Below are 288,358 nucleotides of genomic sequence, written 5' to 3'. Positions count from 1 at the left end.
AAAGGAACTGAATAGTCAGAATGACACATATATACATGGAAATCCAAAGCAAATATTGGCACTATGCTGGCACTATATTATTTTGCATAATAATGATAAGACAAATTAATTAAAAATGACCAATATTAGTTTAGATTATTAGGCATGTGTTTTTTATTATCATAATACTCAAAAATATCATCAATGATTAACAGTAGAAACAATAAACATAATAACAGTTGATATTAACAGAATATGTACCATGTACCAGTCCAACTAAATTAAATTTTGAAAGAGGACACAGAATTTTAAAAATGAAAATAGCTTATAATTTAATTCCTCATAATTTAATTCTCCTGAATACACAATTTAAGAGGAGAGTAAATGAGTATTTTTTATACCCAACACTAAAATATAGCTTTAAGTGAAACTTCATATTTCAATATTCTATGCTTGCTCAACCCATATCCTCCATAACTTTTCCATGTTTTGTTTCTAAGGACAAAACTAAGAACATATTAACACAAATAGTACTTACAATACCGTTCTTGTCTTCTTTCTTATTACTCTGAATTGAAGGATTGCATCATTTACAAATTCAACATCATAGTTGGATTCAACAGGCATATTTGAGGAGGACTGAACATTGAGTGGAATGTCAAATCATTTATTATTGGGATCATAAATCTTAAACGGGTTAGATAGAATGCAATATATTGATTTTTTAAATAATCTAATTGCAATATTACCAATAAGTGAAATGGCAAATTGTAGTTACCCCCAAATCAGGATATTATGTAAGGTACTTAATCAAATAATGTTATGACATTTGAAACTTTCCATTAATAAGCTCTGTATTAATGAAAAATGCAGACCATCAGTTATACTTACCTTAAATCGGAGCCAATCCTTAGTATGAAATTCTACATCCATTACAATTGGGGAAATATCATTCCCAAACAGGGGTATATCATCACTTTTTTAAATGTTAGTCTAGAAGATAAACCAATTTTATTTACCCAAGTAAAGCATATTTATTTGTACAATGAGTGGAATTCCTCAGGTAAAAAGAATGTTAACAGAGATAAACAACTTTACATTCAAGGAAAAGAAAATTCATATAAGAACTTTTTTTCTAAGAGCAGAAACACTGAGGTATAGATGTGAAACACTGGAATGATAATAAGGAAAATCAACTAATTTTATTCCTAATACATCTCTAAGAATAGGAAAAACTGCAGCAACAAAACATGAAACACGGCCACCTGACTTCGTTGATATTCACATACTCTGCCTTGCAGTAGAACGAAATCTCTTGTCATGTTCAATCAGGATGGCTATCAATGATCTCTAAAAACCAAGCTTAGAAGTGGTCATTAGGCAATCATGTACCTACAACCCTGGGCACAGCCTCTCTCTTCTCCCAGTTCCGCCCTCCCTCCTCACCCTACACAAATGTGTGTGAAACTACTACACACATCCAGTTACTGGAATCTCCAGTTCAACACCAACACCACTGTCACCCACTCCCACCAAGCCTTCCAAGGTAAGACTCAAAGAGAGAGGTCCATTTCCTTGGTGATATTCTGGATTAGGTCCATTCTTTTGGGTCTAGCATGGAAAGGCACCACCACATACTGACATTGTTTTGCTGTGGAACCTTCTTTCCTAATTTACAAATAACCCATTAACATTTGAGGCATTGTATAAGGGCAGCAAGCAAAATGATCTGATGGTCAAACTGAGACATGGTGAGGTCTCCCGGGCCCAGACGAGAGTGCAAGGCTAAGTGAACATCACGACGAAGCCAAAGACTGCCCGGATGGCAAAGACACTGTGTTTGGAGTCCCCCCAGATTGCTCAGACTGTTTTTGCTCCTCCTGCAATTCCCCTTTCTGCATGAACTTTGTCCCCAGTCAGAATGTGATACAGTTATAATTTAATTTATTGGGTACTTACTTGTTTTATTTCATGGTTCACTGCTCTTATTCATCCTGAGCTCTTTTTATTTTAATTTCAGATTTTAATCTGTTTTCAAAACATTTCCCCTGATGGTCTCTGCTAAAATCTGTAAAAACTCAAGTAAGAGAAAATAGCATATAACGTACGTTAGTTAGTTCAATCAAGTTCTATTTTTCAGCCCATAAAATAGGCTGGTGCCTTCCATGCAGAGCATTTGCAAGGTCTAGAAGCAATGAAAACAAAATGTAATGATATTTGTTTCTGTTTTTCAATCTGGAATGCGTTATATTTCTGATACCACCCTGGCCCACCCTGACATAAATCAGCTCCTCGCCGCACGGGCCTCACCTGTCTGCTGCTGGCCAGGGTCGTAACAGGCAGTTCTCATCTTTGTCTTTAAAGAGAATGGGCCTTCAAACCCCTACCCCTCACCACCCCCATTACAATTTATATCACTTCCTGGTAAAAAATGTACATGGAAAACACACTTTGACATAGTTTTCAAGCACTGCGCTTACAATGTAAAACAGAAATAGCTCATAAATTCCATATAGAAATTGAAGTAAAGTCAACTTTCATAACACTCTGCTGAGCTCCCACTAAGTAAACACCATAATTGTATACATTCTATACATTGCCCCAAAACATATCTTCAAAATCAAGATCTGGTCTCTAAAAACCAGTACCGAAATATATTTTTAAAGTGACACTTAACCTATTAAGTGTAGCTTTTTTCCCCCTTAAGAACCTTGATGGAGGAAAAATGGCAATTCATGCTGTTCTTATAAAAGTTAGGCCTATCATTGTGATGCAGTTATTTTGTATGTATTAAACAGAGGAAGTCCATCTGATGATGTTCAAATATAATTTCTGCACTTCCAAAGTAGTTGCAGTTTGGGGGCAACTTTTCATTCTAACTTCCTATATCACTTCGCTGAGAATTAGGTGCTCCAGGACGCTTCACAAAAGATATGCAACAAAAAGAAGAAAAGGCTTCTTTCTAAAAGATTGTCACGGTATCATAAAAGACAAGTTTCACCCTAGCTCAACTTCTGTGCAGTGAATCATCCCAGCACACAAAATACAAACACCGAGTGTTTCCAGCTACCTGGCTGGGCCCACACGACTGACTGACAAACTAGAAAGAGGTATAACCTACTCTTCACCAGGGGAGTCTTGACAATGACTTAGAAGTCAAAATGATTAGGAAGCAAAAAACCATGTATTTTAGGCTTTTGGATACACCATGAAGGCTCAGAGTTCTCAGGACACAGCCAATAAAAATAGCATAAAATCTCTGAATTGATATGTGGACCACACAAACTGGTGTGGCTAATACATTTTAGATGATAGAAGTTATCAAAAGCTCTAGAAAATATATGCCTCCATCTCTGGACTATTAACAAATGCTCTAGAAAATATATACCTCCATCCCTGGGCTGTTTTTTGAGGAACATCTTTCATACTGTAGCCCTGTGGACCATCTGCCGGGGAAAAGAACCAGGGAACGTTGGCAATGGTTATAGAACTCCAGACACAGCCTCTAGCTTTGCAGACTTCTTGAGAAGCTCCTGGTTGAGGATGGCAATCGATGTGTTTCTGAATGGGAACTATCGCTGAGCAAGTAGCTTCTCCGTTGGAGTTACAGAAACAAAACAGAGCAGTGCTGTTCTCAGAAGCACACCAGTGGCATCCCCACTTGACACAGGCCGCTTCGCTGGCCCCTGCCTCTGGATGACAGTCAACTCATTGGGAGTCAGGCACTATAGAACACAAGTCAACCTTCTCAAAACACCAACGATGCCCCAGGTTTTCACGGAGACCAGCAGCAACCCCTGGCCAGACAACTGGCTTCAGAAGCTCCAGGTTCAGGGCCTTTACAGAGTTGCAGGGATAGAGATGCCGAGCACGAACTTGAACAAGCAGGCTGGACCAGAACTGAACCGAGAAGGAAAACGCAGCAAAGTAAATACAAAAATATCTAGACAACATAATTATCACTAGGATATTTTGGTAGAACTATAAAAAAAGAGTCTCTAAAAATTCTAAGATTATGAGTGAAATAGTTAGTAGATATTAAACAGCACTATAAATTTGTCAGCCTCGGTAAAAGAAAACAAAGCAAAAAAACCCTTATTCTTTAAAAATGCAGCACTAACATTTTCCTTCATCATTCCTAATATTCTCAGCCTGTACATTCTTTTTTTAAAAGATTTTATTTATTTATCTTTAGAGGGGAAGGGAAGGAGAGAGGGAGAGAAATATCAATGTATGGTTGCCTCTCATGCGTCCCCTGCTGGGAACTGGCCTGCAACCCAGGCATGTGTCCTGACTGGGAATTGAACCACGATCCTTTAGTTCACAGGCCCACACTCAATCCACTGAGCTACACCAGCCAGGGCTCAGCCTATACATTCTTTACCATCTCCAAAATCCTAGCAAATAGACTTCAGAAAAGTCAATAAAATTGCCTTTCCTGTTTGCTATGTTTTCCTTTATTTATAGCTGGATAGTAGTTGTCAGTCCTCTAATTAAATAATAGTGCAAAAGTATTTTTACGTGTTTCCTTGAAAGTAACTAGGTATCCTGTTTGTTATGTGCTGTTGCGTCACCTGCAATTCCCTGGAGACGCTATGACACAGTGATGTTCACCGCGTCCTGTCCACCATAACCCCACTCAGCTCCTATAGCCTCATCATACCTCTGGCTTCTTTTATGAAGTCAATCCATCTCATATTTGGTCTTCCTCTATTCTTCCTGCCCTCTCTTTTTCCAGCACTGCTGCCTTTTCTAAGAAACCCTGCCTTTAAATGATGTGCCTGAAATAAGACAGCTTTGGTTTTGTCATTTTTACCTCTAATGGTATTTCAGGCTTAATTTGCTCTAGGACCCACCTGTTCATCTTTCTTGTGATTCAGGTGCTAGGTAGCAGCTAGGAGTGAGCAGCCAAAGGGGAAATAAAGGCGGGGCCCTCGCCATTACATTCTAACAAAGAACTTACTACAGGAAGGTAGAAGCAAAAGAGAGACATGTCTCACCAACTAACTCAGCAGTCCTGAGCTCAGCTTGATAAGATTGCCGAGTGTCCCCAGCACTATGAGCAAAACGGCCCAGGAGGAGGGGTGAGTTGTTGTGACTGTGCTGAGAAAAGGAGCTTCTGTAACAATCTTACTAAGATTGCCAGCTGTCCTGAATGCCACAAGCAGGAATCGTACAGGAAAGAGGGGAGGGGGTAGTCCTTGAGATTCTGTGCTGGGAAAGGGAGCCACTGTAACAATATCACTAAGCCAAAGAGCCTTTACTAACTGAAAAAGAAAGCCTTTTTAGCTGACATTATTCCCAAGGGGGACAGACGGGGAACCTAAAAGGCAGCTGAGGTATATAACCCCCAAACCTCAGTAGTCAGTATACTTATATTAGCTAAGGACCTGCTTGTAGCCTCGGCTTAAGTGTGTAAAACAAACTCACTAACTTACTAACAACTTTATTTCCTCTATACATGGGGCATTTAGACCAGCTGGGCGCCTGCTTGCAGCTTTGTGCTCATGCGTGTTTCATAAATAAACTTGCTATTTCCTTTCCATTAATACGTGTTTTTGCTCAACTGAATTATTCTTTTGTGAGTGAGACAAGGACTGAGGTAGAGGAGGGGTCCTCTTGACTCAGGTCTCTCTCTCCCCCAACCCATGAGAGAGGGTATGCACAGAGATCTCCTCCAACGCTGTATTTCAAATGGGTCCATTTTTTCCTATCAGATGTTAGACCCTCAAAAATGCCACAATACTGGTATATTTTTCATCCTCTTTCTTTTGTGGCTTGCTATTTATAAAAGTTCTAGGTCTGTGTTGCAGATGGTGCTGCTTTAGTGACTTTCAGTATTTGTGAGAGTTTTGTTGCACTAATGAATATCATGGATTATTCATCTTTTTCTCCATAAGTTAGATGAAATATCTGAACACAGATACAATTTACCTCTTCATTCTGATCTCTTTTATTTTATCATAGATGACATCTAAACTATATTTTTGCAAGTGAATTCCACGGAACACTTGCCACAGACTTGCCTATCAAATTGGTAAGTCTGTTGTTTTGGGAACGGAGCACCCTTGTCAGGACAGGGCTGGTGGGGATACAGAATTGCACAATCACTATTGAAAAGAATTCCACAATATCTAACGAATTACATGTGCTTTAACTTTTCAACTAGAAATACTATTTTTTTGGAATTTATTCCAAAGATATTTAGTAAAATATCATGTATAATGGCAAATAATACACAAAATGTCCTTCAATAAAGGACCAGTTAAATAAGTTATGGGCAGAGAAGTTATAAAAAATAAGTAAGGAAACTGCTATATATTATAGAGTGAAATCTCCAGATTGTATAAAGTAGGAAAAGAATAAGGTTCAGGACAGTGTTTCTGAATGATTATAGTTTCTGTAAAAATGAGGTAGGAGATATCAATATATACTTGTATCTCTTTATAATTTCAAATAGAAACGATGGAAGGATAAAAGCTAACAAAAATAGTTACATATTTGGGAAAAGAAGGAACACAGTGAAGAAGACAAGGATCACTCTTTAGCTATATCTTGTTATATAGTTTTTGTTTGAAGACCTGTCAATGTTTTAATCGAATTTTCAAAAAAACAAAACTAATTTTTAAAGAAATGTTTTTTAAAAAATGCTATAAATTTAACACATACTGAAACAGATGTACCTGCTTATTTTATTATGTTAGTATCATGTCCACACACACAAAAAGCAAATATTTTTATATCTTTAATGCTATATATATGTTTATTTATTTAAAGGGCAAATCACAAAGAAATCTTAACGTGAATCCAGGGGTCATATTGTTATTATAAATACTGATATTTTTTTTGAAACTATTATAAATGCATTATAGTCTAAAGCAAATAAGTAATTATGTTACTGTTTCTAAGAAACAATATTTTAGCATAAGAAAAATATAACTATACAATTTTTAATTTAAAATCTTAATCAGAATTTTATTTGAAATTAGCGTGAAATAATGACTACTCATACTCTTTTATAAACATTCACATTTCCTAGTTCTGTTCACTGGGAAAACTGGAAGTAATGACAATCCATTAATGAGAAGCTCTCCTACCATCAACATTGTGTCTTCTAGCTGCTGCCCCTCATTAAAAGGAAAGGACTCAGTGGTTGGGGAAAATGACTCATTCTCATGCAGGGGTGTCCAACTCACTGCCTAACAGCAGTGACCTAGGATGGCTATGTATACAGCCCAACGCAAAATCATAAATTTACTTAAAGCCTTTTTTTTTTGGCTCATCAGTTTTCATCAGTGTTTGTGTATTTAATGTGTGGCCCAAGACAACTCTTCTTCTTCCAGTGTGTCCCAGAGTCACGAAAAGGTTGGACACCCCTGATAGAGTAAGGAATGTATAAGAGGAGCCTAAGACATCTTTATATTCAAGAAGTAAAGAATCACACTTTACCGGCACCAATTTGAAGTGATTCTCCATGGCATTAGATGGAATAAACCAACAGGTAAAGGACACTTCAATGGACTGCATTTGTGTGTGGTTGCCCAGACAAAAGGTGAATATTGATTACACTGAAAAGTGATAAGAGAAAGAATCATACGTTATCCAGTGTTCCTTATATAAACCTTAGTACAAGATTACCAAGTAGTTTATGGTGAAAATCATTTTTGAAAAATTGAATCCCAGATAGTAAATGTCTTACCAGTTATAGAATTAGACCTTATTTTGAAACTTCTCATGAAATAATCTATATAGATAATGATCATCAATGGGCAGTAAAACCATAAAACAGGAGCTGATGGAGACTTTCCAGGGAAGGATCAGGTGCCGCCACATTATACACTGGTAAGTCTTAGCGTCACTGAAAATGGGAAGACAAGAGACGTCATGTGCCTCCTCATGTGATGCAATAGGAATTTTACAGGATGACTTGCGAAGTATTCCAGAAAAAATTATTAAACATGAACTCATTCAAGTCTCTAGAAATAATGTCCAGTAATAGGAAGTAAATGAAATAGAATACTAGGGATAGAAGAACTTTAACAGGTACAACCACTATGGAAAACATTATGGAATTTTCTAAGAAAACTAAAAATGAATATGCCTTTGACCCAGCAATTCCACTGTTAGGAGTATATCCTAAGAACCCTGAAACACCAATCCAAAAGAACCCATGCACCTATGTCCATAGCAGCACAATTTACAATAGCCAAGAGTTGGAAGCAACCTAGGTGCCCATCAGTAAATAAACAGATCCAAAAGCTATGGTACATTTACACAGTGGAATTCTATGCAGCAGAAAGAAGGAGCTCCTACCCTTTGCAACAGCAGATGGAACTGGAGAGCATTATGCTGAGTGAAATAAGCCAGGTGGTGAAAGACAAACACCATATGATCTCACCTTTAACAGGAACCTAAACAACAAAACAAGCAAGCAAGCAAAATATAACCAAAGACACTGAAATACAGAACAGACTGACAGGCACCAGAAGGGAGAGGGGAGAAAATTTCAGGGGAAAAGGGAAAGGATTCACAGGAACAAGTATAAAAGACACATGGACAAAAACTAGGGGGGTGGAAATGGGAGGGAGGTGGGGAGCACTAGGGGGGTGGGCTGGGATGGGAGTAAAAGACAGAAAACTGTACTTGAACAATAATTAAATAAAAAATGCTTTAAAATAAATTTTAAAAAAAGAAACGAACTTTAACTGACACTACCAGGGAGAAGTAATCAGCCAAATCATGAATGTGGGACTTTACTCAAAATAAATAATAACTTGATTTCCCCAACAAACCAATGGCATGAAAGGAAGGAGGTGGTAGAAGAGACTGCTGTAGAAAAAGAGACTTAAGATTCCAAATAACCAAATGTAATGAAAGTTATGAACTTGAATGGAAAAGAAAATTATATCTACTTCCACTAATTTGAACTAAAATGTAGCTTTCCTTTACTTATGAAACAGGCAACAAACCATAGCAACATTCAAAATACACATCACTTTATCACAAATAAGTATCTGACATTTCAGATATTTTTGTATCATATTATAATCATGTATATATCTGATGATATTATTTAAATTTATTATAACTTTGAAATTATGGTAGTTTTGATGTTGGTCCTTGTCATTTAATGCTTTAATAGAGAAGCACATTTTTTGGTGTATGACATTTAAAAAAATATTTTAGAAGAGTTTTTTAATATAATTAGTTTTACCTGTAATCTTATGTACTTTATTTTATCCTATGTATTTTTAAAATGTTTCTAATGAAGGATTGTTACATTTCACCAGGCTGCCCACAGGCACACAAACATTTGCACACATGCACATGTGTACTCATACACAAATGTTCAGAACCCTTCCAAAACTATGGGTACCTGCCTACCTCCAGGAATTGCATATGCCCAAGAGTATGTAAACTAAAATGAGATGACTACTTACTGTTCTATATCACATAATTCAATTGGTCCTTACAATTTTCCACAAAACTAAATGCCAATTCCAACAAATAGAAAACTCATTATTTCACTTTTCTTTTTCAAAATTCAACCAAGCAAATAACATCATGAAATAAATGACTTCACACATAGATATCTAAGCATTATCCTAGCTTATTCTCAAAGTGTACCAGATTACTCTGTACACAAGTTACTATTTTATCTATTCTCTGTCCATCTGAGCTCCCCATTCAATTTCTCCTGCTAGTCACTGAAGGACTCGCGATTGTGTCACTGTCCTTTCCAAGTTCTCTTATCTTATTCTGAGTCAACTTAGGGATTTACTGAAAGGGCCAAACATGACTCTGATACCTTAGGAGCTCTATAACTTTAGATAAGCCACATACTTAAAATAGCAATGACAAAGGTTTCATTCCATCATCCTTAAAACAGCAATGATAAAGCTCAGTTCGTAAGTTCTTAGCTAACTGCTATTTCTTAGATCACTAAGTTAATGCAGAATATAGAGTAATATGTATGTAGAATAAGGACTTGGACCAACCCTGGAGCTACAGGATCCTTGCTCAAATCTCTGTTCTAACATTTACTAGGTATACCCTGGGACAAAGTACTTTACTTTGCTCTGCAGAACACGAATAAAACTGGCACCTGCTTCATGGAATTTTGAGAAATTATATCAGTTAATACATGTAAAAAATTTTTAGTCAGCAGCTGGCATATCTCCTTTGGTATGTTAGTTGTTGTTTTACATGTATAGTGCTTAGCACATGGCATACGTTAAAATACTTAATTATTATTAATAAATAGAAAACCTTTAAATTCCTTTTGGAACTCCATCAAGGACAAGAGATGTTAAATATAAAAAATTAGATAGGTTGATTTACCATGTTTTTTGTATATGTTTTTATTTAAAATTTGTTAAAAGAAAAATTACCAAACGGTAACTTCCTTACCAGCCAGAATCATGGAACAAAAACGGAGAAGTCCTTTGGCCTCCATGTTTCCAGAAAGTGATGCTTGTTCATGGCTTGTATTTATATGGGACAATCTGAATAAACTGTTTGGCCTTGACTTTTTTCTGTAGAGCAGTAGGCCAAGAATAACTCCTTGAAAGTCGTCACACGAGATTACCGGAGGCTGGCACTCCATGTACTGGAAAGACATGAGATTAGCATGCAGGTGGCCTGGAGTTTTATCCAGCTCTCTGTTGGCTGTGGAAACAGACCTCTATGAGTCAAGTTTTGCTCATCCAGAAAATGCATATAACACCTGCCCTGCCTGTTTCATGGGGTTGAAATGAAGAGCGTAGTAAGAACATTAGTATAAAAAGGCAAACTTCAGTGAAAAGTCAGCTTCTCATCTGACATCACTTAGGACCCTTGACCTACTGAAGGAATTAAGAACTAGTGAGGAGAAGTTGCAAATGAATTATAATTTTTCTTTCTAAACTTTCAAATTCCCAGTTCTGTGGGTATTCTAGCCATTTGTAGTTGAGCAAAAATCTCAATCACTGTACATTGAGGGCAATTGATAAAAGTGTTGGGGGAGAAAAAGTTTAGGGAGAAGACAACTCAGGTTAACCAAAGTCACAAGATTTTATAATCCATCAACATTCAACAATATCTAGTCATCCTACACATAAGTAAATGGGCAAGTCCATGTGCAGTGAAACTTAGGAAGGTACCTTCTAGTGTTCTTTCCCCTCACTATCAAACCACAGCATGAGGCATTTTCTCCCAACCAGAAAGTCTCATCTTCAGAATTATCAAGGCTAAGAGTTGCATTTCTACTTGAAGTAATTTTAACCTAGTAAAGTGGAAAGAAACAGTTTAACTTTTCATCTAACTGGAAAGAAAGGATCCTGGGAGAAGAAAGCAAAGGACATTCTACCAGTCCAATGGTAATTATTGACTGAATTAATTAATTATGAGAAGGAGAAGCTTGGGATCTAGAAATGAGGGCAGGGAAAGGTGGGCAGTTGACATCAAACGGTGGAAAGCAAGAGGAGAAAGGCAAAGACAAACTTGTGTCTCACATTTTTACAGAAGAATCCCTTAGCCACCTTAATCTGTTGGCAAATATTGTGATACTTCCATTGGTAGCCGTCCAAGAACTCAGTTCCTTGTAAGAAATTCTGCCTGGACACAACATTATTCTGAATGCAGTAGAGGAGTTCAGAATCCCAGCATCCAACAGCAGGGCCCAGCCCTGCCTGGTGTGGCTCAATTGGTTGGGCATTGTTCTGCAAATCGAAGGTCTGTTGGTTCGATTCCCAGTCAGGGCACAAGCCTGGGCTGCAAGTTTGGTCCCCAGTTGGGGTGTGTATGATAGACAACCAATCGATGTTTCTCTCCCTCTCTTTCTCTCTCCCTTCTCCCCACTCTAAAAATAAACAAATATATGTATGTGTGTATATATATAAACAAACAGCAGAGACCAGATCCAGATCTGAACCAAAGCCCAACAATACCTCCCTGGTTTAAACAAGGCTGCTAAAGTGTACATAAAAGAAATCTGTGCTGCATCATTGTACTGTTTTTCTTTTCCTTTTTATAATATATTTTATTGATTATGCCATTATAGTTGTTTCATTTCCTCCCTTCATTCCCCTCCACCCTGCACAGCCCCTCCCACCCACATTCCCCCCTTTAGTTCACGTTTATGTGTCATAAGTTCTTTAGCTTCTACATATCCCATACTACTCTTGCCCTCTTCCTGTCTAGTTTCTCTCCACTGTCTGTGCTACTTATTTTCTGCATCTTCTATCCCCTTCTCCTCCTCCCACTCCCCTGTTGCTAACCCTCCATGTGATCTTCATTTCTGTGGCTCTGTTCCTGTTCTAGTTGTTTGCTTGGTTTGCTTTTGTTTTAGGTGTGGTTGTTAATAACTGCGAGTTTGCTGTCCTTTCACTGTTCATCTTTTTTATCTTCTTTTCCTTAGATAAGTCCCTTTAACATTTCATATAATAAGAGCTGGGTGATGATGAACTCCTTGAACTTGATCTTATGTGAGAAGCACTTTATCTACCCTTCCATTCTAAATGAAAGTTTTGCTGTATAGAGCAATTGTGGATGTAGGTCCTTGCCTTTCATGACTTGAAATACTTCTTTCCAGCTCCTTCATGCCTCTAAAATCTCTTGAGAAATCAGCTGACAGTCTGATGGGCACTCCTTTGTAGGTGACTGTCCCCTTATCTCTTGCTACTTCTAGAATTCTCTCCTTCATTTTAATCTTGGCTGTTGTAATTATGATGTGCCTTGGTGTGTTCCTCCTTGGGTCCACCATCTTTGCAACTCTCTAAGCTACCTGGACTTCTTGGAAGTCTATTTCCTTTGCCAGATTGGGGAAGTTCTCCTTTATTATTTGTTCAAATAAGTTTTCCACTTGTTGCTCTTCCTCTTCCCCTTCTGGTACCCCTATAATTCGGATGTTGAAATATTTAAAGATGTCCTGGAGGTTCGTAAGCCCCTCCTCATTTTTTCAAATTCTTGTTTCTTCATTGTTTTCTGTTTGGTTGTTTCTTTCTTCCTTCTGGTCCACTCCCTTGATTTGAGTCCCAGTTTTCTTTCCACCTCTATTGGATCCCTGTGCATTTTGCTTCATTTCACTTAGTGTAGCTTTCATTTTTTTAATCTAATTTGGCACCAAAATCAACCAGTTCTGTAAGCACCCTGATCACCAGTATTTTGAACTGTTCCTCTGATAGGTTGGCTATCTCTTGGTCACTTAAAAGTATTGGCTCTGAGGCTTTGATTTGTTCTTCTGTTTGAGCCATAATTTTTTTGGTCAGGATGCGCCTATTATGTGTGAGGGGCTGAGCCTTAGGTGTTCACCAGGGCAGGGTAACCCAGTCTCTGGGTTGTAACACTGTATATGGGGCAGGGTCAGAGAGGGAACAATGGTGCTTTCTCTGCTCTCTCTCAGGTTTCGGTCCCTTCCGCCACTTCCCACAAGCAAATTGGGTCCTTCTGGTGCTAATTTCCGGGTGGGTGGGCTTGTGTATGTTCTAGGACCTGTGGGTCTCCCCAACAAGCTCTCCTGTGAGACTGGGAGTCTCTCCTGGCCCCTCAACCCCCACAAGTGTTTTCAATCAGTGCTTTTAGGCTTTATTTGCCACCACTGAGGCCCCTGGGTTGCCCGGTCTGTCTTGCTGCCCGTTTTTGCCTAGTTTATCTGCACACAATATGTGACCTCAGTCAGCTTGCTGCCTTGCATGCCTCACTGGGTCTACTCGTTTCCTCTCTGCGCCCAAGTCTGCAAACAACCACCTTTTCCTACCACAACCCCTCTCAGCTAGCCAGCGACTCTGCCCTTCTTATCGGTCTGGGTGAATGGTTGTCGGACTTCCTTACAGTTCAATTTTCTGTCTGTTCTGGTCGTGTTTTTCTTTCTAAATCTTTGTTGTCCTTCATTTCAGTTGTGCGAGGAGGCACAATGTCTCTACCTATGCCTCCATGTGGCCGGAAGTCCTGTCCCATCTTTTCTAAGTCCAGCTAGCAAGGAAAAGCCTTAGAACGCTGAATCCTCAGCTACAAGGATAGGCGTGTATGGCCTATGTCCTTCTGCATCACTAGAACAAACAAGAGAAGTTCTCTAGAGGAATTATGAGCCTCATAGGGTACAGACATTTAAAAGTTCAGTAAGTATAGCATTCACATTTATCATCCCATTGATGATTTTTATTGGCAAACTAATTGTATTTCTTTTTTCATCTGAGATAGAACCAACCAGGGCCCTTGAGAACAGTGGCCCACATCTTTGTCATGAGCTCTCAACTTGGAGGCAGGAAATGGTCAGTGCCATTTACTACACATATATTCACAGCACATAGTTTACTAAAATTTTACATCTGTTCATGGGTCAAGTTCAGTATGTTTTCAAAAGGAATTTTTGAAATGTGGATTATTGGCTGAAATTCAGATATATGCCTAGAAATACTATCTGTATATATGGTATTACATATGTATAAATTTTAACTTTTTAAAACAAAATGAAATAATAGGTGACTTGTAATGACATTTATTCCAATTTTCTGTCATAAACTTAAAATTCCCATAACTATTTAGCTTGTATGGTATTTTCTATTAGATAGCAAAATTGTATGTACACATACATTAATTTATCTTTACCCTATAGTTATACTTAAAAATTTCAACTGCATTTACATATTTTAATAATTATTTTCATTTGCTTAATATGTCAATAGGAAAAAACAAATGTGTGAAAATAAATCTATGTATGATTATATTTAATTAATTGCAGTAATCTCCCAGTTCCTTAGGATAAAGAATTGCATGATTTTGCAAGGTTTGTATATTGTTTTAATCACTGTTTATAATATGAAAGCCTAAGGACAAATCAGATCCTTCCTCAAAAGTTTATTAAAATAATTTATCTTAGAATTCCAATTAAATTAAAAATGTAATATCTTAAATATTTGCTATGGTACATATTTATTCACTTGAATTTAATCACCTCATTCTGACAATCTCATCAACAGATTATACTGATTATATAAAGCACTGTATTTTTTATACAAGCTAACAGTGAATTACTATTTTAAGCATATGTAACCAGAAATCCCAATATGCAGCATCTCTCATTTTTCACATTGACATATAGATCAAAAACATTTATCAACTTCTAGGGTTCAGCATATTTAAGTAGGAAAAACTGCTTGTGAGAGCATTTTGGGTATTAAATCTAAATAAGAAAGCTATTGAAGTGAAATATTAAGGAGATAGTCTAATAAGGAAAATACCTGGATCTCATAATGCAACAGAGATGGGGAAAGAGGGTCAGGGCTAAATCAGTAACTGCTTCAGACTGTTCCCTTAATATACCAGTGATTTGGTGATGGAAGAATGAGAAAGCAGACAGGTGACAGCATTTTATTTATCATGTTCATGTAGATAATATAATCAATCTGGGACAACATGCACACGCATACACATTTATCTTTTCCAGTCCCTTACACAACTCAAAGATCCTCTTCATAACATTTGTATACAGCTTTCATTATGATGTTCCCTAAGGGTGTGGTTTCTGCTCAGAAAACAAATTTCCGAAATGTACATTTATTCACTGGGTATTTACTAAGCACCTACTACGGGCCAAATTCTGCCTAGATACTGGAGACACAACACAGATCCCGCTCTTACAAAGCAAGCAGGGTGAGAAGTGCCATGAATGGGGACTTCCCAGGAGGAGTGGATGTCCCATCCACAAGGGACACCTCTGTCCAGTAACATTCAGGGGGGTTAATTCGGGTGTAGTGACAAGACATCAATGTATTTCTAAACAGACTCAACTTTCACTTGGTACTTCCTCTTTCCTTAGTCAAATCATTCACATAACTCATTTCAGATCATTCTTTTTTTTAAAAAAAACTGTATGTATAACAGGAGTCATGCTTTTTCGATTCAAGATATATTTCGTATATCTGAATACACCCAGAACAAGCAGCTAGGAGAAAAGAATATCTTTTTGGGCAATACTTCTCCCACCAAAGGCACCTTGTGGTTTACCCATCTTATCATCTAAATGTTTACAAACTGATTGAGTGTATTTATTTTTATTCATTTGAGTAGGAAGGTAACACCTGATGAACCAAACAAATATTTACTTTAACCTGCAGGATAAGTAATCCTAAAAATCAATGAGGGCCATGAATACTGACAACTTACCATATCGAGAGGTAATAACGTTCAAGTGAAAAGTCAACTTGACTTTCCAATCACTCACATCTCAGTTGTTATAGTTTATCATTAAAGATTTAACATTTTTGGTAGTGTCCCTCAAACCCCATTTCAGTCACTATTCCTCCTGTGTCTACACAAACCCCAGCTTGGGGACTTGATTGCTTCATCTTCCTTGGGTCAACTGATATTTCAGAATTTTCCTCCAACTGCAATGACCAGTTCCATGTCCTGCTGCCTCATTTCTGGTAATAGTGAGAGACATAGTAAGTGAATTCTGCCAAAGTATGTGAGTCTGAATGAGCATGCATGCTATGCCTCTGAGCCATGTTTCACCTTAAAGTAAAAAAGTGCTAATTCCAAAGTGTAACTACAATGATAGCCCAAGGCATCTCCTCTCATTTTTACCACCACTGTACATTGCAAGTAGCTCATTTGTCCACCTCACTAAAGAGATGGTTTAATTTTTTACTACAAAATTATGATAGCAAAAATTGAAAGGATCAAATATCCAGCAGCAGGAAAATAGCTAGATTATGGTACTTTAAAAAAGCACCATTTATGAAAAAACATTTCACTGTTAATATCCTATCTGTAAACACTTTTAAATAACATGGGAAATATTTATAATACATCTTTAACAAAAAAAAGAGGGTGTGAAATATATTACAACATCCCAAATTTATAAATCTATGTGTGACTTTCCCTGTACATTTTAAAAAATGTTTTGTTTATATTTTATTTCAGAAAGAGGGAAATGGAGAGAGGAAAGGAAGGGAGATGGAGAGGGAGGGAAACATTGAGTGAGAGAGAAACATCAATCAGCACGCCTTTTGCAAGCGCCCCAACCACAGACAGAGCACACAGCCCGCAAACCAGGCATGTGCCCTGGCTGGAAATCGAACTGGAGACAGACCGGTTTGCAGGAGGGTGCCGACCCAACTGAGCCATGCCAGCCAGGGCACTCAGCACATTCTTCAAAAACGTGGGTGTATTGGGTTGGTCAATAGTTTCGTCTAGTTTTTCTGTAAGATGGCTCTAGTAGTGCTTAGTTGTCTTTAACTCCATTTGAAACAATTTTGTTAGATTGTATTACGACAGCTGTCATATCAGTGTGCCTTTAAAAAAACGTATCAACATCGGTGAATTTTTGTGTAGCCTTTTTAATATTGAAGATGGAAGAAAATAAGCAACATTTTCAGCATACTATGCTTTATTATTTCAAGAAAGGTAAAAAAACACACACACACAAAAAGCTTTGTGTAGTGTATGGAGAAGGTGCTGTGACTGAACAAATGTGTCAAAAGTGGTTTGCAGCTCTGGCCGGTGTGGCTCAGTGGATTGAGAGTGGGTCTGTGAACCAGGGGTGGGGGCAGGGGTTGCTGGTTTGGTTTGCAGTCAGGGCATGTGCCTGGGTTATGGGCCACATCCCCAGTTAGGGGTGTGCAAGGGGCAACTGATCTATGTATCTCTCACACATCAATGTTTCTCTTGCTCTCTTTCCCCTTCCCTTCCCTGTTCTCTAAAAATGAATAAATAAAATATTTTTTAAAATACCTAAAAAGTGGTTTGCAAAGTTTTATGCCGGAGATGTCTTGCTAGACAATGCTCCGTGGTCAGGTAGACCAGCTGAAGGTGAAACTAATCAAAATGAGACATCAGTTGAGGACAATCAATGTTATACCACGTGGGAGAGAGCTGACATTCTCAAAATATCCACATCAATAATAAAAGTTATTAGTGAAAATGAAAAAGGTGCTTTTTATTTTACAGAAAACACCATATGGACTTTTTGGCCAACCCAATATTTCTGATTTCTAACCACAGAAATAAAAAAGAAGTCTTTTTTTTTAAACAAAGTTACTTGTTCTAGTATTTCTTTCACATTCTTTACTTAGAAACCCTAGAACAGTGTAACTGTCAGTACTTGTGAAGTATCCTTGTGATAAATAAAAAATAAATCCTTAAAAAAGGAGGACCCAACAAAGGCTTTTATGTCCATGGCCTTTGGTCAGAAACTATGAAGGCAAGGGCTTTTAATTAGGTGAGAAGAAGGAGTTTGCAACGGAAAAAAAGTAAGGTTATTTTCTAGTCTGGTGAAAGGTCTAACCGTACTCAGTGTTTCACAGAACGAAATTGCCATTGGCAGCTTCATTAATTAAGCACTTTATTAGTTGAAGTGAGAACCTGATACTTCCAGGTACATCGCTCAGTGAAATTTCACACTAGGGCAGGCAGCCCTTGTTAGCAAACCAAAGTTGTGGCAGTTCGCACCTATGTGTGAAAATCGAGCTTGTCACTGTTTAACGAGGTGAAAGTAGAACTACAATAAACTGAGGAGACCTCGATTCAAACAAAGGGTGCTAGTTTAGACACTGCACAAGCTGACTCTAGGCCCAAATAATATCTGCCTCACGTGGAAAGCTGAAATATCTTCATAATGCATACGATTGACTGTAGGTTATGGCTCATGTGGACATATCTATTTTCCACAATGTTTAATATAGCATATTTTCTAGTAAACTGGTTTTCTTAAAATACTCTTAAAATTTTTTCAAACCAAAGTGTATTATTATATTTTATTACTTATACATGTATGTGGATACACGTATACACATTGCCAAAAAAATCATTAAAAAAAGAGGGCCATTTCGGAAGGCAACTTCCTAGTCTTTGCAAAGGTTGATTAAGTTATTCACAGGTCTTTTTACTTTCAATTAAACTTTGCAATGTGTTTACCAAATTCTTTAAAAATTTCCAACTGATATTTTTTTAGGAATTGCCTTAATTTGCAGATTCATGCCAGGAGACACTTCTAAAATACTAATTTGTCCCATTCAAGTGCACAGAATGTCAGATACTTATTCAGATCATCTTTTATTCCTTCATTAGAGTTCCAGATTTTTCTTCCTAAAGGATTCGGGTGATTTTAGTTAAGTTGTGTCAGTATATAGAATATCTTATTGCTATCATACTTAAAAATTATATTTTATGAATTGCTTTTTAAAATATTTTAAAAGGGAAGATTATAGGCTTTTAAAAAATAACATTTATCTTCAAATAATGCATCACTGTTACAAAAATATTTATTTTAAAATAACAAAAAAAACAAATTATCTATAAACACTATACATTTGCCATCTAACACTGGTTTTTGAAGTGCAAGAGTATTTCTAAAGTTTGAATAAGAATATTTGTAAAATTGGAATAAAATTTGATGGACACAAGGCACAGATTTGGCAAATATCTTTAGGTAAATTTGAAGGATTTTCACTCTTCATCTTATATTTTTAATCATATTAACATCTGCACATCTTTTTTTCCCAAAGAGTTAATAATCATTTCTGGGTATAAATAGAACAATATATGAGGTCTATCTGGAAAAAGTCCAGATACAGATAAAGTACAGATACTGATCTTGTTACATCATTGTTAATGTAACAAGAACAGTTTGCACAACATCGACGTAACCTGGCAGCCAAGGAGAGCGGGCTGGAATTCACATGTGTGAACAATCACAACTTCACCGTCCTAGTCAGTGGGGCCAATATACACTGTTGGGTGAGCACACATCCTGCATGGCTGTCATGTTCAAAATGACTGAGCAAGTAGAGCAACGAATCTGCATCAAATTTTGCATTAAGCTTGAACATTCCTCCATGGAAACTGTTATGATGTAGAAGGCTGCAGCTATGGGCAACTGGTGATTGGCAGCTTCATCACCAAAATGTGCCCACTTATGTGAAAAAACATGCAGAGTTTTTTTGGTGAAACATCAAATCATTCAGGTGACTCAGCCCCGCTACAGCCCAGCTTTGGTGCCTTGTGACTTCTGGCTTTTCCCAAAACTAAAATTACCTTTGAAAGGGAAGAAATTGCACACCATCAATGAGATTCAAGAAAACATGATCGGTCAGCTGATGATGTTCATGAGAGCTGTGTGAGGTCCCAAGGTGCCTACTTTGAAGGGGACTAAGGCATCATTGTCCTATACACGATGTTTCTTGTATCTTGTATCTTCTTCAACAAATGTCTCTGTCTTTCATATCACATGGCTGGATACCTTCTGGACAGACCTAGTGTGAGAATAAAAATAATTAAAAACCTTGTAATACTTAAAACCACTGTTTAGCTGAGTGCTAACTTAATGGTGCATTGAAGCCTGAGCATGTTCCTCTCATCTCCTCTGAGACAGACTTGCACCTCACCATGATGCGCACCCAAAACGGAGACTTTCACACTGTTCCAACTTAAAAATACAAAATGATCAGTAACTTCATTGGCTAGCTTTTATTAGTGGAAATTAAAAAGCTACTATAGACACCTTTAATTCATGACCCATGGAAACTCCTTTTTACACACCTGTGGGTTGAAAAATCACCAAGTGAAAACTCCAGGCTTCCTGAAGCTCAGAAAACACCACTGGCCTCTAAGGCCCAGGAGTCTGCCAAGGGCAGTGCCTTGGTCAGGGCCCCAGGGCAGGAATAAGTATCTCGACTACTTGAGTTTTCCAAACTCAGTACTTTCAATTTGATTCCCAAAGTTCCCTAGTAAGTACAATTTAGAGTTTGAGTCTATAAAAAAATATGCATTCACATTAAAAGGAGGTGGCAAAATGAAAGATTTATATTATTTGGTTTGTGGGATTGTGAATTTTATGATTATTAATTATTTTAACAACAGTAACTTTTCAAATAGTTAAGGATATAATATAATTAATTTAATCATGTACTATAATATTTAATAAATCTTGAATGTTGGTGTGAGGTATGGTGACAAGTTCTTAGTTGCTTTGAATGCTATTAAAATAGAAAGAAAAATTAGTGAGTAGAAGAACATGCAGCACGTTTATAGTTCTGATCCTACATTACAAAGTAAATACTTAAAAATGTTTCCAATATAGAAGTAAAAATGTAGTCATTTTTACTTGTCCATCCTCTTCAAAGTTATTTCTTCACAGTTATTAATTTTGTGAGTATGTTTTCTCTCCTGGAATGGTCTACAAGTTTCCAGGGAAACCTCACAAATAAGAAATACTACAAAAGGAAAGAAAAGAACTCTTTCTCTTTCTCTGTCTCTCTCCCCCTACCCCATAAAAAAAAGAAAAAAGTACTCATTGAACCCTGGCCTTTGATTCCTGACTCTTTTCTGGAAATCCTAACATGAAATTAGAGAATGCTTTTTAAATAACAGGCTCTGACAACACCCAACACCTGTGAGGATGTGAATGAAACAAACTCTTTCATTGCTGGTTATAATGAATGCAAATTGTACAGCCAATCTGGAAAACAGTTTGGCAGTTTCTTGCAAAACTAATCATACTCTTACCATACAATCCAGCAATTATGCTCATGGTATTTACCCAAAGAAGCTGACATTTTATGTTCACATGAATGCTTATAGCAGTTTTATTCATAATTGACCAAACTTGGAAACAACCAAGATGCCCTTCAAGTAATAAATGGATAAATAAACTGTGGTTTATTTATTCCATCCAGACAATGGAATGTCAGTCAGTGCTAGGAAAGAAAGAGAGAGAGAGAGAGAGAGGGAGAGGGGGGGAGAGAGAGAGAGAAAGAGAAAGAGAAAGAGAAGGAAGGAAGGAAGGGAGGGAGGAAAACTACCCACAAAAAGATGGAGAAACCTTAAATACAGATTACTAAGAGAAAGAAGCCAAGCTAGCATGGCTACATGCTGTGTCATTCCAACTATGCAGCATTCTGGGGAAGTCAAAACTGTGGGGATAGTAAAAGGATTGGTGGTTGCCACTGGTTTTGGTAGGAGAGAGGGATGAATAAGCAGGACACAAAATGTTTAGGGCAGTAAAACTAATCTGCATAGTACTATAACAGCAGATACATGTCATTAGACATTTAGCCAAACCCATACAACGTTCAACACAAAGCGTGAACCTAATGAGAACTATGGACTTTCACTGGTCATAATGTGTGAAGGAAGGTTTCATGGATCTAAACAAAGGCACCACCCTGGTGGGGATGTGGATGGGAGGGAAGGCTGTGTGTGTGTGTGTGTGTGTGTGTGTGTGTGTGTGTTTGTAGAAAGAAAGGGAGTGTGTGGAAACTTTCTCTACTTTCTGCTAATTTTGTTGTGAATCTAAAATGTGTCTAAAAAATAATTAAAAGACAAAGAGCAATGGGCTGACCTACAAACCTCCAAAGGACATTTGGACATGCTGTGCACAAACACACTAGCTAATGCACCTACTGACTAAGGGCCTGACAGCAACGTGAGATGTGCAAGTCAGTCCACAGTACACTGTACCAGGTGTTTCATTTTTAACGTAATTCAATTATTATGTATGCACAAAACCTAAAGCAATGTAAGTATTCAATGTGTTAACAAACTACAAATAAAAACTGGAAACAAACAGAGGAAGTGAAAGAGTGAACTCTTGAAAGAGTTCACTCTTTAATTTCAAGATTAAATTCAATTCCTAAAAGCAATATCAATCTTAGATAAAAGGTTAAAGCACTTTTGCATTTTAATGATCATTTCCGTTCGGGTATCCTGCTGATTTCTATTGATTATAGGAAATATCAGACAGAAATAGAAAATTCTATGGCCAAAAACTAGACCCTGTTTACCTCACTTGAAGATATTTTCGAAAGAAGGTGAGGAGGCTTTTTCTTGAAAGAGCAACATTCGTTTTCCCTGGAAGAACACTGACAGCCTTTGTTTTCCACCTGATTCAACCACACCAAACAGTGCTTCTGAGCTCAACGTCTCCAACTTCACTAAAGAAAAGCGCATGCTGAGCCTTAGTCACACCTTTGAATTCATGCTTGTATTCCTCCTGCACAGCCCTGGGAGTACAGAGGAAAGTTTCCTATTTCTCTGGAGAAAAAACATATTTGTTTTCTATTTTTGAAGCCAGTTTCATCAAAGAGACCCACGATGCCGCAAGCTGTATTAAAAGAATACGGGAACAAAAAAAGAGATAAACAAAAAAGATAAAATCAATTAAAGAACTTCTAAATAAAAATGTGGGCCATAAAAGCAGTCAGTGTAATTTCAACAAACATTTCATTCAAGGCCTGAAAAAAGGGGGAAAAAGGAAAAAGCTTTGCCTGGCGAATCGAGACAGAAAAATGTGCTCTGGCACGAAAGGTAAAAGGAGCAGTTGTTGCTTTGGGAATTTACGGAACCTGTAAGGTTTTTGAACCAATACTACTCAGTTCTTTGAACATAACTGAAATTTGAGGCCACAGCTGAGACTTACTGCATTGAAGAAGCTACATAAAGAGCAAATTTGTTCATTTAGTAAGTGACTTTTTGAGCATCTTTCACATATACGGACTTTAGGATTCATTAGTACACAGAACTGACCTCCACCCCCCCAAAAAAGAAAGATAGAGGTTCTATTCGGAGGAAGGCAGAAAATGAACACTAGACATTAATAACTATGTGTTAGAAGCTGAAAATTCTACAGGAAAAAATGAAGCAGAGTAAGGGTGATTGAGATTCAGGTATTAGGATGAGGGAAGGAAAGGTTGCAATTTGCAGAGGTGCATACAGGACAGGCCTCCTTACAAAGGGGACAGGCGAGTACAGTCTGACACAGGGGGGAAGGGTGTCCTCGGACACAGCCCTTTCTGCTAATTTTGTTGTGAACCTAAAACGTGTCTAAAAAATAATTAAAAGACAAAGAGCAATGGGCTGACCTACAAACCTCCAAAGGACATTTGGACATGCTGTGCACAAACACACTAGCTAATGCACCTACTGACTAAGGGCCTGACAGCAACGTGAGATGTGCTGAAGCAAGTCAGTCCACAGTACACTGTACCAGGTGTTTCGCTTTTAACATAATTCCATTATTATATATACACAAAACCTAAAGCAATGTAAGTATTCAATGTGTTAACAAACTACAAATAAAAACTGGAAATAAACAGAGGACATGAAAGAGTGAACAGCTTAAATTCAATTCCTAAAAGTAATGTCAATCTTAGATAAAAGGTTAAAGCCCTTGTGCATTTTAATGATCATTTCTGTTGGGGACTCCTTACAAAGGAGTGCAGGTGAGAGTCTGCTGGTGTGTGCTGGGAGGGTCCCAGCTCAGAAAGCGGACAGTTACCAGCAAGGCCAGACACGCATCCTGAAAACAAGCGCTCAACCAAGGACACAATACAACAAAAACAATCAAGGTTTTAAAAAGAATGAAACAGAGTAAATCTCAAAGGATTCCTGAAAGCAGCAAGAAAGAGATGAGAATTTAAATGGTCCTTGAAATGTTTCTGAGTATTTTCTTCCCACAGAAATAGCACTTATAAAAGTCACAAAGCAGCTACGAAGATGAGAGATCACATCCCACCAAATGTTTAAAAACAAAAATGTTAGGTGACTCCCAAGACCCTTTCATTCTAAAATAATTCAGCCCCACCTTGTCACTGGCCTACCCATCTCTTCTAGGAAGTGGAATCTATTCTGCTCTTCTTTTTTGCTCTTCCACTGAAGGTTGGCTTGACTCCCATAGTTCCTCAAAAACCCTTTTTGTCTTGCTCGCATATCCAATGGATACATTTCAGCTATTTATCTTGCTTACTTTTTGCATTTTATGTGGTTAAACATGACCACACTGCAATTTTCATCTCCTTCGCTTGGTCTCTTCCATCTCTCCTCCCTCCATTTTTGGTTCTTTCTTCCTCCCTCAGCTCCATAAGTACTATGCTGTGTTCTTGGTTGCCAGTTTTCTGCAGTACTCACGGTCTTCGATGTCTTCTCCTGTCCTTTCTTTCTTAAAAAATTAAACATACTAGAGTGACATTGGTTAATAGGATCGTACAGGTTTCAAGTGTACATTTCTACGGCACAAGATCTATATGTTGCACTGTGTCCCATGCTTTCTTAAAGCCACTCAATCCAGAGTTTTGCTCCACTATTCCACCTGATTTGCTAGGAAGCTAATAGATTCCAGTTTCCCCAAACAACCTGGGTCGGCTCCAGTGCTCACAGCTTAATAATGAGACTGCCCCTTTTCATTCTCACCTGTTCCCTCCCTGTCTGGATAATAAAAAACACAGCCTCCCTCTCTGACTCCCACTGAAGACTACTACCATGGCCGTTTCTCAGTACTGCAGTCCTCACCCTGTGTTCCTGGGCCTCCTAAAGCAACACAGCAAACCCACTGGGCCCAAAGGGGGTATTTTAAAATTTTGAGGGAGTACATCCATCAACCACAGTACCAAGCACTAGCTCAAGTTCTTTCACGGTGTCAATGTTAGATAGCACTGCTTTCCTTTTGATGATGGCACGTTTTTGCAAATCTGGGTTTTGGGTGTTGGTTGTGATAAAAAGCAAGGGCTGTGCAGAAATCAGTGTGGAACAGGACATGAGTGTGGGGGTGTCCGAAGACATGCCAAGGTTAGAAGTTGTGCAGTGCCCAAACAGATACACACATTCCATTAAAAAATAACTGCAGTTATTCAAGAATGAAATTAAATGTTAGGTGTTTTCCCCCTTTTAATTTGTGTGCGTTAAGTTTTCAGCTCTCCTAAGTCAATAGGATTCAAATATTTATTAAGTTGTTTGGGCAAGACCACTTAAACATAATAAGCAAAACGCTTAGGCATTCCTTTCAGTCAAGGGCGGCCATAAGAGCGTACTGAGGCTCTAACAGTGACATGAGCCAAGGAGGTTTGGGAGCCTCTGCTTCAGGTCGTATCCTAACTGACCCATCAGTGGCATCTGAAACAGTTGCTCACTCTCTCCTCCTTTTTATGCTTCCTTCACTCCGCTTCCAGGCCCCACACTTTCTTCTGGTTTTTCTTCTAGCTCACTGGTCACAGCCTTTCAATCTCCCTTGAGGTTTTCCCCTTCCTCTCCTCAAAATCTTACTGTTTGAGTACCCTATGACTCACACTGGCATTCTTCTTTTATCAGTCCATCATCCCTCTTTTGGGGACCCATTCTGTCTCAGGGCTATAAAGACCATGCGCTTATTGACACCTTCCAAGTTTATAACTCCAGAACGCAACAATCTTCACCACGTTTGCTACTGGGTGTGGACTAGACACTTCAAATTTATCAAGTCCAAAAACAATTTTATCTTTTCTTCTCATTCCCTGCCCCATAAAAACAAACAAAAACCTACTTCATTTCAGTACATGGAACATTCTTCTTGACTCTAAGGGTATAAAACTGGGGTCATCCTTGATACCCCTCCTTTCTCTTAAATGCTACCAATCCAGCAACAAATCCCATTAGCTCTACTTTCAAAATATATCCAGAATTCAGCTACTTGGAACTCTGAAATAGCCTCCTAAGAGTTTAACACTTGCTCTTCTATAGCATATGTTCTCAACAAAGCAGCTGAGTCATCCTTTTAAAATATGTGTCAGATAATATCACCATTCTCTATTACAAATTCTCAATGACATTACATTTGACTTAAAGTTAGGGTCCTTGGCCTACATGGGGCTTTGATCTGAACACCCAACCCAGCCCAAGTTGTCTGAGTTTATCTACCATCATTCTTCTTTCTCACTCCATTCAAGCCACAGTGGCCTATCTGATGGCCCTTGAATAGAATTCTGCCACGAACTCTTGCACCACCTGTTCCCTCCACTTGGAATGCTCTTCACCCACATACATACTTGCTGGCGCCCTTCCTCCTTCAAATCACTTTTACTAGAACCATCTCTTAAAACACTGCAACCTCTCCCTTACCACAACACACATTCCTAATTCCTCTTATCCAGGACTACTTTACCTTATTCCATATCACTTATTATATTCTGACATCCTATATAATTTATTTTCATAACACTGTTATTACATAGTGTCTTTCTTCAGTCTATAGAAGCTCAGGGATCGCTGCTTTGTCCACTCTGTGTCCTGTTAGTCCTCCCACTTTCCTCCCATTTTCTATGAAGAATCTCTCTTTTTTTTTAAGATTTTATTTATTTATCTTTAGAGGGGAAGGGGAGAGCGAGAGAAATATCAATTTATGGTTGCCTCTCATGCACCCTCTGCCAGGAACTGCATCCCCTGCTGGGAACTGGCCTGCAAGCCAGGCATGTGTCCTGACTGGAAATGGAACCACAGTCCTCTGGTTCGTGGGCCGGCGCTCAATCCAGTGAGCTACACCAGCCAGGGCTATGAGGAATCTCTTTTTTCCCCAAGAAGGAATCTCTTTTTTCCCCCAAGAAGGGTCAAGTATTTGTTCTTTGTAAAAGGCAGCTTGTACTTGCTTTGTTAGAGACATGAACTATTGGGCTGTGATTGTCTTTTTGTATATCTACCTCCCATTGACTCCATCCATGAATGCCTTGAGGCCTGGACTTATGTCTTACTGATCTCTGTATTGGCCATTCCTAGCATAGATCTGCAGGTCTCAGTTTGAGTTTATTCAATGAACGAACGAATTAATTAAGTCAGGAGACTTTGTCCTCTGACAATTATTTTGCCAGCAAATCGATGTCTTTTATTCTCCTGCTTTAAGAATAGAAAGTAACATTCAATATAGTCTTTTTGTTTTTCACTTCTTCTGCATATTATAACTTCATAGGGTTGTTGACAAAACACCTAAAAAATCAAACCTTCTATTTTCCTAAGATTCAGCTCAGTGAGTTTGCAAATGATCCCATCTATCAATGAAAAGACAAGTAACTAGTGAAAATATGAAAGACAGTCTGGAAAAATTATAAATGTCAACACTTGGGTTTTAAAAAATTGAATGCATTTCTGAACATGCATTGACTTACTATTTTTAAATTGATTTGGCAAGGTCCTGAGCATAAACACGCACCAGTGATTTTGAACCTAATACACTACATTGAAGCTTATTAAAAATGTGAGTTTCAGACTGTTTATGTGTTCAATCAAAAATTGTGTGTATCACTGAGCATTTACTTAATTAGATTTTTAAAGTTGTAAGAAGGAAAAGTGACTAAACCATAAGTAAGAACTCTAAAATATCATAAAGATTCAATAATCATCTTAAGATAGATCAAATATACTACCCAACTAAAAGAAATACTAAAACAGCCCTGGCTGGTATGGCTCAGTGGATTGAGCATTGTCCTATGAAACAAAGGGTCACTGGTTCAATCCCCCATCAGGGCACATGCCTGAGTTGTGGGCCAGCTCCCTAGTAGGGGGCACATGAGAGGCAACCATGCATTGATGTTTCTCTCACTTTCTCCCTCCCTTCCCCTCTCTCTAAACATAAATAAATAAAATATTTTTAAAAAACAAATAGTAAAACAAGAGAGAGTATAAAGAGATAGAAAGAGAAAAATGATAACAAATGAGAACAAAAGAACATTGTATGTAACAAATAGAATAAAAGTATCAGATTAAAAAATAAATAAATAAATTTCATAATATATGTCAACACATCACACAGGAAATGTGTTGGAGCTACAGTTCAATGTGCAATGAACTGTCACACATTCCCATCACCATAATCGGACCATTTTAAATGTGTATTTCCTATTAGAAGAAAACCAGTTCTTATACATTAATTTTTTAATGTACTAAGTCCCAAAGACAGACTTTGACTAATACTTTTGTACTAGTCAGAATGGACTTATATAAACAAAGCAAAATAGACAACCACCCCCAAATCTCTGTTAAGAAATAAAAGTTTATTTCCTTTTCACACATCACAGTCCAATGTAGGTCACACACACATCCCAATGTTTGACACATAATAGGCAATGAATGAGTGTTAAAAGACTGAATGAATGAATAGAAGGAAAGGAGAAGAAAGAAAGGATTGATTTTGCTCAAACTATTTAACCCATCCCAGCCTAAGTTTTCCCACCTGTGAGATAGGACGATAGTGCCCAAGTTCACCAGTGGCTACAATATTAAAATTTAATAATATAGGCACTGTGTATAACATAACAGCCTATTGCTGTATGTGAGGATCAATTTATGCTGTCAGGACAGGCTTGAGGCACAACTCAAATTTTCCTTAGCTATTCAACTTCTTACCTTCTCTCTCCTATTTTTCTCTCATTTGCCTCCCACACCAGTGGCTCTCTTGCAGAGTTCCATTAAACCTACTCTGAGTGCGCTACCATTCAGGAAGAAACTTGCATCACCTGATACTGCCTTCCTCCAGGTGAAGGGAAACTCAACCAAACAGAATGGAGACAGCATTTCACTTGGCCATGAAAGAAAGTTATCAACGGCAAGAAAATGGGGGCAGGATGGATTTCCACATGTCCTCAATGTACTGACATTGCTGATTATAGGAAATTCCTGGCAATAATCTATGGCCATATTGGCACATTTTGGCAAATTAAAATGAGTACTGGATTAAGTACTGGAATGAGATCCAAATCCCAGCTCTCCTACTAACCGTTCTGTGTCATTTTCAGTGACTTACTTAATTCACCTAGTCTTCACTTTCTGCATATGTAGAAGGAGTAGGTTCATCTGAGTAAACCTTTGCTATTCTTTCAGCTCTATAATTTTATGAAAGAGGAAAGCATCATCATCATAGGGCAGAACTACTCCTTAGGAAATGTGCTTTGAACAAGGTCTTTTGGAATGACATGGAGGAAGCCCCTTAGCAACTTAATCTGACATCCCCAAACTAAATTTATCTGTCATAGTAGGAAAAGGTCTGTCTGCATCTGTTTGGGCAAATCTGCTTGGGCTGCTATAATACATTGCCACCGATTGGGTGGCTTGGACAATAAACGTTTATTCTTCACAGTTCTGGAGGCTGGGACACCCACAGTTAAGGTCCGATAGATCCTGTATCTGGTAAGAGCCATTTGCAGATGGCCGCCTTCTTGTATCCTCACATGGCTGAGACAGAGGTGCAGAGGGTGAAGCTCTGGTACCTTTCTCTCTTAGAAGGACACTAATCCCATCCAGGGATCCCCATACTCATGACACAATCTAAACCTCATTATTTCCCAAAGGCCCCACCTCCAAATACCATCCCTTTCAGGGACTGAGGTTTCCACGTGTGGATTTGGGGAGTGAAGGATACGAAGAGTCAGTGTATAGCAAGGTACCTTCGAGGTACTTACCACCAGCTCTGCCTCACAGCTCCTTCGGGGTCTTCCTGAGCCCTTTCCATGGTGCTCACATCTATGACTGAGTCGGAAGAAGGGCATAAAGCTGTTCAGGTCAGTCCGACACAGGACACTAATGGGAAAATCTTGGCCAAAAGGCTTTGCTCAGCCTGCTTCACAATTACACCTTATGCTCTGCCCAGTTGTGCTTTCTCCCTCTACCTTTCACAAGTGTTCTCCCTAATAAACATTTAGCACTACTGAATTCATTTTAGTGGCTGATTCCACCAAGCCACTCTGCAATAGTTGAGTGAGAAACCAGTGCAGTTAGAAACAAGACCTCCCCTTGCACAAGGCAAAGTGATTTAGACATTGAGTTCCTTGGAAGGAATGCCATATCTCTATTTCTCTTTCCAATTCTTATGTTTTCACGGGGCATCGGAGATTATGCCCATTCACAAGTCTCTCTGAAGGCATTTGATGGCATCTTCCAGGGTTAACCATCTCATTTCAACAAACAGTAGCAATTTATTGTGTTTGTAAGTTTGATTTAAAAATCTGTCGTAGCTGTACCATCACTACTCTAATATTGCTGCTCTGTCTTTTATTGGGTTTTGGTATCAAACCCACCTGCAATCCAATCTTAACTGGAGTTATCCCTCTCACTGTTTTGTCCGACTAAACGTTTACCACCACCCAAGATATAAGTAGAGGATATCACTGCCCTCTAGTGGAGATACTGAAGACTATTCTAAGACTATCTCCCAAAGTGGAATTTTCACAAGTGGCCTCACAATGCACCCTGAGACGTAAAACAAAATGAATCTGCAAAACTATTCTCATCTCTGGGTCTTGACATTCAGCTGGTTATATTTGCCTCATTTCCATTTCATCCCCTGCTTTCTCATCTGTAGTGCACACTGAGCCATCCTCATCACCCAATGTGTTTAACAACAAAGCTGCTTTTTTTTTCCAATAGGAAAAAAAGAAAGAAAGAAAGAAAAAACCCTAGAAACAGCAAAGCATTAAAATAAGAAGTTGTATAGAGAACTATTTCTACTTTAGTTCTTCTGATTAATTCTGTTTTCTGGGGTATGCCAATAAAGAGATATTTGAATTGCTGTTGCTTTTTCTCCTCTCTACTGGATAATTCCATTAAAACAGGGAATAAGAATAAACCATTTATGTACTTTGTGTAAATGTCTGAGTGCATATATTTTCTCCATTTGTGGGTGAAACAGTATAAAAGGCCATGCTAATGATTCAGTTTTAAAGAACTTTTGTTGATTTCTTCTGTCTACTCTGCCTTCTTAATGTGAAGAGAAGAATATCAAGCCATTGTTCCTTCAATTAAAGAGAAACAGTATAAAAAATGGCCAAATCAGACTATAGACTAAGGAGGCAGACAAACTTGAGTTTCAACCTTGACTCTGGTTCTTTAACTTCTCTGAGACTCAATTTCCTCATTTGCAAACTGGGAACAATTATACTTTAAGGAGCTATGATGAGGATTAAATGAGAGTATATACGTAGAGTTTAAACCTGCTACATATTAATTGCTGAGACATTTGTTATTATTCTAGTCAACTACCCAAAGCATTTATTTTGAACGTCAAAAAGCTCTAACTCTGTGGGGGTCTAGGCAAAATTCACTGTAGTTTGTTTCCTGTGAAGATCTCCAAAATAGGTAATTTTCTAAGGAAATCCCTCAACCAGTTATGGATCTTTTTCTTTTGAAACAAGTTGTTGTCAAGTCCTTGGAGCACACGCCTGTTTACGCTTCCAACCCGTGCACCTCAAACTTGGCATCTCAGATTCCCCCGACCATTGCTCTGATCTTCCTCTTCTGCACATGCCCTTATTTCTAAGCAACCTTACGCACTGGCGGTCCATCTCCCTTTAAGTGTAAATTATTTAAGAGTCAATATCATGTCCCTCTAGTCATGAATGAATGAATGAAGTTTCCTATTAAGTGACATTTTTCTAGACCTCTCCCTTGTTAATTAGGTGGCAAATATTCCCAAAGGATTCACATACAGAACTGAAGAGAACTTGACTTCTGAATCACAGAACTTCCTCATCCCACAAAGGATGAATAAAGCAATGCCATCTAAAATAATCAGTAATGGGCCCTGACTGGTGTAGCTCAGTGGATTGAGCACAGGCCTGTGGACCACACGATCTCGGTTCGATTCTCAGTCAGGGCACATGCCTGGATTGCAGGCCAGTTCCCAGTGGGGGACACATGAGAGGCAACCACACATTGATACTTCTCTCCCTCTCTCCTTCCCTTCCCCTCTCTCTGAAAATAAATAAATAAAATATTTAAAAATAAAATAAAATAATCAGTAATGGTTTGGTCAACTTGACCAGGTTCAACCCAATCAGACCCCAGCATGCTAAAGCTCTTGGGAAAGGCAATTCCGTCACTTGAGACTCTGAGCCTTTCACTCACTAGGTTATTATAGCTTGTTTTAACTCAAGGAAAAAATATCCTACCAGTTTTATCACACATTTATGTATCTCATGCCTATCTGTAATCAACCTATCATATTTCTACAATATTATCAGTTTTAAAGTAATAGTCTTTAAATAGTTACTAGAAATCAATTGAAAATAACTAAATATTTAAAGTAACCTATCACAATAATAGTAAAAAGCCTCAGAGTTTACCAAATACTTGGGAATGAAATTTTTCTGCATTGAAACACCACAGACCTTTACATTATCATTATTTCCAATGACAGCAATTCAGCTTTTTACTCAAATAAACAATGGATATTTGTGCATGACAGATACTAAATTATTAAAAGGGGAGTTGGGTGATTCCTAGAGCTCTGGCAATAAAAGAAAGTAGAAAATTTTTAAAGGAAAAAAAATAACAGGGAAAATTGTTATTTTAAACAAATGATTTTATTCATGCCTATTCCTTAATGTAAATTATACAGCAAATAAATTGTTTTTTCCTGAAATGACCTTAATAAACCTAAAGATTTTTCTTGATTATTTGTTTTTAAGGAAAAAAATATCCAATCTTGTGCAAAACACACTTGATTTTGAAAAGCCTTAAGAGAATAAAGCTACCATTTCTTGTGTATTTTGTATGTCAAGTACATTAAGAATTTTACAAGTATTTGCTTTGATCCCCAAAATAGGATTAAATCAAATAATATTGTGATACGATTTCTATATTAATTTCACTATCTTATTAACACCAAAAAACCTCAAAAGTTTTGTAGCTGGACTCAAGTGTATCTGATTTTAAACACTAATGAAGAGCTTGCCCAAATTCAAGGTGTACGCCAGTCTACAAACTCTGCCAACTCCCCACCACCCAGCACTGACCTCCATCTCACTTCCTTCTTTTCCTGGCCCCAAGTTTCTCATTTCCAAACAACAAAGAGTGCATTTCTCATTACCTTTTAAAAACAGATTTTATGTATTTGCTTTTAGAGAAAGGGGGAGGGAGGGAGAAAGAGAGAGAGAGAGAGAAACGAATCGATGTGTGAGAGATAAATCGACCTGTTGTCTCTCACACCCCGCCAACTGGAGACCTGGCCGGCAGCCCAGGCATGTGCCCTGACTGGGAATCGAACCAGCAACCTTTTGGTTTGCAGGCTGGCACTTAGTCCACTGAGCCACTTGATTTACAGGTTTCAGAAAGAAACATTCACAGCTTTGGGTAGACATAAAAGCAGCTTTCTAAATCTCAGTTAAAAATGATTTCCTGAAGGAGCTTCCTTTAAAGATCACCATTAACAAATTTACAATATGCAGATAAAGATAGAAATTGACCAAAAGACTTCCCATCTCTCCTACCTCCTACATGTTGTCAAATTTCACAAATGAGAGTACAGAAGACTTTAAATTTTAGGTAAATAAGGAATAATATTTTAGTGTGAGTATGTCTATCACATATTTATACAAATACATACTTATACTAAAAAATCATTAATTTATCTGAAACTTAAATTTAACTGGGAACCCTGTATTTAATTGGGCATCCTATTTCTACTCTGCCCCCAGCTCCATGTCAAATTCTCAGCAGAGCTCTCCACACATCATTAGGGTCTCATTTGACGATGTGTCTCACCTAATGACTCTTTCCTTTTCCCATCAGTGATAAATGGGATGTTCTGAGGAATATTTACAAATTCAATCACAGTCTATCAGTTCACTCACACAGTAGAACTAATGAACATAGAGGGCTGGGAATCCCTGTACTTCATTGGTAAACTTTGGTAAGGAGAACACTATTTTTTAACATATTTTTTTAAATATTTTATTTATTTATCGTTAGAGGGGAAGGGAAGGAGAGAGGAAGAGAAACATCAATGTATGGCTGCTTCTCTTGCCTCCCCTGCTGGGAACTTGGCCCTGCTGGGAACTGGCCTGCAACCCAGGCATGTGCCCTGACTGGGAATCGAACCGCGATCGTCTGGTTCACAGGCCCATACTCAATCCACTGAGCTACACCAGCCAGGGCTTAAAATATTTTTTATTTATTTTTAGAGAAAGGGGAAAGGAGGGAGAAAGAGGGAGAGAAACATCAATGTGTGGTTGCCTCTAGGGTGCCCCCTACTGAGGAACTGGCATGTGCCCTGACTGGGAATCAAACCCACTACCCTTTCATTCACAGGCCGGTGCTCAATCCACTGAGCCTTTCCTTCCAGGGGAAAACTATTTTTTATAATATTCAAGTTGAATCTATGTGTGCTACTATCACATTTCACTAAAAGGTAGTAAAATAAAGCCAATGTTGGTCTAATCAGAAATTTTTTTTAAAAAGGCATGGTAAGTTGTGTAAGGTACTCATGTTTTTAAAAACCAGTCTTTTAAACAAAGATCTCAATAGAAGTTTCAAAAAATGTACCTGCAATGTTGCCCAACATTGAAAGATATTCTTTTATCTTACAGTATTGAAATGTTCTTTCTGTATTTATCTGGCTTCATTGAGTAACAACAAACAAATACTCATCAAATCCCAATTTTTTAAAATTAACTAAAATTGACATGATTTGTTTACTGAAGGAAAGGTAGTTTTGGTTTTAGAAGATAACATCAATATAAATTTAGATTACTCTCTTAGTGATGATTCCCAGAGGAATCAAATTTCCTAAGTAAATGTCAAGTGTATTCTCTAAAGCACTATTAATCAAATTATGTAATTACATATTGCTGTACTTTGACATATTAGATTTTGGATCATTTTACAAACCAAAGCTTTTCTCCTGAAGAATATGAATGAGTTCATCACTGTAAGTGAAAAGTAACAAGACCATTTTAATGTGCCTTAATGGAAGTGTTCTCGTTGTTTTACAACGGCACCAGTGAAATATCATGTTAATGCTTACATAAGGGTCTGTGCTGCTCAGCTGACCGGGAATAGTGGGTGACTTCAGTGAGGCTTCCATCAGCTGGTAGGCTAGGAGGTTAACCATGGTAGGTGACCTAGTCAGGTTGGGTTGCTCTAACTAAAAATACCATAGGCTGGGTGGTTTAAACAACAAACATTTATTTCTCACAGTTCTGGAGGCTAGAGTCTGTGATGAGGGTTCAGAATAGTCAAGTTCTTGGTGAAGTCCTTCTTCCTGGTTTACAGATTGTCATCTTCTTGCTGTGTTCTCATAGTGCAGAGAGAGAGCTAGCTGGCTCTCTGGACTCTTCTTATAAGAGATCTAATCTGCTCATGGGGTCTCTACCCTCATGATCTAAATACACCCCAAAGGTCCCATGTCCAAATTGAGGATTACAATTTCACCATATGAATTTGTGGGGGATGGGCTGGAGGAGAAGGAAATGCACAAGCAGGCAGTTCATAATAGCAGGTGTTATGAGGTCTATAATTTAAAATCATTCAGCACAGGCAATGTGATATTTTTTACACATTAGTTTAAGTGATAGTCTAGGAGTAGTTTATTGCCCTAATGAGAAAGGCACACTCCAGGCCCGATTAGCTAGCATTTAGTCAGAAATACCTACACTCCAGAGATTGCTACTCCAAGCCTTTCTGATATTATTATCTCTAACCAATACCAAAGACTTGGTAAATCAACACAACGAATGCTCAGAAAAAGTTTGGTGGAAATTTGTTGCCTTTTAATCATATAACAGATGTTCAAACTAGAGTTCTCAGTAATGAAATCAAAATACATAAATTGGCAAAAATAATTTATGTCTACTTGAACACTCAAATAAATGTGAAAATCTAGTGAATCTTTCACTTTTTAGAAAGGCTTCCAAAAGTTAATTCTGTAAAAGAACTGGTCTAGTCACTTTATTAAAAGAGGCTTATTCCTTGCTGCTGCTCATAAATCTGACTTCTGCCTTTAATACATTGTCACATCTACCTTGAGTAAATATTTCATGCTAAGTCTCCTCAGAACACACAAAAGAACAGAGAGCTAGAAATTCAGTAAGCCTACAGAGTGGATTGTATGAACTGTTTCATGTCTGCTTGTTAATAAATGTTTGCTTAGTGAGCATGACAGCATTTGGTCTGAGATTTGCTGCCCTTATAGCTGGATAGGGAAGTTGGAGTGGAAAGGGGTAGTTAACCCTGACGACCTCTAAATGTTGTTAAGTGCCAGTGTTTACCAAAGATCTCATAGTTGTGCTTGCCCAGATCACTTAGGTAGAGTCATAGCAACGGACACCTACAGGGATAAGACCTGTGGACCAAAAGTCCTGGGAGGCAAAGAGATTCTAATCCAAACCACCAGCTTCCTTCTTTTCCAAGAAGGTCTGATTATCTGCCCTTGGACTTGGACCATAATATCCCCAACTGCTGCTGGACTTTCCCACTAGCTTCAAAAATAAAAATGGAGAAAAAGCCCCATGAAGATTTAAACTCAGTGTGGACTCAACTCGCCCTGAGTGAGTACATCCGTAGTGAGACAACGCAGTGAGGGAAGGTGAAAAGCTGGCGTGAAAAGAACCAATACTTGTTCTGTCTACAGTCTTTGTTTGATGTTCTATCAGGTTGCGTCTTCTGCTTTCCTGTTTAGTTAGAGTGTGTAACCTCTTTCCGTTAACATTCTTCCATACCTCATATTTCTTTATTTTAAAAAAGGAAAAGAGAATGGAGAAAAAAATGAATGTTCTCAGTTTTCCAACATGAGCAAATAAGCCTTACTTAGAGATAAAAATCAAGGAGACGACAGGAAAATGCTGCATTTCCCAGTATTCATCCCCAAGACCCCATTTCACCTTTAGAGCCCACCCCTTCCTGCCCCCTTTAGACAGGTTAGAGAAAGAGGTGAATTAGATGGCTGTCTGCTCCCTTCAGCTCTGTTCTTAAATGAATGAAATTTGGTAAAACAAAAAAAAAATTTTAAAAAATCAAAGCAGTTTTGGAAAGGAATGGTTTCCCCAGCTCATCGGAGTCCTGCCCAGGGACAAAGGAAGGAAGGAGTGCCTTTGTCTCACTAAGGAGGGACAGAAAGCAGTGCTGAACCCATCCAGTTCCATCCTGCTCTCTGTCTTCCTCTGGGGGAGCCGGGGGGTGGTGAAGAGAAGAAGCATCCTAGCCCAGTCATTTTATTGACTCCTGTTACCCTCTTCCCGGCCCAGAGATACCACTTACCTACTGAAAACTGCTACATTTCATCCTCCTGCTCCATACCCAGTTAACCCCTGGACAGGTCATTTGTAACTTTCCATAATTTCTCAAGGATCTACATAGACTTAAGAATAAAAATGTAACTCCTTAATTCAGCTTTCAAGGCCTTTGACAGCCTGGGCTCTACCTACCACTCTAGACCTGGCCTTCACTCCGTCTTGCCTCTTCCCTCAGCATAATGTGGCTGAACCAGAGTGGAGGTTCAACTGCCTGTCGCCACCAGTAGGCAAATTCCAGAGGCAGAGGTTGGTGAAAAAGGAAAGAGGTCTTTATTCAAATGCTGCACAATCTGGGAGAATGGCAGACTCTTGTCCCCAAAAGGCCATCACCTCCAGAAACCCAGAGGAAAGCTCGGCCACCCTCAGCCAGACCAAAACCAAAGGCAGTGTCCAGAGTTCTTTCTCCCATTCCATGTACTGAAAACCAGGCAGCCACTGAGGGGTTGTCCATGCAGGCCTCAGCCCCTCTCCTTGGAATCTATGTGTGGGGCCAGCACTACCATTGGCCATGTGGCTTCCAGGGCCAGAAGGTCCCGCAAATGCAACAGCTGTACAGTCACGAGGTGAGCAAGCACTAGCGTCCCTTCCTTCCCTGGGTATATATTAATTTTCTGTGTGGAACTAATATAAACGAATTCATTAGTCTCCAGTTGCTTTTGTTAGCCCAAACTTCCCCACACTCCAGGAGGGTCTGGCCCCCAGGCAGTCCCTTCTTTCTCCAGGCTAGACTAACAGGTGTCTTTGATACGGCACCTCCCCAGGGTGCCATCTTGACCTCTATGGTGCATATACCTGATTTTCCCTGACCCCACCCCCAGCCAGGTACCAGAAGCAGAAGGAGGACTTCCCCCACATTCTATTATCTCACTAGCCTTGTGTGTGCTCAGTATAATGCTTCTTACTGTTGCCATCTTGCCTTTGGTTCAGTCATGTAGAACAACTACAGAAACCTAAAAATCACACTGATAGGCACTTCTTTGCCTTCATGCATGGGTTTGTCTCCTCTGCTTGGAATGCCTTCTTTTTTTTTTTTCATAGCCTGTATTCTATATTTATAATACCCAAGTGACCCCAAATAATGGAATTTGGATTCTCAGGCCTTGGACATTTGAACTGCCCATGAGTCCCTTTCTGTGGATCAGCTGTAACCACTATGGAAGGCCTCACAACTCCTAGACCGTTGCTAAGCTCTCCCAACTATTCCAGGTTATCTGATATTCTTTCTGTTCCAGCACCAGGAACACACTTCCAGGCCACGTTGTGGCTCTGGCAGGTTTGCCTGTCAGGTCCAAGCAGCCGTTTATTTCCAAATTGCTGTATGAGGACAGGTTGATGGAGGAGGAAGGGAGAGAAATAAAGAAAAGTAATCAGCCCAAGCACTCAGACAAGGAACACATTTACCTTGAGGCTTTTCAGGTTACGGTCGAAGTGGTTGAAAATTACCTCAAACTTTCTTAGCCATGTTTTATTTCTCCCTTTTTGAAATGAAGTTTCTACATTTTTTATTTTGAATTATGCAGTGTGTTTGGAAAATACTTTTCATGGAAGGTATAATAAAGTAGTTCAGGGTGTGTGTGTGTGTGTGTGTGTGTGTGTGTCCACACACATTTATGGGCCAGCATATACATACGCCACTGCTCCTGAGTGCAAGTTACGAACTGTCATGCATTCAGAGATTTCCAGACCTGGGTCTCTGAGAAAAGAGTCGGGGTCTACACAAAACCCTTCCAGTGGCTGGCCTCATGAGCCTTACCTAGCAGAGTATTATAGAAGGGGCCTATTCACAGATGTCACAGGGAACAGTGTATGCTCTGAGGAATGCGCTTCCTTAGGGTTCTGCTTGCTTCTACGTCCCCACTCACACTCAACACTTGGAGGTACACAATCACATCCATGGCATACAAATGCATGTTCATACGTATTGGATTCCTTCAGGACTCTGAAGTTCGTTCTCAAAAGCATCTTACACATTACCATTACAGTGTCTACTTTGTTCACCGTTTTACCCCAGGAACCTCCCACAATACCCATTATCCAATGAGGGTTTACTGAATAAGTGAATGAATAAGGGAATACATTGGTTGCCATATTAGAAATTCTAATATTTTGTATTTTATTTGTCTTTTTTTATGCTATGATATCTATGAAGGACTTATTGGTTTGGGGCGGTGATTGGTATTTTTGAAGCTACATTATTTTTATAAAAGCAATACACATGGGTTAAAAAACTTCAAACAGGCTCTGTCTGGTGTGGCTCAATGGGTTGGAGCCTTATCCCATAGACTGAAAGTTCGCAGGTTCCATTCCTGGTCAAGACACATTACCAGGTTGTGGGTTCAGTCCTCTGCGGCTACATACAAGGAGGCTATCGTATCTCTCACATCTACGTTTCTGTTTCTCCCTCCCTCTCTCTGCCTCTTTTCCTCTCTCTCAAAAAGCAATGAAAAAATGTCCTCAAGTGAGGATCACAAAAATATTTAAACAGAACACAAAGCACAGAGAAGAGTTTAAAATAACTTGAAATCTATCCAACCAGGTCTATTGGTGAGCGTTTTTTCAGATATTGCCTTGTGGAAATACATAAATATGACATATTTTACATGCATGTTACAGTCTTATCTGTACATATACATAAAATATAATGTGTTAGTGAACACTCACCAGCATATTTTTATAGAAAATATGTATATATAAAACATGAATTATATAAATGCACATAATTCTAGAAATCTCTTTCTAGAAAATATATCAATATATAAATATAAATTGTATAGATGTGTATAATGTCTAGAAATCCCTTTATAGAAATGTATAAGTATGTAAGTATAAAAATGCTACTTTATATCAATAGGATTCTTTTATTTGATATATTTGCTATGTGTTTATTGAACAACACTATGTACTGGGTATATTCCATGTCAATGACCAGGACTTCTGCAGCACCCCCTTTAGGACACTTCTCTGCGGGTCTCGGTCTGCACAACTGCTACAACAAAGCACCCTATGGTGACTTATCAACAACGGACATTTATTTCTCACGGTTCTGGAAGCTAGAGATCTGAATCAGGGTCCCAGCAGGGTCCAGGTCTGGTGACAACCCTTTCTTCTAACACCAACTTCTCATTGTGTCCTCACATGGTGGAAGAAGCAAGAGAGCTCTCTGAAGTGCCTTTGATAAAGACATTGGTCCCATTTATGAGGATTCTACCCTAATGAATTTACCACCTCTCAGGGCCCAACCTCCTAATACCATCGCATTGGGGGTTCAGGTTTCCACATACGAATTTGGGGGGGGCACACACAAATATTCAGTCCACAACACAGCCCCTGACAGACTTATCTGCAAAGAGTTGAGGGACCGGGGGTTGTTTCCAATCCTTCTGAGATGAAGTGTTCACACTATGAAACCAAGCAGTAGTATAATAGAATCTGCCTTAGGATTTTTGTGAAAAGTCAAATAAGCCGATTCATAAAGTTTCTAACATGATGCCTCACAGAGTTTTCACTAAAAAATTGTTGGTTGGCATATTTTAAAGGACTTAATGGCATCACAATAAACTTTCAGGTTGGTTCTCATGTTGCATTTTAACTTTTACAGATTTGAACTCCACTATCAGCACACAGAACTTTAAGTCTCATGTCTAATATTACAGCTACAAAATATAAAGTTTTTACAAAGGCTTATATTCACAATTATAATATTAATTATTAATAATTAATGTTTCACATTAATGTTTCAAATGACATATGAAATATGACAAGATTCTGAAATTAAGCTTTTTCAGTTGAAGATAAGAGATACCCATTTAAAAATAGAAGACAGGAAGATGAGAAAACTTCTGCTTGTGTGACTGGTAAGTTCTCCATTTTCTGTCTTGTTTTCCTCTTTGCTGTCTTCATTCTCAAAAAAAAAAAAAAAAAGAGCCAGCCCTGGATGATGGCTACCGACATTCTAGGTAGCGTATCCTCACAGCTAACCAGTACAGTAGGAAGAGGATTCAGTGTAATGCAGGCTCCAGGACTACTCACAAAGAGGCATCTAGCCAGCTGAATTCAGTTCATGGGTCCATCCCATGAGAGGGAGTATACGGATACTTGCTGGGCAAAGGGACAACCTAACCTAAGCCCCATGAGTAGCCTAAGAATTGAGAAGAGGTGGTTTCCCAAGACTTGGCGGACAGACAGAAACCTACCCACTTCATAGGGTCTACCCAAGGGTAATATACTTTAAGACACAGAAAAATGACTGAGGCATTATGAGACAACTTCATATATGTGTTTATTATTTTGAATAAAAGAAAAATGCAAGACACCCACTAAAATAGGTAAAAGCTACATGGCACTTGTCATGTGCCAGACACTGCTCTAAGACTCTACTCATCGTAACTCATTTAAGCCTTCCAAGAAGAGGTAAATTCCATGTTGCCGATGGGAAAATTAAGGCACAAAAGGATTAAGTGGCCAAGCAAGGATATGAGTCTAGAGAGGCTGGTTCCAGATGCACGCCCTTAACTGTGGTGCTATGTATTACTCCTTTTCTGCAGTTGATAGGAAATTCTTAGATGAAATTTAATTATATCTGAATTAATAGGTGTGCTGGTATCTTCCATTTGCCATTCCAGGTAGAGGTCTCCATAGACTAGCCTTCCCTGTGTTCTTCCCATTGATCCCGCCTTTCGCTCCTTCAGGCCTAGAAGTAACAACTTCTTCCTGGCACTGGCCTCAAGGTGTTTCCCTATGCCAGCTGATGTCCCTAATTCTGCCTCACAACTTTGTAGAAGAGTCCCTTTATTGAACCCCTCAATACCGAGCTTGGTGGTGCCACATTTTCCTTCTAGCTCCTGGCTGAAAAAACAGAAAAAAAATTCTTCTTATCGCAAGAATAATGATCATGTAATCAGTTACTACTTGTTTGAATTTGAAAGAAGATAAATGACAGAGCTCAAACCTAACATTTATTTTTGAGTCAGAAAAGGAGTCATTTTTGATATAAAATAGGATAAATAGAAAATAACAGCAGTAGCCCGAGAACAAACTACTGCTCTACAACCTCACCACCAGGCTCTAAGAGAAGCAAGTCTCAGGCCAAACCCTCATTTATTAAACCAACATTCCTCAGCGAGCAGAAACAAAAACAATTAATGTATCTGTTTTGCAAGCTTAAGAAAGTCCCAGATCTTTGTCCCTTTACATATTCCAACCCCCACTTTTCATGAAAGTGTCACTGGAGGCGGTCCCAACAACGTTCCAGAGGCGGATTCCTTTCCCCTAAGGGCAGCCTCAGAGAACCAGAGGTCTCCCACGGCAGTGGCTGGACACAGCGCCACGCAGAGCTCCTGCCTCCTGAAGGTCTGGGTTGGCAGGTTTGCTGGACTCCGAGCCTCCGTTTATGCATAAGTAATCAAAAATATTTTAGCCAGTCCTCACTGGCTTCACCAATTAGAGCCCATTGTAAAATTTACCTTTCTAATGATCAAGTTATCCATTTCACCAATTAAAAACTCATTTCTGATGTGGTGTGCCAATTAGCAGAGCTTCAAATGTCAATCAACGGGCTCGAGCAGCCACCTCCAAAGTGTGAGTGTTCTGATGTTATTTTAGCTGATTAACCTTGAACTGAATTCTCATATTTTGAATGAGTTGTAGTTTAGCCTAAGCATTCCACATGTGATAGCCATTGCATAAATTATAGAATTTCTAAGTAAACTTCAGTTATCCTGACAGCACCATAACCAAGCCTGAAGACGGAATGTAAGTCTGAATGCAGTGTCTGCCACAGGTCCTTCTCTGGCGCACTGCACTTAGCCTAAAATGCTTGCAAGGCTATACAATTGTGAGATTGCTACTTCTAACTAGACTGGAAGGAAAGCAAACACTGTGTGTAATGATTTTTTTCCCCCAGGACCTAACATTATAACTGGCACCTAGGAGTCAATAAATATTGGCAGAATTTTTGAACAAAATTTCTGTGTACTGAAATAATATATAAATGTCCTCCTAAGAAAAAATTAGGAGAGTATACACATATTTTCCCTAAAATACATTTTCCTTGTAGTCTTTTTTCTTAAATGGGGATGCAATACAAACGATACCAGTCTGTGGTCTGTAACCATGGTAAGTGTTCACTAAATATTTAATGGAAGAATAAAAATGCACCTGCCTCTATAGTCTGCCTCTTTTTTTCTATTCTTTAACCTTCCCTGAAATAAAGCTGCAAAATTGACTCACAGCACACTGAAGTATACAAAAATACGGTGTGGTGTGGCAATGGCCTTTCTCCGTAAAGTTCTCACTTCCTGTGGTCTCCACAGCTCCCCTCATCCTCCCAGCACTCCTGCACGCTTTCCACTCCAACAACAGTTTTCTTCCTTTTCTTTTTCACCCTCATGCTTATTCCTTCTCTTTTTCACCCTCAGGAACATGCTCATTGATTTTAGGGATAGGGGAAGGGAGGGAGAGAAAGAAGAAGAGAAACATAAACAGTTGCCTTTCTTACCTGTCATGACCGAGGACCAAACCTGCAACCTAGGCATGTGCCCCAACAGGGAATCGAACCTGCAACCCTTCAGCCTATGGGATGACATTCCAACCAACTGAGCCACAATGGCCATGGCTAGAGCAGTGATTTTTCAACCAATGTGTCACAAGAATTTTTAAAACATACAATACCTGACTATTTTAGTCAGGGGCACCAACCTCTTTTCCCTTAGATTGTCAATTTTTTTTTAAAATAACAAGAGCTAATACAATAGCTGTTCAGTGTGAATGAATAAAAAGTATACCTATTTTTTTGTGAGATAGGCAAAAAAATATAGTTTTTGGTGGGCCACAGAATTTTAGTAGCTAGCTTATGTGTGCCATGAGATGATGACAAAGGTTGAAAATCGATGCACGAGAGTAAAAGGCACATCTCAATCCCTGGCAGGCCCTTGGCAGGCCTTGGGGAGCGGGAGGAGAGCCTCAGGGAATGCAGCCTTCCTCTCTCCTCTGCACATCTGTATTCTCCTTCCAGGTTGGACCGAGTGCTGAGCCCGGGAAAACCTGCCATCATCTCCAGCCTTCCTGACTTCCCGGCACCAGCAGACTCATTCAGAGTTGGACCCATAAGAGGGACAGACGCTGACATGGGATTTGCCCTCTCATCCCCTCAGGCCGCTCCTGGCAAAAGGAAGCTTCTCTCTCACAATGACAGGCTGAGTTTTGTCTGCCCTGTGCTCCTTTCTGAACTCACTTTTTGCCTGGATTCATTTTTGGCGAAAACCATTGTCTGGGAAAGTTTTGAAAAACTGGAGTGAGCAAAAGATTATTGGATGTCCTCTCAATGGAATGCTGAGACTGGACGTTTGCATGTACCCTTGTCTTTGGTTATTTTGCAACTTTAAAATATGAAGAAAACTGAGATTAAATATTCTTGTTCATAGAGTTAAAAATTAATTTTGACCAGTTTGATTTCCAGCCCAATTATGCCAAATATTATATTTTATTGTCCTGAAGGTTATTGTACATTTTGAATCTCTTAGCAAATTCACTTCAGCATTTTGATTATCTATGTCTTCAGTTTATCCTTTGAACCAATAACACCTTACTGTCCCTCTAAAAAGTTAGTAAATGAAATGAGCCAGTAAGTGGAATAAAGTCTTTGACATATGCATATTTCATATCTGTATGAGAGTTATTTTACCTATTAAAATTATTCTTTGCATTATCTCTTACCTTTTGTCACATAATCTAGCATCTCAGGGTCAGCTTCTCTTCTCTCCAATTTCCCAAATGCAGTGAGTCACCACAGCCAAAGAGATCCGTATTCATGATACTTTCAGACATGTTTGTGGCCTCTGCTCCCCCTTACCTATTTTTACTGCCATATTGTTAATTCTAACCCTCAACTTCTCGATTTAATTGTGCTCTTATCCCTAAGTCCAATCTTTCTGTTAAATATCTAAATTTCTCCAAAAAAAGATCTAAATTGCTCATAGCCACTGGAGTGATCAATTTAATGTGCAAATTAGATTCTACTACTCCCACATTTCAAACACGTCTTTGTTTCTTTTTTTGCTCCAACCTAAGGAAGGCTCCTGAGCAAGGAAGGGTCACAAAGCTTCCTCTGATCTGATCTTCCACCTCCCCCACCCTTCTGCTGGGCCCCAAAAGCTTTTTCTCTCTGGATATCAGCAATAATGAATTACGTTTATTTTCTCCGCGAACAAACTTCTACACTTTCACCAGTATGACTTTTCCCATACTTTATGTCAGGTACTGGCTTATTCGTCTAGGTCACCCATGAGAATATAAACTTCGGAAATCAGTAATTGGGTATATATTTCTATTGGTTCTCTGTTGTTGTGTAACAAAGTATAACCAACCTAACAACTTAAAAATCACATTTTTCAATCTCACAGTTTCTGTAATCCGTCAGGAATCCAAGCGTGACTCAACTAGATCCTCCTGCTGAGTGACTCACAAGACTGTAATCCAGATTTGAGATGCTCTGGCTGGGAAAGGGCCTGCCCCTAAGCTCCCTGGGTTGTTGACAAAATTCTTCCTCCCCGAGGTAGGATTCATGGCAGCTTGCTTTTTCAAAGCCGGCAACAGAGAAAGAGCCTCCAGATGGATCTGCTAACACGAGTGAGCATCATGTAACTAAGTAACATAAACACTACATTATATTGGTTTGAAGCAAGTCTTCTAATGCAGACTGATATTTTCTAGCTTTTGGTTGAAGGCTGTTTAAGGGAAAGGTGATGGGAAGAGACGGGTCAGAGGGACTTGGGTTTTTGTTTGTTTCCAGACATTTCCTTGAATACCTGTCCCAAGGCTATGACTCGGCACATAACAGGACGCCTCCCTGCTCCCTGACTCTAAGTGAAGCCCTCTTTTCAGGAGGCACCCATGCGTCTGTATGTGCGCATGTGTGTTATTGTTCAGCAGCGGGTCAGCATGTCTAGCTGCACCACTCACCTGTTTGTACTTTAATCTGTTGAACAAGTAGTTAAATTGGGCGGGGGAGGATAAAAAGGTCGAGCTACACACTTCCTCATTGATCTGCCTTGTCAGCTATGGGAGTGTCGATGGAGTTCCAAGATATTCTCCTAGCCCTCCCACATTCTAGGACTTGGCATTTCAAAGCAAGTATTGTTGATAGATCCCCTGAGGTTATGCAAACTACTTTTGGACATCTGCCAAAGTATGACTTCCCCTCTCTGCTACCTGTCTCCATGGAGCTGTGTTGGGAAGCCCTTCTTCACAGGTTATAATTGAGTTCAATCGCTACAGAAGCATAAAGATGACTTTACTCTTTTGTTTTGAACTGGAAGTGATCCCATGGATTTCTTGAACCTGTGTGGCTACCCCAGTTAACATACAGCGAACTTCCCCTTGCTCTCATACAGCTATGTCAGGACCTGATCAAGACCCTTCCATCCCATCTTCCTTTATGCCTCCAAACAGACTCTTGCTCCAAAACATGCAGATTTTAACTCATATTCTACTTCTAATTTAATGTTCAGGTCTACGTGACGATGCCTGAATGTGTGATGCTATCCCCACTTCACTGCCTATGTAATGATCTGCTTAGCCTGTCTTCCTCCTGCCCTTCTGAAATGACCACTTCCAGACCACTCATGGGTCACCATCTCTGAGAATTTCTTTATTGCATCCCCCCAACTTAGGCTGTCATCTTAAAAACAATATTTTAAGGTAGTCATTAGTTTAAGTGCCTGTCTTCCCTGACAGTGAGCTCCTGGAGGGAGAGAATTCGTGTGCCCTGTCGTATCAGCAGAGTCTGGAACAGCGCCCGGCCACAACATGCTCTTAGTAAAAGTATGTTTGCGGTCTTCATTCAAAGCACTTTAGAATGCAAACTTTCACCGTGCAAAGACTAGCTTTTAGAAAATACCACCAAAGACCTTACTCCAGACTGACATCAGATTATTCAAATTAATAATTCATCAAAAATTTGTGTCATTAATTCTGTAATACACGTTTATTGACAATAAAATCTTTGTGGATCTTTGTCAAGTAATTGGATGGAATGCAGATTTATCTGAGCCACTCCCTACTGTGTTACCTGGTGAACCCTATCAGTAAGGAAATTAACTTAACTTGGAATTATTTTCCACATTGCACCCTTGTTGACTCCACGCAAAATTTGCCAGGTGATGGCTTTCTCTGTCTAAAAACGACTTTCTGCCCACTTCTGGTAATAGCTACTCTTTTCTTTGGTAATCACTTCTCTTCCCTGTCCCAAGCATATTGTTCTTGTGGAGACAGCCCACCTGCCCACTCCCACCGCCTCGTCACACGGTTACTCTGTGTCACTGCACAGAGCCATGCTTAGACCCACTCATATGACTCAACTGGATCCACCACCAGCCTTTCCCAGGAACTGGGATGGGCCTGTCCCTCTGGGTCCTGGGCCTGGTCGTGCAGAGAAGTCCACAGACGGAAAAAAATAAGAACAATAATGAAAGCCACATTCCAGTTCTCACTTCACGTTGCTGAGATGGAGGTTCCTGCAAGGCTTCCTTCCTTTCTCTGAGCCACCTGTTGTGCTGTATAAATTTTTTTCCCATTTTTTCCTTAGGCTCATACGTGGTGGATTCCTGTCACTGACAATTAAATATTTCCCCGAAGGGCCTTCCTACAGAGGCAGCAGTGGAATCATTTTCTCAGATTTCTCTTCTTCAGTATGCCAACGTAGTGCTCCTCTCCATTTTAGCTCTATGGAAATAGTCTCTAACATACATAACTCCTTCCCTGAGGCACATTTAAAAAATATTTTATTTATTTATTTTTAGAGAGAGGGGACGGGAAGGAGAAAGAGGGAGAGAGAAACATCAATGTGTGGTTGCCTCTTGCATGTGTCCCCTACTGGGGACCTGGCCTGCAACTCCAGCATTATGCCCTGACTGGGAACCGAACCAGCAACGCTTTGCTTCACAGGCCCGTGCTCAATCCACTGAGCTACACCAGCCAGGTTGAGTCACATTTTATAGTTTGAGAAATATAGGCCAAGTTCAAAATAGGTACAGTGACTTCAAAAGTAACTATTTACACTCCCATTGAATGAAAGCTCTTCATACATTAGCAAGAAATGTGGGAATGAAGATTTAAATTACAAACGGTATCTTAATCTTAAAAATTGTTATTATTAATTACAATTAATTCCTTTTAATAGTAGTTTCTATTCAAATATTTAAAATATTTGGCTAATTTAAACTTCAGAAATATTTGAATATATTAAATAATCAAGGAAGGACATCCATGAATTGTTAGACAAAAACAAGATAGTAACCTTTGTCTTCCCTTGTATTATTCATAGCTAAAACAGTGTCTCACAGACTCTAAACTCTCTGGCGATGGTCATATAACCAGAAGTAAAGTAAAAGCAGGGCTATTGACATATTTCTTTAAGCTATAAAACAATTCAAGGGAAAACTATTTCAGACAAAAAATCACAATATTTCCAAATGTTTAATAAAATGTAATCTTGAAGAATTATTTAAAAATGTCTAAATAAGTGAGAAATTTTAGTATCCTATTTAAAAATGTACTCTCATTTATAATCTATTTATTATATAGTTTTTCCAATATTAGTGACAAAATTCAACCAAGATTTACAAATATATTGCTGTGAAACTATGTCAGCAGCATATAGGTTAGCAGCATATACTAAGTTAAATAGAAAGAAAAGTACATCTTTCCTTTAACTAAAATTAAAATTTAAAAATTAAACAGAAATAACTCCTTTGGAAAAAAAGATTAAACGTACTTCTGTGAGAATATTGAAAATATTTCTTAACACAAAGGCATGCATGGCACTAACAATTAATTACATAGTTAATTACTAAAATTTTAGCACAGAATATGGGCAGCTGCAGAAGTTCAAAAATACAAGTTAAAAGGTAACATTGACATAAATTGTTGTCTTTGTTAGCAGTTTAAAGTCAAATTCATCATAAGAATATTGCCCCCTGAAAACTGTTTTATTTTATTATTTCCATTATAGTATGCAAAGGAAATTACTGAATTAGGAACCTATTTAAGGTTGATTTAAAGGCCAGACAAGTGGGTACAATAGTCTCAAACTATTACAATAAGAAAATCATCTGAACAAAGTTTCTGAAAACTACCAATGTTTTGTATTATACTCCATTTGTCTTTTTTCACACAAAATAGACATTGAGTCATTCAAAAATTTTAAGATGCTTTTGATAGGCAGAGACATAATGTAAAAAGGAAAAAAAGAGAAGCAAGTAGTATACAAAGAATTAAATGTAGATTTAAAACCACGCATTCAAATTAAGATTCGTGTTTATCCAAGTATACTAGATTGTAATTTATATTTAGGTACATTTTTGTTTATTCATTCATGACACCCTAATAAGTAGAACAAAGTGCAAATAGTCTTTACATCATTTGTGGTTACATATGAAAGGATTCTCAAGACTCCTGAAGGGCTTTGGAACAGGCTTCTCCAACATACGCCACTCAGGCATATTAATTATTTTGAGCTGAAGGCAAGCCAGAGTCTGAAATCTCATGAGAAACTTTCACATCTCCCTTAATGAATTTAAATTAGGGAGGCTTGCCTCAAATAAGAGTTCTCCTCAGAAATAAGTTTTATGACCTACCTACAATGCAGAGCATGCTTCTAACTAATGAACATTTGCTCTTCCTATTGGCCTGCCCATGACCTTCCTCCTGTCTGAAGCCCAGGGCACCTTCATCTTTAGCTCAGAATGCCATAAATACCTAAATTTCTGTGTCCCAGTCTCTCATGTCAGGTCTCTGACTCTCTTGTGCAAATAGGATTCCCATACACACGAATGTAATTACATTTGGTTATTGTCTCTTGAGAAGCTGTCTCAGGTCTATTTGATTATCAGACTGATTGAAAGAACAGTGAAGGGAAGATGCAAGTTTCTTCCTCCCCTTCACTGCATAGACTGTAGTCATGTGAGGCTTCAATGAAAGTAAAAGACATGGTACAGCAGGGGACACAGCGCCCAAGCAGTCACTGAGGGTTCAGAGACCTACAGGCACAGCCCTCCGGGAGAGCTTATACATTAACACAAGATACGACTTGATTTCAGGGGAGCTCTGGCAAAAGTTTACAATGGGATCTTGTATAGCCTGCTGGTCACATAGCTAAGCCACACTGTGCAAAGATCACACCAGGTATAAACCATCAGTTCATACATCGTCAATGGAGTAGATAAGCCAGCCCCCATGCCCCCAGAGTTTTATTTTTAACATTACACATCACATTATAAGTCTCTAACTAGAATAGATTATTCTTATCTTGCCTTATTGGTACCAGACTTCTAGACATTCCCGGAGATAAGCATAAAGCTGTCTCAGTCATGCTGTACACTCAGCCAGTTCTACGCACACACATAGGTTATTGTCCCAGTGGTCAAGGGTACTTTCCTTTGACTTTAACTGATACTGGTATCTTCAGGTGTACCTCTGATGAGAGAAACTTGAACCTCTCACAAATGGAGAGCTTTCCACATTTTTACACTTGGTCCTCTACAAAACAAGACACTTAAGGATCTAATATTTGAAAATGGTGATTGCATCTGCCAGATTTCTCTCCATTTTTAAATAATGTTTCCATACATTTTTAAAAAAAATTCAGTGTAAGCCAAGTAAAGCCAAAGGCAGCACCAATCAACGTGAACAAATCCTATTTTAGAAAAATCCAAATCTCAGCAACTGGAACATTTTCCAGAAAGTTCAAGAGTTACACAGGCCCTGGCTGGTGTAGCTCAGTGGAATGAGTGCGGGCCTGTGAAGCAGAGGGTCGCTGGTTCGATTCCCAGTCAGGGCACATGCCTGGGTTGCAGGCCAGGTTCCCAGTGGGGGACCCATGAGAGGCAACCACACATTGATGTTTCTCTCCCACTCTTTCTCCTTCCTGTCCCCTCTCTCTAAAAATAAATAAAAAAAATATTTTAAAAATTTTCAAAAAAAAAAAAGAGTTACACAAACATCCCAATCCATAAGAAGAAATATTTGTAACTTAAAAGTAAAAGTGTGGCTTTTGGAATAAGCTGACATGACCAAGTCGTGACTTGGAATAATAATTATAATAATAATAATAATTTATTCCTAGACTGAGAATTTATTCCAATGTTTTCACCTCTTTTAATCATTTATTTCTGATAAATTATACAGAAGACATACTTCAAATGATAAATTGGAAAATAATCCCATAATGACTTTTTAACATTTTTGGTTATGTAAAACCTGAGTTTTTTCATGCTTTATTTCTCTTCTAAGTTAATGTACATGTACTAGTCTAAATACCCTCCCCCCAACCAAGAAAGAAAAGAAAGTAAATCAAAAGATAATTTGGTCATAAGCATTGTTCTATACCAGCTATTTTCAATCGTTTTCATCTTATGACACACATAAACTAAATACTAAAATTCTGCAGCACACCAAAAATTTACGTTTTGTTGACTTGACAAAAAAAGGGGTATAATTTTGATTCATTCACACTGAGTGGCTCTTGTTGTGTTGGCCGTTGTCATTTTTTTATTTGACAATCTAGGGGAAAAGAGGTCAGTGCCCCTGACTAAATAGTCAGGTATTTCATATTTTAAATATCTTGTGGTGCACCAGTTGAAAATTGCTGTTCTAGACACATGGAGATTAACTGCGTACTAATAACTTCTACTAAATACTATTACTACAGATAAGTCAAAGTTAGTCATTTACCATTCAGAGATTTGCACAGTTCACCATTACCAGGCATGCCCTACAAATAGACCTTCCTACACTTTCCCTGTAACCAGATGCAGTGCTGTAAGCCATCTTGAGTTTCAACCTGAAGCAAATAATTCCATGTGCTCAGTACCCCCAGTTCCAGCCATCAAATTGTAGACAGGTGAGATCACACTTAACACAAAGAGAACCTTAGACAGGTGACCACAGAAAGGCACCGTAATGCTGGGTATATGGGAAAGAGACAAGGGACTACCCGACCCAGGTTGCAAGTCTGGCTAAGCATTTAAAACACACACGTACACACACACACACAGCCCTAGAGAGCTTTTGAAAAATGCCGTTGGTCCAGCCACTGCTTCTCGCTGCACAGATTGCACTGCATGGCTCCGAGGGGCGGCGTGAATGGTTTTGATGTGAATACAGTCCCGTGGCGCCGTGCATCATAGCGGTCCTGCGGGGCCCCACAAGCAAATGTCTGGAAATGGTGATGGAGCTTTAGTGCTTTTAAAAAGATGATTCTAACACAGCCAGAGCTGAAAGCTACTGGTCAAAATCACTTTTCCTCACAAACTAATTATATGCCTTTGAGACTCATGTTGAGATCGCTATTATTTTCAATACACGTGTGCTGAGCAGCTTCTTTCTTCCCTATTAATAACCTGAGGACTTTTTAAAATACATCTGACAATCATGGTTCCCCTGTAATTCAAGAACATTTGCTTTTGTTTCTATTTTCACTTACCTTATTCCATCATCCCTTAAGATTAAAGGAGCAAGTCAAACCACACATTCCTTTATGTAATTATATAAATTTAATTAACAACAATAAAAGTTACAACTGTTTTGTAATTTTTACATAATCATGGGTGCTATTTTTCTAGCTGTTCTGCCCATTTTAGAAAATAAACACAGCGGATAACAAGAAAATTATCTTCTAAAACCGTGGTAGCCTGTTTCGAAGAAGAAAGAGGAGGAGAGTGACAGGAGTGACCAAATCATTTATTTGTGAATGGGTGATCCGGATGGTTCATTTGGTCTGCCTCGAAGCCCTTATTTGGAGACACACCCTGTCCCTACACCGAGTGTAGCTGAGGGGCCCCTCACCCCAGGACCCTTCTCCTCTCACTCCGCCCCCACCATCACAAGGTGAGGGTGTGACTGGTTAAGGCCGATCTGAACCCTGAACAAAGGTTCATTAGGACCGAGAGCAGCTGGAGTCAAAGGAGCTCAAGGAAATGCTCTAGGCATAGTTTCAAAATCTCTGCCATTTGATCCCTTGGCCTGCCCTGTGGCTCAGATTTCCTTCTTATTCTGTGAATTAAAAAGTATGCTTTGAATACACTACTTTTTGCCTAAGTTAGCCAGAATTGATCTCTATTCTTGACAAGTAAAGGAAACCAGAGTCCAGAGAAATTGGTGCCAGTGTTCAATTCAGGCGAAAGAACCTTGGGGATGAATGTACGACTTGAATTGACTCACTGGGCTGAGGTGGATGGAAGTAAATACGGGCTTTGCATTCCATGAAGAAGAACTAGTAGCCAGTGTTACAAACTGGCAAAACAACTAAACAAGGTATCAGGTTATACTCATCTCAATGAACTCACTGAGTGTGAAGCTGTAGCAAACCAGCTGCTACCATTAACCAAAATAAAGTGCACCAGGAGATTTTACGCTGCTGGGGTAAATGGTGGCTCCGAACAACTTAAAGGAACTTCAAGAAAAGACAGTGAAAAGTTCTCATCTTAAAACCCTCCCCTCAAGACAGAGTAGAATTCGGAGCAAGTCTCCTGCTAGCTGAGAGTCTGAGGTTATAGAAAACCAAACACAAAAGCCAGTGCTGTAGGTCCCCAAATTGTTCCCAGGCAAACTAACACAATCTTTCATGTAAACATTTGAGTACTAATCAGGAGAAGAAAGATAGTAATAATTTTAACACTATATCTAAAGAGAATTAGAAGAAATGGAGAACTTTAAAAACAAAAATTTCTCAGAAACACTACAGCGCTCTCTTTGCCTGAAGCTATCTTGACACTCTTTCAAAAAAAAAAACACATATATAAATTCCATTCACGTCCCTCCTTTCACTATGTGTCAGTACACAGCGCAATCTCTCAACCTAGTGCGGTGACAGACACCCTGACAGAGAAAGGAAGGGAAGCCTCATGCCTCAGAAGAACTGAACGACTCCACTGACTGATAGTTTTGATTTTGTTTTTATTTTTAATCTAGAGCATATTTGTGATAATGTTTTTAAACAACCTTGACTGTTTTAGATTGATTTTGATACAAGTACACTTTTGAGTAGGTGAAGCTGAATTTGTTAATATTGATATAAGCACTCAACACTATAATCAATGTGCCACTAAGACATTGAGTCTGATTCTTTCACCTTGCCTGGTACTGGGTCATGCAAGGTGACAGACCAGAAATTTTCCTGTTGCAATGTAGAAGGTATTCAATTATTTCAAAGACTGAAATGCTAGATTTATTGGGCGTTTCACACATTTGCCCTTTATTCCTGGCCCATTAGAACCCAAATCAATCTCCATTCATTTTTGTTGTAGAAAGACACTGGGGAGAAAACACCAGTCTTTTAAATGTTAATTATCAGCTGTGATATTTAGACCAGTTATCTATTCAGGAAGTGCAGAATGAAACGGATTTTCTTATATTAGTTGCACACACCAGTTGCACACACCCCCAAAATGATTAAAACCCTGTGGCTTCATCAACTTAATGGGAAGTGGGACAGGTACAGTAACAGACCACAGCAAACATTTAGACACTAGATCTCTGACTCTGTCTAAAGTGGGAAGCTCAAGGAATGAAATCAATAAACAATCACCAAGGTCACATTTAATGTGTTTGTTTTTTTTTTAAAGCAGACCTAGTGAACAGCTGTAGGATCAAGTTACCCTGCTGATGTCATTGCCTCTCCAATCATTCTAAGCCCCGAGGCAACTCACAGTCACAGAGGCCCTTCAATAAAGGGCAGCTGGGCGCCAGGGGAACCAGCGCTGTTTTGTACATTGGAATCTTCCTCCTAGCCTTCTCCAAAGGAATGTGTGGCCATTTTATCCATGTCTTTATAACCGTGTCTTAGAACAGTTGAACTCTTTAAGGATTATTGAATATACGCTCTGAAGTAACACTAATGTTTGGGAATCTGCAACACCACTGGTATGCCACACATCAGAATGGAGACCTGTGCAGTCCAGATGGCAGCAGGGGTGCCCGACCTTTCGCCATCTCTGCTCCACACTGGAATAAGAAGAGTTGTCATGGGCCATACACTACATACATTGCAATGTATAATCACAAAAAAATTCATAATGTTTTAAGTAAATTTACAATTTTCTGTTGGGCTGCATTCATAGCCATCCTGGGCTGCAGTGGCCCATGGGCCGTAGGTTGGACACCCCTGGCTGAGTCTGCCTCAAGGTAGACCCCGCGATGCTCAAACAGGATTCACTAATTGTGAAGTTTGAATGGCAGTCTCAGCAATCAATGGTACTTCAACGTTGGCTCCCTGCCCTGTAGTAAAACCTATTTTGAAAGGAAGAGCCACATAGAAGCCACTGGCAATTCTTTCCTACTGTAAGAGTGAACAGAAACCTATAGCGACATTAGAGAACTTTGTTAAGACTTTTTATCACAAAGCTACATCTTATAGTCAGCCATGTTGCACATGTTACTCTCACAAATTTATGTTGTTTATAAGCCACCCAGTGTATGGTATTTGTGTTATAACAGCCGGAATAGAGTAAGACACTGCCCCATTTTAATACATCGCCTAGCAATTGATATGTAATTACAAACACATGTAATGCATATTTCCCCTTTTGAATAAACATTTTGAATAAAGGGTACCTTGTACTTGTCAGAGACAGTAGTATACTTATGTACACACCCGTACACAATGTAACTCAGTGTGTAACTTATTTGTTACTAGGCAGTAACTCATTCTCACAGCCACTGCGGGTCAGAAGAGGTCTGACAAGGCTTTGAAGCATGTCTTTCTCAGATAATATTCTGTACTCAATCTACTTTGCTTATGTTATTTTCTCCATGGACTGATTGGATTGTGACCCCTGATACGTACATAGCAGAGCTAGGTACTGTATAGGTGAAAGCCAAAGGCTCTTCTTACACTACTTTGTCTGATGACAAAGACTAACTGGAAACTATAGCTACTGTATACCAGATCATTGCAAGCAAGTAACCCTGACCAACTGACCTTGTAGCTAACGTCAAGGGGAACGCTAGAAGGAGTAATAGAGTAAGAGAGATGTTAATCCCAGCCAGCACCTCACAACCAGTTCAGGAAGCAAAATCTATACCCTGTCCTTCCAGAGTTACCTGCTTCTCAGCACATATTCTCATATGGTTTGGTTTTATCACAAGACATCTTTATTACACTGATTCTGACTGAACAACATTTTCTTTCTCACAGATAATTTTAAATTGCCTCTCTCAATTTTAAAAGTCACTTAAATTTTAATTCTATTTTCCAAGGCATTTAACAACCTTGTGTAAAATCCCATAATAGCCTCCAGACAAATGAGCTTGTAAACACCTAGAAGCATCTTCAATCTATCTTACTTTAACATAAAATATGGGTGATGAATGCAATGAGATGTTCACAAATAACAAATAACTAGGCAATTTTAAAATGTAACAGTAGATCCTTAGCTAGATAAGACACTTGAAAATACATCTGTCTGGCATGTTTCCATTGAGTAATACAGAAAAACTTTTTTTACCTAGGAATAATGCTCTAAAAATGACTCGAAACACCTGCCCTTCAAAATTCAGATTGACCTTCCTGGAGCACTCATGGAAAGTTAGTGAATAAAACAATTTTAAAAAAGAGTAGAAAACGTACTTTTTCCTCTCACTAGCAGATGAAGTTGAAAGGGAATGACATAGTGTCGTGTAGGTTATGTTAAGGAGTTGCAATTACAGCTACTGATGGTGTGGAGCCACAGAATGTAGCATGAATTATCGCGATCAGAGCTTTGGTTTAGCAGGATCCCTCCACCAAAGCATTAAAAACAGCTTGACCAAGGAAAGCCAGAGGTAGGGAGAACAACTAGGAAGCTATCGAATTAGTTTAGCAGGAAGATTTGGGGCCTAAATCATAGTGAAAGAGGAAGGGAGGCAGAAAGGGCCCTAATTCCACTTGCTAAATGAAGTGACTACTGTGAGTTGTCTTATTATCATAAATGTATTACTCTTACATGTCAAGATGTCCTTCTTTAAATTTCAGAAAATAGTGAACAAACTCTATCTGATTTATCAAACTATAAATGCTATAGTTTCAAAGGTACCAGTCAAAACCCTCCACTGGCACATCGCTTTTAAAGGACTCAGCTATCTGGAAATCTCATCGATCTGAAACTAGTTTGCAATAAGAAAAGGTTGTAAGTAATTTTTTTAAGGCCTTTGAGTGGCCAAATGAAATGACACACAGTCCATTTAGTAAAATGTATATACTCAAAGGAAAAGTTTTCAGGTCTTACTTAGTTAGAACTTATTAACTCTTTCTGTAGCTTTTAAAGAACTATAACTGTCCGGATTCCACATTCAGTTGCAATAGGATGTCATAATCCAAAAACTGATACTTACAGAAAAGGGTAAGCAAGGTGGGTAAATGAGTGAAGGAAACCTGTATTCATCTGTGAGGAGTGAAGACTGTGAGGACTGAAGACTGAGAGAACATGCGTCCCCTCTAACAGCAACAGCCACCGCTCGGATCAGCCAGTTGTAGTCACATGGAAGTTAAAGCCTAGTACGATCCAGATCTTCTGAGTTTTAAAAAAGAAGTTAATTTAGATTTTACATAAATCCCCCCAATTTTAATACACACAACATGTTCAAATTGTTTAAGCCTTTCATCAGCCCAACAGATGTCCCTGTGACATATTCGAAGGCTGTATGTGTGGGGCCACAAAGCACCACACTGCCAAGAGTTATCTCATAGAAGGACAGAGATGCCTCCTCCCTTCCAGAAGAATATCCATGTGTCACAACATTCCACAACACTTTTTATTAAAAAATGATAACCTTTAAACCTAAAGTAGATCAAGTTTAGTATGATCCATTTCATAAAACTTGGAATCATATAATACACTTGAGAAAATTTCACATGCACAATGATTAAAGTTTTTAAATGGTAGTGATTTGAGCTATTTGAAAATCTTGGCTATCTAGAATGACATATTGCTTGAAGACTTAATCAGCAGAGTCATCCTATATAGTTTATGTCATTAGTTGATGTACAGCTTTTCATAGCTCTTTATATATGGCTTATCAGTTGGATGGTTAGTAGGATTAAAATATAAAACCGTGCAGAAAGTGTATCTGAAGATACAACATCTAAAAAATTTCCCCAAAGACATTGAAACATTAATTCACACATCCATGAAGTTCAATAAATAAGTTGAATTAAATAGGATAAATACAAAGAGACCCATGATCAGATATCATAACAACAATGACAAGCACTAAAAACAAAGAGATAATCATGAAAGCAGGAGAACAAGACGGCTTGTCACACATCATACAAGGATGCTGTTAAGATTAATAACTGGCTTTTCACCATAAACAAGAGAGGCTAGAAAGCTATGAAATGACATATTCAAAGTGTTGAAATTAAAAACCAAACTCTTCACCAAGAATCTATATCCAGCAAACTTTTTCCAAAATAATGACAAAATAAAGACACTCAGATAAGTCAAAACTGAGTGAATTAGTTGCTAACAGACCTATCTTAGTAGAAATACTGAAGGAAGTTTTTAAGACTGAAAGCAAATAACTTTGGGCAGGGATTTGAATCCATACTGGAAAACAAAGAGAGCTAGTTAATATAACTGTAATTATAAAAATAATCTGAATGTTTCTTCTTAACTGATTTAAAAGCAATTATAGCTACTACACATGTATTAGAATAGAAAAAGATCCAAAACACTGACAACACCAAACACGAGTGAGAATGTAGAGGAACAAGAACTCTCATTCATTGCTAATGAGAGTGAAAAATGGTAGAGCCACTTTGGAAGACACGCCAGCAGTCTCCTGTGAAACTAAACCTATTCTCCCCATAAAATCTCTCAGTGGTGTTCCTTGATGTTTACCCAAAGAGTTGAGAACTTATAATCACCCAAAGACCTGCATGTAGATATTTATAGAAGTTGCATACAAATGTTTATAGCAGCTTTATTCACAGTTTCCAAAACTTGGGTACAACAAGGTATCCTTCAGTAGATGAATGGATAAGCTGTGGTATATCCAGACAATGGAAAATTATTTTTATTCAATAAAAAATGAGCTGTCAAGCCGTGAAAAGACATGGAAGAAATTTAAATTCTTGTCACTAAGTGTAAGAAGCCAGTCTGAAGACTCTGGCTGCCGTATGGTTCCAATTGCATGACATTCTGGAAAAATCAAACTACGGAAACAGTGGTTGTCAGGGTTTAGGAGAGAAAAGACACGAATGGGTGGAGCACAGGATTACTGGACTGTAGGGCTGGGTATGTGTCAAACACATTTGTGAAAAGTCATAGAATGCACAACACTAGAAAGAACTAAGACGCAGTACAGACTTTGATTGATAAGGATGTGTCTACGTAGGTCTCACTGATTATAACAAGTGTCCCGCTCTGGTGTGAGATGCTGGTGCAGGAGAGGCAGTGCGTGTCAGGAGGCATCTAGGAATCTCCGCACTTTCTAGTCAGTATTGCTGCGAACCTAAAACTGCTCTAAAAATAGTCTATTTTTTAAGAAAGCAATTGCATAAATAAATGAGTATATAATTGTATTGTCGCACCTATAACACATAGGAATGCAATGTATTTCACAATAATAGCACCGGGGGTGGGTGGGAGCAAAGCTGTAGTGGCCTAAGGAAGTGACTCTAGATCTTAACCTGAATCTATGGAAACACAGGAAAAGAACAAAAAATGGAATTTAAGGTTAATACAGCAAACTCTATAAATATACACTAGTTATCTTTTCTTCTCTCAGTTCCTTTAAAAGACATAAAATTATATAAAGCATTATATTTTTTGACTTGTAACATAAGAGGTCTGTTCAGAATGTATCCAGCCATAAACTATGAAAAATGGACATTTATTAAATAAGATACAAGATACAAGAAACATTGTACATAGGATGATGTTACCTCACTCTCCTTTAAGGTAGGCACCTTGGGACCTCACACAGTTCTTCCAATCACCCTCAGCTGCCCTGTCATATTTTCTTAAATCTCTTCAACGGTCTAAAATCTCTTCCCTTTCAAAGGTGATATTAGTTTTGGGGAAAGCCAGAAGCCACAGGGCACCAAATCTGGGCTGTAGGGGGCTGAGTCACCTGATTGATTTGATGTTTCACCAAAAAACTCTGCATGACATGTGATGCATGAGTGGACACATTGTCCTGATGAAGCTGCCAATCACCAGTTACCCATAGCTGTGGCCTTCTGAATCATCTGAATAGTTTCCACAGAATAACATTCAAGTTCAATGCAAAATTTGATGCAGATTCATTGTTTTAGTCATACATAAATGTTGTTATGGGTTGATTTGTATCTCCCCCAAAATATATCTTGAAGTCCTCACTCCCAGCACCTCAGAATGTGACTTTACTTGGAAATAGTGCCTTTGCAATGTAGTCAAATTAAGATAAACCCTGCAATCCAATTAAAGTGGGACCTAATCCAATATAATTGTGTCCTTATATAAAGGGTAAGTTTGAATAGAGACACAGATATGCACGGAAGGGAGACCAGAAGAAGAGACGCAGGGAGAATGCCACCTGAATGTGGAGGTTGAAGTGATTCATGCACGACTGCCCCCAAGCTACCAGAAGCTGGGAATGACACAGAACACACTGCCTTCACAACTCTCAGAAGGAAGCACCTGGATTCCAGACTTCTTGCCTCCAGAACTGTGAGACAATAAGTATTTTAAGCCACACAGTTTGTGGTATTTTGTTACATCAGCACTAGGTAACCAATATAGATTTTTAGCATGAGGAAGTGGCATGTTCCAGTGACAAATGCCTAAAAATGTGGAAGTGACTTTGGGACTGGGCAATGAATAGAGGCTGAAAGAGTTTTTGAGGTACATTAGAGGGAAAGCCTATGTGGCCTTGAAGAGATTATTGGTAGAAACACAGGCATTTAAGGAGATTATAATGAGAGCCCAGAAAGAGCAGTGCAGAGCTGTAGAGAAAGCTTCTCTCATATAGGAGAACATACATATTGACATGAACGGGACGGGACTAGAAATAAGCATGTTAGAGATTCTTCCACTGACATTTCTGAAGGAAAAGAGAAATGTGCTACTGGGAACTAGAGGAAAAACAATTCTTGTTACAAAGTGGTAGAGGACTTGATCGAAATGTGTTCTGCTGAATGAAAAACAGAATTTGTAAGAGACAACCGCGAACATCATCTCTAACAGAGAAGGTGCAGCTCATTCAGAAACCACACTTTGAGATCCACTAATCCATTCAACAGAAAAGTTTCTCAAACAGTGATGGGACTAGCACATTACTTTTAGTATTCCTTATACTCCCCTCAAAAAAATCCTTGCCGCAAATAAAGAATAAAATGGACAACATCTTATCATCGCCAATATAAAAGTATGGCCAACATTACAGCCAGTGGACTCGCTGACCTTGGTTGGCTGGGCGGAACTGGAGACAGGTGTCCACGGGGGCAGTTGAGTGTGTAGCAGGCAGCGCTGGTTGCTGGGATGGCACACCTGTTAGCCACACTATTGATTGGTATCCTGGAAACCCTGCTTCAGCTGGTTTGTTTTCTGCCTCTAGAGCTGTGAAACAAAACAAAACAGCTGAACTCTGAGTCAGGCCATTGATTTTACTGCTCTGAGGCAGGGCAGAAACTCCATTCTAAAAACTTTGTGGACACCTCTGATCTGCTAAATTGTCAGACCCCATTCGGATGGTACAGAAAAGAAAGTCATAGTTTAGGCATCCAGAAATCCATTTCTCTCTCTTCACCCATTTATTTCACTTTCCCTTGCCATTAATCCATTTCAATCTATACTGTGTACTATGTGTGTGTGTGTACACGTACACATATACGTACACATATATGTTGCTTTACAATTTATCTCTTATTTGTGTATATATTTCCACAAATGGATCAAAGGCTATTCCAAAGCAGTAACCTACTCTATCTTTGTCTCTTTGCAGCTTTAGCATAAGGAATATGGAGGAGAAATATTGAGGAGGAAATACAGCCAAGTTCCTAGGGAAATAATGAAAGATGCTTCTGCTTAGCTTGAACAACTAGTTACATTTATTTTTTTAATCAAGAATTAATGCAGAGTATAAAGATAAGCCACTTGACCTTTTAAAATCTATAAAGTACAGGTAATTATTATTTTATGTAAAGCTACTATTGATTGTGGGCAGAGATTACAGCTATTAAGAGAAATGAACACAGCAAAAATGTTTACCCCAAAAAAGGGCTGTTAAGATATGGAAGCAACCCAATGCCCACCAATAAATGAATGGATAAAAAAGCTGTGGTACATATACATGATGCACATAAAAAAAAAAGAATGAAATATTATGGTTTCCAACAGCATAGATGGACCTAGAGGGAATTACGCTAAGTGAAAGAGAAAAGACAAAGAAAGACAAATGCCATATGATTTCACTTATATGTGGAATCTAAAGATCAAAATAAATGAACCCACAAAATAGAAACAGGCTCATAGATACAGAGATCAGAATAATAGCTGCCAGAGGGGAGGGGGTTGGGTGGGCTGGGTAAAATGGTGAAGGGATTAAGAAGTGCAAATTGGTAGTCACATAATAGTCATGGGGAGGTAAAGCACAGCATAGAGAACACAGTCGATAATATTGTAATAACTATGTAGGGGTCCAGGTGGGCACTTGAAATATGGGGAAGGACCACTTTGTAAAGCACATGAGTGTCTAACCACTATGCTGCACACCTGGAACTAATACAAAATAATATTGAATATAAATGCAATAGAAAAAAAGGCTGTGGTGGAGCAGGAAGAATGAGTAGGAACCTGGGTCCACCCTACAGCTCCAAAAACCACACTGACCAAACTCCTCCTTACGGTCACCCAAGTACATGATGCTCAAGGTCACCCCTCCATGCAGGTCATCCTCCCAGGGCTTGCTCCCCAATGCTGGGATCAATTTCTGCACACATCCTCCCCATCCTGCCCCCCTACACACACCATGTTCAAGTCTCTGTCTTCTTTGGCACATTCCCAGAAGCCGTCATCCATCCTTATCTCTTTCTTCTCCCCAGTCATTCCAACTTGTCTTTTTGTAATTACACACTAGCGTGTACCATGCATTGATTTCCAGGGTACCTCTCAGCCAGAGTCAATTGGGTGCAAAGGAATCTTCAATTGTGTCTTTCACATGTGGAACATAGGAACGTCATCATAGTGCTCCAGGAGTATGTACATACATTCAACTGCCCACCAGGAACAGTGTTTCAGTTGGAAGATTCCAAGTATACAAGAACCATGACATTGGAGATGAGGAAGTCAAGTAACTCTTTAAAAATTTATCATTGCATTGTGATAAGTACATTTAACATTGGGATGTTTCCTCTTAACCAATGGTTTAAGTGTGCAATACAGTATTAAGCATTGGATGTGCAATAGTTAAAAGATCTACAGAACATGAGAGGGAGGTTAAGCAGTGGGTTCCAGGGACTGTGTGAGGCTTCTGGGAAATTTGGCAGGTTCCAGAGACTGACCACCTACTTGAGATCATCCTGGCCTTTGTCTCGGGGTAGCTGAAGACCAGCAGCTGCAGGGTCCTCACTCACCATAGAGCTATCGAGGTAGGGGCAGCCCTCCCTCCACTGGCCCCTCTGTGGGAAGGCCCGAGATAGGAAAAAGGTGGCATCTTGCAGGCAGGATTGCTGTACCTCCACGCTTGTTCTGGCTGTGAGATGCCACCACATGTGCCACCAGAGGGCCCAGGCCACAGGTACTTAGGAAACTCCTGGGCCTGGACAACCAAACCAGTTCCCTAACCCTGGGGAACACTGTGTGAAACTGTTCCCAAGTGAGTTTCAAGGCCCCCATTACCAAGATCCTTGGGGAGGGATCCCTGCTTTGTTGCTTGTTTTCCCTCCCTGCTCCCACCTTCAGGCCCAGGCCCAGAATCTATTCAAACTGGAGTGGAAGGGAAAGGCACCAGCCAACTTGATATTCTCCCACTAAGGGGCTTCAATGAAGGGCATTAGTACTCACTTACTTCCACCCCCCAGAAGCTTAAACTCCAGAGCTTGCTTGAGTCAGATACCCTTTGATGACCTGGCAGCTGGCAACTGGGAGACTGGGGACCAGGGTGCCTGCCTGTTCAGGGTGAGCGCACATCCATACTTGTCCAAGCACCAGACACAGACACGGAATGCCGCAACTTTGTCCCGCTTGTCCTGCAGCCACGCTCCTGGTGCACTCCCCATTAAAGTCTCACAGCTGTGATTTCCAGGTCTCAGGGTTGCAAGCATGGACTGGTGCCAGGGAGGTGAGACAAAACACAGCACACAGTGGGAGGTTGTATCTTGGCCTGCAGCAGATGCACACTGGGACCAGGCAGGGAGGACACGTGTTCAGAGCAGCCCCCAGACCATGAGTGCTGTATCCTTATGGTTGCCTCTAGCGCCTGTGCTTTAACACCAGGGGACGATAGGGGGTAGGCGTCTCCGAGGTTGTCTATTGTGTATTGAAACACCTTGATCCAATGCCCTCAAACTCGAGCTGGAAATGCACTGTCAAAATTTGAAGGCTAGAGTTTTAAACGGGCACATTCTACGGTCATATTTTTAAACCACTCAGAGACACTCGCTTATATCCCACTTGCTCTGTAAGACCCCCTTCTCCTTCCATTTTCCCCAATTTAGGTTTCTTTTTCAATTTTTTTTGGTTTTGTTTCTGTATGCAATAGCTCTGATGCCTAAGGCATAAGATTGGTTACAAGGGACCTGAATATTTCTTTCTAGTCTCTGTGCCTCATTTTTCTCATCTCTGCAACATGGAGAATAGTAGCACCTACCTCAGAAGCACGTAATGAAGATTTAGTGGTAGAGCACGGACAAACTGCCTGGCACATAGCAGGCGTTCAGCGTTCACCTCCTCCCACAACTATAATGGATCCCAAGGGAAAGAGCTTCAAGAACACGATTCTCTGCCTCACTGCCGAATCGTCCACTAGAGATGGGTGGGAAGCCAATGTCAGTGCATAGTCTTTGACCCCGGGCAATCTGGTTTGTGACTGTGCCTACATCTTTTTGGGGACACGTGACCTAAACAAGTCACTTCACCTTCTTCTATACCTCGATTATTTATTCTGTAAAATGAGACAGTAACCATGGTTAATGAGGACTAAATGAGGTCATATTTTCAATTAATTTATAATAGTCACTATTTAATGTGTAAGCACTTACAAAATGTAGAAATTTTCTTTTTAACCAGGTAACTTTTAGAACTCAAATTCTATGTAAATGTATCAGAAACAGCCTTCCTAGACACACACCCAGCTGCCTTCACATTTTACTGTATATGTTTTTGTGTTATTTTCTTTCACAAAGCAGTTTCAAAGACTTAAGCATGATGGTTACTGATGTTTTTCAATAACTGGAATGAACACATTTGGGGGAAAATACCGAATTATACTAGTTGAATTCTAAGATATTATTAACAATGTCAATTATTTTTTTCATATATTACTTACAAAATTTACACTTTATGTCTTTGGGGAACTATGCAATATACAATGTCTGCCTCCCTGAGCCTCATAGTCACTTTCTTTAGGAAAGAATATCTTTTTGTTGTTGTTCAATTTTATTACAGTCCACTGGAGTTCTGTGTGTATTATGAAACATTTCAGGCGTATAAAGGAAAGTGGAAAATAAAACAAACACCATGTGTAGCCAACACCCAGTGTAAGGACTAATGTGTGGCCACGAAGCCCCTGTGAGGTTCCCCCTGCAGGCGACTCCTACTGCTCACGCCCATCAGCAGCAGGAAAACATTACCCTGACTTTCTCGTTTACTATAATCAAGAATTTGTTTATACTTTTGCATATGTATGTCTCCCAAAGTGCATATTTTATAACTTTGGCATATTTTTAATCTTCACATAATGGAATAATTCCTTGTTACTCTTTTCTTAGTTTTCTTACCTCACAATTATATTTCTGAGGCTGATCCAGGTTGACTGTGTCACTAGTTCATCTGCTTTGACTACTGTGAATAAGATTCTATCCAATGAGTATATAAGACACATCCATTCTCCTGTTAGCAGATGCTCCCACAGTATTTTGCTTTTCAAGACAAAGGCTGTGGACATCTTTGTGCTTGTTTCCTTGGGCCAAAAGTTTCTCAAAGAATTTCTGTTTGCATTTTTTGAATTTGAATATTATGTTTCCCAAATGAAGATTTTCACTTATTCTTTCAAAAACATTTGATGAGTACCCACTATGTGCCAGGCATCATCATGCCGGCATGCGGGGGACAGAGCAGCCAGTGTAATGGGCAGGATGCTGTCCTCATGGTGCCCATAGCAATGTGGGGTACCAGAGAGATGCACATGATGGGTAAAGTTTTATGGTAGGTCGTATCCCAGGCCTTATTTAATTCTAAGCTGTATGATTTGGAAATCGGACATGATTGTATTAACCAAAATGGTCTTATAGCCAGAGCATGTTTTCCCTTCCTTTAGGAGCACTTAATCATTTTAAATGGAACCAGAAAATGAGTCAATGAGTCAGAACTTAATGAAACAAAGCAACATGGGATATTAAGGTCTTGCTCTCCATTAAGAAGAGCATGCACAGTTCAGACAGAAAAAATATTCAATAGGGAGTAACCAAATAATTGGTCCAAAAATAATGTCTATTGAAAGATAAGTAATAATAATTTGAACAGAAGGAAACAATGTGGGTTGCATCAAAACTATTGCAAGAAAAAAAATGGAAAAACAAGCTTGAATTTTTAAAAGGGAGAATGGGCAGCTAAAAAATAAACATCTGAAAATTGTCGTGAATCAGGTGACATTACAAGCAGTGACTCTTCATAAATCAAAGATAACATTGAAAAATAGAGCTTCTGTGAAATGGTAACTGAGAGAAATGCTTCAGGAGCTCAAAGGAGAATGTAGGACACTCTTAGGTCTGGAACCATTTCTACTCATTCTACTTACAGCCCAGGAGAGGGAAAGCGGAGGTGCATGTCTTTGTGAGGCTGCAAAACCTCCACTGGGAAGGAAATGTGTAAGGACCGAATTTTTTCTCCCATCCCTCTTTGCTCCTCACCATTTTTTTCTTCCTGGTACGTAACAACCTTTCACTTATTAAACACACATTTATTAACCCTCTCCTCTGTGCCAAGCAGTGTGCTACGAATACAGAAATGAATGAAATTGAAAATATGCCTGCCCCATAAGCTTACATTGCAGTGAAGTAAACAAACCAAGAAGTAAGTAAGTGCATTCATTAGTCAATTTTAGAATTTGAGAAGAATTATAAGGAGAACAAGCCATGTGGTGGGATAGTGAGTAAGTGAAGGAGGCAGACATTGGAGAGAGGGTGATCAGAGAAAGACTCTGGTTAGCTTGAACTGAGACTTTAGCTACAATAATAGGCCAACCAGAAAAAGAATACAGAAAAATATCCCATGCTAAAGTAGGTGAATAGAAAATTCTTGGAGGGTATAAGGAGCTTGACAAGTCTGAGGAACAGAAAAGACATCCTTATAGGAATCAAAGGAGATCTTTGTTTTTTAAGGTGGGTGCAATGCAGGATGTTGGTGTCCTGATGGGAATTAATCACCATAGAGGTGGTGTGTGGACCACTGGAGATCACAGAGGGAAGCCCCTGCGAGGGAAAGAGATGACAGAATCCAAAGCACAAGTAGAGGACTTTGATTTTAGTAGAATTGGGGGTCCTCATTTCAATCTAGCAAGAAGAAGAGCTCAGAAGATTTGTAAAACTGCATGTAACTTTATGGGTTTCGTGTTGGAGATATAAGGGAAGTGCCCCCTGATGATGAAGGCAAAACCAAGGCAGATCCCATGCTTTTGATGCTGCTTCTGTCTCTTTTGGCCGGCAGGTCATACAGACAAACGTTTGCAGAGGTCCCAGTGTCCAATCACTAGCTTTGTGATGTCCAGAGGCAGAGAGCGAGGTACCTATGTTGCTGGTAAAAACCACAGCTGTTAAATTACAGGGATCTCCTTAGAGTAGCAGCTTTTAAAAATCATGGTAGCGATGGTGTGGTTCAGGAACTTGTGCTTTCCACATCAGAGAAAGGCAACAGATTCTTTGCATCCACCCCAGCTTTGGTAGTCAGTATTGAAGGTGTAATAAATTGTTTATTTTTCAGACCTCCCAATGATTCTTCAAATTATTTGTTACCCTGGAATAAATTTTTCCTACTTAAATTATCTATAGGAGATTCTTTTCCCTGGCCAATGTATTCAGGGTCCAAGATCAGTCATTCATAAGATAATAAAGTCACTCAGAATATTATTGGTGTGGGGTGGAGAGGAAGACAAATTTCAGTAGAGAAATACAAAGGATGTGGTAGGGTTCAAGGGCAACAACAAGGAATGCTTACAGCTGGTCCCATGGCATGACATGAATTTCAAAATTGTTAGCTTGTTTAGGGAAGAATTAGGAGGGACAATGGCAAACAAGTGGAACATTTATCCTGCCGCCTGGCCTTGAGTTATGAGTTTCTGAAAGAGAAAACTTTCTTCATTTGAAATATATCAGAGAAAGCTCTCAAGAAAAGGGGCCAAAGGGGTTTCAGAAAAGGACAAATGCAGTAGCCTGTAGTTCGCAAACCCTACAGTTTGAGAGGTGACAGAGAAAGTGCTTTTAGAGGGAAGAGGAGGGATTGGGGATTTGGTTAGAATAGGGGATACACAAACATTTATGGAAATGAGAGTCATGAGGAGAGTGGATGGTCTGGGAGCCATGGGCTTCTGTAGACGATCAAGGCAGATCAAAGGTAGGCATGAGGGGTTTGGTCTTGATTCGTCTTTTCAATTAAGATGGGAAATCAATTCAAGCTCTTGGTCCTGTGGTCCGTGTTGCTGTGTAAGTGGAAAATGTAGGCAGTCATTCTTGGTCTGTCATTTGAAATCTCCTAAATTAATAAACATATTTTCACTGAAACTCCTTTCCTAATCACTAAAGGAAGACTAGACTTTCTTTAATCCTTTTTACAAGGATAGCACAAGTAAACAATGAGCAGAAGACTTCTTTTGGGTCAGAAAGGCCTTCACACACTAAGGGGCTCTATGTGAACTCCCACTGGTCTATGAGCTTCTAGAGACCATGGACCTTGTTCTGTTCATCTGTGTGCTCCTTTCCCATCCTTAGCATCTACTGCCACACCTGGCATAGAATAATTGTCCACTAGCTCTTGGTTGAATGAATGAGTGAATGAATGAATGAACATATTAGCAAAAACCCCTGTCTTAGAAAAAATAAGGTTGATTAGGATTAAGCAAATCTATATTTTCAAATAGACTCTTCCCCCATTCCCAAATCACCATCTTCTCAAAAGTTAGAGAATTAGACAAATATATGCCAACAGACAACTGGAAAATAGGAAGAAAGAGAGCTAGTACCAGGATCCTAAAACAGTGCTCTATACTGTGAAAGTCTAAATACCTGTTTACTGAGTTTTAAATTCCAGGTATAGGTAGAACTTACACAAATGATTTGTTTTATAATAAATGATCCCATCTCTTTTAAGCTTCCTTAACTTGTGCAGGAACATTGTACTGAGACTGTTATTAGTTGTAAAAAAAAAAAAACAAAAACCAAAAAACAACCTGATTTGTTCCAAAACTTCTCTTTAGTACAAAATGGTGACAGAAGATGTCATTATTCATTGTGCCTTACTTAATTGATGTCAGGTAATGATGAAAAATTGTTTTGAATAAAAGTGCTTCTATTTTGAAGAGCATGCACATTTGGCCAGGAAAGACTTCTACAGGGAATGGAAACGGGAACATAGCATCTTACACAGGCAACTCCATGACATGCTACAGAGCCTCTGGGGACCTCGCACTCTTGACTCAGTGAGATTTCAGGAAGACAGGCATATTCAACTAGGCTGGATGTTGACATTTTTCAAATTTTATTTTCCCTACAGGAAGATGTGCTTCCATGGTAACAGTCGGGAGTTCATAAAATACTCTTCTAAGCAGCTACAAATTAAAAGATGGCATCCCATCCTCGTTAGTGTAAGAGAGTGACTTGGGAGGTCCTGCTTAGGAGATCGCTGTCAGCAGAGCCGAAATGCTCAGTCTCTGTCTTGAAAGTAAGATGGTTGTCATCTTTTGTTATACTCACAACTTATCACATTTAAGAATATGAGGAGGTGATCTTAAAAGAATTGCATTGTTAAAGATTTCATTAATATAGTGAAATCTAAAGGTGTAATTTACCATGGGATATAGAGGTCGTAATCATATTTTCCTATTTTCTCCATTTAAAATTAGAACCTTTTGGAGAATTTCAACTTAAAAGTTCAAGGGACATGTCATTTTGTAGAAGGACTAGGGAAACTCAACAGTGGAAATGACAGAATTTGTGATCGGTTTCATCATGGAAGAGTTGTCAACAACAAAATTACATTCTCACCATTAAAGAAATATGTACAATTTACCATAAACAAAGATCACCGTATAATTTTGATGAAGTAGTATTTACTTGCTAGAGTTTGAAATGTCAATGATAAAATCAAAATGCCAATTTTACCTAAGACAGGAAATACTGGGTCCCCACCTAAGTGTGCAGTATTTCCTTTACCATCCGTGCGGACCTTCCCCACTCCATGACAGGGGAAAGTCCAGCCCTCCCAGGCTTGCCAGGAGCATTGTGAGTTGTTAAGAAAAATAATCCAAAACCTGTAAGACAAAGAGGTGACTCTACTGCCTTCAGTCTTAATATAAGGGTTTCCTAATAAGCCTAAATGCCACCTTACTATAAAGAAATAAAACTGTGTTTTACTTACGCTGATTAGGACCCAGACCTTATAATTCTGTAATGTCAGATGTCAGTTTGCAGAAAACAGGTGAGATAAAAATGAACTTTATTGGATAGAAATACAAATTATTTTGTCTGATAGGATAATCCCTAAGTTTATACTTGTGATGCCTGCAGATTTTTAACCAATTCTGTGTTATTCTCTCTCCCTCTCCCTTCCCCACCTCCCACCCCTCTCTTTCTCTTCTCTTTTAATGACCACACACACAGGTTTTGTCTTCTACTCTCTTGAACTGGCTGGTCCCTTCGTTATGAGTTAAAGGAAACTTTGACATATTCCCATTATGTGTGAGAATTGAGTTTATAACATTCTGAAAATTGTCCCATGGCAGTCCGGGCAAGTCCACTGAAATCCAGATCAGTGAAGGTCCTGATACCCCTGCTGTGAGAACGGCCTGTGAGTCCGCCTGCCTTTCCGGGTTCCTAAGCTGCTCTGACTCACCGGTGGGGTTCGGAGCTTTCCGTTGGTGTGTGTCTGTCTGTTTGCAACATGGCAGACTGGACTTATTTTTAGACTCTCATGTAGCCATTTACCTAAGATGTCTTTGCTTTTAAAATTTTTCAAAAATGACCAGTATAATTCTGTAAGTCATATTAGAATAGTATTTAGAACCTTAAGTTAAAGCGTGGTTATTCAGGTCATTATCCTCCACAGTGAGAGACTGAGGCTCCATCTGGGTGGTTGCTAGAAGTCGCGATGCTTTTCCTGTATCCAGACAAGAGCCTTGTAGATTTAGCCAAACATCTATCAACAGTATAGAGACTGGAAATTTTTGCACAATCGCTTGGCTGTGGTACTGGTACCTCTGAGCAAGACTCGAAGGTCTGCAGAAATCTGAAAAGGTGAAGTAATGCAAAGCAAAGCAGATGTCTGCATTTCTTGAAGTCAGAGAATTCCATTGGTTTAAGGTGTTGAAGTCTGAGTAGATAGGGGAGGCTAGCTGCAACTGCCTGTCTGTCTGAAGGATGGGAAATGCCTCTATTAAACGATAATGACAGTAATCATCCATTTTTAGGGGTCTGTCTACTCGCAGGGATTCATTTGGTTGTTCACGATTATTTGCATGAGCTATATGCTAAAGTGTCCTGCATCTTATCAGAAAATTTACTGGGAAAGCTTTCCGGGCTTTTGTTAATTCTGTCACAAGAACCTTGATTAGGTTCTTCTTTTTCTTTTTGAAAAGAAAGGAAGGGAAGGGATGGGGGGAGGGGAGGGGAGAGGATATTCACATTACTGTTATAATTATTTTAAATCACTGATTTGATTAATAGGTACTTTGATTAATAGGTAGCCAAGTTACAGTCATTTGTTGTTCTTAGGTGCCTAGGTTCCAGATGTAATCTAATGGCAATCTGCTCTCATAATAATGTTGACTTCCTGAGGTCAGATACTAAATTCAGAGAAAACGCAATTGTTGAGGCATTCTGTATTCCAGAAATGTGGGCCAGTTTTGTGGCTGAACCTGATATGCCTACCTAGGGAAAATTTGAATTGAAAAAAGCAATAAATAGAATGAAGGCAAACAATGGCCCAGACAGAAGAAACTGAGAAAAGGATAGCTAAAAATGGAAAATCAAGCATCATTTCGGTACTTCTTTTTAAAGCGAAAGAACTTCCTCTCGTAGCATTCCCCATAAATGTGAATCACTTTGTCTGCCAAAGCCTCTGCTATTCCTAATACAAGAAACCGTGACCAGAAGCAGCAGGCCTGAGAACCATAGTTACAGCGGCGACCATGGCTCACGCTTCAGTGAAACGGTGGAAGCCCTTGGGGTGGTCAGGGTGCAACCGCACGACCACAGCTCTGTTGGCCCTCATGTTGCAGGTTACCTATTGGGGACCTATTCTGGGGAGTTACCCACAGAAACTTCTTTCTCCAGATCACTCTTAAGTATTCTGCTCTGGAATGGAGTTAAACATTGGGGTGTAACTATGTGTTTCATATACCAAATTATAAAGGTAAAAAATCACCCATACTTGTCCAACATGTCACAGTGACAGTTTCTTGCCCTGTTTTTGCAGATGGTAGGCAAAAAAAAGAGAGAGAGAGAGATTATGTGAGTTATTGAGAGCAATTGAATCAATCCATGTGGAATCACATGGTGGGCTCATTTACTGGCCTCCAAAACCTCTGAAATCTGGCCCTGGCTGGTGTAGCTCAGTGGATTGAGCACAGGCCTGCGAACCAGAGGATTGTGGTTTGATTCCCAGTCAGGGCACATGCCTGGGTTGCAGGTCAGTTCCCTGCAGGCCAACTCCCAGCAGGGATGCATGAAAGGCAACCATACATTGATGTTTCTCTTCCTCTCTCCTTCCCCTCTAAAGATAAAGAAATAAATAAAATCTTAAAAAATAAAAACCCCAAAACCTCTGAAATCTAAAGAAGCCGCCCATGGAAGAGCCTCTGACATACACACACAACTACATTTAGGAGTAACTGCTACCTATGTGGCCTTTTCCTCAAGAACACACATTTTTGAGTACAAAATACGTTTTCCATATGCATCAAGGCAATTAGCACACAGTGGCAACAGCATAAAAAGTTTTGGAAGAAATAGGATCAGGCCTAGGAGTATTAGAGCAAATATAACTTGTCATTTAATGAATAGAGACACTCAGAGGGAAAAGATCTCCATGCAAGGATGGAATGCCTTGAGGAAATACTATTCCAGGAACCCGGTGAAGGGTAGTGAGCTCCCTGGTCTGATAATGGAGTTATCTGCCAAAAATCAGCTTTAAGACAGCGTGTTGAAACGCAGTGGTGGGAAGGAACTTGCGCTGGAGCTAAAGCTGGGCTGTTAGATATATTCTTTCAAGTGGAAACCAGAGTAGCCCAGACCCATACTGGCTGCCAAGTCACAGGGAGTCTATTTCTGGAAAAAATTTAGGCCTTCTAATCTGTGGGAGTTTCTAAGTGGAGACTGTAATTTATACCGATGCCCATTTAACTGCTTTACTACGACAAATAGAACCAAATAAGACACAGTCAATTTTACAATTTGTAGGGATGGGAAATATATTCAAATTTTATGTGTGTACCCCTAACAGAAAGTTGATGCGCCATCTTAAAAGACCACATCCCATTGGAAACTCATTTCCATTCAGTCCTGTGAGTTGGAAGGTATCTGGTTATGTTCACAGAACACTTAGAATCCCAAACTCAGCCAGACATTGGCTTCGGTTGATACCTCAGCACAGAATAACATTTTGTATGGGAAAGGGTCATAACTGCAGTGACCCTTTGTCACTACAGTCTAATGTATGAATTATTTTATGATGATATCTCATATCTGTAATCACACAAATTGTTAGTTAGGTTAATTTGATAGTCGTCAATTAGACCTACAATAATACAGATACTGATGGTCAAATATACTTGGAAATTGAGTTGAAACCTCTTCAGTACTTAATCCCAGTGGAAAATAATTATCATGAAAAGGAGTTAGTTTAATTAGTAATCAGTTAATTATGATGTTAAATCTACCTGTTCAAAATTCTCAGAGTCCAAATCACAGAAAGTAAAAAAAAAAAGTTAACTGATGCAAAAACATGAGGAAACATGAAGGAATTATAAGGTGGTTTAAATGTTTTTTTTGAATACATATCCACACCCAAGTTATTAAAAAATAGGAACTCACTTGTATATTACTGATTTTGCAATTTATCAGATTATGATTTGTCTTTGGTTTTGTTGAGGCCCAGAGGTCTTCACAGAAACAACTGATCATATAAGCAGAAATGTGCCTATGTAGCCAACTCACTATGAAAGACCCACAATGTAAGCAGGCTTCGGGTCTCCTGGTTTTCAAAGTTTCATAAACATGCTAGTAATAGTTGGAGAACTGGAGATAAAGAACATCCTGTGTGACCCAGCAGTGTGAGAACAAAAAGCCCGAGAGTGCTTCAGAACCCTTTCAAGGCATATTCTCTCCTGCTCTTGAGGTGTTGTACCCTTAGCCAGCAGCAAGTGTTGTGTGAGCACAAACTGTCTATGTTCTGTTCACAGTCAAACACTAGAGGTAACTAGTACCTAATGACTGTGGCATATAAACAGGCCATGATATTTTAACAATTGAAGTAGAAGCTGTAACTGTCAAATTTTTATTACATTTTTATTTAAACTCAGTAACTGAACTACAACATTTATCAGACAACGTTAATGCTGAATACCCGAAACACCTCAGTAGAGCAATGCTTGCTTTGTCTTTGTTACCAGCCATCAATCAGATATTTAAGGTTTTGGAAAAGTCCAATGTAACTGTCCTATTATGGTAAACCTCTATATTTTGGTGGCATTTTCAATCAGTTGTAAATGTTGAATGAAATTAGTCATTGAACAGAGCACCAAAAACTTTTATCTTCTGAAGTTTTGTTAGATTTCCAGTTCTTAGAATCAAAACTTGAAATATGATAGAGTTAATTGTATTCCTTAAAAAAGAAGAAGAACTAAGCAAATTATGTAATAATAGCTTGAATAGTATGAAGATTTGATTTGGAATTCTATAATTATTTATTGGAATATTCTACCTATGTGGAAACTCCTGGATAGAGTTCACTTTTTATTGTATAAGTTTATATTCTACACAGAACAGGAAAAAAAGACTCATGAACAAAATATTATATGGTAGTGTTCTAACTCAGAAAAATATTTGATTAATCAAGAGTCACCCTTTCACTCTGGCTGGTGTAGCTCAGTGGATTAAGCGTGGGCCTGCAAGTCAAAGGATCGTGGTTCGATTCCCAGTCAGGGCACATGCCTGGGTTGCAGGCCAGTTCGCAGCAGGGGACTCACGAGAGGCAGCCATACATTGATATTTCTCTCCTTCTCTCCTTCCCTTCCCCTCTAAAGATAAATAAATAAAATCTTTTAAAAAAATAAAAAGATTCACCCTTTTGAGTGAAAAGGGGCCCAATTCCTTATGAAGTACATGGCGGCCTGACACCTGAAAAAAACAGGGTTCCATTGAGAAGGACGATGGTCGAGCGCAAAGCTGGTAGCTACCCAGGAAATCAGCAGTGCCTGATTTCCTGCAGTGCCTGCTGCTTTTTTAACTCCAACAGAGACCCTCGTGTAAGCGGTCTTTATTACTGGTTTATTCCAATAAGTTTTGTCAGGTGCCCGCATTAATTATATTTTTACCTCCAAATGATTAAGGTTTTCATCTTTTTCAATTGCCTCACTATCTTCAGTATCATTTGTTATGCTTCATTTCTTCACATAAATTTATGTCAATATTTTCACAAATTATAAAAAGGTTTTTAGGTAACAAAAGCATACGTGACTCCAAACAACTTGTCTCCAAACAGAAGCTAAAGGTATTTTCAAAGAATTAAAATTAAATAAATTCTGATAATAATTATAACTCACTCATATCATTTACTATATGCTTTGCATTATTTGAAGTTTTTACATATATCACTTTGTTTAATATTCCCCCCAAGCTAGGAAGGTAAATAGTTTTACTATTCTCATCTTACAAGTAAAAGAAACTAAGAAACAGGTTAAGATACTTGTCCAATGTCAAAAAGTGGATAAGGGTTAGAACTAGGATTTCAATTCAGGTAGTTTGTTTCCAGAGCCCTCTACTTAACCAGCACAATTGATTAAAAAAAAAAAAGACTTCTTAACATATAGTGAGGGCTTATATGAACATTAAAAACTTTTTTCCACCTGAAAAGCTTTATTTAAATGTTTTAAATAGTCTGTTAAAAATATTTTAAAAGTGATTTGTCAGTATCTAATAGTAACTTAATGACCATATGAAGTAAATCCCCATTTAACACATTATCTTAGAATCCCTTTAATAAATAGTTTTGTGATTAAGTTGGTGAAATTCTATTGGACATAAGGAAATTGCTTTTTTTTTTATCTCTTGTAATAAACATTCCCAGGTAATTTAAACATGAAAAACAGACAGCAGCGAGGTGGCAGAATGGGAAGTGGCAGCCTGTGTTCCCCTACAGAGACAATGACTTCACGAACACATAGCAGCCAAAACACCTTTATGAGACTTCTAGAATTCAATTAAGAAGTTGCAGTGCTCCACACTGGCACAGGGCCAAAATTTCCACATAGAAATGGGTAAGAACAGCAATTTCAGCCTCTTCCCAACCCAGCACGGCTCACAGCTCAGCAGCAGGAAAGAACGCCCCCCTCCCATAAATTTGAGGGGAGCACAGAGAGAGAATGCCCCTACTTACACCTTCTCTGGGTCAGAAGTATAAAGAGTGAAGCCTACATCCAACATGCTGGCTTTTCAAAGGGCTGCCCAAGGGACTGATTTCTGACTTGGCTCATTGAAACCACTGGTGAAACCAGCATAGTTTGGCTACTCAGGGCCTCTGAAAACACGTGAGTGGAGCATAGATTGCTTACAGCCAGATCAGCCACACCGTGGGGAAAACATAGTCTCTCCAATAAACAGTGTAGGAAAAACGGAATGTCCACAGGCTGAGGAATGTATTTTGACCCTTATCTTACACTGTACACAAAAGTATACCCAGAATTAACTAGAAGCTTAAACATAAGACCTGATACTATACGAGTCCTAGAAGAAAATATAAAGAAACAGCTGTATATTATTGGTCTTGGCAACTATTTCTCAGATCTGACAAAAAGCACAGATAAGAAGAGCAAAATTAGACAAGTGGGACTATACCAAACTAAAACCTTTTTCTCAGTAAATGATCAAAAGAGTGAGAAAAACAATCTATAGAATGGAGAAAACAATTGCAAACCATCTACCTAATAAGGGGTTAATATCAAAAATAGATAAGGAACCCATACAACTCAACAGCAAATCATCACCACCATCATCTGAATAAAAACAGGCACAGGATTTGAGAAGACAGCTCCCCAAAGGAGACATACAAATGGACAACTGATCTATGCAAAAATGCTCAAGATCACTAATCATCATGGAAAGGCAAATTAAAACCACAGTAGCATATCACCTCAAACCTGTTAAGATGATCAGGAAAGAAAGAAAGGAAGAAAAAAGAAAAAAAAAGAAAGAAAATGAAGGCAGGAAATAACAAGCTTTGGCAAGGATGTGAAGAAATTGGGACTTGTGTTCAATATTGGTGAGAATGTAAAATAGCAGAGCTGCATGGAAAACAGTATTTTCTATTTAAAATAGAAACTACCATATGATCTCGCTGCTGGGTACTTATTAAAAAATTAGGATCTCAGACAGAAATTTGCCACTCCAACCCCTGATGTTCATTGCAGCAGTATTCACAATAGCCGAGAGCTGGAAACCAAGTAAACCTCTGTAAACGGATAAGTAGATTTTAAAAATGTGGTATATATATATATAACAGAATATTTTTTCAGCCATAAAAGAAATAAACTGTTTCATAAGCTACAACATAGATGAACTTTGAGGACATGGTGCTCAGTGTAGTAAGCCAGTCACAGAAGGACAAATACTCCATGATTCAATGTATGTGACCTATTGGAAGGAGTAGAACTTAGAAAAGCAGAAAATAGAATGTTCGCCAGGGCTGGGGGAGGGGAGGAAAGTTGCTGTTCAGCGGCTACAGAGCCCCCTCTTGGCAGTCACCCAAAGGAATGGAGAGATCAGTAATAATCATAGCTGGTGTAATATTGCAGTGTTTCAAAACTAACTCATAATCATTGCCAAGAGAAAGCACTGTACACCCATTAAAATATGACATTATTGAATACATGAAGTACAATTGGAACATTAAAATACATAAAATGCAGTGGTTTATCAGAAACAAAACACTGAACTTTGAATCAAAAGCTGGGTTTTTGCAAATAATTCTTGTCAGGTAATTTAATCTCTCTAAATCTAGTTCCTTAAATCTGTCTTGTGCCCCAGCCTCAGTGTTCAGAGTCTCTGGCTCTGCTCAGCTGACTCTGCTCCGTGGGATGCCCTTAAACCCACTCCAGGCTTCTCCTGCCTAAGCAATATGTAGGCATTAGGTCTGGTAACTTCCCTCCTACCCCAGGCACTCAGCAGTCTCGGATTCCATCCACATCCATAATTCCTTCAGAAGTTTTGGGTCACATCTGCATGATTTCATTAAACTTGAGAGAAAAAAATAAACTAGAATGAAAAGGGCCTCTTCTCACAGTTTGCCTTAGGAAAGGTCACCTCTTCTAAAAAAAACAGCCTAAGTGCCTGTTAGGGTTAGCCCATGGAATCAAAGAGGAATTCTGTATTCGAGTCACAGATAAAATCAGGATCACAGACTTGACCATACTGAAATTGTAAACACACACAAAAAAAACAGAATCAAGAAACAGACATTAAGCAGAAACCTAATTTAGGTTGACCAAATAGGTAGCTGATGGTTTTCACTCTCCTTCCTTATTGGGGTTCAGGGCAGAGATGACATCAGATGCCAAAGTGAAAGAAAGAGCTCCAGTACCCAGTGATGCAGGACAAGATGTGGCCTAGGCTCTCCTGGTTTGGACCAGTTCCGTGGAAGTCAAGGAGCTGATCTGATGGAGGGCCAGACAGACTGGCTGATGTGTGTCCACACTCAACAAACATCACAACTTGGGCCCCTTCCTGTCATTCTCATTTAACCTCCATATGGGAAGGGTTCCAGTCATTTGTTGTTTCTCCTATTACATTCCTAGCTCTTTGGAATTCCTAACACTACCTGGCCCCTTATTGACACTCAATAAACATTGGTTCAATAAATGTATAGATAACTTGCAAATGAGGTTTGAATTGACTCTTAATAGCTGTGTTCCTTAGATTAATTCTTTTTTTATTTTTTTAAAATATTTTATTTCTTTATTTTTATTATTATTTTTATAATACATTTTATTGATTATGCCATTAGAGTTGTCCCATTTCCCCCCTTCATTCCCCTCCACCCTGCACACCCCCTCCCACCCACATTCCCCCCTTTAGTTCATGTCCATGTGTCATAAGTTCTTTAGCTTCTACATTTCCCACACTACTCTTGCCTTCCTCCTGTCTACTTTCTCCCCACCATTTATGCTATTTATTCTCTGAACCTTCTCCCTTCACTCCTCCTCCCACTCCCCTGTTGCTAACCTTCCATGTGATCTCCATTTCTGTGGCTCCACTCCTGTTTTAGCTCTCTCTCTTAGTTTGCTTTTGTTTTAGGTGTGGTTGTTAATAACTGTGAGTTTGCTGTCCTTTCACTGTTCCTATCTTCATGTTCATATTTTTTATCTTCTTTTTCTTAGATAAGTCCCTTTAACATTTCATATAATAAGGGCTTGGTGATGACGAACTCCTTAAACTTGACCTTATCTGACAAGCACTTTATCTGTCTTTCCATTCTAAATGAAAGCTTTGCTGGGTAGAGTAATCTTGGGTGTAGGTCCTTGCTTTTCTTGACTTCAAATACTCTTTCCAGCCCATTCTTGGCTCTCTGAAGGCTTCATTCCCCTTTGCCTTGAAAGGGGAATTATAATAAACCTCTCAGATACTTGTGAGGTTGAGATAAGGAACAGAAGTACCTAGCAGACTGCATAGCATGTAGGAGTTGCTAAGTAAAATTGATTCATTCACATTTTCCTCTTAATTCACTGTTATAATTATCATGATGAGTAAAGCAATATTATAATTTTTTGATAATATAAATATCATCCTTTTTGTTGATAATTTGCTTAGAGCAGGGACAAATTCTCCCAAATCTGCTCTAATTAAATGAATGTCAATTTCACTTGTGGAAAATTTTAATATATGTATTTATTTACTTATTTTTAAGAAAAAATCTAATATACTATTTCCAGATAAAGGTTTCTTGAGCATTGTTTTTCTTATCCTTTGAAATCCTTGTAAAATCCCTTTGCCAAATCTGACAAATTTGCCCAAATCTGATCTCTTTGGGCAAATCAGTCTTAGACTGAATCTGAGATACCAATGGCTTCTTCTGGTAAATGGTGTGAGCATAGGATTCCTGAGTCATCATCATGATAGCGTCTAAATTTATCTACATATGCATATCTCTAAGTCACTTACACATAGATCTTTGCCAGTGGCAACCATACAGAATTTGGGATTACTGATGATTGTTGTGTCTCTATGGCAGCTAATACAGCGTAAGTACAAAGAAATACATGGAATACTCAAAGACAATGGTGAAATCACAGCTGTGTTTCCTCTTGGACATAATTAGAGCCTTGAGAGATGATCCTTTTTTAATATGAACACGACTTTTTTTTTGCAAGAAAAGACAGATGCAGCCAAGAAAGCAAATAAGAATATTGTGATTTGACAACAATCCTTTCAACATGCAGTATAAAAAATTTATACAAAATCTTTCCCACACCAAAAAGCTAAACCTCACCCTGGCCAGGTAGTTCAACTGGTTGCAGCAGCATCTTGCACACCAAAAGGCTGCAGGTCCAATCCCTGTTCAGGGTGTGCACAGGAGGCAACCGATGTATGTTTCTCTCTCACATCGATGTCTCTCTCCCTCTCTCCCTCTCTCCTCCCTTCCTCTCTCTCTTAAACCAATAAACATATCCTCCAGCGAGGATTTAAAAGAATAGGGAAACCTCTACATCTTCCACAAAAACATTAGACTAACACCATATTTAACATTAAAAAAAATCTATGTTCTTCAAGCCATTGATAAACATAAGAATAATCATCCTAAATGTAAGTATGACTCTCCTACCAATTATGGTTTTGTGTAGCTGGTGCAAGTTGTCCCTACTACGGAGACTGGAACAGGCTTCTGCTTCCTTCCCTGCATAAGAAAACATGTACCTGGGCCAAGCATCACACCGTTATTGTTTCCTGCAGTGGCTGGCTCAGGTGTGGTTGCTAACAATGTGGACAAGTGAGAGGCCATCTCTGAACTTCTCCTAAGTGAAATTACCAAAATACAGCCTCTTCTCCTTCTTGGGACACAGGTGTCATAGTCCCATCCATGAAATGGGACAGATGAAGGGCAGAACGTGGAGAGTCCTGGAGGCCAACTCCAGTGTTCGAGTCCTGAGTCCTCCCAATGTTGCCAGATTCTGGGATCTCCTCCATCCACCACGAGCTATTCAAATAGTATTCCGATGAATCCCCCACGTTTGCTAAAACTAATTTGAGCTGGACCTTAGTGCTTACTAATGAAAGTGTGTACAGGACTGCCACAACCGTGCCCTGGCTCTTGAGTCAAGTTTTCCTCAAATTAATGTCATTTTGTATTTATTGGCTTGAGAACTAAAATGTGACAGCCCACAAAAGTGAAGTACATCATGAGTTGTTGGACCAGTGAAATGGAGAAAATTGGTTTGAAATATTTTTTGCCACAGAGGAGACCATTTGAAGTTTATCATGCATTACAGGGAAGTAGAATTAAAAATAATTCCAGCTGGTGTCACTGCCATGCAATTTTCATTTCTGCTCACATTTCTCTAAATACTATGTTAAGAAAAGAGAATAAGTGTCATCTCTCAAACTACAACAAAATGTTTGCGTATTTTTGTTTGAATATGCAATCCCTTGCTTTATTCTAAAATGAAAATAAAGTGACTTCAAGATAAAGAGAAGAAAACCAAAAGAGAGCTGGCAGGTGAGCATACCTGGGATTAAGAACTGACTGTAAGCAGCAAAGAAGGATGGGCTAGGAGGCAATTGGCGAACCTCTGGCTGAGGTGGATCTGAGCGAAGGAAGACCTGCTAGAGGAGTTTGAAAATGTTTGATGGGGATTTCGATTACGTATTCGTAAGTGTGGTACAGTATTGTACCTTTTTCTCCTTTATTTACAATATCCTCAATAAAACTCACATTCGTTGCTAATGCTTCCTGCGGTTGGATTTGCTCTTACGGGCTGTGACGAAGTGTCCCTTTTTGATTCAATATGGCCATAGAGGGTAAAAGGGTGCCCCGTAAGGGCTTGGTCTCATCTATTTTCTGTTGTAAATAATAATTGTTCTTAATAATATAATAATTACAGCATAGGGTCTGATCATTAGACGCTAATGGTCCTTCCAGCACAATCTGCAAATTTTGGAACTGTTTGAATTGAGTACTGTCAATTTCTGAAGGGAGGGAAACAAAGTGACTGTCCTCAGGTATTCTGAAATGGAAAAACATGCTGAAGGCACCATCTATCATCCTTGAGTAACAAACAATTAAAGAATTTTATCCTGGAGACCTTGTCAAATGCTCCACTTCTTATGGACACAGATTTAAATGACTATTATAGTAAAATACATTTAATTACACATGTTGGCAGAGCTAGTGTGTGCCATTTATAAGCAAACAAGGTCACGTTATGAAGACATCTTTTTTTTTTCCCTACTATTTCCTGTGGAACTCAGCACACATTCTCACAAGTATCCTTAGCATCAATTCTACACCTTCTCGGGCACAAAGTGGTTTTTTGTTTTGTTTTGTTTTTTGTTTTATTTTATTTTATTTTATTTATTTATCTTTAGAGGGGAAGGGAAGGAGAGAGGAAGGAAACATCAATGTATGGTTGCTTCTGGTGCATCCCCTGCAGGGAACTGGCCCCTGCCAGAAACCGGCCTGCAACCCAAGCATGTGCCCTGACTGGGAACTGAACCGCGATCATCTGTTTCACAGGCCTACACTCAATCCACTGAGCTACATCAGCCAGGGCTACAAAGTGGTTTTTAAAGTTTCAAGGAACAATGGTATGGCCATATCCTACCAACAAATAGTTTAACCATTCAGGAACTTGAACATTCCACTGAGAATCAGGATCGTGGTCTGGGAAGTTACAAAAAGATTCTTGGTCTTTACCACAAACTCTTCTGTTTCAACACTATTTTTCTGTTTTGTTTCACAACCTGGGAAAAATAAAAAACGAAACCAAGAACTCCCAGAGGATAGAATGACAAGTTGATTACCATTTTAGCTTCTTTTTTAGGACTACTTTAAATATTACCCAAGTACATATTTTGGTAATTCAGTGATAGTGACTCCAAGAATTACCTTACATGCTATTCACACAAAGAGGTGGACACACAGAAATGGAAAGGGGGGGGCGGTGTTCACAACAGAATGTGTTGTTAACAGAAAGTTTTAGAGAGCACTGACCTCTCTCAGGAAAAACCTGATTACTTTCTTTGAGAAGTTTCAAGTATTAACATTAGTTTTTCCCTTTTCTCCTTTTTTCACCACAATGAAAAGATACTATAACCTGTGCCACAGAATTACAGGGTTCTGAGTTACAATACGTAATTCAAATACCAATATTTTTCTATGCCATATTTATAAAATTTACAGGGTGAGTAAAAAACTGAAATTATCTTTCAGAGGGCCCCTTGTAGTACAGGCTCCCCCCACTTGGGTGAGAGTTCTAGTAATCCATCTGCACCAGTGCACCAGCTGGTGTTGTTGTGGGAGGCTGAGTTCAACTTCATGAGTTTTGTTTTGAAGACTCAATGTATTTGCCCGTTTCATGATAGGTGATATACGAGCACACCTGCCCGCTGAGCATTCAATGGTTTTTTACCACCCTCCCTATTCATCCAATCTTAACTTGAGGAACTTTTTTTTGGGTTTTCTCAGGTAAAAAAAGTCCTCAAAGGCAAACATTTTGTTGATGTGGAAGAAGTGAAACAAATACATGGCAGAAGCACCAAAAGGCATCAAAATTAACAAGTTCAAAAACTATCTAAAGCAGTGGGAAAAAGTCTTGATAGATACATTGCCTCAAATAGAGAGTTCTTTGAAGGTGAGTGAAGTTTAAACATGTAAGAATAAATACACAACTTTTTGTGAATAAATCCCAGGGAGGTTTTTGGGTCCTCCTTTATACGTATCCTTGGATCAAATAATTCAACCCTGGAACCAATCTACATTTCCAAAAAATTCATTAAAATTATATGAACAGCTGGAAGCTCTAGAAATTCAATAAATAATATTTCTTCAAGTGCTTCACACTATTTATAAATAGGCTTAGCCTTAACTAGCCACTTGTTACAAATACTATGTTGTTGTCATAGCAACTTTGGAAAAGGTCATGATGAATGGCCCCCTGAGTTGGTGGTAACTTAAAGAGATAATTTAGGAATCACTGCAGTGATGCCTGCCAGGAGGACAATGTCAAAAACTAGGGCCTTGGGTAATTTTCTAGATGGCAGGCTTAGCTGGGGCTTAATCTTATCAAACTAAAACAATGTATCTGAACATACATGCCTTTCGTTTACTCCATTATCACCTACAACTTTGTTTTAGTTTTTAACAATATTTAATTTCTTTTTTTTTATTTTTAGAGAGAGGGAAGAGAAGGAGAAAGAGAGAGAGAGAGAAACATCAGTGCGTGGTTGCCTCTCACATGGCCCCCACTGGGGACCCGGCCGGCAACCCAGGCATGTGCCTTGACTGGGAATCAAATCGGTGACCCTTTGGTTCACAGCCCTCACTCACTCCACTGAGCTACACCAGCCAGGGCAACTTTGTTTTGAAGAGTTAAAGCTGGTATATGGATAACATAAATTACATTTCTATGCTTTCAACAGTGTTTTCTTTTTTATTTTCTTCCAAATATAAAGCCAGCACATGTCTTTACTTTTCATATTTAGAGCCACTGGTCTAGAAGAAAAAAACAAACCTGTATCTTTCATTTACAACAAGAGCCTCCATTGAAACAACTCCCTCACATGACGTGCATGGCACTTAGCACAGAGAAACTCTTCTTTCAAGGTGACTCCTCGTCACTTTAGAAAACGAATGCCCTTTAAATTTCGTTCCTGACTTCTCAATGTGGGGATGTGAATGTGAACATCATTCTAAGCTTGAAAATCAAGACATGACTTTCCTTTGGAAATTGTATGTAAGATACTGTTGTGAATAGTTATTGAAAAGTTTTTGATCATGTATTGATATTCCACTTTGTAATTATCTGATTAACAAAGCAACACATTTTCCAATGAAGGAAAAGCAAGCGGACATGCCTCACTCTAAGGCAAGGCCAACCAGCCAAGGCTCCCACGGATGTTTCTCCAACATCTACAGACAAGGAATCACACCTCCGCCGATGTTTGGTACCTCATCTCCTTCCTCTAAACTATCTCATCCTAGTCTCAAATCAAGATGAACTGACAACTAAAAAAGTATAAAATAAACTCAGTTCTTACAAAAGAAAAAAAGAACTGTCTTCAACACAGATGTTTTTAAAGGAAGCTGGGGTCCAATTCAGGAACATAATCCTAAATCCTAGGAAGACAGCTGGGCGGCAGGCATGGCTGGGCCACTGATTCAGATTAGTGGAGAACAACAAGTTACTGAAGGAGGGTGCTTTCCAGGTGAAAATGGAGTGCGACAGACTGTATGATTTACAGCATAAAAATAATTGAAGACATGGGAACATTTTTCAGTTAGAAAAAAAGCAATTAAAAATTTCTCCATCAGGAACATTTCAAGCTGTCATGAGAAAGTTGTGGTGCCAGCATTAGGCAAACAAACAAACAAACAAGACTTCTAAGCACATCGCAAAGTACAAAAACAGAGACTCTAGTTAATCTATTTGACCTTATTAGGAATGAGGCCAGCAGTGAAGAAAATATCACACTGATGCCCTGTTTAATCTAGTGAACAATATTAATTACTCATTAATAATAAAAATGCCATTTACAAGTTGTCAACTTTTCAAGACAACCAGTCCACAAAGCACACGCATCTCCATTGGGGTAGTAAACACAATTTAAACACTAACACTTTTTCTGATGAGATGCTAAAGTTATAGCAGTTAGAAGTGGTTGGAAAGGGAGGGGAGAGGGAGGAAATGGCAGGCACACTGCACTCACAGAGCAGAGGGTCAAGGTACAGGCTACAAAAGATGGAGCGATGCAGATGGATCACTACAGGATGGAAAGTTAACAAAGCTAACGAGTATGAGGAAGAGAAAGCAGCGAACCCTCAAACGGCAAGCAGGAGACAGGGAGAGTGGAGGTATAATGTCAGTGACCTACAGCTTTCTTTCTTTTTTACAATGGAGTAATCAGACATTGTCTAAAGTTCAAAAGATAGAAGTGTTTATAGTTAAGGAAATATTCATCGAAACTTAAAAAAATAGAGATCTTTTTGGAATGTTGATTGCAAGGATGGGAATAGACATGGAGCTTGGTCAAGAGATTGTAATTTATTACCATCTCTTTCTGAATTATTTGACTTTCACAATGTGTGTGTCTTTACTTTTTAAAATTCAGAGAATATACTCATAGAGTTAAAAATCACAAATGTATTTTCAATGTTAAAACACCTATTCCAGCCCTAGCTGGTGTAGCTCAGTGGATTGAGCATGGGCCTGAGAACCAGATTACGGTTCGATTCCCAGTCAGGGCACATGCCTGGGTTGCAGGCCAGTTCCCGGCAGGGGACAGTTCCGAGCAGGGGATGCACGAGAAGCAACCATACATTGATGTTCCTCTTCCTCTCTCCTTCTCTTCCCCTCTAAAGATAAAAAGATAAATAAATAAAATATTTTAAACAAAAAAACAAAAAGACCCCACCTATTCCAATGTCTTGGTGGGTGGCTCATTTGGTTGGAGTCATGCCATACACCAAAAGGTTGTGGGTTTGATTCTCCATCAGGGCCCATGCCTGGCTCATGGGTTTGATTCCTAGCAAGGCCGTTTATGGAAGGTAACCAATGGGTGTTTCTCCCTCAGATAGATGTGTCTCCCTCAAATTGCTATTTCTTGGGAATATAAGACAGAAAGCTGTACTTGAACAAGAATTAAATTAAAAAAATTATTTAAAAAATTGCTATTTCTTTCCTTTCTTTCTTTCTAAAAAGGCAAGAAAGAAGGATATCTCCCTTCCTTTCTTTCTAAAATCAATAAATATATCCTCAGCTGACGATTTAAAGAAACAAAAAAACCGTATTCTGATGTAAAGTTAAGTTTTTAAGTTATATTTGTATCAGAGATAGACTACTCATTGATTGGTTTCACAAGATTTCTCATTGACCAGAACTTAATTCACTTTTAAGATCTGTAGTATCCATGTAATAAACTTCCTTGACTGAATTTTGAAGAAAAAGGCTCAGCACAATTCAGGGGTGTTAGCCTCTCCAAAGTATGTGGCTTTGGCCAGTCTACTGCCAATAAACCTTAAAAAGTAACACAGCCAGAGAGTTCAAACACTACCTAAAAGACAAACAAAATGGAGATGAATGTGTAGGTGCATGTGTACAAAGTCTAAACCACAACTGTGAAGTTGCTTCCTTACTGTTTTCTAATAACTTGTTTCAAGGAAAATAATCTTCTGATGCGAAACAGATCTCATAATCAAAAGTCTTAAAATATGTATGTGACAGAAAAGAAAAGAGTGAAAATAAATCCATATGTAGAAATATGGTTGTATATAAAGCTTGGTCTTCAATGAAATTATTATATATAATCTATGTTGGTACCATCAAATACTATTCAACAAAAACTTCCAATGTGTGTGTGTGTTACTTGATGCACACACAATCTGACGCTGTAAGGTAGGGCTTGGAAAATTTGAAAATGTGGTCATTAAATGAATTTCTTAAATTTTTTTTAACTAAAAAGAGATTTTTGCTTCCTGTTGTAGAATATCAAATTCTCTCTCTTTTTTTCCTTATCCAGGATCTGCTGCACATTTATGCAAATGCAAACTCTTCGGTGCAGATTTCCCAAAGAGCTTCTGTGTCCTTAACGTGACTGAACACTGTTTGAAAGAGAGCTTCAAGGAGTCACAAAACACCAGGCTCTCACCTCCAGGTACCAGAAGGGCTCTTTTCTCCCATCAGTTACCAGTTGTAGCATCTTAGGCACTCACTTAACCTTTCTAAGCTGCAGTACCAACTCTTAGAAATAAGTTTAACATCTATTCTTTCTACCTCCTGAAAATCTTCTCATAAAAAATAACAATGTTTGCCAAAGGTCTTTGAAAATAACAAAATGCCATGTAAACTATAATATAAGCATTGTTATAGTCCAGAGCATATATATGTACTTTTCCCACCAAATGAGAGACAGATCATTTGAAAGAGAAATATAAAGTACAAAGAAATAAGGTCTTTGCCTAGCATTGATTAAAACAGGCATTTGAGAAATCTAATATAAGAAGTTCAGCACTTGTAAATCCTAGGTTATTTTCATTAGGATATTAGAGAACATCAACTTTTTATCATGCTAGGGAGAAGTCAGAAAACCAATGTACATTTCTACCATCTTTTGCCAAGCGCTGTAGGAACTAAGTGCTGGAAAATCAAGCTGTCTGAGAGGGAAGATGGACATGACATGCACTTACTCCAACTTTCTCTGATCAATGGCAGTCAAAATCTGATGATAGAAATGGTTTCTTAGGCAATGTTAGATTCTGTGGTAGGATTTGTAAGTGTGAACACCACAAGTCTTAAAAGCAGGGTGCTGTAGCCTAGGCTAGTAAAAGGAGCGATATAGTTAGCATCCAGTCAAGTTAGTCCTAATTTCTTTGAGTGTTTGCTCTAAAAATCTAAACATGCAAATATAACTTGTCAACATTTAAACTTATTCAAAGGTTTTACTGACCTCCAAACAAAGATCTTTAACTCTGATGAGTCCATTCCAATATACATGCTATTTTTGTCAGGCTTTTTGGTTTTAATTTGATTGTTTCCATTTTTTAACGATTGCTATTATCTTAAATAGCCAATGAATGTTTAGAATTATTTATATTTCCTTTGATTATATTCTTTCTTGCTACTCAGACCTTCTATCTGGGATCTCCCTCCTTCTGCCTGAAGTCGACATCCAAGGTTTCTTTTCTTACTGAGGCAAACTCTTTGGGATTTTTGTTTTGTTTACCTTATATTTGAAATGTATTTTCACTGGGAATATAATTCTAGGTGACAATTATTTCCTCTTAGCTCACTGTAATGATCACTTCACTGTCTTCTGGTTCTTTTTGTTGCAGATAAAGAACCAGTTATAAGTCTAATTGTAGATACAGTATCTTGAAGGTTATTTGTTCTTTTTTCTCTAGTTGTTTTTAAACATATCTCTTAGTTTTGACATTCCCTAGATTCACTATAATATGATTAGGTATGTATTCTGTGGATACTGTTGATAGTTACCATTGTTACCAGTGTCTCTTTTCTTCTTTTTCTTTTTCGGGTCAGAGGGTAATGTGCTGATGCTGTAACAAGGTACGAACGAGGCCCATTTCACACAAGAGCATGGGCACCCCATCACCCCACTTACAAGCTACAAAAGGAGGGCCAGTATCTTGAGCAGCCTTCTCTAGAGGGTCTCTAAATTCTCTTCCCTTGAATTGACAAACATGTATAGGAAAGGGTTTCAAGAAGGGACTAGTGAAAAGTGATAGTTCTGACGAAGAAGACCATGACAGAAAAGCACTCATTGGCTTTGGAAACATGCAAGTTTCCAGTGACTTTAACAAGTTTCGAGAATGGCAGCCATCAGATGAGAGCATGTTGAGAAAAAGCTCAGAACACATTTTCTACACTGTTTGGATTGAGTAATTAACTGAAAACTTGCATTTCTATTTCAATTATACTTTTAATAGCAATACATCATTATGAAGTTAAATCATTAGTAAATCATTTTAAGAAAGTTCATCAAGCTTTTCCACAAAGGGCAAATCAAGAAATTACTCTTAGAATGTCAATGAGCTTATGAGAAAAATAATGAACATTGATTAAAAAATCAAAACAGATATTTCTTTTCTAATTTATGATAACTAACATATTAATAAATATATGAAAAGACTATTTACTTTAAAAGTAGTACTTCACCAGGCCTTCTCCACTATCTTTCTGTTTCTCATTTCATATGTTCTTTTGTTATATTTTTCAATTCACTCAGCAGTTTCAACTATCTACTTTCTTCTGAAACCACAGAATAAATCTCCAGTCTCTCTCCCTCCTAGGAAACAGAACTATAGTAAGAATCCTCTGGTAAGAAGGCTATTTTATTCTACATTCATATGCCTGTAAATTCAATATATTTACAAGTGAACTCATTTTCCCCATCAAATCTGGTATCTCATCCTCATTCCATATTGTAACTCTCATGAGTTACAATATAATTCACCTAGTTGACCAAGACAGACACCTGAGAGCTAACACTGACCCCACTTAGCCAATAGCAGTTATCAAAATGTGTTCACTCTGCCTCCTTAATACCTCGCGAATAAGTCTTGTATCAGTCTGTAGGACTCCATCTTTACCGCCTGGACTCGGGCCTTCTTCATTTCTAGCCAGGATAACAGCAATCACTTCCATTATTTGACCTTTAAATACATTTTTAATATATTGCCTGAATAGTCTTTCTTTTTCTTCTTTAAGATTTTATTTAGTTATTTTTAGACAGGGGGAAGGAGGGGAGCAAGAGAGGGAGAGATACATCAGTGTGTGGTTGTCCCTTACACACCCCCTACTGGGGACCTGGCCCGCAACCCAGGCATGTGCCCTGACTGGGAATAGAACTGGCCACCTTCTGTTTCTTCAGCTGAAGCTCAAGCCACTGAGCTGCAGCAGCCAGGGCTGAATGGTCTCTCTATGACTTAAATCTACACACATACTTGTTGTCTCAAAAGACTTCATTTGATGGCTGCCAGGTTAAGGTCCAAACCCCTAAGCATGACAGGCAGCCCCTCTGCCGTCCGGCCCCTTATCTCCCATCACCTGCATACAGGGACACGTGCCCACCACTTTTCTGGCTGCCTGGCCTGCCCTTCTTCTACTCTTGTTGCACTGCTGATTAAACATTTTTGATAGAGCCCTGGAAGGAGCAATACTTTTCTTAAGGGAAATGGAGATCTGATGGCATAATGTGTATCCTAAGAGTTTTATAAATGCAACAGCACCATGAAAATATGTTTGATTATTTTTACTACAAGTTTTGATGACTGTATTAAGTCAGAATTGCCCATAGTTAAGCATTTGCCAATAGGTTTCTTCAGAAAGAGTTTACACTCTCTGGGGCCTAGGTCCTGTGTTTCCTAGTGTGACTATTGTAAACCACCAACAGTTCAAATCTCTGCAGCCCTTGAGGACAAGAGTCAGCATTAACCTCAGATATGTGAAGCAGGTCGAAAATCCCCCAAAGGTCTGATCTTAGTTCCAGGATGTTGGTAGTGTTAAGCTTCTTCAAAACTAAATGTACTGAGAAGGGATTCTGTAGCAGTTCAGCCATGAAAACACTTTTCAGAGCTTCTGAGAATCCCAACACATAAAATCTTTACAGACTGGTCAGCAGTTCAGACTTGTAGAACCTTCCTTTCTCTTTATTTTGAGGGAGAAATTAGTGAAAAAATGTATGTATTCATCTGTACACACCTTTTGTATGATTAATACCCCCCAACTGCATTTACACCATATTCCAAAATTGTTTTCAGAGGCATGTGAGATGGTTATGTGGAGCTGAGCCATGGAGAGCCAAGTGGAGTTGAGCCATGGGATTGGCGGTTGTTCAGAAAAGACCAGATAAAGCTGTTGAAATATTTGCAGAGGTGGTTTTCTTATTGCTACAGGCTGACAGTGACCAGAGGGGAGAGGGGAGGGAATTTCAGGGGAAATAAGGGAGGGATTTAGAGGAACCTATATAAAGGATATATGGACAACAACTGAGAAGGGTGGAAATGGGAGGGAGGGGGAGGGTGGGGGGTGGAATGGGATGGGAGTAATAGACAGAAAACTGTACTTGAAAAATAATTAAATAAAAAAATGGGAAAAAAATAATCCAAATAATTTTAAGGCATTTATTCCTTAATATTATTCCTTTAAGTTTTTCTGTGTTGTCTAGAACCTAAAGATTTTTTAGGTTTGTTCAGACATGCTGAACAAGAGTAAAATTATGTTGTTACAATTACAGAAATACGATCCTTTCAAAAGAGAATATAAAAATTATTTTAAAAATTCCTCTGTGATATTCCTGGATGAGTTTTAAGTATGTAGACAAGTTTAAATAGCTCTAAAAACAATAATGTCATATCATAGCAGCATAAAATTACAGAATTTGCCTCTTCTTAAATTGATGCTTACTGTTCTTCCCCAAAGGAATATTTACCTATTCCATAACTCTGAAGATCTGAAGTAAATCTAGTTTTGAACCTGAGAAATTATCAGTTTGGATAAAATATGTGTACACATGACCTTCACCAGCTCTTCTGAAGCAGACTATTCATGCTGCTCAACAAAATCAAGGGCAAGTGGGAAAAAGGTGGAATTATACGAGGTGCCGTAAGTAAACAAACTGGCCTTAGAAATGAGATATTATTATTCCAAAGACATTGGTTTCATCCTGGAAGTTATCTAGTGACATTTCCTGGGGTTGCCTATAGAATGCTTCATAAATCCTAATGGGAAACAATATTGAATATAACATAGTCCACATTTTCCCAACTAAGAGAGCCCCTTTAAAGCACTTATGTACCCCATTTGAATTAAGTAGAATGAATAAAAGTCTACTTATGACATGTATTAATTTCAACAGAATACTGAACACAGTATTAATTAGTATCATTTTCCTCCTTTGACATTACATCAGATGATTATATTTAAACATGTGCCTTTGACATCAGAGCCTTTAGCAGTACCAATTAAAATTTTTGAGGCACCCAGTTCAGTTGTCCAGAATATGTATTTTCACTTCCAGCTCAGTTGTTAGACATAAAGCCTTTGGAACTGGGAATGCTTCCACTAGAAATCTATCTTGGGCCACACTGAACTGTGCATAACATTAGTATTTTATGAAGACATTAGTTCTGTAGGTTTTTATTCATAATTTTTACAATGTTACCATGTTCTGTGACATGAAACAATGAATATATGCGTGACACAGACACCCAGGAATAATTGCTATTTCAATGCCAACATTTCTTCTCTTACTTTTACTGATTTTACCAGATGACTTGTTAGAATAAGGATTAACTGAGAATATTTCATGATACTGTTTTATTCTCCAACAGTACTTTAGTTTTTTCAAATAAAATAATTGATAGTGTCTATAGTGAGAAATTTTACAAAGGCATGATATAATACAAACCTTTTCTGAGTGATGTCAAAAATTTATATTTGGACATATAAATAATTTATTATATGATAAAAATGGTTGTAAATATAGGTTCCTTGACACCATATAAATTTGTATTTTTATAGCTGGTCAAAGCAGCATTGAATAATTAAATTGACTATTCTGTTTTTGTTCCTCTACCAAACTAAAGTCTAAACAGCTTCCGTATCCAGGCCAGTCCCGCTTTTCTTCATAAATATTCCCTATTTCAGCCCCACAGTGATCTCTCCCTTCTCAGAATTCCTATACGATGTTCTGTCCACATGAACAATTTATAATTTATTGTGTTCTGTGTTGCTTGCCAATTTTCATGTTAGCTAAGTTTAATTCCTCCATTTTTTGATTGATACCTTATCTTACACTCCTTTCTGATCCTGTACTCCACTTACCATTATGATTCTTCATAGCAGAATTACTCAATAAGTGCTCATTGATTATGACCTATATTTAGTCACTTTCAGAAAGGGGGAGGAAGGTGGGTGGAGGTGGAAGACAGTATGGGGGATAAATGATCATGAAAAATACAATAGAAAAAGAAAAAAGAAATAAACATCTTTGATTGGCTTGTATAAAAGTGACTGGACAGATTGATTGAGACCACCCAGACCTATTTTATAGAAAATCAGTGAAGCTAGAATGAAATCAACAGAATACTATTAAGACATAAACATGTTCTTGCAGCTCCACTGCTGTCAAAAAATGGTAGAATAAGTCATCAAAGAGTATCTCATATTTAATATTGAATTAGAAATCACAGCACCTTCTCTCTTGTTTCTATTAAAAGTAAGGAACATCTGAAACACATACTGGGAAGACTTTGTTGGCTGAGGTGCAAATTTATCAAGTGTCATTCTTTCCTCAATTATTTTTTTTACATCACTGAAAGACTAGAAATTACTCTCATTTAAACAAGGTCTGTGAAAGTTTTGAGTCATAGTGAACAATCCATAGGTCAAAGAATCCTATAAACATTTTAGATTATTTTGAGAAGGCAGATCATTTCCATAATGTTTTTCCTTCTCAAAAAAGGTTAGAGCACAAAGTCTGAGCAAGCTCGTCACTGCCATCACCACTAGCTCTGAGGGCAGCTAGCTGCGCCTTCAGCCAAGAAGGAAGATAATGTCTTACTGGACCATACCATAAGCTGTCTCCTCATGTACACAAATTCAACATTTAACAGATTAGTAAGAAGCTTATTTAGAATTATTAAATATGACATGGTTGGTCTGTGGTTGCCATACAATTTATGAAATTGGTTCATAAATTAAGTCCACTTTTAAGAGCTACTTGCTATTTGTACCCACACACATGCTTAGGAAATATCTTCCTGTAATTGTTATTATTTTTACCATTTTCTGCAGCCTCTCATAATAATAACAGAAAATTAAACATGAATTCTTCCATTTTAATTAAAAAACATGTTGGATTTCAACTCTTTACATATTACATAGTATATATGCACATAATTATATGTGTACATAATTATTCTCACATTGAAAAAATGGTGATTCACTTTTATAACTTCAAAGGAATTTTTTGCTTGACTTAAAACTTATTCTACATGTTGATTCCTGAAAAGCGAATAAAATGCCATGGGAGGAATCCCATGTGATATTCCTAAGTATGCTTTGCATCTAACTCCTAAATATCAACTCAAAACTTCATATTTGTTCATGTCAACATCAAGATGTACCACATAACAGTTTAACTAATAAACAAAACTACCTTCTATAATATAACATGTAATAAAAACTGTATTATCACTAAACAACCTAACTGCCACAGATATGCTATAAGCTCATATGAGGATCATATTCATATTTATTTCTGCAATTCTTATGTGCAGCTAACCCTAATCTATTACCATGTCACATTTATAGTTTCTGGTAAAGATTAGTTTTATCTTTTTTACAGCTTCATAAAATACCAAATCTAGTTTGTCAGCAATACTTCTTAAATTATTAACCTCCCACTACATCTTCTATGGATCAAAACTGTACAGGTCTTTACCGATCTGTTGCTTGTCTTTCATCACAGGACTTCACCTAAAATGGAATAGGGCTCTTTACGCTTCGGTCATTTAAATTGCACCTCCTATATCAAATGGGATTTTTTCTTGATTTCTGCTTCTGCTGATTCATTGTTAGTATACAAAAATGCCTTTGATTTCTGGATATTGACTTTGTAACCCGCTGTTTTGCCAAATTCACTTATTAGTTTGAGCAGTTTCTTGGTAGAGTCTATATAGGATTTTCCATACACACTATCAATCTCTGTTGTGAGTTTTACCTTCTCTGTCCAAAATCCCTTTCTTCACATCATCCTAAAGTCTGAGAAGGTTTTGAAATTGGGGCTGGCTGTTCACAGAGGGGATAACCTGTTTCATCTGTTCCCCACACCATACCACACTTGATCATGACTGACTGTTTCACTTCCCTTTTAAAAATTCGAAGCATTTCAAGATCATTTCTTATTCTTTCTTTAAAAGTGCCCGCAACCTTCAAGACTGTTCCTTATGATTTCTTTAGGAATGCCCTCAGAGGTGAAGGGCATTCCTAAAGAAATCATAAGAAAATTGCTATTTCCTAGAATTTCATGAAAAAAGTATTTCCATATATAAAATGGAGAATGTCAGTAGATTTTTCTCATGCACTTAAAAAATAAAATAGTGCAATCGATCTTTCTAGAAATAAAAAATATTTGATGCCTAAAAATTATATAGATTATTCTGAGATGTGGGAGAAACCACACTCACGAGAGTCAAGTGTTTGATTTGGGGGCATTTCCTCCACAGTGAAGCAATAAGTAGGATTTCTCTCTCCTAACAGATGTAAAACTACCCAGAGCAAACGCTAGGTGTCTTGTGCAGCATTCATAGGAGCACCAGGGCATGGGAAAAGGAATCCTTCAGTACGCTAGTTTTTAAATATTAAATATGCCATGTTTTTTCATAAAGTTTTGTCGACAATTTAATTCTCAGGATAAATAAGTCTGGCATGGGTCCATTTGATCATGGGTTTCAAATATATAACAAATGACACACTTGTCACTAGTGCATAAAAATGCAGTCGTGAAAGTGAGTAGCACAAAAATAACTGTTCATTATGTGTCAGGACTAGAGAATATAAATTATTGCACTTTAAAGTTTTTTAAAGCCAAGCTTAAGCATTTTAATTACATTTTCTATTATTTTATCTTATGAGGTTCAATTTAGTGTCACAGTATTCACAATATCATTAAAGAGTCTTCAGTCACTAAACACTGTCCTGTAGGGTACACTAAAATGAATACGAACACAGGACATTTTCACAGAAATGTTTAACTTTCTCCCTTACCTTTTGCTTTTCTAAAAATCAGAGTGAGTACGAAGTTGATTCACAAAATTAAAAACTTTGCCAATACAGAGAGCAGTCAGATCTTGCATTCTAAAGTGATGGAAAGAACATGGTCTTTGGAATCAGATAGAGATCCAAATTCAAGCTCCTTTTGAGAGTGGTGCTAATTTGGAAAATTACCAAGATCTCTGACTTCTGGTTCACACATCTGTGAAATTTTCACCATAGAATTGCTGGGAACATTCAGACTGAGAATAGATCACACGTGAAACATACTCGGCACCAGGGGAGAAGATGCAGCCACTGCCCTTTCTGTGCCCCGGGAAGTGTGTTGAGCAAATGCTGGGGCTCCACATCTGGCCAATCAGCTGGTTACATAACTTGTATCTAAATCTGACTCTGCATACACACAGCTTATTGTCTGACGGGCAGATTCAATCCAAGTACCTCTTTACTTTTTGAGGAAAAAAAAATGTTGAGAAACAGAAACAGCAACAAAAGTTGCTCCACTTATAGTCTGGGGATTAGAGACTGATTGGTGCCCTGCCTCCCTTAAAATTCACATTTTGAAGTTCTAACCCTCACTACCTCAGAATGTAACCTTATTTGGAGATAGGTTAAAGGGATAATTCCATTGAAATGAAGTCAATACAACTGATACCCTTACAAGAAGAATTTTGGACACTGGAACAAAATCTGGACTCAGGGTAGACAATGTGAAGACACCGTGAGAAAGTGGCCATCTGCAAGTGAGGAAGAGAGGCCAAACCGAACCCAACTTGGCAGACACCTTGACCCCATAACCGTGAGAAAATAAACTGTGGGTGCTGTAGCCACTCCATCTGCAGTACTCTGGCAGCCCTAGCCAACAAATACACTTGGCAAACACCTTTTTGCCTTGTAAAGGTGGATTCAATAAGCAGTTCCAATATGCAGTTTTCGTAGTTTTAATTCATTAAATTCAGATGTGACAGTAGTGTTTTTCTTAATCCTAAGTTATGAAAAGATTTAGAATTGTACCTTTTGACACTGGAAAAACTCATATCCAAAGAAAGTCTTCATTATTTAAGGACTCCAACTGGCAACATAAGTCAGATGCAATCAACTCATTCTTGGAGAGCACGGAGTGGGTGGTGGGGTCTAAAGGGAGGCGTTTCAATGCCGACTACGAACTAGGAATAGAACTCTTCCATTTTATTGTGAAACTGGAGACAGCATGTTAATGGAAAGTTCTTGAAATAATTATGGGAGACATGACTTCTTTGTGTGTTTTATGCGAATAGCTTAAAGTATTAATTTATTTCCATGTGGTGAATCTCTCAAATACATAAAATCATTTCTACCCCCAACAGCACAGTTATTAGGTCTATTTTTATGTGCAGCATTTTTTGTTTTCACTAGTCAGAATATTATCTAGTAGAAGTTTATAATCATTCTGTCTCAAGACAGATCAAAGCCAAATAAATGAAGCAAAGTAAAACGTAACTAGGCAAATACTGAGTAGTGGGCGTGGCAGTCAGTCTCCATGATCACGTTGCACACTCTAGTTCTCTCTCGTGTTGATTGCCATAAATGAATTTACATTTCAACAATATAAATGTAGAGTTGCAAGCAGTCAACTTTAGATAAATGATTCCACTCAAGTGTGTTAATTATATGACAAAGAATTCTAATTTGCATGCTCAAAAGTCAGTTCCAGCTTAATTACCATAACTCACCGATATGGTACCACAACCAGTATTTGTAGTTCCTCACTATCACAACGGAAACATCTGAATCTCTCACCATGTATTCAGCCATGTTAATGTACCTGGCTAGAGAGAGCTTCCTCCTTTTCCGTCTGATCTCCACATCCCTCGCAGGAGATCACTTTGCCCACTTAGCACTGGCATGAGGTAGCAAGCTGAAAACAAACGATTTGAGAGAACATTTCCGTAATGGACAGTGAATATCTCAGCCTTCTTGCCCAGATGTGCTCCCAGAAGAGCTGTAATTGTGTGCAGGAGACCAGATAATTTGAGTGCCCACCTCTTTAGATAATAGAAGACCCATAGAAACACTCATTGTGAAATTCAAAACAGAGTCAAAGAAAAGATCCCAAACGAGACAGAGGCAGGGAAATCACATAAAAAGAAAGAGGCATAATGGCATTGATGTCTAACAGCAACATTGAACAACAGAAGACAGTGTGGACAGTAATTTCAAACTTCTTAGAGAAGATTTTCCAACATAGACTTTTATCCAGACTAAGATGTGAGTGTCGGAATACAATAAAGGTATTTAAATATTCAAGGACTCAAAAATATGTTCTCATGCACACTTTTCTAGGAAGCTGCAAAAAGATGTGCTTCGGGAAAATGGCAGAATGTACCCAAGAAGGAGGAAGATACAGCAGCATCCAGGTCAAAGATACAAAACAGTCGGAAGTGAAGAGCAGTGCTGAGTTCGAGACCTCTGAGCCAGATGACAGAGCCACCGTCTAGGGTAGAGCAGGAGGCACGGGGCTACAGAAAAGAGGTCTGGGGTTGGGAGCAGGGAGGGGAACGATGGGTTATTTGGAGTGCTTGAGCATTTTAAAAAAGGTTCATAAATGTGTAAAGATTTGGTGAAGCATTTTTGGTGCAAATATATAGAGGGAAAAAGCAAATGAATAACTATGTCCTCCAGGGGAAGGGAGAGAATATTGTAAGAGGATGAAAATGGAATCACAGTGTAGTACTAAGTTACCAAGGTATTTCCTGAGCAATATCTGCTATTAGGAAAGTGTAAACAGCATAATGAAAAATACGATATATTATTTATTTGGGAAGTGAGGAAGAAGGAAATGAGGGTGAGATGAGGTTAGAGGTTAAACCCTCAACTACTGGAAAGGGAAGTCAATCATTCATAAACATACAGGTAAATACCACAGGTGATTTCCATAAAGTGCTATGAACTGGAAATTTTTTAAAAATTTATTTACTTATTTTTAGAGAGAGAGAAACACCAATGTGTGGTTGCCTCTTGAGCACCCCACACTGGGGACCAGGCCCACAACACAGGCATGTGCCCTGACTGGGAATTGAACCAGCAACACTTTGCTTCACAGGCCATGCTCAATCCATGGACTGGAAGTTTCATTTGTAAACTACATGTATACATTACTTTGAATAAAATAAAATTAATTCTATAAACATCATGTCATATGGAATCAGTGTTAACAGAAACTACAATTGCATAGTTGGGGGTGGTTAGTTCTTGCTCTGGCAGGTCTCTGGGAGAAAGTGATTGAGAAACAGAAACTACCTTCCACTGTGACTCAAACTATTACTACTGTGCCATGAGGCCTGGGCCAGCAACCCCACATCCTCTCGGTAACCTTAGACAAAGCTCTGTACCCCTGGGTCCTTCAGTGTGTCTCTACAAAATGGGGGCAATGACAATGCTTATCTTACGGGGTTAGTATGAGGATTCTTCCACAGTACAGACACAGAGTAAGCATTCAATGAAAGCTGCAGTACAAAAAACTAGGTCATGTCTGCTTTGGGTGTAGCGGAGAGGCTGAAAACGATACGCCTGCAGGGTCAGGCGGAAGACGTCATGGGTTAGGAGGGATGGGTGTTTGAACGGACGCATGCCCTGCGTGCCACGCCACCTAAAAAGAACAAACCCTTGTCGGCTCCATTATCTCTGGCCATAAGCTTCTGTGTCCGATTCACTTGTCTTTTCGATCACCTGATTTTCTAATCATCTACTTGAAGTCCTAACAAACTTACAAAACATTATACAAGCCAAACAAGACCCATCTTCAGTTGTGGGCAGCCCGAGGCTTCCAATTTCGCCTTCCCCGAGGATGTGTCATCTCGAGCAGAGATGACGTCCCCCGTCATGTTCTCTGTGACATTTAGTAAAACATCTTGCCGGTAAAAACATCCCTATAACTGTCTATCAGAAGGACCATAGCCTGAGCTGTTACGTACTTTTGTACATAAAAAAGCTCCATTTGAAGCCCACGGTACTACAGAAAGACACACAGAGTAATTTTTAGCAGTTGTAAATACAGGTATTCTTTAATATTCTAAGCACTGCTTAATGCTTTTTAATAACTCTATAAATTTTCCCTATAATTTTGACATTTGTTAAAAAGCAAGATTTTAGCTTTTGTAATCATAGGTAATCTTTTAAGTCTTCTCTGAAGGTCATTTTAATATGTTCTTGAAATGTTGCAGCTAGGTGTTGAAAATACTTAAAGTCACAGGCAATACATACAATAGATGGTAAGTAAACTAACATTGAAGAGGAAACGATTTTCTTTTGACCTTGTAAATTTACCATGTAAAAAGTGAGAAAATTGGACATCTATTTAAAAGCAATAAATTACTGCTCCTGTCCTCCATTAACAATATTAGAATAATCAAAATGGGTAATATTATATGTCAACTATAATTTAAAAACAAATACAATCAAATTCCATTTGCGATGAATTATAAGGACCAGAAAACAGTTTTGTCTTTTTAAGAAAGAAATAGAAAATCTTTCTTAACCTCCCAAGTAAACCCTGGGCATAACGTAAATGCAGACAAACATTTATTGGTGATAACTAAGGATGAGATGAAGCTGAATAGCCATTCCAAAAATAATTTTAAAATCCTCAAATGTATGACTAGTATGCAAAGTATTATACAGACATGAAAAAGTATCTTTGTACACTTATAAGCATATAACCTAAAATCACAAGATATCCAAACATTAACAATAAACTGCTCTCTAAAATTCTAAGTACCTTTATTAAAATGTTTTCTCACATTTAAAAAAAGATTATCACTAAATATGGCCACCTGTTTTCATACACACACACACACACACACATATGTCGTAGAATGCAAATGATGATTGATTTTTCTCTAATAATGCAATATACAAAATTGGAGATTTTTGTCTTGTAACATATACATGTTACATTATAACACCCCAAAATGCACATTTGTAAAATAAATTTTAGATATTCTCTCCTGTGAATCTACCTGTTAAATGTGATTGTTAGTCCAGCTAGAAGAACTGAGAAGGTGGAAGGAGGAAAATTACATTTTTTTAGGTCCCACACCTCCATGGTTTAGCCAAAAGGAAAAAAAAAAAGAAGAACCTTCCAAAAGTCCATGAATGTTAGCAAATATCCCCTGCAATGGTCTAGAACTGCTGAGTTTTTATGGGAATATGTGACTAGATCAAGACCAGAGAAAAACAATCAATGACTTTCATTTAATTCATTGCCTTGTAATAAATTTCTATGACAGAGACTGTCACATAAGGGGGCAGCGTATCCCACAGCAGGGGTCCTCAGCCCCCAGGCCACAGCCTGTTAGGAACCTGGTCGCTGCCTCCTGTTGCCTCCTCTGTCACCTCCTCCCAACCCCTGCCTATCTTCCACAAAACCTGTCTCTGGTGACAAAAAACTTGAGGACCACTCTTCTAAGGGATATTCTCATGGAACTCAATGCATCCCCAAATAAGACATGACCACGAGAGCTGAAATGACCCAAATCATTCTCCCTGCATCAAACCTAATCCCAAACACATCTCAGCATTTTGCAACTTAACTAGGCAATATTTACTGATTACAAATATTCCCCAGTTACCACCAGAGAAGACAGGAATGTTTGGCTTACTGCGTAAAGCCAGCTTAATAGGCTAAAATAATCAGAGAAATGCTCAAGATTTGAGGAGTAGTAACACATTGACTATCACACAGACTGTCTTTCTGTGAGTTCGTTTCTCAAAGCAATCACAACAATAATTATTTAGGAAACCTCTTTTTATCACTTGTTACTTAAATTTTGAGACAAATGGCATCGCATTTTGGAAAACCGTCCTCTTTCCGTGTATCAAGCTGCACTTGTACTCCCCCAAACACGCCATGTTCAGCAAGTGCTATGCGGTTGGGATGTATGTGTCTGTCCTGCTTCTCTTGGCAATATTTGAGTGAAAGGGTAATAATAAAAGGGAGTTCTCAGTGGGTAAGGAGATAAGAAATTTTTGTGTTACATAGAAGATAGACAGCCTCTAATTATACAGAGTTGTCTGCCCATGTCGGCTGGATTTTACAACAAAAATCCCAGCCACAGAGCCCGTTCCCTATATCCAGCCTAAGTCTCTGGATATTGGCTTGACATATGTTATGACTATAGGCTCTATGACAGACTCTGAAGTCAGTCCTGGAATTGAATCTAGGCTCTGCCATGAAGAGGGGATGGGTCCTCATGTTTCATGATCTTTATCTTGCTCATGTTTACGGTGGAATGTATAAAACTTTTTTCATAGGGCTAAGGGGATGTGGCAATACAGTGTACATAAAGCACTGTGCACGACGCCTGGTAAAGTGGACAAGGAGATGGAGGTGAACATCTTCTCCTGGACTCTCCTGCCCAATTTGCATTCTGAAGCCCAGGCCCGGCCGTCTATCAGGGCTCTGGCTCTTTCCTACGGTTTGCTTGCTGCCCCGAAGCCTGACCAATCTCATCTCACAGCAAAGCTGCTGATCACACTTAGTCAGAAAGAAGTCAAGACCTGTTGTGGAGAAAAGTGACTTAGAAGAAGAAATAAATACCAGAATGGGTTTATACAACATTCCGAGTCTCCCATGAGGTAGAATCCCAAGTAAAAGAATCCTCTGCCACGGAAGAAAGAGTGTGGAGAGACACTCCATCAAAATGATGGGACCCTAGAAGGCCAAAGAGAGAGAAAGAGTTCTTTCAGGATTGGACAAAGCAAATAGGCACACAGAGGAGGAAAAGAAGAAGACTATTTTACAGACGAAAGAAGGCTTTAGGAACTCCATTATGTCCAAAGTAAAGGGCAGACACGTCATCTCTGCCCTTCTAACTGGGTTGCTCCCGCAGCACAGGGGAACATGCCCTCTTCACATTCATTGTAACCCTTCTAACACTGTTTGCTATAAGCATGCAGCACTTATTTCCAGTTTAATCAGTGCTGTAGGCTGCTTGAGAGTGGAAGTCAGCGGTCCCCTCCCCGCTCCTTTCCCTCTCCACTTCCTGAACTTCTTGCAGTGGTAAACACTCAGAATAAAAGATACTTATCCACTTGAACACGGAGTTCTTTATAAGAAATTCAGTCATGAATTATGTCCCACTGTGGATTTTGTACCTAGGTAATAATACCCATTAATCCTGAGATTTAAAAAACTTGCAAAGCCAGGATGAGTATAAAATCTGAAATGTGAAGTAGCAGTGAACACTCCAGGGAGAAGGATGTGTTATAATGAGACAGGTGCAAGTCCACATTTCTTCATGCAGAAGAGCAGGAAGAATCGAGCAAAGAAATGTCTATTCAGGGCTACTTTTTTTGTATAATGGACAAACATGAACTTCAGGTGTGCAACACTAGGATTTGCTATTTGTGTATGTGGTGAAATGATCACATATGTCTAGTTAACGTCTGCCACCACACACGCATTTTTTGTAGTATTTGTAGTATTTCCAGGGCTGACCCTTGCACAAATTAAACTTCAACAGTGCAAATTGCCAGCTGCACAGCCATCCATCTGGGAACCTACAGTTCTGGTTTGTTATTCTGATACTCAAGAAAGGGTGTCAAGATTCCAAATCACACATCTACGAAGGGTGGACGACAAGACAGAAGAGAACCCTTTCATTATGCCACAGATCGGATCATTTTCCTCCATCCTTAAGAAAAGTGATACATCAACTCCTCTTTTAAAAAGTTTTTTGAAAATCCCATTGATAGCTGGGATTTATGCTTTCCCATAACTTCTTTTTTATCAGCCTGTTTTCCCCCTTTCTAGACAAGAGGTTCTCAATTCTGGCTGTATATTAGCCTCTCATGAGGGCTGTTAAAAAACACCAACATCAGGGCCCACCCCCAGGAGATGGTCTGAGTTCATTAATTGGCTTAGGATAGAGTCTAAGCTTCAGAATTTTTCAAAGCTTATTGGCTCTGGCTGGGTAGCACGGTTGGTTTGAGCATTGTTCCCATATGCCAAGGTTGTGGGTTCAATCCCTGGTCAGAGCAATGAATCAACCAATGAATGCATAAATAAGTGGAACAGCAAAGCAGTGCTGCTCCCTCTCTCTCTAAAAAAATAAATCAATAAAAAATATTTTAAAAAGCTTCCTAAATTATTCTAATATGTGACTAAGGATTAAGGACTAAAATCTCATCAATCCCCAGAGCTTCAATAACTATTTGTGTTAACTCCAAAACTGAGGTCGACAGCCCAACCTTACCCTTAAGCTCCAAATCTGTATTTGGCATCTCTGGACCTGCTAGACCACCAAGTCCATGAGGATGAGAACCATGTTGGTTTCCCGTTTGCCTGTTTTATCCCAACACCAATCACAATGTCTAGCACATAGAAGATGCCTATTTAATACTCTCTGGTTAATTAACTTAACTGCTGGATCAGTGGAGTTAATGTCTTCTGGAGGAGAAAAAATAAAAGCTCACTTTTGGCTATAACATCCTCCCATGACAAGAAAGTGAGACAACCTGAAGGGGCCAGGGCACAAATGTATGTACGTCTGATCTGGAACTTGCCTCCAGGGTATATTTTCCCTCTTTCTTCTACCTATCCAAACTGAGATACCAATGGCATTTCTCTAGTTGTATTCCAAATATGTTTGGAAGGCAAATCATCCCATTGAACTATTTAGAAAAGAAGTGCTGGGTCATATTGATTCAAAACTTTGATTCTTCTTTAAGACTATCTGCAAAGAAAATGAGTCGCTCTAACAAGTTAGATTTCCAAGAAGAGCTATTTCTCAAAAATTAGTGTTCAACCCATTGTCGCCAGTTTTTAAAACTACCCCGTCCAGGAAACAAATATAACTCCTAAATGCATCTATGTTTGAAACGTCCCCTTATCACTTTGCCATGTGCATCTTTCGTGACCAGAATTTTCCTCCTCTCACAAAATCTGCAACTCAAGATAAAGCCACTTGCAGGGTATGCACAGAAATGGAAAACAATGGCAGAGAGATCTGGACGTTTTGTGTGAGTTTCCTACCTGCTGCAGAGAAATGAAGCCAGCCCAGCTGTAGCCAGGTCCTCCTGAGAGAACATTTTAAGCACTTACCATATCATAACGAGGCAGGCCTCCTTGGCCACTGGGAGAAAAGGCACAGCGTCAGTAATTACTATGGAGTGCACTGGGTAATTAAGGACTCCTGTCCTTTGACCAGAATAGAACTACTAATTTTCTCAAAAGCCGAACTTCAGAAGCGGTTACCAAAGAAATTACACCAAGTGGTAAAACCTTAGACTCTTGAAATGTAAAGGAGCTACAAAGAATTTTTGTCACGGAAAAATAGCCCTGAGACTCTGGACCGTTTCTGTTGCTCCAGTGGGTGCTCTTGGTACGGCGGCACCCCTCCGCGGGTGCAAGCGCGTGCAAGCACGTTCCTTTAACGCATCTACTCCGAGTTGTTGAAGGACACATCTACAGCCCCAGCTGGTTTATTTCTTGCTTTTAAAAAAATGACCAAAGTGATATGAATTGCTAAAATTCCCTCTTTGTTTGATTTTTTTTCTCTGACTCTATATTATGTTCTATTAGTTAAGGGGGAAAGAGAGAAAAAAAAGAAAACAGGAAATCTTCAGTAGCTGAAACACTCATTCGTTAAAAAATGAACCCAACAATGTCTATGAAAATGCAAGCTTCCTTAGCCAAATTTTGTTGTCATCACTAATAGAAATGTCCCTGGAGTAGCTACTTCTTGGCTGACACTGGCAAAACATTTGAAGCTGATTCAATGAAGAAAATTTTGTTCCACATCAGCGCCCACTTATTGAATACCTATGGTGTACCAAGCACGGTTGGACCTTTTACACACATCATGTATTATCAAAGACACAATCGTGGAATTAGATGCAATTTTTCTCAGTTTCCGAGGAGGTAACTAAAACTCGGAGAGAAGCAGAGTCCTCCAGTCCCCTGTTTCTCAAGGACTGGTGTGCAGATGCGCAGCACGGGCATTTTTAGGCGCTCACTAGAAATGGGAGATTTTGAGCCCCGCTGCAGATCTAGGAGTCAGCATCTGCCCTTTAACAGATCCCCCGGGGGCTTTATGTATAGTTTCAATTTCAAGAGGCCTGGTCTACTTCAAACACCTGGGAAGTGAGTGAGCCAAAAGCCTAACGCCGGCATGGGTGTCTCCACAGCTGGTGCCTTTCCCCTTACTCCACACCAACCCTCTAAGTACCTTCTTAATGGGTCAGCTCTCCTGCTTTCCACCCTCCTACTAGACGCGGATTCTTGGAAGAGAGCTGAAAGTACCTGGTAAGTTTCCATCAGCTCCCAGGGGCTTTAAGCACATTGCTTTAGACAGTTAAGTGGACTTTCCATCTCTGCTGGCCCTCACTTCCTGTGCTCAGACTCTCATGATTTCCTTTGGGAAAGAACTGAGTAGCTTTCATATCCCTTTTCCTGTTGCCCAGACTCATCTGCTGAGGACCGATGAGCATCCTTATAGCACTTCCAAAAGCCCAAGACAAACATGATGCCTCACCATTTTTAGATTTTTGGTTTTGTTCTTTTCAGTTTTGCTTTCCTCATCGTCGTGGTTCACTGGGAACTGAATCACATGCGACTGGCTGTAATTGCCTAGGAAATGTAAATAAAGAACTATAATCATTCAAACTAAATGGTGAAAAACAATTTCACAAGGAGAAACCATTTATTTTCATATAGGTATTCATTTCTTTATTCTATCACCATAACCTTTTAAATCTTGCAGCAACTGACACTGGATTTGATTAGTAGTAAAAATAGCAAAATTTGGAGAAATAAGAAGCTTAACCAGCCTAATGGTCAGTTACACAAACTGTAGCATCTGAGAGCTGTACTATAGTATTATGTCTGTGATAGGACACTGAGAAGTGTTAATTCCCTGCTCTGGCCTCTTCTCTAAAAATAGAATAATTCCTTATCCAACAGAGATGTATTGAAGCATGCATGCCCACTATGAAGAAACCAAATTGAATACAAATAAGGAACTTTTTTTCTTAAAGTAAACTTAGCAAAAGTGAAAGTGAAACTACCTTATACGGGTATTTGGTACAAAGCAAATGAAGTTGATTAGGAAGAAAAGCCATTAACTTAAAAAGTAAGCATATACTGTGCATATGAAAATTTCCTGTCTAATTATTTACACAATTCTAGGGAACCATCTGATGGTAACCCACTGAATAAATCAGAACAGATTAAATGATCATTTATTTGCCCTGGCTGGTGTAGCTCAGTGGATTGAGCGCGGGCCTGTGAACCAGAGGATTGCGGTTTGATTCCCAGTCAGGGCACATGTCTGGGTTGCAGACCGATTCCTTGCAGGCCAACTACCAGCAGGGGATGCACGAAAGGCAACCATACATTGATGTTTCTCTCCCTCTCTCCTTCCCCTCTAAATATAAATAAATAAATAAAATCTTTAAAAAAAAATAAATGATCATTTATTTTTTCCTAAAATGGAACAGGATATGGACTAATTACATGAGATCGAAAACTTAAAGAGTTTTTGGTGAGGGCCTGAGAAAACTGAATATAAAATGAGGGTATATATCTGAGTAAGACATGGGAAGTAAGATTTAAGGCCCTACACTTATCAGAAATACAATGATCTTTAGATTATATTTTCTTTTCTAGCATGATGCCCCAATTCCCACTACCAGACAATGGCAATGACTTCAAGGCTGGAGTCAGGACCACTTCTCCTAAGCTCCGCCCATCACCTGCATGTGCAGGGCCTGGAATGCAAGGCTGGGTCTCTGGTAGGAAGCAACAAAGTCAACGATTGCAAAGAATTGGCTTCTCAAAGTAAAAAAAAGGTTGAGGAACAACAGTTTATTTCACTACGTTTTTTATGTGAATACAGAGTGATATAGGACCCCCCAAAAGGTCTAAATAAGTGTAGAGCATTCACTTTCCGTGAGTACAAAGTACACGTTCTAGTAAGTGAAGTGCTGTGATGTGGTTTTATTGGCATTTTTGTTTCTTTCTTTATGGTAGATGAGGATTCGTGTTACCATTCATGGCATTTTGATTTTGATGAAACCTGGTAAAAGGAGGGCCTGTCTCTCAGGATTGTGCTAAGGCCAAAATAGGCGCTGTGAAAGGCCGAGCGTGGCACCTGATATATGGAGTGTTAAACAAAGCTTAATTATTAGTAGTGATTTTTCTATGGAAATTATATAAACAGAAGAACTACTTAACAAAGGGAAGCAGCCTTAGAGAGTTCCCTTCCGAGACCATCTCTTTCAACCACGCAGGTTTACAGCTGCAAGTACCAAGCCCCAGAAACACTAAGACACCTTGTCCAGCAAACACTTGAACCAAGGCTAGGATTCCAGCCTCCTGACTTTCGTTATTGAAACAGTTTCCTCTGTGGCCTCAGCAGATGTCTGACCTTTTGGAGAATGTCCTAGATGGACATGAGTGTTCATTGTTATGTTCTCTTGCAATCTTATAATTGACTCATATTGCTAAGGCCTCTTTCATTAATTTCACTGTTGTGGTTCTTTGAAAAATCTGTCCACCAATTCTTTGATACTTCTCCCTTCAAATGTTGGCTTACTTAGTGATTGGCTTCTGTGAATGGACTGTGGCAGACGTGCCAGTCCGTGACTTGCTAGCTAAATTGAAAAAGGCATTGTAGTACCCTCTTGCACATGCTCTCTCTCTCTTTTCGGATCACTTGCTCTTGGATGCCTGATAGCTTGTCATAAGAATGTGCTAGTAGCCCTATTGCTGGGTCCTGCAGTAAGGAACCGGGGCTTCCTGCCAATAGACATCAGGAAGCCAGTGCTTTCTGCCAATAGTCATGTAAGTGAACCACTTTGGAAATGAATCCACCAATCCCAGTCAAGCATCAGATGACTGCAGCCCTGGCCACCTCGTGACAGATGCTGAGTCAGACCACCCAGAGAAGCCTCTCCCAGATTTCCAGTTCTCAGAAACTGCATGCTGTAATAAATGTTTGGTATTTTTAAGCAGCTAGGTGTGAGGATAATGTGTTTTACTGTAATAAATAACTAATACAATTGTTTTATTCCCTTCATATAAAAACAGGGGAAAGAAAAGTATCTGGCACCATTAAATTGGCATTTATGTTCAAACAAGTTGACTGCATATTATAGAGATATTATATCCATGAAAATAAGCATTACTACTAAATCTTTTACTCAAGAAACTATACTATACATCTTGTGAGTCCCACTTTTCCATTTTGAATGGAAGCCTAAATCTTTCTGGTTCTTTCTGGCAGGCATCACAAAACAATCTCTGTTGCATAGCTGGTATTTCAGATATTTACTATAAGATCTGCTTTTCATAAAGTAATAAATGCCATCAATCTATTTCAAAAGTTCAAACTGCCCTTTGGAACATTCACTCAGCTCCCTTATTAATGTCATGATCTTGGCTTTGAACACCTCTCAGTTTCCCACCTTTCCAACAACTACAAGGTGGCGGAGGAAGCTATGACTGACCCTCTACTCTCTCTTCTCCCCTCTCCAGCCATCGCCAGCATGACGCCCCCCTAAGTAGGTGATCACACCCCTATGATTCACACCCTCAAACTATTTCAGCCAGGAAAACAGAATTGTCACAGTGGTAGCAATGAAACAGTGAGAATCAGAGGACTCACTGTCACTATTTCAGAACTCTGTTCCAGCTCACTCTGTAAAAACGCTGCATGCGTGACTACTGAACAAAGAGAGTGTCAGGGGGAACTTGTCACTCACATTTGTTGCTTCTCCTCTGCGCTGATTATCACCTGACTGGGATCAAGTTAAAGGTCAGATCTCCAGACAAAATCAAATCAGCACTGCTTTTTGAAATCAAATCAGCACTCAAGTGGCAAAAACTGCAAAGCACAGTGGTGGCTTCCTGGAATGTGAATGAGAGTTTAAGGCCTAAGTCAACTGTAAATTGAGACCAGGAAACATATGTATTAGTGTATTTCATAAATGGCACCCAATGTCATAAGCCCTTAGCAATCTACCTTAAGGACATAACTCTGAATCCTGATCCAGTGCTCTTCCTACATCATAGCTATATCACACAGTTTTGACAGGCCTATTTTATTGATTTTGGTTTGTTTTTAATTTTATTAAAAGAACAATAGACTCCCATGGAAAATAATTCAAAAATAAATATGATTCCATGTATATAAAATTTTAAAATAAAACCAATATGTATGTTAATGTTTCCTATGCAATGAATCTCTAAAATATGGATGGAGAAAATTCATACCAACCTCAGGAAGCTAGTAGCTTTGGAAACTGGAATCAAAAGGGGGTTAATGTCCTGGCTTTGGAAACTGGAATCAAAAGGGGGTTAATGTGTGGCTCAGTGGATTGAGCGCCGGCCTGCAAACCAAAGGGTCGTCAGTTTGATTCACAGTCAGGGCACATGCCTGGGTTGTGGGCCAGGTCCCCAGCAGTGGATATACAAGAGGCAACCAAACATTGATGTTTCTTTCCCTTTCTTTCTCCCTCCCTTCTCCTCATCTCTAAAAAAATAATAAATAAATACTCTTTTTTAAAAAGGGGCTTAAAAAAGACCTTCAATTGCTTCATCAATATGATATATGTTAAGGAAAAAAAATTGAAGCAAACATGGCCCCCAAAACTTTTTTTATATTTGGAGAGTTCATTTTTTTATAACATGTTCCATACACCTGTGTATACAGGGTCCAGCACAAATAACGCCCCTTTTAATGCAAAATCTTTTATTACAAAATCATAAGCATGGAACTGTGTAATATAACAATATCACACCAAACAAACACCATATGACATTTTAGGTGAAATGTTCATATTGCTGTCCATTTCGTGCAAGACATTCACATACCCCACCAACCACATGCGAGCAGGTGTTACTTTTACTGGACCCTATATTTTAAATATTTCTTGATTAAAACAAAACAAATGTTAAGTTGTATACCATAAAAGAAGGTGTCCCTCCTACCCCAGACCTCACTTCCCCTCCTCTAATCTCTAATTAAGTTTCCTATATATTTTTTAAGAAATTTTCTTTGTATATATAAATTCCCTTGAAAGCATGCAAATGATATCATAATATATTCAGTTCTTTTTGCTTTTTTCATTTAAATAACACATCTTGCAGACTTCTCCATCTGTGACCTCATCTTTATAATGGCCTCAAAATGTGCAATTGAATTGATGTGTTGCAATTTAATCTATTTTATCTGAAGTCTTGCTACTCAAAGTATGGTCCGCGACAAGCAACATTAGGACCACCAGGGAGTTGGTTAGAAATGCAGAACCTGCATTTTTATAGATCTGCAGCTGATTCCTACGAAAAGTGGAGTTTGAGGCCTGATGTAAAAGCAATGTGGCATGCCCAGTGACCTCTCTTGATGTAATCCAGGATATTTATATAATATACATATTTATTAAAAAGTTAAAAACTTGCTCTTAAAGTAAATATTCTTTTATGTAATATGACTAAAATACAGTCTTAGTATATAAGCAACTCAAGTGTAACAAGCTTCTTGCATGACTACAGACTGAACACAATAAAAGTGAGTAGAGAATGATTAAGAGATAATTACTAAAGTTTCTTCACAGTTGCCTTCTACTGAGTCTATTTGTTGGCTTGCCAGTTTTAGACAAGTAATAAAGAATAGTTCAGCTCCATGAAGCTTTGAAATATTACCATAGAAACAAAGAAAACCAACAAAACTAGACTTGAAAAGTATCTCAAAAATAAGAAAACCAAAAGTTCGTAATGTGGGTAAAACAAAGGAAATGGAAATCTAGAGCAGTTTTCCTTCACCCAGTCTTACTCCTAGTGTACTTTTCAAACTTAATTCTCCAGGATGGGAAGAAAAACCTTTTTCATACAAATGTGTTGGCAATTACTTTATTTGTAGCTTCCTAGATTCTAGGGCCTAGAGGGTGCAGCTACAATAAGACTGAAGAGGCTAGAAGCTGAAGAAAAATAAAGAAGAATTGTGGCACTGCTGTCCAGTCCTGGTGCACGACTAACGTCACCATCATCTTCCCTTAACTATCGTTGTCCTAGGCTGGTACTTAGTACTCTGCTCTTTTCACTCTAGATGCTATCTCTAGACGACCTCACCTCCGTCGATGGCTTCAAGCTGGTCACTCCAAAATCTCCCACCTAAGGCCTACGCCAGAGCTTCAAACCTTTATTTCCAATGAACTACCAAAAATCTACACCTGGATGAGCCACACACAGCGGTTCTCCGCTTTAGGGTGCCTCCGAACCATCAGGGGGGCTTGTTCAAACTCCCGTTTCCAGGCTCATCCCCAAAGATTCCGATTCAGGAGGTCTACTCTGGGACCTGAGAATCGGTTTCTGAAAAGATCCTAGGTGATACTGACACCACTGGTCCAGGGTCCGTGCTTTAAGAATCACTTCCCTAACAAAACATATTCAAAATTAAACTCATTTTCTTTTCCCAAATTCTTCTTAACCAATCATCATTCCTGTTCTGTTTTTCATCCAAGGCCATAGCATTGCTGTTAACTTAATCATCCCAAATTCCGGAAATGGCCTTCCCCCTCCCTCTCCTTCCTACCTCACATCAGTGTAGATGCAATTTCTGTGTTTTAAAAAGGTAGGTGACTTACTACAACATACACAAACATACAGGCCCGATTATGCCAAAAACGTCACCAAGAAGGTGAAAGATATGTGTGCTAAAAACTATACAACATTGATGAAAGAAATTGAAAAAGATAAAAAAAAAATACATCAAAATGTATCCTGTGTTCATGGATCAGAAGAACTAACATTGTTACAAATGTCCATATTACCCAAAGTCATTTATAGATTCAATGCAATCCCTATTAAAATTTAAAAGGATTTTTTCACAGAAGTAGAAAATAAATCCTCAAATTTGTATGGAATCAATGAGGCATTTGGGGAGCAGGTACTGTGGCCTCTAAACCTTATTCTTCACAGCAAGCACTCAACACAGTATTGAATACCATCTTTCTCTACACATTTGATGAAAACATAAGACACAACTGATATTAATAAGGCAACTTCCACAAGGACAGAGCTATTGGCAATGCATCCAAAGCCCAGTTCCTTCCTGGATCATTTTGGTGAGTGGGGAATCACAAACACAAGGGAGAAAGCCACCAAAGCTTTAAAATTTAGAAGGGAATTGTATCAAATAAAACATCACTGTCTTTTGCTCCTGAACAATATAACAGCTAACAGCACATGAGCACTGAACCACAACACAAAGATGTCTCAAGCTCCTTTTAACTAAAAGAAACCCTGCCTAGTGTGGCTCAGTGGACTGAGTGCCGGCCTGGGAACCAAAGGGTCACTGTCCAATTCCCAGTCAGGGCGGGTGTGTGGGTTGCAGGCCAGGTCCCCAGTAGGGGTTGCATCTAAGAAGCAACCACACATTGATGTTTCTCTCCCTCTCTTTCTCCTTTCCTTCCCCTCTCTCTAAATAAAAATAAATAAAATCTTTAAAAATAAAATGTGTCCACAAAAATGTTGGGCAGCACCTGGTGGCTAAAATAACACTCATGTCCATCTAGGACATTCTCCAAAAGGTCAGACATCAGCTGAGGCCACACAGGAAACTGTTTCAACAACGAAAGTCAGGAGGCTGGAATCCTAGAGTTGGTTCAAGTGTTTGCTGGACAAGGTGTCTTAGTGTTTCTGGGGCTTGGTACTTATGTCTGTAAACCTGCGTGGTTGAAAGAGATGGTCTCGGAAGGGAACTCTCTAAGGCCACTTCCCTATGACCCTCAGACTCTATGGAGCATGTGCAATGGAGCAGTTCAGAGGCTGATGTCTGCGTTAGGCACTAGATACCCAACTCGGACATGCAGTTTTCAAATGCGAGGCAAGAGTACTTTTTCTCATTCTCCTTTTTGTTCTATAAAAGGAATCATCTTGGAGTTTAAAACTATGTAGAGAAAAAAGTCAAAAATAATATATGACTTATAATTTATAGCTACATCTTGGCAGACTTGTTTTATAGCTCTATTTTAAACCCATGCTTCTATCGAAATATTGAATTGTTCTGGAAGAGACTTCAGTTTTTCAATAAAAAAGTTTCTGCTATAAACAAAGGGTTTATTTTATTTTTCTTTCTTTCTTGGAACTATAGGCGCTGCGTCAGTGTTGGCTGCCATGGAGACCGAAGGACAAAAATATCACGTCAAATCTAAATCAACAACTGGTAATCCCTGTTGGGAAGAATATTTTTCTTTTCTCTATAAAAAATGATTTTATAGGTTCAGCAGCGGGCAAAGGCAGGCAAGGCTCATAAAAGTGATGCAAACGGCCCCGCTGGGAGTCACGGAGTATGAGCATGCAGGGTTAAGGCTGTCTTTCCAGTGCCCCGCAATAGCCAAGCAGAATAACGGGGTGGTGAGTGCAGAAGGAAGCCGCGCCACTGGGGAAAGCGGACGGGCGTCCTCGGGTACCACCCTGACCTCACTGCAGAAATAATTGGCCTGGTGAACGAAGGAGGTGGAAATTCAATTCTAACAGCAATGCACTGTGTGTTCTAGGTGCCATGCAGTCCAGGTCTTCTCCAGCACCCCGCCCTCACCACTGCGTTGGCTCCTCAGCTTCTATTCAGCTCAAACGCGAATGAAGTTCTGGGTTTTCTCTCCCGCCCAGATACCTCAGGAGAACAAATGGCTTCGGTTGAAGATGTCGCCAGTTTTCCTATCTCATCCCAAGACGACAAGAGAAGGTGTGAACTCTTGTGCATCCTCATGAGAGATAGTATCTATGATCACACTTTCCTATAATCATTGCCTTTCAACCTCAAAATGGAATTTTCACATCTTGCATCTCGATTATTTGTCCGTTATTACTTAGTACTCCTAAAAATGAATATCTGACGATAGCCATATGCTTATTAATACACATCTATTGAATATCTGTAATATACAAGGCACTCTGATCCCATCTTTGTAGATAGAAAGATTAAATAAACTCATGTTCTTTCCCAAAGAGTGCACCACGAGATTCGTCATGTCCAAAGTTATAGTGCCCCATTTTAAAATACCATCCTTCCTGTTAATATCAGTGATGTCAGTAATATGGTAACTTTTAGATATTATATTTAGTAATATGAGATAAAATATCCACATAAATGCCTCATATATACAATAAAATATTAACAGACCCATTTTAAATAGCTACCATATATTAGCTACCATATTTTTAATAATGTAGGATATTAGCTATCATATATTTTATTAGCCAACAAATATTTATTTAATGTATATATTCTTTCTGTAAGGTATTGATATAGAGAAAATTATGTATTAAGGGGGGTTGTCCTTTCATCGAGATAAGAATAATAAAAGAAAATAAAAATTCAGTTAAAAAATAAATTGCTACCCATACAATAGTTGTGGAATGTCATTTAGAGGCTGGTACTGGGGTAAGGAGTACTCATGAATTCTCTGTTTCAAGAAGTCTCTGTGGGAAAGTCATTCAGTCACCTGCCCTGGTTGATAATGGTACAACCTTCCATACCAAGGTTGGCTTCCACATCTATATTTGGTCCAGGCCATCACTGAAATCTGACCATGGTCGTAAGTAATGGTTATAACACAGACACTGCTAATCTTTGAAGCAAATCCAGGCTATACTGCACCAGTTTGTACTGTTTGCAAACTACGTAGAGATAAAATAAATAAAGGAGCTAAACTTAAACCTCTCAGGTATATAAATAGCACCCAGCTTTACACAGAATATCAGTTTGCTTGTCGCATCCCAGCCTGTGATAATGCTCACACTCTCGGTCTGATGCAGCTTCTGTCTGCTCTTCAGGAACTCCCTAAACCTTCTTTTTCTCAATCAGATTTTTGTAGATAATGGTTCATTTTATGTGCCCACTTGGCTGGGCCCTGGTACCCGGATATTTGGCCAAATATTATTCTGGATGTTTCTGTGAGGGTGTTTTGAGGTGTTTTTGTAGGAGATGAATATTTCAATTGGTAGATTTTGTGTTAAACAGAATCCATACTTAGGTGCGTTTCTTCGGATTTTTGAGTCAGCACGTTCCTCAGGTTGGGTGACAGCGGTGAGTTTTGAGTGGAGCCCAGAACAGGAGAAGGCTCTGCCACAGGTCCAAGCTCTCACAGAAGACGCTCTGCCACTTGGGCCACATGCTCCAGCGGATCCAATGGTCCTGGATGTGGCAGCCATCGGCAGGGCCACTGTCTGGAGCGTTTGCTGGGCAGGCCTCCACAGGTGAATCTCAGCCCGGGCCCTTGCGATTTTAAGGCAGCATTTTGCCTTCCTCTGCCGATAACTGCTCCTCTTTTGAGAAATAGCTCTTAGCAGGATGGTAAATGTCAATCCCACAATTATCAGTAGCTCCATTGAATATAGATAATCTAAACATGCTAATTAAATAACAGGTTGTCAGATAAAATAAAAAAGCAAAACCCAATGATATGCTGTCTACAAGAAACCCATTTTAGATAAACTACTTAGGAGAAAAGTAAATGGATGGAAATAGACATAATTATGTAAGCACTAATCAAAAGAAAGCTAGACCAAAGTAAAATAAGTCATACGGAAAAGACAAATATATAATTTCACTTATATGTGGAATCTAAAAAACACATGAATGAACAAACAAAACAGGAACAAATTTATAGGTACAGAGGAAAAACTGATGATTTTCAAGAGGGTGGAGGTGGGAAGTTGGGTGAAAAATGTGAAGGGATGAAGAAGCAAAAATTGGCAGTTACAAAACAGTCTCAGGAATGTAAAGTACAGGAATATAGTGAATAATACTGCAATAACCATCAGTGGTGGCAGGTGGGTACCAGATTTAACAGGAAGATCACTTTATCAGTTTTATGAATATCTAATTACTGGGCTGTATATCCAAAATTAATATAATATTGAATGTTAACTGTAATTGCTTTTTTTAAGTAAATAAAAAATTTAAATATAAATTAACCCTGGCTGGGTAGCTCAGATGGTCAGAGTGTCACCCCAATACACCAGGGTTACTGGTTTGATCCCCAATAAGGGAACATACAAGAGACAACCAATGAGTGCATAAGTGAGTGAGGTAATAAATTGATGTTTCTCTCGCTCTCCCTTTCTCTCTCTCTCCTCTTTCCCACTCTCTCTCTCCCTCTCAAGAATAAACTTTTTAATAAAAAATAAATTAAAAAATAAATCCAGACTACCTGTATTAATATAACACAAAGTTGAGAACGTATAAACAAAAGTATATCTGTCCATGGAATATTACTCAGCATTGATAAGGAAAGAACTACGTGCAACGACACGGATGAAGTTCAAGTACATTATGCTGAATGAAAGGAAAAAGACTCAAAATGCCACATACTTCCATTTATAGGACATCCTGGTAACAACCCTCTGTAGGGACAAAAACAGATCAGTGATTGCCATGGCCAGAAGCGGTGGAAGGAGTTAATTACAAAGATGTGTAGAGGAATTTGGGGTCTAGTCTACATCTCGATAGCTGTTGCAGTTACACAATCGTATGCATTTGTCAAAACTCACAGCATTGTATACTCACATGCTTGAGTGTTATTGTATATAAATGATCCCTTAATAAATATGTGTAAAAGATACAGCTTCCAAAATAGGTAGATATAAAATTAATACAACCAATATGTGATACCTGATTTATGACTCTGGTATTCTTCGAGAAAACTTACAGAACAAATATTTTTCCTATGTAATGTAAAGACAGAATTGACATGTGATACATTTTTGTTACCTAATAATTAAAATTACTTATTTATTTCAAAGATTGCTTTTTGTTTAGTATTGGGAAAACAGATACAGTTACAGTTTTTAATTTTTTGTAATGTTCCCCCAAATATTTTATATATAAATAAAATTATAATTCATTTTAAATTATAAGTTTATATAAAATCAATTATGTTGTTCATAAAATCATGAAATTGTGATCTCAAAAAGTTATAACCCATGATAAGTATTATTTTTAATAGAGTTGTAAAAAAAACACTTTTTCCCTTTTCTGCTTTGAGTCACCACAATAGTGCAAAGTGCTCCAGAAATAAGATACAGAAATTAAAACAAAATAACACGAAGAGAACACCAAGGCTGAATCAAAAATGTTACAAGGAAAACATGGTTTATGAAAATTCTAAGCCCAGTTTGTTTCCTTGCTCTTGCAGTCCTCGGGGCCCCTTCAGGGCCGTCAGTTTGGTCTCAGTGGGAAGGAGACTCCCCCTGGGCTACACTGGGCTTCCCAGGCTGGGCCTGCGCATGTTTCCTGGGAGCGCCGGACGAGGACGCTCATCATTACATTTCTGAAAGGGAAATCTATTGGCACCCGTAGCCTCTTCTTTAGATTAACAGAAAAAAAATGGTGAAAAGTTGCGATTGTCACACAAATATCCTGGGCAGCTTTCAATGTTTCTGGTTCAGGGTAAGGGTTCACTTGGAGACAACCGCTACACCCATCAGTCGTATCGAAGCACTGAGGGATTTCTGGAAGTTTAGAAAAACAACAGCAGCAATTTCTGACTGAGTAGTTGATAGGTATGACTTGAAATAAAAGTTGGGGCTGAAAGTGAGTCAGTAAAGTAAATGTGTCAGAATCTCTGTGGTCCTCAGTAGTTTTAAGAGGAGTGAATGAAGACCTGCTACTCTGGCCACTGAGCAAGAACAGGGATCACATACACACTCCCACCTAGAGCTAACAGGAAATGAACGGAGTATGTGACAAACAGTTTCAGCCTGTAAAACAGGCAGCACAGGGCAGTGAGCCCTCACAACAGGGACACAAACAAGGTGAGCCCTCCACTTGCAACAGTTTACGGTCCATAGTCAGCTTACACGCCACAGAACAAAGGGGAAGAACTCACACAGATCCCAGGGATCTTCTTGAGCTGAAGAAAGAGAGGCCAGAGTTCAGAGAGCTCGGGATAGCTAGGATCTGTGGCCAATGAGACAGAGAGGCGGGAACTGCAGAGAAAGAGACCTGCAGATCTGCAGAAGTTCCTCACGTCTTTGTCTGACCTGTGTGTGCATGAGCAGAAACTACCTGAAGCCAGGAAAAGAACCAGGGAAAAGGAGCACATCTGCTCCTTGGTTGTCAGCATGTTTCTTGGAGCCCACACAGAATCAGATACTGGGCATAATTCTAAAAGTAATACAGCTTTAGTAATGGGGCTAAACTGCACCTGAAGGAAAGGCTTCCCTGAATCTACCCTGACAAAGCTTTAAAAAATCTAACTGGTTCTAATGAACTTAAATTGAAGCCAGAAAAAAATTCCAGTGCTATATCTAAGAAAATATGACAAAATACAATGATCGATACTTTAAAACTCACCAGATCCAACATATGATTTTAAATGATTATAAGACAGGAAAATATGGGCCATAAATGGGAGAATTAATTAATAGAAACATATCTCAAAATTTTAGGAATTATAAAAAATTATCAGAGGATGTCAAAAGGACATTCATGAAAACATGAACAGGATCCATGTTTTCAAAAAGGTAAAGGAAAACATAAGTGTAGTAAGAAGAGAAATGAAAGCCATACAATGGACCCAAAGCTCATTTCTAGATGTGGGGAACTATCTGAAATGAAAAATGCGCTGGAAAAGATTAACAGCACATTAGGCAATGCAGCTGGAAAAATTAGTAAACTTGAAGTCATATCAGTAGGAACTGTCCAAAACAAAGCACAGAGGGGAAAACACTGAAAAAAAAGGAGGTTCCATGAACTATCAGACAGTATAAGCGGTCAAATATAAAAGGAATTAAAATTCCAGAAAGAGTGAAGAAACAGAAAAATATTTGAAGAAGAATAATGGGATATTTCCAAATTTGATAAAAATTAGAAGCCTGCAGGTGCAAAAGCTTCAAAGAAACCCAAACAGAACATGTCAAAGGAAATCACATCAACTCACATAATTTGTTGAAAAGTAGTGTTAAAGAAAAAAATCTGAATAATTATTATAGAATAAAAAAGGAACGAGAGGAATGAAAATAAGAATGGTAGTACATGTCTGGTCAGCATACAAGGGGGGACCCAAAAGTAGAATTATCTTCTGGAAGGTGTGCCCCTTTTAGTAAAGGCTTCTGCCGCTAGGTGAGTGTCCTAGGAACCCATCTGCATCAGCGCACCAGCTGGCAGTGTTGTGAGAAGCTGCGTTAGGCTTCAGTGAACTTTTTTTGAAGACTCCTTCAATGTGTTTGCCCATTTCATAGTGAGTGATTTATGAGCACACTTGCCCAAACTGCTCTGAGTGTTCAGCAGTTTTTGACCAAAAAAAATGTCCATTTTGGAAATCTTGTAAAAGTAAGAAACATTAGGTCCTCAAGATTCTCATGTCCTCTTGTTCTTCTCAGCAAGTCTCCTGTTACTGCCCTAATTTACCAGCGTGATTCACAAGCAAGATCTGCATGACTGATCTTTAGTCCCGCACCTCTCTTCTTGATCCAGTTCATTATAGTACTATAACAACCTCCACCCTTTCCCCTTTGCTAAGTTAGCTTGTAGCATCTTGCTGGCCCTATACAAAATCGCCCTTGTTTTACTTGACATGTCTGTTCATTTGAGATTATTAGCCACTCTTTCCTTGAAATTGAATTTTCCTTGATGTGGTTTCTGTTCTGCAGGTCTACTAAGCCTATGATCATTTGTTTGAAAAATAATTATTGGGGCCTGGCTGGTGTAGCTCAGTGCATTGAGCGCAGGCCTGCGAACCAGAGAATTGCGGTTCGATTCCCAGTCAGGACACATGCCTGGGTTGCAGGCCGGTTCCCTGCAGGCCTACTCCCAGCAGGGGACACATGAAAGACAACCATACATTGATGTTTCTCTCCTTCTCCTTCCCCTCTAAAGATAAATAAGTAAATAAAATCTTTTAAAAAATAAAATAATTATTGGGGCTGTAGCTGATGTGGCTCAGTAGATTGAGTACCAGCATGCAACCTAAAAGGTCACCAATTTGATTCTCAGGGCACATGCCTGGGTTGTGGGCCCGGTTTCTGGTTGACTGGGTCATGCAAGAGGAAACTGATTGGTGTATCTCTTACACATCAATGTTTTTCTCCCTCTCTTTCTCCCTCCCTTGCCCTTTCTCTAAAAATAAATAAATAGATTCTTTTAAAAAATAAAAAGAAGAAGAATTATTGGGGGTCTATTATGTGCCAACCACTCTTATAGGCTCTGTGGACACAATAGTTAAATGAAACAATCGATCATTGATATCATGGAATCTACAGAAAAATAAGTCACAGAATGGGACACAGAAAAATAAGTAAAGTATTTTATATACTAGAAAATGATAACTGCGAAGAAGAAGAAAAATAAAGCAGGGAAGGTGAAATAGCGAATGTTAAATGTTTAGGCTTGTAGTTTTAGAGAAAGTAGCCAGGAAAAGGTGGGATTGGATATTGACTAAAAACCTGAAGAAAATAAGGGGGTAAGCCATGTGGATTTCTGGAGAAGGATCAATCCAGGTAGAGGAACAGTGATTTCAAAGGCCATGAGGCAGGAACATGCAGGACACAGCATAAGAACTCCAAGGAGACTAATGTAGCTAGTGCCAAGTGAACATGGGAAGGGAAGAAGTAGGAATGGACCAAGGATAAACCACTGGAGACAGAATGTATAGGGCCTTGTAACAGCCATTGGAAGAAGCTTGGCTTTTACTCTGAGAGGTGAGGTAACAACCCACTGAGTGGCTTTAGCAGAGAAGTGACAGTAAGAAGACGTGTTTTCACAGGACACCTCTGGCTGCTCTGTGGAATAGAATGAAGGAGGAGTTCATGGATTGAAGCAAGAACGCCAGTAGGGGGCCACTGCGGCACTCCGGATGAGGAATGTTAGTGGTTCTGATCAAGGACCACTTTGTGGCAGCAAGGTAATAAGTAACATCAAGGTTGATCCTGGACGTTTTTTGATAGGGCAGACAGGACTTACTCCTCTTTGGCCTAAGCAACTGGAAGAATGAACGGACTTGCCTCTTGCTGAGACAGGGAAGACTGCAGGTGAAGCAGGGTTAACCGAGAGAGGATGGCGGAGTGTCGAAAACTTGCTTTGGGCTGGATGATATATAAAATGCATGGATATACAAAATAGGCAGTTGGGTATATGGATCTGAAAAAAAGGCAGCAGTCTGAGCTACAGATACACATTTGAGGGTCAGAAGATGCTGTTTCAGGCTATGACACTGGATGATCACAAAGGGCGTGAAGGACCATAGAACAGGGAAGAGGTCCAAGGACTGAGCTCTCGGTCTCCCCAGCGTTCAGAGTTCTGCTCCTTCTTCCACTAGTCCAGTACATGGGGGTGCCCCTCAGGCTCTGTGTTCATTCTCCTCTCACTCACCACCAAGGTTCCAGTTGCTCTGGACAAAGTAAGTTGCTTCTTCCACCTCAGCTTCTTCCTAGCTACAGCCTTAGGGTGACCGGTGTGCCTTCTACCACTCTTCCATTTCGTGTTTGGTCTTCATATGAACCACGTTTCCTCCATTGCACTTATTGCAATGCATATTTACTGTATTCACATGCCTTCTGCTTCACTGTCTGCTTGCTTCACTCTACTGAAACCTCCCTGAGTCATTGGTGCCTATGGCACCCAGCACAAGGCCTGCCATGTTAAAGTCTAGGGAAAAAATAATAACTTCTCCACCACCCTTCGAAGTTCTTCTAGCTGGTCTAATAATCAAATTGACATGAGACAGATTTAATGGGAGAAAGGGATCTAATTTATGTCATATATATGTTCAGGGTTCCATAAGAATATGAAACCCAAAGACAGTTATACTTCTACGCCATTCTGGACTAAGATGAAGAGGCAGGGGTCTGGGACATCAGAGGGAAAGGAGACAATTCACAGGCAGATAAGAAAAAGCAACCACCTGGTAAACAAATTTCTGCCTAGTCCCCTAGGAACAATGGGGCACAGAGGGATGTACAACCACAGACTTTGCTGAATTACTCCCCATTTGCCACACTTAGTTCATGTTATGCTAAGTTGGTCTCCTTTCCTGGAGCCAGTTTTGTTTTGTTTTTTTAATCTGAATTTTTTTAGGCCGATAAAGAGGGAGGTCAAAGTCTCCACTTGAGTCTTTTTAAAAAATTGTTGTTCAAGTATGCTTGAGTCTTTTATTTCTTAAAAATAACCAGCTTAAAATAATCAATATCCCCAAATGGCATATTTTGGTGTGGAAAACTCTGCATCCCCTCGAGGCAAATATTTACATTTGCTGAAAGAAGGCACAGCAGCCATTCACTGACGACTCCCAAGTGTGTGATGTCAATCCGGTTTCTTCCTGAGCCTCAGAATTAAACAAACTGGCTGTGATGTTTTCATTTAGATGTCCCACAGATACCTTAAACTCAATACATGCAAGAACTCTTGGTATTTCTTGGTAAACCAGTGTTGGCCCCTCATTTTTTTTATTTCAGTGACTGAGGATCATTTACTTAGCCATCCCCATTAGAAATCTGTAAGGCACCCTAAACTCCTTTTTCTATTGTCTCTGTATCTTATTGGTCACCAAATCTTGCCATTCTTCTCCTAAATGTCCCTCAGCTTTATTCCTGCTACCTTTGCATTAAGTTCAGCTCCTCAATTGTTATTCAAGAACCTCATAATTACTCTTCTTGATTCTATCTTAATTTCCTTCCATTCTGCTCATTGTTTCTAGAATAATCCTTCTAAAAAGCAAAATTGATCCCATTGGCTATTCAATTGAGATCTCACGTGGCCCCCTCCACTTCCCACAGGGATCAGAAATCAAAGACCGGCCTGTATGTTTAGTTTAGTCTATATATTTGTTACATATATTTGAATTTGTGTCCAACATTTAAATTGAAATATTTTGTGTACGAATCCAGATTTATGGCTCTGCTTGAAGATCCAAAGCTCTGGTTAGCACTGGGCTCAACTTTCCACGAAGCAACAATGCAGAGTTGAGTACCGACCGAGAATGTCCTGAGCTCCATTTAACCACCATCTGCCCAGCTCCTTTGCTTCGCATGGGCTATAGGACTGGATCCACTGGCCTAAAAGGTAACTTCGAATACCCTAACATGGCATACAAAGCTGTCTGGACATGCTTCTGCTGGGAGATCTTTCTAGAGTCCTTCCCTTCCTAATGCCCCATCACCTTCTAATGCCCATCCCGATCGGACTGGCCTCACACTGTACATTTTCATCATTACAAGATACCTGCAGCTCTCCAGACACGCTGTGATCTTGGCTTTCCCTCCAGTTCCACACAGCTTTCCCTTTTATAAAGGATTGCCCTCAGACAGACACAGAGGAGACAGATCTTGGTGGGCCTGTGGGCTCACTTCCTCCCTTTTGGGTGGACTAGCAGAGAGCTGGCTCAACAGGTCTGAGTCAGCACAAAATTTTGGTCCATACAAGTTACCAAGCTTTGGAGACTCTCTCTTAATAACAATGTCTTTTTCCCTCCCATTGGTATATAGTCAGAAGTATGCCCTCTATGCTTCTGACCCTATACATAGGTGTGTAGAGTTATGGGGTTGGAACCCCTTTCACCTGGAATGTTGGCTTTCACATGTGCACCCTAGCATTGACCTGAACTGTGGGTCAGTAAGAGAACAGGCTATTGCATGTGCTTTTCTAAGTCTCTGTCTGTAAGTTACCCCCCAACCCCACCCCAACAAACCCTTTAAAATATCTACTCCACATAGGGCACAATACCTGGAATTTCGCACCCAAGTCTTTCTTGATTTATAAAGCTCTTCCTGACTTTGAAGAATGGTACTTTGCTCATCTTCTGAGTTCACCCTAATGCTCAGATTTATTACCACTGTTATAATTCTCTCTGTGAGTCCATCCTTTATTCATCTTTCTAACACTACACCAGACACAAAGGAAACACTCAATAAATGTTCACATAAATTAAATAAATATCAGTGGAGTCCCTTTGTAACTTATAGCAGTCATTCACGAGACAAAGGAGTGTGTCTTTTCCATTCAATTTAAAAAGGACAGGAATAAATAATACCGTTTCATTTCTCTTCATTTCCTAGTACCGTTGATTTTTATTCCTTATGAAATAATCGCGTGGGATTGTTTTCTGAAGACTAGTTTCAATGAGATGCCTATAAAGTGCTCAGCAGCAGGGCATTGCACTGAGGTAGCAGCCTGTCAAGTGGATGATAACAAATGCTTTGAATTTAAATCAGGCTCCAATCCTGGAGCTGGAACAGTGCATACCCAGCACAGAGTCGGCACTGTTTATTGAATGGGTGCATGGATCAAGGAACGGGCAAATCCTGGTTCTGCCCATTAGTCCTGGGTTGCCTCCAAGCCTTTGCACTCACTGTTCTCTCTATCTGAAACAACATCTACCCCAGGGCTCTGCTCAAATGTCTTCTCACCGAGAGGCCTTCTTAGAGAACCTAAATGAAATGGAACCCCGGCACGCCCTTCCCCCTTTACAGTACTTCCATTCTCCCACTTATCGCCATCTGCAATACTGTACAGTTGGTTCTGAAACTTAAGCTCAAGAGGACAGAGACTTTGGTTTGTTTGCTTCTGTATCTCCACCCAGAACAGAATCTGAGTGAATGAATCTTGCAGAATCTTGGTAAGTCTCCTCTTCCTCATTTGTGAAGTAATGGGATGGAAAGAAAAGTACTAATGCCTTTCAGATGAAACTTCATACGACATATTTCTCCCAGCTCTCTGCCCGTTGAATACAGTCATAAGCCTCCTTCTCTGATATAACTAAGTCCAAATTCTATGCTGCTGGACAAAGTTGGTAAAAAGCCCCCCCCCCCCCCCCCCCGTCATGCTGAAAACCTCTTCTTCCACAGAACTACTCTGAGCTGTGTGGATGGTAGCTAAATCTTACAGTGCGAATGGATTTGTATTTTCATAGATACAGAATTTTATAGTTGTGATGAATAGCAAAGCTCGCCTGGACCCACCGACTCATTTTACAGATGTGGACTGTGAAGACCCGGAGGCTGAGTGACTTAGTTAGGATGACACAGAACTAGTGACAGAGCCAGGGAAAGACCCAGACTGCAGGGTTCTAACCCACTCCCATTACAGTCCTTCCCAGGGCAGTACCAGAATTCAAATGTCTTCCCCTGAGTATGAGTCTGCTCCTCTTTCCACTGTGACACCCTGATGGCCCCTCTGTCTTGCTAAAGGCCAAGCCCATTAAACTTACCCCAGTGCAAACACAGTGTTATTCTTCCAGCAGCCAGACCCCTTCTGACAAGCTAAAGTGGAATTAGTGACAAGACAGCCTGAACTCATTACGTCTGAGTTCTTCAGAAGCAATTCTCCCTTGTTCACTGTTTTTCGATATTTTGTTTCACAGAACTGTGGTTTCATGGGACACTTAATTCTTGCCATGTCCAAGTCCTCAAACTTCCGAAGGCTGCTAGGCAGGAGAATGAAGAATTATGAATTGTCAGTCTTGGTGTAACCAACTGCAGCAACTGATTTAATCGAGTGGTCACTCTGGTCTGAAAGCTGCAGTAGCTCTACAGATGATAGTTAACCTTCCCAACTCTGTCATCGGCTGGAATTCAGCTTCAAATTCACCCTAATGTCCACAGGCGGGCAGAATTAATCAGTTCTTCCCCCGCACACCCACTTCAAGTCCAAAAAAGGAAGGATACATTTTCCTATGCACAGCACCAACATTATAAAGGACATTACTCTCCCCTGGTGGAAACACTAAAAAATGTTTCTGAGAATGCACAATATCTGCAGGTTACGAGCAATCTGCAAAATTATCGAGAGAAAGCTAACTTGAGAAACCTGCATGTTAAAAGATCATGGGTGGGGTCAGTCTGTTCCCGAGGGGGTGGGGGTGGGGGACTGGAAGAGATTAGTCAAACATATATATGCATAGCCCACAGACACAAACAACCACCTGGTGAAGGTGGTGGGGGAGGTGCTGGGTGGAGAGGATCAAAGGGAGATAATGTGGGGGATGTCTATAATAGTGTCAGCAATTGAAGAGAGAGAGGTCGTGGGATCCCAATGACTGTGTCATCCCACTTCCTCTAACCCCTCCCTAATTGTTTAGCCTCAAAATACCTCAGGCACCTACAATTCATCACCAAATGGTTTCAAGGACAATGTCCCCAAGAGACTAAAATCTCCCAGGTTAATGGTCTTAGACAAAATTCCTAAAGATCACTTTAGAACAAAGCAAACCTTTGTATTCATAAAGTAAAATCAGTACACTACGGGAGTCTACGGAGAACTCCGATTCATGAATCTACAAAAATGGGGCTTCTGTACAAACAGCAAATTTGCAAGTTACGTCTTAATTTCTTCCCAATTTTTTCATGCTCTCTTTCCTGTTGAATAAAAATGGACAATGGATAGGAGAACCCCAGGGCCTTCTTCCCCCGCCTGTTGAGACACAGAGAAAAGAGTAGAAGAACCCCTTTCACAGAAGCAGTCCTCCCCAGTGACTCCAGCTGGACTCCTTCTCTGAACTCCGGGAACTATTTTCAAACTGGCACACGCCAAATTGCCCCTCAGAATTATCGGGAGAGTTTGTTGTTCGTTCTTATTGTTGTGTTTAACGCAGACTCTCAGACACCACCCACGCGGAATTGGGATTTCAGCACGAGGCACTTTTCATGAAGGAGTGAACTCTCTAAGTAAACTTGAAAATTTGAGAGCAGTGTTTCTTTTGTATAACCGATGCCGTGAAAATTAATTTTTACTTTCAGTTATATCTCTCGACACCAGCTAGATGCTATTATTCCCTGGCATAACACCTTTTGTTCCCCTTTCTTTGGGATCCGGTGAAGTTCTTGTTTCCTAGCATAATATGCAAAAGCTGCACTGCAACTGTGTCCAACACGTCAGAGTCCCTCTGAAAACACCTCACCGTGTCAACCCTCTCGGCTTTGGCGGAAGGCCCTGCTTGAACTGCCTTTCCCCATCCCTACCCCTTACCGCAGGACTAACGCAATGTTTCCGAACTCTCAAGGTCCCCTTTTCTATAAAGCATTTTTCTGACCTTTCTCATTCTAGATAGAATCGGCCACAGTACCTATAATGTCATACTGTATTTTTTAAATATTTCCCTCTGATACATTACAACTTCTGTAAGAATTAGAGAATTGTGTTTGAATCATTTTTATATCTCTAGGACAAATGACTGTTGGATGAATGAATGAGTGAATGAGTGAGTGAAAATGCCTAATCTGTGCACAATTTCTGCTTTGACCATTGGTTCTCATTTCTCCACTGATGAACATGGGCCACGTGAAATAAGCTAGTTACAAACAGGCAAATACTGTACTATACCCTCTCACTTACGTGAGATATCTAATATGCTGGAAATCATGCAAACGGTGAGTAGAACGGGGAGTTGCCAGGGGTGGGGAGGGGGGAGAAATGAGACGTGTTTTTTAGCAGGTATGAAGTTACAGTTTTGCAAGACAAAGAATGAGAGATCTGCCACACAACAATGGCAGCATACTTCACACTGTGGAGCTGCATATTTAAAAATTATTCAGATTATTACCTCTTTCTCACCACTGGCTTTTAAATACATATGTGGTATTATAACAGGAACGGTTCTATTATTAAATTAGCTGAGACCCTCGAAACACAGTAATTGTGTTGAATTTGACGGATAAATGTCACTTTCAAAGTATTTAGTAGAAATGGACATATACCTTGTATGCATGTTTACTTTCAGGCAGAATTACATGCATCTGTGTTGTGAAAATTACATGTTGATTTTAAAAAGTTACCTACTTGTTAATTTTTAATCTTTCAGTCCTTACAGATCTACCATTTAACTTTCTATATTGTCTTATTTCTTTTTCTAATCTATCTTCTATCCCCAATGTATAGCAAAAGATACAATCACGAAAGTTTTTAAGAAGTTCAAACTGAATATACAGAATGTGATTGGACTTCCACACAATAGTTCTATTTTCTGTACTATTTCATCATTACCCCATTTCACTTCCTAATGTAGGAAATTACTTTATGTACAAACAGTTTTTAGTGTGTCCACCAGGGGAGAGTAATGTCCTTTACAATGTTGGGACCATGAATAGGAAAATGTATCCTTCTTTTTTTTGCACTTGAAGCGGGTGTGAGTGGGAAGAGTAGATTAGTTCTGCCTGCTGGTGAGCATTCAGGTGGATTTGGATACTAATAAATAATACACAATTCATCTGTGAGAGTGGCATCTCTTTTGAGTTGCCATTGGAAAGCTGACAAATAAACTGTTATTGAAGAGATTACTCTGAAATATATTACCAGCACTGTTAAAATGGCCTTTACTGAGTTGAAGAAACGTCGCTAAAACCCCTGAAGCTTAAGTGCTGCCGATGGTTACCACACCCAGGACCGTGTTTGGTAACTGACTGCAGTGCGCCCTCACCCCGGTGCCAACTGTACTCAGTGCCCCATGGGTTTGTGCAAGCAATGGATTTGGCAAAGAAAGCATTTTCTCCATAAAGTAACTTCTAAAGATTCCAAATATTGACAGCCCTTTTGTATCCATTGTCACTAATATTAAAACAACATCTCTTCCCTGACTTATTCATGTCTTGTGTATATTATGTAAATGAAGAGGAAAACGTCCTTTTCCTTAGAGTTTTATCCTCCTGTGATGCTCACTTCTTGATTTTGGACTCCCTCCCCATCTCAGCGACTCTTCTCGAAACCGTATTCCAACGTAACCGCATAAAGAAGTGAATGTATTTGGAGGCATTCGCATCACGGTACTAATAACTTCTACTCAGGGGATAAAGTTATCTTTTTCCTTCTTTACTGCTCAGTTTATCACATTTTGAAATTATTTTTGTAATTCTTTGAAAACATGACCTTTTCCTTATATTTTAAAGACTTCAGTGACTGTACAGTGTTTAAACTTTCCCTTTAAATTTCTGACGTATGAAATGTCTGCCAATTTTATTAGCATGCTTCTTTGTAATCAAGGAATTTTGACGTTTTCATCACTTCAATACAAACAGTGTCATTGGCAGGTTAGGCGAACATTGGTCGCTGCTCATCTGATAGCAAACTATGGAGCCCAGGTTCAAATATTCAACCAAGTATTATCAACCTTTTTCTTCACTTTCATGCTTTAAACCTGCCCTCTTGTAAAACTCTCTGCTGGTTACTCCTTCGGGTTTCCTGCAAGCATATCAGTCTCTGACATCCAGAAGAAAACTCAAGATCTCGCTCCCAAATGAACCCGTTCTTTGATCTAATAAATATTTCCCAAGCTCCTATCATGTGGCAGGCACTACATTAGAGATGGGGGCACAGGGAGAAACAATCAGACGGACATCTCAGGAAGTCAGCAGTCAACTGGGAAGGCACCCAAAGCAAATAAGCACACATACGTAGTCAAAACTCACATAAGTTACATGAAGAAAGGGGACCCAACTCTTCGTTGTTAAAGGAACGTGTTCTGCATTCACCAATCCTGACTTCCTAAGGAATTCAAGTGTGAAATAAAATCTGTTGGATGGACTGGAATTAACTGAGCAAACCCACCCTGTGCAAAGGTTTGCTGAAAAGGGAACTTGGGCCAGGGTACAGAGGCCTGGTCACAGAGCGCCCCAACACTCTGGTCTCCGTCCAAAGAACCAGCAAACTCCTCTGAATTGTTCTAAGCAGCAGGTGACTGAAATAAAATTTTATTTGGAAAACATCACTGTGTAGAACAGTCGGGAGAGGTGATCAGAGGAGAAGAGAGGAAACCAAAGAATAGGATATGGCAGGAGCCTGGGTCAGAGAGATGGTGGTGGGTAGCAGCCCGAGAGATGGAGGGAGGCTACAAACATGGGAGGGATGTGGTGCGAGAGCGGACGTGGCTGGTGAGGGGGGCGGAGGGGTCAGGGACCACTTCTGGGCTTTGACTTCTCTCTCCTTCCTGCCCTGGCACCACATCCATCCAACTGACCCGCCTGGATCCATGCGATGGCTCATCTCCCTTACCCCAGTGTCCCAAGGGTTCTTTAGAGAGGCCTTTATCTCTCACATCCTTCAGCGGCTCTTTTATTTTCAAGGCTGACGCCCTGCTTCAGTTCCTTGAAATCTCTCCCCTGGGTTATTTCCACAGCCCCCCAGGAGTTTTTCCGTGTCCAACATGCCTCCTTCAATGCATTTGCACAGCACTACTAAAGGGATTTGCCATATTGAGAAGCTTTTGTTGGTCTCACCACGGTGGGCCAGAGTTTAAGGTCCTTAACTGTTTTGATCTGGCTCCTGATCCATCATTCATGACCCTGTGGAATTCTCCTTTTCCCCCTGCCTTCTTATTTTTATTCCCTGCTGCTACTTCTCTAAACTGAAACTCAAGCATCACCTCTCAGACAAAGAGTGAGAAAAACCTTCACTTTTTTGTTTACCTGAGATAAACATAGATCAAAGCCAGTCCAAGACTTTCTCAACGATAGTACAATGGACTTTTAAATAACACAGAGCTTAGGGGCACCCACTGCCACTCCCCGGAAAATCTGCACATACGTCGACTCTGCAGTCAGCCTTTTCGCATCTACAGATCCAACGTGGACTGAAAGGAACATTTTGGATTAGTGGCTGGGAACCCAACGTTAGGTATGCAAAAATAGTTCTCACTCTGTGCTTGGCTGAATACCAGGAGGTGAAGCCATGGACAGGAGGAGTCGACTGTATTCATTGGGAGAAAATTCCAGTATACATGGCCCCACACATTTCAAAGCCGTGTTATTCAAAGGTCAACTGTACTTTCAAGACAGTTTTTAGCTTGACCCACACCTGAAATTCCTTCAAACTGCCTCTCATTTAACTGCAGACGCCTCTGTCCTGGGTAACATTATTTCAGGTGGGGTATTTGCAAGAACAGGAAAAGAAACCCCAGCTCAGACATGTTTATCCATAATAGTATTATCTCACAGAATTGTGGAGGGCAGATTTTGGTGTGCCTGAGGTCAGCCTGTTCTGACATTCATGTCACTGTAATTACCCCCAAACTGGGTTCCTTCGTGGCCCTAGACGGCCTTCCAGCAGCACCTGCAGCTACCGGCTTACTAAATCTTTCCGGAGTGTGAGCGAGCTTCTCCAGTCTTGATGTAATCGTAACCCTCCCCTTCAACAGACCCAGGACCAGGTCAGAAGTCCTTAACTAGACTAGCGGTCACTGCCAGGGGAATGCCTGGTTTTGACTTAGTCTAAACCAGATGCCTGGACCACACGGTGAAGGGTAATGGAAACAACTCAGACCTGTGCTCCTCAAAGCATGGGCCCTTCACCAGCAGCATCAGTATCATCTGTGAATGTGTTAAGAATGCAAAATACTGTGAATCCGAAAGTCTAGGGGTGTGGGCAGGTGATCTGTGCCCTGGGAATCCTGACTATGCCCTGCTGACAGGGGGAAGCCCTGACGCAGACTAACCCAAAACAGTTCCCGGGGGTTCCCTGAACTGCATGGACTATGACAGAGCAGCATGAACCCCTGAATTAACTCGAGAAAACGACACTGTGTCTTAGACTCAGTCCAACTCGAGAGTAACTCTCCTCTCTAAGTCAGGTTGTGGTTTAACCCTTTTTCATTGTAATAAGGCAAACTTTTCAGAACACTAAGAGAGCTCAGCCAAATAGTTTCATGCGCCCCTTACTCCCTATCACATGCCATGTGTGATCATTTCTAGCTACTCCTTTTTTTCCTACCTGATGGTGGGAATCTTTAATTATTCAAACGAGCTGCCAAGGTGTCATCGCTCACACAATGATGGGTCCATTGATCATTTCTCACCCCCGCCCTACAGCCAGCCCCTGCAAGGAACTACCAGACCTCTTGAATCAGCAAAGGCATGGTTCTCAGCCTGCAAAGGACTCTCCCTAAGGCAGAAATGAGGGGCTCAAGGAGAAATCAAGCTGCAACCTTTGGCTTATTTGGCATACAAAGGGACAAGATTTTTCTGATCCGTTTACGGAAAACTGCACATCAGATAGAGCAAGGAAGCAATGAGACTAAACTAACGCTCTTTAGGCTCAGTATTGCAGATGCGTTTATCCTCAGTCCTAGCAGTTAGTCATGTAGTAAGGATACGGTGATCTTGACATGCCTTGTTAAAGGAAAACAGACAGGACACCTTAATGATCTATGAAACGGGAAAATGTTTATTACCTGGAATTTCAAACCCCTCCTGGAGATTTTTCTGTGAGCCTCTCTTAGGAATGTGAAATAGATAAAACCACTTTAATCCAGGGGAATGTTTAATGTAAACACATCAGAAAAAGAAACCTGTCTCTGGTTGTTTGTTCTCTGTTGCTGAAACTCAGGGTCCAAGAGATCGTCCTCATTTGTCTTGGGCTTCGATCCAGCTTATAAGCAGTGGTTCTTAGCTGCAAATAACTGCAGCCAACTCTTCCAGTTCAAACAGACAAGAAATTTTCTAGAGATTATCAGGTAATATTTCCAGAGGGGCCAGAAAATGAGGTTTGACAGTTATGAAACCAGGAACAATGTCCAGTCGCGTTTCACAACCAGTTGCTTCTTCCTGCCCTAGGCACAGGCTCCACCGCCTACGCCCCGATGATGACACTCAAACTTCTCCCCCTGCATCCGTGGAAAATGGCATTAGCTCCCACGACCCCCAGCACAGAGGTTCAGTGAGAGTGCCAACATATCTATGTCACCAGGTTCCAAGTCTATTGCCGGTGGTTCTAATGGGCCAAATCTGTTCCCTGCCAGCCTGGCCCCAAGACGAGGTGTGGCAAATGAGAAACTGGCATCTACAGCCAGAGGTGTAATTCAGAAACGGGAATGCCCCTAACGTAGAAAATTGTTTAAAGGTGCTAAGAAATCCAAAATATCTACTAGATCAAGACTTAGGATCCTCTAAAAGTTTACACCCCGATTTCACTCACTGCCTTGCCACACCAGGTGTGGGCACTTGCAGCTGCCCGAGTGCTCGCTGGCCACGCTCAGTGGAGACGGGAAGGCGGCACCGCCAGGGCCTCGCTCAGGGCTGTGCGCCGCCCACCCGGAGCCCACAGACGACATAAGGAATCCTCCATTACCAAAATTCTTATCAGAAAGTTCAATCATTCATAGAATAATGAGTTATAAGTCCAAGAGAAACTGTTAATATGCCATCTTGTCCAAATCCTTCTATTTAAATGGCTGATTTATTATCAGTTTTATTTGAGGCATATGTGACAGAAAATACTGTGGTGCTTCAAATTTCGAATTTTTTACGAAAAATTACATGGAGCCAGGGTGTTCTGAACAACCAATATTTTTAAGGGAAGAAATTTATCATTTTTAAACTGACCTTACCTAATAATGAACAGGTTAGCCTTAGGCAGCGGAGCCTGAAGAGTGAACCAGCTGGGCTGGCTTTTACTGCCCTACAGGCATCCTTGTTCACGTTAGGAAAAAAAAATGCCTTCCTTAATACACTACATGATTCCATATGCTGAATATTATCACCGCCTTCTTATATTTTAAAGAACAAGATGATTTGCTGCCGTGTACCCTAAACTTGTTTGAGGAAATACATAAATCTATCTTCCTGGGGTGTGAACTGCATGCAAGTCCTCGTAACCACTCCCTGTCTGCAGAAACCCTCTTCTAGAACGTATCCGGTTAAGTCATGAACTACATAGCCATATATATGCCGTATCAGTCAGACCGCTCTAACAAAGGATCTTCCATTTTAGTGGCTCAAACAGGATGGGAGGTTTCTCTCTCCCGAGTAGCAATCTGGAGAGGGGGTTGGCAAAGTACAGCCTGTGGGTGCATAGGCTTGGTGGAAGCCAGGTGAAATGTGGAACCCACGCTGAAAGAAAGCCTGAAAAAGGTGGCCCGTGCTTTTCCACAGCTCACGCACACCAAAACAGATGACACGGGTCTTGGGATATCATCTGCCATGTAGGATGTGGTGGACATTTGTCACAAATGTCAGTCTGGCAGAATCCCGCCCCCAATAGTGTACTTTACCAGTTCTAGGATGCACACCTTTCTTTTGCAGTTAAATGTCAGTGAAGTTGGGTACTTCTTGTCATTAGGGGCATCTTAGATTCCCCCTATTTCAGGGGACGACAGTCAGAAACAAAGGGGGGGAGGAAATGCTCAGCAAATGCTGGCCGTTTCAATTAACACGATCAAAAAAGAGGGGGATTCACGGAAGCTGTGACATTTGAGAACTATCTGGGCTTCTCACCGTGTTTGGAAACTAGAAAGACAGATAACCGTTATTTTTGTACCATAATGCACCAATATAGAAATCTGTACATTTTATTATGCCTGTCATTGGCAAACACCAAATTCCAGCCATCAGCACCTGCGCAGTGGTTGGCAAATCAAATCCCCAGCAACATAGCGGGAATACAACCTGTTTATTCTGAGACTGAAAACAGAATGTAAAATGGTTGTGAGGTAAGGTACAGGCAATGCTGAAGGCAACATGAAACAACTTTGTTATATATTAACATTCATTTAAATGTTTATAAAAGACTCCACATCAGCTGGGAATTAAATATGTAAATGTGAACACAATAGGCAAAACTTTGTCATTATTCTTTAGCTAAACTATAGAGATTTGAATTTGTAAGAAGTAATGTATCTTCAAAAAAAGATGCTATTTTGGAAAGGCAAGGCATATACTTAATACATAGTGTGAGATAGCCCATTTTAAAGTTTTAGAAAGGAACTATTCTGTTTTCAGTCATCGTCAGTCATCCCGAATGGCATCTTTAGAGGTTAAGGCTATCTTTTGTTGGTTCCTAAAACAGCCCCCTCCCTCCATCCACGTAGGGCAAGAGACAGACCCCTGCAGATTGGTGGGCTACAGGCTTCATGAACAAGGAAACTTACACGAGGCTTGTCTTGGGTGACCACAAGATGAGAAGCTCTCTGCCCCTGCCGGCCAGAATCTTAAAAGTTTATGCTGAGGCCTTGAGTCGGTTTGGTCATCAATCCCATCCCTATGCTCTCAACACCTGACTCTCTCAACGCTACTTCCTTTAACAGCCCTGGAGAGGAGCAGTGGGTGGAATGGTCAGGTGGAGACACTTACCTTCCAAGGACAGGAGTGGCGATGAGAGGCCAGCTCACAGGTCAACCAGTGATCACATCCTCTCGATGGCTTCTCCCAGCATCTTTCAAAATTAAATCTTAAGAGGACTGACTTTTTTACATGTTCATTTTAATTACATGAGTCAATAAACTCTGACTGAGCCTCTGGCACTTGAAAAGGGAAAAGAGGCACAGGGCTTTGTATTCTGCACAAGCAAACACAGGATCACATAACAGACCCCTAACTGAACTCACTGTCAGGCTCAGATGCCTCTAATAGGTTCTACGGCACCCAGCTTTCTCCTATCAGAGAACTCACTAGCTGTTACAAGTGCTGGATTTATTCTCTCCACTCCAGAGGGGAAGCCTCATTTCAGTCTTGTAATTTCTTCATCCCTAGTACCTGGCCCAGCATATATTCAATAAACATTTATTTAATAAGTTAATCATCAAATTGTTGAGCAATACTCCTGTGAAAAGAAACACTCAGAGTACTGAATTTCAAAATAGTCCTGACAATGTCTCTTGGGTATAGGCATGGTATCTTCCTTCAGGAAAGAAGGCAAAACTACAAAGTAGCTGAGTGTCTCTTTCATAGGGAAATCTTTTCTTTAAAATGTTTTTTTTTTAAATTTCACTCTTAACTAGAACATACACACAAAAGACAGAAAACAAAAACATACAATTTAACATGTCACATGGGACCTAGGTCAAGCCACAGAACATCTCTGGGACCCCAGAAGTACCTCCACACCCCTCCACACCCCCCACTCACCTCCTGCAACACCCCCAGTCACCCCTCCCTCTGCGTCTTCTCCAAGTAACTAGGCACCATCGTCCTAAAGTTTATGGGGACGATTTATATTTGTTTTACCATCTATGTTCAAATTCCTAAATTATCTAGCTGGATTAAATTCCTTTAGTGTTCGTCCTTGGTCCATCAAGATTAGGTTACAGTTTAAAAAAAAAAAGAAAAAAAAAGACTAGGTTATGGTTTAAACTTTTCAAGAATATATCATGCCTAGTGAGCAAAGCAAGTAATGGATATGACATGCTGGATCACAAAAAATGGCTTTCCTTATATCATACAAGGCAAAATAAAGTTTTACAAACATTGACCACTTTCGTATACTTAGAAAAAGAACAGATAAAAAAAATTCATGGCAACATGTTTATTTAAGCCCTAGCTAAGCTTTCATGTACAGGCAGGTATTTTCAGAAAAATGAAAGTCACGAGACAACAGTTTCAAATGTTACACCATCTAAATAAAAGTGAAACTTGCAGAATTTACAAATCAATATTCTGAGCAGACAAAAATTATACATCCTTTTGTAAAATCCAATCTACAGCATTTAAAAATTCATACAGTTACAAAGCAAGACATTCTCTCTTTACAATCTACCTATTTACATAGCTTTTCCCACCACAGACACAGTTTTCATCATAGCTACCAAGTTTGCAAACATAGTGTATTTAAAATATATTTAGCAGCATATAAAAAATTAGGTAAAAGGGCAACAAAACACTACTATTAAATAAAAACGAAATTAAAAGCTGATCGTAGAAACAACTCCATAGGAAAATAGATCAAAATATATTTCTGTTAGGACATCAAAAAAGTTTCCCATCACAGAATGTATGCACAGCGCTAACGAAACAACGTAACGGCATTTTAGTCCTGAGCACAGGATACAACACAGCTGCAAAACTTTGGTCAGTACAAGTAAACGTCAACACGTAACACGAACTGTTTAACATTGTTTGCTAGCAGGTTAAGGTCAATTCCACCTCATGAAGGATCATCAACACTATCCCCATGATATTTTTTCCGTTACATTAAGAGAGCTTTGAAATTTGGGATTCTTCCACAGACTGATATAAATACAAGACAAATAGACGACAATTTGACTAGCATTTCCAATATGTTTAAATACAGTAAATCATCTGAACAGCCTATATGAATGAGTTAACAGTGGGGTGCTTTCTATTCCAAGTGTATTTTCTGACTGTCACAAAAGCAGACATTTTGTAACTCAGATACTTTGAGAAGTGTTTTTTATAGCTAGTCACAAAAATCCAGCCGTAATAAAAGGGGCAAATCAAGCAGTATATTAGTTACAGGGCATTTACGTACTTAGAGATGTTAATATTAAGTGCACAGGATAGGACACGATTTTCATAGGAAACATTTATATTCAGAAGTTGGATTCAGATATATTTTCCAGTTAATCCTGTTCACAAGTTTTTGCCTAATAAATATAGGGTAACATTTTCCATGAAGAATATACAGAGTATTATCACAGTATTCAGTTTATGACTATCTTCATTCATGCTTAATTACTGGCAATATCTTCCCCCAAATCTCCTGGATCCGAGATCTGACCATCTTGTAAATGGCGAGCCTTCCAAATTCTCACAGTTCGGTCACTAAAAAAAAACCCACAATAAATTAAAGTGAACATGAGTAAAGAGGCAGGAAGATAAAAAAGCAACTCCTAGAATTACTTATCACGGAAACATTTTATGAGTAGGTCTTTAACAGATATAAGTAAAAATGGGCCTTGTCTCATAAGCATATCTAACAGGCACCCATAATAATGATATTAAAAATAGCTCATATTACAAGAGTAGGTGCCAGGCATTGTTAATTATGTGCCCCTTACATATACTGATGCATTTAATTGTCTCTAACTACCACAAGAGGTAGATAGTGCTATTATTCCCCTTTTCATTGATAAGCAAATTGAGGTGCAGAAAGGAAAGTAATTTGCCCAGGATCACGAGGGAAGTAATAGAGCCAAGACTTGACTCCAGACAGCCTGGTTGCAGGGTCCAATGTCTAAGCCACTCTACTGCACTCATTACTACAGAAAACAAGATGCGCTGTGACATAGGGTCTGGGGCCTTCGGTCACAACAGCCCAGAGCCAGGTCAGAGGGAGGCCTCTGGGAAGGAAGAGGGCGGGGGCGGGGGTGTCAGGGACTTGGTGAACCTGGAAGGAGTAAGGAAGAATTATGTGTGGATGAAATCTGCATAAGCACACAGAAAAAGTAGGAGGCTCTTGGGAAGTGGATTAATACTCTACCTACCATAGAACATAAAGTATACAAAGTGGTTTTTGTTCACCCAATATGTAAGTACTGAGGACCACTCTGTACATAATCACATTTCTTACCATGTCTCTCATGGCTTAAAGGGAATGTTGGTTTTCCCCAATTTTCTAGTAAACCCAAAGCCAAAAGAAAGAATTTGACAGTAGAGTTTAACATAGAGTTTGACATAGAGTTTGACATAGAGTTTAACAGTAGAAGGCACTTCAGAGATTACACAACTCATTTCAAGGATAAGAAGAATCTAGTGACTTGTTTACTATGTAGCATAGTAAAGGGCAGAGTTAAGCCCAGAATCCAGGCTTTCTCATTTTTAATCCACAATCTTCTCACTGCTAAGAGTTCTCATCATGACGGGGAAAAAACAATCTTTTCCTTTTTGTATTTATGTGAGGTGATGGGTGTTAACTAAATTTATTGTTGTAGTCATTTCACAATCTAAGTCAAATCACGATGCTGTACACCTTAAACTTACACAGCACTATATGTCTACTAGATCTCAATGAAACCGGGAGGAAAATAGTAATCAATCTCAACAGCCTACATGGCACATGTTCATGAATAACAGCAAGGATATGTGTTCATTCATCCACTCACGCATCCAAACCTATTTGCTCATTCAACCATCGACTCAACAAGTGTTCATTAAGAATTTGCTGTGTTCCAGGTACTATCCTAGGTGCTTAGCATACATTATGTATAAACAAACAAACAAACGTAACCCTAAGCCTTTGTGGGTCGTGCATTCTAGCAAAAGGAACTCGACAATAAACCATAATAAATAATTAAATTATAAAGTTTATTAGAAAGTAATGAATGTTATAGAAAAAGGCAGACCATGGTAAAGGGGACTGGTGGGTGTTGGGTGATAGGAGAAATTACGGTTTTAAATAAAGTAACAATGTTACACTTACTGAGAAAGAGAGATAGTGGAATAAGTTCAGGATGTCAGAAGGCAAAGCATTGCAGTGAAAGGGAGCAGCCAGGGCAAACGTCCTAAGGCAGTAGTGAACTTGGAATGTCCAAGAACAAGCAAAGAGGTTATTGAGGTTGCAAGAGAAAGAACAAGCCAAAGTACTTGAAGGTCAGGTGAGAGAGGTAACAGCTGCTCAGAGGGTCAGATCAAGTATAGCCTCTACCCCAGGTTAAATGAAAGACTCCTGCCAAGTTTTGAGCAGAGAAGGAATATGATCTTACTCAAGAGACTTAAAACACTTCCACGTTGAGAACAGACTACCTATAGGCAAGGGGCCTTGTTTAGGAGACTACTGTCATAATCCAAGGGCTGGCCATGACGGATCAGTGGGGTAGCAGAAGATGTGAAGGGAAGTGGTCAGATTCGAGGTACAATTTAAAGGTAGAACCAATAGGATATGCTGACGGATTGGATATGGAGTATGACAGAAAGGGAGGGATGAAGGGTCCTGGCTGAGCAACACAGAAGAAAGTGAAGTCATCAACTGAGATGGAGAAGTCTGTAAAACGAGCAGTTTCTCGGGAAGATTGGGAGTTCAGTTTTGGGCATATGAAGTTCAAGAGGACTGACCTTCCACTATTACCCATAACAGAGCACCTGGTGCCAGCTTGGCTCTCCTAATGTAAACAAAAGAAAAAACTGAACAAGACACATGGAACAAAACTTTTCCAGCCCCTGGCAATGGGAGGGCTGGGTGGCGCAGGGCTGCGGTCCCTGAGCAAAGTGAAACAGGGAAGGTGAGCTCTGTGAGCTCTGTGTCGGCACTGGCTTCGGCCCAGAAGCTCTTTCCAGACAACAGTACACGAAGGGGCAATCTAGGCAGAGAACCACAAAACCACTGAGTTGGAGACCTAGAATGGAAAACCTGCGAAGTAGCTGGAATTTGTGAAGCCAAGTAGAAGAGAGGAGAGCTATGCAGAAAGAACTACGGAGCTATGGGGAAAGAACTCCCTAAATCTACACAGAGGGCCCAGAACATCAGATGGGAGGCTACGCTGCACAGGAAAGAGTAAGACTAAAGCCAGACGAAGAAATAACCATTAGTGAGCTCTAGGCTGAATGATTTCCAGAGTTCACAGAGGGCTATCAGATGTTTAAGTTCTGATCAGCAAAGTAGAGTTATCATCAAACACTCAGAGTATTTGGGAGATATATAAGAGTTAAAAACAAGTCTCAAAAAGATGAAGCCACACCACAAGTAACTTAACTGCCTGACAAAAGCCAACAGTCTTTAAAGGAATACAATAGAATCCAGATACTGAAAACACATTATAAAGTTCAACATCCAAAAAAACATTACTTGACATAAAAGAAACAGGAAAAGTGAGACCCATCATCATAAAAAAAATCAATCAATGGCAACAGACCCAGAAATATCAGATAGAATGGAATTACTACACAAGGACTTTACAATTTACTATATAAAGGTTTTACAATTACTCTACAGGTTACGAACTGCCTCAGTTTCAGCACCTGAATGAATTAAGTCTTCATAAGCCTTATGAAGCACTTAGAACAACACAATTTTTTTTAAAATAACAAACAAATTAGTAGTACTAATTTGAAAATAGGCTTTTTGATTCTATTGGCTATCTTTCTATCTTTAAAGTTATATAGTAAATACACTCCCATCTAATACACTATGGATAAACTGAGAAAAAGTTCAGGTCTTCAAAATTAAGACACTATGATGGAAGAGAGGCAAACACAATCAATCGCACCTCACCCCCCGGACCACAGGGATACAGGACACCTCTGTAGTCCTATACTGAGCATCCCGCGGCTCTGTGGGGGTTCCGTCTTTCTCAGGAAATTACCAAGGGCACAGCAAGTTTTCAAGGGAACACACAAAGGTGGTGGCTCTTAAGCAAGCGATGCATAGTGGAAATAGTGTTAATGAGGCACTGAAGGGGAGCACTTTAGAAAAGATACAAAATAAACTGGCTTTGATGGTCTTTAGAGGTGAAAAAAAGTAACTCTAAATAAAAAGAGGGATTTGATGGAAAGAGCGCAAATGATGAGAGCGACCCTAGAAACATAGCGGGGGTTTCAAAACGAAATCAGGGTAACCAGGCATTTAGAACAGACAAATCAAGAAGGTGCTCAAATTAAATTAAGTAACATGACTGATGCACAAAATGACGTAGGGAGATTTTCAAGACGGATATTCATGAGAAAGTACATTTTACTTGGGTGGGACCAATGCCTCACATTATAGTGCTTAGGCTTTCCTTTCCCGAGTCCTTATACATACAATGCCATTTTGTACGGTCACAACATCTCTCCCCCTCCTTCAAGCATCTTCTTCAATGTCACATTCTCAATGAAGCCTTCGTGAACTACCCTATCATGTAACCCCTGCCCCATGATATTCTTTTTTAAAAATATACTTTATTTTTTAAAAGATTGTATTTATTCATTTCCAGAGAGAGAGGGGAAGGGAGGGAGATAGAGAGGGAAAGAAACATCAATGTGTTGTTGCCTTTCAGGCATCCCCTACTGGGAACCTGGCCTGCAATGCAGGCATGTGCCCTGACTGGGAATCGAACCAGCAACCCTTTGCTTCACAGACTGGCGCTCAATCCACTGAGCCACACCAACCAGAGTGCCCCATGATACACTTATCATCCCTTCCCTGCTCTATTTTTCTCCATAGCACATACATGATTTAACATATTTTACTTGTTTCTTTTCCTGTCTTTTCCTTGGAATCTAAATCCTGGTTTGGGTCCGTTGTGTTCACTTTTCTATTCCCAAGAGCCCTGGACTCATCATGAATGAATAAGTGAACAAATGAATCAGTCAACCCTCCCTCCACAAGAAGGAAGAAGCAGATGTTTTTACTATGTACTTATACTTTAAAAGAAAGTGAAAGAGGCACAAAGAGATATTTTGAAGACTTGTTCGAAATGTACAGAAAAGCAAGTGTGTTGACCTTCTGGAGAAAAAAATTAGAAATTAGTCCTCTGGAAGCAGCCTTCTTGGTGTAAGCAGAGTGGTAATATAGGAAAAATGCCATTATGAAGGCTGGGGAGCCTAAATTCAGTGCCCGCAGTATACATCAGAAAACATAAATAAGACATCTCTGGGGGGTATGTATTTTTTCCTTTACCATTTCATTGCTTTTTAACTTCCTCCTCTCCGCAACCACCACACAGCTGTCCGTGTCCTTGAGTCCTTTTTCCTTTTTGCTCAATTCTTCCACTCCAACCCTCTCCCCAACCCTTAGCTGTCATCCTGCTCTCTATGAGTCTGCGTCTGTCTCTATTTTTCTCGTTAGTTCAGTCCACACATCTTAAGGCAGACATACATGCAGACATGGAATCACTATCATAGAATGGGAATTTCAAGGTTTTCATGTTCTATGTTTCCAGATATTTACAACTTATTTACAAAATCTGAACACCAGTAGCCAATATAGAGGAAAATCACATACGAAAAACTTACTCAGATGCAGTGAAAATGTGGGTGGAATTAACACATATGGCATTGATTGGACTATCGTGACCCTTCATCTCTCCGACTGGCACAAAAGTGTCCATGTCCCAGAGTTTCAGAATGCCCCCTCTGCAGCCGCTGAGCAAACCCGGGTGGCCTGGCACCACTCCCAGGGCACAGACCCAATCCTTGTGTGCGTTCGGAACTTGCTGCGAGAAAACAGAGAAACCAGAAGCTTAAGACGAGCCTTCCAGACATAGATTTTCACACCCTAAAAAGTTACAAACACTTTTACGGACAAAACTCAACTTTGGGAATGTTGAATGACCTGGAAATTGTAAAAATTATTTTTCTAAGCAAGTACTCTTAGGGACTTAAAGGAATAAATCTGTACTTTGCTCTCTAATGTGCCTAATTACCGTCAGTGTCATCAGCATCAAAGGTCTATAATGTTAAACATCTACAGAATCTAACAAATCTGGAAAGTATACAAAATTTTCAAGCCTCACATCCCCTTCACAGGCAGTAAGCATCTCACCTCCTCAAAAGGAATGGAACACAACAAGTGTGAAGACTACAGCCTGGTATGCAGGCACCAAGGCCTGCCTCAAAAAAACAGTGCTTCGACCTTCTGGTAAAGAACATGGAGCCCGAAAGCTCTCTGTAGAAGACTGGAACTAACCTATATATTTATAATTAGTGGATAATAATTATAAGATCGGATTGTATAACTATCTTTTAGGCACAAATGTTTTTATAGACACAATATAGATATCACATCATGAAGTATGAAAGCTCGTGAATGCAATATAGGAACCTGTTGCCATTTTTTCCATTAATATTCATGCTACTTGTTCATTTTGGTTTTATCACGTCACAACCATGACAGTGGTAGCAACTGCAATACACACACCCGTACATGTGCAGGGGAAAGGTTGAAATTGAGAATAATTTCACCTGTTAACTAATTTCTTCCCCTGGGAATTAGAAAAAGACACCAATATTCCACTGTATTGACAAAACACTTCCGCCCAACCGCTGTTCTACAGGAAATGGGAGAACCATCACTTCTGGATGTACAAAAGTGTTCTTGTAAGGTGAAGAATCATCTGCACTACTGTGACTTTAGCTAAATTTGGTTCTCTATGAAATATGCGTACCTAAAACAAAACAAAATGAGCAACTGTAACTGCTCCAAGACTGGTTTTATTTCATGAGCACATGCACGAGACAATACCAGATCTTTCAACTTCCATCAGTGTCTACCGTCCCCTGATCTATGAGGAATTAAGTGTTGAATGCTGTCCTTCTCATAGTCAGTAACTCAGGTGGGTGACAAAGAAACACTCCTGAAGAGGCAGCCCTCATTAATATTTTCCTAAACAATGAAGATCTACATGGAGGCTCTTCAAATTCTTACACAGACTACTAAACGGCTCTGAAGTACCCACTCCCCTCCATGAAAAGGTTCTACATTACCTGGAGAAGGTCTTTTTGCCCTAGGTCCCATTTCTTGATTCCGTTATCTCTGGACCCACTAAACAAGTTATCTCCCTGTATGGTTAGAGCCTCGATGCCATCGTAATGAGGCGGCTCAAAATTGTGGGTGGGACTCACGGTTCCAAGAGCCCCTTCTGTTACATCAAACATCTAAAAAAGGCAGAAAGAAAGCAGTCGTTACATTTAACTTAAAAATAAACACTTATGTGTGTTCATTCACAGAAACACATGCACATGTGTATTAACCAGATACGATATGTTTTGTTAGAGCATCTTCTCATTAGTTAACTAAGTTAACCTGGTCTGAACCACTCGGGATGAAGAACCTGCATCCTACTTTGCAGGTTCTTGCACAGTACTTTTGCTTACATGTCACATGTAGACTTTTAAGAAAGGCAGTTCATTCCTTCATGTACAAGTATACAAATGATATGCTTAATAATAAAAATACTAAATATCAACCTAGTTAAAATTCAAATAAATGATGTGATTGTTATTTAAACACTATCAGAAAGCTCTGCAGTCCTGGTAGTCATCTCAAATTCCCCTAACATTTTATTTTAGTAGCTTCCCCTTATTTCAAAAATTTTCGCTCACCTCAGTTGCCCTCATCTCTCTAAGCTGTTGATCTGGTGGGTTCCTGAAAAGGTTAGCATAATTGGTAGTATGTGTTTTGGATCCTTTTCTGCATTTCAAAGTTTCCTTTCATCTTCAAATATTCTCTGGTCCTTCCCTTCCTTTTAGATGCTAAAGTGAACTTACCTCTTCCCAGGATTCACATCTCTGATCTGATTCTAACTCCTCCTACTACCCTTATCGACTGCCAGTCACTGCATTCTTCCCCTTAGCTTTTCTTCTCCACTGAGCCCATCTCCTAAGCAGAGGACCACGCTCAAGTCTACAGAATACAGAATCTTCTCCCCTTATGCCATTCTGTTTTCTTTTCTTAATTTTATTTGTTTTTATTGTTGACACCACTGCTGATGTCCCCATATTCCCTGCCCCTTATCCCTCCTCCTCCCAGTCCCAGCAAACCCTTCTCTGGCCATCACCACACTGTTGTCTGTGTGTGTATATACGTATAAATGTACATGTATGTGTGTACACATATATACATATATATATATATATGGCTAATCCCTTCATATTTCACCCAGCCTCCCCATTCCATTTTAAAGCCGCCCGACTTTCTCTCTTAATCAAAGCTTCTGCGAAGAGTACTTACACTCTATCTCTTGTACTGTGTCCCCTTTTTACTCCTATTGGTTCTTATAGGTATTCCCCACGGCTGAGTCCTGTCAACTTCTCTCTCCCCTGCCCCATGTCATCTACTCTAACTCCCCAAACTTCTGCTTCTATTTGAATGGCTGCCAAACCTTCATGTCCAGTTATAAGTCACCATGAGCTCTGGACTTGCCTTTCTAATAGCCTGTGGGCCTCCATGAAGATGTCCTCTGCTAGTATCCTAAGTTTAGCATTTCCAGAATCAAACTATACATTTTCCTCACCTTATCTCCTAATTTTATAAATCTGAAGACCATAATATGTGTAGTATAAAAGATGGTGAAAATCATACTTAAGTATTAGTTGGATGACTGAAGTTAAAATCTTTAAAATCCCTCCCAACCTATTTTCTATCAAAAATGAGAATACACCATTAAATAAAATGATAAAATCAGGAACTCTTAAAGGAACAAAAGATAAAGAAAAAAGCAAAGGCTAAAAATAGTGAAAAAAGTTTGATTAAGAGAAAGGGTGAATGACTTTGAATGCTTCAGAATATAACTCAACAACTCCATCACACTCACTTTGATGTAATGGTCCTTGGAGCCGGTGATGATCAGATCTTGTCCACTGGAAACCTGGTCTACAGTAAGGCACATGACAGGGCCCAGGTGTCCTGTTAACTTTCCCGTAGACTGAAACCTTTAAAAAGAAAGAAAAATAATTTTCTTTGAAAATATTTCTCAGCATACTAGGACCAAACTTCAATATAAATAATCTATGCTCTTTAATAAAATAGTTCACTAACTTATTTTTTATTTTAGCTCCACTGCTATGCAACTCTGTTCAAATTAGAGTTTTTCAAAAATGGCCAAACTGATTTAGTCTATGATGGAAGTGGAAGAGTTCTGAAGAAGTTATTCCAAAGCTGACTGATGTCATTTAGGTAGTAAACAAAGAGGCAGCAAAAGTCAAAAAAATGGCAAATGACTAATATTAACTACAACCTGAGTGCAGACAAACCTCAATCTGTTAAATGTCCAAACATGTGCTAAACATATGACTGACGCTATCAGGTCCAATTGAAATTGATTAAAACAACTATATCACTAATATAACTTACTTGATCAATAATACAGTGAAAATTAGGTTATTTTATTAAAGACACAAAGACTCTCGCATATACAAATACACACACAGGCACACACATACACACATACACCTATGCGCACACATGAGTGTATATGTACATCAGAAAATAGGTGTTATATTACCTGTAGAGAAATGTATGATGTCAATCAATAGGGACTTACAATACATCCTCGTTTCACAGTCCTATCTCAAATCAAACTGCCAGAACACAGAGATGTCTTTGGCTTTCTGGGTATTCGTTTCTCAAAAACTACTCTCTTAGTTACTTGGTTAAGATGAATCTGTATTTAATCATGTTGCTGACATCAACCAGGTTTCACACGATCTAACTTTTCAGTGAAATAACAAAGTACAAAGATTTTCANTCATCAGTTATTAGAAAGATATGAAAATGACCGGAACGTACATCTGGCTGGTAGAGAAATGTATGATGTCAATCAACAGGGACTTACAATACATCCTCGTTTCACAGTCCTATCTCAAATCAAACTGCCAGAACACAGAGATGTCTTTGGCTTTCTGGGTATTCGTTTCTCAAAAACTACTCTCTTAGTTACTTGGTTAAGATGAATCTGTATTTAATCATGTTGCTGACATCAACCAGGTTTCACACGATCTAACTTTTCAGTGAAATAACAAAGTACAAAGATTTTCAGAAGCTGGTATCTTTTCTGTTTTATGTGTCGAGATCGGACCCCTATCTTCCCTGGTGGTCCCAATACGTGCCGCATTTCACATCTTCAAAAATAAAGCAACTCCTCACTTCTCCAATTTCCTTCAACAGCACTCTTAAATTTTCTACATTTTGTTTCTAAAATGGCAATCAGGACGGTGGTTCCTCTCTTCCTTTCCCTCATCCACCTATAAATGATGCTTGTTATCCTCTCTCAGTCATCTGTTGAAACCTTGTAACTAGTTATTCCCAAACTTTCTCAAATAAAACTTATCTCTTTTAATTACCACTGACCACGCCCTTCTACATCGGGGGGGACCCTGTACTGCCCTGATTGAAAACTTGATTCAGCACCCTGTAACTGCCTGTTAACGGCCTTTATCCTCCACTGTAACATGAGCTCTAAGGAGGCAGATACCACACTTGTCTATTGTAGTTTTTTCCCCAGGAACTGACACAATGCTGGGGCGGTGCCTGCCGTGACTGATGTTGAGTGAGTGTCTGTTAACTAGTAAGTGCATATGCCATTACCGCCACATGTTAAGAACTAGAGAAGAAACTAAAATGAACACTCAACTGAAAGATAAAAGCTCATAGTTCATGGTGTATGAAAATCCAATCAAAGATGTATATGCCTTACATTTCAAGGGATCAATCATTTTTGCCTTTTGAACCACTTTATCTTCTTTATACATTCATACATACACCCCCCCCACACATATATATTTTATATTCACAAAAACTCTTTAAGGTTTTATGCCCACATTTGTTCAATTAAGTTTAGAAATGGAGATATTAGAGATAAGAAGTTTAAATAATGTTGCAAAAAGTAATTCTTTCAAAGATACTGGTAAAACTAGGATGAGGATCCTGATCTATTTCCAGCAAACAACACAATCTGTAAACAAATATTTTAAAAAGCTAAGGTTTCAATTCTATTTTCCTTCATACACATTTTCCCAGGCACTGCAACTTAAAAGCAAGAAAACTGTGCGTTTACTAATGAGAGCAAAAGAGGCTCTTAAGGGTGTTGGGCTGAACAGAAAAGCCTATGATGTTTACATTAACTTCTGGGTTATGAAAATTGGGTTTCATGTGCATCGTACTGTCTGAAAGTTGTATTTTCCTATGTAAGAAACACATTTTCATCAAAATTCTACCTTTTAAGATCCCACATTCTGACAGCATTTCCAGAAGCTGCATAAAGAAAAGTGCCGGTTGGGTTCAGTGCAATTTGGTTGATCTGGTTCTCTCCAGAAGGAATAGCTACTGTCCGGCTGGTACTTGCCGAACAAGCATCTCCAAGGGAAACTTGACCTGAAGATCTTAACAGAGACAGAAAGAACAAACAAACAAAAAAGTCACACATTTCACACATGGGTTCAGCGTAAAACTTGAATCACTAGGAGGCCTGCTTTTTGGTGCTTATGCACCAAAAGATCCGTGTCCTATTCGGTCACCCTACGCACAGAACCGAGGATGGCACCTCACACGCACTTTAAATGTTTTGAATGAGTAAGACAAGATGACACAGCTTAAAACTCTTAATTTGCAATCCTATTATAAAACTAAGAAATTACAAGCCCTGCATCAGGAATGACTAAGTTTTCACTCAGAAAAAATTATGTGACAAAGATTATTTTTTTTTAAGAAAAAAGGTAATTCATTTTCCTGCAGCTTCCAGAAGCCCCCTGAGGCCCAGACCGATCAATATTCCTTTTTTCTCTAAGATTTGTCCGTTTCTCCCTGACTGGTGTGGCCCAGTTTGGGGGGCAATGCCCTGCAGAGTGAAAGGTCCACAGTTCGATTCCCAGCCAGGGAACATGCCTGGGTTGCATGTTTGGTCTGCTCAGGGCATATATGAAAGGCAACTGATCAATGTTATTCTCACACCCATGTTTTTCCTCTTTTTTCTCCCTCCCTCCCTCTCTCTTTAAAAATAAATAAATAAAGTTTAAAAACATGTTTTCCTTGCATCAAAGACTCTGAGGACTTTGAAAATTATTCCCAGTGTTTGTTCACTTTAGCCCACTCACACACACAGTATTTACCATGTGCTAAAAACTCAAACATAACTTATTTCTACTTCCTTGGATAAACTCTACATGGTAAGTATATTTCTAGATTTTGAAACACTTTCTCAACTAACTTCTAAAATATCAAAATATAATCAATCTTTTCAAATTTGACTTTAGCAAGTTAAGTGGATTGGTAATTTTCTAACATCTTTTTAAATAAAATTTCCCTCAAGAGACCTGTATTCAGTATAATAAATAATTAGTAGTCCTCCAAATAAAATTGAACAATTAATGGTTAATAATCCCTACCTTATAAATTATTAATCTATATTCTAAATCCCTAATTTTCATAAAAATTAACCTTTCCTATGCTCCCTTCTCTTATTTAAACCAGCAAAGTTCACTTCAATTTCAATTATAAAATAGTTCATCAATCTTATGGCAAAAAGAATCGTTATTTGCTCCACACTTTAAAGACATACCTAATAACAGACACAGAAAACAAACTCATTCTCCAATTGTCTACTATGACCTGCAGTTATGAAATATATGCTAAGTTCATTCCCCCTCGATAAACCTATCAATTATTCAATACCTGCCAACTGAAGATTACAGATACTTCTTAACTGTCTACAATGGTGATTTACACCACTTTCCAGGGAGTGCTATTCATTTGAAGCAAGCAACATAAACCATTTAACCACATCAAGTAGCATATGATTTATCTCTTCCTGTTTAGTATTGAGCCCTCAAATTTTATTTTCTCAATAGTTTTTTACCCTGGGTTCTTACTGTAAACATTACCACATCCTTTTGGAAGTGGATAGGTATAAATAAATAAAAGTGCTTTGATGGTGCCATCTTTTCTTGAATTTTCTTATGCTACTTGTCCTTAAATTACTTACGTCAGCGTTCGAATGCATTTGGCCGAGTCTCTGATATCCCACACCTTAATATAAGATGTCGACACAGTGAAGACCAGACTTGTATAATTACAGTATTTCACAGATACGACATTGTTGGGGTGGCCTCCCAGTGACATTATCTCCTGCCCGGTCACCAGATTCCACACTTTACAAGTACGATCTGAAACAAACAATTGAAAAATGGGAGATACTGTCAATATAAACTAAATTGGGGTCTCTTAACAATAACAGTTATTTAAACAAGTTCTCTCCTATGGGAAGGAAATGCAGTAAGAAAAACAGTAAGTATTCCACTCATCTGCCACAGGCATCCTGCCTCCATCCCCAACCCTCTGCAGCAGGTTCAAGGGCAAAGTAGGTGTAAAGGACTAGACGAAAGCCAGAGATGACTGACTGTATGCATTATGCATTAAAAATCATTATATCAAATGGTGAAATACTCTTATCAAATGAGTGTTGCTTCAGGTGGCCCGAATTTAAAACGGCCATCCAGAATCAGCCTCCTCCTGCTGATTCAGGTCCTGCCCTGATCACATACGTCTCTACCCTTTCAAAACACACCACATGCATAAACACAAACACCTTTCTTTTCCGCGGGTCACAGCACGATGGATTTAATTTTGATGTAAAGACATAAACATAAAACTATTCTATTTTGTTTTTCTGATATGTGGACTATCTGATTATCCCAGAGAGAGAGATTTAATTTGAATCATTAGAAAAGGGTATTTTCCCAGAGCAGATTATTTTTGAATGGGGAACTATTTGCCATTATTTACAGTTCACAGGTTCTAGCTGGATGCTTATACGTCTCTCCACAGACAATAAGCAATGTTTGCTGATTAAACTGAGTCTTGTAACGTCCCTGAATACTAAGTAACTTGTACTAGCTCCCCAAATTACTGTATGTGCTCCCTTTCTACCTATCTAGCTGCGCTGTCTACTCATTTCTCTTATACATACTCCACTATTCAAGCCAATTGGACTTACTTTCAAACACATCCCAGTTTTACCTCCATGTCTCCGCTCATGTTGTCCTGTAATCTTGGTTGCTGATCCTTACCTATCAATATTCAAACCATCTTACAAGGTTCAATGCATATGCCTCCTTGTTAAAGCTTTACTTATTTCCTACAGCTTGCCAAATCTCTCCCTTTCCAAAACCCCAAACTCTTGGTCCAGAACGATTCAAAAGTATACACAGTTAATTTCTAGCTACCTACATCTGTACCAAAGGGGTTAAGAGTTCAGGTTTGGAGATGAGTGGACCTGGGTTTCCAAGCCTGGCTCTTCCACTTACTAGCTGAATCTTTCTAGGAAAAGTATTTAATTGATTGAATCCTCGGTGTCTTCATTTGTAAAACAAGGATGCCACATGGATGGCATTGGGGTTGTGGTGAGAATTAAATGAGATATATTTTCTATAGTGTCTAGCACAATCTCTAATCTACAATAAGTATTCAAGAAATGGTAGCTGGTATCCATCTTATTTTCTTCACCACACTCTATATTCTAATGGCCGTTTGTAAATTTTTAGGTAAACTTCACCTCTAAGCTCAGGACTCGCACGCATCAGGGAAATGCGGTCTCTCAAGGGTCGATTTACAAAACATCGACAGCGACTTTCTGTACTTCCTGACTATGAAATGATTATAACAGGTTATGCAATTCAGGGGGTGAACCACATTCTCTCTCAGATTCCTAAGGGTTTTAAGCAGATTCACTTTTATTTTCAAAGCTTGTTAAACATGTAATATTTTTTAAAAGAATCTGTTAAATAACCCTATGAAACCACAACCAGCACCTTTTGATCCAGTGAAGAGGAGATCGTCCGTGGAATCCACACAGAGCACGGCTTTCGTGTGCCCTTCGGCGACGTGAACACACTGAAGTACAGAAGCTCTGATTCCTTTTGAAGCAGGAAATGGGTTGATTATGCCCCTGAAGTGGAGGGAGGGGGAAAGACAACTTCAGTAGTTATATTGTGAAACGAATTTTAGTCTTTCCCTGACTTTAAGAAGTCTTTCTAAGTAATTAGTAATGAAATTAGAGTGCTCCCTCATCTCTTTTTAAAGCAAAAGGACAGTGACAGCATGTGAAACTGCAATAGTGGTGATGGAGTACATGGACTAATTAGGCACCAGAGAGCAGCAGCATTCTCCAAAGAGCAAAGCCTGTAATACATTTGGATTCTCTTACTAACAATTTCATCTCCTCTAAGTTTAATGAGGCAATATGGGGAACTGTTTCAGTGTAATGAATTCTGACAAATAAAAATATATATGTCATAATAACAGGAAGATTTGGTTCTATCTCATGCTAGATTTTTACTTTATGTCAAAAAGGATATGCTTGAGGAAGTATAACATATACCACCTAAAAGACTAAGAAAGCAAATTTCAAACAAATCTGAAAAAAAAAGGACAAGACTGCATGGACAGAATTCTAATGAAAGAATGGTTCAAACATATCAAAAACATGAAAACACTCAAACAATCTCGAAGATAAAAGGATGAGAATTTAAAAGAACAGCGAGGTTCTGTAAGGATCTTTCCCATAAGCTTAATGTTCCTGGAGTTTCTGCTTTATGCTACTGGTCTAAGAACTCTGGAAATTCACAGATTATCAAAACATTATTCTTATTCTTAAAAAGTTTCATTTAACCCTGGATGGTGGCTCAGTGGTTGAGTGCCGGTCTGCGAACCAAAGGGTCACCAGTTGGATTCCCAGTCAGGGCACCTGCCCAGGTTGTAGGCCAGGTTCCCGGTAGGGGGTGTGCAAGAGACAACCACTCACTGATGTTTCTCTCCCTCTCTTTCTCACTCCCTTCCCCTTTCTCTAAAAATAAATAAATAAAATATTTTTTTAAAAGTTTCAGGATGTGAACTGAAATAATTGTGTCAGGAAGACTAAAGATAAGAACGAATTAAGATGTGATAAATACATCAGTCAGATGTATCTTTGCTTTGAGCAGGAAGAAAAATTATGTTGAAATATGTCCATCATTCAAGACAGATGGCATAATATTAAGACAAATATAGGGATTTAAAAAATTGTTTCTATCTTCTTGATGAAAGAAAACAATCTTTAAGATACAGAGGACAGAGATGACTAAGAGGAAGTATGAAGCCAAGCTAAGTAGAGCTAACAATGGAGACATTCAATAAGTTCAAGTATTTCAGTTTTTGAAGCGTTATGTCACAGGTTTTTGAAAGGGTGTGACATTGTGGTGACAAAAATCAATGGAGCACCTCCACTGGTACTCTAAGCAGATCAATAAAGGGGGCAAATCATGCAGACCCAATTCCAAAAATTAGGAAAAAAGTGGATTTCAGAAATTACGGATGAACAAAATCACTATAAACACAAAAATAAAGGCTCATCAATGAGAGATAACATGAGCTTATTGATCTCATGAAGGAAGTTCTTTACAGGGTTACTAGGCAACTAAACAGGGGAAGGTCAGATTCACACTATATGTTGACTCCAATGAGGCTCAGATAATAAGCCTTTCCAATGATACCCCTGCAGACATGGTGGGTAAGTACAAAACCATTGTGGTAAGGCAGTTTCATCGGTGTTCACGGTAACACCTAAGGAATCAACGGTCTTATCCACCTGAAAGGAGGTCTTCAAAGTCCAGTCTATTTTTTTATAGCCCAAAACACAGAAATAGTATGTTTATTAAACTGATACATTATAAAGCTGGTTGTTATGTTGTATTGCCTAGAAAAATGATTGGAACAAAATTCATTTGGTGTTAAGTGTGTACTTAGGATGAAAATAATAACTGAATAAACTTTAAATATAAAATTTAAGTCAAAGTTATAACAGAATGCTTAAAGAAGGAAGAGGGCTTAATGGTAGGCTATATTTAAAACTAAAATGACTTACTTGCTGAGTACAAGATCAATGGATTGATAAATAATGGTTCTTCTCCCAACACTTTCAATGACCTGCTCAACTGAAGTAAATATTTCAGGAGAAATAAAGTGATAGAGCTACTGTGTTCTTCTGAGGCCACATTTGGAATGGAGTTGAGTTCTAGATGCCACACCTTAACAGCATTGAAAACTTAGACACCTTCTAAAACAGCGGACGCAGAATGAAGGGTCTGTAGACTATCTCACATGAGAGGCAGAGGATGAAACTAGACCTACACAGATGATGCAGGAACATTCACTGGAGAGCACATGACAGCATGTGTATAAAGAACTGTGCCATACACAGAAAAAGAGGCATTGGGTTAATCCTGGTTCAGCTCAAGAGGACTGATGAAAGACCAATGCAGAGAAATTTAAAGGAGATAAATTTAGGCCTAGCATTAAAAAAAAAAAACACAACTTTATTTTTAGGGTCAAGTATAATGATTTCAAAAAGAAAAAGAAGCTCTGTCTCCTAGAAATGGTAACAGGAATTGTTATCACTAGATATATTATTTGGGTACATGTGTCAATTTGAGAATCTTGAAATTAATGCTCAGTAACTTGTTTGTCTAAGAATTGAAACAGATTACAACTGAATGGGAGCAAAACTTCCTCCAATGTCTGAATCTGACAATCTGAAATCCGACGTTCTGAAACCCTCCTGCTGATGTGAGGCTGTTAGCTATGAACGGATGCCCCAGACTAATGCTTCGAATGTTCAGAGATGTGATTAATGCACAGTTAATTGCTACTGTTACATCTCAAACAGAAACTATATGTATGTATATTCAAACAAGCCGACTATAAAGAAAAAAATTCATGGTAACAGTCTAAGAAGAGCTTTTGATTTGCATTTATTGATACCAATCATCCTAAGGAAAAAAATCAGTAGCCTCAATTGTAAGGTACTACGTCTCCAAAAAATTTTCTTCCTTTAAATTATCAGTTTATCCTTAGAATTTATTAAATACCACCTTCCCCGATGGTCTATTGGGTTGGCCAAAAAGTCCATTTAGTTTTTTTCTGTAAAATAAAAGACATATTTTTCAATTTCATCAATAACTTTATTGATTTGGATATTTTGAGTATGTTAACTACCTCCCATGTTGAGTGTTCCCAATTAATGTCTCGATTTGATCACTATCCACTTCAACTGGTCTACCTGACCATGGAGCATCAGCCCGTGAGAAATCTCCAGCTGGGAACTTCGAAACTTCATAAATCCCTTTTGACACATTTGATCAGTCACAGCACCTTGTACATACACTGCACAATTTTTTTTGCATTTCAGTGGTGTGTTTGCCTTTCTTGAATTTATAAAGCATAACCTTCTGAAAATGTTCCATATTCTCTTCCCTCTTTGACATTAAAATAACTACACCATAATTCACCAATTTTGATTTTTTAAAATGCATGCTAATAAGACAGCTGTCACAATATATTTTAACAAAATTATTTTGAATGAAGTTCAAGACAACTAAGTGCTACTAGAGCCGTCTTATAGGGGAGAAAAAAACAAAGCTTTTGGTCAACCCAATAACATCCAACACAACTCTGTCATTCAAGAATGTATTCAGTGTCCCCCTGTCACAGAACATCAGTACCATTTTGTCATGTCAAAGGTTGTCCTATCACAACAGCCCTGAGGGAACAACTCCCACCAGTAACTACGAGACAGCCCCTGGGAAGACTCTTTCAATCGTATGTGTTTTACTATCATTGATTATTCACATTTCTGAAGAAATACAGTTACAACATTAAACATAGCATTTTATTAATTAGATACCAAAAATGCTCTCAAATAGTCATACTACAGAACATAGAAACTGCAATCTGGAAATATAGAAATTGGAAACATACATCCCTTGTATTTTTTTCTACTAGGAATAATCTACTCATATTCTGAAATATAGAAATCAACTTTCAAATAGTTGAAGTGAAGGATAAACTTTGCAAATCTATAAAATAAACCTTACTAAAGGAAAAAAACAGGGAATACTGTGAGTGAGATTAACTGCGCGGTCGCCCCCCTGCCTACCTTCTGGAGGATCTACTGATGATCAGCAAAATGGCCGTAAAACAGGGGAAACGAGTGCAAAGGAGAGAAGACAAATGATAAGTGGGAAGAAGAAATGATAGGAGGAGAGAGAAATTAAGGGTTTGAAAGATCCGTAACATGAAAAAATGCAACTCTGTAATTTTAAAAGTAGCATAATCAGTAGAAAATACTTTTTAAAAAAAGGCTCTTCTACGCTCTATTTCTTTCTATAGTTTGTTATCATAATATCCTTTCTTTCTAGCATATCTTTATTTTGAATAAGAAAACATGCCATAAACTCTTTATTTCAAATTGCTAAACAAGAAAAATAATCATATTCACCCTCCCACACTCTAAGGTATTGGAAATAAAAACAAATCATTGAGGAGTAAACTTTCTTGAAATCAGTATTCATAGAACTGAATTACTTTTAAGGAAAAAAATTAGATTACATATAGAAAACAAATAAGACATTTTTTTATGTTATTACACAAGAAAAGTTTAGTACTACTTTGTCAAAAAGGCACATTTTAACAAAAATGTTAAAATTAATATGTTTAGAAATGTTAGTGCATTTATACGGTTTACAATTACCTATACATGCAACGAAGATAAGACTTAGAGTTTCTAGAGAGGCTAGAACACCATGAAATGCCAGAATATAGAAAAGGTAGAAAGAAAGTACCTGTGTACCTCCGACAGAGAGGAATCACTTTCATCAGACCTACAGTGAAAGAGTTAGAGTTATGAGGAGAAAGAATGCAGATCAATAGATAAAGACACTGAGATCGAACCGAAAATCAACAGTATGAATAACAGAAATACAGCAAACACTTACTTCCTTTATACTGCCCGGCTTTTCTAGTTGCACTGGATATCAGCAAATTCAGTAAACTATTTGATTCTTATCATATCTACCAAGACTTCAGGGTAAAAAAAAAAATTCTATTACTGCCCCAGAGAATCCATCTACCCTTACTCCTATAATTTAGGTCCTGAAGAGGAACAGTATCAAACAAGTAAAATATATCACTTCAAGATTCTTCCTATTTCATTGACTTGTACCAAAGAAAATTTTCCATTTCAATAACTATTCATGCATTTTATTTATCCCGATAACTACTTTAGATTTGTCCTCTGATGTGGCAGTTGTATAAATATACTACATGTTTGAACGGAAAGTAAATCACTCATAATTTAATAACCTTTGATTTTAATTTATCTTCATAGGGAGTGGTGTGAGGGAGTCTCCCGTTAATAGCTGGGGAACTTCAGAAGGATTCAAAAATAGGCGATCCACCCCGCCGGCCTTACCCTAGAACCCCCAAGGCTGGCGGTGTGTCTGGTTACTAGGAAAATGGCCTTCGCTTGTCTAACAGGACTGGGGAGAAGGAGGACAGTGTGCGCACCGACGGCAGGGGGTGCGACTAGAAACAACAGGCAGGTCCGCGTGTCGCTGGGGAGACACACCAGGCTCACAAAGGAGCCCCGAAGAAAGTCATTCAAAAGGTGGGTGAGTTTTTGAAAGTGTACAGTAGTCAGTTATTCTCAGCGTTAACTTTCAGAAATGACAACACAGATTATTGGGAGCTGATTTAACATTTTAGTAAAAAGTATGGAACTGTGATGAGATTGTCAAGATTATTAAAACACTGACAGGACATTTTATGACTCAGGGCAAGGCCAAGAAAATTTAGTAATTCTTCATATCACTGGTGAAAACGGGCTTCCCCCAAAACATACCTAATGTTCTGCTCTTTTCTCCCTTAAATGAGAGGTGTGGCGTAACAATGGGAGAGTCTTTTTCAGTAACACACTGTCATGATATTCACCTATCTAGATCCGTTTGAAGGACATGTGATTAGCTAATTCAACTATATTAAAATCAAATCAAGAATTTTATCGAAGCCGATTAAAAGTTACTTCAAATTGATATTGTTTCTTTAAGTCTATAGAGCCATTTAAAATGATCTAAACGTGCCAAACATCTTACACAGAATCCCGTAAGTTTCAGAAACTGTTGATACATACAGACTGACTACAGCACAGAAAACAAGTACTTGGGACGGGAGACTGGATACCAAGCACGCACACACACAAGGCGATCATACAAAATCAAAGCGGGTGAGTCAGCATTAAATACCTATGGCAGCATTGTTAGTACTGAATTCTTGCAAGAGAGATTCTGGCTCAATGTGAGAATACTTTTTCACTCCATATTTAATGAAGATAATATTTTCCACATCCTTCCAACTTCTCTTTCCCCCACATCTGACCCTCAGTCCTAGACTCTTTACCCATAAAGGTACTTTTTAATTCCAAGAATAGAATTATTGAAGTTTTATGGTGGATTTATATAAAACAACCAAATGATGGTAACATATTCCACATATAACAGTGGTCTTTGCAAGCTGGTATATCCACCAAAGGTAAATAATTAGCCTCTTCTCAATTCAGGCTACCTGGATTAGAGGCTCTGGTACACTCACAGAAGCTGAAGAATCCCAAGGAATTCAAACTTCAGGTGGTCTCAAAGGTATTTCAAACCTAACGCACTTGTAAAAAGAAAGAGCAAGACAAGTGCTGAGAGGTACAGCAATGCAAATTGACAACAGGGAAAAATGTTCAGCAGGAAAATAATTTTCTGTAATATTGTCTCTATGGTTCATTTCCTGTTGGAACAACACATAACGCCCATCAAGAGTTCACAAGTCAGACTCCATCTCCCACACGAAGAGATGGCTGAATGTTTTCTACAGGCTGTATGGTAAGGTTCAGAATACTGTAATAAATCATCGGGGCTCTTTTCCATAACTTACTTATCCTGCTGAACTGATGTGTTTCCCTGAGAAACAGTAAGACGATTAAAAACATTCAGTTCATTACGAGGCCGGCTTGGTGGGGAAGAAGGAGGTGAAAGACTAGCCTCTGAGGTTCCAGAATCTGAGCTACAAGAAAAAAGAACATTAAATTGGTGGATTTACTTGTTTATGATTTGTTAGGAATGTTTTATGAGATATGATTTTTTTAAAAAAGCTTTTCATTAGAGAGCCCTTCTTCTTTTCCTTCCTTCCTCTTCTCCTTTTTTATTAGGTAAAATGCCGTCTGAACAATTTAATTTTATTTCCACTGAATTTTGTCATATTGGCCACAAGATGGCACTAAAGAAAAAGTTCTATCTGCTACATTTCAAAGTCAGCACAAAGCCAGCAAGCCAAATTTAAGATTACACAATTTTAGAATTGAGACCAAGTTGCTCGTTTTAGAGACAAAGAAACAGGCCCAGAGGACTTAAGAGTGATTTTCCTACTCAATTGATTCATTCATTTATTTATAAATTACTTATTTGCTCCATCCCACATCTCCCAATTTTTCTTGAGCCATCTGATTCAGTAGAAACAGACAGATTATCCTTAAATATAGGAAGCAAGGAAGATCAGAAGGGCAATTTCCATGCAACTCAAGTCAGCTAAGCCAGTGGTCAGAGTCAAGTGTGCATGCTGGTTCAGGACAGGGGAATGGTACAACACGGTCCCCCCAGGTACAGAACATATGTTAAAATCTCTTTTTAATTACTTCTTACGTTAAAGACATTAGCTTTACCAATATTTAAATGTAAATCGGCGGTGATATTCTCACTCAAGGCGGTGTCCCAGACGCAGCTGCCATATGCAGTGCATTCGGTGACCTCAGGGAGGGGCGGGTGTGCCACAGGCAAAAGGGTGACAGTGACTCTAACCCATTCAGTCACCTTTCTGCCTGTTGTGCTGTTGCAATTTACAATGGCCCATTGGGTCACCAGATTATATTATGTATTGTTAAGTAAAGTAACCCTCACAAACAGCTTTTAAAAGATTTTAGTAAAAAAAAACCCACCTGGAGATAATACCAATTCAAACCAAAAAGATCACCAAGAAAATGGCACAACCCACACACCCTCCAACACCAGTTTTGTCAACCGCTTCAAAGAGCTGAAGTCCCTGTTGTTTTATCAAATGACAACCAAAATTAATTTCAAATTTTTCTAGAAGGCTTAGATTTAATAAGCCTCTCCTCAAGTGTATGTTAATGCCTACAATAACGTACACAAATAACTGACAAATATATACGAGTACACATGATCAGGACAAGTGCTCAAAGATTTTTCCAGGTGTGTGTGACCGAGGAATTTGGAAGACCACTTAGCCAAGCCAATAGCTGACTTGATTGTCTTGATTAGTCAAATTAGTCATAACTACAGAGCCGGTCTAAATGTGGAAAATAATTTCACCTTTGTCCTTTAGCATCTAAGTGCAGCAGACATTTATACAACCTAATTGGTAAAAAGCATGAATAACTTACTGTTTTTGCTCCTTGGCCTTTGATTTTTCTGCTTTCTCATATGCCTTTCTCCTGGTTACAGGAGAAGGCTCTGGTAGTTTTTTTTCTGATAGAGCTGGCTGTCTGGAACTGAAACAGAAGAAGATTCTGTAATCATCTAATCTTAGGTATGTATGTAAACTTTATTTGGCAGATAGTCAACCTAAAATTTGTAACAGATTAATAACCAGAACTTGAAAAAGATGAAAAAGGAACAAAAAAATAAAACTAGGATAGGAAAATATTCTGATTAGTTAATAGAAGGCTAACAACTATATATTTAATTTTTAAATTGGCAACCATTTCAAATATATGCAAACCCATTATCTTTCAATATAAAAATCAATGTTATACTGCCAAATAGCTAAAATGTTTTATTTTAAACATGTTTTAGTTTGATGAAAATCACTTCAGTTAAAGAAAAACTATCTTTATAGTATGGCAAAAATAAAATATTAGAATATCCAAATATAAGAAACAATGAGATTTAATGAATTATATTTAGACATAGTTATACAAAAAATACCAACAAAATTATTTTAATTAACTGTATTACTTAACTTTTAATAAACTTTTTATATAATTAAAATGTTCTTCCCTTATAAATTTTAAATGTTGATAATAGTTATGTAATTAACAATTTAAGTCTGTGATTTTCGTATATGGTAGTAACACATTTTAATTGAGAAAATGAATTTCTGCTATTCTTGACTAATTATATTAATAAGAAAAACAAATACACTGAGGAATTAGAAAGCAAGGTCCTCAGCAAGGGTTATATGATTTCTATTTGAAAGCAAAAACTAAGTATAATTAAAATTTGTGGGCCTAATTTTTCTATTTGGGAGAAATCAAATTTTAGAACTTCTGTATCACTTAAAGCATAAAGGACACTTGAATAAATTATTTTAGTTTATGTAATAAAAGTCATGCAGTTAGGCTTATAAAAGCGACATCAAGCACATGACTAGCTATTAAATTTGTTCAAAATCACATAAGCATCTGAATTTATGAAAACTTAAAAATAAATCCAAAAAGAGAGAGTCCAAAAGGTATCTTCCACCACCTGTCATAAAGGATATATTTTTTAAATGAAAAAAAAAAAGGTAAAAAAGAAGGTATTACCTGAATCCGGATTCCAGGCCACAAATTTAGTCTTGAGGTTCCAAAAGTCTCTACCCATCTGACAGACAGCACTAAACCCCTGGGGGTTCCTAAGGCCTGTGCCCGGCTCTGTCTCACTACCTCCACCAAAAGGGTTTCCTCTGCTGCCGTCTTATCAGAAAAGCACTGAAGCCACAGCTACACTGGTTAGAAACTCTAATAGCAACTCCAATAGTTAATTAATTACATAGGCCGCCTCAAGCACATGCAAGTAAGTTCTGTCATCGTTATAATTAATTCTGGAACGAAAGGTTGCAGCTGGGCTTACTGGATACAAGGTGACAATAGAAATATTTTCATAAAATGCATAAAGTTATGGGAAACAGATATTCAAGGGGGGAACGTCTGTTATATTTAGTATTTGCAGAGCCATACAGTGCGTGCTGCTTTCGGGCAGTATTCCTCAATGCTGTGATGTAGTCATCCCATGAATCATTGCTTCATTATAGGTGAGGGTTAGTTTGAAAAATATCATTTAAATCTACAAGGCTGATCTAATTTTAAAACAATTTTCAAAACACATATACACAAAATCTAATACACAATGTATACACATACACCCTGGCCTGGGAAATCTTTCTTTATCCTCAAGAAAAATAAGGGGAAATCTCTAATTAAGATTTGTTCTGAGTAGAATTTTTTTGTTCAGATCATCACAGAAGGGGGAGAGGATATGCACTCCTTCAAATGATTAATAATACCAATGAAAACAGTTTGTGCATTCGTGTCAGACATATGTGTTTCAAAGCAAAGAATTAGGGAAGCTTAAATGTATTATGACTGTAAATCATATTTCTGTTTTTTATTTAAAATGGTCATCAAAGATTTATTTATCCTGACTAGGCTCCTAGAACTAGGATATACATAATTTAGAGCAAATATAAGAACCTTTAAAGGTTCTGTTTTATATAATGGTTTTATAGGTATAACATCAACCTAATTTAAGTATTGCTAAATAAACTGTACCTGCAATTCATAACTCAGTCTTTATAAAAATTATAATCCTGTAAGAATGACCCTAAAACTGTGAAACAAGATAATGCAATTCAACAAAGAACATTTTCATCACAAATCATTTTGAATGTCCAAAAAGTTAGGTGAGATAATACCTAACAGAAATTATGTTCAAAATCAGAGATCTCATTTACATAAATTTTTAAAAAACGGGAATAAGAAATTAGCAACATGCATATTAAAAAAGAAAAAGCAAAAGAAAGGAAGTTAGTGTTGCTGGGCCAGACTTACATGCTGCCTATCTTAGAAGGGAAGCCAGATGGGGGAGAGAGTTCTTTTTCCCTAGCAGAAGTACCACTTGTCTCTGTATTCATTCCCATCTCTTGCCCTTCTGCAACAGGTGTAAGAGGGCCAGGCAAGGAAGCATCTCCTGTACTAGTGTCTGAAGCTAGTTCACTGCTATCTGCATACAGCAACTCCATTTGAGTGGTGGTTCTCCTTCGGGCCTAGTCAGAGAATGGAAGGAAAAGCAATCAGGAGCAAACTTTTGCACAGAAGATCATTAGAACATAGAGATTTAGTATTAGTTTGAAATAAGTAAAAACATATAGTGTGTCTTTTCTTAGCAAGTGTGTCAAACATAGCATGGAAGATAATAACAAGCCAGAGCTACAGCCAGATAAGACCTTCATGGGCCATAGTAAAAACCAACATTTGTGTTGTACGTATTGTATGCCAGGCTTTGTTCTATACACATTATTAGTTGAGCAGGCACTATCACTATCCTAATCCCTGAATGAGGCACTGGGAAGCTAGGTAACGTGCCCAAAGTCACACAGCTAATAAGTGGCAACGCTAGGTCCCCTACTAGGCACTCTGCCTCCATATCGCTGTGCTATCCCGACGCGCGTGGCCAACTCCCTGAGCATGTAATTTAGAAAGAACAAGAAGAAAGAAATTGAACCGAAATATAATTGCAGGGGAGGTCAACTGAGTTCTAAATTTCTCCACGCTTAGATGCTTTAAGGTCAGTTTTTATGCCTATTTCTCAAATGTTGTTATCCTGCTCCCCTGATGTGTGTTCCGTCGGCCTGCTGAGTAATTCCGCACCAGCCTGTACCAGTTTTCGGCAGCATGGTGAGGCAGGTAAAGGTGACTTTCCTAGAACCTAAATTCACTATAAGCACTTCCTTTGTTTACTCTTAAAAACCAAGTGATCGCCCTGTTGGTGCTCGGAGCTGTCATCACTAAGGAATCACCAGGTAATCACGGTGTTCACCAGACTACAGGCCTCTCCAGGGGCACCCTACACTTTGGCACCCTACACTTTGTGCCTACTCTTCACAGAGTGCCTATTTAAAACATAGAGTCAGCTTCAATTTTTTCAAAGAGGAAAAATAAATGATTCTTCCAGGCATCTCTGCAGTTCAAAGCAAATAGAAGGTAGCACTTCAGAAAACGTGGGAAGAGAAAGACCAGTTTTTCAGTCAGTTCTCTCCACTGCCGAGGGCCAATGCAGAGAGGAGTCGTTTTCTTGGAAATTCTTAACAGAGCAGTTCTTTCAGGATGACCTTTAGGACCTTGCTTCACAGCTCTCTGTGGTGTCCCACATGAGAAGGAGTAACTAGGCTTTCACAGGGCCTGGAAAACGAAAGTTACCTTCCAAGATTCTCCCCACCATTTAAGATGGGACCCAAGTCCCACTAGAATGTTTTCTTTGAGCTTGGGTAACTTCCCCTAGTCACTTAGAATAAGAAAACACAAACTATGCGTGGCTCAAGGACCACATGCATAACCCGAAAATGGTTTTTGATGGGTTTGCACAGTGTTTCAAAAATTATAAAGCTCTACATAAAAATCTGTATTTAAAGCTTCTCTTCAAAAACCAAAGGACCTGGTAAGTGTCAGGCCCATAATCTTCTCTTCAAAAACCAAAGGACCTGGTAAGTGTCAGGCCCGTGACAAAAATGCACAAGAGTTGAGTGCTGGCTATTTGCTTTAGAAGGGGCACGTCCTCTTTAGGTGATTATGATGACCCCAACTCATGATTTTACACGCAGCCAAATTACTCCTTTACCCCACATGACTAACCACTGGGGCCTTACATCCCGCCCACCCAGCTGCACAGTATTATTCTGACAGGTCCTGATTCTGCCCGTGCATTCAATAAATATTCACTATGAATTCTTTGTTTTCAAACATCTCAAGAGGGTTAGTTTATTCATCTAGTATCAAATGTTAACAACACTCAATCAGAAAAGTACCAGGTGTATCTTACACATTGCTCACAGCATGTATCATTTATATTTTTAAAAAACGTTACAAATATACATTGTAGCCTATTAGCTTTTAATGCAACATGATAATTAGGAGTTGGCTTATTATCAAACCACTTTAGGATATAATTAAAGTAAGAAATACTTACGCACATACTAGAATGTTAAAATTTTAAAAATCTCCCACTGATCAAAATTATTTATTTTATATGCCATTACAGGTCTACAATTTCATTAATCAACTGCTTTAAATTACTATTGCTTTGTAAGTTTTGACTATCTCCTATATTACTAGGAAATTTAGGAAAACTTTACTAGATTAATACATAAGTTCCTTAATGGGTAATAAACCTTTAGAAACCTGAGGGAACAAAGTGAAAGAAATAAATAAGTGAAATGAAAATGAAATCTAGTGAGAAAAGTGTACACATACAGTAAAGCACACATTCCACAACAAAGAAGTTTTTCAGTATAACTCTTTTTCAAAGGGAAATATTATTTTCTACATGGAAGCTTTGGAAAAAACATAACTACTTGCTAACCTTTTAGGGGTCCTGTCTGAGGGCTATGTGTTTAATAATGATAACCAAGAACAGTGGGAAAAGGAACGGTTACTGGGCATTTTCAATCCCCCATACCTTGTTTTTGGGTTTCACTTCACCACAAAGCTTCATAAGGTCTGAAGACAGTGTGCTAGATGCAAAAAAATAACCACAAGATTAAAAGGGAACGTATCATACAAAACTGTATGTCCTCTATGTTTATAACTATGGGAGGAATTGTATATGCTGATCTATTGAAAACAAAGAAAGACAATATTTAAAATTAAAATAAACTAATTAAAAAACTCATTTTTCTTACTTAAATATTCCAGTATTTTTGTTTTAAAATTTGTCATGGTTAAGCATGATTAAATTTGGTTTCCATGTTACTGTTTCTTGTGTTATTCACGCAGCTATAAAATTCAAAATTATTTGTTTTATAAGGGTAATTGTTTGATACAAAAAGATAAAATAATTAAATATACTACAGAAACAAGCAAAATCTCTTAAGTTCCCAAAGGTTCTCTTACCTTCCTTCTGATCCTGGGCTGTTTAAAGGTGCATCCTCATCAGTACTATCGTCTACATTTTCTAAAAAAAAACCCAAAAAACCCAAAGGGTAAGCATTGTCCACACGGCACAGTTGGAACGATGGCTGCAATCCCTACGCTACAATAAACATCAGCCCAAGGGTTCACTATGGGCACTTTGCCTCTAGCAACAGAAACAAAATGTAGAAAAATATCTCTAAGAAATCCTTTGATTATATACCCTAGGACCAGGAAAAAACAATAGGTTCAAAACAGGACAACCACAAGTTTGATAAAACATAGAACAGCATTCACAGTATGTAATTATACATACTCTGATAAATACAGGATTTCAATTACTTTTACATATTTTTTATTTTTCAATTGCAGCTGACATTCAATGTTATATTAGTTTCAGGTATACAGATTTGTGGTTAGACATTTATATCCCTTTACTTTTATTTTTGTTTAGAGAGAGTATGTGTGTGTAGGTACTCAAAAGTTATATATCAGCATGCAGCTCATTCACGTGTACACAAGAGATAAAAGCAGGTTTGCATGCAACAGTTTCATAAATGAATATACAAATACATCACTGCTGTTTCAGAACACTTTAGCAAGCTGGTAAAAAACAGAAGAAAAAGCAAATAAATAAAACTAGTAAAAGTCAGTAAATAAAACAGCCACTGAAAGTGAACGATGTAAAATGTCAGTGAGCCCAAAACATGGGTGCAGGCTTTTAACATACATAGTATTATAACATCATTCCAGAGAACTAAAGGCAGCATTATAAATACACATATTAATAAAAATATATTAGTCACCTCCTTCAGCTTTTAATTTTATATCCTCCAGGTGGACTGTGCACATAGGTCACCTAACTCTTTTCTCTGATGTTTCCTTTCTTCCTCACTACTTAGCAGATGCCAGAGAAATTCAGTAATACTTATACTTGAAAGTATCGTCTAAGAAGGAGCCCATCTAGGACCCACAGAAGGGAGTTCATTTTCTCGAGAGAAGAGAAGAGAACTATGGTCCTGAAGGCAGTGTGTATTTCAAAGCCCACCATCACAGGGAGGCTCAAGGACTTGCTTCACCGATGGATAACTGTGTGCTCAGGTGGCAGAATTAGTTGATGATATAGAAAATGGGGTTATAAAGAAATGACAGGCCTAGCCTTTATTTTCCCATGTATAAATGCGGATTAAGATCGGCTTGTATCGTTTTTGGAGGGAGAAACCAGTGAGAACACTAAACATTACATGCTCAGGAAAAACTACTTAGCTCCTGTGTATGCGTGTGTGCCCGTTTAGAGATGAGGATGGTTTAACATAACCAACCTCGCCAGAGGTCAGAGGCGCCACCCAGACAGTCACCGAATCACAGCCCTTGCCAGCACTGAACTCAGCACGAGCACTACAGTCATCTGGGCGGCAGGACATGCCATCCTCACCATCACACACTCAAGTCCAAGAACATAAATCCAGCCCAGTGCCAGCAGGTGCCTTTTCTCGTCGCCACAGAATGAAAGATGAAGAAAGAGACTTGTAACTCCCAAACGCCTTAAAGTTCATTCATGTAAGTGCAAGATTGCATAATCTCTCTTCACTGGAAGTTGACCAAATATTTTTGAAGTCTTTGAGTCATTTTTTAAAATTATATTACAAAGTAGTATATGGAAAAGAGTTCACCCAGCAGCACGGAAACCGCTATCCTTAGAAAGGCCTGTTCTCAAGGTCAGACTTTGTCTGTTATCTGGAAGCTTGGCTGGCAGAGGGCCCCAGTCACCAGTTAACTAATGAGAGTAGCTCACTGCACCTAGAATTTGTGCAGATGATATGGCTTAGGCCAAACTACCAGTTTCCTTCTGGGAGTCTGGAGTCAGGTGTGTGCTAGACAGAGAGCATCTACGTGGCCAGTCCCCTGGGAAACCTCGGGTGCTGATTTCTCTGGGTGTAAACTTCACACACATGTGGCCGCACTTTAATTCCAGGGGGAAAAGTAGCTTCTGTGCGATCTTCCGTGTGAGGGAGAAACAGTATTAAGGAAGCCTGGACACGGACTCCTCCAGACTCCTGTGTCCTTTTCTCTTATGACACAGCTGTGTATCCTTCCTAGTCTCATGACTCTTTGCTGTGAATATGCAGTATTGTGAGCCCCATGAGTCCTCTAGCAAATATCCAAAGATAGGGATGATCTTAGGAATGCTAACATAGGTAGGGAAAAAAGGAGGGGAAATAAAGATGTTCTTCAAAGGCCATTAGCATAAGGCGTTGGCCCTGGCTCACCCTCTAGCCTTATAAAGTTCCCTCATTCTGTGCCATGTCCTTGCTGCTCCAGAACACCAGTCTGCTTGGACACCTCATGCACACAATATTGTGGCTAACTCACTGCCGAGAGTCACTCTGCTTTGAACCCCCTTCTACCTAGTCTTCTCCCTAGCTATTCTTTCTTTATGTTTCAGCTCAAATGTTACCTCTTCCGGAAAGCCTTCACTGACTCCTCCATTCTTGTTGGGTGATCTCATTCTGTGCTCTCATAACTGCCTGTATATATACCCCAATCACTGTCCTCACTGTGAAGCATCATAATCTGTTCATGGTCTGTCACCCTAAGCAAGGCATCAAGGCCCTAAGTGCAAAATGTTGTATCTTCTTCATCTTTGAATCCCAGCACTCCGCCCAATGCTTGGAACAAAACTAGTGCTCAATAAATGTTGTGTTTTGTTAAGATTCACAGATCTCTGACTGTCTAGCTTCTGTGGATTTACTTCCACTTTTTTTCTCTTTCCGTACTTTTTCTCCAGCCACCTCTGGGCTAGATTTTTGTTCCCAGTGCTTAGGGCAAATTTCTGCAATGAGACATAGGTTAGGTCAGTTAAATGGTACCAACTCTCTGCTTCTGACCCTTCTCGAAGCTACAGAGAGTTGAAAGTGCTTTGAAAGTTGTGAAAAAGTAACACTGCTCATCACATTAGCAGCTTAATGTTTTCGGCACAAAAGGACATCGAAGAGGGCATTGCATTTTTCTTCCAAATAAAAAGAAATCACAGACTAAAATAAGAATTTAGTTATTACTGTAAGTTGGGCCACTAAGAAAGAGAAGAACAAAGAGTTGGAATAGAAAGAAGAAAGGGAGGAGTAAAAGAAATGCACTGATAACACACAGAATGGCAAAAATCTGGTTATAATCCAAAAACTTGGGCAACCCTGGCTAGGATACAACAAACCCCACTTTTTCCAACTGTACTTGTTACAGCTTGAGCAGCTTAAAATTAGTAGCCTTCTATATCTGTAGCATGCAGTTGATCTCAAAAATATTACTTTGAGATTAACATGAAGTAAAAATATTGTAAAAATCATATAGCTTGTGTATTTTATTTGTATCACATCATTTAAAATAAATTCAGATTCACACATTATTTTTATTCTGGTGACACAGAGAAGTAACAGCATTTAATCTTTCAGGAATATTCCTCTTCTTTAGGTCAAACATTTAGAAAACTTTGACAACTGTATGATTGGGGGAAAAAAGTTCAAACCAGATTGCAAAATAATTTTAATTAAATAAAAACTGTTCTGAAATAATCCTTCAGAAAAATCTCAAATAATAAAGTTGCCCCAACGCTCCTGGCCCTCTGTGTGTATAAACACTAAGAGGAGCAAAGCTGTTGCTAGTCGGTGTGGAGTTCATTGAATGCTGTCTCGGTAAGAGAAGAAGATTCGAAATCTATATGCAATGATCACTGAAGCCTCTTCTAATTTACAAATGTTATGATTTTATGTACTGTTTCAATCTCTTCATATAATCCCTGGATGGCTTTATTCTATTTACAATATTAAAATATATGTGCCTTAATTTTACAAAAATTAAGAATAGCTAAGAATCTAGCCAACATATACCAAAGACAAATATATACTAAAGGTATATACCAAAGAAAGCTACTTATGAGGTTGAAACAACAGATGTAAGGTAACAGATATATTTAAAAATAAAAAAGAAACATACACTCCATTTTTTTCCTACAAGAAAAAGAAAGAAGGGCTTACAAAACTGGAGCCATAATTGCAGTTCAAATAATAAAAGAAAAATAAACTAAAGCATACGTCTTTAAACATCTTAAAACTTTTTAAAATCAAGAATGTCTAAGAAAGACAAAAGACTTAGTATGTTTGTGGTTGTGGATACATTTCAAAAAAGATCATGCAAAAAAAACAGTGGTTGCCAATAAACATTTAAAAATAAGATGTACCACAATTAGTGTACATGAACAATTAGTAATTCATGCAGCTGCACAATACACAGAAAGCTAAACATACTTACCTAATGGTACGCTATCTAGATCTGTGTAAATAACAGCAAAAAGGAAACAAAAAGCAATACTCCAATCAAAACAGATCCAATGTTAAGAACTCCCACATAAAACAAGATGATAGTACCATTTATAAGATATGTAGAATAGATGCCATACCAAAAACTTATTAATTTTTCAAGGTAGGTAGCTATGCAGAGTCAAGTAATGACAGTTGGCTAATATAAATAATTTAAATAACCAATTCAGAAACTTGATTGATCTTCTTTATTCATAAAAACTAACTGCTTAGTAATGTTAATTAAGCCTTTTTAAGTTGGTCATCACTTCTTAGAATGACAATAATTAATCCCCCCAAATTTACACATGCATTAAAGAAGGAATAATTAATAAAAGCATATGTAAATATAGCATCTATTCAGTCAAGCTATTGGGAAAAGAGGTAGAGTAAAGCGTACTCAAAGAGCAAAGCTACCATGCAATTCATTTAACTAAAATTTAGTCCCAATTACCTTGTAAAGCGTGGCCTAGTAAAGCATCTAGCTCAGGGTTTAACTCTGCTTTCTCTTTCAACATATGGAATAAGAGTTGGTTTTGTGTTGCACTGGTTATTTCAGTTTGTTTAAGCCGACCTTCAAGTACTTTAATCTGAGCCTCTTTCTGGGCAGCCTGAAGACCCTATAACAACACCAAAAACATAGATAAAATTGTCTCAGGTCACACAAAACCGAATCCACCATACAAAGATCTGTATCAAACAGCAAATGCACATGACATATACATGTTGACATCAGAGAGACCTCTATTCATCTCAGCTCCTCTGCTTACTTAGCTTGATGACCTTGAGAAGTTACCTAATTTTCCTGACTCTTAGTTTTCTTGCATGTAAAATGATATGAATAATACCTATTTCCTAGCATTTGTGAATTAAGTAAGAGAACATCGTAAAAGGTCTAGGCACAACCCCAACATGAGAAAAAATGAGTCAGGAATTATATTCCCCTTCAACATTTAAGTAAAAGTTTCTAAAGGTAACAGAGTAATGCATTCACATTCAAAGAAGATGGAAATGCAACTGTAGTTTTTTATTTCTGATTTTTTTTTCTGAGCTGCAAAGAATCAGAGACATGGAAATAAAGAACAAACTGACAGTAACCAGAGGGAATGGAGGAGGGGAATAATGGGGGGAAAGAAGGGAAAAGGTCAAGTCAAGGAACAAGTATAATGGGCCCACGGACAAAGACAACGGGGCGGGGGTGGGGATTGAAAGTGGGAGGTGGGGGGCATGTATAGGCCAGGGGAGAGTAATGGGGAAAAATGGGGACATTTTTAAACAACTGTAATTAAACAACAATAAACATTGTTTTCAAAAGAATCAGTGTACAACCCAAGTTATGATACCAAATTTGTTTCCATCCCAAGAGATTTTTCTTTTAACTTTTTTCCTTTGTTAGAGCAAAAGAGTAGTTAATTATTCTCTAAATTGTTTTTCTGTTCTAATATACAAACACAATAGATGACAAGTTAATGAACTTGATCTAAATATTGCTAACAACTCTAAAGAAAGGTAAAAGGAATACTTTCTAATTAGAAAGAATCTTCCTTATCACAAAGGAAAGGGTGACTGGAGAAAGATAAACAAAGCTACAATGAATTAATGAAAACTCAGCTTTTCAAAAACGGTGTTGATCTTACCTTATTGATGCCCATTGACAGGAAGTGACCCAGCAGGTAGCGGGCTTCTGTAAGTGTGCAAGCGTTAATGACCGCAGTGACATCCAGCGTTTCTCCTTCTTCCTACATCAAACCAGCATGTGACATGACATTACTTAGAGCTAAGTGTATTTAAACAGAAGGCAAAGGCCTATTGTTTCATGGGTTTATTTGATAGTTTTAGGTTAGCTACCAAGACACCTCAGTATAATGTAAAAATTTCCTACACCAAGAAATACACAGTCTAGTTGAAAAGATAAGACACATTTGAATTCAAGGTGGGTTAAAAATGATGTCTCTTACAATAATAAATAATATTACAAAGTGAGCAGAGCTATGTGAAAAGCAGACAGGGAGGGAGTAGTGTACATACAAAACCTAAGAATCAGATTAAATAAAAAAAAGAAAATCCCTTCATATACAAATTCAAAATGTTTTTAATAATAAAAATACTTTTTGGTAAGGCATTAAACATTTTTTGATATTACAAACCTTTGCTTCTTCCATCTGCATGATGTTGGCTTGACAATCAGAAATACTGTCATTGATGTAATCAATATTAGCAATTAATGACTCCATCTCCTCGTTGATGTTAACCAGATTTTTATCTCCCTCTCCACTCTCCTTCACCATCTTTTCCCTTTTTTTTGAAAGTTTCTCTCTTCTTCTTGTGAGTTCTTCCCGTTGCTGTTGAGAAAACAAGTTGGACTTTAAGAAGTCATATTTATCTAGGACCTTGAGAACATTATGCTAAGTAAAACAAGTGAGTCACAGAACGACAGACACTGAAGGATTCCACTTGTGTGAGCTAAGAGTCAGGCCCACAGAAGCAGCATGAGTCTGGTTGCCAGAGGCTGAGAGAGGAGGAAATGGAGAGCTGCTGTTCAATGGGTATAAAGTGTCCATTTTCAAAGCAAGTAAGTTCGAGAGATCTGTTGTACGTGATCATGCTTATACTTAACAACACTACGCTGTACACTTTAAAAAGTGTTAAGAGTACAGATCTCATGTTACCTGTTCTTAGTGCAATTTTTTAAAAACGATGCTCTTCGACTCACACACAATGTGATCAGAGCTCACAGAGGGAAAATAAACTTTGGTAAGTATTAAATTTACCCAGGGCGCAAATGTGAAAAACTGAAAATTAACAGCCAGCTAAGGGAGAGCATGTCAACGTTCTGCTTTGCACACCTTGAGGAGTCGATTCATGTCGGCCTCCATGTTGGAAATCGTCATTTTCTGCATGATGATGTCGGTGACCCTGCGCTCCAGCAGCTGCCACTTCGTGCGCGCCGTCTTGGAAGTAAACACGCGGCCAGTCAATCCCTTCCTCTGATATTTTTTTCTACAATCATATAAAGACAGACAAACATAATTACCCATGTGCTTCTTTGATTGTGCACTGGAAAATATGCTGCTTTTCATTTAATCCAACACTCAGTAATAAGACCAAAAATATTTCATTAGGAGGAACAGAAGACTCTTGTTGACCTGGTTCCATTTGTCGTGGGCACTGTCGGTAAGGCCTGCACTCTTGCCACAGGAATTCTCACTTTCTGCTGAGCCCCTGCCCTGGATGCGTCTGTTTCTATAGTAGCTGCACTGGAACCTGCGTCCGAAGCAGGGCTGTCAGATGAGCTCAGCTTCCGAGTGACTTTCCCGGCCACTTTATCCGACATGGGTCTCACTTGCCGACGAAGAGCTGTGACCTGAAGTAGCAACAGAGATTGACTCATTCTCTTAGTCTCTAGAAATACATAATTTATCTCAAAGCCAGAATACTTCCTCCACACGGACAACTTGCCTCTTCAGTTTTGCGACGAAGAACCACTTCCTGGTTTCTTTTTTGGGCTTCCAGAAGTCTAAGTTGATGCTATAAAATAATATTGAATGAGTTAAAAATAGTAAACTGGAAGCTACAATACTTCCTATACCTACACTAACATATTTCCAATCCTGCTGGGAACTATAAGAGTTTCAGCAAAATCTAAACTAACAACAGTCTTGCATCCAGTATTACAGATACAGATATTTTATTCTGATAAACACAAATGCGTATTGATATAGCCATTTCTCTCTGAAAACTGAAAGGCTATCTCTGTGACACATACTTTTTGACAGTTGATAAGTCAGTGGTTTTATTAATCTTGCTATATACAGTTTAAATAAGACACATCTATTAAATACATAGGACATGAAAGGGTTGACTGTAATAATGAAATAAATATGCCAGAGATGCCGAGCAAACCAAAAGAAGTCGACACTCTTCAACACAGGAAAAACAGAATTAGGGTTAAAGAGGGTAAGTTCTTTTTTTTACTGCTGCTCAATTACAGTTGTCCCCATTCCCCCCATTACTCTCCCCCACCCTACTCCACCTCCCGCAGTCAATCCTCCTGCCATTGTCTTTGTCCACGGGTCCTTTATACACGTCCCTTGACTTGACCTTCCCCTTCTTTCCCCTGTTATCTCTCTCTGTGATACCTACTTTTATTTAACATACATTTACATAGTGCTTACTGTATACAAGAACTTTTCTAAATGCTTTACAAATATTCTCATGTCATTTCTGTCCGACATTTTGTTTTGCTGGCTGAGGCACACACAGGAAGAAATAACAGCTTAGGCTGTCTTCAGTAGACATACCTCACAATACACACAGTAAATACAAAATCTATTTTAAATATAGGGGAACACAAATTAATTGTATTGGCACTTTAAATAACTTTGAAGGTGTTATTGAGGAGTTAAACATGTTAAAACGTGTTAGCATTGGATACCAATTCATTTCTAGCTCCTCTATATCACAAAGACAATTAATTATGGGTCACTTTAAGCCATTCCACAGGGCTATACTTCAGGAAAGAGTTTTGGATGAAAAATCCTAATTCTGGTTCCGTCATTTACTCACTTCCATGATCTGGCACAGTCCTATGTTATCAGATGAGAATTCTTAGAAACTAGAATTCTGTCTTATCACTGCCATATCTTATTGTCTATAATAATGAATGACATAGAAGCAAAGTTCATAAATCTTTTTAAAATGAATAAATTACCAAAAATTAAAATTAACATACAGTTTGAAACTTGTTAAATTTCTTCCTATTAAAAGTCAAATCTCAAGCTTAGTCATATATTTGTATGGCGTACCACATGAGTATGATGACAACAATTTGGAAAGGAAGACCATGTGCACACAAAACAGCGCAAAAAAGAGGGGGGGACAGGAATCTGCACATTAGTTTTGTATGTCGTTAGACAACCTCCTATCTTTATAATATTGTATCATATGTGATCATATGTTGCAGATAAGATTCCAAAGAGTTCATGGCTCAATATTGATCTCCCTATAGCTCATATGAATTACGATAAAGAAATAAAAAGCATATATTGTAAGGCAATTGTTCCCGTCATACAAGGGTTTTCATTAAAAACAAAATAAATAGTGAAAACGTGTAAATAACCCAAAGGTCTGTCAATTGAGGAGTGGGTAAACAATATGTGCTTTACCCATGCATCATAAAAAAGAATGGACTACCCATATGTGCTTGAAAACATCATGCTGATTGAAAGCCAGAAACAAAATGTGTTACTCCATTTGGAGATAAAATGTCCAGACTAGACAAACCCATAGGGGTAACATGCACGAGTGGTTACCAGGGGCCAGGAAGAGGGTAGAATGGGGAGGGACTACTAAGGGACATAAGGCTTCTTTTTGGAGTGATGAAAGTGTTCTGAAATTAGATGTTGGTGATCGTTGCACAATTTTCTGAATACACTAAAATTTTGAATTGTATGTTTTAAAAGAGTAAATTTCATATCAATTTTAAAAATAGCAGATAGGATAAAAAGAATGGACAATATGTTATAATGTCCTTCTACTTGATTTAATTAATAAAATAGTATAAACAAGGTCTAAAATGCCCAGAAACTGAAAGTGAAAAAATATACTGGTTATTAAAATACATTGATATGCTGGAAAAATAAGAAATAAATAAAGGCGTAAGTATGGGAATCATTTGGTTAAAATATCCACTTTTCTACCTCAGTACTGTCTTCTCTGCCTCCTTAAATTTCATCTTACCTCCCAAAATATCTTTCTATTTCCTGAAATATACTGCATATTCCTGTTTTCTCCAGGGAGGAATTAGAAAATGTTGAGAGAAAGAAAGGAATAAAGGTAAAACCTAGCCAACAATGGAGAAAAGAAGGTTATGACATTCCTTTTAAGGAAAAAAGTCATAAATGAATTAACTATGATGTCAAAAGTTTGGAAAGAAGAAAAACCAAATCAACTATAACCTATAACCCTAACAGAACAACAGGTAGCATGTTGGGATATATCCTTCAAAATTTTCCCTCATTTTAATCAAGCATGCATATTTTAAATGCTACTTTATACTTAATGTTAAATCAGTCATTTTTCATTTTCCTATGCAGTTACCAAACCCTAATTTTTAATGGATGAATAGCAACCTATTAAATGAGATGGACTATAATTTACTTATATATTCCCCCTCCTGTCAAGCATCTTGTTTGTTTTTACTTTTTTCACTATTATAAGTGACTCTAAAATAAAAATTTTAGCACATAACAATTTTTCTTATTTTAGAATATTTTTAGTTTGTGTTCATGGAAGTAGAATTCTCGAGTCAAAGAATGTGAACATTTTTCATATGTCTTAATAAAGCCTCTTCCAGTGAAGCCTGGTTCTTACTCCAGGGACATTTCTAAGACTCTCTAATGCCTTTGGGACCATCCTTAAGTCACTATCTTATCTCCCTAGAGACAACCAGCTGTTCTATGCCATTTTCTTCCATTTCATCACCTAGGAAATAAGTCTTCAATACAACTTATAATAATATTAGTGTTTTGCATACACTTCTATGCACAATACACACTATATAAAATTAATGCTTATTGTCTTTATCCTGTTTTTAAAAGTTACAGTTACCAGAAAATTTCCTTCCACTTATTAAGCAGTTCTGTTCAATGTACAACATTCACATATAACTGAGAAAGCCCACTCACATCTCTTTTACGTTGATCTTTTTTCAACTGAGCAATCTCTCTGTTTCTTCTAGATTCTGTCAATCTGGCCTTTTCTTGTTCCTCTTTCATTTGTTTCATTAGGCGAACCTAGAAAATAAGGTAAATATCCTGTTGGAATTACCCCACACAAAATTCACTGAATAAACCACATGTATAGAAATTAGTTCTGAGACTTTTGAAATTTAACACGGAAATGTGGAGTTCTGCTGTATTTCAAATGGTCAATTCTTATTTTTGTGGAATTAATACATTTATAATATGCTCTATCAAATTGCTCAGTGCTCTATGCATTACATATTCAGTGTGCAGTTGTTCTATGAATGAATAATTGATACTTATTACTAGTAGTTGTGTGACCTTGAATGAGTTACTTAACCTCTTTAGGTTTTGGTTTTTCTCACATATAAAATTGAGATAATAGTTCTATGGCATTAAAATATTAGGAGAATTCAATGAGTTAATATTTGTGCACGGCTTATAACATTGCCAGGCATACAGTAAGCACCTAATAATTTTAGCTATTGTTGTCATTAGCAAATATACAACATAATAACTGACTTTCTTAATAATTTCTGTGTTTGCTATTTTAAGAAAACACCATTGATTTTTATGCCCAATGTTAATAACTGATCCCACAGCAAAAACAGTTCACAGATCAAGATTCATGGACTCTCCTCAGTCAAGAGAAGAACACATGTGCTTTTGTATGCATGGGGATGATAAATAATCATTCACAACAGAAGATAATCCGGAAGTGATATAAAGAAGCCTTTGAGTTTATCTGTAATGTTTCATATCTTAAACTAGATTGTGGATATAGTGTTCATTATATAATTACCTATGCGTTTGTACATATTTGAAATATTTTTTTTGTTTTTGTTAGGCTTATGTAAGAGTCTTAAGAGGAGAGCTGTCTATCAAAGTCCAAGAAGCCCTGTTGGCCGCAGGCTTTTCAGCTACTCTGCAGAACGGCCGGAAGGCTCTGCTAATGGACGACTACAGGAAACGACTTCTAATGCCCAAAGGAAGGGCACCACTGGTAAGGCGGGGTTCCCTTCTTACTGAATAGGACAAAAACCACAATGATTTTTTTTTGTCCCAAATGACTCAAGCATCTTCCACATCAGACTTAAATGGACAATAGAATCGATACCTTTGTCTTTTTCATTTCCATCACATCCTGCTGCAATTTCTTCAATTGCTTTTCATATTGAGACTGATTTTTAAGCAACCGCGCATGCTCTTTTTGAGCTGCCTGAAGTCTCTGCAGTTCTTTATTCATGGCTTGGAGTTTCTTTTCATACTCAGACTTAACTTTTTTGGCCTTTTCTTCTGAGTAAGATTCCACTGAACCTAAATGTCAAAGAATATTTGGATTTGTTTTTTTTGAGACACAGATTTTTATTTCACAGACTTAGAACTTATGACCTTCAAGAACTACCTCCCAAACACAAACTAAAGTGTCTCTAAATCACGTTCTCTAGTATCTACTCTGAACTTGCTTAATTATTGAAGTCTTCTTAATTTAGAAAATGTTTCCAGCATAAATCAGACACATTCACACAATTAACCACAACTTCAGAAAAAAAGAATTAAATAGGCTAAACAGGTACCAGAATAAAATAAACAAAATAAACAACATTTGCTATCTAGACACATTCACATTTTATCTGACTTCTAGTATTTTTTCCTCTAAAGGAAGAAACTATAAAAATTCCATTTTCATGATGTAGTTTGAACTTTAATTGGAATTCAGTATAACTCTTACCCAAGTTCTGAAGCACCTGGTCCCTCTCCAGCTGAGTGTCCCGAATTTTATGTTGCAGCATCATTAGCTTCTCTTCATACTGCTTTTTCAGCGTCTGCAGTCTTTTCTGGCTGTTCTCCAGTTCATCAATCAGTTTTTGCTTGATTGCAATTTCACAAGTAATGTTTGCTAAGTCCGCTTGATAATTGGCTGTTTGTAAAAGAAGAAAATAAAAATACGAGGATGGGCCAAAATATTATAATCTATCTCTCGAGCAAGTGCGCGAAAACTATAATCTCCATCCAGGTATTTACTGAGAACTTATTTTAAAATGTTCTAGATAAAACAAAACTAAAATAGGTGAACAAGATAAACAGTGTTCACATATATCAGGGACAATAGATATTATTTGTACTAAAGAGAAATGGAAATCGCACAATGACTGAATCCAATTAGGGAAGAAACAGGAGCCTTTAAGGGCATCATCCTAGATCAGCAGTTACAAAAGCTGTTTTCATCAAGGATGAGGTGGAGAATGTGAAGACGTTTCTGTCATGTTTTAAATAAGTTCCCGAAGGAATTTGTGTCCTTGCACCAAACTGTAAGTACCTTTTTCATCTGATTCAGAATCTGATTCATCAGAGCTTTCACCCCCTTCAATGTCATCTTCTTCTTCCTCTTCTTCCTCTTCTTCATCGTCATGATCACTCACTTCTTGGTTTTCTTCCTAAAATTCGATTTAGGGCCATGAATAGCACAGTTCTGGCAAAGCAAACTGGTTACCTCATTAACAGAGGCTACTGGAGTGTGAAGTACAGAAGTTCAAAAATTTCACTTTTCATCCATTCAAAAATCATTCCATTACTTTAAGGTTATTTACTTAACAATTTTGTCTTAAGTCAGAGTACTCCATCTCTCATAGTATTCTATCCCCCCGCCCCACACACAATTATTTCACAATGCGCAAAATACAAGTTGCCAATACTTATATTGGCAACTCCTCACCTATCTAAAAAATGGAGGTTCTCAAGAAAAAGTTTAAAATGGATGCACATTAACCACCTCCCTTTTCGTTAGTATAGCTATCAGCCATCAAAGACAACCTAATCTAGGGACTAAAACCTACAAGTTCATTTTCCCATACTTACCACTTCTAATTCATTGTTTTCTCTTTCTGAAATACCCTTTTCTTCTTTCTTCTCTTGATCAGTGTCTGCATTATCCTCTTTACCAGGCACACTTTAAAAAAGGGCGGGGGGAGAGTATGGTATTAAAGTTGAGAGAAAAACAGTTCAGTGTTTTTTCTTTCAGATTTAAAAAAATCATCAATTATTTTGAAAAACAAACTAGAAGAGCTGACTACTTAACTGACCAAAATGATCATGTCTGATGCTTCAGAGGAAAACAGAAATTGCTATTCAACCAATAGTATAGTGATTTATACTAATGAAAGAACAACTTATTTCCAGAAATACTGAGGAAGAGATTACATCCAGGAATATAAGCCCTGATAAGAGAGCTAAGAACTAGTCACAGAAACAGCCAATTAACTAGAATGTAAGCAATTTAAGCTCAAAGGCATTAAAATAAATATTTTTTCCATCTAACTATATAAAATTTTTCTCACCTAAATACAAAGAGGCAGAAACTGCATTTTTATGGGTGTCCTAATACATTTAAGAATAAATGTAAAGATCCAGAATAAGTCTGCCACAGCGCATCTGTCCACCTGGCTGCACCCAGCTAGGCGTCCAGGTCTCCTCCAGTTAGAGCACAGGAAGCTTTCTTCCTAGGCCATACCTACAGCACAGGTCTGTTTCTGATAACCTCACCGAGATGGGTCTTTGCACATCAAAACTGTCTGAAGTTCAGCCTGACCTTTGCGTGAACAGGCCATTTCAGGGTCTGCCACAAGATTCTCCATACAAACAGAAGCTTCCCCTTCAGTTACTGAGTACTAGCAGCTGTTAACTACCCACACACATTAATGTCGGTTAACGGTTCAAACTAAACTAGGTCAGCCCTGGTGGCCCTGAGAAAAAGAAGACTCTATAGTGAGCAAAGGTTTTGCACACTTAATCATTTGCCCCTTTTAGGGGTTTAGCAATCATAACCAATTAGGCACAAAAGTTATACTTCTATACACTAGACTCACACATTTAATCAGGCAAGTAATATGAAGAAAAGTTAACTTTAAATGAATCTGCAGGTGGAAAATTTACTCTTGTGCTATAGTAACATTTTCAAATTATTAAGAATAAAAAGCATATTTGAATAAGGCAATATTTTCCAAACAAAATCCCTCTTAGAATGAGTTTAAATACTCTACCATAATAAGTTTATAACAGCTACCATTTCTTTTAGATATCCTGCTACATTAAATAATTTCCCTAATAAATAAATGTTTACAGTTGACTAAAATTTTAAACTTATTTAGGCTCTGTTATTATCATTATTGACCTCTAATGTTTATAGGTCCCAGTTCTCATTGATATCTTCATACTCACACAAGAGAAATTATAAATACTTTTCCTTTATATGTATTTTTCAGGGTTCTTAATTTAAGTTTATGGATTACCTCTTTAGTTTCTCTCTTCCCCACGAGACTGCAAGCCTCATGAGGGCAGGGATCATGTCTGTGTGGCTCACTATGACATTCCCAGCACCCAGAGGATGTGCATCATAAATGTGCAGGGCATGTCCACTCTACGAATCCCTATGGCTGCCCATAAATAGGCCTGTTTGGCACCTATGCTGGCGTTCAATTGTGATTGGAAGATGCATAAAGAAGGATGGAAGATTAACATATCTCTACAGTGAGGAGAAACTAGCAGTAGGAATATTGACAAAAACAATCTTAACTGCAGAGGAATCAAGTATATTATAATAGGGTTCCATGAGTGCTGTTAAATCATTTTGCTAGAGGAAAATACTGCATTTACTGAATGCCTGTCTTACATCACTTGTACTATAGTAGGGCTGCTGATTTCCCTCCATCCTGCAATTCAAGTCGAAAATCTAGGAAGAAACGCCCCCTTCACCCAACCATTCCCCTCAAAGGTCAGTACCATACACTCCAACAGTGCCATACTGGAGATACAGGACGAAGGTTAAGGGCTAAGAGAGGAGACTGTGTTAGAAAAGATACCTCCCATCAGCATTCCCCACTCCCTCTCCTATGCTGTCTGCCTTCCTCACCGGCCACTGTTGCAGCATATAATTTTTGTTTTTATTGATTCCTTCATTACTTCAAGTTCTAACCCAAGTTCTTTTTTCCTCAGGTTTATACCCACAAAACCACTTTATTCCAAATCCTTGACCCAACACACCTTCTTCCTCCCCCCATTATCCAGTGAAATACATGTTACTTTTTACTTGACATAACATTAGCTCACATTATAAGCTGTCTGTGCCAATTCTGATGCAGAAAACTCAGTAGTTGTAACTTTACATTATTAATTGACCTTTACAAATCACTTAAAACTTGCGGTTTTAAAACAGACATTGATACTTTATCATTATTGTACTTCGAATATTCAAGTTTTCCTCAATAAACGGGGGCAAACTGATATAGAAATAACCAGCTAAGAAGCCATTAAAGCTACCTAAATCTGCCCTTTACACAGATTCAGAATCTCGGAGCTGGGAGGAACACTAGTGCTCATGTGGTTTAACCCCTTTAACATTTGACAACCAGTGTCAACATTTCTGCTAACAACCAAAAAAGAAACTGTGGCCTAGGTAAATCAATCTATTCAAGGGGACTACAGCCAGGTACCACACCCCAGGCCAGCATTCTAGAAGCTGGCACCTGAGGTTCGAGCCAACAGATAGGGAAGCATCAGCATCATCCAGGAGCCTGTTAGACAGGCAGAGCCTCAGGCTCCACCTGGGTCCCACCGGATCAGAATCTTCACCTTACCAACCCCCCTTGGTGATCTGTACGCATATTCCTGTTTGAGAAGCCCTGTCCTAGAGTATCAAACAGTTCTGCTTTTGCTACCCTTCAGGGATGAGACAAAAGTTGGAAGCAAACTATCCACTAAGTGCATTTAAAGGACTTAAATATTTTAAGGTGGGAAAAATTTTCCACATCCTACTTTAACTAGATAACTTATTTCAAAACACAGAAAAAAGTTCACATTTTTATGCCTTTAATTCCAATGACAAACATAATGTTCTAGAGATATACAAATCAAGTGACTGAGTGTAACTCCTGGACAATTAGAATTGTACTACAATTATAAAATACTTCGAATAAGTTGTAGAATTATAGAACCAGAAACTTCAGAATATTATATTATGTATAGAATATAATTGTGAAATGTAACTATTAAATAATATCAAGAAATTTTCATTTTTAAGCTTTCATATTTATAGTAAGACATTAGTTTACCTAATTGTTGCATAGTAAATATCCTCAAAAAGTCTATTTTAAGGGAGAAATTTCTGAGGTGGTGCTTCAAAATACATAAATACTATTAAAACTAGTATATTTTCTTAATAATTTTGTTTATATAATACAGAGTTTTGTTTAGAAAAATCTATGCAGAGAAATTCTTCTAGGAAGTAAAACACCACTTGACGCTGGTTTGAGAACCACAATTCTGAATGAGTGAAAACTGAAATGTTTTTTACATAGAGAAATGCGCTTCTGACTTCTGCTCAAATTTCAAATGTAAAAACAGATCTTTGTTTCTGACGCTCACTTCAAATACTTTTTGAAACACTGGTTTCCCCAATTCAACCTTAAAAATGCGTTCTAAATCTTATCTGTAGTGAGGCCACAGTTTCCTTTTGCTTTGTTGCCATGTTAATGTTGTCTTTCAACAAAGACTACACCAAACAGGAAGAGGAGAGAGCCCACCCATGACTCAGCACGGGCTGACCAAAAAGTCAACTCCCACCCAACTGACAATTGGCCCGTCTGCTCACAAGTTTCTGAAAGATGCATTTTGAAAGTCAAATGAGGCTTGGGGTCATTTTTAACCTAAAAAAGGTATGTCTCCTTCATAATTATGATAGTTTATTCTGAAATCACATGAAATTGCCTGAATTCTAATTCGTATAACTAGTCGGGGGTTTTCTACTCAAAAAATATTTTTAAAAATGTATTTGGCATTTTTAATTTCACAAAACCATCATTACTTTTAGGAGCACCAAGCTAATCTAGTCTGAAACAATCTATAATTCTACAACACATTTCTCTTTTAATGGCAACTAAGTATTTAAATGACATTTTAATTAAAAACCTGGGAAATATTCCAACCTTCTGTCTTCTCGATTGCTTTCCTCAAGTTTCTGTAGCCTTCAAAATCAGGAGGCACAGTATTGGAAGGCCAAGCCAATGAAGAACAAACCAGACAGTAAAAAGCGAGAGTGGTAAGAAGGTAAAAATGAAACATGAGCTTGAAGACTTTAAAATAAATTTTAAAAGATATCATCAAAGGACAATACACAGTAAAAAGGCAATACACTTTGTATGAATAAAAAGTAAGTAGAAAAACAAGCAGCTTTATATCTAAGAAGACTATATATAAACTATCAGTTGAAGCTACTTAGCAATAAAATGTGAAGTCTCAATTTGTATAAGTAGTAGGAGTGCAGAATGCCATTTCTTTTTAAAATCTGAAATGGATCAATTTTCTCAGTTTCCCACAAAGACCTACTTTCAATAATATTTTCTGCCTTCTAGATCTTTACAAAAGACCTTTTCATGGCATCATTAAAGAACGTCAAACAGTAATGCCTTTATACCAGAATATGAAATTACCATTAATGCTACATACTATTTCTACTTGAATATATTACATGTGAACATCACTACATGAAAAAAATCCTATTTCAAAATTATACATGAAATGGTATCACAGTCAAATGAATATATCAGTGAAAAAATGTAATTTCATCAACTGAAATTTAAAACCTCATAATATCACTGTACTAATATTAAAAACAATCAAAAGGACATCTAAGGCAAAGGTGGCAATAAAATGGGAAATGTAGTACTTTCCATTAGTAAGATTATAGTTTGATTAGAAAAGTATTAAAAACTATGAGTGTGTATTTAAATGCTTTGAAACACATTTACAGAATTCTGACTGTGCAGAACTGGGCATCTTCACTCAATGGAATGTACTGAATGCCAACATTTGTCATGGAGACAGGAAGACAGATATGCTAGGCTCTGAAGAAGCATAGAGCAACTTTGATACGGCCCACTTTCTGCTCAGAATTTCAAAAATGTTTTCCAGAATCATCAACATTTAGAGACGGAGTCTTAGATATGCATTATTTTATCAAGCCAGTTCTCATTTTAATTTTGTAACAATATGTGCTCACATACAATTTTTATTTGTTGGCCTGTGATTGTTTTTCTTACATACTTATATACTGCTATTGCAAGAGGAGACTAGCAATCTTTCTGAGAAAAACAGCCAACAGAGTGATATTCACCAGGGATCAAAGGTGCAGTATAATGGCTAAAAAACTAAAGTAAAGCCATTGCCTAAGAAATTTGTGTGGCTAGAGTTTCAACCTGACACCACTAAATGCAAATATAATGCAGTCTGATGAATAAGTGAAGTTTTTATTTACAATGTGAGTCATTTAAAGCTAGATATCCAAAAATGGGGATAAATGTGTGAATCACAGATTTTCTTTATCCAAATACATAAAAAATGCAAAAATATTTTATTTTTAATCCAGGCTTATACTGATGATAATGAGCTACAATGGCTCAAAAGATATGTTTCACTGGCAAAGAAAGGAACTTTTCTATTTTCAATATGAAGACTTTTTGCCTTACACAAGAGAGTTACATTAAAATCTATGAATGATACGTGCTAATAACTAGATGAACTTTAGATGCCTTTCCAATCGCCTTTTTAAGAAAAGCTTTGCAACCAATAGTTCAAAAAGACAGTAGAGGGTCAGAGAAATAAACTGACCCTCCACTATAATTATAAACTTCTCCATAATTTAAAGTAGTTCAGTTTTTATTTCATTCAGTTACATTATAATACTTCCGCACCAGGGGTGGAGAGCAGGAAGGGAGGCAGGTGCAAATCCTGCTGACCATTCTAAAACATGTATGTAACTGAAAAACAAGCAGTATCATCTATTCGATCATTCTCCCGTATTTTCTTCCTGCGTAGACCTATTTTACAGGTCAACAAAAAAGGTAGAAGAGCAAACCTTAAAACACCACATATCAGCTACTGGTTGTAGCTTTCATAAAGACTTTGATGCCAAGGAGGGTGAAACTTGGATGTAAAACAGACCTTTGACATCCACCTCGAACACAGAAGCACTCACATAAAAATGACCCAGTCGCTGCTCTGCCTACCATAGCTACCAGAACCAAAAAGTAACAGCACGAAACAAAGTAGATTAAAAGGTATGGAGCTTCTAAAGAATTTGTGGGGATTCTGTGGGGAGGAAAGAAAGCAGTTATGAGAACCAGGACAGCCTAGGAAAGTGGAACCCAAAAGTCAAGCCCTAGACAAGTTTAGAAATTCTCAGCCAAAAGGTGGTAAAAAAAACTCTTTCCTGCATGACCTAATTTTTTTTCTCAATGGGGTTGCTGCCCCAAATTTTAGTATTTGGATTAATGCTTCCTCTTTCAAAATTACAAACGTCCCTAGTAAAGAAGCTTACTGGTTCTAAGTCATTTCCACTGGCATGAATTCCTATTGTCAGATGGCTTTGCTCCCAAGCTTGAATGTAAAGAGATAAGAGAGCAGATGATCCTGAAAGTGGGAGAACTCTGGGTTGGGTAGACAGACTTACATGAGAACTGACTGTGTAAGGGACGAACAGACCAGGCAGCACAGGGACACAAAGTGTCAGTAGATGGGAGTAAGAAAGAAGAACTAAGGCAGAAGCTCACATTTTCCTCCACAGGTTGGCTACACCTGTGAGAGTGAAAGTTTCTTTCCCCTTTCTGTCTTCTCCTATTCCCGTCTCGAATTGTTGTCACCATACTGTAAAGTGGGTAAAAGTCATTTTATGTGAGTTAGGACACTTGGACACTATGTCTTTATAAACACTTTCTAGAGAAAAAACTAGTTCAAGTTCCAAACAATTTTAATTGAACTTACTGTATATGTAAGGCTGAGGCAGATTTTGTAAAGTCTCTCTGATAAATGAAATAAATGAATATGAAACCTGTGACACAGCTGGACAAAAATCCAAAGAGGAGCTGATAGCCTCCAGAGAGTTCCTGTGGAGGACTAGTCGCTGATGCCTGCAAACCGGACATCCTTCTCAACACTGCTGGGAATCTCTGTTTATTAACAGTTTCTATTCTTTGGCTACAGTGAGAGTTTACTTACATTTTAAAACAGAAACATTCAACTAAATGTTATTTGGATCTACAGCTAAAAGTTACTGATGACAAAATCTTTATCAAGCTTACTAAAATAGTATTGGCTTTCATTTTTTTAATCCACAGCAAAGTTTAAATAGTGTAATAACAAACTGTGTTAAATTTTACAAATTGATATTTGTGGCAAAGTAAATTCATAAACTGGTTCTAAAGACTTATAGTTATACAGTCTATGATACCGAAGACCATTTTTCCTAGGTTCACACTACATTATATGTTAGTTTTACAAAGGCACAGTATAGCATATGTGTGATAATGCTTTATAAAGCGTGTTTAAAACACTGCATAGGAGCTATTATAGTATGTGTTAATTTGTTTTTCTCATTTCAAAGCTATCTTCCACTTTTTTCACAGATTAAAGTAACATCTCTCACTTTATTTTATCTGGCTTGTTCAGTTTTTGTCAGAAATTTTTCTTTAATCTCATATAACTTTTTGTTAGAAAATAACTTTTTTCACTTGGATTTTTATGTTTAAATCCAGTTACTTGATGAATTCTTAATATTAAGTCTGCTATTATTTTTATCTTTATAATTATTGCATCTAAAAGAATCACTAAAATAGCCATAATTTGTCACTTTATAATGACTATTTTAATATTTTTCTCTTGAAGTGATTTCAAAACAATAGAGACAAATCGTAACAAAATATCTTTCCTTTAATGCTATTTATCCGTCAAAATGCTTACAACCCTGCACTATCACAAAAATGACCTGCATCAGAGGTTTTAGTTTGGGACACCTATGGACACTACAAGAATGCCCAAAACTGCCTGTGTTTTCATTGCTTTTTTTAATTACTCATATCCAACAGTGATTTAGGTAATGTCTCTAAATTTAACTCAAAAGGGAAGAGAGAACCAGCTCATGACCTTGAGTCATAGAACCTTGATTATACTTATTCACGAACGCCAATCACCTGACCCTTAAAACACAAGTCATAACCTTTGACGTTCTGACTAACCACAGAACTGGATTCTATATGTAAATGGTAAGTCATGTGCACAAGTCTCATTTTTATCCAAGCAGCATGTTGAATCACATTGGTTTCAATAATTCGATAATCATTATTTCTGTCTCAATTGCCCTACCTACGAGGGGCTCATAGATGTCTCAATGCTGCCATAACCAGCCACCCACGGAACACCCCTGCTAAGACATTAGCAACCTCAAGAAAGCAGTTTCAACTGCAATGCCTCCGGACCACAGATGTGCAACTCTTTGTTTGAACTATTTTGATCTTTTCTTTTTTAACTCAAGGACACAGAACAGAATTAATGTGAAGAACTTTATCTCCAATAACTTTGACCAACTTTTTTTATTTGATGGAAGAAATGCCCGGTTGCCTAAAATAAATTCCTAAATAAACTAAGCAAAACAATGTACACCAAATGTCAATAGTAATTCTACAAAGCTCACCCCTTGTAACAAATCATTTCACAATAAGATAGCTTTGCCTAGTTTTGAATATCTAGCCAAAAATGCTTAAAATTAATTTGGCAAGTTCAAAATATATTTGACTGCACTATAGATTCAGTATGTAAAAGTGTAAAGTATTTATGAGTATTTAACCATTCACATATTACAAGTGGTCATATTTTTATTTTCCTCCTCTTCTTTGCACCCAGTTGATTTCAGAAGGAGATATTATCAGGATGCAAGGAAAAGACAGCCTAGAACAGTGGTGAAAAGCTGAGTAACTCCTTGTTGGAAGATTCAGATAATAAATAACTTTCACATAATCAAGTTAGAAGCCCTGCAGGAAATACTTGAGGCAGCAAATGATATTAAGTGACAGTCTGATGGATTAGTTTAGCCTTTAGTTAAACTAATCTAGACAGGAATTAGAATATATCCACGAGACTTTAATTGCATTAGAAAATGTGGAAAAAATGAAAACACTGAATTATAATGATACAGCAAGCTTTGCAGAAAAGAAAGATGAATGGAATGCAAGAGCAGCTATTTGAAGAAATAACAGTCTCTAATAGTAATTTTACCTTGCCATAATCTAAATAAAATTTGTTACCACAAAATTATAAGTAACCCTTTTTACATACAAGTAGAGATAAACTATTAAAAGCATCAGTGTAATTGTCGGCTAATTCAAATGGCATTTCAATTGTTAATATACGTATGAGACTATGGATACTCACTGTAATCACCAATTAAAGTATCCTGAAAACTAAAAACAAAATAGGGATTCAAAAACCAGTGACTTAAAAACACTACCTTTTCTTCTTCTTCTTTTCTTTCCTCTTCAGCTTTTCTAAATCTTTCTTAGCTAGATCTATAATTTCAATGGTGTCCCTGTCCGAGGCCAGGGCAGTAGGAGAGAAGGACGACGGTCCACTGAAGTAAGGTGATCTTGCCGTGGCTCTTGTCAAGCTTTTTCGAAGGTTCTCATTCACTGCTTCACTCTCTAGTAATTTTGCCCTAGTGAATACAAATATATTAAACAGGAAACATTTTTTATTGTGGCAAAAAACACAGACCATAAAATTTACCGCCCCAACCATCCCTAAGTGTTCAGTTCTGCAGCACGCCAAGTTCATTGACAGTCTTTCAGCGACCAGGGTCATCACCTGTCTGCAGAACTTCTTTATCTTCTCCCACTGAAGCTCTGCGCCAGTGAAGCACTGTCTCCTCATTCCCCCCCTCTCCTCCCAGGCCCTGGTGACCACCATTCTAGTTTCTGCCTCTGCGGACTTGACTACAGCAGGAATAAATTGGCATTTTAAACGAGTTGTTTTGCATGCTAAAAAAAAAAAAGACCTCCAAACTGTCTTTCAATACTGCTACAAGGTAGGCTTTGTAAAAAATTCATGTGTTCACATGCATTAATATTTAGGATATTTTAATTCCCAGATTAAATAATTACAAATTTGAAATCGCACTCTTTGTGCTCAAAAGCGCCAACAGTAATTAGATTACTTGCATTCTGGCCACCAGGCACTAGCTATCCTTGCTTTGTAAAGCCATCATTTAAACTTAAAATACAGGGGCAGCATGGTTCTCAACCCTCCAGTCCCTCATTCATCATGCTGTAATAACATTCTCAAACCCTTGCAAAGAATAGTCAGTCAAACTTGCCCTGAACTGGCTGAGAGGCATCTGGCTCCTGAATATGTCATGGGAAAAGATGGTATCTCCAAGGAAACCCGAGTCTGATAATTGAAAACATTCTTTTGTTTGTTCAAGTGATCCAACTAATGACAGGAGAATAATGTGTGTACTGTCAGTAATATGCAAAACCACAGGACGATAAGATCCTAAAACACCCTGGAATTGAGACTGAAAGGGATTCAGAGAGTCCTCTAGGCCAGTCCCTTTACTCTGATTTGATTTGAACCACCAAGAACACAATTATCTACTTCAATGTAATATATTTCTAAGGTAAATTGGCAAATGTGACCGGGATAAGGCTATAAAGAGAAAATACCACCCACTGCCTCTGCCCCCAAACTGTGTTACTAAGCACTTTTGCCATATGTGCAAATGTCTCAGAAGAAGATGCTAGATTATTTGTAACAATTAAACTCTCAAAGGCACAGTCAGCTCTCTGTTTTTTCATTATTTACCAAAATTATTGATGACACTGTTGAAACCAGCCGGAGACAGAGTGTATATAAATCAGTGAATATACATTTCAAGTTAATGTTTTACTAATTCTTTTTTTATAGGTGTCCAGTTCCAGCTGTCCTGCCTTTTTTTCCATTGCTCTCCCCTGCCCCACCCCCTCCAATCCCACAGTCAACGCCCCTGCAATGTCTTACTAGTTCTTTAATGAAATTGTTTTATTATATATCTGGTGTTACATAGGAGCAGAAAACAATGATAATATTGTAACTGGTTAAGTAGCTGTGTACCAATTTCTAGGTTAAATGACTTCAAAATTATTTCAAAGAAAATCATAAATACAGAACTGTCATTTTTTTTAAAACAAGAGGGCAACCTAAGTATAAAAAACTCAGCTTAACTATACCAACTCAGTCAAGCCCTGACTGGTACGGCTCAGCTGGTTGGGCGTTGTTTCGCAAAGTGAACGGTCACTTGTTCATTCCCCATCAGGGCACATGCCCCCGTTGTGGGTTTGGTCCCCAGGCAGGGTGCATGTGACAGGCAACCAATAGATGTTTCCCTCTCAAATCGATTTTTCTCTCCATCTCTTTCTCCCTTCCTTTTCCTCTCTCTAAAATTAAATAGATAAAAGGTTCAAAACATAAAAACTGAGTAAAAATGTATAATTTTCCATATTTTCAATACCTATCATAAAGCTTGGTGCATAATAACAAATATTAATAATAACGGAAAATATAATAAGCTGATCGTCAATAATGACCTCCGTTTTTTCAAAGTTAAAAAACAGTTTTATTTGCTCATTTATATATACTGTTGTGTGTTACTATTCTAAAGCTTTCAAACACAAGATACTTAATAATATAGACAATAAATGACTTGTCCTTTAGTTGGCTGATTTACATAACAATCAACTTGTGTTTTTTTTAATACCTTATTTTCAAAGTTTGTGTTTGTCCCTGGCTGGTGTGGATTGAGCACCAGCCTGTGAACCAAAGGGTTGCCGGTTTGATTCCCAGTCAGGGCACATGCCTGGGCTGTGGGCCAGGTCCCCAGTTGGGGGCACACAAAAGGCAACCACATGTTGATGTTTCTCTCCCTCTCTCTCTAAAAACAAAATCTTAAAAAATTAATAAATAAAAGTTTGCATTTGGCAGGAGCATATTCAATGTTTTTTCAATCCTAGTGCTGATAAAGGCTAAACCCTTCAGGGCTCACCTCCACAAAACTTATGCTACATTAGCAGAACCTGCTTTTTATATGGGCTGTAGAGATAGCATCTCTCTGCTACCCTTTCTTTCTCTTCACACTCACCCACCCACCCACTTGCTGCCTGCATTTCATTTGGCAGGAAACTAAACAGTCAGGCATGAAAGGAAGTACACAGACTTCCCATGGGAAGGAGCAGACTGAGTGCTTGCCTCTCAGCTCTGTCACTCACTAAATTTTGGACCATTGGTCTCTAAAAGCCTCCACTATTTCCTCTGTAAAATGGAGATGAAATATATATACTTCCTTAGAATTATTATGAGAATCAGTGATACAATGAATTTAAACTCACCTGACTGATAGTGCAGTTAACAAATAATAACTATTCTTATCAAAAAGTTTCTAACAGTACAATAATCTGACATAGGGAATTAGTTAAATTAATTAAAAACAGAAGATAGTACTACATGGAACCATGCAAAAATCATGTTACAAAAATAGTTAATAACATTTTCGAAATACTCCTGACACCTTATCACATTTTAAAGAATGAATAGCAAAACAATAAATACCCCTTAATATCAATTTTGCTAAAGTATGCCTTGAAAAAATATTGAAGAGACATACCAATATGTTATCAACTGTTTTAGGAATGGTGAAAATATGAATGATTTTAATTTTGTTTATACTGCCTTATATTTTCCAAAAGTTCTACAAAAATTTAAATTCCACCAAAACAAGAATTAATTTATGACTCTTATTAGTTCACAAAAAATACTATGGCAAGTTATTAAAATACTATGGTAAGTTATTAAAAGATAAAAAGTAACTAGGGTTATTTTAAATTAGAATAATAAGACTTAAAATATAGACATTTCTTTCTTTTTATTTTTTCTAAGATTTAATTTATTTTTAAATAGAGGAGAGGGGAGGGAGAAAGGGAGAGAACCTCAGTGTGAGAGAGAAACATCAATTGGTTGCCTCTCACATATGCCCCAACCAGGGGCCAATCCCACCACCCAGGCATGGGCCCTGACCAGGAATTGAATTGCCAGCCCTTTGCTTTGCAGAACAACGCCCAACCAACTGAGCCACACCAGTCAGAGCAAAATATAAATATTTCCATGTGACAATACATATATTTGTGTTAAGTTTAGGAAGCTATAAATAAATGCCTTTCTAAGACCAAGTTTTGACAGAAATATGAGTTGGAGCAGGATCTAGTAAATAAAAACAGAATGTGAGAACCTGCACAAAAATACTAATAATGTTCAGGCCTGTAGAGTACTTGTGAATTGAAGAACTTTTAGATCCTGTGCTTTCTTTGAGCCCCACAATAATTCTTTGAGTCAAGCAGGTATTAATTACCTGACTCTCACAGATGAATTAACTAAAGCTCAGGGAAATTAGGTCACTTTCCCAAGATCACACACTTATTAATAAATTAATAAATTTTAAAACAGGAAGGTAATCTGATTTAAATTCAAAGCTCATTTATGCCTATACATGAATTATTTTTACACTGTAAATCACAGTGCTGGGATTCTAGAAGACCACTCCTCAGGAATGAGACACACTAACTAAAGAACCATTGAAGAGCTGGGAAAATGGAACAAGCTATGAACCTATACCAAGAAAGATTTGATCACTGATTGAACTCAGGCCCTGCCTTATCTCTGTTCTCTAAACAGCTTAAAGAATGGTCTTAACTCACGAACTAGAAGAAAGAAATATTAAATGCTGCTTTTCGTCAGTAGGAGGAGCAGAAATGATTCAGTCAGTTTTCTAGGAAATAACACGAATGAGGCCATTGGTCCAATGGTGTGTCAAACTTCCATAAGACCTCAGAATAAGAGGGTGGGAGAGAAGAAACAGAGCCCAATATCTAGAGCATGAAATCAGCCTTCAGAATTGAGCAGTGCCAAGGAAATAGAAGAGAAGCAAGCTAGGAGCGGGAAGTATCTCCAGCTACTAAATGACAGATTAGTAGCTGTGCGTCCAAGCATGGTAATGGCAAGTTCTGCAGAGTGAGGAAAGAGAAGTTTTTAGCAGTAGGTGGGGAAGAGCATTGCCCACACAGGATAGAAATGCAAGTCCAGCTGGCTACTGACCAGAACCAGGAACCAATGCCCCAAAAGTCTCTGCCAAAAGGAAAAGCTTGGAGATATAAGTACAGAAAAAAAAAGTAACAGTTAATAAAGTAACTCTATTTATTGCCACATCGGATGTCTTCTCATTTCTTTCTGCTGTTTAATAAAATACCTAAGCGATCCAGTATGCCTTGCAGCAGCAGAAACAGTGGCAACATTCCTCATCTCCGTTCAAGAAGCTCTAGACTAATCAGAAGGAGAGAAAGGGGCAGAGAACACAAACGCAAGTTGGCGAAGTGTTGGGATAGCTGTGAAATTCGATCTCCCACTTGGTTATTTTCTGCAAGTGGGTACAAAAATGAAACCTGAGCTGCCCAGATGCTCCCCACGGAGCAGACCATAGTTTTATTTCAAGAGAAAGTAGCCCTGGCTGGTGTAGCTTAGCGGACTGAGCGCAGGCCTGCGAAACCAAAGAAAGTAGCTGAGCCACCAGGGAAAACCATGAAACCTAAGCAAAATACAAAAATTATTAGTGCCCCTGACCTTCTTTCTGACCCCTCCGTCCCCAGTCTGGGCTCAGAGGTCTTATCTATATTCCCATACGAGGGGATGGCATTCCTTTTACTAATTTCTGTCATTCCATTTATGACATGTGATTATTTATCTAAGTTGCCCCACCTAGACTGTGAACTTGTTTATGTCACACTTGCTAAGTCCATGGCATAGTGCTCAGCATACAGTGAACATCTGTAGTGTGTGTGTGCAATGTGAGCGATGAATAAGCCTCTGTCCAGAGAGGCAGGCAAGTACGTAGGGACGCAATGATTCACACATAAAAAGTAGCTGGAGAAGTAGAAGGGAACAAAAGGAATGGGAGATATAAAAAATTAAAGATGACTTATGGATGCTGACCATTCCCAAATGGTGAGGGATGGTACCAAAGGGCACTTCATCAACCGTTAAAGGCATCGATTATGCCTGTCCTGTACGTCAGGTTAGATAAGCTCCCACAAGGGGTAGGGCAACCAGGGTAGGAAGACAACATGGGGATATAATATGGGAAGAAATGGAAGGAAAGTTTTTTGGAATGTGATATTATAGAAAAACAAATACCTATTCCCCTAAAGTTAACCCAACCAAAGGGCTGAAATATCACCATTAACAGTTACTAAACTATAAGCCCAATAAATAGCAATATTAACAAACCTAAAGTGTGTACTTTATATCACAGAAAACGAACTGTACCTGAGATCTTCAATTTCTTTGATATAATTGTGAATCATATTACTAATCTCCTCATTGCCTTCCCCTGCAAGATAAAATATGAACATAAGAATTTTTTTTTCAATGAAAACTTTAACAAAACATACTGGGAGGAAAAAAAACAAGTTATGGAAATAAAGTAATAATTAAAACACCATTCATACAGCAAGTTTCCCACCCTTATATAGGTAACATAAAAAATAAAAGGCATATTTTGTTTCTGAAAGAATGTATTATGTACAAATCAAGTATTTAACTCAAAATCACACGCTGTATGTACACAGACTGACACTTCTACTTCAAATGTTCCAGCTGATTAACGAACACAAAGAATGTCCCCTGCCCTCCGAAGGCTAATTAATCCCTCGCTCATGCCACCCTGCCCACATACCTGCTCTGGCAAGAACTTGGTTGGCCTGATCACTAACAAGCTGCGTGACTCTGGTCCTCAGAGCGTCAACCGTCTCTTGCATGGCTTTAATTCTTACGCGCAGATTATTATTTTCAGTCTGTAGCATAGCATTCTCATGAAACATGTCATTGATGCTTTCCACACCCTCTTCATCAATTATTCTTTTACCCTAGAAAAGAAAGATATTTCCCTGTTGATTGAGGAGCCTTAAACACACAAGAAATTTGTTTAAGGATATGACAGGACTATGAGGTTCTACAACCAAGAGCCCTTTGTCTTAACAGCCCCAAGGAGAAACAGTTCCTTTTCCCTCTAATGCTGTCCCTCAGCGGTGCCACTAAAGAAGTTGATCGAATAGGAAGCCTTTAGAAACAAGCGGCTGGTCAGGTTGACAGGCAAGCATGATTACGGAGAACTAGAGAATTCTACCTTCAGAGGATGGAGGCCACTACCCTGACAGACAAGAGGCTCCAGAGATGTACATACCCAAACCATCACCAAAGGCATCACTGTGTTCGCGAAACGTATCACAAAATGCAAAGTCCAACCCACTAGCTTACCGTTTTGTACTCCATGAGCTCCATCTGAAGTCGTGTGATCTCACTGCGGAGTGCATTGATCTGCTGACTAGCTCTGTCCTGATTGACCATCACCTTGTTCTTGATATTTCTTGCTCTATTGGCATATTTCAGGGTATTTAAAGTTTCCATAAAATCTCTGTCTGAAGGGCTGACACAGGCTATCATGATAGTTTGGCTGAAAGTTACAAAGAATAATTAGGTTTACAGAGAAAAGCAAATAAAACATTGGAAGAATTATTTTTACATTTCTGCCCTTTGAATAGTACCATCTCTTCAAGACGATACATCTCTTCAAAGATTGATACTAGTAACTTAAACATAAAAACAAATTTAAAAGTCTCCCAAGCTTTAAGACTATCTTAAAGAAAAAGATTTTGTTTACTTAAGTAAAATTGGGGAAAAGAAGCTTATATTATCCTTCTTTGATCTATAATACCTGCTTTGATCCATAAATATGAAAACAAATTTAAAAGTCCCCTAAGCTATAAGACTATCTTAAAGAAACAGATTTTGTTTCCTTAAGTAAAATTGGGGCAAATGAATTTATATTATCCTTCTTTGATCCATAACAACTTGAGAAAGTATAAATACATTAAAAAATTTGAGGCAATGCACAGAGAATAATTCTAAACTTCAATCTATGTGCCAAATTGAAATTCAAAAATCATTTTCTCATTATCTACCTAATATTTGAGGGTTTTAAATTTTTCTTTCTTTTATTTAATCACTATAACCTGACTTTTGTTGACAGCAAAATATTTTGCATGGAATCCTATTACCTGAACAAGAGTTCAGATAAACTTAAGATATCCATATGTTTTATAATATAATATATCATTTGTAATTGAGTGGTCCAAGTTTCAGGGTTTCTGGCCAGATTATACAGGAAAAAATTGGAAATTTTACTTTATAAGAACAATGAATTATTTTACCAACTAACAGTAAAATGCTATTGGATAGTAAAATGCTTAGTATGTCCCAGTTATTGTCTGTCAGTGAAACAGACCAGGGCATTCTAATCAGCCCACACAGTCACTGAAAAATGTATAGAACTGCAATTAAAGAGCTAATTTGCCCACCCTGGGGAGGAATTCACACCTATCAATTCTAATCTATAGCCTCCTCGCCTCCTGCTTCCACTGCTGCCTCCCTCCAATAATCTCAACACAGCACTCATAGTAACCCTTTTAAAAGAGGTCCCGTTCTACCCATCGTTTTCTCTTTATCAGCTGTTGCTTCTCCTTATTTATCCTTACACTTACTATCATTCAAGGTTCAAATAGAGTATTGTTTAGTCCAAGAAGCCAACTGTCAGTCTGGCTATATTTTTTCTCTCTGCTTCCTCATATCCTTTGCATATCTCTTTTTTGTTGGTTTAATTTATTATTAATATTATGATGATGATGATGATGAAATTTTATAGACCCCAATTCTTAGACCCTAAACTTTTAAAGGTCAAGAATTATTCATTTTAATTGTCAGTATACATTGTATAACACAATATTTGGGACATACTGTGTCATTAAAAATTGTGGTGTATGGCATGTGCACAGAGTATTTATTTATTGGAGGTTGGAAAGTTAAAATTATTCATGCATCTCTTAGGTCTCTTTTGATGAAGAAGATAAAGTAATCAAGTAGGAATAATGATTATAGACACTGATTAGAGAACAGGACAACTCAAAGTGTAGACCCTGGTCCAGTGCCAGCCTGCAAATTATTTGTTACCAGTTCATAACAAGTACAGGAATTGAAAATAAGCGTTTTTAAATTTTGGAACATTTGGGCATGCTGCAATCAATGAACTCATTGAATAGTGTAGAGACCAGTTCAAGTGTTTTATAATTCACAAATGGGGCAAGCTGAGTATAACCATGCACAATATAAACCCACCACAAATAGGGGATGGAGGATAAAAAGAACTTGTCCTTCACAAATATTTTGAAAAGTATTGGGATCAAGTGCTTAAGGAGAATAGGGAAAGTCAAGAATGAGAAGAGCTAAGGTCTATTATATAGGAAAAAGTTCATATATTAGATAAAACTCAAAAGACACAAATTTTAAGAAGGGTTGTATTTATGAAAAACAAAAAAGTTGTTTACTTTTAAGGTTTATATAAAACCACATATCTGTCTTAAATGAGACCACACCATTTATATTATGCTATATATCATGTATTATTATATTCTATCATATATCATATTATATTATACATTAGGAAGAAAATTCATCACAATGTTAACAGGTAACAAATACAATTTTTTCATGGTTCCTATTTTTCTGTAGTTTTCAGAATTGTTGATCTAATCTTGTTATAATATATTAAATGTTATAAATATATGAAGTCCAGCTTATCACTAAAATCACTAAATTATATGCATAAATATATGCAACTTGAGTCCAAAAATATCTTTGATCTAATTTCTCTTTTAAGAGTAATTTGTACAAACTTCAGACAATGGTTTTCTGTTTTCCAAAGCTTCTAAACAGTATAAGGGTTTTGAATGCAGAACGTGATGCTCACTAAGGCTGGGGTCTGAAGAAGACTTCTTGTTTGAGAGGTGACCACAGAGTAGGGAAACGAATGAGGAGGACCTGAGCCTTCTTAGCTACAGCCTGCCTAAAACTCAGAAGGAATTCACAACCCACAATGCAAATATCTTAGCCAGCTTACAGGGCAAGCAAACTTGCATAATTACTGAAGTATTCAAAAGTACTGAAACTTGTAAGGAGCCACTGTTTGTCATTTATAGGAAAGGGCTACAATTTAGCAAACTTAAAAAATGTATCTTTGGCTTAAAAAGCAAAAAAAATTGTCCTGATATAATTAGACCCAGATTGATACTGAGAGTCAGGTGAAAATACAGAAGAAATGTGCAGCAATGGAAGGAACATTGCACCCACACAGGCGATATGCTAGAACAGAGATGAATGCAGACAATGCCAACAGTGTAATAAAAGTAAGAAATACAAAAATGATACTGTTGAATTCTATAAAACAGAACTTCGTTTCTAAACCATTCTTCAACTTCAAATCTAGATTTAATATTATCAAAATTCTTTGATTAATACTGCCCTAGCTGGTGTAGCTCAGTGGATTGAGCATGAACCTGCGAACCAGAGGATCACGGTTCAATTCCCAGTCAGGGCACATGCCTGGGTTGCAGGCCAGTTCCCAGCAGGGGACTCACGAAAGGCAACTATGCATCAATGTTCTCTCCCTCTCGCCTTCCCTTCCCTTCTAAAGACAAACAAATAAAATGTTTAAAATTTTTTCTTTGAGTAAAACTTATTCAAAAAGAAAGTTTGCAAGTTTAATTACCCAATCATTTTACAGTATCTAACAATCTTTTCAATAACCATGATGTTAGAGCATTGAAAATGCTGTAAAATAGATTCTAGTAACTGTAATAGAATAAATAAAAATGAAATGGTTGTCTGTAACTTGCTGACTTGTACTGTTTGAATTTAAATGCCAAAAATATTTCTACTTGTAAAGCCAATATGTCAATGTTCATTAAAAAAGTAAAGAATTACAAAAGAATGTGCTTAGCTGATGAAACATAATTCAAAGTATAGACAAGGAGGAATATTAGTGATATGAACAAAGCAAGTACCCTATATTTCATTCAGCTGACATTTTAATAAGTTTTACCACATGCAAAAAATGTTTAATTTTTAGGAGACTTTTAAAAATGGTATAAAATATATTTAAATTACTTTGTATTTACTTAGACAGCATTTACGTTTCAACAAAATTTTATTAGGCATATGCTATGTGCCAAGCACAAGTTAAAACAATGATAAAGCAGAAAGAGCAAATGCTCTGGGCTTCATTTATAAGTTAAGTGACTTTGAAAAAATTAATTAACCTCTCTGGATTTCAATTTTCCTATCTACAAATTAGGAATAATAATACCTACACCTCAAGGAATGTTGGAAGGACTATGTGAAGTAACTACATACAAAGGACTCACACATTCTGTATACTTAAATATTATTAGTTCTTCATTCTATTGATTTGTTTTATAATAAAAAAAGTCCTTATAAGTCACTCTGCAAACTTTAGAAATAATGAAGAATTTAAATTCACGAATATGGATAATCATGGATGCATACCTATTGCCCCCCAGGGAATCCTGCAGTAATCTTGTCAGCTTAGAGTCCCTGTAGGGGACATGGGTGGCCCTCTTGCTCCTGTCTCCCAAAGCACTTATTACATTGCCCAGTGCCAGCTAAAACAGAGAGAGAAAGAAAATGGACGAATTATAACACTTTTAAATAACAAAAGCTTATGGAGAATAATGTGGAGATGACAGAATTGAAAACATTTGAGTTTGGGGTTTTTTGCATTTATAATGACATAAACATCAAAATTTTCTTCGTTACACTATTAAAAACTGACACAAAAATCTGACTAAAACTGAGTCAACATTTAGTACTACATGCATATATATGTATATATATTCATAATTCACAAAAACTTCTATTCGGAGATTTTCTTTAGAAATATATATATGATTGGTGACTTTTAACCACTCCTGAATTACCAGGCCATCAGGTGTGTGCTTAGAAAACTGTCAATTCATGTTGCAAATTCTTCTCCTCAACTGAATAAAATGTTTTAGTTTAACAGTGCCATGAAGCATTCTTGTTGCAATACAGCTACCTCAAGGGAAAGACAGTCTCCTTTAACCAACATAAAAATATCTCTATGATGCCTCTAAACAAAGTATTCCTGATGTGAGGACAGCTGTCTTTAGAAATAAAATGCATCTATGAGCTAAGCACCCAATACTGAAAAAAATCTACGTCAAACTACAGAACCCTTTAGACACTCCCTTACCACCCCCACTGTTTTTCTTACTGTCCCTGGCACCTACAGCAGAGGCATTAGTCTAAATGCTGGTCACACTTCCCGTCAGTGATGCAACCATGTCTTTTTAGAGCCAGTGGGTCGTGCAGAGATTGGGCCTCAGCACCACATTGTGTCTTTGCCCCCCCCTTTCCAGAGAGGCTATGGTTTTAACCCCTAGCCACACTGAAACTCCACCAGATGTATCTGACTGTGTGTCAATAGCCTGAACAGGAAAGCAGACCAATGCTTTTGTCTTTTCCTCATGGCACAAATGTAAACAACACCACGACTTTATCTCCTAAGAAATTCAGAGCAACACACAAAAGTCCAGGATGCTGGTCACCCGCTTTAACACCAAAGTCAGCTATATAATGGGAGCACCAAGATGGGTACCGAGATGGAGTTGGGATGTCTGGTTCTCTCTAATCAGCCTCAGTTGCTAAATCCCCCCTGTAAGGGTTGTAACCACATAGAAGCAAACGCTGGGCAATGGCAAAACGGGAACACATGATTGGAGCCTCCAGCTCTGGGATGGGACAGAGGGAAGCAAAACAGAAAACATGCCTTGATCCCGAGAGCATCACAGACGTGTAGGGATGTCATAACTTTTATGTAGGAAGAAATGTCCAATTTTATAATGAAGTCAACAAGAATAAAAGATTTGCTGTAGAGTCTAAAAAATTTCTTCCATATAATGGAAGCTTTATACTAACAATTACAAGGTGCTTTGGAATCAAAAACACCACTAGGTGGCATGGTATTAAAGTTAATTCCTAATACAACCTAGAAAAGTTCTCATTTTGAAACAATCTACTAACAAACATTGATTATAATACTCAAAATAAAATATTAGCAAAAGAAGGTTAATTTCAAGTCACTACATTCAACAGTTCAAATTAAATGTTGATTTTGACAAAATATTTTTAAATGCATAATTTTTAGATTTTTTCCTACAATATATACTATTTTCTAGACATCATAAAATTTAATGCGACTAAATTCACACACACAAGGAAAATGTGCAATGTGAATAACTAAAGAAATTCTGTGAGGCGAGGAGATCACAGCCCAGTGCACCACGCCTCCGCTTCCAAGTTTACGGTAACTCTCCTTCCTCGGCTCAGTGCATGAGGATTTCCACTTGGGCATTAAATATCACAAAACAGAAGAGAACAACAGGAAATCTCTGATATATGCTTAGCACAAAGCCTTGGTCTTCGTCTTACAAGTCCGCAGTTGATGGAAATGCCTTCCTTTGCCCTCTCTCCCGTGGCCCCGGTACGCTTCAGCCTTTCTGATCCCGCCAGATCAACAAAATGGAACTTCGCGGTCAGGGTTTCAAACTCAGTCATCTGCGATGGCTCAGAAATCACCTTGTTATCAGTAGCATTTTCCTGCAAGTGAGGAAAATAATTGAAAATATTTTTATTAATGGGACGCTAACTATCCTCAAATCCCATCTTCCCTTTGTGTGTGTGGTCAAATAACTATAAATGCCTAAAAATGTCTGCTGGCAATCAGAAGCTGAGACAAAGGTAGAAAGAAGCCTGACGGTCACAGCCCAGGTGTCATGAACTGAGACTCTGCTTATGCTGATAAAGGAACAGCTGCAGCACGCAGTCCTCAGAGGGAAGCATCTCAGGTGACTTCTTCTGTCACCATATGGCCACCACTCGTTTTCTTGTTTCTGCAGACACATATGCATTTTTTTATTCCAAAATCTTACAGTTAGCCCGCTTCAGCTTCAACTGGATCAGAGATATCTCATTAGGAAAAGGAATAACTAAACAAACTAAACTTGGTTCAAATGTACACTGTTTCCTCAGACGTATGTGATTTAGGGAAATGAAAGTTTAAGAAATGAGAACTGCCCCGGTTGGTGTGGCTTAGTGCATTGAGCACTGGACTGCAAACGAAAGGGTCACTGGTTCTATTCCCAGTCAGGGCACACGCCTGGGTTGTGGGCCAGGTCTCCAGTAGGGGGTGCTCAACAGGCAACCACACATTGATGTTTGTCTCCCTTTCTTTCTCCCTCCCTTTCTCTCTCTGAAAACAAATAAATAAGATCTTTTCTAAAAAAGAAATCAGACCTAATAATAACTCACAGCATCAAGTTGGGGACACATTCTGGTTTGACACAAGTGAATGGTAAAAATGGCATGTGAACGAGAGCTCTGAACATTCATCTGGGTACTGGCAGTGGTCCGGGACAAAGCACCCAGCTTCAAACACTGCATCATCTGGAAAGGGGAAGGAAAGAAGGGTTTTACATGAACAATACTTAAGCAAGACACCATACAATCAGAAGTCTGAGCTAATGGCTACAGCCCACCATATTAAGGGATGTAAAGGACGTGGAATTGCATATCGTTTTAGTTACATGCACTTTTTTGAGCTGAACTTCTCAGTATAATAGTGTATTATTTTTTAAATAGGAGAAAACACTAAGGTTCCATTGTTTGCCTTTTGCTGACAGTTGCAGCTTCCATTCCAAACTGTTACAGAAAAACACTTTGAAACAAACTGAGCAATAACTTGGATTACTCAGGCTACTCTGTATCTTCTGTCAAAATATTTTTTTGCAATTTTTCTTAACAATCTCCCTCTAGGAGCCACAATACAGTTCCATACACGTGATGATGGCCAAAGGTGCACAGGGATTGTGGTCCCATCTGTCATCTTCAATTATTTAACTCTCTATTTCTAGCTAGGAAGAAAACTACACATACATTGCCTTGGCTTCTCTTGATGCTAAAATAAATGAACTGACTTTATCATAACTGACATTTCTAATGATAAAAACTTGATGTAAAAAGATGAGGAAAAAGACAAGGTTTTTACAAGATGTCACACTTAAAATACAAATTTCATATCTTGATCTTAAGCAAACTACAAGAAAAGCTGAATATCAAACAAAGCCAAATATGCTCTATTTTAACTATAATATCAATGTCACCTCTGATTCTGTATTCACAGTACGTGTTGTGACGCCCACAGTGTAAATCCCTCCAGTTGAATCTTCATGAATTCTTATATTCGACTTCTTATTTTTTGCATCAATATCACGTGTGGTATCGAATAAGTCAAGGACCTCTTCGTTATACAGCTATTAAAAAGAAGTATTATAAGTTTCAATTTAGAAGAAACTGCCTCAGACTGTAATAATACACATTGCATAATGCTACCCTGCAAATATATCTTACAGGTTTTTCATAATATGGTAACACAACTTTCTTCAAAATAACAGATGAAAAGGAATGAGGCAATTGTCATTACAAATTCAAATGCAGGACAGGTTTCTTTATAAGAATAAGAACAGTAAATGACATAATCATGACTAATACGTTCAGGGCTAGCTAAAATGATCTACTGATCCTTTACAAGAGGTAAACAAATATTTACAAATACAATCAAACTCTAAGAAATATGTACCAAATATAGACAAGTTCTAATTAAGCCTAGAGAAGATTTTAAGAATTCTTACTACTTGAGCTAAAAATATATTTCCTATTGCCTTGCAACCTTTCTTAATGTATCTAAAAATTAATAGTATTAACATTTTACAGGGTGGGCAATATGATATCAGTGTTTCTGTGTCACTGGTGGGTTATGAGACTGAGCTATCTCCTTAGAAGAGGATGCACACACCAGCTTTCTATCAGTATGCTTTAAAAAGTTGCAATACCTAACCATAGTTAGGAGGGTAAAAGGGAAAATAGAACACTTTTTTTTCTTTTTCCATCACTTAGTTTCCTTGCTTTGGGCTTTTACTCAGTTGGGAGGTCTATTAAAACCAGCAGTAAGATGGCTGACATTAATTTGAACATGTTTCATCACTGAGCAAAATGATTAGCTCAGGCAATCCTGACTAGAACTACACTGGAACACTCTCTGATCCAAGCACCCGGAACTCCAATGTCACCGTTCACCTAACTGCTATACTGCTCATGAGCAACATGTCCTCTTACTGTCACGTCCCTCCCACCAGACTAAACTGCCCTAAATGAATCCAAACCTGGCCCAACCTTTCGGCATCAAAACATCTGCCTCTCCTTGCAGAAATACCAGCATCTGCAGCCAGGTCTCTGCAACAGCCTCACTTTTGCTAATCCTCCTATTCTCCATGCCCTTTTGGTCTTAATTGCGGTGTTCCCAGGACTTTGTGATTCTGCCTATGATACAATAGTAATTACAGGATACAGACAGATTCTGAAATGAATAATAGTCATTGTTTTACTCTATGGACACCTGTCAAATGCTTATAAGCATAAATGCCAACAAGTAAGGGATACTTATTACCTATTATCTATTTTTTCTAAATCCTATAACCTAATGTTAATTTGAGCACTATGCACAAAACACTGTACTAGAAGCCAGATGCATAAAATCGCAAAATCTATGGTGCTAAGGGCAAGATTTAAAGGAAATTAATGATACAATTCGTCTTTTACCTCTAGGAACTGTGCATTCACTTTAAAATCCGGAGGAGGAAGCCCATTTTTCATCGCAGTGTGCTTTTTTTCTTCAATACTCTTGAAAAGGTGTTTAACAGCACGAGAAATAATACCTTGTTCTTCCTCGATGATGTTAACATCAAATCCTGTTCCCATTGTGTATGTTTTGCCAGCTCCAGTCTGAATAAAGCAACAGAGAAAACTGTGTCTGCTTGATCTTAATAACATCCCCTCAAATAACAAAGATGAAAATGCAGCTGAATCGACACGTCTGAAAGGTTACAATTTCTACAAAAGCAATTTGGTACTTACTTGTCCATAAGCAAAAACTGTTGCATTGTAGCCTTCAAAACAACCTTCAATTAGTTTTTCTATGCATTGAGTGTAGATCTGTTCTTGCTGGGAGTCGATGTCAAACACATAATCAAAAGTAAAAGCTTTGTCTTTCCCTAGGAAGACCTGAGGTTCTCCTGGTGTGACAGATGTACAAATATGGCATCCTTCAATCTTTTCTTTGGCAAGTTGTGGTCTTATTCTGCAAGAAATAATCAAGCAAAAATAAGATAAAATAAATGGAAAAAAAACTGAAGAAACAGGACTTAAAAATTCCTGGCCAAATCTTTAAAAGACATTTATGTAATCCACTCCTGCTCCTTCAGTTGAAAAGTTTAAACAAATTAAACTGAGTGAATTTCAGTATACCTAACAATATCCAAAAAATCACGAACAAGAGGAAATTAATTAAATACTTTTGTGGGTGAATGTTTTTCTCCAACTCTGTAAGAAGTAGAGACTGAGTTAAATCATTCTGCTACCAAAGTGCCATTTGTTGTAATTTACTCTAGGATTTTGCTTTCTCCCTGCTTGACACACAGCTATACCGCTCTCTTTATTTCCAAGGATATCTTGATGCCCTTTATGGGCCTGTTTTTGCAAACTCTTCACCAATGGTTCCCAAACGTATTTGAACACATCCTCCTGTCAGCTTAACATGTTTAAGCATATCCCCACCACATACATGTGTATGCACTTATTTATGTGATACACATGTACTATATTGATTTGTCATATATTATACACAAAAACAGAATTTTATAAAGAAATTAAAAATTAATAGAAACAGGAGTTCCAGCATTTTCTCTCCAAAACCCAGTGGGGCATCACGTAATGTTCCTGGGGCGTCCTCTCCTGACTTGGAAGACTACAGCGTTATACTCACCCTGCACCCACCCAAGTCTACTTTAGATTCTTCCTCTTCTGCCTCTCTTCCTAATCTCAAGGTCTATTTCTATTTCCAAAGAAGGAAAGTAAATATAATAAAATATCAATGGAACAACCCCATGTCCAGCCCTATTCTATTCAAACTGTACACAGGACCATCCTGGACACACACATCGCTGACATACTATACCTGGGCTTTCTAAGAAGGTCCTGTTTGCCATGGAGAAGGAGAAGCCATTTAAGGAACAAAGTAAAGACAACCAGTGATAGAAAATGGAAAGTCATAAAGACAGAGTACAGAAAGGGTTTTCAGGGATTCTGGTCCCACATTTTTACTTTTTCAGATACAGACACTGGGGTCTATGGAAGTGGAACCAGTTCACCTATTTACTACAGAGAAAGCCAAGCCGAAGTACAAATCTCCTGAGTCTCAGCCCTGTCCTGTTCACCGGGATGGAAGTTCAATGGAAGGATAGGAAAGCCAATACTGAGAAGGGACTAAACTTCTGCAACCCTGGTTATCTAAAATGGAATACCACGAGGTCTGTCCATAAAGCATCCAGCCATGCGCTATGACGGAGACATTTATTGAAGATACCAGATACAAGAAACACTGTACACAGGACAATGATGCCTCAGTCCCCTTCAAAGTAGGCACCTTGGGACCTCACACAGTTCTCCCAGCATCTCTTCCACTGGTCAAAAACATAGTCTTGATCTTGCCGCAACTTTATTGCTCCTTCTTCAGGTGTGCAGAACCAGGCAACTTCCATTGGGACGACTGGGCCTTCATTTCCGGATCATAGCCATAGACCCAGCATTCATGTCTGGTTAAGACCTTCTTGAGGAAATCTGGTCCCTTGGTTTGAATCAAGTCATTAGCAACTGCAGCATGATGTTCCTTTTGCTCTGGTAGCAGAAGCTCTGGAGCAAATTTTGCCATAACATGTTTCATGACAAGATCCTGCGTCAAAATCTGACACAAGGTTTCAGAATCCCCAGATCAGCTTCTAGTTTTTGCACTGCCAGTCGCTGATATTTGTTGACTGCAGCCCTTACATGTTCAACATCCTCAGGTGTTCTGCTTCTTCCAGGCCTTTCAGAACACGGATCACTTCCATCAGATTCTCGACCACCTTTGAAGCATTTGTAGTTGCTATGCCCTAGCTAGATGGCTCGGTGGGTTAGAGCCATTCCAATGTGCATGGTTGCAGGTTCAATCCCCAGTTAGAGTACATACAGGAGGAAACCAATGAATGCATAAATAAATGGAACAAAAATTGATCTGTTTCTCCCTCCCTTCCTCCCTCTCTCTCTTCTTTCCTCTAAAACCAAAGAATAGTTGCCACTTGAACAACAGCTGTGACAGCCAACTTTTGAAGGCCAATGTCACTCAGAACTCAATCCCCAACCTCCATTCACCTGATTACAATCCTTGCTAATGGCGAGGAGGATTGTGTTTGAGGCATGGATGATGTGCATTCACCCATCTGCATGGTCAGGGAGACAGAGTGGCTTTAAAACAACAAAGTGTTTAGCACCCTTTTCTACCACATCCGAGCAAGGACAGTTTCCCAGCAGGTCTAAGAAACTCCCGCCTAGGAGGAGATGGTCTCCCCTACAAGCACATGACTGGAAGCTGACTATACTTCAAAGCTTAGGGATATATTCACCTCCTCTATTCCCTTCAGAAACAAGCATTTTAAACTCTCCACATTCCTAAATGTATACTCAAGTCAAGAATTTTCAGACAAAATTCTAATCCAAGTCAAATCGCCTGCTTTAGTAATGTAAAAACTTCGCTGTTTACCCAGCTACAAACCCCAATTTCAAAACTGTAATTTCAGATTATATATAGATAAAGTACACTGACCCTTCTCAGTAAGACAATACTAAAAATAGAGTCTGATATTTATTCCTGTAGGTATTTTGAAATATACTTTTAGTGTTTTTATATAAAAAATAAGAACATTAAACACACTCATCTAATCCCAACACTAAGAATATTTGGTGTCAACATTTTGGTTAGCATCAGCACTAAAATAACAATAAAAAGAAAAAAAAGCCTGGCAGGCTTTTTAAAATGTGTGATCATACAACCAGATATATTTGAAACTTTTCCTTAAAGAAAAACAATTATGCATAAAACTTATGTCATAGATATTTAGAATAACGTATTTTAAAATATTACATGGCAAAATAATATTATGAAGGATAACAACAGTGGGGGTTTGACCTACAATAATAACTTGCTAATGGAGATGTGTGTTTTTTTAATGCTACATTGGAAAGCACTGTAGGCAGAGAGAGGCTGTTGTGGAAAATAGGGACAGTTTTGCGAGAGAATGTGCTGTTTTGTTAGCACGAGGTATGGAACCTTTTACCATTTGTGGGCCATTGACCAATGGGGTGAGATCTGAAAGGGAAAAACCACGGAGAGCCACACAGGAAAACAAATCTAGTCTGTTGTATCAGTTCGCAAAGGTTGAAGGTTTGAAACAGAACATGACACAAGCTGTGAATTATTCAGTTTTAAGACAACAGGAGTCGAGCAAATGTCTCTGTTTTGCCACAGCTGAACGTTTCCCTCCGCGTCTAGCACGGATTTTGCTTCTGTTCTCTCACTCTGTTGAAACTGCTCGGACAAAAGTCACCAACTTTTTCATCTCCAAATAACGTAGGCCCTTTTTAGTCTTCATCCTACCTGACCTCTCTTAAGCATTGATCCTATTTACAGCTTGTCGAGGAGGAAAGACTTTTTCCCTCTACCCTCCTAGGTTCTCCTGGCTGACGCCCTGTTCGCTAGACTGACAAAAGATTAACAAAAGAAAAGCAAACTGAAGTTTATTAACATGAAGTTTACTAATACACGTACACATCAGAATGAGGGATGAGTAACTCAGAGGGAGGTTCGAAGTTGAATTCATGTAACATCTTAACAAAAGGAAAAAAGGGCTTTCAGTTTAGGATGGCAACTTGTGGGAAAATAAATGAATACAGGAGGAAACTAACAGGTGATAAGGGCGAGTTAGCAACGTTTGTTAGGTAGGTTCCTCTGGTGCCATATCCAGGGACTAACTTTACAAATTCATGCCCCTTTTAGGCAAATAGGGGGAGGGCAGGGATATTTGCTTATCACTGCTTTCCAACTGCCTTTCATTCAAAATAATCCTTATGTCAAAGCGGCATATTTGGGGATGGCATATACTACTACCCTTCAAACACCATATTTGTCAAGTTGTACCCACAGTTGGCTTTTGTAACACCCCTTTTTGTTCTGACTCAGATTTAGAAGCCCATCTTTTCTTCTTATACCTCACATATCAATTTGCCTTAAAATGTCAGTGTTTCCCTGCAAAAATTCCCTATTCTCCCCGTGATTACCTTCTCAAGTCTATTCACACCTGGCTACATCAAGTCACTGGCCATTTATGGACCAACTTCTGTGCTTTCATTCATCATGCCAATGCAGATGGTTTTCCCTCTGCTTGGAATGCTGGCCCTCCATTTCTCTGCCTAGAAACCTCTGTAATTCTTCAAGACCTAGCTCAAACATCTATACACACTTTTATAAAGTTTTGCCTACTTCCCCTCATATTATTCTATGCAATTTGCACATGATTTTAGAATAGTAGATATCAATTTGAATTTTTATTGTTTCCCTAGATAATAAATTCTCTGAAGGCAGAGAACATATTTATTCGGTCATAAGACAAAGTAATTCAACAAACTTTTATAGACTGAATCTTATAAACTGCTGTAGTTAAGGTGGAGGGGTCCATTCCAATACCAAGTATGTGGTTATCAAATAATGTAACTTTTGCTCCAATCACTTTACTCTGTTACCAGAAACTTGATCTTGAATAATCATTTAACCATTTTCCAATCTGTAAAATAAGGAGCCTGTATTTAATATTCCCAAGGTTCTTTCTACCTTCAAATTATATTCTAATTATTCCTTTCAGAACAGCAAAATCCTGACTTAAAAGAGGCATCAATAAATGTTTTTCCTGTTGCATCCTACATTCACTATTAGTGGCACCACTTGTTCTTTATTTCTTGGTTTTTATTATGCCCTCCAGTTTTTGTAGCAAATGTTACTGTGGCCATAGGGACAAGGAACCCCAATGATGACACTTTGTCACGGCTCCGTGCGTGGGAGTAGCTAGGAAGACCAGAGAAGTGACACTGAGATGACTAGGGTTCCTTAAACTGGGCCCTCATTTCTGTTCTCTGCCTTCATAGTAACTGTAACTGGGTTTAGCGATCAAGAACATCAAATAAGCCAAAGAACTAGTTTCAGGATGTCCTGGGTAGGTCAGAGAAATACGAAGCTAAGCATAGTTGGGGGGAAATAACTTACAGCTGCCACCTTTACAGCTAAAGTTTTAGTCACAAAAGTCAGGAAAACCGCATTTGAGATTTAACAGTTGGAAGACACATGAGCATTCCTGCATATCCTTGCTGAGCATCCCAAGAAAGCAAGACCCTGGCTGCTCTCTTCGTGGATCATCTCTCAAGGTACGCTGAGGCAAACTCTAGGGATAACGTCTTCTACCTGACGCAGAGCTGGCTTCCTCATGCTTTCTACAGAAACAGTAAAGTTCCCAAGTTCAGTGTTTCTCCATGTTATATGGGTGCCTGCATGGCACCCACATAACAGGAGGTCTACCTGCACTACCTCCATCCAGCTGGGGACAAGGGAGAGATGGGGAAGCGGTTCGTGTCAACACGAAGTTCACAATGCTTACTGCACGGTCAGTAATAAACGTCCTCTGCCTCTTCTGACTCGGAAGTCTGCGGCCACTATACATAAGCCAGTAACAAGCTAGCTTGTGCAAAATCTCAGGCCCTTCACGGGTCTTACCTAACACATACTAACTGTGACCTTTGGCAAGTATCTCTCTTAGCCTCAGTTTCCCTTCCGTAAAAGGGCGCTGTCATTCCTGCCATAGCCACATCACAGCAACTCAAACAAATGAGAAAACACGTGGCAATACAAGCCCATGGGGGTTCAGAGTGTGGTTGCTCAGCACCACCTGAAATTCTCCAAGTCTGTTTCCTTATCAGGCACCTAGCCGTATTTTTCAAGATGCCCTTTGGATGCCCCTAGTCTTTAGAACGATTAAATGTAAAACTATTATGTCAGGAATAAGAGTCTAATACGATAGTGAACATTGTTACCTGGATATATGTGCACATATACATACAAGTATACATACATATATTGCTATGCAAAGATAATCAAGCTGAATAATATAGCACCCCTACTCACAATGAAAAACCATAATCCCAAAGTTAACCTTTTCACAGTAATAAATAACAAACCCTCATCCATCATGCTATCGTATCAGAATTAAGTATTATTAAAGCTAAAACGGGAATTTTTATTCTTTCATGTTATTATCACTTTCACTATCTCCATATAGCCAGTAAAGGGATGTCAGTCAGCCCTGGCTGGTGTGGCTCAGTGGACTGACTGCCGGCCTGCGAACCAAGAGGTCACTGGCTCGACTGCCAGTCAGGGCACATGCCTGGGTTGCAGGCCAGGTCCCTAATTGGGGAGGTACAAGAGGCAAAGAACTGATGTATCTCTCACACACTGATGTTTCTTTCCCTCTCTTTCTCCCTCCCTTCCCCTCTAAAAATAAATAAATAAAACCTCCTTTAAAAAATGAAAAAGCAAAATTCCATTCAGAATGGAAAAGAGCCAAGTTCCTGAGTAAAAGGTTCTTTTAAAAGGGGTCATTTGTCAGGGCTAGTGATCAGAATGCTGACAAATGACTAATCAATGATTTGTGATTATTTAAAAGATGCTGACTCAAGGAAAATAAATAATTGCACGCATTATAATTTACAACTCCCCAGAACTTGTACCATAACTCCTCCCCCCTGCCCCTGACTTAGAGGAGGAGCACTAGCATTGCTCATCAACCTGAGTCCAAGGGGGCTGCTGGCAGAAAAGCCCACACTGTCAAACACATAGTTTGGCAGTGCCTTCCAGACTTTCTCAAACGCCCTCCCTCTCTTATCTCTGTTCTCCATTTTACTGAAGCATCACAAAGGATAAGCCTTTTTTGCTAATTGATTGGTTATTCTTACTTCCTCCCACAAGGAGAAGACAAGAACCCATAAAATATCTTCCTTTTTGCTATTGGCCACTGCCAATTTCTTGTCCTCTTAGAAAACATCGTTGTCCTTAATCTATGGTTTCATAAATGTCACAAATTTTTCCATTACCTCGGTGTCTTTGTAAACTGTCTCTTCTTTTTTTGCTTGAGTTATTCTGATCTCATCCCCACGTGATGGTGGTAGTTCTACAGTTAACTCAATAATCTGACCTGATTCCCACTCTGTGGCTCTTCAACTTACAGCTCTCTGTGACTAGCCCACTTGGCACCCTGTTGACACCTTTGTTCTTTCTGCAGGGACACCAGTAAATCTGTCCCCTGTAATGATCCTTTGCCTTTACCTCATTTGTCAGTGTTCTAGATAACATTATAGTGGATTTTACTTAGTGGTGCTCGATTTGGTATCTTAATGTTAATTATATCTTCCTAATTTCCTCTCTTCCATTTCTTAAAAAAAACAACAGGACAGCTATCATTTTGTCACTACAGCTAAGCCGCCAGGCTTTCGGGCCCCTTTTGACCCTCCCCTAGTTCATTCTAGTTAGTAGACACGCATTAAGAAAGGACCTGCCCTACTTCAACCCTCTCCACCTTGTTGAACAGTTTTCCTAAGAGATCAGGCACCGCATAAATCAGTAACACAGGTCCACAAAAAGAAATTCCCTTCCCAGAAATGGATCTTTCATTACAATGATGACTGATGGAAAGGTATTGTTATTTCTTCAAGACACTCAAGAAAAGAATATCTCAGTAATTCCATTAAACACATTAAGTCTGTAAAAATCCTAAGAACAATAAAGCACAGCAGTATGCCCTGGTAACCAGGAAATACATATGTCTATGACTAATATATATAATACATATTATTACACATAATATATATTATATATAATAGACATACATATCTCTAATTACAGAGATGGAGAAGAGAACTTCACATTTTAATCCATGAATAATGAATCACCTTTTTAAAATTAAAGAAAAATCTTATCCTAGTCTGTATAACTATGTACCCTAATGCCTCATCTCTGTGTGGTCCACCTGACTCAAATTTATTCTTATATAATAACACCAAAAGATATTTATAGTCATATCTATTTCCAATTAAAGTATTTAATTCACAGTGTATTCTGTTCATATTTGGTGCTGTGATTCCTATACTAAGCTACTCGGTCTCCCATTTGCAATCCCAGTCATAAAAACAAATACTGGCTAACTAGGGAAACGAGTGGGGGAAATAAGATGAACAGACATTGTTCCATCTTTCTCTGACGTCCCCTCTCACACCTTTTTATCTCCATGATTCAACTGAGGTCCAGCACATTGAGAGAAGCTCGCTCCTAGGTGGGGAAACTAGTGTCTTTCGCAGAGGGCAGCGTTGTGCCACTCTCTCTTTTGAACGCCACTGTTCAGAAACTAATTCTCTGCACCACTGTAATTAATCCTTTTGAAAACTCTGAGGCTTTCTTCTTTAGCCTCTCTCCCAGAGATACAAGACCTCCCATTAAAAAAATAATAACAATAAAAGTGGAATTAGAAGAAAACAGGGTACTTTAGGTGACAGTGTGACCCAATTGCCTATTGTCCAAAGTGCTCATAGAATTTCTGTTGCTTCTGGTGACTGTATGTGGTAGCATACCTATAGCTCAAGTTCATCAGAAAATGTGAGTCAATAAATCCCTATGGTACATCTACTAAATGTCAAACAGTATAGAACTTTAAAAGCCAAAACAAACAAATAAACATCAACAATGCCCCCCCCCCCAAAAACTTGAGGAAGGTAGCCACAGAAGAGGGGGAAAAAACCTGGAAGAAAATTAAACATGTGCTCAAAGAAATATTATATACAAAGAAGAAACTGATTAATGATTAGCCAGAGGAGACTGGGATAGGTACAGAAAATCCTTCAACAGGAAATTATATTTAACCTAGATTTTGAGAGGTGATTGGAATTCTCCAGGCTGAGGAGGAAGAAGAGGTAGGTTCAGGCAAAACAAAGGCAAAGATACTTGAAGCATATTTGTTCCTGACTGCAACATAGTCCTCTGGGACAAAAGCACCAGGATAATAGGAGTTGCTAGAACTTAGGAGCATTTATGGATGTTATGATACTGCTTAAGTAGGCATCCAACCTATAAGACACTCTTCTCTAAAGCAAATACCCTGATCCCCCAAGATGAAAGATGCAGCCAAAAGGCACACAAAAGCCATACTAGAGATCTCTGCCAAATATATTTTTATTTCCCTCTCTAGATCAGTTGTTCACCCTGTGCCCTATGACCTTACCCTGTGCCCTAGGAGACCGATCTCCGTGCGTTACAACAATGGGCTTTTCTGCCCTCAGGTTTCCAGTGGGCCTGTCTTGCCCTCCGTGTTCTGTAGGACATCGTAGAATAGGCGTGGAATGATTTTCCTGGTTCCTCCCCCACGAGGTCCTTTGGCTGGGTGTGCACCTCTCACAAAGGCCACAGCTCTATCAGGACATTACAACAGTACAGAACCCCTCCTACTGTTGTGAACGCCAGAGAACTGCCTCATCCCTGGGAGTCTCCCTTAACGCCGCCCACCCTTCACCACGCTCTCCCCAGTCAGCCGGTCTGAATGTACCCTCTGTGTCCTGCCAAGATCCTGACCCAGTCAGGGTTCGTCTAAGAAAATGGCCACAATACTTTTTTTTTTAGCACTACCAGTGTCACCATCCCATTCCTGATACTAACATTGACCTAGAATACAGAGCCACCAAGGTCCCTACAATTCTTCAGGCTTCACACTCAAGTCATTGGCCCATTCTCTTCCTTGAGGGGAGCCAGAGTTTGAGATCCATGTAATGGATTTTACCGTTAAATATGTAATAACACAAAGCACAGAAAGCATTCTCTTCTTGGTCAAGAGAATTCATGTTTGAATTCTTTCAATAAAAAATAACACTTATTTTTGTTTTTCAAACTCGAAAAAAGAGGTGGAAGGAGATTTAAGAGAGAAGAGAGAAAAAGTAATCTCAGAATGAGATTCGTGATAACTAGATGGCATTTCAGCTCTCATTCTGAGACGCATAAGTTTCTAATACCTTTTATTTTTCTTAGCATACTCCATCCTAATTATATACAAAATTTTCAAAAATATTCCTATAATGCCATTCTAAATAAAACCACCTGTGTTCCTGGATGAAAGCAAGGGGTCTCTTTCTATGCTTAATAATATTGCATGATTATTGAACTATCTCATGAGAAAACCCAACTTTATTACGATATATAATAACAGTAATGCATCTTTGATCCCAGGTGTACATTATTTATGCTTATAATCATTCCATAGAAGGGAAAAGACCTGTCATTTCAGCTCTGTTTCTAAGAAATACAAGTAATATTTCTAAGTATGGATGATATTGTGCAGATTAAGATTGTGGTTCTAAACAAATGAACATAATTGTTAATACCAAATTTTACCACCAAGATAATATAATTTCTACCACAAATGCTAAAATAAGCCATAACTCTGTCCTCTCTAAAATAAATCCAAAGTAACTGGTCAAAGCCAAGACAGGGAATACATTTTTCAAGGAGAGTGTGGTAGGTCAGATTTTAACATGATCCCCAGTCATCTACATCCATTCTTGCCCATTAAGTGGGATGAAACCTGTGAATATGATGAACTACCACTTCCAATCCAATTACTGACCACTTGGCTTGAAGTTTTAAAAAAGGGAAATCAACCTGGCTCAGCTTGATCTAATCAGACAAGTGAGTTTTTGTAAGAAAGTAATGCATTCGAAAGATGTGCTCCTGCTGGATTGTAGGAAGAACCAAACAATCACTTAATGAACTGCCTACAGAGAAGAACGCCTTTAGGAGACCAGAGAGGTCTCCAGACAATTGTTAGTTAATAAAATAGAGTCTGAGCACACAACAGCAAGGAACTAGATTCTGCCGCCAAACTGAATGAGCTTAGAAACAGACAGCGGGGCCCAGAGGAGAGCTGCAGGCCCAACTGACACTTTGATGACAGCCCCGTGAGGCCTCAGCAGAGAATCCAGCTGAGCTGTGCCTGGACCCTGGATCCATGGAAACCATGGAGATATAATAAACATGTGTTGTTTTTAAGTCAATAAATCTGTGATAATTTGTTACGCCACAATAGAAAACTCACAAAGAAAGGTGTAAGGCTCATAACAAGCCTTATACTCTTTATTACACTAAATCCTACTGCTTTAAAGGTTGTACTAATCAAAACTACTACTTATGCAATTCTGAATTCAGAATAGCCAGGTGTGTGACATCTGGCACATTACAATGGCAGTAATAAGTAAGCCTAAGAAACTCTATTCATGACACCATTAATCTAGCTGCCCTTTGGTAGAAAAAAATGATCTCACCCCATTTCTAAGTTATAAATCTCCAACTCTGTTTCTTTAAGCTTAATTTTTTTACTTCTGAATCTCTGACTCAAATATTTGACAAAATCCTACATTTATTATGTATCTTAAAAATAAATGCTGATAAGTAGAGAGAAAAACAATTAACTCCCATTAGAAACATAGTATCTTCCCAAATAGAATATTCTCAGGTCCTTCAATTCAGAACAATCATATTATAACGTGCTAGTCATACTAAGGATTTACATTCTCTGTCTCCTTAACAATCTTTCAACCTGAGTTCCCACATTTCTCTTTCTGTTTATATTTTCCACTCTGAGATTGGGATACTTTAATTCTGGTAGCAGCCATTGCTAGCTATGAGCACAGGACATGACAGCAAGGTAATAGAATAGGTTATGCCCTATGATAGTAATGGTTCCAAATTCCCAGAACCTTACATGGTAAGAAAGATTATACATGTGAGTAAATTAAGGATTTTGAGACTACCCTGTATTATCCAGGTGGCCCAACATCACAATTATGATGATCCCAGGAAAACTGAGATCGGTCTACCCAGGGTGCACGCATAGCTGAGAATTCAACCAAATTATAGAGATGTATACTTCAGCTCAAAATGAGGAAAATTTTTTAAACGATCAACCCATCAAAAAAAAGATGGATTGCTTTAGGAGGTGAGGAGGTACCTACAATGGCTATGGACAACAGAAAACAGTACAAAATCTCAAACCTGGCTGCATGGAAGAATCCCTTAATATATTCCGATGTATTCGTTTATTCTGTTTTGTTGTATTTTTAATTCATATAGGAGGGGCCTACCCCAGAAACACTGAATCACAACTTCTAGGGAAAGCAGAATATATACTTTAAATTACTTCTCCAGGTACTTCTAACACAGTGCCAGATCAGCACCAAACTTTGAAAGTGGTGGTGGAGACTGACATTTGTACTTTACTTTGGTAATGGACCCCACCACCCTTCGGTCCTCATATACACATCCACACAACAATGCCACTAATTCCACACCCTGCTTTTCTCCCCAACACAATCTTAGCTCTGAAGCCCAATATGCAGAAAATGTAAAAATCAAGTCACTCCTCTTGGAGGTAACCCAGGGATTCCTCAGGTCCCCAGATCTGCCAGCGACAACCCCGGAGGCTCCTCGGTGCAAGCCAGGGCCCCTCAGAGCACAGGCCTGTGCAAACCCAGGCTCCACGCCACTGCAACCCGGCAGCTGCAGGGTGTCCGTGGAACACCGCAACTACTCAGGGAAGCACTGTGTGTACAAATTACCTATTTGGAGTTTGTCTCCACCGATATAATAAGTTGGGCCTTGTCACCCAACTTTGTAATAAACGACTTTTCTTTGGTTTCCAGTTTTCTGCCTGAGGATACTTCAGGGTGAGGTGAAGGGGAAGGGTGAAGAACCTATATGTGTGTCATCATTCTCTTTAAACCATGGCAGATTCAGCTCCTTATTTGTTACCAGGATCTTATTTTTTAAAGGAAATAACTCAGAGTTCATAAAAGTTTGAAAACCATCGTTGTAGAGAAGATTCTTGCATATGATAATGGATGAACTAGGTGATCCTAAAATTCCCTTTAGCATCAGCTGTAAACTTCTAAAAACTTCATATTGTGATGATTCTAAAAACAATTACAGGGAATATGACTGCTGAGGAAATAAAAACATGAGTCGTGTTTGAGAGGGCAGAGCTGCTCATGTCTTTCAACTTCCCAGGTCAATTTGTATTTAATAAAAAGTGGGGAATGTAACAGATTCAACAGACCTAGATTTTTTAGAAAATTAATTCCCTGTTGTATCCATGGACTGACTGTGTTCTTCCAACTTCACGCTGAAGCCCTACCCCCCAAGGTGACTTGAGGTGGGGCCTTTAGGAGGTGATTAGATTTAGATGGGGTCATGAGGGTGTGCGTCCATGCAGGGCCTAGTGCCCTCCTGAAAGGAAGAGAGACCAGAGCTCACTCTCATTCTCTCTCCCGCCTTGTGACAGCACAGAGGGAAGGCAGCCATCTGCAAACCAGGAAGTGGTCCACAAACTGAATCTTCCAGCACCCGGATCTTTGATTTTCCAGCAACCAGAATGGTGAGATATAAATGTCTGCTGTTGAAGCCACCACCCAGTCTGTGGTATTCCGTTACAGCGGCCTGAGCTAACTAAAACACCGTTCGGGGGGTTACTCTATGAAACAACTCCGCTGTATTACACAACTCACACTTGCCAGGAGCTGTGAGGCGAGACTGACCACGAAGGACTCTCAGCGAGACTCAAAATAAAAATACATGAACAAACAAAGCTGGGAAACCTCCCCAAATCAGCAATTAACAAACCATATTTTTCTAAACGCACACACAGCATACAGCATTTGGAATAAAATTGCTTATCCATGAAATTATCTTTCTAATAGTTAAACTTCCACCCATTTGCTTCACTTTTCACAGTTTGTTTACATTTTCGAAAGTCAGACAAATATCCCCCATGCAGCTGTATACTATTTCAGGAAGAACCAGGAATGGAATATGGAAAATAGCATTCCCCCAAAAAATTCTCACCAATTTTATTTAGTGTATTACTGTAATGTGTTTTTTAACGTGAAAAAACTGAGAGGAAAAAGAACAAGTGATGGAAAAACAACAAGCTCGGAAGGAAGTGCAAAGATCCCTGACAGGTGGACGTGAGCAGTTACCCGGGAAGGCTCACTTTCCCTCAGACGGGTTAGGCCATAAACGTAATAGAGACACATTAGAGAACAAAGCGTCTTTGACAAATGCCCAGGATGCACTTTAAGCCTCTTCTTGAATTGAAGGTCAGAGGAAAGAGATAAATCTCATCCATTAGTGCGGATACGAAAACAGTTCAGAAGCACAGTCATACATTCTGAGAAAATAAGCTGACTGTTAGGAATTGAATAAAAATGTCATCCGAGATGTTCAGACCACAATGAGCTCTCCCGTTCTGGCAAATGTCTAATATCTAGAAGTAGATTATAAAGTTTCCTGCTTTATCAACAAAGTGAGGTCCTAAGTAACAGACATTTTAGGGCAACTATAAGAATTAAAGTACATAGAAACTGTCCTACAGACAATTCAATTTAACAAATAATAATTTATTGTGTAAATTATTTCTTACACCCCTATATGTAAGACACAATGCTAGACACAGCCGGAGAAATAAAGATGAACCAATTTTAATTTTTTGATACCTGGGAACTTATCATTTAACACAGAAAACAAGGCAAATACAAAAATAACTGAGATTCAACTAGCAAGCTGAAGATATACTAGCAAATACTTTAAAAAGGCTTCAGAGTACACCTTTTCAAACTTTATATATGAGTTACACGGGAGCTTATAAACATGCAGGTTCAAATGCTGAGGGTCCAAGTAGGAGCTGAGAATGCGCCTTTCCGTCAGCTGACAGATGACGCTGACGCAGCACGTGTGCCTTCAGGTAACACAGGCAGAAGACATCGCACTCCATCAGAAAAGGGAAGAAAGTCTAGTTATGACAGGGAGGGAGATGGTACTTCAGAGGGCTCTTAAAAAGGTGGGATTTTGTAAAAAAAAGAAATAAAATACAAAATAAATCAAAGAAACATGTGCTCTTTTACTAGAGAGCACTTACAATAAGTTCTAATAGTAATTATTATATCTAGTATTGTAAAGGAGCTCTTTTATACTACCTACAGACATATACTAGAGAAAAGTTTGTTAACATGCCCTACTAGTACCTAAGGGCTCTAGACAGTGCAAAGCCAAGCAGCTTCACCCTATACTATTATAATCAGAAGTTCACAGGATGAGCTCAAACAAGAGAGCTCAACAAAAGTTGAAGCCTGCAACGTTGATTCTGGACTATATCCCCGACTCTACCACCTGGGACGAGGCTGCCCCAGATGGGGACAGCCACACCCATGTAGAAGGATGGAGGATGGAGGATGGAGGATGGAGGATGGGAGGGTTTCCCCCCCCTCAAACAACACAGGATTCTTAGCATCTCTATTCATTTACTACTGCTGTGTAACAAATTATTATAAACTTGGGAGCCTAAGACAATACCCATTGATTTTTTTTCAGTTTCTGTAGGTCAGAAGGTCAGGCATGGCACAGTTTGGCCCCCTGCTCAAAGTTGCACCAGGCTGAAAACAAGGCGGCCGTTGGGCAGCATTCTCCACTGGAGCTCAGGGTCCTCTTCCAAGCTCATTCAAGTTGTTGGCCAAATTCAGTTACTTGCAGTTGTAGGACTCAGGTCCTTGCTTTCTCGCTGGCGGGTTCCCAGCTCTCAGCTCCTACATTCCACCCTCAGGTCCTAGCACTATGTGGCACATGGCAGCTGTTTACTTCAAAACCGCCATGAGAATTTCTTGCTCCAGTCTGTTAAAACCAAGTCTCACATAACACAAAGAAGTCATGGGAGCGACACCCCATCGTTCTTTATGCCAAAATTCCACTGCAATAGAAGCAAGTCACAGGTACAAGCAGAGGGGATTACGGAAAGACATGACCACCAGGAGGAAAAGATCACCGGGTGGTGCCACCTTAGCACTCTTTGCCATAGTCAGAAAGCTTCTTTCTCAGAAAATGTGACATCTGATTAGACTTCAAGAATGAGGAATAAGCTGTGTGAAAGCAGCAAGCTGCGGAGGCAACCACTGGGAACACAGGGCAAGGGAGACGAAATCAGGAGGAAGGAGGTAGCCCTGAACACGACTGCCTCCAGTTGCTGTATCAGTTATCTCTCGATTATTCACCGGTTGCTAAAGAATGTAAATAAAGTGTAGAGGGTGAGTTTTATCAATCTGACTCCTCCACCTCTCAACTACTTCATGCCCACCCAAGGGCTACGCATCGATGTGAAAGACAAAGATAAAACACTGGACATCTTCCTGGACTTGATATTTGGTAAAATGAACAAGTAATTTAAACATTCTATATTAAAAACAAACGTATTTATAGAATGGGTATGTAAAATGAGGTGCAACACAAAATTTGCACTGAATTTTTTCAGTAACACTTGAATCTTCCCTCAGAGAAATTTCCAGTTTGAGTGTACATTACACATTTTCTCTCTTGCCCATTATGGAAACTTTGGTGGAAACACTTGACATTGGATGCTATTGGGGGTCTACTCTGTACTTGATAGTTCAGTAATTGTCAATGAAGCGGGAAACACTTGCGGAGGAAGAAATAAATGTTTAAGCACATAGTCTCAAATGTAATGTTCATGAGCACGTCCACTGATGTCTCTGTAAGGCAAACTGTAGACTAAACTGTTACAAAGACAGTTAAATTTATACATTGGGTATTTGGATTTTGATGCCTCAGATATTATATTTTGCACTTATCCCAACAACTATTAATTTCTGATGTGGTAATAAAGGTTTTTTGTTTGGTTGGTTGATTTGGTTTTGTTCTTTAGGATCTAAATATGTATCTTACGTTTTGTGGTATAAATTGCTAAGAGTAGTCTGAAATCCATTCTCCCATTTTTCCTCAATACTTTTTTTTACAATTAATAAATGTTTTATGTAGCTATCCTGCACACTTTAAGCCTCCTTGCAGCTATATGTGGCATATGGCTAAGTTTTTGTTAATGGAACAGCAGAGTCTTAAATGGAAGGGATGGGCCTTCCCTATCTTCCCTCCCTCCTCACTAGCCGGAATGCGCAAGTGGTGGTCATGCACATCCTAGAGCATGGGGACAAGGTCAACACTCCAAGGACGGTGGAGCAACAAAACAGAAGGATCCTGGATCCCCAACACAATGGAACTTATCGGCTCTGGGCTGCTTATGCCCAGGCTGAAAGGTGGAGGAGAGGCAAGCCTCTATTTTGAACAAGTCCTTGCAATTTGGGATCTTTGTTAGAGCAGCTGAACTTATGTCCTAAGTAACCTGGAGTTTCATAGCTGCCATAACAGACTCTATACTTGGTGATACTGACTTGGAGGTTGAGCAATAGGCAGTGGAAAACAGGCAGCAAGATGAACAGCTGCTGACTCTGCTATTGCACGGCAAACTGTCACCTTCAAAGTTAGCACCCGAAAGGTACCAACCAAATGCCTCTAGCTGGAAGGGAATCATTTGGAAAGAGTAAGAATGGTAGTATGTATGGGCTACCTCTTGCTGCTCTCAAAAGATCCTTCAAGAGATATAAATAAACTCAACCTAAATAAAGCAGTCTCAGGGAGATGTGGGAGAGAATTAAGCTCTACTGAAGAAAGCCCACCCCACCCTATAGCTTGAAATCTAGGTTGACTGAGTGGTAAAATGGGGCTTCTTAAGGTTTAAAAGCCAAATTTTTCTGTATACCAAACGAACAAAGTTAAATAGGGGGGGTTCAAAGACACAGGCTGAGCTGATATAAGGAGAGACTCCAAGAGTTCACGGCAGACAGTCGGGACCACAGGAGCAACTACCTTTTCACCAAAGCCTCAAGGTAACTGCCCCTCTTCTGCCTTTAAGATTCAAAACATTCATTTGGAAAAATCAACACAGGTCAAAGATATCTTTAATATTTTTTCTCAAAATATTTGAAGACTCAGAATTCTTATGAAATATAGACAGTTAAGTCTGACTTCAGAGAACATAAATGCTTTATACAAACGGAAGCTCCCACACCCACCAAGACAACTATCCTTGACTTGGAAACGGAAGGATTTGCCAAACACAAAGTACAATCATTAAAACCCAGTATTTTTAGGTAGGGAGAAAAACCCCACAAAACTATGTCTCCATTGATGTTTGGCAATGTTTACTTGCACTTGGAACTAATTAGCACAAATACGCAGAAAATCCACTAAGCTCTTGTATTTCACACAGACTGTAAAAGCCCATAAGTGCCCAACTCAAATACAGCCCCTCAGGCTCCTGTCCCGGCACCAGCAGGAAGCCAGCTTTGAAAGCTATCTGTCCACAAGAAAAGGGGACACTTGCCAATGCCCACTTTAGCTCTGGCCATAGAGAATAACAGACAATAAAGAACCTCCCAAAGGATGAAGCCAGGAACCAAGGAGGACAAGTCATTTCCTTCCCAAAAGCAAGGGGACAAGTTGCCAGGAGTGTTAACAAAGAACTTTTTCTACTTCCTGGATAAAAATCTTCATGATTCTTACACACAGGATTTGGCCATTGCTGAGTGACTATTGGGTTTCCTACCGTCCCCTTTTCCAAATAGGAGTATCTTGTCCTGCTTCTCCTCTACTCTGTCTTTTGGATGTGTTACCCTGTCTCAGCTGTACCATTGTATACTGGATGTGCATTTAGGGGGGTGGGGAGTAAGCAGATGGCAGATAAATTCAGATCAAATGTGTCAAACTTAAGATGCAGTATCAGGGCAAGAGAAAAAGAATTGAGTTTGCATCAATATAATTGCACCAGATATAATAAACTGAGATGGATGAGACCTGGAGAGGGAATGGGTATGTTTCACGGTTGGGGGGATGGAGTGCACTTGGCAGAAACTGGTAAATGTCTCCCCAACTCCATGTTCTCTTTCTTTCACAGTAACGGGAACTTTAGTTGAGTATATGGCATCCTACATTTCTTAGCCTCCTTCGTCTCCTTTGTTACCACATATAGTGATACAACTGAGTTCTGAATAAAAACATGCAAGAAAAATGATGTGTGCTACTTATAGGTCAATCCCTTAAAGGAAAGGGACCGCTTCTTCCTAGGATATAAACATGGTGATCTCCAGTCAAGACGAGATCAACATCCAGACAGCAAAGCGAAAGATGACTGCAGCCTGAGTCCCCAACACCTGGCAGGTTCCTCATTAACCCTGGATTAGCATAACAATCTTATTTAAGCAACTGATGTTTTAGATCTGAGTTATAGCAGCCAATTCTAGATAACATGCGCATGCTTACAAAAATATGCCAAGGAACTTTTTAACCCAATGTATAGATAGGCGTAGAGACACAGCACATGGATTTAAAACTCTATTCCAACTAAACTGCTGGCTATTTAGATTATGACTCACTACAGGGATTCTGTGTTTTATAAAACCACTTGTTACAAGACAATAAGAGTAGTTAAAATATGGTGTTAAATTGCCACTTATTAGAAAATTAGGACACTAAACATACTGAAACCTCACTGAAATGAAATGCATTCTTGTAAAAAGATTTTGTAAACACAGTAAGAATGCCTTGAATTACAAAATTTGGGAATTTGTAAATGCATTTGTGTAAGTGGCATTTCTTAAAATGTAAATATCATATTACCACATATATGTTATAGATTTGGTTAGAATTAAGACTTGATCAGTTTTTTTTCTCAAATTTTAAAAAAAATGTCCAGTGAAAAAATCTGTCATACAGATTAACTTAATATTAACTCAATATTTAGTCACTTAATATTTATTCAATAAAAATTTATATACATATTAATATCTCCTGAAAGTCCGAGAACAAAAAAAATAGCTAATAACATACATTTAATGTTTCACAGTTCACATGATGCTTTTCATGAATATTTCACATATAAAAACTTGTTCATTCATGAGTTACATATAAACAAGATATAGTACTATATCATCCACAGCACAGCCTTCGAAGGAGCAATTGTGATATAAATTGATAAGTAATGCGTTCCATGGCACCCTAGCTGGATGCCTTAGCTGGCAACTAAAATATTAGCTCCCCACAGAATTCTTTGCACTTGCCATTGCCACAGGGCACAGTCCTCATAAGCCAAATGGCATCTGTAAGCATTGAAACCATGGAAGAATTTTGGGGAAGACACAGTTACCATAATCAGGTATCTCCCACTGGTCTTCAGGGCATGCCTGGATTCAGGACTATGGGGAGAACAGCCACCGTCTGGGGGGTGGAGGGGCAGGCCACTCCCAGCACATGGTTACCTATTACTCTCTCAGAGCGTGAGGCACTTTTTCTGAGGTATCTATTGTTATGAAGGTAAAAATCCTTTAAATTTTCAATTCACAGCTGTTTAAATAAATTATTTCAATCCTCATTAATAACTACATGTTGTAGAGATTTGTAAAAAGTTTCCACCATGCAGCCTATCTCTCTGCCCATAGATCTGCTGGGATGTCATGCAATTCGGATTTAAAGGCTTAACACCTTCCTCTTCCCTGCCACGCCCACTCCCACTAAACACCTTCCCTTCATGTGGGACATCTTTCTCTCCCCCACTCACACTTCCACTACACTGTGTTTTGGGGGGCTGTAAAAACATCTCTGACTCATCTCATTGTTTCCCTTCTCCCATTTAACACTATGCGTTCCACCTGGTAGGTTCTTAGGATGGTGGGAGAGAGAGGACTATGAAAACAACTCAAAATGGCAACAACTAAAAAAAAAAATCACCTGCGCTCTCTCTCTCAGCCATACAATGCACTCATAGCACAACTTGTAGATCTTCCTACTACATTTTCATGTGAGTGAATGATTTAAATAAGAATTTGTAATAGCTGAGAAAATTCTGGTTTAATCAGACAATAGCAGACAACATATGCCTGGCCGCAGCCAGGTTAACAATGATAACAACATGATTATTATGATTAGTACTGCAGTCAGTAGGAGCTGTAGCTAGAGTCCCAGTGTAACTGCCAGTCCCATCACTGAAACACAACATCAATCTGGAAGGACAGGCGCCCTATGCTATCTAAAATTGTTTGGTTCCTCAGGTTGGGTAGAGAGTTCTGATTGTAAACTCTGATAGCAAGAAATGGCAAATCTATTTGGTTCTTAAGTTTGGAATGGCAAATAGCAACAAGATGAATACTGAAGGACTCAAACAAAAATTTTCAGAGTTTTTTCAGTTTCGTTGTTCAGACAGCTGGCGGTCAGTTAACAGGAGAAACAATCTGAATAGTTTTCTGGTAATGCTAACATGGCTCCTGTACTAAATTCAGTAGAGAATAATAGGAGGCTTAAAACGTGAATTTTGATTCACAAGGCATTGCCATCTACTTGGAGAAACAAGTCTGTCACACCTGTGTGTGTGTGTGCATGTATGTATGCATATATACACACATATATATGGGTATATATATATATAAAGTCTATAATATAGAAAGTAAAAGCTAAGTGATTTAAACACCAATAATTTTTAAGAGCAAAGATTGGTAAAGATAGTCACAAAAGCACAAGTCAGGGGCTAAGATAAAATAGCCCTTATTATAGGAGGAAAGAGAGAACTGGCAGAACCTAGACCTATGAAAAAAAGGATACTTCCAACCAAAGGGTAGGAACGTGAATAAGGAGGTGGGAATTAATACAGTGTATTCATGGATGAATGAGATCAGTCTGACGTATTACACATAGGCGTTTCACGCTGCCTCTACCATCATGCTCCCAGCTCTTGTCCACACAACTCCTGGCCAGGTCTCTCAGGCAGCAGATGTGTATGGTGTTTTTTGCTGTGCAGAAAGATTACCCTCAGTTTACTCAGTATTTTCTTGAAGAATTTCTCACTGATCACTTACTGTATAATCCAATGGGCAGTGCTTTGTGTCTTTGTGGCCAACCCAACACTTTCACATCTTTTGTCAATCACTTAGGTTTGCCAGAAAAAGAAAATAAATGTCAGCGAAAAGGCCAGCGTGAAGTGTATTACACTTGGTAGAATGCCCTCGGCTCAGGGAGGCGGTCGGTGCTCTCCCTAGCTGACAGCATTTGCACTACTGTGCACTCACATCCAAAGGAGAATCCGGCATCATCTGCAGTGCTGGTTCATACCAATAAGAGTGTGAAGTAAAATTTAGGCCATCAGAATAATATATACTATAAGGAAACTATACTAGATGATATGTATAAATGGATTAACACATTTTAAAAAGAAATGTTTCCACCCTGACCAGTGTAGCTAGGTTGGTTGAGCATAGTCCCACAAAATGAAAGGTTGCTGGTTCAATCCCGGATCAGGGCACGTGCCTGGGTTGTGGGCAAGGTTCCCAGCGAGGGTGAGTGCGGAAGGCAACCAAGAGCTATTTGTTTCTCTCCCTCTGTCTCCTCCTCCCTTCTCCTCTCTCTAAAAATAAATAATAAATAAAATCTTCTTAAAAAACCAAGTAAATGAAAAGACGTGTTTCCAACACAACAGTATTGTCCAGGACCTGCTGTGTTTGATCAAACACCTGAGCCCGTTTGATCTTCTGCAGGCACCTCAGCCCCACCTGCATCGTCCCCTCCTGACGCCGTCAGCTGTCTCAGCCTTACGTGCTGAGAGGGCTGGGCTCCTGGTGCTGCACTGGAACTGCCTGCAGCATCTTGGCACCAGACCTGGTGCGACTAGACCCACGGAGGCCCTGGCACCTCCCACTGCTTCCAGACTCACATAAAGGGCTGCTCCATTATGGCAAGATCTGGCTTCCCAGCAGCTGCCCACAAGGCTCAGTAGCAAAACCCAGGCGTAGGCCAGGAAGCAAACACTGACCAATGAAAGACAAGAGAGAGAAAGAGAAACAAGTATTCCCCTTTCCTCCCTCCAACAGACTGTTCTGAAATGAGTGCTTTAATATGGCTTATCCAGAGAAATCCCTAGTGACACTGCTGTGTTCACCACTCAGTGACGTGCACTTTGTATTTGCTACCCCATCTTCTCTTCCTTGCTTCATTTTTCCCCTGCCCTTGCTACCCTAGGATTGTATTCCTGACAGACGGCGAGCTCCTAGGCTTTGCCTCAGTCTCTTGTTTAGAAAGCCCAGGCTAAAACAGGCAGTATTAAACTAACTGAGGCAACAGCTTGATAATGTCCCAAAAGGAATAAGAAAGAAAGAATAGTTTTTAACCACCGCTGTGCTTGCAGTGGAGTAAGGAGAACGAGAACTAACATTGGCTTAGCATTTACAGTATGCCTGGCACTGCGCCGGGTTTTCGAGTTACTCCATTTAATCTCATTTAATCCTCACATTAAACCACCCAAATTTATCAATAAACAACAAGGAAATATAAGCAAAGAGGTAAAGCTTTTAACTTGTATAATACTGAGCTCAGCACAGCAGTACAAGCACAATGGCTGGGATTAGGTGTAGCAGTCAGCCAGATCAGTGCAGGCATATTCCAGAACTTGAGGACCTACAACATTACACCCAAATGCAGGAATCCTGGAGTCCTCTCTTCATTCTGAATGCTTGGTTTCAACTTTTTCATTGGTCCATTCAGATGCTAATCGAGCCCTGGGGGATCCAGAAAGCACTTTTCCTAAACCAATGCTTCTGTAAATTGGGCAGAGTTTGCAATACAGGTGTCATCTTCCTGTCAACTGCCGCAGTCTTTGTCTATTTGCCTTTTTAAATTTAATCCTTACCTGAGGATATGTTTATTGATTTTAGAGAGAGGAAGGGAGAGAGGGGGAGAGAGAGAGATGGAGGGAGGGAAAGGAACACAGATGAGAGAGAAACATCCATTCACTGCCTCCAGAACTTGCTCCAACCAGATCAAACCCACAAGCCTAGGGACCTGCCCTGACCAGGATCAAACCTGCAACGTTTTGGTGTATGAGACTGATACAGGGTGCAGCCAAGAGGGAGACCCCAAAAACGGATTTGGAGTGGTGTCCAGAACTCAAGGTGTCTAGGAAATACTGGAGAGACATATAAGATGTCCTCACCCTTTCCCCCACAGGTGTGAGCTGGGGGAAGGGGCACATGGGGCAGGAACATGCAGGGCTGTTTTGTACAGCCACAGCCTTGCAGCTAATCCACAGCCTGGTCATTTAACATATCTATAGCCTCTGGCGGGTCACTTGGATGTGTTAAATGGCTGTGGCCAGGCTTGGAGCCAGGGGGATGGAAGTCCCTTCCCCCGAAGAGGTAAATGGGGGGCAGGTCCGCTGAGTTACAGCACCTGCGTGGGAGCTTGGAGAAGATTGGCTCCAGGATGTGGGGCCACACCTGCCCAGTCTCACAGTGGCAGCCCAGTAAACTTACAATAATACAGGAATACTGGCAGGTGTAACCGATTGTGGGAGGAGTCGGAAATGGGCATACAGAAGACAGTTCACGTGGGGATTTAAACCCAGACTCGGCAGCCACTGAAGAGAGAGCTACATGGTTTTGGCAGAGTGAAGACCCCTCTTGCCCAGGTGAAGGAGAGAACTTCTGGCTTTGCCAGAGTGTGGACCCCTGCAGCTTTGGTAGAAGAGGCCCACGTGGCTTTGGGGTGCTCCCTTTGGCCGCATGGCCTGGGAAGCAGGAGAGACTTTGCCTGGAAAAATGGGCACAAAGAACTCTTGCCGGTGCACCGTGAGAAGGTGCCACGTGACTGGATTATTTGGAGATCCTGCCTGGACGGCGACACAGCTAATGGTGCCAGCAGCCTGGAAACACGGACGTGTGCTTCTTTTCCTGAGTTACAGTACCCCGAACTAGGGCAGGGGGAGGAGGGAGCTGCTGTGTGCGTAGGTGGATATTCTAAAGGACTTTGATATTTTAATGAAGACATTAGGTTGTGACTTTAAGTCTGTATAGCATTAAAGAAACATTTCCTTTCCTTTTCACAAGTCTCTGGCATTGAGAGACGTCTTTCCAATTAGCAGCAGACAATCCGGCCCAGTAGGCTGTCCTGACGGTATTAGTATACCATCCTCTGGAGTACGGGCCTGGGTGTATCTGTTCTGTAACCAACCTCTGACACCCAGCCTGAGTCTACTTGCCTTTTTAAAACAGAAAACCTGTTAAATTTCAGCTAATTTAAACTTAATTTTCTCTCATTCTCCAGGTCCTTCCAGAAACTATGTGATTCTAGCCAAGCAATCCCCTTTATTGCTTTCGGCAAATCTATTTACAAATAATTAAACATAAATAAAACACTGGATTGCATTTTAGTTAATTTTGCTATTTCCATGTACATTTTACAACCAAACAGTATTAATATACCTGAACAGTACTGGTATGCAAATTTACAGAGACCACAAAGATTCTACAGATTTACACAATGATGACAGACACTTATGCAACACATATTATGTGCCAGGCACTGTTTAATAGGCTTTCCACTTGTGAACGCATTCAGCCTCAGAACTTAGGAAACTCAGAAAGGACTTTAACAGTCATGTAAGTTCAACCCCAACTACTACTTAAATGCCCTCCATAATTTTGTCATGGGAATACACTTCATTGAGAGGAAGAACTCACAGGTTCAAGTCCAGGAAAGCTTGGTCTATCACTTGTTCATCAGGTAATTGATTAGTTAACATGTGTATGGCACTTTCAGATGTCATTTCCTTTGACACAGTCCAGAAAAATCTTGAGGTAATGGAAACCTTTCAAAACTGTATTGTGATGATAGCTGCACAACTAAAAAAATGTATCAAACTTTATTGAAATAAATACTCCTATGGGGTAAATTTTATGGTCTATAAATTGTATCCCAATAAAACTGTAATTTTTCAGTTCTTTGTAATTCACAACATAATGATCAGACTTACCATTAAAATTTAAAAATTTTTAAGAACCACACTGATGACAAATCATACTAAATTACCATTTTTAATTATAATGTCTACAGCAGTGTTTCTCCAAGTGTGGTCAAACATATACCAAAACAGTATTGAGAACTGCACTCCCACCCCACCTCCAACTCCAACCCCCCACACACACCACTCCCTACCCTGCTACTCCACCTTAACCAACTCTATTTTTCCAGTGTTTTATCACCCTCTAACACACTATATAATTAACTTATTATGTTACTGCCTTTTTCCCAGCAGTGATCACCACACTCCCACACACATACATATACTACAGCAGGAAGGCTCCAAGAGAGAAATATCGAGATACCCCATAACCTAGAAAAGTCCCTGGCACACACTGTCATTGCTCAAATATTTACTGTGTGAGTGAAATCTTCCTGGGCCTCACTGCAGACCTACCGAATAGACCCTTGGAGTGGGGCCCCGGAATCTACATATGCACAAGTTTTCCCAAATTAATATTTGGGATCTCCTGGCCCACAGCCCTTCACACATAGCCACAGCAACCTGACTGGTGGCAAAAATAGTCTTGTGGCAAGCACTGTCCACAGAGCTATAAATAGCTGTGTGCTGAGCTTACAGACTTAACACAATGTTAGATAAAGAGAGGATCAAGTTCCTCAGATTTTGAGTATGACACAACAGTTTTGCCTCAGCCACAGCCACCCACACAAATCTAACCCAACGCTCTTAGCCAGACTTGCAAACTGTATCCCAAAGGGCTTTTATGCAACCACAAGTCAAACTGACAACCAAAAAGGATTCTTCACATTGACATTTTCACTGAAAACTCAAAGCAACTGACATATTCTTGTCTCTGGTGCCAACAATGCTGTGTACACAACTCAAAATATGCATTTTAGACTCTGGGGAAATTTATACTCTACATTTTTAAAAAAACATCATAAGGAGAGGCCATGAATTTTGGTTTAAAGTGGTCATGTTTAGTATCAAATGATAATTCATAAAGTTCTTGTACTAGAGATTATGCATAGAGATATAAGGAATTATAGAAAAACAAGCTGCTGATGAGAGATAACACCACATTTTCTCATTTGTCAAACATAAATAAACAATATCTAATCTGCTTATCAACTCAGGTTGTAACGAGGCTAAGAAAACATTATAAAAAGTATTCAAAGAGCCCAAAGTAATATATATGTACTTTGTACCTGCGGACACATTTCTCTTGTCCATCCTCTCAGATTTTGTGAACAGTGATGTTTTCTAATCTTTGCTCTGAAATCCTGAGGGTTTACCAAACTGCTATATGCCTCGGGGTTCTCCATATAAATGCCATTAAAAACCGTTTTTGATAGAATAAGAATTCCAAGATAAAATATTAAAAAGTTTTTTCTCTGCGAGATTTGTAACTTTATTTTGTTATATTTAAACATTAAATGTAATGTTTTGCTCATTTTAGCACTCTCTATATATGAATGCTTTCATTTCATTTGCTAACCAAGATGTAGGCAACTGAACCAAGGACAAATTATAAGAACAGGAGAATAGGCATGTCTGAGGAAGTCGAAATGTAGGGAATGTGCTTTTTACTGACACTGTCAAGATGCACACTTGCCAATTTTGTGCCAGTTGCCTGAACTACTTTAACATATATTTCTATGAACAGCCTTTGATTCTCCCCCAGCTTAAGAACTTATTTTAACTTTCATTCTGAGAGCAAAACTTAAGTTAACTGACTTAGATGCATCCCATGCTAACCACACAGCTCAGGAGGTCATTCAACTCTCTTATCTGTCCTCCATTTTCTGAGCGCCGACATGACTAGGACACAAGATGACTGCGAACCAGCAGAGGACAGAAGGGTGAAAATAACTGCAATATTGTGTACTGTGTGCAATAACAGAAACCTATAGGAAGGTCATCGTAAACATGGTAAAAAGGGGACAGTAACAAGCTGAACAAACAATATAAATAAAGGGTGACAAAAAACCCCATCCGACGCTACTTGAGTTCAGAATGCCACCAGCATCTCTCTTAAATCACTACAACTTCATTTCTATTTCCCTTCCTTGTATTTGTGCAGGAGCCACCATCTCTCCCCCATACTTTCTCCACAGGCCACCGCTTACTGGATTTCTAAAACACTGGTCTGATCGTGTTGGCCTCTAATTTTAAAATTTTCCATTCAAACTCTTGATTTTGTTACATAAGCCTTCAGCATCTTTTTTTCCTTACCCCCATCAAATATTCAGTACCTCTTTCTACAAATCTAATCCATCACCCAAGGATCAGACAGGCACCTCTCCAGCATTTCAGTCAACGTTAACTTTTTCATTCTCTGAACTCCATCGTTTGTTAGCGCAACTCATTTTATGCTAAATCCTACCTTGCAATACATTGTCCTTTCCTATTTTTTTAATGTATCTGTTTTCCCATATAGAAGGTCAAATATTTAATTCCAAAATCCATTCTTTGTACGTGTTTGGAAATAGCATACATTCCATAAATACTTGTTGAAATACATGCTAATTATTGTGAAGAGTATTTTAGTTGATTTATCATGCAACCACGGGCCCCAAAATGGCAACTAATGTTAATCATCCTTTTGCTCTCAGATAAACTTTAAGAAAGGTATTATTATTTTAAAAGTTATTATTTATTATATTCTTAACTATCTCACATTGCAAAACATTCCTGGACAGCCAGCTCAGTAGTTTCATGACCTTTATAACCAAACTTTTCCTTACGCCTACATTTTTTAAGGAAGAAAAGGAATCCCACTGTGTTAAGTGAATCTCCAAGGAATCGTTTGGCTCCACATTCATTCATTCATTAAACAAATGTTTACTGAACAACTATGTGTCAAGCACTAGACTTGTAGGAGTGTCTAACCTGTGGCCCAGGATGGCTATGAATGTGGCCCAGCACAATATCACACAGTTACTTAAAACATTAAGAGATACTGTTTTGGTTTTGTTCGTGTCTGTGTATTTAATGCCTGGCACAAAGGTTGGGCACACCTGCACTAGGTAGAGGAAGAACACCGAATAAAACAAAGTGTCTACCCTTGAATAAAAATTATTTAAATATTGCATATTTTAGAATATAGAGCCAACAGGATTTTCTGGTGGATTACAGGTGAAATGTGACAAATAAAAATTCAAGGTTATTGGCCTGCACAACTAGTGGGTATACGAAACGGAAAGACACTTGCCATAAACACTGAAACAAGGAAATTTGCTCTTAGTCATGACACTGACAAATAAGAAGCTATGAAATCCATTTATGATGTTGTCCATGTAAATGGAAACAACCTTCTTTTTAAAAGAAGAGCATTAAATAGTATAACAACTTCATTACCTTCGTCAAATTAAAAATATAGAAAAACTGTGTACATGGCACAAACATTCACGTGTTTGTCTAAGGTCTGAAGAAAGAACATGTTAACCAGTAGTATTCTCTGAGCTGGCATATAAACACTCACCTCGCTTTTTAATTTCTTATATATTTTCTTAAGATTCTAAATATATAATACGTTTTGAGAAATGAATAGAATTATGCATTTTTGTATATATCCTATTCTTTAAAACAAAAAATTGATGGGCCCATTGGCCTCAAACTCCCGATGATGTGCCTCAATAACCACAGCAAAGATAAGGACGGAGAGGCAGGACATGATGAACTCCTACAATTACGGAGATTGTGCTCTATGGATGGAATTAGGTTCTTCAGGTAGTCCCTCAAGAAATACTAGAAACTCAATAAAATCAGTTACTGATATGCACGAGGTTATGTAACCAGGAGAGGAAGAAAAGCCACAGAAAATCCATACACAGACTTCCTGCCCCAAAGAAGACATGAACTCTCTATGTAGAAAATGCTGGTATAGTGAGGTGGTGAAGAACATGGACCCTGGTATCGGATTAAATGATCAGAATTTGAAATTTGGCTCTACCACTCCATAGTTCAATGCACTGGGCAAGTCACTGAATCTCCCTGTACCTCAGTTTTCTCATCTCTAAAAAAAAGATGAAAGTACCTACCTTCTATGATTGTCAAAAGGATTAGTGACATGTGCATATTTACAATTGAGAAGGCTCAGATTCAGGGTCCTGAATCAGGAGCATGCTAAGGCAACATATAAAGCAGGAGAGGGAAATAAGGAATGTTGACACCCTCAACTGCAAAGGCAGCCAGGTTCAGCCCTAACACAGGGTCTAATAAAAAGCAAAGACCCCCTGAGAGGGTTCCAGGGGAGCTTAGCAATCATAAGAAGATTTAATTCCAACCTGCTCTAGACAGGAGGAAAACAGGACAAGATAAATAGAAAACATGGAGGCAATCACTGGAGCCAAGCAAGAAGAAAATTAATTTAGGCTAGGAAAATAAGTCAGATTCTATAAGAACCCTGAGCTAGGTACCCCCCACTTACTACTGAGAAACTCTGAGACATAATTTATCCCAAGTTATATGGTCAGCAAGTATCTCATCTGTGACATGGATATATACTTCAGAAAAATTATAACTTCAGCAATGAAAGTCACATTTTCCATTAGGACAGAATTAGGCTGAGGTGATACATAAAAGGGAAGGGGAATCACACTATTTTTCCTAACAATCATCTGTAAGTCACTAATTGGCTCTTCTGAAAGATGGATTCCATATTTCTGACAGACAAAAGTAAAAAAAAATCACTTAGTATAAGTTAAAGGATTTTAATATGTTCTTATGTGATTCTGTCCCAATTAACTTATTCCAAATCTTACTGGCATCCAAGGCAAAGAACAGGAATGACCAGCATCCCTTATCATTTCTACCTACAAGTATATAGCATGTACTATTTGTACTTCCTGTGTACAATAGTGACATGAAGCTCTTTTCCTAATAAGTGAAAAAAGCAATACAGCAATATGGAAACAAAGCAGAGTTAAGGATACAAAAACACACAAAAAAGTGCTTTTCTTGGTTATATTGAAAAGCCCCAGCTCAAGGCTTTAAAGTTATTTTCCACTGTTAACAACGTTCTTCACCTATGGCTGAATGCTCAGTGCCACTTTTGGAGGTGTACAAGGAGAGCAGAGTCCAGGATCCGTTTTACTGCTAGAAGGGGTGTATCTTCACCTGCTGCTACTTTCTTGGTAATCACGGCTGTTTGTGAACAGTATCAAGCAGTACAGGTACACCAACAGAGAAAGGATGATTTAGAATGAAGCTCTGAAGACTATTTTATCCCTAGAGGAAAACAAGGTATCACCTACGACACGTAGTTCTGATGCTGCACCTGAAATCGGAACTGACAAGTTTAAAAGAAAATGGCTGACTTTACCAAAAGAGAAAACCATCTTCTGTCTACGTTTCACAAAGGCTCCTGGAGATGTGGTTTTAATAGAATTATATTCATGGAAGCCAGACTGAAATATTAATTTAATTTAAAAGAATAAATGTGTACTGAGCAAGTACTTTCTCAAAATCCCTATGTTTGGCACAGGTAACAAAGATGAATAAGATAAGAGTTTACCCTCACAGAACTTGAATTTCAGAGAATTCAGACATGTTAAAAAAGATAAATAAGTGTTGCAAAAGGAAATAAAACATGTCCTGGAAACCCAATGGGAATCATTGTCAAAAGGAAAACATCAGAAAGTACAGTGTGGAAGGAAAAACAGAACATTTATAAGGAATAGTTGCTATAGTCGGAAGCTATTCTAGGAAGAGCTAAAAGATGAGAGAATTATACTGGAAAATAAACTTATTTCTAGGTCAAAAGAAATAATAATTCACAGGAAAGTAAAGTGGTTAAAAAACAAAATTTTCAAAGCAAATGCTTTGCCCAATGGCACTATTTATTTTTAAAAAAATTGAAAAAACATTTCTTATACTGAAAGAATGTTTTAGATAAAAGTTCAGTATAACAAAGATTTTAAAGGGTGTTCACAGTAAAATGCCATCAACAACTGTGAAGGCCAAGTTCCCATGATTCTACAGAATCTTACTGAGGCAACTCAGAGAACTCGAGGGTGCATGGGAGGAACACCTGGCTAAATGCCAAATGCAATGAAAACCAGTGCCCAGAATATATCAATCAAAAGCAGGTCTTCATGAGAAATGTGTAAAGTGTTTTCTGTTCTTAAATTCTCAAATCTTATTTTTCAAGAAAAGGATACACTCTTACCTTTTGGAAATGGGAGTTCAGGATTAGTAATAAATGCACTTATCATTTGTATATAACATTTAAAAGGAGAGATTGTAGAAATACATTCAAAACATAGTTTATCCAAAGTGCCTTTTGAGCCATTGATTTAATGTACTTCTTTGCCAAGCTAGTTATGAATTGCAAATATGCAACTGTGTAAAGAAATACACTGGGTATATTTGATTCACTAATTCTTCCTACTACTCCTTTCAACAGAAAAGTATACATATGGATAAAACAAAATCAAAACTAGTGGCCCACAAAAAAACGACCTATTTGGACATGCTAAATAATTGGCATATGGAATAATCTGGTTCTAGAAAAAGTAAGGTGAGTGTGCCTTTAGGAGAGTTTACACACTTAGGAAGAGAGACTAAAGGCACTTTATTTTATATAACACAAAAGGCACTCTCTCTAGTAGACACAGACCAGGATACTGGAACTCTTCCTGAACTACCAAAACCATTTGGGTAGAACAGAAGTCCATTTCTGTTCTAGTCAAAGTAAGAAGAGAGTTATAATGGTAGTTTAAAGGTTTATTGGGTTTAGGAATATTTTCTTTAGATGCTCCTAAGGCTTTCTGATTTATTTATAAAATATAAGGAATTCCTTTCATCTCTACTGATAATTTAGTTCTACCCTGGTAACATAAATTATATTACTGAAAATAAAAGTGTGTAGAGGGCCTAAAAACTATAAAATACTCTACAATGGGTTACAAAAAAAAAGAACAGAAAACTACCTTCTCATCATCGCTGTGCTCCTTCAGGAAGCATTATTCAGCATCTGCTTGGGAGAACTGGCACTACATCTGTACCCATGACTCAGGGATGCCTCATCCCCATCTATATGTCAACAGCCCGATAACAAGCCTTGCCCATTTTAAGACAACAGTACTTGTCAGATAGTTCAAAATCCTCTTGATACAAAAGCCTAAAGGTCATTCATTTATCCATTTGTTCACTCGTCAAACAGTTGGGGAACACCCGCGTGCTCTGTACAAAACAGTAGGCCAGGCAATTAAAATACAGATATTATACTCTGGTTTCTCTTCAGGCCGTATAAATCTTTCACCTTTTACTAAAATACAGATGTTACAGCACACATTCCATGCCCTTACACAACCCACAGGGTTTGTAAGATAAAGCATATTTACTTTCTAAAAAATACTAAAATCTAATCAGCCTGCTAACTTTTCTAACCGAAAAACTTTAATGGTGTCTGATGAGGTTTATGTTTATGAATGTATAAGTGTAATATGGATATACATAAATACATAGTATACGTATACACACATACATACTTTTGTAACTGTTCCATTTTAGATAGCTTATACTACATGATATCATGGAAAAAGCACTCAGCTAAAAGTGAAGACTTACATTCTAGTAACTGCTAATAGAGAGAAGCAATCACTTATATGGAAGTGACTTGCCCTATGTCACTTACGGTATATATATACACATGTCCAAGTGACCTAGGGCAAGTGACTTAACTTTCATTGGCCTATTTGCCAGTGCATAAAAGGAAGATAATAATTCCTGTTTCACCTACTTCACAGGCTTATTATGGAGATCAAATGGCAAAAAAGACGTAATGGTGTTTATTAAACTGTAGAACTCTATAAATGTATAATGTTATTACAATCCAAAACAGGAGCACTTATTTTAATTTCCAAAGCTATTAAAATAGGTAAAATACTTTCATGTAAGTTTTTAAAACAAGCCCAGCTTCACTGCAAAGTCTTAGTCCTTTTAAGACTAGCGTTGATAATTTAATAAAAATTGAGTTCATTTTGAAATTAACATTGAGTTAATATTAGAATTAAGTTAGTGTTGAAAATTTCTAAATTCTCCAGGAATCCAGTTTCTAAATGGACCAGGTACATGCTGATCACCTGGAGCCTGTTAAACATGCTGACTTGTAAATCTGAATTTCCCGAGGGCTGAATATGGGTATCCACAAACTTACCAAGCACCCAGGAGATTTTTACACGTATTAAAATCTAAGAGCCACTAACATATGGCAAAAGACCACCTCATTCTTCTGACCTTACTAGCAAGTAAGATCAGGAAAAAAAATGTTTTGAGTAGAAAAGAAAAGACCTCATAAAATATCTACTGCTTTTTCCAGCTACTTTAAAAAATATTTTTAAATGAAGAAAGAATGATATGTTCTAGGTATTAGTTTCCCTACCTTATGTAGTACTAAAAATCATCAAAGTTGTTATTCTTTTGATAATCAGAAAACACATCCAGAAACAGTTGAAAAATAGGCAATACATATTTTGAGCCATTAATCTAAAAATTCCCTTTTTCCTTGAGATAACACGATTTAGCACAAATGTCACCTCTCCTTGCACTGTAGCACTACCATCATGTCATAGTGTAGAAACAGGAAAACACATAGTCAATCGTTCTGCAACTATGTTTTCCATAATTTCAATACTAAATAGACTTTTCACTTGTTCCTAATTGAAGTTTAGATACACACATTTCAAAGAAAATAATGAAAATTTAAGAGTTCTTCTTAACAAATTCAGTATAAAATGGGTGATACCTACATACTATTTCAGCAATATCTATACTATTCCAAATAGTATACACTCCTTACTAAGCTTACACAAAGTTCAAATACACAGTATAAACAAATTTTGCCGACATAAATTAAATTTTAGAAGGTCTTTTTTCCCTCAAATTAAAAAATATAAAGTGATTCATTAAAATTTATAATAAAAATGTAAAGCTATTTATGTGATAAAATTATAGCTGAGAATTTATTTCTTAAATTGCCTTTAATATTAAGTGCTATTTTAAAAAGTAAAAAATTAATTTAAACATATACAGAAATTTCTGTCCAAAATAACTTCAACATTTAAAAAATATTTTGTAAAAGATATATTTATGTAATAAAAATATCTAGGCTCTTATGTAAAATTGCAGTCATCTAATAAAACTGAAATGCAGAAAAATATTTGGTAATAGTCAAATAAAGGTCTGTTGTACAGCTTCATACAGTTCTTTAACTATTCCTTACATTAACATTTAAGAAACAAAAACCTACACACACTTTTCCTTGCAGCTGCTTTATAAAAGTGTATATAAAGTTCCAAAACAAACTACTAAGAAAAGCCCCACATTATTGTTGCATGTTTCTCACTAACAGACGTTTCTCTGTTTGAAACAGAAGGCTGCCTGTTCACTGAAATGACTCAAAACATGGAGTAGGTCACAGTTAACTAGGCCATAAGAAAAAAAAAACATGTAATGAGAAAAAATAATAAATTCACTCAATAGTGGGCAAAACAGTTACAAAACGGTTACAAACACACCATTATATAAATTATATGACTTATTAACATTTTACTTTGTATACAAAAATAATTTCTCCTTTAGCTCATATAGAAAGCATGTTTTTTTCTTCTCTGATTATCCTTCATGTTCAACTCAAAGAAAGCTTACGATACTCAAAAGAAAAAGAAACTTCTGTAAATTCTAACAGAAGTGTGAGGTTACCGAATATAGTTTGTAAAAAATTACATACATAATATATAGTATAATAAGATAACATAGAGAGAATATTATATAGAAAATATATTACATGAATATGCTATAAATAATTAAATAGTTATACATATCCAAGGAGATGCTAAATTATTATCCTGTTGGCATCTTCAAACACTTTATGGCCCAGTCAATGCTCACACTTCCCTTAAACCACCCATGTTGCCCACAGTGCTCGCCTTTCCTTTGAAGAAACGAAGCTTGTGGTCTAGGCAACGCATCTGGGATCTACGGTTTGCTTACTTATATATCCTTTTACATGTGCACCACTTTAGGTCGCAGACTTTTAGCTTTTCAAGGGCAGAGGCTGTTTCAACCCTTTCTTGACTTCTAGATGTTGATTCACCTTTAACTCCTTCTCAAAGAGATTGAGCTCCCTCGCTCCCTTTTCTCTCCTGCTTCTACAACCCCCACTTTAAATTTCTGATCACAATCTTCAAAGGAGCCCTTAGCACTACCACAAAGCTCACCCATATCCGAAGTTGTTTTACTCACTCTCCAAAATAACTGTTTCACTGCTTCTTCTCTAACATCTCCAACCCCACGTCCAGCTAATCCCCCTTTTTCTGACGTCAATGAAAAATGACAAACTATCAGGATAAAACATTTTCCCCACTTCAAATCTACTCTTTGTGTTTAGTGCTGTTCAAGTGAGTGCACATTCCCTGATTCTGTCGAAGGCCAGTGTCTCCACTTGCAGGCTGCATTCCATCATTTCTCACCTACTGGAAAACGTGACTCCTGAAATTATTCCTTCAGCTCCTGCATTCTTCCCTCCCTACTAGATCATTCTCAGCATGCAAAACATTTTATAACTGCATTCCTGTCCTTTATGCCTCAGACTCCTCATTTGTACAATGGGGGTAAAAAAACAGTACCTACTCATAGAGTTGCTGTGAAGATTACTATAATTATAATTATTTTTATTCTCCCATTTTAAATCCATCACTTAACCTCAGGACCCCCTCTGGCTACCCATTTTCTAATCCCCATTACAGTGCTCTCGAAAGAGTGGCCTATTCTTTCTGTCTCTGATTCCTCCTTCTCCCCTAACCTTCCCCCACCCAGGTTTGTCACCCCCAAACTGAAAACCCTCCCGACAAAGACACTGATGGCTCTATGTAACCAAAACCAATAGCCTACTCTCAGCCCCCAAACAGGGACTAGCCTACACATACTGAACACTTACCGCACTGCCAGACACAGTCACTCAATCCTCATGATAACTCGGTGAAGTAGATACTATAATTTCTTTTAAAGAAGAAACTTAGATAACAAAAGATTAAGTAATTTGCTCAAGATCACACAGCTTAATGACAGTCTAACCACTATGTTATACACCTGATACTAATACAAAATACTGAATGTCCACTGTGGTTGAAAAATAAAATTTAAAAACAAGAAGATAAATTCTGTTTGGTCTATAAATAAAATACTGACATTAAAAATAAATATTTTTTTGAAAATAAAAATAAAAAATATTGAGGAAAACAATCTCAATAATTTTCTAAGTATAAATATTTTTAAAAGTCACAAAGCTGACTCAATCTCTGATCAAGTTGTAGAGAAAATCCCATAATTTGACTCGACTCTACCAATCATTTTAACAAATATGATTCCCAATTCCTTCACTAGCAAAGCAAATGCCCTTAGGTCCCTACTATACTACACACAGTGATTGCCAATCTCTTTTAACCTATGCCTCATTCCAAAAACAAACAAACACACAAACAAACAAAACTCTCCCTCTATTGGTCTTTTATACATTATATCTGGCAAAAAGTCAGTAAGGTCAAGACATATAATAGAAGAAGGAAAATGTGATCAATGATCAAGAGAAAAAATAAAAACAAATAATGGAAAAAATCCACAAATGATCAAGATATTAGAGTTAGCTAATGATGATTTTAAAATATTATATTAAAGAAAACAGCCCTGGCTGGTGTGGCTCAGTGGATTGCGTGTGGGCCTGTGAACCAGAGAATCGCGGTTCAGTTCCCAGTCAGGGCACATGCCTGGGTTGCAGGCCAGTTCCCAGTGGGGGACACATGAGAGGCAGCCATACATTGATGTTTCTCTCCCTCTCTCCTTTCCTTCCCCTCTAAAGATAAATAAATAAAATATTTAAAAATTAAAAAAAGGAAACATGAACAAATAGATGAAAAGATCATTTCAACTTGAATCTAGAAAACTAGATGGACATTTTAGAACTGAAAAATACAGTATCTGAATTAAGGACTAATTGAATAGGTTTAACAACAGCTTGAACAAAGATGTGCTTGGCTCAAGAAGAGAGCAATAAGAATATTCAATTTCAAGTACAAAAAGAATAAAATAATGAGAAGAGAGAGAGCATAGTGGGGATGTGGGACACTCAACATGCAATGGACATGTCATTGGAGCCCCAGGAGGAGAGCAAGAAAACAAGGTAGAAGCAGTAGTTGAAAAGATAATTAGCAAGAAATTTCCAAACCTGCTGGAAGACATAGCTTGGAGATTTAAGAAAGTCAATGAACCCTATAAGCAAATAAAGCTATGTTTATGGCAAGAAATATTACTAAAGATACAGAGGAACATTTCATAATGATAACAGGATTATGAGAGAGAGAATAATACCCACCCCAGGATATCCTCGTCCTATTTCCTGAAACTTGTGAAAATGTTACTTTACATGGCAAGAGGGACTTTGCAGAGGTGAATAAATTAAGGATCTTGAGTTGAAGGATTATCGGTCATTATTAGATACCAGGTATCCACATTAGACATCTGATTTAATCTGATCATGAGAGTCCCGAGGAGAGGAAAGGGAATGTGAAGGTAAGAACAGAAAGGTTACAGATGCTACTCTGATGGCTTTGAAGACGGAGGAAGGGCCATGAGCCAAGGAATCAAAAACTGTCGTGGTAGGAAGCCAGAAAAGGCAAGCAAAGGGATTGTCCCGCAGGACCCCTGGAGTGCCTTGGTGAAAGTGAATTCAGTGAAACTCAGTTTGGACTTCTGACCTACACAACACGGAGATAATGAATTTGTGTGGTTTAAATTGTCCCGACTTGCTACAGCAGCAGTAGGAAACTAGTATATGGATGAATAAAACAAAAAATACAATTCTGATTCTCTCTACCCAATACTATGGACCCAACTATAAAAAGCAAAAAGTGACAGAACACAAGGAAAGTTAATAAATTATCCCAGTTGAAAAATGTTACACCTCTTAGTGATTAATAAAACAAGCAGATTTTTCAAGTTAGTAGAGATATGGAAGCTCTAAGCAATACTATTAACTATCTTGACCTTGCTGATATTTACAAAACACTAAGTACAACCATTGAACAATGTACATTATTTAAGTGCACTGTACTGTTTTCCAAAACATGTGCTGAGCCATAAAGTAAGTCTCTACAAATCTCAGAGAAACTGAAAATATACCAAGTACATTCTCTGACCACAGTGGAATTAAGCTAGAATTAACTTTAAAACTCTTAAATACTGGGAAATTAAGCAAATTACAGAGCTCCTTCTCTGTTCCTCCTCTGCTCCAAAAGTCTCACACCTTGGAGGTTTTGGGGGGAGATGGAGAAAAAAGGAGAATGCACCTCCCAGCCCTGCAAAGTGAGGACACTCATGCAGACTCATCTTTGTCTCCGACACTGCTTGCCCTCTCTGTGAAGCCTTTCTTTTGCCTTTCCACCAATCCCTGCCTCCCTTTAAGGCCCAACGTAAACCCCGCCTTTGCCATGATGCAGGCCATACGATTTCAACTTCCCCTCAACTTGTAGACAACAAGTTGTCCATGTCTCAATCACCTACCTGGAAGTATTATTTAAATATTCCATGTGTATAAACACTCATTCTTCAACAAGAATGTTAGTTATTTAATGATACAATAAATACCTCACAGTGCTTCTTTTCATAGTGGCAATTCAATAAATACCATTCAAATTGGTCTAAAAATATAGCCTGCATGCTGTTACATTTTTAACATCCAAATAGCATACAATAAATTTAAGGTCAAAAAATATTTTCACAAAGGAAATGATGATTGTATGCTGGTAGACATATAAAAAATCTAGGCACACTGCAACATAACATGACCATAGAAATCAAGGTTTGTGTGTTTCCTGATTATTGTTTACATCAGGGCTATCAAACTCATTTCCACTTGGGGCCATGTCAGCCTCGGACTTGCCTTCAAAGGGCCAAAATAATTTTAGGACTGTATACATGTTACTACTCCTTAACCGTTAAAGAGTTGAAATTACACGCAGCTCTTTGACTGTAAGACTGATGTGGCGAAAATAAGTCTGACACTGGTGAAAATAAGTCTGACACTCCTGGTTCAGATATTCTGCAGAGGATAGTTAAATGTTTAACTAGTCACTAAAAATGACCCATGATGAAAAAGAAAACCAAGATGAAAAAAAAAAAGAAAGCCAAGTCAATCATCAACTGGAGATACATCTACCACACAACTAGTGCATTTGCAATAAGTAGGGCAGTAATCCAAACCCCACTTTACAAATACCTGTGTCTGAACTGCCTCAGTCCCATTTAAAGCCCTCAAGGATGTGATGTTTAATTTTGCTATAATATGCTAGTCTAAAACTAATTCTAGATTTTAATCAATTTAATTAGTTTATCAGAGTGCTGAAAACTCTAATACATTCACAAAATGAGAAAAAAATACATCTCATGTAAAGCAAACAAACAGGAATTCACAGTTTTGGAGGGCCTACATAATAGTTTTGAAATTTAAATTTGAAAGCATTTGTAGAGTGTAGTCTTTTATTAACATGAAAAATCTTTTACAGATGTCCCCTCTATTCTTCAGGGCAAACATCTCTCTTGACCTATCTTAACTTCTTTAAAAAATTAATAAGGCACCTAAGACAATACCATAAAGAAAAGTACAATTTCATTGATACTATGGTATCTAAAAATCTTTGTTTCTAGCTTAAGCAGATAAATTAGTAGCTTATATTGCATGCCCAGTCTCTTACCCCCATTTGAAAACAATTGGTCAATTCTTCCTTCCTGGTCCTGCCTACCTAATGCCATTCCACTCGAACAAAACATCAGCATCTAATCCTTGAGTCCCTTCATCCAGGCAGATTACTTAAAAGAGGTTCCTTGGGGACAAGAAGAAAGTGTGTACAGACATGCCCACTGTCACACCGCACTTCTTTGTTCAAAGAGAATAAAAGCAGTTCTGATGGATGATAATTCTGAAGTCCCACAGAGATCACTAATTTAATTACTTTAAAACTGGTTGTGAAATAGGAACAAAGAATATTACATACATAAAATAACATATAAAAATATACTCGGGACACGTCTCCTTTTTTGCCATAATGATAAATACAACCATTAAATGTGACCTATGAAATGAAAGCTTTATTAAACTGTAAATATTTGGTAAAATTATTTTCCCATAGGAAGATGTCATAATTGACAATTCTGACAGATAAGATGAACCAAATGCCATAAAAACAAAAATAATAAACCTGTTTTTGAAGCTAATTAATAAACCTATTTGTTGAAGCTAATAACAGTGCTGCACAAACACCCACAAAGTGGGCATAAGTGTAATATATGCTTAGATTTCACAAAGGGTTCAAATATATTCTGATTTAAACAAATCTCTACCATATAAGAAACTTCAAAGAAAATGGTGTATGTAACAAATTAACTTGATATTTTCTTTTTCTTTACATATTAGTAAAACCATTCTAAATCATTTTATATACTTAATACACTTCACTCAAAAATTTAGAATTATTCTTCCATTGCTAGAGACAGACTGTTTCATCTAATTGTCCTCTTTACTCTCTTGCCCCACAACTGACTCAGTGACAGCAGTGTCACTGTGAAGAAAGCAGACCAAATACGACCAGAATGAGGCCAGCAACTGCTATTACATCACTGTCTCAGGCACTTTATTGTCAAAAGATCTCGCTGCCATGCATTGACTACTATGTAGGCAAACAGTCAGAAAATCTTTTTTATAATAATTAAAAAGCTGCAAGCAGCTTTTAAAGAATTCTACATAGGCTTTATAAACACCTGATCCAGCTAAACATAAGATCTGGAAACCAAATAGATTCCTGGGGTCTCGATCATCAGGAGTGTCAAGCAATAGGAAGAATTCCACCCATGCAGGCAGGTGGCAATACGAAGGCAGAAAACAACATCAGGAATGAGTCAAGCAGGAGGCAGATGGCTCAGCAGAGATAGTAGGCACCAGGGAGTGCAGGGTGACAGGTATCAGAGACTCAATAACAAGGACTTACTTTATAACAAAACTTTAAAGTCAATCAAAAATATTTATTGAAAGTCTCTCCTGAATTAATTGCTTGTTCTAGATTCCAGCAATCCAGTTGTGACTAAAACAAAGAAGTTTACTTAGTATATATGAGGGTCTGTGCTAAGCATTCTGTGAATAGAAGTGCTGTTTTTGTTGTTGATGTTAGTTCAAGGGAAAGTTTAATGATGAACTAAGCAGTAAACAAAGGCGGTTACTAAGGCAGATGGAGCAACAAGACAGAGTGCAAATTATTGAAATTCAAGGCAGGGCCAAAAGTTCAATTCCTGCAATTAAGCTATTGAAGGCCAGTAATAAAGGTTTAATTCATTTAGCACAAAAATTATGTCTGTACTGAGTATTAGAAATGAATAAATTTTTTTAAAAAGACAAAAGTGACCTCTGAGACACTGGTACTCAGGAAAGCCTGGTGTTTTAAAACAGGATCTGTCCTAGAGTCTAGGTTAATGATAAATCTGCAAGTGTTAAGTAGCCTGACTTCAAAGGCTAGAGATATACAGTGGCAAGAAGACAAAAAGATCAGTACAGATGAGTTCAAAGCAATGCTTTAGGGAAAAAGAATCTGATAGCAGAGAAAGAGAGAGACTGGAGATGGATACAAAATAAGGCATATAATAAGGCAAAAAGTGCATGTGATTGGAAGTTATAAGATTTGGTTCTAGTTCTTACTCTTTTAGTTCACATTTTCTGATACTTTCAGAGTCTATGTCATCTTGAGAAGAGGAATAACACAAATGCGACTAGGAAGCTCAAGTAAGGAAACAGGATTCACTCTCTGATCTGCAAGGAGCTATACAATGTTAGTTATTACTATCATTAGAAAAGAGACTACAGCAGTCATTGCACAGTAAACACCAGAACTAGAGTGAAGGCAATGTGAATTACTAGGATCAGGACAAGGGGAAAAGTACAATACAAGAGACGTTAAGGTGGAGGAAGCAGCAGTATTTGTCAACAACTAGGGTTAAGTAAAATAGAAAAAATTTTAAAACATAACTACCAGAGATAATATTAAGAGAGAGAGTGATTTTTTAGAAAAATAGAGTATTGAATTGTGAAATAATATTAAGCATAACATCTAATAGTATTAAATCCATATAAAGATGGTATACAATGCGCAAGTGGGTACAACTTTGTTCAGTCATGATTAAACTTTCTAATATCAACAATACTGGCAATTGTAGATTTTCAGATTTTAATATATACTCCTCTGTTTATATTATTTTATGATACAGACCAAGAATAAAAAAAAATGTATCAGCTGATTACTTTTAACTTATAAAAAATGCTGTGAGGCATCTTTGAATTACTTTGCAAATGTAACTGAAAAGAAAAGGTATTGCTTTCTTCATTATGTCACTTATGGAGTTCTGTAAGGCCATAGTCAACAAAACCAATCCCTAGTGACTCCAGATTTGATCATCCTGGAAGGTTTTACAAGTGTCATATCATACTGGTCCACATCATTAATTAAAACACTATTGCAATTGTTCAGGTACTGAATAATTTAAAACCTGAACTAGGACAGTGGCAAAGGAAATGAAAGAAAAGAGTGTAGACACAAAAGACAGTAACAACAACACATCTCTACGTGAATGTACACATCCGTTCACCAATCAGGGCTCTATCACCTCAGTGACACTGGTGGGAATCCAATTTGGCTCCTCTTTTGAGCAACGTCTAATTCTGTCATTTAAATGGGCAAAGGATATGCTATAGACAGAACAGTATCCAGAAAACATTGGTTTAGTATGGTCTAGTCTCTGCATGGACAATGATTAGTAACAGTTCTGTCTGCTGAGTTAATAATTCAGTAGGAATGACCCACATATAATGTGTGGAATGATGAAAAGCATAGTTTACATGGTTGATCAGTCTCCTCCAGCCATGCAAATGCTTCTTAACTTGGACATCTTAATAGGAACACAATATAGAGTTTCCTTAAGTTCTCTGAGTTTTTTGTCTGTTGATCTTAATACCCTATTATTATATCACACCTGAATATATAAATGTCACTGCCTATGAAATACCATAACACTACAGAAGCAACAGAATGTATGAACCAAAACCATTTAATTCAGAATGTTCCAGGATTGGCAAATACTGAAGCACATACAGTAGCATCAGTGAGAATTACCCATTACTACATACAGGCATACCTCGAAGACATTGTTTCAGACCACCTGAATAAAGCAAATATCTCATTGTAGCATGTTACACATTTTTTTATTTCCCAGTGCATATAAAGGTTATGTTCACACTAACCACAGTCTATTAAGATGCAAAAGCATTGTACCTACAAAATGTACCTTCCTTAGTTTAAAAAAACACTTTATTGATAAAAATACTATCATCTGAGCCTTCAGGGAGTAGTAACCTTTTTGTTGGTGCCGGGTCTCGCCTGGATGTCGGTGGCTGCTGACTGATCATGGTGGTGGTTGCTGAAGGCTGGGGTGGCTGTGGAATTTCTTAGTACAAGACAATAATGAAGTTTGCTGCATCAGCTGACTCTTCCTTTTATGAACAATTTCCCCATAGCACGCAACGTTTTTAATAGCATTTTACCTACAGTAGAATTTCTCTCAAAATTGGAGTGAATTCTCTCAAATTTTGCTGTTGCTTTATCAACTAAGTTGATGTAGTATTCTAAAACCTTTGTTGTCATTTAAACAATCCTCACAGCATCTTTACTAGGAGTGGGTTCCATTTCAAGAAACCCCTTTCTTTGCTCATCCATAAAAAAGCAACTCCTCGCCCATCAACATTTGTCATGAGATTATAGCAATTCATCACATCTTCAGGTTCCACTTCTAATTCTGTTCTCTTGCTGTTTCCATCCAATCTGCAGTTACTTCCTCCACCAAACTCGCAAACCCTTCAAAAGTCACCCACCACGGTTGGAATCAACTTCTTCCAAATCCCTGTTAATGTTGAAATTATGGCCTCTTCCCAGGAGTTTCAAGGGATCTTCATGGTATCTAGACTGGTAAAATCCTTCCAAATGATTTTCAATTTACTTAATGTAAATCCATCGGAGATTCCACTACTTCTGGCAGCTATAGCCTTATGACATGTGTTTCTTAAATAAGACCTGAAAGTCAAATACTCCTCAATCCATGGGCTGCAGAATGGATGCTGTGTTAGCAGACATGAAAATAATATTGGTCTCATGTACATATCCAGCACAGCTCTTGGGTGACCAGGTGCACTGTTGGGAACCACTCTGCCTGGTTCCAGGAATTGTAACTGCCCCCCATGGCTAAGGCTGAGTGAGCAACTTCCAGAATGTGAGCCACTAAGGGGACAAAGCTTGTCTCTGGCAGCAGCACTGCTTCTGCTTCATCCCCTGCCCCCAGCGCTTGGTCAGTTAGTCAGAGACGGGTAAGACTCCTCAAAGGAGGGGCAACCTAAGCCACACACGATCACTTGGGAGGCCATCAAGGAAGGACTCGGGGGCTGCAACAAAAAGGGAGTGATAGACCCTCACCCCCCGCCTCCGCCCCCAGCTATTCTGACATACCCCAAGTCCCCATTTCCATCCAGGAGAAGAGCTTCCTGGTTCTAATCCACTTAAGCCTAAAAACCTATGATGGGGAAGGCGGTGCATCCCTTTGCCAGCTGAAGCAGGACCCAGGGTGATCAGGCATAGAAAGAATCCCTAAAATCCTGTGAAACCTGCTTTGTTTAGAATGCTCTCATTTAAATGATAAGGGTCTAAGCAAGAAGTTTGTTCCTCAAAGTTTTATGGCTCTTTAGCTATCTGACCCTGACTGAGAATAAGCCCTCATAGTTCTTTGAATGCTATCTATTGTTTGATCCTTACCTGTATTCTTGTGCAAAACAAACCCAATAAAAGACCCTTGAGGAAGAGGCTGTTGGCCCTTCTCCTTAGAGGGATCGGCCACCTCTCCTCCCCAAGCAGATCATGTCTTGGTAGTTTCACTTTCATCCATGGTGGACAGGGTGACTTTGCCAGCAAAGGTGCCCCTACAGTGCACTGTTGATGAACAGAAATATTCTGAAATGAATTTTTTTTCCTGAACAATTATAGGTATCAACAGTGGGGTTTAAAATATTCAGTAAAACATGTTGTAAGCAGGTGGGCTGTCATTGAGGTTTTATTCTTCCAATTATAAAGTATAGTCAGAATGAATTTAACATAATTGTTAAGGGCCCTTGAAATTTTGGCATAGTAAATGAGCAATGGCTTCAATTTAAAGTCACCAGTCACATTAGCTCCTAACAAGAGAGTCAGCCTGTCCTTTGAAGCTTTGCAGCCAAGACTTCTGCTGACTTCTCCTCTCTAGCTATAGAAATCTGAGATAACATCTTATTTCAGTAGAAGGCTATTTCATCTACATTGAAAATCTGCTGTTTAGTGTAGTCACCTTCATTAAATATATGAGCTAGATCTTCTGGATAACTTTCTGCAGCTTCTACATCAGCACTTGCTGCTTCACCTTGAATTTCTATGTGATGGAGATGGCTCATTTCCCTAAACTTCATGAACCAGCCTCTGTTAGCTTCACACTTTTCTTCTGCAGCTTCCTCACTTCTCTTTGCCTTCGCAGAATTGAAAAGAGTTAGGGCCTTGCTATGGATTAGACTTTAGCTTAAAGAAAGACTTAAGACATCTCCTCTTCAGACCACTAAAATTTTCTCCATATGAGCAATAAGGCTGTTTCACTTTCTTATCATTTTTATGTTCACTGGAATAGCACTTTTAGTGGCTTTCAACAACTTTTTCCTTTGCATCCACAACTTGGCTACCACAAATGCACGAGCTTTCAGCCTTTTCAACACACCTTCCTCACTAAGCTTAACCACTCCTAGCTTTTGACTTAAAGTGAGAGACAATATGACTCTTCCTTTCACTTGATCACTTACAGACCATTATAAGGTTTTTAAATGGCATTATTTTAATATTACTGTGTCTCAGAGATTAGGAAGGTTGAAGAAGAGAGGGAGAGATGGGAAAACAGCTGGTCAGTGAAGCAGTTAGAACACACACACTTATCAAATAAATTCACCATCGTGTATGTGCACCTTATATCATGGTCCATGATACCTCCCCCCAAATTATAATCATAATATCAAAGAAGACTGTTAACAGATAATCATAATTAGTACAACAATAAAAAGTTTGAAAGATTGCAAGAATTACTAAAATATAGCATAAAAATACAAAGTGAGCAAATGCTATTGGAATATGGTGCTGATAACTTGCTCCACAAAGCGCTGCCACAAACTTTCAATTTGTAAAAAATACAGTATCTACAAAGCACAATAAAGCACAGCTCAATAAAACAAAGAATGCCTGCAAAAGGAAGATTTGGTTTTGCAACAAGAGCAAGTTGCTAAATGCCTGTCATGATGATGATGTAACATAATTATGTTTTTTAATAAACGACTTAGATTACCCACAAGTCACCAAGAATTTAGCAATAACATGGCACAATTACTGGAGCCTCCAGGAATATGTTCAACTAGCTTAATTGCCCATTATACTTGTTAAGCAACTACTATGTTCCAGAAACTGTACTTAGAATCTACATCTAATATTTTATTTATTATTTTCTCAACTACAGTTTCTCAAAATGTGGTTATTCCTCCTCTCTTTAGAGAAAAAGGCACATTTTTCACATCCATCTACCTTGTATGTGAAATTGGTACAATGACTAGATACATGGGAGTAAATAAGAGTAGTGTTTGTCAAATAGATAGACTGATGAAAAAACAAGTGAAAGGAAAGGAATGAAATAGCACAGAATGATATGGTACTGGCTCTATGTTCTCAAAGTTCCTCTTTTTCACCATCACCTTGGGGCTTGCCTGGAGCTCCTCTGTGAAGGAGCCATACTTGTTAACTGTGAAATCATTTGAACTAATAATTCATATAATGAAATACTAGATTCATAACAAGATAAGGAATGTGACTTTTCTTGTTGCCTCTTAATTTCAACTACAAGCCTCAGGAAAATGATGCCTCCCCACAGTATTTACCAAGAGTTGGCCAAACTGGCTCTTCCACGATCAGTGCTTATCACTCATCTCCAGGCTACAAAAGATAAAGCTAAAGAATTCGTGCTGGGGATACTTTGAAGATAATTCATAGGTATAGAGCTTAGTTTTTCTCTTTTCTTTCCTCTTCAAAGTATAGGAAAGTAAAACATCTCTCTTCTTATCAAGCCAAGTGAGGGAGTAGTCCAGGTTTTCTTGACTTCAAAGATTGAAGAGCCTTAAGAAGGGGACTATGGCCTTCCACTTCCATAAACACAGCATTCCCATCTCAAACTGTCCATCTCATAGGAGACAGGCCCAGCTCAGGAGGAGTGAAACTGTCGGGGAAAATCTGGAGTTCAGACTGGAAAAGCCTGAAGATAGGAAGTCAAAAAAATGTTCAGAGAGCAGTAACTGAGCGAGCAAGCCACATTTTGCTATTAAACAAGTCACAGATACGTGATATTTCTCATTGTCCAAGTGACAAAGACAAGAGTGGCCAGACAATAAGCCATTTCATAGGAATTTTGCCAAGGAAAGTTGACTACCATAGAAGCAAAGGGACATTCACTGTAAAACACTATAGGAATTATGAGAAGTGTAAGGAGGGAAAAGGAGCCACAGCATTCCCCAGAGGTCAGGCAGAGAGTGCCGCTCCCATTACAGATAGAGCAAACCCAGGAGGTTCTTCAAAGAATCCAAAGGCCTAACAGCCAACTAATAAAGCCAAGAGAGAACTACAAAAGAGCACCGAGTAAAGAAGTAGAAATAACACTAAGTAAAAGAAATTTTGCTCTTCTTCTTTAAATGTCTCCCCACTCCCTCTTGGAAGACCCAGAAGAGATAGCAAAGGCATGGAAGCAGAAATGGATGAAGTCAGGACTGAGCTGGATGGAAAGAGAACAATGAATTGAATGTTTTTGGTTTAGGTTAGATAGTACTTTAATTCCCAAAAACAAGACCATTCTTACCAGCTGAAAATAACCTGAAAGTAAGGAGATGTACCCAAGAGTTTGGAAAGAACAACCAGAAAAATTGTTATTGAAGAATAATGTTGCCCTGGCTGGTGTGGCTCAGTGAATTGAGGGCGGGCCTGCGAACCACACAATCGCGGTTCGATTCCCAGTCAGGGCACATGCCTGGGTTGCAGGCCAGTTCCCGGTTCCCAGTTCCCGGCAGTAGACGCATGAGAGGCAACCACACATTTCTTTCCCTCTCTCCTTCCCTTCCTCTCTAAAGATAAATAAATAAAATCTTAAAAAAAAAAAAGAATAATGCTTACCTAGATGTAAGCTACCAAATTCAGCCCACTCAACAAACCAGTTACACCATCTTTAGGAATCACATTTGAGAAGATAATATAATGACCCAGGGAAGCACTCATGAAATAAAAAATATAAAATGAAACAACATATAGTGTAAAAATATATATGCAATAGGATTTCATTTACATAAATATAATTATATTAAAATATACTAGGCAAAAACAAAATGTTTTTATTTAGCCGAGGTGAAGTTCTTATAAATTTTCTAAAGTGAACAGATAACACTTTTATAATCAGAAAAAAATATACTACTAAAATTTTTTCCTTTGCATTAATAACTGGGCTGTCAAAAGTAGTCTTATGAACAACTATGAAAATGTTTACTCTTATATCAAATCAACTTCTATCTACTTTTTAGAGTCAGTAATGTTGTTCCAAATCTTGTAGCCCAAACCAATTACCATAATAATATCAGATGATAAAAAACTACAACATGCTTGAGTTTCAAAGCCAGAAAGATAAACTTGTCAATAGAATGCTCACCCGAAATGGTCAAGTGAGTTTTCTACAAGACCATACATAGCATGGCAGACCACCACTACCAGAATTTAGATCATCAATGACCCTCCCACCCTCTCTCAGGAGTGTCACCAGCCACCTCAAAATTTTCATTGCCCACTTTCTCCCAGTTAGCAAACCATCTCCAGCCCCCATCAAAACCAGTCATCTAAGATCTTCAAGTTGCCCCTTGGTCTAAAATATGGAAACAGTTCATCACACTTCTATTCACCAAAGTCACCATATCAGAAGCCCACACTTCCCAGACCATCTAATATAAAATTAGTCACTTAATACTACACTATATATGGCCTCTCATTTGGCCCCATTGCCTATTTCTTACTACCTTCCTTAACACGTCCACTATGCATTGGAAATCGTGGTCCAAAAGCAGAGTACAGATGAGTGGTTAAACCTGGAACACTGGCTGGAGTCAAACTTGCCAGAATTGAAATCCAGCCCTTTCGCTTACAGATGTGTGTGTGTTGCCCCAAGCACATTGTTTAACTTCTCAACTTCCTCATTCATAAAAATGGGACTAATAATAATACAGTTCTATCACCTAACAACTAGAATACATTCTGAGCAATGTATTGTTAGGGGTACTTACACAAACATAGATAGTCTAGCCTATACATACGGAGACTATATGGCATAGCCTATAGCTCCTAGGTGACAAGCCTGTACAGCATGCTACTGTACCAAACAGCATGAGAGTAAATCAAGCACATGAGAAAATTATGCAATGAAGAGACGTAGTAAATATGAGACACACAAAGCTGCTGCCAGCATAACACAGCATATGGTTTTATAGCAAATTTTGTTCTGATATGTAGAAAGGGTACACTCTAAAGCAACAATTCATAGTATAGTAAATACATTAACCAGCAACACAGCCATTTATTATCATTACTAAGTATTATATGCTGCACACAGTTGTATGTGCTATACATTTATATGATAGGCAGCACAGCTGGTTTGTTTACAACCTACATCAGCAACATCAGCATCACCAAAAACATGTCAGTAAATGCACTGTGCTAGAACATCATGACATTGCTACCTAGGTGACAGGAATTTTTCAGGCATTATAATATATGGGACTATGGTTAGACAAGGGGTCCATCACTGACCAAAATTATACAGCACATGACTGTACCTATTATAGGATTATCGTAAGGATCATGTGACTTAATCTGTGGTTTAGAGTCTAGAACATGTGCTTCTGCTATAGAATGAGTCCTTGATAGCTCATTTATTCTGATTAGAGTTCACCTATATTCTCAACCTAAAATGTGACTTGCCCATCACCTGAGGACATGGCTTTTACTGAAGTGGTCTCAAGTACAGATATTTTTTCTTTCACATTACATAAAAGCCATTGCCTGGAGGTAGGTTTTCTTCTTGCTCCCTCATGCAGCTTCCAACTTGGCTCTCTTTATTCGTCTTCCAAAGATTCCATTTTCTTTGAAGCACATGTCGTCATACCTTGCCACTCACTCCTCAGCATCCTTTATTGCTGTCTTTCTCACACAGTCTCATTCACTGATCTCATTTACAGTCTATAATATCCCCTTCACCAAGACTTCTGTTACCATTCTTGGCAATTTCAAATCCCTTAGGTGACACACCAACACCATTATCTCACAGTTTGATCTCCTTAAGAAACATTCTTAGTTTTGTTTTTAAAAAAGATATAGACAGAAGTGAACTACTTCATTTTTATATTCCCAGTTCCAAACCACATCCATCTAAACCCCCAAAACTTCTTATCTTGTTAAAATGGAAGTCTCCCTATTTATTCCTAAAGCCACTCTCTCCACTTTCTCTCTTCACTCATCCCTAGTCTCATCTCCAAGGTCCATCCTACAAATATCTCCTCTCTTTATCACAACATCAATTTTTCCCTCTCTTGGATCATTCCGGTCAGGCATAATCATGCATGGCTCATTATCATCCATTAAAATAATCTCCCCTTAACCTTATTCCCCTTCATCTCACTTTTCTGCACCTGTTCACAGCAAAATCTTCCAAAAGTACTGTTGATTTCATTGCCTCTTCGTTCTCATCTCTCATTCTTTCCTTAATCCACTCCAAGTGACCACTCCACTGCCATAGCTCATATCTGAGTCACCAATAGTCTTGCCAAAGCTAATGGTCAATTTTTGCTCACATCTCACTTGACTTCCACCAACATTTGAAATAGTTGACCAGCTTCTAAGACAACATAATCCCCCTGCTTTTTTGTAACCTCCCTAGATGCTCTTCTCCAGTCTCATTGGCTTGATCTTTTTCTCTTCTTGGCCTCTAAATTTTAGGGCGTCCCAGGGCCTTCTCCCCACAAGTCTTATCTAAATGTTTGCCCTTCATTGGTGACTTCATATAATCCCATGCTTCAGCCACATAAATAATGCTGCTTCTCAAAAGACTATCTTCAGCCCACACATATTCCCTGTGATCCAAATTCTACTATATTCAACAGCCAACTTGACATCTTTATTAGCATGTCCAATAAGTATGGCAGTCACAAGACAACCAAAGTAGAACTGGTAATCCTTTTTCACAAAAAATCAATTTCTGCTCAATGCCTCAAACCCAATAATCTACTTGGTTCTTCTCTTGCCATCACATGCTTTATTAGCAAGTCCTAAGGACTCTACCCCAACAGACACCCCAAATCTGCTGTTCACCATCTGTGAACTAAACACTTCCATTGTTTAGTCCAAGCCTCCTCCATCTCTCTTCTGGAACACAACAGATTTCTCACTGGTCTCCCACCACCATTTTTAACTCTTATTACACAATCCATCTTCTATACAGTGACTAGTTATCTAAGAGTTAAATTAGATCATGCCATATCTCCAGTTAAAGCCCCTTAAAAGCCTTCCCACTGAAGTTACTGCCAGGGAGGAGGGGAAGAAAGGTAGAGGAGGGTATGGAGGGATAAGTGGCGATGGACAGAGACCTGACTTGGGGTGCTGAACACAGTACAGCGTACAGATGGTGGTTGTACAACTGTGCACCTGAAACCTGTGTAATTTTGTTAACCAGTGTCATTCTAATGAATTCAATACAAAGGAAAAAATAAAAAGTAAAAATAAAAGGGCCTTTAGGTCATCTAAAAATAAAATAATGATTTTTACCAAAAAAAATAATAAAGTCCAAACTTTCCATTCTAGACAACAAGGCCCTAAATGATCTGGCTCTTGCCTATCTGTTATCATCTTCACCCTCTTTTCTATTTGCTATATTTGGCTACACTGCTCTTTAAAACATTCCACTAACAGGCCAGCTTATTTTTCACAGCTTTTGCACTTAGTTCCATTTAGAAATTCTCTTCTCATAGCTTCTCGTGACTCACTTCATTTTCCCCAAAGTACTTACTGACATCTGAAATTATTTTATTTTTCTACATTTATGGTCTCAACCATTATCCAATGCTAGCTCTTCGAAAGTGAAAACTCTTATATTGCTCACATCTCTATCTTCCAAACTCAGAACGCCCTTCCTCCAAGACCAATAGCAGTCACACACTTCTGACAGACTGACTAAAGTTTCCATAAGAATTATCAGGAGCATACTATATTTCCTCTTAATGGTGTTGAGAAACAGATCTGACATGCTTACTGATGTATTAAACACTTCACAGAGAAGCACAAAGAAGAAATAAAAGTCTACCCATACTCTTAAATAATTCAAAATTCATTGAGGAGAAAGAAAAAAACCAACATAAACCCAAGATACTAAACACACTTATTTACAGAGCAGTCTATCATATACTATAAATTATACTTACATATTGTGAATATGACATAATTAATCAGGAAAACCACCCTTAGGAGAGAATAGTTCTATGAAGTATAATGAGGTCTGCCTGGGAAAAGTCCTGCCACTGTTAATATAATGAGAAAGGTTTGGTGACATCAAAGTAACCTGGCAGCCAAGGAGAGTGGACTGGAATGCACATGCATGAAGAATGAGGGCTTCACTATACTAGTCAGTGAGGCCGATATACGCCATTGAGTGAGCACGTGTACTGTGTCACCACATTCAAAATGAGCAAGTAGAGCAATGAATCTGCATCAAATTTTGCAGCTTGAACACTCCTCCATGGAAACTACTGAGATGATTCAGAAGGATTTCGGGGATGATGCAATGAATGCAGTGCAAATAAAAGTGCGGTACAAATGCTTCAAAGATGGTTGAGAATCTGTTGAAAGTGATCCATGTTCTGGAAGGCCTGCAACAAGCAGAACACCTGAGAATTTTGAATGTGTACAGGCTGCCATCAACAAAGATCAGCAACTAACAGTGCAGGAACCAGAAGCTGATCTGGGGATTCCAAAAATGACTCAGTGCAAAATTTTGATGCAGAATGTTAGCATGACATGTGTTGTGGAAAAATGCATTCTGCAGCTTCTGCTACCAGAGCAGAAGAAACATCTCCTGCAGTTGCTAATGACTTGATTCAAACCACGACCAATGAACCAGATTTCCTCATGAAGGTCATAACTGGAGATGCATGCTGGGTCTAAGGCTGTGATCCAGAAGCGAAGGCCCAGTCGTCCCAATGGAAGTCAGTTGGGTCTCCACACCCAAAGGAGGTGCAGCAAAGTTGAGGCAAGATCAAAATCATACTAACTGTGTTTTTTTTTATGAGGAAGGTGTTGTCTATCATGAGCATGCCCCTCCAGGCCAAATAATTAATAAAGAGTCCTACCTCAATGTTCATCATCATTTGACAGACGCAATACAATGAAAATGGCCTCAGCTATGGGCAACTGGTAATTGGCAGCTTCATCACAGCAACACACTTGCTCATGCATCACATCTCACGCAGAATTTTTTGGCAAAACATCAAATCACCCAAGTGACTCAGCCCCACTACAGCCCAAATTTGGCTTTTCCCAAAAGTAAAATCACCTTTGAAAGGGAAGAGATTTCAGACCATTGATAAGATTCAGGAAAATAAGCCCTGGCTGGTATAGCTCAGTGGATTGAGCGCGAGCTGCAAACCACACGATTGCGGTTCAATTCCCAGTCAGGGCACATGCCTGGGTTGCAGGCCAGTTCCCAGTGGGGGACTCACAAGAAACAACCATACATTGATATTTCTCTCCTTCTCTCCTTCCCTTCCTCTCTGAAGATAAATAAATAAAATAAAATAAAAAGATCCAGGAAAATACAAGGGGGTACCTGATGGTGATTCCAATAAAGGATTTTGCAGAGTGTTTGAAACAGTGGAAGAGACACTGGGAGAACTGTGTGAGGTCCCAAGGTACCTACTTTGAAGAGGACTGTGGTGCCATTGTCTTATGTACAATGCCCCTTGTATTTTGCATCTTATTCAACAAATGTCTCTATTTTTTCATAGTATATGGCTGGATACTTTATGGACAGACCTTATATATTATCAATACTTTTACAGATGGAGAAATTGAGGATCAGCCAACTTAAACAATTCACTCAAGGTTAAAAACTAAGAGTCAGGTTCAAGCAAGTCTCTTGATGTCAAATCTCATTTTCCCCTTAAGAAATCATTTTTGGTACTTCCTTATTACCAGAGCGGATTACTTTGAAAAGTACATCTAACAAAAGCTTGAATAATCACAAATGAAGCTGTCAGAGTCCATGACTCCACCAATATCACATGTTCAAAGTGCCTTGGGTGTTTGGGTCTTGATAGACAGAGCAGATCATCAGTCGCCTGAGAAAGAACACAGCCTATTACCCACAGGACACTGGGATGGATGAAGCAGACACACAAGAAATATGCAATTAACAAAGGGATTTTATATTTTACTCAAACTAGTCTTAGAAATTGAATATTTCAGAGAACTTTCCATGGAAGCTTCTTGCCTTACTCAGATCCAAGCTGGCCACTCTGAAGGAATTTGTTATTAATAATGTGGGGAAAGGATATAGGTTTAATTAAAACCACATGCATGTGCACACATGCACATGTGTGTGTATACTCATATCTTTATACATGTGGATAAACAACTGTCAGTAAATCTTTGCAAGTAACGTCTGATGAAAATAGAATGAAATTCATGGAAAAGGATTATTTTTAATGAAATGAGCATGAAAATTAGAATAAGTACAGAGGAAAAGAACAGAATGCAAATAAACCAATAAAGCTATGTTAAAGATTAGGAGATTAGAAAGAGTAGATGTCACAACACTTAAATTATTTAAAAAACAGTTTATATTACTCTTTTGGAAAATAAGGACTCATTTTCTTAGCAAGTGGACTAATGCTAGTACAATGGCTATAGAGGTGAACTATTCCAATAATTTGCACCCATGTGTTCATATTATATTTATGACATGTTTCGTGGAAGAGCCATCCAGTCTTGTAAGGGCATTGGAAGATTCTCCCAATGGGACTGAGTTCTTTAAGGGCAAAATCCGTATCCATTCATCCTACATTTCCCAGTGCCTAGTAAAGTGTTTGGAATGCCCTTGATTTTAGTGCGCCTCAATAACTAGTAAATGGAATTAAACTAAATTGAAATATATTGAATTTATCTGAGTCGAAATGATTGGAGTGATCAGGGATAAGAGCTACCCATTATCCTCACAAATTAATTTTTATTCCTCCATTTAAGATATCAAAATACCTTAAAAGTATCAAAAAGTTACTTAGTGATTTTTTGCTGTACTTACAGACAGCTTGAAGCAACCGATTTTTTTTTACACTTTTATAGCCCTTTACAAAGAGGCTATCATGCACTCAACAGAAGTGTGATCCACTTGACATGTAGAGGGACTGAGTCGCAGGGAGGTGTCGTGTTATTTTTCCACAGGGTTCCTTTTACACCACTGCTACCTCAAAGTGAGGCGGTGAAACAGAGGCAATCCGCACTCAAAGTCCAAAAGCGTTACTTTGACCACGAAAGTTCACCAAAGTTTTTAAAAGATTCAATCCTACAAGGAAAGTTATGCAGTATGCACATAAATATATCTGATAGTCAAAGGCACAAAGAGGAAACACAAGTTTCTGCTATTGCATTTTTTTCAAGTGAATAAGATAGCATGCTTTTCATTACAATGTACAGAAAACAACTCAAATAAATAAGCATCGGTTTTTTCTATATGAGGGTAGGGAGTCAGATGATTTTGCAAGATATTCATATTCAGTTACATTACTCTATTTCTACCACTGTGTTTCCTATTTTAAAAGCTAATATTGGTAGGATCCTTCTGCTTGTCAAAGACAGCAAGCAGTACTGTCTTAGTCACCTTCAACGGTCTACTTCCCTTTCTTCCACATATTTTCTAAGTTCATCCGTCTTCACAGTGTTCCATTTCACAGTAAACTAATTTGTGAAAGACACAAAAGGTATTTATTTTGCCAGTTTAATCAAGTTTTTCTAAACAGGTTTGTTTTAAAAAGTAAAGTTTTCTTCCAGGATCATTTAAGTTTCAGACTTTGTTTTTCCAAAGCAAATAAAACTAGTCATCTAATCAAAGAATTCAGCAGTTAACATTATATAGACAAAGAAGACCAATTGTAAGTAAGGTCTTTTAGGGGAAAAGCCATAGATTTATTTTTTATATAATCATGGTAATTAAATTTAAAAATCTGCAAAATGATATAATATGAAGTACATAAAGGACAAAATTATTCAGATGTATTTTCTAATTTAGCAAAAACACCCTGTCGATTCAATCAAATTTTTCAGTTTCTTCATGTTAGTCATAAAAATAGTGAGATGTTTCCTTGGAGCTTATATATAAAATGTGTATGTGAGTGTGAGTATTAACTCTATTTTCAGATGAGAAAACTAAGGTACACAGAGTTTAAGGGGCCGCCCTAAAATTTTGAAATAAAATCTATGTGACTCTGAAGTCCACACTTTTTTCAATATGTCATGTTGCCAAGATAAATAAAACTAAGGCAGAGATAGGGATGAAGGAAAAACTAATGACTGTGAAGCTAGAAACAGAAAGACCAACCACCTTTTAGTAATTCCTTGATGGATACCAGGATAAGACAGGGCATTATTGCCACAGAGAATATGCTTTTAATCTAGCTACCAGGAGCTAGAATGGTTACTGGACTTTAAGGATTAGTACCCTCGATCCTTCACACATGTGTGTTCTTCCCTAGCCCTTCTCCTACCAGTGAAGCTGTCATGAGAAAGAGCAACGGCCAACTCACCCGGGTGTGCCAATCCCAAACTGAGCCATCACAGAGAATACAGCAGCAGCCTGGCCTAGCCCAACACACAGCCACGGCTGCTTTTCAAAACTGAGACGTGAATTCATCACTGCATGTACTGAATGGCCAGAGCAGAAGCCAAAAGAACCATTTTCATATTATTGTAAAGGTAGACACAGTTCAACTGTGACTAAAATTTTCCATGTCAAAATCGCAATCAAGAAAGGTAAGATGATGAGGACTCAAAGCTTCAAGCCTCTTGACAAACCTATCATATTCAACCAAAATGTCATAAGGATGAGTTGAAAATCTTTTTCATCAGTTGATATTAAGAAACAAATGTCACACATAAAATTAATACAAAATAATACTGAATGTAAACTGTAATTGAAAAAAGAAACATGTATCAATTCATTTTGTTTATTAACATTAATACATTTTATACCATATTGGCCAGATTCATCAACTCCTTTGTGTGTCTGTGTATGCATATGTACACACAGACATACTTCATGTCAATCATGGGCCAAAATCACAGCTTCTGGATCTCATCTAAAATCTTTGTCAAAACATACTGTGGCCTCCAAAATGACGTGGATTAAGGAAAAGCTGGACGAATAGCCTGGCCAGAGGCCAGAGGTGACAGGGAAGTGAAGTGAGGTCCAGAAGTGACCCAGACTTGATCAGTGCTAGAGATGTGTACACTGGAATCCAATCTGATGGCAGTTTCCAGTTCTAAGTGGCCCAGATTAGTTGAAGTAAATCCCAGTTGTCAAAAAAAAAAGGGGACATATTTCCCCCTCCACAGAAAGAGAGCTTTTAATAATTGCACTTAATCTAATAGATTTGAATTCAAGATACAGGGGGAAATATGCATCAGAAAACCAAGACACATGTCAATTTGTCTATTCTGGACAAATAGATAGGAGGTGACAGGAAAAGCTATGATCCTAAAAGCAAAGCCATAAGTTTGAAGCAGCAACACAAATTTTAGATCAATGGGCTGGGGAAGACAACAACAGTTACAACTGACTTTATTTATTAGGACTCACCAAGAAATTCAGGGGTACTAAGCAGAGAAAAATAACAATCATAAAATGATAGTAGCACCTATGCCTTATACAACATTTGCTGGCTCCAGTACTATGACAAGGGTTTATATACATCATCTTATTTAATTCTCGCAACATATGAGGTAGGTACTGTTTTCTCTAATTAAGCGCCCTGTAGACTTTGAATATAAAAATGTCTCCATTCATAATGATCTAATAAAGGGGATGAGAGTTCTGGAAAAAGGTTGGAGATAATGTTCATCAGTGTTAACTGATTTGCACTGATTCATCCCCACTAATATCCAGGAGCTGCTTCAAAGAGCACATTTGCTGTGCCTGTAAAGGTTGCATTAAAAAAACCACCCAAGCTACCAAGTCCATCAGGGGTCAAACTCATAATCTTGGCTTTGTTACTAAGCATCGCACAAAAATCACTGGACTTAGAAATCATCAATACCCACAGCACTCAATGACACATAATTTGTGTGCCTATGTTTAAATAGATTGAGGTAGAATCTTAATATTGAAACATATAAAATGAAACCACAAAATTAATGTCAAAACATGCTCTAATTTAAAACTGAAGTCATCAAGTGTTTGAGTTACTCTACGTTGAGAACTGCAGTCACAGAACACCTAAACAAAGTCCGTGAAAAATTATGCTGTTATACCAAGTTCATACAAAATTTAGAATCAAAGATAACTAAAGAAACCCTATACTCAAAGACAAGAACCAAATCTGCTACAAATGTAACAGAAGGCCAGTTACACTTATGTAACAAAAGAGATAAGAACATAATCAAGGGCAGATAGAATCTGTTACCAATGTAAGGCCAAGGTGGCAAACTAAAATTCAAAAGCATCATAGCATACTGCCTAACTGGACACTTGAAAATGTCACAGATGTCACATTTGGATTAAGGAATCTTAAATGGCAGGACAAATACTGAGGAACGAAACCTGGAATCTCATATTTAACCAATCAGCAGTTGACAGCTTCCATTTTAGGGCAGAACAGACGCAGACTAGGTGACGGACAGGCAGCTCAAACAAAGATGTTTTGTGTTGAACGGAGGTGAGCACAGCACAATAGATGCCTTAGAAATGCACTGATTCTCAAGGAACATGGTGTGGATGCACCTGTGCTTGGTTTACCGTCACAGCTTAGACTAACATGTTGAGCAAATACCTGTATTATCTTAATACATTATACCTGGCTTTACACATAGCTTAAGAGATGAAATTATATACATCAATATATCACCTCCCGAAAAACATCCTCAGGACCAGAGCATTTAATCGCACATCCTGGGTGAACGGAACTGTCCTCCCTGTTCCACAAGTAGTGATCAACATGCCACATCAGAATGACTCATTACAGCTTGACCCTCTCCAAGATTTCTTGTTCCAGCTTGCTGAGAGAAAAAAAATTCTAGTTTAGAAACTTCAACTCCAGAAAACAGTCATTGGTAGAGTCTGTGCTCATCAGTGGAAATGAAAACATTACCAAGAATTGTAGAGACACACCACAACTCTTAGAAAAATGAAATTAATGCCCCTGTCAGACAACAAAGGCTTGTCAATTACTATTTGATATACGAATTGAATATAGAGAGTGGAATTATTAAAGTAAAGCAGGTGGGGTATATTTAACATGTTACGCAAAACACCCTTTTTAATATAAAGAAATAGAAAAATTCATACACTATACTTTAAGGACGTCCGCACGCACGTGGCCTACAGTCCTCCACTCTATCAGCTGAGCTATCGAAGGGCGCACAAATTCATACACTATACTTTAAAGTGATAAATATCATCGCTTCTCGGCCTTTTGGCTAAGATCAAGTGTAAAGTGATAAACATCAGGCTATAAAAGTGTACCCATATTACAACCATTTTTATTATTTTTTAATTTTATTTATTTTTTTTAACTGTGGTTCAAGTACAGTTTTCTGTCTTTTACTGCCATCCCAGCCCACCCACTCCGCCCTTCCCCTCCCTCCCATTTCCATCCCCCCAGTTTTTGTCCATGTGTCTTTTATACTTGTTCCTGTAAACCTTTCCTCTTTTCCCCTGAAATTCCCTCCCCACCATTTTTTTAAATGTTGATATACATATGAAAATATATATATATGTAAAATCTCCCAAAATGCTAATAGTAATTATATCAGGATAGTGAATTATGATTGATTATTCTTCTCATCTTTTCCCAGATACTTTCACTAATGTGATTACATTATTTCAATAATAGAAAAAAATGATATTAAGAACTGATTTTGAGGTCATTAGACTAGGCCTGAAAGATCTATTTCCTGATTCTAAGTACCAATCTGCTTTTAAAGTGCTTTCAGCTAAGTCTTCCCTTAGCTCTATCAATAAGTACTGTAGACACACTGCTCCATCAGCTCCAGCTGCCAGAAAAAATGTTTTCATAAAAATATAAATTTATTTTTTAAGTCCTGTGTTACTATTATTTCCAGTTTTTATACTTATTTACTCCTTGCAGCTCTCTTTGCTGTATAGCCTGGCACAGAGTGTGTTGCAGGCACGCTTGGTAAGAGAGAGCCAGGAAAGCATTAGCAATGTTTCCCAAAACCTGGTGCAAGCCAATCCACCAAGGAAGTTCACGTTTTTACTAACCAACCTAGCCAAGCTCTTTTAAGAGGTTAAACAACTAGCATGAGATACAACTGACTAGTGTTGTTAATCTCACAAAGTATATGGTGGTACCTTTACAAAACACTAAAAACAATACCAAGTGAACGCCTTGGTGGAACATGAAGAATCAAAACAGTGGATTTTACTAAGCTATAAAAGGAATTTGGTAAGATAGAACAAAATGGTATGTGATCTACACATTGAAAACAAAAACCGTAACTACGAGACTAGGTAAGGTTTTTAGCAGTATGTGTACACATTTTTGTTTCATTCATAGTGGTGCAAGTAATGGGCACTCAAAAAAGCAAAAAAATAAATAAATACAGGCACCTGTAAGCACTTTGCAGATTCAGGTTATGGTTTACACGTTACAGAATGACTAAGCCAATTGCTAGAGTACGGAATACAACCAACATGCCCACTGTCAGTTACATCAAACTCACCCCTAATAGTATTACTGCCTATGTTTGTATAAAAGCCATTTTCCAAATGCTTTCCCATGGTTATTTTAATCCTTTCCAAAGTCCACTCAGGTAAGTGGATAACCACCTACTCAAAGCCAAGCTTATTCTTGTTAACAGTCCAGACCAAAACAGTTTTCAAACTCTCAGAAGTTCATTTGTCTCTCACCTGCAACCGCTGTAGTTCCCCTCACTTCTCTGATTCTAGTGCACAGTGGACATTCGATAACTAGGTAACAGATCAATTAATTTTGATCCCAAAAAGTAAATAAATTCAGAAGGAATACAACTGAGGGGAGAAATGCCCTGTGCCTCATTAGTACACCACGTGATCAGCATACCACACCATAATTATTAACTACCTGACCCTCTCCAAGGTTCCTTGCTCCTGCTTGCTGAGAGAAAAGTCTCTTATTTAGAACTCCACACTGACTGAGTAGCTGTGTCAAAGAATGTGGAATCTACTCTGAAAAAATACAACTCATCATATTTAGAGAACTGACATTGTCATGCACAAGTGACAGAAACAACTTCCCACAGTTAAGAATAATTTCAAAAACTAAAATTTGACTACACACTAAGAGGTCCAAAGAGTAGGGAATAAAACTGAGCTGGCCTTGTTTTAGCCCCTGAGTGGGCTCCTGCTGCCCACCTCTCCACCACCAGGTCTGAACAATTCTCTCAGTTTCTTGCTCTTACTGAAGAAGCAGAAGGATGATCTGCTCAAATTAATTGGCCCTGGCCTGAAATTCTGAATGACCTTCATTCTAACCTAGATTTGTATCAACTTGTTTCAATTCAGTAACTCCAATGTCCTTCAAATATTCTATTGTAATAATGCTGTCAATACTGTGAGCACCTTCTAAAAAATAAGAAAGTAAATGTTCTCTGAGTTTTTGGTTGGGGAACATTTCAAGCCAAACAGTGAAAGTTGTCACACTGTTCACATCTCTCCAATTGGGATTTTAGAGGAAGGGAGGGAAAAATCATTCGAAGAAGGTGGATGACATCAAAAGGCAGAAATTTGCCTGCACGGGAGAAGTGGAGAAAGACCGTGTGTAGAGGTGGAATTTGGAACACTTTTTAGATGACGTGTCCTGCTTAGGGTCAAACTGTATTGTATTCTTTATTTCCTTTATTATTAAAAAATTTAGAACTACCTATCCAGTAAAGTAATATTCAAAAGGGGTCGTTTTAAACCACTCAGATTTCTACATCCATCTCCAATTCCATATTCCAAAATACAACTCCCCTCACCCCACCTGACCTCTACCCAACGCCACCCTCCAGCCACCTCCTTTGTAAAGAGGCTGCCATTACTACTGGAACGCGGCATAATCCTCAAGACTATAGGAGTAGGAAAACAAATTGTAAGGACCAAGACGAAGGAAGGAGGAGAGGCCACATGTTTCAGATATAGCATTTACCAACTCCTGTTATTTACATGTTTGGCATTAGTTCACATTTAGACGACATGCACACTGTTCTTTTCTAGCTGCTGTTAAAGCATTAATGTGACACATGTAAATGTCGAGAACTGCCTATATTATATTGTAACCCAACTCTGGCATTTCTTCACATCTGAATATACCGGGAGTATAAACCTGGATATGTACTCCAGGGTCCATCCCTCGCTACAGTCACTGGTGTAGATTCTAGAATTGAGGCAAACATACAGGACACTGAGAATGGGAGAGCTCATCTAACTGTCAAATTAAACTTTTATAAGGAGTGTTTAAGGGATTAAAACTGCAGTTTTTTTTAATTTATTCTACTTCTGGGACGCCTGCCAGAAAAGCATGAAGTCCTTGAAAATCCACAGCACAAAGAAAACTTGAGCTGCCAGTTGTGGCTCCTCAAGCAGTTTCCGCGACTTGTCTGGGCCTAAGTTCCCTCGGTCAATTAAAACCTGGGGGGCAGGGGGTGGGGGCCTCTCAACCAGCTAGTCCCTTCAAGGTCCCGTTCAAGTTTCAAAGCCAATTATAGAAGAACTAAAAATTGTGTTCAATATATAAAGCGTCTAAGGGCGGCCGGTTAGCTCAGTTGGTTAGAGCGTAGTGCTAATATATAAAGTGTCTAATAATTTCAAAAAACAAAAGACAACAGAGCCTCAAACATGATTCTTAAACATTCAGAAAGACCTCATAATAATTGTGAGGTGTCATGAAAAATGTCCTTTTGGCCTGGCTGTTGTTTGCTTCAAATAAAGCCTGAGCCACAGGAAAACTATTTTAATACTCTGAGAAGATTAAATAGTTAATCCACTGGGAAACCGTGTTGAAAACCAGAATTCATAAATCCGCTTCCCAGAAAGGAGCACTGAAAATAGCAAACACAGTTGTTACATTTTGAACAAAATTATTCCATAATACACTGTAAACAAATATTTTCTATCATTTGGAATGCATTTTCATTGATGTGTTTTTCTTCCTAATCTAAAACTCAGATACAGGTAATGATACAGGTAATGTCTAAAGTTGACAGAAGAAGACCATTTATAAGTCAGAGTCACACAAGTGAGTTGTAACTTGTTTGGGGGAAAAACATCCATAAAAATGAAAACTCCACATTCACTTCTTTGAGAAGAAATTGATGTGAATTGAAGATTGGGCAGATTATGGAAACTGATGTGAACTGGAAGACTGGGCAGATTATGGCATTAACTGCCAAGATAATTTCTGCTTTCATGGCTTCACTAAACTGGAATTTCTAGTGCATCATTCACTATCCCATAATTATGCATCAAAATATTAACCAATTAGCAGGTAAGATGCTAAGAGCTCAAGGGGCAGTGATAATTAGATATGAAACCTGAACTTCCATGGAGTTGCAAACAAGCAGGCCTATCACACTTTATAAACTTAATAAATCTTAAGAAAATGTATCATATTTTTTAAATATTTTATTTATTTATCTTTAGAAGGGAAGGGAAGGAGAGAGCAAGAGAAACATCAATGTATGGTTGCCTCTCATGCGTCCCCTGCAGGGAACTGGTCCCTGCTGGAAACTGGCCTGCAACCCAAGCATGTGCCCTGACTGGGAATCGAACCTCGATCATCTGGTTCGCAGGCCCGCGCTCAATCCACTGAGCTACACCAGCCAGGGCAATGTATCATATTTTATAAATAAAACAATTTCATTGGCTTTCAACTCACATCATCTGCTAGTTTTTACTCCTCTCTTTCCCTTCCCTTACGTCCTGGTCCAAATACAAAGACATACATGCAGGGCATAAATATTATACCTCGGAGGGCATGATATAAACAAAATCCTTCTAATGCATAGGCTTTTGAGTTCAATTTGTGTAGGATGTATGTTTGGAAGCAGAGTGCACTTTTCGTTTCTAAATCCCTGTTCTTGAGGAATGTATGAACTAAAAAGTACTACTAAACCTAGAGGGAAATGAAAACCACACTGGAACAAATGTCTCCCCTGCCTAGTTTGTGCTGCTGTCTATATTTTGCATTCGTTCCAACACAGTCTGTGCACTGGAAGAGCCTGGTACTGCCAGGTCTAAGCTCCATGGAAGCAGAGATCATGCCTGTCACGGGTTGTGCATCTGCAGTTGTGGGGCAGCACCCAACACATAGTGGGCACCTGATATTTGTTGCATAAAAGGAGGAATAAACAAATGACCAAATACCAGATAACCATCTATTTCTATAAAGTAAATATTTCTAAGCCTGGCTTATCTCCCTCGATATTTTCTAAACATTACATTGTTTCAAATAATGTACCACACATGTATATTCGTGTTTCAGCTTGAAAGATCCTTATTACATTGAAATTAGTTTGTAAAATGCTTTGGAAACATTGGGAAATACGTTTAAGAACACAAATAGGTATCAAAAGCCTGAATTTGAGTTCCAATCTATGTATTTAATGGCTGAGAAATGTTGGACAGGTCACCCTGTCTTTGAGAGTGATCTTTTCAGCTGTATAATAGGGATAATATCTGTTCAGCTTACCTCCTAGGGTCTCTATGTAGATTAAATAAAATATAAAAAGTATTATAACCAGAATGAAACAAAAAGACCACAAAAGCCTAAATGTTTCCTCTTCAGTCACAAGAGCACCCAGAGTAAACACATTGTTGGAAAAGTCAAGTTTAGAGTGGCAAAATAGTTTCTTCATGTCAATATGGAGGTATCATTTGTACCCACAGTTTGACTAACAACAACAAAATCATCACACATTGAATATGGAAAGTTCTCACAACCCTTAGTGACATCATATTGCCACCTCAGCGTGAGGAAAGAGAAAAAAGTTCAGGGAGGTCACAGTACAAATCAGTGCCCGTGACAGTCCTATACCAGAGCTTTTGATTGTCCAATCAGCTCTCAAGACTGCTGAGCAATGCTACCTCTTAGAAGTGCTTCAGTAAGTTGAAAATACAGCAAATCAGACATTACATACTAATCTAAACTCACTGCCAAAAATGTGTACTGTTCTCTGCTGAAAGCCAAGCAGAAATTTTAGTTCACAAACACATAGGCCAGCAAATTTTAACCTTTTTCTCTCACGGCACACATAAACTAGTTACTAAAAAGCTGTGGCACACCAGAAAATGTATTTTTTGCCAATATGATAAAAATATAGGTATAATTTTGATTCATTCACATTGGATGGCTATTATTGTGTTGGCTGTTGCCATTTTTTATTTGGCAATCTAAGGGAAAAGAGGTCAGTGCCCCCCGCCTAAAAAGTCAGATATTGAATGCTTTAAACATTATTTGGCACACCAGTTGAAGATCACTAACACAGACAATGCCATGAAAACCAATGGTTATTCCTGTAGCTCCATTTTCCTTCAGCTCTTTGTTATATTTTGTAAGCTAGAGTTCCTGTAAAGGAAAAGAATGTCTCAAATATTATTTCAGCATTACGACAGGGAAAGACAATAATCTCATGTCTTAGATTTAGAACCAGCTACCACATGGAGCCCGTAACTAGTAACTTTCTTACACCTATGCACTTGGAGAAAAAAAGTGTTGCTACTAAGTCACAATGTATATATACGTGTGTGTATGTGGGGTGTATATGTGTATAACCACTCTAAAAACAGACACCTAATGTTTCTGTATTTTCTTGGTCTGAGGGTGAGGTTCGTCTGTAATAGAATGGCTTTTATTTTATATTGCTTCTTCACATTTTTTTAAGTTATAGAGCAGCACTATCCAATAGAAATACAATGTAAGCAATATTATATTTAATTTTCAAATTTCTGGTAGCACCCTGACCACAGAACAAAAGGCCGCCAGTTCCATCCCCGGCCACGGCGCAGAGGAGAGGTACTGCCTCTCTCCCATCAATGTTTCTCTCCCTCGCTTTCTCCCTCCCTTCCCCTCTCTTTGAAAATAAGTAAATAAAATCTTGTTTTTTTTAATTTCTGGTAACCATATTTTTAAAAAGGAAAATTAAATATGTTAAATTAATTTTAATAATATTTTATTTAACTCAACATATTAAACTATTACTTTAATATATAATCAGTACAAAGATCACTGATATGTTTACATTCATTTTTTTCATGTCTTTGAAATTCAGTGCATACATTACACTTAACACACGTCAATTAGGACACTAAATGTTTATTGGAAATACTTAATCAGTATTTAGATTTCACAAACTCGACAGTTAAAAAGTAGATTCACATATCAAGTTGTCCCAAGCATACATAAAATTTTTCCAAAAACTGAATCAAAGGCCAATTTTTATAGTCCTTTAAAATTTAGTAGCATGAATCACAATTCCAGAGGGGTCAGTGAGTGTGGCTGGCGCCCGAATCCATGTCCACCACACCTCAGATACATACTGCCAAAGGCATTTTCAAATACAAATAAAAAATGTCCTCCCTAAACGAGAAAGTTTCTGTTTAACTTCTTTTCCCTAAAGCTTTATATGACGCATGCACTTAGTTTGAGAAAACCTCAAATAGAGTCATCAGCTTTGACATAATAGTAAGTCTCTACATCTAATAAAACACAGAACCTCTAGGACATTTTTGCTCATTTACATAAGTAGAGTCAACTCTCTAGTTATTACCTGTTATTACATTATACACTGAAGTAGAAAAACAGGTCAAATGCCCTGCTGATTTGTCTATTTGTTGATTTATTCACCCTGCTGATGAAGTAAGTTATCCCAAACCGGAGGGTAGGATCGGAGGCCACGGGGAAGGTTAAAGACTGAGGAAACACTTTAGCATTAAGTTCATGTCCTCTCTCTCTGAGCTCTGTTTTTTCTAGCAGCATCTAGGTATGAATAATCTGTCAAAGCCATTCATTCGTCGTTGAACTAGTACAGAACCAGGAAGAGGCAACTGACCTTACCGTGAAATAAAGCTGTGCAAAGCATGTTTTCGCTCCTGGCCTCTATAGGCTTAATAGTTCACAATCTGGGTTAGAGGCAAGCAGTTGGGGTTGGAACTCTAGTTCTGCCAATTGCTATCAGTTTAACTTTGGGCAGGTCACTTAATCTTTCCGTGTCTCATCTGTAAAATGGCCATAATAACAGGACCAGACCTAAGTCAAAGACTGTTACAAGGAATAAATGAGATTTCGCAGGATATAAAACAGAGCACAGGGCACTGACCCTGGCACATGGTACCCAACAATTATTGCTGTTTTTACCTCAGAAATCTGGATAATGGAGATGGGGGTAAATGCTTAACAAATATTTGTTATAAATAAAAATATATGTCCAAACACTTGATAAATACCAAAGTGCTATATAAGCTATTTTCATCCTATGTAAAATAAGTTTAGAAAGTAGATCTACTCAGACAATGTATTTCATGAAGAAAAACTTAGATGTTCACAATGTGGCTTACTAAATTGTTAAATTTTTATAAAGCCCTTACTCAACAACCATACCCACACCATTCAGTTAAATAGTGCTTATATGCATATCAAAACCAAACATAAGTCATTTATCTATCTGTCAACCTCACTTCAGGGTGGTCCACGGCTCTGCTCTCCACCACTGCAAAGCAGCATCAGACTTAACAGCAGGGCCCATAAATTGCCCTATGATGTTCCAGGGGTGTCCAATCTTTTGGCGCCTCTGGGCGACAATGGAAGAAGAGTTGTCTTGGGCCACACATTAAACACACAAACATTGACAAAAAATGATGAGCAAAAAAAAAAAAAAGGTTTTAAGTAAATTTACGTCTTTGTATTGGGCCATATTCATAGCCATCTTGTGCTGCATGCAACCCATGAGGCCACGGGCTGGACACCCCTGTAAAAGTATTTAGAGATAAAAATCTTAAATCTCTAAAAATGGTTTCTCTCACAGACAAATTTTCTGTTTCCATTACTATTTTATGTTCCTTCATCGCATTCCTTGACCGGACAGGTAACCCACAAAACTGCCCCTTACCGGACTTCCTATTTCCATTCCCTTTGTCTACCATCTTGTATAAGCATTAAATGACCAAAAGAGACACAGTAGCAGTAAATAGGAGAAACAAACGAATCCAACAATTAAATAAGTAGCCCCAGAATAACCAAGGCCAAATTAAAACTTCCAAAGCTTTATAACAGGTGATTCTGAACAGTCCATAAAACTGTCACTTCCAAAGGTGGTCATTTCCTGGTCTGTAAAGGGCATGGAAAATATCTTTAAAATTACTTTTATTCTTTAAAGTGATAAAAATACAAAGTATATCTAAAACTGCCATTTCTATGCCGAACCAAGATTTGTCACTAAAATAACAGAAATGCTGACATCATAGGATTTGCAAAATAACTTCCCAGAAAGACGACAAGAGTAGAGGATTTTAAAAAATAAATGCTTGATAAAGATTATTTTTATAATCCTTAAAGTATACATAAGGAGAAGTGAATTCACAGTAGTAGCCTAGCCCAGCTGTGAAAGCAACGCACTTATTCCACCATGAATGCTCCATTAATATTTCAGGGATGATGTTGCAATTTTCCATGAGCAACTGTCAGCGCTTTGCTTCTTGACATGTATCAAAGCGATTTAAACTACATTCAATACTCATGTATCTGCCATTGACCAAAATGCAATTCCGAGGTATCCAGTATTTCCAAATTCACTCCCAGGCACGTGTAATTTTATATCGTATGCACCCTGCACGCATTTTAACCCTTCCACGCGCTGAAGGGTTTCCTTCCTTCCACGGACCCATCGCCAGTGATTTTATCTTCAATATAATTCCCATTCCAACGCCTCTGAGGCCAGATGTGTCTCCTCCACCCACACACCGGTGCCATTGTCCTCTTCGCAGTGATGCTTAAGGAGGCTTGCATTTGCACAGACCTCTATCTAGAACCTGCGGGTGGAAGCGCTGTCAGGCTGATGCTTTGTCTCCCGCCTCGAAGGGCCGGGGTTGCTTGCACACGTATGACACTCTCTACCTCAAAAGAGCACCCCAGTCAAGCAGACGGGGTGCTCCTCCAGGCAAAGACGGACAGGTAATAGCCCAAGGCATCCCAAGCTGACACCACTGAACCGCGGGTGCGGGACCGGGAGGAGTCCGGGCGCCTGGGGGACCTGGCGCCGCGCAGCCTCTGGCCACCTGCAAACGGCGACGGCGTGAGGACAGCCGGGGTGTCCCCGCCGGCGCCCCGCTGCGCGCGCCAGGCCAGGGGACACCCGCTGCCTCCGTTTCCACAGCCGCCGCCCGCCCTCCGGACGCCCTTCGGGTCTCCGCACCCGGGCGGCCGGCGCCCCGGGCCAGAACGGGTCCCCGCCGCGCCCGCCGCTCTCCCGCCCGCCGCCGCGTCCGTCCTCACCTGACAGCCACCCGCACCGAACTCTCGTCCGGGGCGCCCCACATGCTGGGGGCGGGCGACAGCCGAGCCCCTGGGCCTCCGCACCGCAGAGCTGAGGCTTGGCCGGAGCCGCGGCGCTGGGGCGCGGGAGGCTGCAGAGGCAGGGGCGGCCGGCTCACCTCCGCGGCGCTCCAGCCATGTTAGGCGACTGAATGGAAAGGTGGCGGCGGCGCCGAGGCGGGCGCTGCGGAGGTGGCGACTCCCGCCGGCGGGCGCCGCCCCTTTTTCCCCTCTCACCCCCCCGGCCCGGGATCTGGGGCGGGGCCCGGGCGCGCTGGACTGGCGAGCGCAGCGGCGGAGGAGGCGGCAGCCCGCCCGCGGCCTCCAGGCAGCGGTGTCCAGGTGCCCTGCCCCCTCCCGCGGGGACGCTGCCCGCCCGCGGCCCGGCTGAGACTCCACGTCCTCCGGGGCGCTCGGGGCTGCGGGCCCGCACTGCGTCAGCCGCGGCCGCGGGCCCGGCCCCCCTCGCCCTCCCCCGGCCGGCGGCCCGCCCTGCCCGCGGCGGGGCGCTGCCTGGCGCTGCCCGGCAGGCAGGCGCGCGGGGGAGGGCCGCCGGCCTGCGCGCCCTCCCAGGCGCTCCGGGGACCAGGCTGCTGCGGACGCTTGCCCCGTCGCCCGTGTCTCTTCGAAAATCAAAGCAAATGCACCAACGCAGCGCCAGGAATCGGCCAGCTGCCACTCGGATTTGGCTTTGTTTCCACTCTTAGCTTCCTTGTCCTCTCTCCGGCCTGGACTTTGACCCCCTTCCCCAGTCCCCCGGGGGAACGCCAGCCCTCCTAGGAATCAGCTAAACCGGCTCCGGGCTTTAGCCACTGTCTCAGTTCTGCAGCCCGTCGCCCCTTTACCAGCCCGCGTGGGACATGGGGATGATTTATTTACTCTCGAGACTCTCGAATGCGTTTCTGTTAAATCATTTGTGCACTGGTAAATGAACTGTACCCTGGTACCGCCAAGTGTTCCCAGAACCGAATATCCACCGAGACCTGCTGTACAGTAAATCCTTCCAAACTGACTTTCTTTGCCTTCTGGCCTTCAAAAACCTCCTCTCAGCCTCGAGATTCCATCAACATTGACCCATTGTGGTTTCTGCTTGTGGCTATTGTGCTTCCACAAGCCTTGACAAAGCGCCGTGGAAACAGCCTTTATTAGCTTTAGCACAGAGTATCTTTTGTGGAATGCCCATACAGTTTCTCCGAATAAACATGTAGGGACGCATGAGACAGTAGAATACATTAAATGTTACCATCTAAATAAAGGCACGGCCCCAAGTACCTACAATTGAAAATACCGTGCCTAATATCCTACCCAGCAGAGGTACAGCAGCAAGGGTAGGAGGCAGCACACTGTGGGACAAACAGGAAATGTTGGATGATCTTAGGGAATACCTATGTGATGTTTAATCATAGATAGGTTTAACCTTATGCTGTCTCTTAACCTCCATACCTTTGAGTCTTAACATATATGCAACTGGGAAGTAAAGAGGCCAGGGATGTTGAGTATCCTTCCGTGGAACATGATTGGTAGCAAAGCTCTCCTCTGGCTGTCTTTCTGGAGAGCATCCCCTCCTCTGGGTATTTGTCTATCAACAAATGCGAGCGCTGGTTCCTTCTGTGCTCGCAGAACCCCCATCTGGATGGCTCCGGACTGACCATTATTAGTACATAAATGTCTCAGTAGGAACTTTTGAGCACAAATGCCACCAGAAGCCAGATTGGTAACTTGAGTGAGTGGAGCGGGCAGGGCAAAGACATTCGCACAACAGGGGACACAGGCCCTTCCAAAGGCAGTGGCCATCCCCAGCTCTGGACTGCTGGAACCCAGGCCCACTGCCACCAAGCTTTTTGTTTGCTTGCATGCTTGTTACTTCTCAAGAATCAGAGAAGAAGCAGGCCTTTCCATGAAAACTCAGTTTTTTAAACATCAACCACAAATTCAGCCCTATACTTACATACCAGGCCAAACAATCAAAATAGGTCTTGGGCCAACCTCAGTCCCAAGTATCAGGCTGAAACTTCCAACCAAAATGTTAGCACCAGTACAGCTGTGTCTTTGAGTACAGGTTGCACATGGGGTCAAGAAGAGGTAGTGTAAAAATTCAAATTCTCATTGATGATGGAGTCGGTAATCTTCTTCCAAATTTCAAAATTTGTAAGTTAATTATCTGTTTTGTATTTATTTAAGATTCCTTTATAGCCGCTATAATCCCTCTCCTTATGACTCATCTAATTATCTTTTTTCATCCTCACCCAAGGACATTTTTTTCTCACTGCTTTTTAGAAATGGAAGGAGAGGAAGTTTTAGAGAGAGGGGAAGGGAGGGGGAAGGAGAGGGAGGGAAACATCAATGTGAGAGAGAAGCCTGGGTTGGTTGCCTTTCTTATGTGCTAAGACCCCACAACCCAGGTACATGGGGGTCGAACTGGTGACCTTTCGATTTAAGGGAGAATACCCAACCTGAGTCACACCAGCCAGGGTTCATGTAATGATTATCTTAAGTTGAAGGAAACTCCAAAGGAAGAGCTCTTACCACAAAAGTGGTTTCAATCCTATTCCAATTATTTGCCCAATAAATATTTAATAAATGAGTGCTATTATGCAGACCGCACTGGACACTAGATATGAAGAGGACTGAGACTGTCAGTTTCCACCAGGTGCTTAGAGTCTACTTAGGAAGAAACATTGGAAAACCTATGACTGCAGTATTAGAATTTATGACAAGAGTATGATGAATTCCATCTGGAGGGATGATCAGGAAGGACTCGGGATGATCTTCCTGGGTCCGCTCTGGCTTCTCCACTGCGGTAAAGGGTGATCCACCAAAACACAAGTCATTCACGTCATTCCCCTGTCTGAAACTTCCTAAAGGCCACCTAACAGAAATAGAGGAAATTCTTCTAGACCTTAAGGGCCTTCACATTCTGGCCTCTCCAAGTTCTAGTCTTATCTTTTGCCAGTCTAAATTTTAATCACTCTTCTTGGTGAAACTGCCCTCCTTTCTATTCCTTAAACATAAAGTTATTTTCTTCTCCTTGGTTAGCTCCTTTTGATTTGTTAGATATTGGCTTAAATGTTATCTCCTTGGGGAGACCTCTCCTAGTCAATCTAAATTAGCAACCCCACATGATTGGCATGGCCCAGTGAAAAATCAAAAATGGCCCTGGCTGGTGTAGCTCAGTGGGTTGAGCACGGGCCTATGAAGCAAAGGGTTGATGGTTCAATTCCCAGTCAGGGCACATGCCTGGGTTGCAGGCCAGGTTCCCAGTAGGGGACACATGAGAGGCAACCACACACTGATGTTTCTCTCCCATTCTTTCTCTTTCCCTTCCCTTCTCTCTAAAAATAAATAAATAAAATATATTTTTTTAATTGAAAATGCACTGTCTTGTTAGAATTGTAGTATTTAAATGTTATTAAAGATACTGATCCATAAAGCTTTTATGTTTTTTCTTCTGAGCTCTCTTGCTCAACTTGTCACAGTGTTTTCTTAATTTATTATTTAATGTCATTTCCCATAAAAAAATTAAAATGTTAATGATCTTCATGATTTTACCATTCATTTTTATATTGTGCAATGTCGGTTTTAAGATATATAGAAGAGCATTTAATTCATATGTGGAATTATCAAAATTATATAATTCTATTATGTAGTTCATAAACACACATGAATTTGGTTTTTAACTGAACCTTAGAAACATTGTACAAAACTAACTGAATTGTTTTTAGTTCACTTGTTGATACACCTACATTCTACTAACCCTTTCTACCTGTGGCTCACAGATGCATCAGGAAGAGCTGAAAGGAAGAGGAACTACCTTTCCCTGTCTTTGTTTTTCTTTTTGTGTCATCATTTTCAGAGTCAGTAGTTGGCAGCTATAGAGAAGTAATTAATGAGTAAGAAAGAATAAGATAGACTTCTTTGGTCACTGTGTTTCTTAAGACACCTGGTTTGAGGGAAACACGGCTTCTCAAGTTGGCAGCATCCCTGCTCGGTCAGTTGTAGACATCACACATCTACCCGGGACCTGTACTGCTTTTGAATCTCACTTCCCTCTTACACACTGTGGGGCAACCTTGAACTCTATTCTCAGAGGACATCGAGAAAGCTTTATGAGAATAGTGTGACCAAGAACAGAGGATGTGGGTATTACAGATGCGTCCTCTGCTTACCCATAGGCTCCAGGGTTTTATCAGACCTCCCTATCAAAACACAAAGCTAGAGATAAAAAATATCGAAAATTTCAAGACAATGATAGCAGAGTATTAAACCAAGAGGAAGGTCCTCTAAGAGAGAGCATTGGGTGACTACTGACAACACAAGCACCATAGTCTCAGTTACTTGCTATCCGGTCCCTATTTTAATTCTTCATAACCCTATCACTAGGTGATGTTCCCTTGTATTTTGTTTATTGTTTGACTTCCTTCACTTGAATGTGAGTTCCAGGATTGCAGGGACCTTTTTGTTTTTTTCCACTAATGTATCTGTAGATTCCACGACAGTATCTGACACACAGTAGGCATCATTAAATATTAGCTGAATGACTATGTGATTTGCGGCAAGATATGAGAACTAAATCTCAATTCTTGTATGTATGTATTTTCTACCTTCTACAGTTGTTTTGAGATTCAGAGAACTTTGCTTATCAAAGGTTAATCACAGCACTAACACACAGTAAGTGCACAGTAAAATGAGCTGATGTTATTATAAACATCTTTGTAAAAAAAAAACAGTTACTCACGTCATAGCTGCACCTGTCTAAGGTACATTTGAAAACAAAAAGATGCATTCAAGCACACTCTACCCAGGCAGCCAAAAAAGAAGCTACTCCCCCAGTTTTTCCTCTAGGCCATCTACCCTGTGTTTTTCTGCTCTCTACATTCTAATCAGTCATCAAAAGTTATTTAACTCTTCCTTTTTGCTGCTAGCAGAAAGATTAAAAGAAAGAGTTCTGATTATAACTCCTTATGCAAACATAAGTGGCTCAGGAAGAGCAGGCCTAGACAAACATCTTCTCAGAAATCTTTTTTGAAGAAAAATCATTAGGAAGCTAACCTTTACTACCTCAATTACAAATATCAATTTTCCTCCGGTAATTTTTTTTGGTTTTATACATTTCCCTCATTAATAACAATGGGAAGTATTGTCTTCCACCATGCCAGGGCAGTATGCTAATTAACATGCATCAATTCAATTCATTCGTTCTCGCAATGACTCTAGAAGGTGGATACAATTACTATTGTCCTTTTATGTATGAAGAAACAGAAGACTTTCCAACAACCTCTGTTTGTTACAATCATTTCTCTATGTTATGCCCGACTCAAAAATTACCTCTTTCTTGAAACTTTCCCTGATTTCAGATGTCATTTTTTTCTTCTGCCAAGTCTCTGTCGCCTTACATTTATGTGTTTGTTATTGTTAGAATTATCAGTTTTTAACTCAACTAGATTATAAATTCTTAAAAAGCAGAACTTGCAGACAACAAGAGTGTAGTCAATACCTGTTTGTTGACAAAATGAGTGATTCCAAGAAGGACCTGCTGTGCTTAGAGTTCAACGCAAAGCAAAGTCTCACTGTAGATGAGCTGCTGCCCACGGGTGAGAGCTCTCAGGGACTGTTTCTAGACCAAAGTGTCTGTAAAAGGTGGCCTTCCAGCAGGAAGGACACCAGAGCACCTAAGACTCTGTAAACCAGCAAATGTAAGCAAGCCTCCTAAAATTCTGGAGATGAAAGGTGTTTTATAATTCTACTCCATCCTTGTCATTCTACAGATAAGGAAAACACGTTCCTGGGAGGAGAACCGACCACCACCACCAGCGAGCCGCTCGGCGTGCGCATGCACCGGAGTCAGTGGCACAGCTACGTGGAAATCTATGGGTCCTGACTCCCTGTTCTCGACTCTTTGTTCCTCACTGTTAATTGCACAAAACATTTTGGTTTGGGCTTTTAGAAAATCTCAGCCTGCATTGCAAGTGTTTGTGTATGAAGAATATTACTGAAAAATAGCAGAAGGCAAGCAAGCTTAAATACTTATAGTGGTAGTTTACCTTATGATAAAAGCCGTTTGTTGACTCTTGTAGATTTTTTAATGACAGAACATTGCTAGAAAGAAAACCTTTTAACTATATACACATTTTCTTCACATGCTCTCATTCATGATTATTTTGAACATAGGTGAGAGTTATTTCCGGGTGGAAATTTAGAGTGAGAAATTTTCATTTTTCCTTCTTTGTAAATTTTTATATTGTTTGAAAATTTTAAAATAATATAAATTGCTTTTACAGAAACAATGAAATTCTTCTAAGGGAAAAATGGCAAGTAGCTATACTTCCTCTTTATTAAGAATAAACAATTAAATAAAAGTTAAATTTCATTGTTCATACTTAAAATCAGAGTATGAAATAAAAAAATGCACATAAGGTCTTTGACCTGAGTTCCAAACCTAAGGGAAATTCCAAGAATAAAGACCTTCTCTCCCATTGAGTTTGTAGCATTTGTGTATTGCCCACAGCTTTATTACCCCAAGCACTGGCCCAGTTAATTGCATTCAGATGCAAATGACAGCTATTAAGTCATGCCGGTCTTGAGCCAAAGACTTGAGCCAAGTTTGTAAGAGGAGTGTTTTTTTCCTAACTGTGCAGGACTGAGCTTGATAAGCAGTTTTGGAGAGTCATTCATTAGAACCTCATTCTTTCTCTGTACCTGTGTGGGTGTGTGTGTGTGTGTGTGTGTGTTTTGTTTGTTTGTTTTTGAGGGGGGAATGTTATACAACTGAATTGCCAAAAATTACTTTCTTAGTTATTTTAATTGAGAATAACTCACCATTTACTATCCCCTCCTCTTTTATTTATTTATCAATATCACCATTCTTTTATCATACCTGTAGATTGATATTCTTGCCTTCGTTTTCAGTTTCTAATCTTTCCTTGTTCCTCTATATGCTTATTTGTCAAATTCTGATGATTTTTGACACACTGAAACCAAAAAATATAATGAAGCTCTGGATTTTTAATTTTTATTCCAAAAAACCTATAGCAATTAAAATATGAAGTTAATTTTGTTAAAGTGTCACCCCAATAAATTCAATAAAAAGGAAAAATATGAAGTTAACTATAATTTATAATAATATGATAAATATTTTACCGACTTCTGCAATGTACATACATATGCTTAGATTTACCCCCCTCCCAAAAAAAGCTACAGTAAATGAGAGGATAAAAAACCATAACATCCCCTAATTTTCCTTATTAGAAAATGCCTATGTGGTGAAATCAGTGCTTTTAAGCAAAAACACACAGCTTATGTTTCTATGATAGTTTACCTAAATAAGTATACAATTTATCTCTCATTACTATGTGATAACTTACCATGTGATAACTAAATTAGTATGATCTGGGAACACTTATTTCACAGCAAATTTCATCAAGAAAAGCTTCCTGAACAAGAGAAACTGGCGACATTTGTGTTAATTTTATTATCCCAAGTCACACCTCCAATTTTTGCAGAAGCGCAAAGGGGAAGACCATTTCTGATAGAAAAAATATTGTTAAACTCCTTTTTTAGTACACGTATCTCTCAACATGACTATTTTTTTTAAAGTATTTATTTATTTTCAGAGAAAGAGGAGAGGAAGGAGAAAGAGGGAGAGAAACAGGGATTTGTGAGAGAAACATTGACCACTTGCCTCTAGTCTCTTGCCTCTTAGTCTACAATCAGTCTACTGAGCCACACCAGCCAGGGTTCAGAATGACTATTTAAATGACTTCTTTCTATTAGGACTCTGACAACAAAGGTAAAAATAGAGATATGGACACAATAAGATGTCCATGTGTAGTGAATTACCAACAAGACAATAATAGCAGCACCTAACACAACCTTCTTATATGTGCACCACAGAAGAGAAGGTGTGTTCTGATACTAATGAGAAATACGGTCCAAAGGGTCTTTTACAAATTTCTTAAAAGATTTTATTTATTTATTTTTAAAGAGAAAGGAAGGGAAAGAGAAGGAGAGAGAGAGAAAAAAAAAATCAATTGGTTGCCTCCTACACGTCTTAGCCAGGGGCCTGGCCCACAACTCTGACCAGGAATCTAACCAGTGACCTTTCAGTTTGTGGGGAAGATGCCAGAACCAGCAAGCTACACTAGCCAGGGCTGTCCAGAGAGTCTTGAAAGCAGAAGAGTTTAGACTGATCAAGTACTATAAGAAACCATTTACACTTTGTGAATAAAAGAGTAATAAGCTATGGCAGTATTTTAAAATATGTAAAATAAAATAATTTTTTAAAGAATTTTGAGTCTAATCCTATCAAGTCTGTGAGATAAATTGGAGAGACTCGGTCAGACAGACAGATCATACTAATTTAGTTATCACATGGTAAGAGCCTAGAACAGGCGTCTCAGTAGAATATGCTGAAAATAGAGAAGCAGGACTCATAAATGAAAGACAATTTTAAGAAAGAATTAATAGGATGTGGCAATATGGGAGGAAAATAGGGCATGAAGGCATTAATATTTCTGTCATTGAAGATGTTCAGGCAGAGGCTAGAAACCCACTGGATGAAGACGCCATCAAAAAGATGCAAGCAACACCTGGGGAGAACCAGGGGGAGAGGTGAACTAAAGGGTTGCAGAGGGTTTTCCTATAAGGGATTATAAATTTACAAAGTGGTTTTTAAAAATACTCCTAAATCCAGGTCATTGAGAGAGAATGTTACCAGTTGAAATAGGCAAGCTGGGTAGGAAGGGAGAGCTCATTTTGTAGAAGAAGAATT

The 288,358-nt window shown here is 38.7% G+C and overlaps 1 protein-coding gene, 1 non-coding gene and 1 pseudogene across 14 annotated transcripts; 1 reads left to right on the top strand and 2 right to left on the bottom strand.

Annotated features, from left to right (window-relative positions):
• Positions 1-90,644: 90,644 nt before the first annotated feature.
• LOC118995225 (small nucleolar RNA U13) lies at positions 90,645-90,747 on the bottom strand. Its single transcript, XR_005068229.1, has one exon. It is a non-coding gene; the product is annotated as a small nucleolar RNA U13 (small nucleolar RNA).
• A 48,341-nt stretch (positions 90,748-139,088) lies between these two features.
• KIF21A (kinesin family member 21A) lies at positions 139,089-279,834 on the bottom strand. 13 transcript variants are annotated; one of them, XM_037058171.1, is made up of 38 exons: positions 279,553-279,834; positions 208,711-208,933; positions 208,396-208,578; positions 206,901-207,050; positions 206,050-206,184; positions 205,171-205,338; positions 203,206-203,321; positions 199,066-199,261; positions 198,485-198,674; positions 198,076-198,139; positions 192,185-192,388; positions 186,834-186,872; positions 182,713-182,803; positions 182,174-182,291; positions 181,586-181,774; positions 180,971-181,170; positions 179,797-179,904; positions 176,570-176,638; positions 176,257-176,474; positions 175,957-176,110; positions 175,258-175,452; positions 174,748-174,849; positions 173,565-173,730; positions 173,064-173,084; positions 168,741-168,801; positions 168,307-168,361; positions 165,684-165,898; positions 163,257-163,364; positions 161,735-161,863; positions 159,601-159,639; positions 158,916-158,930; positions 154,756-154,892; positions 152,931-153,111; positions 151,168-151,332; positions 148,767-148,884; positions 146,938-147,108; positions 145,468-145,667; positions 139,089-140,361 (listed from the first exon to the last, which is right to left on the bottom strand). In XM_037058171.1, the coding sequence occupies exons 1-38, from the start codon at positions 279,594-279,596 to the stop codon at positions 140,268-140,270; spliced, it is 5,031 nt and encodes a 1,676-aa protein (XP_036914066.1). In that variant the 5' UTR covers positions 279,597-279,834; the 3' UTR covers positions 139,089-140,267. The 13 variants fall into 13 exon arrangements, with proteins under 13 accessions (XP_036914066.1, XP_036914056.1, XP_036914057.1 ...); XM_037058161.1 differs by lacking the exon at positions 186,834-186,872 and having other exon boundaries at positions 279,553-279,833; XM_037058162.1 differs by lacking the exon at positions 186,834-186,872 and having other exon boundaries at positions 158,916-158,927; positions 279,553-279,833.
• Positions 269,484-269,652, top strand: LOC118995228 (uncharacterized; annotated as a pseudogene).
• Positions 279,835-288,358: the final 8,524 nt, after the last annotated feature.

The sequence above is a fragment of the Sturnira hondurensis genome, unplaced genomic scaffold (assembly GCF_014824575.4).
Source record: "Sturnira hondurensis isolate 20B ecotype Veracruz unplaced genomic scaffold, ASM1482457v3 Scaffold0009935, whole genome shotgun sequence".
Lineage (NCBI taxonomy): Eukaryota > Metazoa > Chordata > Mammalia > Chiroptera > Phyllostomidae > Sturnira > Sturnira hondurensis.
The sequence above is the reverse complement of the archived record's forward strand: the minus strand, read 5'-3'. Positions and strand labels throughout refer to the sequence as shown.

Excerpts from the sequence above, each read along its gene's own strand:
- KIF21A (XM_037058171.1), bottom strand. The coding sequence starts at position 279,596 with ATGTGGGGCGCCCCGGACGAGAGTTCGGTGCGGGTGGCTGTCAG. Across the intron at positions 168,362-168,740 it reads AGCCCAGGATCAGAAGGAAG|CACACTGTCTTCAGACCTTA; the intron begins GTAAGAGAACCT and ends TTTTGCATCTAG. Across the intron at positions 163,365-165,683 it reads CCTTCTAAGATAGGCAGCAT|TTCCAGACAGCCAGCTCTAT; the intron begins GTAAGTCTGGCC and ends CTTCTGTTTCAG.